Raw genomic sequence first — 254281 nt, 5'->3', positions numbered from 1 at the left:
AAACAAAGATACGCGCTACAGCGAGCGATCACGCACGTCGGGCAGAGCTGGGACTGGACTAAGGGGTAGGAGAGGCAGAGAAGGTGCGTGCCTGGTGCCCCTCCAGCTTTGCGCCCTAGGCCCATGCCTACTCTGCCTACCTCTAGTTCCGGCCCTGCAAGCATGGTGGGGGTGACTTCTGGCGTGGGGGGGGTTGCGCCAGAAGCTTCTGGCCTGGCTCTCTTAAAATTAGGGATGCACCGAATCCACTATTTTGGATTGGCCGAATCCCCGAATCCATCTTGGAAGATTCGGCCGAATACGGAACCGAATCCGAATCATAATTTGCATATACAAATTAGGGACGGGAAAGGAAAAAGTGAAAAAAATTGGTTTACTTCCTTGTTGTGTAACAAAAAGTCATGTGAAATCCCGCCCTCCCCACAATTTACATATGCAAATTAGGATTCGGATTCGGTTCAGCCAGACACAAGGATTTGGCCGAATCCGAACCCTGCTGAAGAAGTCCGAATCTTGGCCGAATCCCGAACCGAATCCTGGATTCGGTGCATCCCTACTTAAAATCTATGCAGTAAGGTATCAAAAGCAGTAGTACTTACAATAACATATTGGGCTCATTTATAAACACTGGGCAAATTTGCAACTGGGCAGTAACCCATAGCAACCAATCAGCGATTAGTTTGTTTCAAACAGCTGCAGGGTGAGCGCTGAAAGTAATCATCTGATTGGATGCCATGGGTTACTGTCTAGTTGTAAATTTGCCCACTGCTTATAAATGAGCCCCTCTCTTACTATGTACATTATCCCAGATTTACACCCCATTCTCTGCCATGATCTTGCCTTACAATGCACATTACCCAACAACTTTAGCCCCTCTCCATTAATTCTGTCTTTTCTTATTATACATAAGGCTCTGTATTCACTGCCCCTTTTCAAACAATCGTTGAGGTGCAACAGATTCCCCTTACTCTGCTTAATGCTAATGGCACACTGGGCATTTTGACTGCCGCTGCCCTCTGGAAACAGCATTTAATGGCAGAAACTTGACATTGATAGAAGCCCTTCCCCACACACACACAGATATATATTTATATTTATATATCACACACACACATATATATACAGAGAGAGAGCTAAAGGGATACTGTCATGGAAAAAAATTGTTTTTCTAAATAAATCAGTTAATAGTGCTGCTCCAGCAGAATTCTGCACTGAAATCCATTTCTCAAAAGAGCAAACAGATTTTTTTTATATTCAATTTTGAAATCTGACATGGGGCTAGACATATTGTCAATTTCCGAGCTGCCCCAAGTCATGTGACTTGTGCTCTGATAAACTTCAATCACTCTTTACTGCTGTACTGCAAGTTGGAGAGATATCACCCCCCTCCCTTTCCCCCCCAGCAGCCAAACAAAAGAACAATGGGAAGGTAACCAGATAGCAGCTCCCTAACACAAGATAACAGCTGCCTGGTAGATCTAAGAACAACACTCAATAGTAAAAACCCATGTCCCACTGAGACACATTCAGTTACATTGAGAAGGAAAAACAGCAGCCTGCCAGAAAGCATTTCTCTTCTAAAGTGCAGGCACAAGTCACATGACCAGGGGCAGCTGGGAAATTGACAAAATGTCTAGCCCCATGTCAGATTTCAAAATTTAATATAAAATCTGTTTGCTCTTTAGAGAAATGGATTTCAGTGCAGAATTCTGCTGGAGCAGCACTAGTAACTGATTCATTTTCATGACAGTATTCCTTAATGGCTGTGTTCCACATAGAGACAATACAATACAATAAGTGTGAGCCAGGGTTGATGGAGAGGCAATTAAATCCCCGTTATGTTCCCATTCTTTGGAGCGGGAGGTTATTCAGGAGAACAGCACGAGCCGGTGAAAAGCGACTAAATTTAGCAGAAATGACACTTCTGTGTGTGCCACCCCCACAATAACATCACAGAAATAGAACTCTCTTCCGGGCACGTTGCAGAGAAGGGTGGGCACAAGGGTGTTCTTCATGCTGATTAAGCCCCTCTTATTCTTTGGGATTTACTCTCTTTATAGCGTTGAACAAGCTCAGAATAAAAGAAGTAAAGCAGCAAATCCAGGCACGTGAGGTTCTGCAGTGGGATCTGGTTTGTGAAATGATAATGTACTGCTGCCTGGGGACTGACTGGGCCCCCTAGTCCCCCCCAGAGAACCTGACACATTATATAGCCATTTTACACTTAAACTGAAAAAGCAAAGGGGTGATGGCAAGTGACCTAATCTGATGCCCATTGGGAGATCCCCCGATACTTTAACAGGCCAGTCCAACCCTGTTGAGCCATAACCTGCTAGAGATTATGGGGGATAATAATAAAGGGGGCAACCGACCATGTGTATGTCTTTCCACTAACAACTTACTGATTCTTACTAAACTTACTAGATATTTCTCTACAACATTTTTGGTTTCTGTTTTTTGTTTTGAAAATTTCTAAAATAATCTTCCCCTTTAAGCATTTTTTTTAAGGTTAATGTGGATTGGAAACTGTTGGGTGACAACAAAAGGCCTGGATGCAGGTTGGACTGGCCCAGCGGGTTACTGGGAAATATCCTATTGGGCTTATTTAACTGCCTACCCACCTGTTACCTGCCACCAGTCATTGACACATCATTTATAGAAGGAGGTACATTATCCCTTATAATACATGAGTGATACTCAGAGTTCCCTGTATAACTCAGCCTGCAGCCTTGTGTCTTTATATGGTCACAGAACAACCCCTCAGTAACTTCTAATATCCTTATCATTTACAGTAGGGGGTACATTATCCCTTATAATACATGAGGAGAAGGAGGTACATTATCCCTTATAATACATGAGTGATACTCAGAGTTCCCTGTATAACTCAGCCTGCAGCCTTGTGCCTTTATATGGTCACATAACCCCTCAGTGATTTCTAATATCCTTATCATTTAGAGTAGGGGGTACATTATTCTTTATAATACATGAGTGATACTCAGAGTTCCCTGTATAACTCAGCCTGCAGCCTTGTGCCTTTATATGGTCACAGAACAACCCCTCAGTGACTTCTAATATCCTTATCATTTACAGTAGGGGGTAAATTATCCCTTATAATACATGAGTGATACTCAGAGTTCCCTGTATAACTCAGCCTGCAGCCTTGTGCCTTTATATGGTCACATAACCCCTCAGTGATTTCTAATATCCTTATCATTTAGAGTAGGGGGTACATTATTCTTTATAATACATGAGTGATACTCAGAGTTCCCTGTATAACTCAGCCTGCAGCCTTGTGCCTTTATATGGTCACAGAACAACCCCTCAGTGACTTCTAATATCCTTATCATTTACAGTAGGGGGTACATTATCCCTTATAATACATGAGTGATACTCAGAGTTCCCTGTATAACTCAGCCTGCAGCCTTGTGCCTTTATATGGTCACAGAACAACCCCTCAGTGACTTCTAATATCCTTATCATTTACAGTAGGGGGTACAATATCCCTTATAATACACGAGTGATACTCAGAGTTCCCTGTATAACTCAGCCTGCAGCCTTGTGTCTTTATATGGTCACAGAACCCCTCAGTGACAGTAGAGGGGTACATTATCATTTCTGTACTTTCCCAATGCATAAGTTTAGTTTTCGGCTGCAGACGGTGATTAAGGTAATATATGGAAATCCAATAAAGCAATACAAACCGAGAAATGGTGCTATTCACATTTAACAACTACTTAATCTCTACATTTCATTAGGCATTAGGCAGGTGAAATGCATTATGGGAGAGCCAAAATGACTTCCTGCACTAATTTAAGGTTTGTGCCCCCGGCACTGCAGGAATCACTTGCCAATTTAGGAAATTTAAAATATAACATTACCCTGTTTTTACTGCCTAATGGCTGTAATAAATATTTATTAGAATCTGTCAGGACCGGTGTATCGGAGATGTTAGGCCTTGGAATGGGCTTCTCTGCCCATTTTTCAGCTGGAGACAACGAAGAGCAACTACAGGGCATATTAAGCACATGGCAGTGAAAGGATTTGGATTGGAGAAACTTGCCCTAAATAAAACAACCCCCTCCCACGCATTATTAGGTGACCTGATCATCTGAAATGTCAGGGACACCAAGAAAATGCAGTTTATGTGGGTGAACTGAAAGAGAAAAATATAATAATATTTACAATGGTATGGTCCAACCTGTGTCCCTAGAAAGTTGCAGTTAAAGAGCAAAAGTGCCACAAAAAGGGCAACACTAATAAAATGCTTCTGTAAGCAGGGCTGCCATCAGGGGGGCACTTGGGGAACAATAGTCCCGGGCCCGATGGCTTCTATATACTAAGGGGGGCCAGGCCATGCCGTGTTTCCTGGATAAGCCAGGCCCCCCTTGAACTATTAATTCTTTTTTAACTTGGGGGAGCCCTGGCCGCTGAAAATGTTGGGGTCCATGGGGACCCATGAATTCTAATGGTGGCTCTGTCTGTAAGTAAGAACACCCCACTTATCTGCACTACTACCACTCTGCAGACCCCACTCCCCCCTACTTGCCATTGCCCAACATCTCTATTTCCATGTTGAATACTCAATACCAGGCAGGTAGACAGGGCAGTAGAAGCTTATGTTTGGGGCCCTATCACCTCTTCCCTAGGCCCATGTCTCTGCTCCCGACCCCTAGTTCTGACCCTGCAGGCAAGATGCAGGTTTTTGACCCCAAGGCTAACCAAGCTGGAGAAAGAGATGCTTCCCAAAGAGTGGGTGGAGTTTAGGTTGATAGGGGTTGTGTCGGGGTGTAAGAGGACATGGTTGGGGCCAGTGTTGGTAGTATAGGTGTGCAACAATCATTTGGTATTTCCATTTAGTGCAGCAGCAACCCAATGCACCTCAAAGGCAATGAGGATATACCCCCGTATTCTGGAATCCCCCAAAGTGGGGCCATAAACTTTCCACTGGGTGGGGGGGTTGTTGGTTCAGTCTTGTTGCACCCCTCCTGTGAATCGCACTCTCCTGTTCCAGCAGTCATAGGGTATTTCCCTCAATTTCCCTGAATTGCCTACAGCTACCGGCAGCGGGGATCCTCCATGACCCCTTTACTTCTCTGCTGCACAGTGAATCCTGCAGGTTCTTTATATCAGTTTCCTTGATGCCAACATTTTATATGAAAAGCTGTATCACAACCATCCAATAATATGCCAAGTGAATAACCCCAAGAATATCAGCATTCTGATTTAAATCCCCGGCCGTCCCAAGTCCATATTATGGTGCCACTCTTTACCCAGCAGATGGCTTTCCGAGGAACCACTCTTTTCTGTAGGGATTTTAATGCTGTTCCCATTGTCACTGTTCCAGTAATTGTGAGCTCTTTATGCACAAAACCCAACTCTCTCTCTCGTTAACCTTTATGTTTAATGGCGATGGTTGCCAGGCAACTGAGATTAATAGTAATCTATTGTTCCTTTTGGAGAAGATTCACCATTCTTTCCTTTTTTTTTTTTTGGAACATTAAGGGAAAGAGAAAGTGGTTGGCAATAAAAATGTACTGAATGGGCTCATGCTATTGTAATGCCTGGGCCAGGGCTCTGTCTGTTGCTGATAAACCCATTCTCTGCTCTCTTGTAAGGAAGAGAACATCTACAGCTCCCTCTGCTGCTTGACACTTGAAATACAGTTCTTACACATAATATAATGAATTTGGAACACCACCTGCTGTTCATGTCAGTCAACTGGACATAGTTGGTAGAAAATCAAGTTAGTAAGTTAGTGGTAAGTATTGTGAAGCTGCTTTGCTTAGAACTGATCAGAGAACAGCTGACTATTTTGTGTTTACTTGCAGCACTTACATGTTTAACACTTTACGTTTGACAGGTGAAAGCTTTTAAAAACTAGAATCTCAGCTGCCATAAAGCAGGGCAGGACTGCTGCTTACAATGGGGATCAGATAGGAACTGTGCAGCCACTGGGACAGAATGCTCTGTTATACAGATAGCTAGAATCTCAGCTGCCATAAAGCAGGACAGGACTGCTGCTTACAATGGGGATCAGATAGGATCTGTGCAGCCACTGGGACAGAATGTTCTGTTATACAGATAGCTAGAATCTCAGCTGCCATAAAGCAGGACAGGACTGCTGCTTACAATGGGGATCAGATAGGATCTGTGCAGCCACTGGGATAGAATGCTCTGTTATACAGATAGCTAGAATCTCAGCTGCCATAAAGCAGGGCAGGACTGCTGCTTACAATGGGGATCAGATAAGATTTGTGCAGCCACTGGGACAGAATGCTCTGTTATACAGATAGCTAGAATCTCAGCTGCCATAAAGCAGGACAGGACTGCTGCTTACAATCCTAAGAGACAGAATCTAAGACAGCAGTCATCAAACTTTTTCAGTTCAAGTCCATCTTGGAAGAGCAATCTTAGGCCAGGGGACCTTATCTCATGAAAGGGTCCCTGGCCAAAGGAAGTATGAGTGATGCAGTGATCGTTCCAAGTATATTTAGGGCAGCAAAAAAAAAAAAAAAAAAAAAAAAAATATATATATATATATATATATATATATATATATATATATATATGTATGCACCCTAAATATGTGTATCTAGCACCTAACTGGCCTTTCGATTGAGCCCCCCACTCACTGCTCTAAGCCGCCAGTTTGGAAATCACTGATCAAAGAGGAAGGACAGAAGCCACTTTCCCTCAGTAGAGATGCAAGTGAGTCTCACAACAACAGGGACCAGCCTCACACTCAGTAGTGTAATACACACTCACATACATTGATGTCTCCTCCTACACTACTCTTCGCACAGATAATGAAACATCACGCACTTTAACCGTAAAAATAATTTATTTGTTAATACGTGGGCGTCTGTATAAGCTATGATCAGTGCATATTAAACCATATTACAATTTATTCCATAACAATTTAGTGTAAAAATTTTTTTTTTTGCATAAAACAGTAAAAAAAACAAAACATTGAACATCATTAGCACCGAGCGAGGATGTCTGCGGAGGTCCTGTACATTATAGAATGCTTCCAATAAGCACATAACACGTGTGTAGCATCTCTGAAATTAATATAATTTATACCAACCCTCAGTGAGTAAATACAGCGCATCCATAGACTTATATCGCTCACAATAACATCATTGGTAAAAATACATCGGCACCAAGAATTCCGTGAAATTTTGCGGAAGACAAATTCATATACAAATTAGTGGTCTGTAGGAAACAGCAGAAAAGGAGACAAAGCCACGGATGCTACAGAAAGAAAATACACAGGTTATACAGATCAGTTTAGGGCAGACCAGGGGGCGTGGTTTAAACAGATTAGGGGTGTGGCCTAAAAAGTGTCAATTATTTAGGAAAATGATGGGACTTGACATACTGTAATTGTATATATATATATATATATATATATATATATATATCTGCACACATTTGTCCTTTAATACTACAGATGGCTTTAGTTGCCCTTTAAATTATCTTGTTTTTGATACAGAAGCCCCTACTTGGTGTAATGTTTATTTTTGTAAAATTCCTGTTTTTGTTCCACCTTTCCGCCCATGTTTTCTGCGCATAATATCTCTATTTACCTTTCCCCTCCCGCATGGTGGAACAATTTTCTCTCTTTATTTTACCGTCCCACAATCCGTATTGTTGATTTTTTTTTGAAAACTGCTCCAAATGGCAATTTTATAGAATATTCTTTTAAGAGAACGGGCTTTGAGGAGCGTGAAAGGAGCCCCCCAAGGTTCATTCTCTGCATCACAAAAGCAGGGGGAGACATTGCACAATGGATGATACAGATATAAAGTAAACGCCGCTTAAAATGGGGTTGAATTGTATCCACAGGGACAGAAAACGCCATTATTTTTGCGGTTGTGATGTATTAACGGCCTCAGAATACAAAGAAATCGAAAGGGATTTTGTAACACTCATAAATATTGATTTCCATGTTCTCATGTCTTTGCAGAACCAACAATACAGTGTTTAAAACATGGAGGTCACAAAACAAATTAATGTAAAATTGCTCTAATGAGCAAATTTTTCTGTTTTTCAAGATATGATCAGTTTTTACACTGCTAATATAATGGATCTGAGAAAAAAAAAAACAGCGCCACCTGCTGTCCATTTCTGCCAACTACAGAAAACTGAAATCCCCATTTCTGATTTGCTAAGAATGCTGGGAATTATTGTTGCTTTCAGTCTGTCAAGCCGAATACAGTGTCAAAGACCCAAAATGATATTATGGTACAGAGTTGTATAAAACTAATACATATGAATTCTTTAGTATACTTTTACTCGTATTTATATGTTAGATATTAGCGCAATAAATAGGATTATTTCATGTTGTTATATAAAAGGCACCATATTTGTGTATGTAAAACGTGCAGTGCAATAGTTTCCCTTTTCTCAGTACAACAGAATTATATTATATACAAACACATTTCACAGAATGATTATAAACAAAGCCTGAAAGATGTGGATTAGGTAGAAACAAGGCCCTGTGACCCATAGCAACCAATAAACTGTCTGTTTTGACTGGCCTAGTCCAGTGAGAATAATAAAAGCATAGGGCTATGGCTTATTTGATTGGGCTCCCTGCCAAACTAGGGTCCTTGACAGTCTTTGGGTCTGATGCTCCTGGTTCCTCAACTCCAACACCCTCTTCCGCCATCCTGTCTATTATATAGAATCTCCTGCATATTTACACTCCCCCTCAAGCTCTTTTGGTGGGATAGGACATCCTACTCCCCAAGCAAAAGTAATATTTACTTGAGTCTTCCTTTCTCAGGTTCTTTAAGACCTTGCTCTTCTCCTGGAGCCACATGCTGAGTATAGACACCTGTTGTGATGATGTCCCACCAGCCAATACTGGACTACTACAGTGGGCCTTGGACATCTTTGGAGGACAAGGCAACACAGTAGTTGGACCTTAACATCAGAAGTCATCTTAGTCCTCCAGTAATATGCACCTTATAGGCTCAGAAGAACATTCAGAACTTCCCATTGGGAAGTCTACGATTCTCTTCTCGTCTACTACACTCTTCTCTTCTCTCTGTTATGGACAACTTTTCCATATATCACACAGACAAGTTTAATACATTGTTCCAGGAAGGCATAGTCCTGTTTGGCTAAAAAGCCATTCCAGCACGATGCCCTGGTGGAACTCACACTACCTACGACATAAAAAACACCAAGCATTCTGGGCAAAGGAGTCATGTTTTGACTTAAAGCCATCCAAATTTGTAGAACGCCCTATAATATGCTCACTGTTAATTCCAGAGAGTAAGAGAGGCAAATGCTAATGAGCTTTTTTTTTTTTTTCTTTCATTAGCTTTTCCCACAACGAATGCTTGTTGTTTCTCCATGCAAAGCAACTGGAACTTTGACCTCAATATATACGTGCAAATTGATTCTTCTTTGGGCGACTAATCTCCCCGAAATGCTTTCTTCCGGCTAGAATGCAAATCGCCGGCGGGATGGCACTCGCTTCGTTTTCCGAAGTTGCCTCTCAAGGAAACTTCGGGCAACTTCGGAAAGCTGAAACGATCTGAGTGCCATCCCGTCAGTGATTTACATTCTTTCCGTCGGGAAGGCAGTTCTGGGAGATTAGAAGCCCGAAGAAGAACCGATTTGTCGCTGGGCGACTAATCCACCGAAATAGCAGGATGTGTCTCTGCCCTAAAAGTCAAGCTTTTGGCCATGGGCCCCCCTTGGGTCATAACAAGGAAACTGATACAGGAAAACTACAGTATTGTGCATCAACCAGTAAATCATATTTTTGAAAATAACAAGGGCAGCATATAATGCCCACCCTGGATCTCACCCTAAATGATCTATTTAGGAGAACACAAAGGCATTTTCACTTCAATAAGCCTTCTCCCCAAGCCACTGCTCTTGGTAACCCAAGGAGAGAAGCACAGTTTTATGAACAACTGACCTCAGCACATTGTGTATGTAGTTTGACTGCTTTCCTGCAATTTGTCAGATTTGTTGATTGTCCCAAGTTTCCTAATGCTTCGATTGGTTACAGGTTGTCACTGCTCTATGAATGTTCTTAATAAGTCGACTGGATCTAGAGTGATCTAGTCCTTTGAACTAATACTCTGGTTGGCTACAGGTTGATCTAGCCCTGCTAATATTCTAATGCTGTGATTGGTTATTGAGGGATATAGCCCTTTAAACATTCTAATACTCTTATTGGCTACAGGTTGATCTGGTAACCCCAACACTCAGGAGGAACACTGAGATGCCAATCTTCATTCATTGCTGGCCACAGGTCTTCTCTGGAGATTGGTTATATGGTCATATGGTGAGGTCACCAAACAAGCAAATCTCGGGTCACTTTGGCCCAGTTGGACTGATCCCTGGGGCAATGATTGGATTATAAAGTTGGACCTTCAAAGATCTATCAGACAAGAACTTCATCAATGGGCTGAGGCAGTTATTGATCGAAGGAATTTTCAAGCATGTCCAATAGATATATGGCTGATTTTTGGTAAGATACAGGTTGAGGCCCGTACAATGTCCAATAAGCTTCCGACCCGGTGCTGAATCTGCAGGGACACATGCCTTTAAATGCACCAAGAATGGACAAATAAGAAAAATCACACTATAGCACCTTAAGAGAAACTCTGCTTTTGGTGGCACCCTGGGTTGGTGGTCACGGCCTTAGGTAAGTACAAAAGACATTTCAAGACTGACATTGTTTTCATTAAATCCTCAGTTCACCAATATCAAATAGACACGTCTACTGGTTTCTCTAGACAAGGACATGGCAGGTATTATGGCATCACCGTATAGCAGCCATTGTAACCTTGTTGTTTGGTATGGTAACCCCCCAACTCAATGTAGCACCCACCTCTCTAGACTAACGGTATATTCTCCTGCCAAACAACCGACGCAGCACCTTAACAGGCTATAAGACATTTACAATTGGAGAAATGACTTATTGGCGGTAAACAAATATAAAGCGTGACAACAACGCATCACTCCTGTCAATATGCTACATATGATGTAGAGTATGCACAACGCAGTGGATGAACTGCAAGGATATATATATATATATATATATATTTATTTATTTATTAAGAGACACGTTAAGCAGCCGGCACCACTTCGCTGATGGGAGATCCAGTAATGTGTTCAACTGGAGACACATCTGGGAGGGCTCGAAAAGGAAGACTTTTATCTATTCTTTTTAAACCCAAACAAATATTTAGTCAAAATAAATAATTTCAGACATAAATATAATATACATCATTTGGTTTACATAGATCTATTTACACATGTACAAACGCTGAGCGTAGAGGTATTGCAACGCGGCTCTTCATCTGTCTCGTCACTTCTTCCCGTTTATGCACCTAGATGAAGCAGAATGCAAGATTAACAGGGACGTAAAGTCTAAAATAGAATAAGGCTAGAAATGCTGTATTTTGTATACTAAACATAAACATGAACTTACTGCACCACAAGCCTAATCAAACAAATGATTTATGTTTTCAAAGTTGGCCACAGGGGGTCACCATCTTGTGACTTTGTTAAACATCTTTGCAAGACTAAGACTGTGCACATGCTCAGTGTGGTCTGGGCTGCTTAGGGATCGTCGTTAATGATCAAAACAGCACAAGTCAAATAATATCTGCCAGAAGCTGATACACAAGACTGATTAATAATCAGAATATACAGACTGCACTGGGTCCTTTGTTGTCATGTAATCTAATGTGGATTTTATAGTTTTTCTATTGTTTAATACAGACTTTCTTCAACTCTGCATAACCAGTGGCTGCAGCCAAATAATCCTCAAAATAGAATCCCAGTTTATCTGTTTAAATCTGGCTCCATGATCTTTGTCCCTGCAGCTGGAGTTGGAAACAGTAAAGGGGATGTAAAGGCAATAATAAAAGACAATACAAATCTCTACACAGTTGCCGACTGCTCTACAGGGAAACAAACAAAGCTGCTTGAGTTCTGCATGGCTGGGAAGTAAGGCGGGGGCTCCCCCTGCTGTTCATAAGTATGATTGTTTCCCTGCAGAGCAGTTAGGGACCGTCTGAAAATTCCTATCCACAGCAGTAAATGAAGGGAGAATTTCTTATAAAAACGGTACACATTTTTTAATTAAAGTATATTGGAGATAGGTTTTGTTTTTATTAAAGAAAGTAAAAATGGGATTTTATTATTTTGTCTTTACATGCACTTTAAAGGGGAACTAAACAGGTACGGGGGCCCCAGTGGGACATGCCCATACCTCTGATCAACTGGCCCCACCCACTCACCTACAAGCCACACCTCATCCTGCAGCTCGCAAATCACATTTTTATGTCTTTTGGGTCCTCCCTTGTCATGAGGCCCTTGACTTTCCCCTGATGGTGGCCTTGGCTATTGCTACAGCTCTACACTAGCCTAGTAAGTGAAATAAAAGCTTACCAGTTCTATAACACATGAACACCAAGACCAGTTGCCGAGGATGGGACACACTTCCCACAGTAACCGCCACATCTTCCTGTCACTTTGGTTCCGTCCTGTAAAGAAGTAACAACCTTTATTATAGGATAATCATAATAAATAAAGGGAGGCTAAAACTAGAGGCCTGTTATGTTCATGCGGAGGCTGACTTGAATTGATTCTTGTGGTATATGACACCTGTGAAAACGGTTGGTCTCTATTAATCCGGAAACCCATTATCCAGAAAGCTCCAGATTACAAAAGCCGTCTCCCATAGACTCCATTATAATCAAATCTTCTAATCCTTTTTCTGTGTAATAATAAAACAGTAAATTGTACTTGATCCCAACTAAGATATAATTAATACTTTTTGGAAGCAAAACCAGCCTATTGGGTTTATTTAATGTTCACCTGATTTTCTAGTAGTTTTAAGGGATGAAGATCCAAATTACAGAAAGATCCATTATCCAGAAAAACCCAGGTCCTGAGCATTCTGGATAACAGGTCCCATACCTACACTGTTTTATTGTTACAGAGAAAAAGGAAATCATTTTTTTTTTTAAACCTGAATTTGAATTAAATGGAGTCTATAAGAGATGGACATCCCGTAAATCTCCCATAGACTCCATTATTTAGTGAATAAAGTACCACCTCTTGTAAATTATAAGGATATTATAAATTACCGGGAGTTTCATGTTTTTATACAGTTCATGGAACTCCAAGGTAACTTCTAATCCTCATATTTTGCAACTGGGGGTACTTTATTTATTATAATACACAAGTTTCAGTGAGTCATGTGACAGAAATGACATCACTACTCACCGTTTATAACTGATGACATCAGAACTCACCGTTTATAAGGATATAATTTACAAGATATTCATGGCTTTTGTGTATTATATGCAAATAATTCAAGTGTAAAAAAGTATTCCATTTTTCTGTGTAAAAATAAAACAGTAACTTGTACTTGATCCCAACTAATATATAATTAATCCTTAATAGAGGTAACACAACCATGTCCGGTTTATTTAATGTTTAAATGATGTTCAGGTAGACAAGGTTTACAGAAATATTGCTTATCTGGAAAAGCCCAAGTCCAAAGTATTCTATTGGTTTGTGAATAGAAAAGTGACACTATTTCATCTCCATTGTTTTGGTCCTATTAAGGCATTTTAGATGATTTCTTACTGTATTATAATTAGGAAGTAGTGATGGGTGAATTTGCAACGTTTTGCCGAAAAATTCACGAATTTCCCGCGAAATTTGCGAAACAGCGAAAAACTTGCGAAACGGCTTCTGTTTTTCCACGCTGGCGTCCGTTTTTACGCCTTCGTCCGTTTTTCTTCGACGCAGGCATCAAATTTTTTTGACGCCGGTGAATTTTTGCGGGTGTTTTGTGAATTTATTCGCTAGTAGCAAATCATGCAAATTCGCCGCGAATTCGCCCATCACTATTAAAAAGATGTCATTGGCTTCCCACCCTAAAGCTTTGCCTTGTGTATACCGCTCCTTAGATAGGGTGACAGCTAGAGAAGTCACAACACAGCACACCCTGGAGGTTTTAGGGGACGAAGGGGGCATCAGGCTTCCCAATCCTGTTCCAGTACCACTTCTTGCCCTACTGTGTCACTTTATTGCTCATCCAGCCCTGGTCTTTAAAACACTACCCTTGCACTCTTATATTCTCTTGCTATTTGCCCACCTTCCAACTGTCAGTTCCCTGATGACTTAAAGGGGTGGTTCACTTTTAGTATGGTATACAAAGACTAATTCTAAGCAACTTTTTTATAGTTTTATTTGCTTTCTTCTTCTGACTCCTTCCGGCTTTCAAATGGGGGGTCACTGACCCCAACTAAAAACAAATGCTCTGTAAGGCTACACATTTATAGTTATTGCTCATATTTCTATTCAGGCCTTTCCTATTCATATTCCAGTCTCCTATTCAACTCAATGCATGGTTGCTAGGGTATTTGGACCATAGCGATCATACTGTACCGGCACACAGAGTACAGTGCTCATCTGAACACAATGAATTACTATACGTTACTTATACTTCATGGAACATCACAGATAGGCCAGTGGATATTTATTATTCTGACTTCCTTACCTGTTACCTGATAATTAAAGGCACATTGATGAGGGTGTGCGTGTGACTATAGGGCACAATTATTCACTTAGCAGCCACCTACAATTTAACTGCTGCACAACGTGTGTGGGACCCTCAGGATATCTCCCTTTCTCCCATGTATTAAACATATAACTCGCCCCACATGTCACTCTTTGCTTTATAAAAATGAAATTGGCAGGTGATACGCATATTATTAGCTATTTTATTGTATATTGTTTGTTCTGGCAAATACTCCCAAATTAGAAGGAGCTTGTTAAATGTAATTAGCATTATGGAAACAATATTTCATTTGCAGTTTAAAAATGAATGTGCATTGTTCTTTAATGGGAGTATAAATGTATCCAGCACCTCATTATTATTATTATTATTATTATTATTATGGGGTGAGTTATAATGGCTAAAATGTATATTTAGGTTAGCCAGACATAAATGTCCTCTAATGCACATGGTAATGTAAAGCAGAGATTGAGATGTACACTCACTATTAGATACTGGGATCATGTCAGTGAGAGTTTATACATATAAAGACACAAGGCTGCAGGCTGAGTTATACAGGGAACTCTGAGTATCACTCATGTATTATAAGGAATAATGTACCCCCTACTGTAAATGACAAGGATATTAGAAGTCACTGAGGGGTTGTTCTGTGACCATATAAAGACACAAGGCTGCAGGCTGAGTTATACAGGGAACTCTGAGTATCACTCATGTATTATAAGGAATAATGTACCCCCTACTGTAAATGACAAGGATATTAGAAGTCACTGAGGGGTTGTTCTGTGACCATATAAAGACACAAGGCTGCAGGCTGAGTTATACAGGGAACTCTGAGTATCACTCATGTATTATAAGGGATAATGTACCCCCTACTGTAAATGATAAGGATATTAGAAGTCACTGAGGGGTTGTTCTGTGACCATATAAAGACACAAGGCTGCAGGCTGAGTTATACAGGGAACTCTGAGTATCACTCATGTATTATAAGGGATAATGTACCCCCTACTGTAAATGATAAGGATATTAGAAGTCACTGAGGGGTTGTTCTGTGACCATATAAAGACACAAGGCTGCAGGCTGAGTTATACAGGGAACTCTGAGTATCACTCATGTATTATAAGGGATAATGTACCCCCTACTGTAAATGATAAGGATATTAGAAGTCACTGAGGGGTTGTTCTGTGACTATATAAAGGCACAAGGCTGCAGGCTGAGTTATACAGGGAACTCTGAGTATCACTCATGTATTATAAGGGATAATGTACCCCCTACTGTAAATGATAAGGATATTAGAAGTCACTGAGGGGTTGTTCTGTGACCATATAAAGACACAAGGCTGCAGGCTGAGTTATACAGGGAACTCTGAGTATCACTCATGTATTATAAGGGATAATGTACCCCCTACTGTAAATGATAAGGATATTAGAAGTCACTGAGGGGTTGTTCTGTGACTATATAAAGGCACAAGGCTGCAGGCTGAGTTATACAGGGAACTCTGAGTATCACTCATGTATTATAAGGGATAATGTACCCCTTACTGTAAATTATCAGCATTATCATTATTTTTCTGTTATTATTTTTACTTATTTACCACTGATATATATTTGTTGTTTGTAGCCTTGGCATTCACAGTTACAGAACAATAAAAACTAGAAAATAAATGATACACACAGTAGGATATTATTCCTATTGTTATTTCTGACAAAATGAAGGAACAATGGAAAAATATGTGCATGTTCTCTTCTCAAACTGGAATAGAAGAGAACTGTAATGTGGGGCTCCCCCTGCTGGTGATTTCAGAGAAGACGCAGGTTGGAGCAGGTGATGCAGGTATTGGGACCCAAAGGGAAAGCTAAATCGCTGTCTCTCTGAACCAAATTGGAATGACACCAATGTTATGGCTTCTGAGGCTAAAAACAACTGTGAATAAATTAGATTGACACTGACTGTAGCCTAAAAGCAGAGAGATTTAAAAAAAATTAGAGGAATCCTCAAAATATTGGGTCCTGGGGAAAATGTAAATGTGCCTTTAATTAAAAGGGCTGTTCACCTTTAAATTCATTTTTAATATGACGTACCTCCTGACGCATACATAAATGGATAAGGAATAAAAGAAACCAATTTTAATAAGAGAACATTATGGATGATAAAATTAATTTCAAAGGGTTGTTCAGGGTTGTGACGTAGAGAGGGATATTCTGAGACAATTTGCAGTTGGTTTTCATTATTTATTATTTGTGGTTTTTGAGTTATTTAGCTTTTATTCAGCAGCTCTCCAGTTTGCAGTTTCAGCAGTCTGGTTTCTAGGGTCCAAATTCCCCTAGCAACCATGCATTGATTTGAATAAGAGACTGGAATATGAATAGGAGAGGCCTGAATAGAAAGACGAGTAATAAAAAGAAGCAATAATAATACATTTGTAGCCTTACAGAGCATTTGTTTTTTTAGAAGAAGAAGACGTTTTAGTCAGAAGAAGAAGGCAAATAATTAAAAAATAAATAAATACTGAAGATCAATTGAAAGGTTGCTTAGAACTGACCAAGCTAAAAGTTAACTCAAAGGTGAACCACCCCTTTAAGACATTAGTTGACACATCTGGTTTCTCTTGATAAGAGACAAGTCAAGTCATGGGTTTGTGCTGTTTGGATGAATGGGATGTCTGTAGCCTATAGGAAGCTCTAAGTATAAAGGTTTATGGTCCTTGGCAAAACAGTTCAGCAGTTTCTACATAAAAGCCTTAGCTCATTAATGGAACCTTATTATTATTATAATGAAATTGGCTCTCACTTGTCTTGCCTTGGACTGAGGGATCTGACATTCAGCACCAGTAGAAGTAGAGAAAGAACAGCAATGGGGCTGCTCAGAGCAGAAGAGCATTATTACTGAATATTCAACTACAAATACATTGGCTTCAGGGTCGGACTGGGCCAGCGGGAAAAAAAACCCCAGTGGCCCTTTTGGGCCCCGCCGGCCAAGACCCACTCCCTGCACTTCCTCTCCGAACACCCCTTTCAGACACCGGCTCCACTTGTGCGTGTAAAAAGTTACGTGTGTGTGGGGGGGCCCTGAGGCTGCAGACCCAGTGGGTCCTGGGCCCCCCAGGGTCCAAGTCTTTTGCTGATAACAGTCGGTCATCTCGCACCATACACGCACCGAATTTCATGCAAAAATTTGTTTCGTAACGATATTAAAGGCACATCTATGACGGAGGGGATGGAATGAAGAGTGACGAAGGGGAGAGTGACAGAGGGAGCGGGGAGTGATGGACGGGAGGGAGAATGATGGAGGGGGAGTGACAGAGGGGAGGGAGAGGCGAGTGACGGAGGGAGGGGAGAGTGATGGAGGGGGGAGTGACAGAGGGGAGGGAGGGGATGAGTGACAGAGGGAGGGGGGAGTGATGGAGGTGGGGGAGAATGATGGAGGGGGAGTGACAGAGGGGAGGGAGTGGAGAATGACAGAGGGAGGGGAGAGTGATGGAGGGGAGGGCAAATGATGGAGGGGGAGTGACAGAGGGGAGGGGAGAGTGACAGAGGGAGGGGAGAGTGCGGGAGGGGAGGGAGAATTATGGAGGGGGGAGTGACAGAGGGGAGGGAGGGGATGAGTGACAGAGGGAGGGGGAGTGACGGAGGGGAGGGTGAATGATGGAGGGGGAGTGACAGAGGGAGGGGGAGTGATGGACGAAAGGGAGAATGATGGAGGGGGAGTGACAGAGGGAGGGGGGAGTGATGGACGGAAGGGAGAATGATGGAGGGGGGAGTGACAGAGGGAGGGGGGAGTGATGGAGGGGAGGGAGAATTATGGAGGGGGGAGTGACAGAGGGAGGGGGAGTGATGGACGAAAGGGAGAATGATGGAGGGGGGAGTGACAGAGGGAGGGGGGAGTGATGGACGGAAGGGAGAATGATGGAGGGGGGGAGTGACAGAGGGAGGGGGGAGTGATGGAGGGGAGGGAGAATGATGGAGGGGAGGGAGGGAAGAGCAACAGAGAGCAGTGAACACGAACTAGGAGTAGGCAGAAGACTATCGTTGCGCCCTAGGCAGGTGCCTCTTCTGCCGACCCCTATTTTGGACCCTGGCCACAGTACCTGCTTAAAACATTCATAGAAACTAATTTAAACTAAATTAGCATGAGACCTGTTTGTATAACCTAGCACTATGTTTTGAAAGAGCTGACATTTCAACAAATAAAATCAAATATTTCTATCAAATAAATTGGGGGGGGGTACAGCAATAAAAAAACAATAAAAAATGGCTGATAAAATATGCAAATGTCTTACTGGTGATTTTTTTATTTCAGTCACTGCGTAATTCCCTTGTGACATCCATTTTGCTGTTTCCGATATCAATAGACCAGTTCCTAAAAGGTTGATGCTAAAACGACCCTAAACAACAAAGAAGCAAATGCAAAAAGAATAATGTTAAAGGACCAATGCACAAGGAGAGATAATAACAAGCCACTAGAAAAAAAAACTAGTGAAATCTGGTTCTAAATGAGGTTAGAGGAAATATAAAATTTGAGGATGTGATTCTACCACATTTAACAGCACATTATCCCTTTACAGTAGGGGGTACATTATCCCTTATAATACATGAGTGATACTCAGAGTTCCCTGTATAACTCAGCCTGCAGCCTTGTGCCTTTATATGGTCACAGAACAACCCCTCAGTGACTTCTAATATCCTTATCATTTACAGTAGGGGGTACATTATCCCTTATAATACATGAGTGATACTCAGAGTTCCCTGTATAACTCAGCCTGCAGCCTTGTGCCTTTATATGGTCACAGAACAACCGCTCAGTGACTTCTAATATCCTTATCATTTACAGTAGGGGGTACATTATCCCTTATAATACATGAGTGATACTCAGAGTTCCCTGTATAACTCAGCCTGCAGCCTTGTGTCTTTATATGGTCACAGAACAACCCCTCAGTGACTTCTAATATCCTTATCATTTACAGTAGGGGGTACATTATCCCTTATAATACATGAGTGATACTCAGAGTTCCCTGTATAACTCAGCCTGCAGCCTTGTGCCTTTATATGGTCACAGAACAACCGCTCAGTGACTTCTAATATCCTTATCATTTACAGTAGGGGGTACATTATCCCTTATAATACATGAGTGATACTCAGAGTTCCCTGTATAACTCAGCCTGCAGCCTTGTGTCTTTATATGGTCACAGAACAACCCCTCAGTGACTTCTAATATCCTTATCATTTACAGTAGGGGGTACATTATCCCTTATAATACATCAGTGATACTCAGAGTTCCCTGTATAACTCAGCCTGCAGCCTTGTGCCTTTATATGGTCACAGAACAACCCCTCAGTGACTTCTAATATCCTTATCAATTACAGTAGGGGGTACATTATCCCTTATAATACATGAGTGATACTCAGAGTTCCCTGTATAACTCAGCCTGCAGCCTTGTGCCTTTATATGGTCACAGAACAACCCCTCAGTGACTTCTAATATCCTTATCATTTACAGTAGGGGGTACATTATCCCTTATAATACATCAGTGATACTCAGAGTTCCCTGTATAACTCAGCCTGCAGCCTTGTGCCTTTATATGGTCACAGAACAACTCCTCAGTGACTTCTAATCCCTTATAATACACAAAAGCCATGAATATCTTGTAAATTATATCCTTATAAACGGTGAGTAGTGATGTCATCAGTTATAAACGGTGAGTAGTGATGTAATTTCTGTCACATGACTCACTAAAATGTGTGTATTATAATTAATAAAATACCCCCAGTTGTAAAATATGAGGATATTATAAGTTACCTCGGAGTTTCATGACCTGTATAAAAACACTCGGCCTTCGGCCTCGTGCTTTTATATGGTCATGAAACTCCTCGGTAACTTATAATATCCTCATATTTTACAAGAGGGGGTACTTTATTCACTATATAATACATGAGTGATACTCAGAGTTCCCTGTATAACTCAGCCTTGTGTCTTTATATGGTCACAGAACAACCCCTCAGTGACTTCTAATATCCTTATCATTTACAGTAGGGGGTACATTATCCCTTATAATACATGAGTGATACTCAGAGTTCCCTGTATAACTCAGCCTGCAGCCTTGTGCCTTTATATGGTCACAGAACAACCGCTCAGTGACTTCTAATATCCTTATCATTTACAGTAGGGGGTACATTATCCCTTATAATACATGAGTGATACTCAGAGTTCCCTGTATAACTCAGCCTGCAGCCTTGTGCCTTTATATGGTCACAGAACAACCGCTCAGTGACTTCTAATATCCTTATCATTTACAGTAGGGGGTACATTATCCCTTATAATACATGAGTGATACTCAGAGTTCCCTGTATAACTCAGCCTGCAGCCTTGTGCCTTTATATGGTCACAGAACAACCGCTCAGTGACTTCTAATATCCTTATCATTTACAGTAGGGGGTACATTATCCCTTATAATACATGAGTGATACTCAGAGTTCCCTGTATAACTCAGCCTGCAGCCTTGTGTCTTTATATGGTCACAGAACAACCCCTCAGTGACTTCTAATATCCTTATCATTTACAGTAGGGGGTACATTATCCCTTATAATACATCAGTGATACTCAGAGTTCCCTGTATAACTCAGCCTGCAGCCTTGTGCCTTTATATGGTCACAGAACAACCCCTCAGTGACTTCTAATATCCTTATCATTTACAGTAGGGGGTACATTATCCCTTATAATACATGAGTGATACTCAGAGTTCCCTGTATAACTCAGCCTGCAGCCTTGTGCCTTTATATGGTCACAGAACAACCCCTCAGTGACTTCTAATATCCTTATCATTTACAGTAGGGGGTACATTATCCCTTATAATACATGAGTGATACTCAGAGTTCCCTGTATAACTCAGCCTGCAGCCTTGTGCCTTTATATGGTCACAGAACAACCCCTCAGTGACTTCTAATATCCTTATCATTTACAGTAGGGGGTACATTATCCCTTATAATACATGAGTGATACTCAGAGTTCCCTGTATAACTCAGCCTGCAGCCTTGTGCCTTTATATGGTCACAGAACAACCCCTCAGTGACTTCTAATATCCTTATCATTTACAGTAGGGGGTACATTATCCCTTATAATACATGAGTGATACTCAGAGTTCCCTGTATAACTCAGCCTGCAGCCTTGTGCCTTTATATGGTCACAGAACAACCCCTCAGTGACTTCTAATATCCTTATCATTTACAGTAGGGGGTACATTATCCCTTATAATACATGAGTGATACTCAGAGTTCCCTGTATAACTCAGCCTGTAGCCTTGTGCCTTTAAATGGTCACAGAACCCCCAGTGAGGATATATTATTGAGATGATACTAATTTCTGCAATACAATAATAGTTCTATGATACAGAGGTGATCCATTGTTAGTATACGGTGCTCTGATCGGTTCTGTGAATATTTTCTATTGGCAGTTGAACTTACCTGGGGGCACTTTGCTGCGCTGTAACAGTCTCCGGCTGTGGCAAATGGTACCGGCCTTCCATCCTGCGTCCGTGCAAAGTGCAAATCAGTGGCTGCGTGAAAAGGAAACAGAAATTAAATCCTCTGTATAACGATGAACAAAGTTTTCACCAAGTTTTCCGCGAAATTGACTCCCATAGAGTAAAATCAGTGAAAAAATTTGTCATGTGTCAAAAAATTGTTGTCGCTTATAGACTTCAATGCATTTCAGCGAATTTTCACAGTTTTCACTAATTTTAGGCAGAGCGAAAGGGATCAGATTCGCCCATTACTACTTCTGTGGTTCAGAGGAATCAGTTCCGCAAGCGTCAGTACAAGTCTGACTTTTATACCAGAGTGAGGGAAATACAGAAATACAGGTACTTACACTTCATCACTTACTGCCGAGGGAATTACAGGGGAAACATTTTAAGACAAATTTCACGCATTCCCATACAATGGCCACACCCATAGCAAAAAACATGGCCACTTATCTTATAGGGGTGTTTTCTCCTTTAATCTCACTGTTAGTATGTTATATAGTATGGCCAGTTCTGAGCAACTTTTCAATTCAATTTATTTTTTGTAGTTTTTTTTGTTTATTTCCCTTTTCAGCTTTCAAATGGGGGTCACTGACCCCATCTAAAAAACAAATGCTCTGTAAGGCTACAAATGTATCGTTATTGCTACTTTTTATTAATCATCTTTCTATTCAGGCCTCTCCTATTCATATTCCAGTCTCTTATTCAAATCAATGCATGGTTGCTAGGGGAATTTGGACCCTAGCAACCAGACGGCTGAAACAGCAAACTGAAGAGCTGCTAAAGAACTAAAAAAACACAAATAATAAAAAATGAAAACCAACTGCAAATTAGAATATCAATCTCTATATACTTTAAAGGGGTTCACCTTTAAGTTAGATTTTATTATGTTATAGAATTGTAATTTGTGATGGGAAAATAAATTCTCAAAACCGCCGAAAAAATTTGCCGTTTTGTGACTTTATTTTGGGAAATTCTTGAATTTTTCTGCGAAACGCCCCAAATTCGCCCATCACTAATTGTAATTTCCAATGAACTTTTGAATTGGTCTTCATTATCTATTTTTTACTGTTTTTTTTTTTTAATGATTGTCTTCTTCTTCATCTTTCGAGATTTCAAATTGGGGTCACTGACCCCATCTAAAAACAATTGCTCTCCAAGGCTAAACATTTTTTATTATCAGTACTTTTTATTATTTATCTTTCTATTCAAGCCTCTCTTATTCATATTCCAGTCTCTTATTAAAATCAGTGCATGGTTACTAGGGGAATTTGGACCCCAGCAACCAGATGGCTGAAATTACAAACTGGAGAGCTGCTGAATAAAAAGCTAAATAACTCAAAAATCACAAATAATAGAAAATGAAAACCAATTGCAAATTGTCTCAGAATGTCACTCTCTACTAGAGATGTCGCGAACTGTTCGCCGGCGAACTTGTTCGCGCGAACATCGGGTGTTCGCGCTCGCCGGAAGTTCGCGAACGTCGCGCGACGTTCGCCATTTTGGGTTCGCCATTGTTGGCGCTTTTTTTTGCCCTCTCACCCCAGACCAGCAGGTACATGGCAGCCAATCAGGAAGCTCTCCCCTGGACCACTCCCCTTCCCTATAAAAACCGAAGCCCTGCAGCGTTTTTTCACTCTGCCTGTGTGTGCTGAAGAGATAGTGTAGGGAGAGAGCTGCTGCCTGTTAGTGATTTCAGGGACAGTTGAAAGTTTGCTGGCTAGTAATCGTTTTGATACTGCTCTGTTATTGGAGGGACAGAAGTCTGCAGGGGTTTGAGGGACATTTAAGCTTAGGTAGCTTTGCTGGCTAGTAATCTACCTTCTACTGCAGTGCTCTGTATGTAGCTGCAGTGGGCAGCTGTCCTGCTTCTGATCTCATCTGCTGACTGCTGCAATAACAGTAGTCCTTGTAAGGACTGCTTTTATTTATTTTTTTGTTGTTTTACTACTACTACTACTACTACTATAAGAGCCCAGTGCTATTAGTCTAGCAGTGTTGGGGAGTGGGACTGGTGTGCTAATCTGCTGCTCCTAGTAGTTCAGCAGCACCAACTTTAATTTTTTTTTTTTAATATTCATTTTTTTTTTATTTTACTTTTTTTTATTTTACTACCGCTGTAGTAGTGTATAAGTTGACCTTTTAGGCATTATTTGCCCTGTAGGCATTATTTGCACACTGTTTTCTTCAACCCGCCATCTAGCTGTGTGACCTTGTTCACATTCTGTCTAAATATCCATAATATTACCGTCTCCAGAAAAAACACCGGAGTGACTTTTTTCAAGCAGCCATAATATATTTTACGTAATCCGTATCCACCGCTGTAGTAGTGTATACGTTGACCTTGTAGGCATTATTTGCACACTGTTTTCTTCAACCCGCCATCTAGCTGTGTGACCTTGTTCACATTCTGTCTAAATATCCATAATATTACCGTCTCCAGAAAAAACACCGGAGTGACTTTTTTCAAGCAGCCATAATATATTTTACGTAATCCGTATCCACCGCTGTAGTAGTGTATACGTTGACCTTGTAGGCATTATTTGCACAGTGTTTTCTTCAACCCGCCATCTAGCTGTGTGACCTTGTTCACATTCTGTCTAAATATCCATAATATTACCGTCTCCAGAAAAAACACCGGAGTGACTTTTTTCAAGCAGCCATAATATATTTTACGTAATCCGTATCCACCGCTGTAGTAGTGTATACGTTGACCTTGTAGGCATTATTTGCACACTGTTTTCTTCAACCCGCCATCTAGCTGTGTGACCTTGTTCACATTCTGTCTAAATATCCATAATATTACCGTCTCCAGAAAAAACACCGGAGTGACTTTTTTCAAGCAGCCATAATATATTTTACGTAATCCGTATCCACCGCTGTAGTAGTGTATACGTTGACCTTGTAGGCATTATTTGCACACTGTTTTCTTCAACCCGCCATCTAGCTGTGTGTATTATCGTTTCCAGAAAAACCAACTGAGTTTTTGTTGTTGTTGTTGTTTTTTAAAAAATAATGCCAGGCAAAGGCAGGCCGCCACGCAGAGGCCGTGCTAGGGGCCGTGCTGCTATGCAATCCTGTGGCCCTAGCAAATTGCCCAGTTTTAAAAAGCCAATGACCCTGAACTCCCAAAATGCTGAAGAGGTAGTTGACTGGCTTACACAGCACACCCCATCCTCTACCGTTTCTAACTTTACCACAACATCCTCCTCATCTTCCACTGCTATGGCCACCCCACGTAACACTTCCTCCACCACCGGTGCCCCTTCTTCACTGGGGTCAGAGGAGTTATTTTCCCATGAGTTTCTTGAACTGAGTAATGCGCAACCATTATTGCCAGAAGAAGATGAAGGAGATGAGGACCTTACACCAGATTTAATTCTGGCAGAGAACACGATAGAGATGGACATAATGAGTGATGAGGAGGAGGTCCCCGCTGCTGCTTCCTTCTGTGATGTGTCAGAAGAAATTGATGCATCTGAGGAGAATGATGATGAGGAGATTGATGTTTTGTGGGTGCCTAGTAGAAGAGAGCAAGAGGAGGGTAGTTCAGATGGAGAGACGGAGAGTCAGAGAGGCAGTAGGAGAATAAGACTTAGAAGAAGCAGGGAGGACAGCCCGCAGGGATCAGTAGGGCAACAACATGTATCGGCACCTGTGTTCAGCCGGCCAACGCACCCGCCATTGCCGCCAATGCCGCCAACTTCTACTGTTACCGCCAGATCGCACACTTCCAAAAGTCAGCAGTGTGGGATTTTTTTAATGTGTGTGCCTCTGACAAAAGCATTGTAATTTGCAATGAGTGCAGTCAGAAACTGAGCCTTGGTAAGCCCAACAGCCACATAGGTACAACTTCTATGCGAAGGCACATGAGCGGCAAGCACAAAGCACTTTGGGAGCAACACCTCAAAGGCAACAGGCAAACTAAAAGCCACACTCCTTCTGGTCCAGCATCTTACTGCTCTACCTCTGCTCTCCTTGACCCGTCTGAACCACCCTCCACTCCGCCTTCCACCTTGACCACCTGTTCCCATTCCCAGTCATCTGCCACCAGCCAAGTTTCTGTGAAGGCCATGTTTGAGCGTAAGAAGCCAATGTCTGACTGTCACCCCCTTGCCCGGCGTCTGACAGCTGGCTTGTCTGCACTCTTAGCCCGCCAGCTTTTACCATACCAGCTGGTGGACTCTGAGGCCTTCCGCAAATTTGTAGCAATTGGGACACCGCAGTGGAAGGTACCCAGCCGCAATTTTTTTTCTAAAAAGGGAATACCACACCTGTACCAACATGTGCAGAGCCAAGTTACCGCATCTCTGTCACTTAGTGTTGGGCCAAAGGTCCATATGACTACTGACGCATGGTCCTCCAAGCATGGTCAGGGCAGGTATGTCACCTACACTGCCCACTGGGTGAACTTGGTAATGGCTGGGAAGCAGGGAATGGGTAGCTCAACAACAACAGTGGAGTTGGTGTCACCGCCACGGATTGCACGCGGTTCTGCCACCACCTCTACTCCTCCATCGCTCTCTACCTCGTCTTCTTCTTCTTCTTACTCTGCTGCTGGGTCCTCCTTCTCCTCCTCCACACCTGTGCACCCCCAGCTCCCCCTAGGCTATTCGACGTGCCAGGTACGCCGTTGTCACGCTGTCTTGGGGATGACGTGCCTGGAAAGCAAAAACCATACCGGATCTGTACTCCTGTCATCTCTGCAGTCACAGGCGATCGGTGGCTGACCCCACACCAACTGCAGATCGGAAAAAGTGGTGTGTGACAATGGAAGCAATCTGTTGGCAGCGTTGAGACTAGGCCAATTTAACACATGTGCCCTGCATGGCACATGTGTTAATTTAATAGTCCAACGTTTTGTCTCCAAGTACCCAGGATTCCAGGACGTTCTCACCCAGTCCAGAAAGGTGTCGGCCCATTTCAGACGTTCCTACACAGCCATGGCACGCCTTGCTGACATTCAGCAGCGCTACAACATGCCAGTCAGGCGTTTGATTTCTGACAGCCAGACTCGCTGGAATTCAACGCTCCTTATGTTGGAACGTCTGCTGCAACAACAAAGGGCCGTCAACGAGTACCTTTTTGAACTGGGTGGTAGGACTGGATCTGCACAGCTGGGGATTTTTTTCCCCCGTTACTGGGTGCTTATGCGCGATGCCTGCAGGCTCATGCGACTTTTTGAAGAGGTGACAAATATGGTCAGTCGCACCGAAGGCACCATCAGCGACCTAATACCCTTCGCTTTATTCCTGGAGCGTGCCGTGCGACGAGTGACAGATGAGGCTGTAGACCAGCGTGACGAGGAGCTGGAAGCGCACGATTTCTGGTCGGAATCACCAGAACGAACCCAGGCACCTGCTGCAACGCAGGGAGAGGTGCCAGAAGTGGAGTCAGAGGAGGAAGGTGGCTTTGTGGAGGAGGAGGAGGAGGACCAACAGGAGCAGGCTTCCCAGGGGGCTAGTGGTGACCTTTTGGGGACCCCTGGTCTTGTACGTGGCTGGGGGGAGGAGACCGTGGATGATGCAGTCCTTGATAATGAGGAAGCGGAGATGGATAGCTCTGCATCCAACCTTGTGAGAATGGGGTCTTTCATGCTGTCATGCCTGTTGAAGGACCCCCGTATCAAGAGGCTTAAGGAGAAGGACCTGTACTGGGTCGCAACGCTACTAGACCCTCGGTACAAGCATAAAGTGTCAGAAATGTTACCAACATACCACAAGTCCGAAAAGATGCGGCATTTACAAACCAGCCTGCAAAACATGTTGTACAATGCTTTTAAGGGTGATGTCACTTCAGGAACTCATCAACATTCCAGGGGCAGAGGTGCCAGTAATCCTGCCACGAGCACACCTGCAAGGACAAAGCCCTTTGGCCAGTCTGTAACGTCAGACATGCAAATGTTTTTCTGTCCAAGGCAGCGCCACAACCCTTCTGGATCCACCCTCAAAGAACGCCTCGACCGGCAGGTAGCGGACTACCTGGCATTAACTGCAGATATCGACACTCTGAGGAGCGATGAACCCCTGGACTACTGGGTGCGCAGGCTTGATCTGTGGCCAGAGCTGTCACAATTTGCCATGAACCTCTTGTCTTGCCCAGCCTCAAGTGTGCTCTCAGAAAGGACCTTCAGTGCAGCAGGAGGGATTGTAACTGAGAAGAGAACTCGCCTAGGTCACAAAAGTGTCGATTACCTGACCTTTATTAAAATGAATGAGGGGTGGATCTCGGAGGGTTACTGCACGCCGGAAGACTTGTTCTGACTTCTATGCAGCTGTCCTTCTCTTCAAGCCTCATGACTCCACACACAGCTGTCCTTTAGCGTCCTCCTCCTCCCTCCGCCACCGTTACAAACTAGGGTGCAAACCCTACTGGTTTAATTTTTTCTGGCCTCTGTGCTTCAGTGGCTGCAACCAAAAAAACTGGGCAAACAATGTCTACAAGGTCAACGTATGGCAAAAAATGACTATTTTCAGCATTTATATGGCATATTTTTTCTGGCAACTGTGCTTCAGTGGCTGCGTCCAAAAAAATGCATATTTTCTGCATTTATATGGCATAATTTTTCTGGCCTCTGTGCTTCAGTGGCTGCAACCAAAAAAAATGCATATTTTCAGCATTTATATGGCATAATTTTTCTGGCCTCTGTGCTTCAGTGGCTGCAACCAAAAAAATGCATATTTTCAGCATTTATATGGCATAATTTTTCTGGCAACTGTGCTTCAGTGGCTGCGACCAAAAAATGACTATTTTCAGCATTTATATGGCATATTTTTTCTGGCCTCTGTGCTTCAGTGGCTGCGGCCAAAAAAACTGGGCAAACAATGCCTACAAGGTCAACGACGTTGACCTTGTAGGCATTGTTTGCCCAGTTTTTTTGGCCGCAGCCACTGAAGCACAGAGGCCAGAAAAAATATGCCATATAAATGCTGAAAATAGTCATTTTTTGCCATATACGTTGAGTCAACGTATGGCAAAAAATGACTATTTTCAGCATTTATATGGCATATTTTTCTGGCAACTGTGCTTCAGTGGCTGCGACCAAAAAAACTGGGCAAACAATGCCTACAAGGTCAACGTATGGCAAAAAATGACTATTTTCAGCATTTATATGGCATATTTTTTCTGGCAACTGTGCTTCAGTGGCTGCAACCAAAAAAACTGGGCAAACAATGTCTACAAGGTCAACGTATGGCGAAAAATGACTATTTTCAGCATTTATATGGCATATTTTTTCTGGCAACTGTGCTTCAGTGGCTGCGTCCAAAAAAACTGGGCAAACAATGCCTACAAGGTCAACGTATGGCAGTTGTTTAAAGAGAACAGTAGATTACTAGCCAGCAAAGCTACCTAAGCTAAAATGTCCCTCAAATCCCTGCAGACTTCTGTCCCTCCAATACAGAGCAGTATCAAGCAGATTACTAGCCAGCAAACTTACTATCATCTGTCCCTGAAATCACTAACAGCTCTCCCCCTACACTATCTCTTCCAAGCACACACAGGCAGATTTTTCAGATACATTTTTGCCCTTGATCCCCCTCTGGCATGCCACTGTCCAGGTCGTTGCACCCTTTAAACAACTTTAAAATCATTTTTCTGGCCAGAAATTTTTTTTTTAGATGTTAAAGTTCGCCTTCCCATTGAAGTCTATGGGGTTCGCGAACCGTTCGCGAACCGCTCGCGTTTTTGCGCAAGTTCGCGAATATGTTCGCGAACTTTTTTTCCGACGTTCGCTACATCCCTACTCTCTACATCATACTAACAGGTAATTGAAAGGTAAACAGCCCCTTTAATTAAAGGCACACTTACACTTGTAATTTCAGCATTGGTCTCCCCAATACACAATATCTATTTTTCAAATCTCTGTACTTTAACTATAAGTTAACTCAAAAGAGAACAACCACTTTAATTTAAGCATCTGAACCGTGGCGTAACTACCATACAGCACAGCCCCAGCAGCTAGTGCCTCTCTACAGCCCCCTTTTGTAAATTACCCACCATAAATAAAGAATTGCAGCTTGGGGGGTTGCTGATCTGATTTCTTTGGGCTGCCCCACCTGTACTTACACTGCTATTAAGGGAATGGGTAGGGTGGTGGAGGGGGAAGGGGGTGCCTAAATGCCTCCGCTTACCTGTCCTAAATGACCCTTATGGACAAAGAGCAGTTTTCATGTGTTATTCATGTGCTCCAGATTGGGGGCCTAAAGATCTTCATCCCCAGTCCATAGTGCAGGGCAGGTACAAGAGTGCACCAAGGCCCATAACTGAACCCCAAATGTGGCACATTAAATGGACGCACAGTTGTGCACTAATTGACACTATTGCTACTTGTGCCCATACTCTCTCTCTTCGCACTTCTACATAGTTGTGCTTATTCTGTACGTTCTTGTAATTCTACTAACTGATGGGCGGATTGATTTGCCAGGCGTGAATTCCCGGCGAATTTCCACGTTTCGCCGCCAGCCAATAAATTCTCGAAACAGCCTCGAAAATTTGCTGGCGTCATAAACTGTTTGACGCCGGCGAAAAATGTTGACACCGGAAACAATTAGACGCCGGAAACAATTTGAGCACCCATTGACTTTAATGCAATTGGATAATTTTGACGCCTGCATATTGACGTTGTCGGGAAATTCAGTGAATTTTTCAGAGAATTGAAACGGGACAAATTCGCCCATCACTACTACCCAGCCATTACTCACTTATTATCTGCATCGTCACCAGATCCAGCCTGACTTTACTGAAGGCAGAGAATCCGGCAGCCGTATAGTCCTTCTTACACTGGCAGTCCTCCCTCCTGGTGCCGTTATACGGGCATTCCGTGGGATTCTGTAACCTGCAGGACCAGAGCCATGGATAAAGAGGGAAGGGTTTGTTTGTGCACAGATTTACTGACAACACTTCCTACCTTATTGCCAAAATACAGCAAATATAAATAAGCAGGATTTACTGTCCCTTTACGTTTTATAAAAGTTTTCCAACATATTTTAACTGAAGGAGCCTTGTTTAATGCCCATCAGGTTGTCCTGACTAGAAAATAGGGATGCACCGAATCCAGGATTCAGCCTTTTTCAGCAAGATTTGAATTAGGGATGCACTGAATCCACTATTTTGGATTCGGCCGAACCCCCGAATCCATTCGGCCGAATACGGAACCGAATCCTAATTTGCATATGCAAATTAGTGGTGGGAAGGGGAAACCATTTTTTACTTCCTTGTTTTGTGACATAAGTCACGCAATTTCCCTCCCCGTGCCCTAATTTGCATATGCAAATTAGTATTCGGTTCGGCCGGTGAAAAGGATTCGACCGAAACCGAATCCTGCTGAAAAAGGCCGAACCCTGGCCGAATCCTGGATTCGGTACATCCCTAATTCGAATTCGTTTGAATCCTTCTGTACGGCTGAACCGAATCCGAATCCTAATTTGCATATGCAAATGCAAAGGGAAATCACATGACTTTTTGTCACAAAACAAGGAAGTAAAAAAATGTTTTTCCCTTGCTTATGAAAATTCGGATTTGGATTTGGTTCGGTATACGGCTGAATTTTTTGCGAAGGATTTGGGGGTTTAGCTGAATTTTTCGCGAAGGATTTGGGGGTTCAGCTGAATCATATAAGTGGATTCAGTGCATCCCTACTAGAAAATCTCACCCACTCTCCAGGGTCCTAATTTACATGGAAAATAGTGGAATAGATTGATTGACTTTCAGGGGGAATCCTTTAACTAGGGATGGGCGAATTTTTTCACCTTGTTTTGCCAAAAAAAATTTACACCCATAGACTTGTATGTCGTTGTGCGTAAAAAAAAAAGAAAAAAAAAAAGACTTTGGGAAATGCTCTCAGAATTTCAGGGAACATTAAAGAATAATGCAAATTCTTTTTCAGAATATCAGGGGATGTTTTAAAATATTGGGAAATGTTTTCTGAATGTCAAGGAATGGTTTAGAATATTGTAAAATGTTTTTTTTATAATTTTAGAGAAAAAGTTTTAGTATACAGTAATACGTTTTAGAACACTGGAAAAAGCTTACAGACTTTTAAGGGCAGTTTTAGTATATTGGTAAATGTTTTCAGAATGTTACAGCATTTACCTGACAATATTAAAAAACTTTCCCCTCAGAATTTAGGGAACATTTAACATACCGGAAAGAGAGTGTTCAGAATGTTCTGTTTTCAGAATTGAGAAAGTTTTGTAATGGAGTTTTAGAATTTTGGGAAATGTTTTCAAGACGTCAGGGAAAGTTTTAGAATATAGTTTTAGGGGCAGATTTATCAAGGGTCGAATTTCTAAGTGGAAAATACTTCGAAAATTCAACCATCGAATAGAATCCTCCGACATTCGAATTCAAAGTCAGAGGATTTTATTCAACGTACGATCGTAGCACGATCGTAGCACGATTGTACGATCGTACTTAGAATCATACGATTCGAACAATTTTATCGCACGATCGTACGATTTTCCATCGAAAACCCAAAAACGTAGAAATATGCTCTGGCAGGTCCCCATAGGCTAAAATAGCAATTCAGCAGGTTTAAGTATTGAAGTCGAAGTTTTTAAAAGAGACAGTACTTCAATTATCGAATGGTCAAATAGTCGAACGATATTTACTTTGACTCAGAGAAAATTCTAAGTCTTAGGGGCCCATTCATCAAGCTCGAGTGAAGGATTCGAAGTAAAAAAACTTCGAATTTCGAAGTGTTTTTTTGGTTACTTCGACCATCGAATGGGCTACTTCGACCTTTGACTAAAATCATTCGACTATTCGACCATTCGATAGTCGAAGTACTGTCTCTTTAAGAAAAAACTTCGACCCCCTAGTTCGCCACCTAAAAGCTACTGAACCCAATGTTAGCCTATGGGGAAGGTAAATTTTTTTGGTCGAAGGATATTCCTTCGATCGTTGGATTAAAATCCTTTGATTCGATTTAGATATTCGAAGCAGAAGGATTTTCATGGTCGAAGTATCCAAAAAATGACTTTTACATTTTTTTAGTTAGAACATTCCCTCGAATTCACTTCGACCCTTGATAAATCTGCCCCTAAGAATACTGGGAGATGTTTTAGAATATTGTAAAATGTTTTCAGAACTTTAGAATACCTGCACTGGAATAAGGCTTTCAGCCTTTTGGGGAAAGTTTTAGAACTTTGGGAAATTCTTTACTGAGATAAAGGGTAACTGACCCTGCTTTGTCTTGTGGGGCATTGACCTTCACACTGGAAATATAACTCCATATATATATATATATAAAACTCTATTGTTTTTTTGCACAGGGAAAAAAAACATTTCATTAATTCTGCATTACCTGTAACCATAGACTTCTGAAAAATTTTCCACTTCACCGCTCAGTAGAGTGATATATTCCTTTGGGCTCTCCGACTGCATCCCGGCGCAGTATATCTGCAAATACCCGAGCGTTACTTATGGCGCCTCTAACAGAATCACCATTAACATAAGAAGTGTGATAAAGAAGATAAAAAGTGTCACCTTTATTATTTTTTCTTGAATCATAAGGTAGTGTTCCCCATCCTCGCCAACGTGTTTGCGTCTTTTAACTTCTACACAATTCCTTGGCATGTCACCTGGGGGGAGACGGAGACAAGAAAAGGTGCAAATTAGCATCTTGTGTGTGTGAATATAGTAATTATGTTGCTAATTATGCTTTATGACTAAAGAAGAACGCGGCTCATTAATAAGCCAAAGTCTGATCTCAGGCCAAGTCCTTGATTGAACTTACACAACATACTGGGGCTCATTTATAAACACCCATAGCAACCAATCAGTGATTGGCTTTTTTCAGCCACCTGCAGGTTGAAATATGAAAGCAAACCTTTGATTGGTTGCTATGGGTAACTGCCCAGGTGGAAATTTGTCTAGTTTTTATAAATGAGCCCCACTGTTTCATTAAAGGGGAAGTAAAGTCTAAAATAGAATAAGGCTAGAAATGCTGTATTTTGTATACTAAACATAAACATGAACTTACTGCACCACAAGCCTAATCAAACAAATGATTTATGCTTTCAAAGTTGGCCACAGGGGGGTCACCATCTTGTAACTTTGTTAAACATCTTTGCAAGACCAAGACTGTGCACATGCTCAGTGTGGTCTGGGCTGCTTAGGGATCGTCATAAATTATCAAGACAGCACAAGTCAAGTAATATCTGCCAGAAGCTGATACACAAGACTGATTAATAATCAGAATATACAGACCGCACTGGGTCCTGTGTTGTCATGTAATCTAATGTGGATTTTATAGTTTTTCTATTGTTTAATACAAACTTTCTCCAACTCTGCAGAACCAGTGGCTGCAGCAAAATAATCCTCCAAATAGAATCCCAGTTTATCTGTTTAAATCTGGCTCCATGATCTTTGTCCCTGCAGCTGGAGTTGGAAACAGTAAAGGGGATGTAAAGGCAAAAATAAAAACCAATACAAATCTCTACACAGTCGCCGACTGCTCTACAGGGAAACAAACAAAGCTGCTTGAGTTCTGCATGGCTGGGAAGTAAGGCGGGGGCTCCCCCTGCTGTTCATAAGTATGATTGTTTCCCTGCAGAGCAGTTAGGGGCCGTCTGACAATTCCTATCCACGGCAGTAAATGAAGGGAGAATTTCACTGCATACAGTCAGGTTTCTTATAAAAACGGTACACATTTTTTAATTAAAGTATATTGGTGATTGGTTTCTTTTTCATTAAAGAAAGTAAAAATGGGATTTTATTTTTTTGCCTTTACATGCCCTTTAACGCTTTTGGCCTAGCAACCAAGGCGAGGATGTTTGATGATCTGCTGAAAGGTTGCTATGGGTTACTAGACCAGGTGAAGAGCAGCCAATAGCTTTTGTTCCAGAGTCTTTGGGGAGGAGATAAAGTAAAGTAAATCTTACAGTCATGGTTGCTGTAACATATCCTCTTCTCTTCAGGCTGCTGATCCATGCTGCACATGTGACTTGGCTGATCCTCATTGGTGAGACACTGCACGGAACGTTGTGTGACCCCAGATCCACACGTGACCGAGCACTGCATAAACCCAAGACAGACAGTATCACCTACAGCACCTCCATCAACCATATCTGATACAGACGTTCACTAGCCAAAATCTACCCAATTCGTTCTTACACATTTTCAGAGACAAATCCCTTGTTTTCACTTTGCACAATTTTACCCATTTATCAATGGAGATCAGAAAGTCCATTCGTCAGAATATGTTCCACTGCTTAGAGCAGTCAGTATCATTCTGCTTTATATAGAGTGTAGAGTGCATGGCACTGAGCTCTAACACTCCTGCAAGTCTTTAAAGTGGCTGTTCACCTTTAAATTAACTTTTAGTATGATGTAGAGAGTGATATTCTGAGACAATTTGCAATTGGTTTTCATTTTTTATTATTTGTGGTTTTTGAGTTATTTAGCTTTTTATTCAGCAGCTCTCCAGTTTGTAATTTCAGCCACCTGGTTGCTAGGGTCCCAATACCCCTAGCAACCATGCACTGATTTGAATAAGAGACTGGAATATGAATAGGAGAGGCCTGAATAGAAAGACGAGTAATAAAAAGTAGCAATAACAATACATTTGTAGCCTTACAGGGCATTTGCTTTTGAAAAGCAAACAAAAGCTGGAAGCTGGAAATAGTCGGAAGAAATGATTAAAAAAAACTATGAAAAAATGATGACCAATTGAAAAAAATGAATTAGCCATTCGACAACAAACTAAGGGGCATATTTCTCAAGGGTCGAATTTCGAATTTAAATTTTGAAATTCGAATTCGAAATTAAAGAGATACTGACACCGGAAATTAAACCTATTATAATATTGTCTTTGCATGTTTTTTTTTTTATAATTTTGCAATTAAAAGTATTTACAGATGCTTTTATATAACCCATCTGATCCCCCATGTTCCTCTATGAGGGGGCTGCCATATTTGAGCTTCAGCAGTCTTAGAATTAGAAACATGTTGCCAGGTTGGCAAAACAGTCAGGTTTAGGAACTTCAAGTAACAATTACTTACAAAAGCAGCCCTATTAGTCAAAAACATGAGCTATAGGTAACTTTTCATGTACATTAATATCTTGAATAACTGTTTTTTAGTGTCAGTATCACTTTAAGTCGAAGTTTTTTTTTTGGCCGAATAGGTCTGTTTTCGGCTGAATTTGAATCGTACCAATCGAAGGAATAGCACATTCGCTTGAATTCGCCCCAAAAAACTTTGATTTTTCAAAGTCCACCAATGGACTCCAAATGGGTTCTAGGAGGTTCCCCATAGGCTAAAACAGCAATTCGGCAGGTTTAAGATGGCGAATTTTAAAAGAGACAGTACATGATACATTTCGATATTCAATTTTTGAATTTTTTTCAAATTCAAATCAAATTTGGACTATTGCCGAGTTGAAGTACATAAAAAATAGCTCAAAATTCGAATTTTTTGAATTCGAAAATTCACCTCGCCCTTTGATAAATCTGCCCCTAAAAGTTAATGTAAAGGTGAACCACCCCTTTAAGCCTTGTAGAAGAAATCTTTTCTACCTTAGACCTTCTTTTTACCTGAGGTCTATTGACCAAATTCAGCCAATCAGATGGCTTTGTTCATTATTCTAAATACTTTACAATAGGTAAATGGTCCTGCACAAACTCCATGGCTAGTGTAGCTGTTCTAAGTCATAATTACAAGAAGTAAAGGCAATAGTGAGCTCTGCACTTACTTTCCCCCAGTTGCCAACTCTCCAAGAGGCGGATATTGGGCATTCTCCTTGGTAGCAGCTTTGGACGGTCGGTGGTTGTTCTCCGGGGCAGTTTGCTGAGCTTTGGTATCCGTATTCATAATGGTCCTTAGATGAATAGACCTCACTGCAGGTCACCAGTCTCTGCTTGTAACCGTTGCCACAGGTCACTGAACACTGTTAGAAAAAATGGAAAGGGCACATTTAATCAAAATTTCAAAAAAAAAATAGAAATAATGAAGGGGAAGTAAACACTTTAAGGGGAAGTAAAGACTTCTAATGAATATACATTTGCTTCTCTTCTGAGCACTTTTGCATTTGACATTTAGGGGCAGAATTCAAAAAGACCAAAAGGAATTAAATCAAAGTTTTTTTTTGGCCAAATAGGTTCGTTTTCAATCGAATTTCGAATCGTAGTAATAGCGCATTCGAATCGTACGAAGTTTTTCCCAATAAAAACTTCAATTTTTCAAAGTCCACCAATTGACTCCAGATAGGTTCTAGGAGGTCCCCCATAGGCTAAAACAGCAATTCCGCAGGTTTTAGATGGCATGATACATTTCAAAATTCGATTTTTTTCAAATTCGAATTGAATTTGGACTATTCCCTAGTCGAAATACACAAATGAACTCGAAATTCAAATTTTTTTAATTCAAATTTTCACTTCGACTTTTGATAAATCTGCCCCCTACTGTGTTTTCATGACATTAGCAGTTTTATAGGAAATCGGAAGTTTCAAGGAGGATGTCAAATCACAAGGAGGTCTCCTTTGCCCATACCAAGTTCTGGCCCTGGGGATACCTGGAAGGCAACAGGCCTAGGTAACAGGTGTAGTCACGGAGAAATGACTGACCAACTGGAGCCTACACTGAATTCCCTTTTGAATGGTTGAGCTGAATTGGACCACCGAGGGAGCCTGTTGCAATGTCATGATATTAGCAGTATAAAACTGCTAGCATCAGGAAAAAAATTTATCAAATCAAATGCCGATGCACCCACTTGGTTGAATGGATCTGGGCACTATGGAGCTTCTCAATATATATTTAAAAAAAAAATACAACCCCAAACACTGTCGAGGAGATGTGAGAAAAATGGACAAATATCAAAAAATATGAAAGAAAAACACAATATTCATCTTGTTACCTCTGACCACTCTCCCGTGATCCACAGGAACTCGCAGGACTGTACGTTGCATTTCTCCACCTCCAGCGGCATCTTGTTCTCCTCGCACTGCGAGTGCGGAACCTCCTTCTTGTCTTCATTCAGACACGTGACTTTCCTGTAGCGGATCCCTTCATCGCAAGTCTTGCTGCACTGCATCACAAACACACACACAAACACATACATATATATATATTTCCACTACACTATAAAGCCAGTGCAGGGGGCAGATTCAATAGACTCGTGTGCAGAACTGCAGCCATAAAGCAAGGCCAATTTGCTCTTTTAAGGAAGAAAGGAAGTGATCAGGATCATCTGACAACTAGGAAATACACAAGCAAAGAAAAATAAACTTAAAATGTTGTTAGTTTTGGATTTTTATGACGAAAGTCTCTGATTTAAGGCACACAAAAGCCCGCACTCTGTTTTTCAGAACTTGTCAAAGGCATTATGTCGCACACTCTATAACACATTGAGTCTAAAATGAATAATAAAGTGTGAACAAGGGAATCACATCTTGGTGTAATTAAATATTGGTTACTTCAATTAATAATTAAATTCATATTGTGAAAGACATTATTGAGTATTGTGAAAACCAAAAATAGTTCATTCATAGTTAAAGTGCTGATCGTGTGTAAAGTGCCAATTGTCTGGTACACAGTTCACATTCCACTAATAAATAATAAATCCAATTAAAACATAACATTTAATGGCTCCTTTACAAATGGAAAAAAATTGAGGGAAAATTCACAAGTTAAAAACACTTAAAATTGGTAGATATATAGTGATGGGCGAATTTCTCCCGTTTCGCCGGAAAATCAGCAAATTTCCAGCAAAACGGCAAAAAATTCTCGAAACATGAATTTTGACGTCAGCGTCAATTCCGACGCTGGTGACAATTCCGACGCTGATTAAATTCGCTGGGCGCCTAGAATTGTCGCCGGTGTCAGAAATGTCACCCGCGTCAAATATATTTTCAAAATTAACTGGTGAATTTTCATGGCAATTTTGTGAACTTATTCACCGGCGGTGAAACGTGGAGGCACCTAAATAGATTTGGCCTATTCCCTATCACTAGTTATATTGCAACACCTGCTATTAGAAAGGAGCAATTGCCCATGTGAGGAGTCTGTATAATTGTGATGAGGATATGGAAGGTCCGTGCGAAAAGGAAAGGATTTTCCACCATTCCGCCTCCCCCTAAAGTGCTGTCCCCCCATCGCAACAATCGCTGAAGGAGCCATACGTCTGATGCGCATTTCGCCCGTGAAGGCCATAGGATTCTCGCACTAAACTAAAAGGATTTTAGCGCAAAACGTTCGATCGAACGATTCGAATAAAAATTCGAACGATACGAACGATTTTAAGCGATCGATCGAAGGATTTTTATTCAATCAAAAAAAGCTTAGAAAAGTGCTGGGGAAGGTCTCCATAGGCGAACAATGGACTTCGGTAGGTTTAAAGTGGCGAAGTATGAAGTCGAAGTTTTTTTTAAAGAGACAGTACTTCGATTATCAAATAGTCAAACGATTTTTAGAAGAAAACCCTCGAATTCGACCCTCTAAGTAAAATCCTTCAAATTTGAAGGGTTTTAGCGCAAAACGTTCGATCGAACGATTCGAATAAAAATTCGAACGATATGAACGATTTTAAGCGATCGATCAAAGGACTTTTATTCGATCAAAAAAAGCTTAGAAAAGTGCTGGGGAAGGTCCCCATAGACGAACATTGGACTTCGGTAGGTTTAAAGTGGCGAAGTATGAAGTCGAAGTTTTTTTTTAAAGAGACAGTACTTCAATTATCAAATGGTCGAATAGTCGAACGATTTTTACTTCGAACTCGATCTAATTTGACCAATTCGGTGGTCGAAGTACCCAAAACATTACTTCGAAATTCGAATATTTTTTCATTCGAATTATTCACTCGAGCTTAGTAAATCTGCCCCCTAATGTATAGAATGGGTGAATTACATTGGTTGCAAAAATGGGACAAAACTAACAAATGACCCCAATTATGATCCAGGCTCTTTTCACTGACCCCAAAACTAACATCCCACCCCCTCTTTGTTTAGCGCCATGAAATAAAATCCTCAATCGACTGACCACCTTTGAAGCCCATTTGTGTAGAACCTGCAGCACCACAATAACTATTGGCTATAACAATCCCAAATCCACTGAATATTCCCCTCTTGGAAGCCCCAGTTGTCTGGATCACTGCACTTCTCCCGACTGCCACTGTGTGTCAGTATTGCAACGCAGGCGGCTACACCGGAATCCATATCACCTCCTGAGATTAACTGTATTGCTGCAAATAAACTGCATATATTTAGCACTTTAATGGATATTACTCTCCTATAGAATCTCTGCAAATGCTTCTCAGGAAATTTCCCACAGCCCATTACCATTATGTAAGAGATAAATGCTCTTTATTGCAATTAAATGCATCGCATACTGCTGCGGGGATTCCATTACCAAGTGCCAGCGCATTTATTTCTTCATCTTCTAGAAAGCAAGAGAAATCCGACCCGCACCCACCCCAAGCCATACAGCGCCAGCTAGGTGAAACAAGCTGCAATAATGCATTTACTATTCGGTTTAACCACATTTTATGTAACTTTTCTGCACTTTATTTAAGTCTGTTTTACCATTTTCTGTTAATCTCAATAGGTACAATGTGAATGCAGAGATCTGCAACATTGATTTCCTTCCAGCATCATGTTGAGTTTTGCAGCACTGCAGTTACCTGCATGGCCATTAGATGGCAGTTGATGACAAGTGTAGAACAGGAGGCATTTAGGAGGATTCCTTTGGGAGGACAGTGGAGCTTACTAGAGTGCTATATTTCATGAATACAAGTCTGACTAAATGACAGGCAGCTACATTACCTAGACACCCTGTGACAGACAACTCCCAGCTTCCCAGGGAGGAATAAATGTCTGAACAGATAAGGGGATATTAATGGCCCCACGGAAATCCCAGTATTCCCAAGCCTAGAGGATGAGTCATGTGGCGGACGCTGGGAGCATTAATAACTGCACTACTAATGCCGATCACTTACAGATATAGACATCAGGTCACAGAAATAAATGACATGGAGACAGAGAGATTTTAACTGCAAACTGCCATTTTCTGGACACACCAGGCCTCCTAAACTGTACGGGGTTAAGTGTAGTCTCTGGACCACCTTAATTCCAATGTAGTCATCAGGCTGAGGAGAGAGGGGACACTGGAATTAGAGCATTGTGCACTCTGTTTCAGTTCATTAGCAATTTACATGGAACGGCTACTCGGCGCTGGGCTGGGGGGCTCTGACTGGTGTCTGTCGCTGACACACCCATCAACAGAGGTCAGTTAGCAGAGGCTGATGATAATTGGCCAGATTTAAAGAAGGGTAAGGTTGGCATTGTACCTTGGACCACAGAATATAACATACATCAATGTACAATAACTGTTACTATCTTGGACTACTGTGTCTATGTTGCCATAATATTGCCATCTTTCTTTACTGTCACAATCTTGGCCTTCAGTCTCCATCTTGGTCTACAAACACCATCTTGGCCTACTATCACAATCTTGGCCTATCACCATCTTGCTCTGCTATCTCCATCTTGGCCTACTATCACCATCTTGTTTTACTGTCTCCATCTTGGTCTACCATCATGGCCTAGTGTCACAATCTTGGCCTACTATCACCATCTTTTTTTACAGTCTCCATCTTGGCCTACTATCACTCACCTCATTGGCTTACTGTCATTTTGCCCTACAGAAGCCATCTAGCACTACTGTATCCATATTGGTCTATTGTCATCATCTTGGTCTACTGTATCCATCTTGATCTGCTGTCACCATCTTGGTCTACTGTCTCCATCTTGGTCTACTGTCTCCATCTTGGTCTACTGTCTCCATCTTGGTGAACTGTCACCATCTTGGTCTACTGTCTCCATCTTGGTCTACTGTCTCCATCTTGGTCTACTGTCTCTATCTTGGTCTACTGTCTCCATCTTGGTCTACTATCACCATCTTGGTCTACTGTCACCATCTTGGTCTACTGTCACCATCTTGGTCTACTGTCTCCATCTTGGTCTGCTGTCTCCACATTTGCCTACTGTTGCCATCTTTTTCTACTACTGTCACTTGGCTTATTGGATTGATCTTGCCATACTGCTCTCACCATCTTACTCTGCTGTACCCATGATCCTCATACCTAAATACAGCTGCTCTTCTGTGGGGTCTCCCTGAGGGCCAGAGAAACCATCTCTTTTTGTACCACACAGACACAACTTCAGAATAATGTGCAGACACATTTAAATTTTATTAGAAGGAAAAGTTAACTCTTACAATAAATAAATAAATACTCAGACTCTACAGCCACACAAGGTATAAGTTAATTGTAAGGAAAAGAGAGAAAGAAAGAAAAGAACCTTGTTTTGTAACTGTATCAATTGCTACACCTCTATAATTCAAACACTTCCCTCAAAATAATGTAGTTTCAATTCGTTGTATAGTTTAGAAAAGGATACCCTTATCTTGTTGCAGTAGTCCGAATTGAAACTATGTTGGCAGTCTTTAAAATAAGCCGATAACACCAGATTAGCAAATTACAATGTTGCTTATTATTGTAGTTTGGTAAATGTAACTCCTCTCTACTGGATATAGCAAGACATGTGCAACATTCACCTTCAAAAACCTTACAATAAATGAATCTAATAAAGAAAAACTTATCAATTGGTATCGTTTGTTATTTTATTCCGGTTTAACCCACAAAATCGATAACCAACTAGAGTTAAAATTCGGAGTTAATTACTCCCTATTCAATCACTTTTAATTTAAGGTGCCGTTATTTTATAAGGATTCCAATTCGTTCATAAATTCATTAAATTCGCTCTCAACGTTCTTAATCAATTATACCAATGAGAGGTTTACTATTGCAATTCATTAAAGTATACAATATAAAGTGACCTGTGCAATCGATTCAATTTTGAATAATTCTGATGTGCTCTGATTAATAAAGTGCCATGTGCAGTTAATTAATTCACCATTCCATTTAGTGGCTTGTGCATAAATTAATTAAGATCTAAAAGTTGATTACTATGGTCACAATTAAAAAAAAACCCTGGTTATCAACCTCTTGATTAAAACTTGAGGAAAAGTGAAAATTGTATAGAGCAGGGGTCACCAACCTTTTTTACCCGTGAGCCACATTCAAATGTAAAAAGATTAGGGGAGCAACACAAGAAAGTTAAAAAGTTCCTTGGGGTGCCAAATAAGGGCTGTGATTGGCTACTTGGTAGCCCCTATGTGAACTGGCAGCCTACAAGAGGCTCTACTTGGCACTATACTTAGTTTTTATGCAATTGAAACTTGCTTCCAAGATTGGAATTCAAAAATTAGCACTTTGAGGACACGGAGAGCAACATCCAAGGGGTTGGAGAGCAACATGCTGCTCACGAGCTACTGGTTGGGGATCACTGGTATAGAGGGTGGAGTTGCTCCCAGGAATATAACTAATAGTTTTTCTAAGTCCCTAGGAGCACCACAAAGATGTAGAACGACAGGACCTGTAGGGCTGTGGTCTCAATTGTACCTTTCTATCTGTTTGGAAGAGGCTAGCTTAACCTACAAAACCGCAAACCCCACAGTCCTTAGAAGAGAAAATAGATAAGTAAAAAGAGTCTGAGAATATTATAAAAAAGATTTTTCGTTTCTATCCCGCCCCACCATCCGGTGATTTAAAGCTAAAATCAAGGAGACATATGTCATAGCTAGACGCGTAATCTCGCGAGAAGATGACGTCAACGCAAAGGATATGCGGAAGTGAATGCGGCTATAAAGAACCGCGATAGAAAGCGAGCGGTAATTGCCTTTTGAAAAAAGCGAATTGCGAAACGTACGTCAGGGCAACTGACGGGCTCCATGATTTTAGCTTTAAATCACCAGATGGTGTGGTGGGACTGAAACGAAAAATCTTTTTTATAATATTCTCAGACTCTTTTTACTTATCTATTTTCTCTTCTAAGGACTGTGGGGTTTACGGTTTTGTAGGTTAAGCTAGCCTCTTCCAAACAGGTCCTGTCGTTCTACATCTTTGTGGTGCTCCTAGGGACTTAGAAAAACTATTAGTTATATTCTTGGGAGCAACTCCACCCTCTATACCAGTGTTCCCCAACCAGTAGCTCGTGAGCAACATGTTGCTCTCCAACCCCTTGGATGTTGCTCTCCGTGTCCTCAAAGCGCTAATTTTTGAATTCCAAGCTTGGAAGCAAGTTTTAATTGCATAACAACTAAGTATAGTGCCAAGTAGAGCCTCTTGTAGGCTGCCAGTTCACATAGGGGCTACCAAGTAGCCAATCACAGCCCTTATTTGGCACCCCAAGGAACTTTTTAACTTTCTTGTACCAATTGATAAGTTTTTCTTTATTAGAATCATTTTTTGTAAGGTTTTTGAAGGTGAATGTTGCACATGTCTTGCTATATCCAGTAGAGAGGAGTTACATTTACCAAACTACAATAATAAGCAACATTGTAATTTGCTAATCTGGTGTTATCAGCTTATTTTAAAGACTGACAACATAGTTTCAATTCGGACTACTGCAACAAGATAAGGGTATCCTTTTCTAAACTATACAACGAATTGAAACTACATTATTTTGAGGGAAGTGTTTGAATTATAGAGGTGTAGCAATTAATACAGTTACAAAACAAGGTTCTTTTCTTTCTCTCTCTCTTTTCTTTACAGACACATTTAAAGCCCATGCACCAAATGCTCTGTATAAGGAATGTCCAAATTGGGGGTCATCAGTTTAACATAAGTGTGATTAGTTCAGCAGTTTCAAGTGCAGTTTCCCACAACAAACGCCCCTTTCTAGATTCCTGCTGTCAAAAACAGACTTGGACCCTGGATCTCTCTCTAACCTGTGCAGCCTATTAGCCTATAAGAGTCCGGTACCTCTCATTATTGCACCCCCTTCTGATGAAGCACTCACAGAGGTGCAATTGTGAGACTAATCAACCCACAAAATTTGACTTATTTCCAATAAATCGTTAAAAACTTGAACCTAAGATGCTAACAGTTGCAAAGTTTATCCCAGGTCCAGTAACCTAGAGCCGGTGCTGCTGTGAAATTTGAAAGGGCACTGCTGGCTGGTTGCTATGGGTTACAAGAGCTGAGCTCTGATACTTACAGTTAATTTTATACAGAGAAGCTGTTACTAATAGATGTGCCAGATGGCTCTGCTGATATAAGGGTTCTGACCCTGTGCTCTGATTGGCTACTTGCTGTGAACATTCTGACACATTGATCTGGAAGTGCTCACATTTAACAGAGTTATATAATAAAAGACACAAAATTAGCCATGGAGCAGTAACCCGTAGAAACCAATCAGCAGGTAGAATTGACTTGCCTCCTGTTTAAAATCAAACATTGTATTGGTTGGTGCATTTTATTATATATGGGGGGTAGGTGTTCACTGCACCACAATTAGCCCATAATTGAAGATATTCCACCTTTTCAGACCCTGGCGAAAGAACTTAGAAACTAAAGGCAAAATGGGCAACGTGGGTCATCATCCATGGTTCCACCAGCTGTAATAAAAGGCACTAAGTTTGCCCGGGAGCAGTAACCCACAGGAACCAATCAGCAGGTAGTATTTACCGGTCATCTGTTTAAAAGCAAACGTCTTATTGGTTGCTATGGGTTACTGCTCCTACTGCCTTTTATTACATATGGGGGTTTGTTTCTTGTTTCCCTCCACCATCAGCCAATCAGATCTTGACTAAGCCGGATATTAAAGGAGCTGTTCACCTTCCAAACACTTTTTCAGTTCAGTTGTTCCCCAGAAATAAAGAATTTTTTCAATTGCTTTCCATTTTTTTAATTTTTTTACCATTTTTCCAAAAAAAAAAAAAAATAAGTTTAAAGTTGAATGTTCCTGTCTCAAGTGTTTCAGTCTGGCAGCTCAGTAATTCAGGTGCAGATTCTGTTACAATTTGGTCCATTAGTTGATCCATTTCTCAGTAGGATCTATGGGAATATTAGCAACTACTGTATCAATTCTAACAGCTGCCTTTAATGAAACTCAGGGATTCTGCTCAGCAGGGACAAAGATAAGAAATGGATCAACTAAATGTATCAATAGATCAATAGAACAGTTTAGAGAGTCAGCGACCCCCCTTCCCAGAGCTTCTTTAAAAGGTGACCAATAAGATTTACCCTTCAATATTAGAAGAACAATCACACATAGAAAATAGAAAGTAATTGGAAAAAGTCTTTATTTCTTGTGAACTATCTGAAACCAACTGAAATAAGAGGCACATTTATCAAAGGTTGAATTTCGAATTCATGTGAATTTTTTTTAATTTGAAAATACTCACAATTCGACTGGGAGGTTTTTTAAGAAATAATTCTAATGTCTAAAAGTCGATCAAATGGACAATTCAATTCATATTCAATTTGTAGGAATTCAGTTTTTCTCCCAACAAAAAAAAACTTGAATGTCAGGAGGGCTTTTAACATCCCCAAATGGCTCAACGCACCTCTGCCATTGACTTGTTCATGAACTCGGCAGGTTATAGGTGGCAAATATTCGAATTAGGACTGTTTCAATGGTCGAGGTTTGATAAATCTCACATTCAAATTTACATTCGAATAGGGGGGATTCAAATTTGAATGGGTGAATTTTGACACTCAAAAATTAGAATTTACTATTCGACCCTTGATAAATCTGCCCCTAAATGTTGGAAGGTGAACGACCGCTTTAATAAAGAGGGTTCCAGTTGCATAGTGCATAGATACACAAGGGACACCACAGGCCAATGATATGAAACATATTTTCTGGTATCACACCACCCTTTTCCCAAAATATGTGCATTTGCTGCCCACCCCTGCACCCTAATTAAAAATCCCCAGTATCTTAAATTAATTCTTCCCTTTAAAGAGATACTGTCATGGGAAAAAATAGTTTTTCAAGACACATCAGTTAATAGTGCTGCTCCAGCAGAATTCTGCACTGAAATCCATTTTTCAAAAGAGCAAACAGATTTTTTTATATTTAATTTTGAAATCTGACATGGGGCTAGACATACTGTCAGTTTCCCAGGAGCCCCCAGTCATGTGACTTGTGCTCTGATAAACTTCAGTCACTCTTTACTGCTGTACTGCAAGTTGGAGTGATATCACCCCCTCCCTTTCCCCCCCAGCAGCCTAACAACAGAACAATGGGAAGGTAACCAGATAGCAGCTCCCTAACACAAGATAACAGCTGCCTGGTAAGAACAGCACTCAATAGTAAAATCCAAGTCTCACTGCGACACATTCAGTTACATTGAGTAGGAGAAACAACAGCCTGTCAGAAAGCAGTTCCATCCTAAAGTGCTGGCTCTTTCTGAAAGCACATGACCAGGCAAAATGACCTGAGATGCACCTACACACCAATATTACAACTAAATACACTTGTTGATTCAGGAATTACATTTTATATTGTAGAGTGGGCCAGAACCCAGTCATACAGTCAGAACCTTCCAGAAACAACCGTGCCTTCAAGCCCAACCCCCACGAGCCCTTCCCAGTATTTAGTATCAGGGCCGGAACTAGGGGTAGGCAGAATAGGCATGTGCCTAGGGCGCAAAGCTGTGAGGGCGCCAGGCACGTACCTCCTCTGTCGCCTACCCCAAGTCCGGTTCCCTTCTCTGGCCGACTGTTCGCGCTTTATGAGCTTCTGCGCATGCGGGAATTTGCGCATGCGCACGTGAGCGCAACTTCGCACATGCGCACGTGAGAGCAACTTCACGCATGCGCGCGAGTGCAAATTCGCGCATGCGCGCATACTAAATAGGCGCTGCGACTGCCGGGCCTGCCTAGAGCTCCTGCCCAGCATGGCCCGGCTCTGTTTAGTATAGTCGGGTTTGAGTCCTACTGGAAATTTATGGTGGGGCATTAACCCTCAACTGGGCCGGAACAAAACAATTAAATCCAATTAGAAAAAAAGCTAAAACATGAAAAAGTCTAGATTAATATTTGGCTGCATGTACGTATTCATTCCGTTGTGTAATTACTAAGCCCCACAGCAAATTCATTTTAGGGCCCCCATCATATCCAGAGGTTGTTCTGTTTTACCAATATATGTTGAAATTAGGTATGCACCGAATCCACTATTTGCGATTCGGTCAAATCCCCGAAACCTTGGTGAAATATTCGCCCGAATACCGAATCTGAATCCTAATTTGCATATGCAAATTAGTGGCAGGAAAGGAAAAAGTGAAAAAAATTCTTCTTTTGTGATGAAAAGTCATGCGATTTCCCTAGCTGAACCTAATTTACATATGCAAATTAGGATTCGGTTCCACCAGGCACAAGGATTTGGCCAAATCTGAATCCTGCTGAAAAAGGCTGAATCATGTCTGAATCCTTAACTGAATCCTGGATTTGGTGCATCCTTAGTTTAAATTACTCATTAATTAGGGCCTCATGGGACCCCTATACCTCCTGGACCCCTGCAGGGTCTGCTTCCTCTGCAGCAAATGGAAAAAAACAACAGTTCTAGTTGCCCTTTAAACAAACACATCCCTTTACACAGACAATCTGTTCTTCTTGCTCTTATTTATTCAGTGCATGGCGGACTGGATGTTCCCTTTGTTTCAAACAAGCCTACTTATTCTGGCAGGGGTGTGAGTGATGAATATCTGTCCAACCACAGAGCTCCTAAACCCAATAAATCCGTCCAGCGAGTAATGTCAGAGACTGCGAAATGTCTCGGCAGCCCACTCGCGCTGTATCTGAGTGGCGGAATTTATTTCTCACCCTGCGACAGACAATATAACATGGATAATGTGCCAAATATCTGCAGTGAAATTCATTCTTCCATGAAAATGCAATGTAATGAAAGGAGCAGAAGTTCTAGTAACCCATAGCAACCAAGCAGGTAGCATTTACTGCTGCAAACAAACATCTGATGGGGTAGCAAATGTTACATCCTTACGATCAGATCTGTAATATAATTCTGTGAATATGTGATTATTCCCCTCTTTTATTGTACCCTCTTCCTTCTGTTAAAGTATATATAGGCAATGGGATATAGGTGGCTATGAGAACCATATATAGTCTCCTCTACACATACCATAAGGGCTATAGTACAGAAAGTGTTTTGCTTTTCACTGCCATTCACTGGAATATAGTGTCAGCAGTGCAAGAGGGTAGCAGCAGTCACAACACCCTGTTTGTCATAAGCCTAATGCTATAATAGCAAAGGTATTCCCCTGTACTAAGCACAATTCAGCAGGAACAGTCCCCTAAGTTTTCTCATAGTCTGTACAAAGAAATCCCATAAAACTATGGCAGCATAGGTATCCCCTGTACTAAGCACAATTCAGCAGGAACAGCCCTAAGTTTGCTCATAGTCTGTACAGAGAGATCCCATAAAACTATGGCAGCATAGGTATTCCCCTGTACTAAGCACAATTCAGCAGGAACAGCCCCTAAGTTTGCTCACAGTCTGTACAGAGAGATCCCATAAAACTATGGCAGCATAGTTATTCCTCTGTACTAAGCACAATTCAGCAGGAACAGCCCCTAAGTTTGCTCATAGTCTGTACAGAGAGATCCCATAAAACTATGGCAGCATAGGTATTCCCCTGTACTAAGCACAATTCAGCAGGAACAGCCCCTAAGTTTGCTCATAGTCTGTACAGAGAGATCCCATAAAACTATGGCAGCATAGGTATTCCCCTGTACTAAGCACAATTCAGCAGGAACAGCCCCTAAGTTTGCTCATAGTCTGTACAGAGAGATCCCATAAAACTATGGCAGCATAGGTATTCCCTGTACTAAACACAATTCAGCAGGAACAGTCCCTTATTGCTCATAGTCTGTACAGAGAGATCCCATAAAACTATAAAGTTATGCTCTATAATAAGCACAATTCGTCAGGAATGCTTTTTTTTAAATGTGTCCTTTGAAATCTGCCCTCTCATTACTAACAATGTTCACTGTATTGGCAGGTAATGTAAGACACATCGAAAATTTAAGTTTAGAAGGAACCTGGGCAATGTAGGAAATGAGAGGGTTAAGTACATTCCGGAATTTTTCTTCAAAAGAGGAAAATTCAAGGAAAAACATCTGGAAGCATTTTTACAGTGTGGGAGCAGCTGCCGTACAGTAGGCTCAGTGAGTGCAGAGAACAGAGAGGGGACTTAATGAGGATTCGGGCATTTGGGGGGTTACAGAAGGGATTATACACTGGAGAGAAGTCTCAGTTTAACCCGGGTGAGTGTAGGAAGTGACAGAACAAAGGAAATGACCAGAGCCATATATATTTATATTTACAATACAATTATACATATTACAAATAGGTGACCCTGATTGGTGCAATCAAAAACTCCTGGCCTAAAGCATACCTCCCAACATTTTGGAAATAGAAAGAGGGACTGAATTTTTTTTTAAAAACGCCCATTTTTGTGGCCACACCCTCTAATTACCATGTTCATTTTACAATGAACATTTTTGAACACATTTCTGTTTTTTTTGTGTTATTACAGTTTTGCTAATATAGGTGAATTTCCCTTTAAGCTGCAAGTCACAGTTTCCCCAAGATACCTGCTTACCTGAAATTGTTACAATTGTTGCTTTGCTTATCTTAAATTGTTACAAAAGTATCGACGTGCACCTGCCACGTATTCTGGGCTCTCTGCCGAAAGCCAATTAAGTTTTAGAAACGTTGTATCTTTTTCTGGCTGTTCAGATCAGGAGATCAAAGAGAAAGTCAGGACATTTCAGTAACTATTCCGAGACTGCTGGTTGAGCTGTAAAAATCGAGACCCGCGAAAAAAGTGACAGTTGGGAGGCATGCGGATTTTGTTCTATGGCATATGTCAAACATGGAATTTGAGGGTTCCCATTAGATCATCCTGCCTTGTGGATATAAACCGAAAACCATCGACAACTTCTTCAATATAAAAACCAATCACATCCCAAAGCCAATCAAATTCACCAAACCATAGACATTGCTCCCATTCCAAAACAACATTGTGTTATGTCTGTTTCTTCAAGTTCATTAATAAAAACGCCTAGGGGCATGGGGAGAAGATATCCAATTAAATCACCCTGCTTGTTCCCTAATTGTATTGGGTTTTTTTGTGACGGCTTCAGGCTCAAGTTTAATGATTTCCTTTGTATCGACTCTTTTAATTGTCTTTAGCAAAGGAAACGAACACACAAACAAAGCAAAGAGTTGTATGGACAACTCTATCCTCACATGTACAGATCCAATGTGGAAATTTTGCTAAATTAGTAGATTTTATATCAATGTGCCCACCTTGAGGTAGGCCCAAACCATGAATTTTGGATGGGTGAATCTGACCCATTTTGCTTGACCAAAAATTCGCAAAACAACGAAAATTTGCCAAAATGCATTGAAGTCTATGGGCTTCAATTTTTATTTATTGCGCAACAATTTTTTCTCCCATTGGAGTCTATGAGCTGATGCATTTTCTCATTCTGACAGGGCTTTTAAAGGGGTTATTCACCTTTAAAGGAGAACTAAACCCTAAAAATTTATATGGCTAAAAATGTCATATTTAAAATACTGAACTTATTGCACGAGGCTAAAGTTTCAGCTTGTCCATAGCAGCAATGATCCAGGACTTCAAACTTGTCACAGGGGGTCACCATCTTGGAAAGTGTCTGTGACACTCACATGCTCAGTGGGCTCTGATTGGCTGTTGAGAAGCTAAGCTTAGGGGTCGTCGCTAATTATCCAGCAGAAAATGAGCTTCCCTGGCTGTAATTTAAGCTGATGCTACAGGTTTGCTGATTATTCAATTCTGATGCTAATTGCACTGGTTTCTGTGCTGCCATGTAGTAATTATCTGTATTAATTACTAATCAGCCTTATATTGTGACATTTCTATTCTATGTGTACTGTATATTGTGAGTGGCTCCCTAAGCTCAGTAAGTGACAGCAGCACAGAGCATGTGCAGTGAATCAGCAGAAAAGAAGATGGGGAGCTACTGGGGCATCTTTGGAGACACAGATCTTTACTGCTAAAGGGCTGTGGTTGCCTTGGGCTGGTACAGAAGCACAAAATATAATGTACAACATTTCTACCTACTTCTTTAGTTACGCTTTACTTCTCCTTTAAGGTAACTTTTAGTATGATGTAGAGACAATTGCAGTTGGTTTTCATGTTTTATTATTTCAGGTTTTTGAGTTATTTAGCTTTTTATTCAGCAGCTCTCCAGTTTGCAATTTCAGCTATCTGGTTGCTAGGGTCCAAATGACCCTAGCAACCAAGCATTGATATGAATAGGACACTGGAATATGAATAGGAGAGGCCTCAATAGAAAGATGAGTAATACAAAAAATTTGCAATATCAATATATTTGTAGCATTATAGAGCACCTTTTTTAAGATGGGGTCAGTGACCCACAAAGTCAGAAGAAGAAGGCAGATCATTCAAAAACTATAAAAAAAAGACCTAAAACTATAAAAAAAAAAAAAATTGTTGCTTAGGCCATTCTATAACATACTAAAAGTTTACTTAACGGTGAAGCACCCCTTAAAGCCTGCCCCATCAACATCTGGTCAAGTTTCAACAGGATTTCAGCTGGGAGGCCCCTCTGAGGGTCCTATACATGGACCACTAAGCTGCCGGCTGTTTTTATCAGCCCATGTTTGGCCACCGTTAGAGTCTAGAGATGTCTATTTCTGCATAACTGCTGATTCCATAGCAGTTTGCTCTGTGTATGAGACCTACTACAGGTATGCGATCTGTTATCCAGAAACCCATTATCTAGAAAGTTACAAATTATGGGAAGGCCATAGCTTCCATTTTAATAAAATAATTCAAATTTAAAAAAAATGATTTCCCTTTTCTCTGTAATAATAAAACAGTAACTTGTACTTCATCCCAACTAAGATATAATTAATCCTTATTGGAAGCAAAACCAGCCTATCGGGTTTATTTCATGTTTATATGATTTTCTAGTAGATTTAAGGTATGAAGATCTGTGGAAAGATCTTTTATCCAGAAAAAAGATCCAAAAAAGCCAAAAATTGATCCTCCCATGATGTATATGTAAATAGGAAAGTCATTAAAATAAGGTCCGTAATTTGTTCTAAATCAATTTTTCAGCTGCAAAGCATTCTGCAACTTCATTTCACTCCCCTTGTAAAGAGGATTGTATATTATATATGTTATAAAAAATCCTCAGGTAATGATGGCTTATCCTTAAAGGAACAGTGACATCAAAAATGAAAGTGTTTTAAAGTAATAATAATTAGGGATGCACTGAATCCACTATTTTTGGATTCGGCCGAACCCCTGAATCCTTTGCGAAAGATTCAGCTGGATACCGAACCGAATCCTTATTTGCATATGCAAATTAGGGATGGGAAGGGGAAAAAATGTAATTTCCTTGTTTTGTGACAAAAAGTATTCTGCCATTGCTTGTTTATATGAACTATAGTAGTACTTATCTGTTATCTACTGTGTATCCTGTGCTTGAATGGCTGTCCCATGGCTACGCAGCAGCTTGTTTATATAAACTATAGTAGTACTTATCTGTTATCTACTGTGTATCCTGTGCTTGAATGGCTGCCCCCATGGCTACACAGCAGCTTGTTTATATAAACTATAGTAGTACTTATCTGTTATCTACTGTGTATCCTGTGCTTGAATGGCTGCCCCCATGGCTACACAGAAGCTTGTTTATATGAACTATAGTGGTGTATAGTGTGTAAAGTAAACATCAAATAAGCCAAAAAAGATTGTTTTGCTACCAATAAGGATTATTTATATCTTAGTTGGGAACAAGTACAAGCTACTGTTTTATTATTACACAGAAAAAGGAAAACCTTTTTTACAAATTGAAATTATTTGTTTAAAATAGAGTCTATGGGAGACGGCATTCCTATAATTCAAAGCACTCTGGGTTTCTGGATAACAGATCCCATACCTGTATAACTTTACAATACTGAACTGTCATTTATGGGACGGCCTGATATCCTATCACAGGGCCAGTAAGAAGTCCTGTAGGAGGGAAGTTGTTTCATGTGACATCACTGCTCAGTTGTGAGTCTGATACATTGTTGCATTGTGTTACTTTGCAGACAGTCACTACACAATGTATATCAGTCTTTATTATTGCTATTTTGTTGCAATGCCACTTATCAACAAACACTCTATGTAATTGTATGTCTACATTTTCCTACATTGTTGTATTGCATTGTTGCCTCACGAAGAAACTTTGGGCGACTTCGGAAAACGAAGCACGCCATGTGACATTCCACCGCCGATTTACATTTAAGCTGGTGGGAAGGCAGGGGAGACAGTTCGGGGAAATTAGTTGCCCCGAAAGAAGAGGAGATTTGTCGCCGGTAGGTGTGGGTGAATTTGACCCCTTTCACTTCGCCAAAAATTCGCCGCCAGCGAAATGTCGCCGACGCCCACTAAAGTCTATGGCCGGTGAAATTTTTTTGACTGAGTTTTTTAGTGTGACGCCATACAAGTCTATGGGCGTCATTTTCACAGTGAAACAATGCAAAAAAATTCACCCATTCCTAGTTGCCGGACGACTAATCTCCCCGAATCTGCCTGTGTGCCCTGACCCTACCAGCCAACACCCCTACACTAGGGTATCGGTGCTAATTCCAGACTTTGTGTGTTCGTTCTGTGCCAGTCAGAAGGCAGCGATGTTATTAGAGGGGCCAGTAACAGGTTCCCCGGGAGAAATCTACGTGTAATTCTTGAGCTGGGCTACATTAGGGCATGACCATTCTTCCTGACAGTTTCATTAGAAGGGACAAGCCCAATGAGCCATCCCTAATCCCCCTCTAATAAATAAGGGCAATGCAGGAATATTAAAGGCATGTATAATATCCCTCCATCATTTGGGTGACTTTGGATAGACTCTGCAGGTTTATCGCTTGTGTCCTTTTTAGGGAGGGTCGGCTGCAGGCTCAGGGAATGTACCATCAGTCATCTGATTTGTATCAAGGGTGAAACCCTGCAGAGACTACAACTTGGCTCCCTGACAAAAATCTCTGAGCCCCGGCACATCGTACAACTCACAGGAGAAACGTGATCCCTCCAGCGTCACCACTACTTGTGTTTTGAATATTTCCTGGGGCTGCCCCCCCCCTCCCAACTTCCACTTACTTCTTGCCATTCCTCTACTTTCCAAGTGTAGAGCGGACACTCAGCGAGCTGGCAGTTTTGCTCCGTCGGGGGCCTCGTGTGCTGGGGGCACTCCGACTCCCGGGGCATCTTCTGGGCACCCACGTGGCAGTGGACGGCTCGTTGCTGAATTCCTCTTCCACACGTTACTGAGCACTGGGGGCGAGAAAAGAACCTGTAAGTGTTTTGCCTTCATTATTTGGAACCTGTTACTCTCCTTGTGCTTCATGGAAAACATAAAAAGCAGAATCAGTTCATTGGTACCAATGTAGCGCATCTTTTATCTCTAGAAAAATCTTCTGAAGTCTATGGAGAAATCTGGAAACTTGTTTTTTTTCATTAGATAAAATCTTTTAGATTGTAAGCTCTTTTGGGAAGGGCCCTCTTCCCCTTTTGTATCTGCTACTGGTCACTATGCATATCATTCTCTGTGTTCTTTGTATACACCCATTTATTTTACAGTGCTGCAGAGTATGTTGGTGCCTAAAAATATATTAATAATAATAATATTAATAATAACAATAATAGCAGTTAGGCAGGTTTTATATTGACTTAAATGGTTGTTCACCTTTGAGTTAACTTTTTAATATGATGGAAAGAGTGATATTTTTGGACAATTTACAATTGGTTTGCATTTTTTATTATTTGCGGTTTTTGCGTTATTTAGCTTTTTATTCAGCAGCTCTAGAGTTTACAATTTCAGCAATCTGGTTGCTCGGCTCCAAATTACCCTAGCAACCATGCATTGATTTGAATATGAAACTGGAATATGAATAGGAGAGACCTGAATAGAAAGAGGAGTAAAAAATAAGCAATACCAATACATTTGTAGCCTTACAAAGCATTTGTTTTTAGATTGGGTCAGCGACCCCCATTTGAAAGCTGAAAAGAGTCAGAAGAAGAAGGCAAATAAATAAAACTATAAAAAAATAAAAGATGACTTACAAAAAATAACTTAAAGGTGAACCATCCCTTTAACTGCAAATTAACCATGTAGGACACAAAAGGATGACAAAGGGGAAGTGGTGCCCCTAGTGGCAAGATAAGCAATACAATTGTTATTAATTTTAGTATTTAGCTTCTCTCAGATACTGGTGAACTCTCGTTTTACAATGAAACATCTATGCTTATTGATCTCAGAATCTGATCTTTTGAAAATATAACAAGGGAACTTATTTTGTCATTTCTAAAATTATTTGCCATGGTCTGCAGCCCTTCATTGTATATCAGCTGCAAGCTTACTTCGACTTACAGCAAATAATCACTCACCCCAAATCTCGCCCTAACTGACCTTCAGGCTGGGCTCCCTTAGCTCATAACAAGGTTACAGATATATAGAAACATTGGGGTAACAGTCACCCTACTATAGTTCCAGGGGTACCCAGGGTACAAATAAGTACTCACCCCAAATCTCCCCCTAACTGACCTTCAGGCTGGGCCCCCTTAGCTCATAACAAGGTTACAGATATATAGAAACATTGGGGTAACAGTCACCCTACTATAGTTCCAGGGGTACCCAGGGTACAAATAAGCACTCACCCCAAATCTCCCCCTAACTGGCCTTCAGACTGGGCCCCCTTAGCTCATAACAAGGTTACAGATATATAGAAACATTGGGGTAACAGTCACAGGGGTACCCAGAGCAGCACTCACTCCCTTATCTTCAGACTGAGCCTTTCTAAATGCTATTTTGGGAGGCTCTGAGCACCCCACTCCAATAAAACACTCTGGACACACTATAAGTAAATACTGATCTGAACTCGGGGTTCTTTAGCATTTGGATTAGAGGATTATAGAGACTGGGCAGGCAGATTAGTGATTTCTGTGTCTAGTCAGTGTGTTTTCAGACTGTTATCATTGCTGTGCCACACGGCTGTGCCAGTCTTTTGTCGGGAGAATACACATCACATTCACACAGGAACATTTGGTTTGTATCAAGGGACACTTCCCGGCTCCTCCTGGGAGAAAAATCACTGACATTCCTGCCAATGCCGGGCGCTTCTTATCATCTTTACTGCCTATAATTATGGTGCTGCAGCCTCGGAGGAAGGGTTAACAAACTCTTAAGTGTTCTTTTTGCAGACAACCTTATCTCCTTATTGGGGGGGAGAATGATTTATAAATAAACCTCTGGGACACAAAGGGTTAAAACCGTGAGGAAGGCAGATCTGTTGCAAGCTTTATGGCTCGCCTTTTCTATGCAGGGGGTAAAAGAAGTGAATGGGGAGGGGGGGCAGTTCTGCTACAAAACCATTACCTGTAAATAATTTATATATGGATTATATTGCATTACTCCACAGATGTTCATTGGAGGTCCAAATAGGGCTACTAGTGGGGGGGGATGCAGCCATACAATCAATTATGGGACCCCTTATCCAGAATTCGAGGATGCTTAATAGGTGGGTTTTCTCTGAATTTGGAGCAATAATCATTTAGCCTAGTACTGCCAACATGGCGTGAGTTTTATAGTTAAATCTTCATTCTCTTCTACTTCCTCCTCTCTACCGTTCCGAATCAGAAGGGAAAAAGTAAGGGGTGGGACACCACAAGCAGCTCCCAGATCTGGCAAATATCCCAAAGAGTGGATTTTCCTATATTTGGCAGTGTAACTGGGGTTAGAAAAATGCATCATATATAGAGAGACAAGGGGAAGTGTTGGAAGGGTTACTGTCTGCTCTGCTCTCATTTCCCTACAGAAATAGTGATTGGTAACACTAGATAGGTACCTAATATATAGAGACAAGAGGAAAGTGTTGGAAGGGTTACTGTCTGCTCTCTCTCATTTCCCTACAGAAATAGGGATTGGTAACACTAGATAGGTACCTAATATATAGAGACAAGAGGAAAGTGTTGGAAGGGTTACTGTCTGCTCTCTCTCATTTCCCTACAGAAATAGGGATTGGTAGTACTAGATAGGTACCTAATATATAGAGACAAGAGGAAAGTGTTGGAAGGGTTACTGTCTGCTCTCTCTCATTTCCCTACAGAAATAGGGATTGGTAGTACTAGATAGGTACCTAATATATAGAGACAAGAGGAAAGTGTTGGAAGGGTTACTGTCTGCTCTCTCTCATTTCCCTACAGAAATAGGGATTGGTAACACTAGATAGGTACCTAATATATAGAGACAAGAGGAAAGTGTTGGAAGGGTTACTGTCTGCTCTCTCTCATTTCCCTACAGAAATAGGGATTGGTAGCACTAGATAGGTACCTAATATATAGGGGCAAATTCACTAAAGGACGAAGCGCCTAACGCTAGTGTTAATTCGCTAGCGTAGCACAATTTCGTCAATTCGTCGATTCACTAACGGACGCTGGCGTAAATTCGCTAGTGTTACTTCGCACCCTTACGCCTGGCGAATTTGCGCAACGGACGTAATTACGCAAATTCAACGACGTGCGCATTTTTCTGAACGCTACCTTTTACGCCAGACTTCCTTCGCCCCCTCAGACCAGGCAAAGTGCAATAGAGTAGATAGGGATTGCTTCAAAAAAAGTTGAAATTTTTTCAAAGTCCCAAAAAACGCTGGCATTTTTTCTTTTTTTATGGGTGATAGGCTGAAAAAGATTGAAAAAATTTTTTGGGGCTCCCCTCCTTCCCCCCTACATTTCCTAACTCATGGCACCTTAACTATACAGTGGGCACATGTGTAGGGCAAAATAAAAATTTTATGTGATGTTTTGAAGGTTTCCCAGGCTTGTGTAGTGATGCTACATATACCTCCATTGTAACTTCAATTTGGCGCTGTATGCAAATTAAGCGCTGGCGAAAATACGCCTGGCGAAGAGTGGCGAAGTGGACGCAACTGCGAATCTTAGTGAATTTGCCCCATAGAGAGAGAGACATGAGGAAAGTGTTGGAAGGGTTACTGTCTGCTCTCTCTCATTTCCCTACAGAAATAGGGATTGGTAGCACTAGATTTGGCCTTCAAGAGAGCATAATGGACTGTCCTGTTATGTGCCCACATAACTGCTCTTAATATTCTAAGAATCGTAGCCACAAGGTCACTTTTAAGTAAATTTAAGGCTTTACTCTTACTCTCTGTGTTTATTTCCCCTTTAATTCTCCTGGAAGCCCATCAATGTGAGATCAGAAAGATCTGATTTTATTCACACAGTGACACCAAGGAATGTGCACTATCTCTGTATGTGTAATATTTGTGATGTTAGCCCCTAAGGCTGAATCCATCGGCAGGTTTTTTCCATCCTGCGAGGCACTAACAGTTATTATTGTACAACCTATAGAGTATCTCCCGGCCCCATAAATCACTGGAAGAAGAATAAATGATGTGTAACACGCTCGGAAAAACAAAAGTCTACAATGTATCCTGCTTTAAACTGCAACAGAATGGAATTCCGCTGCGTAATGACATGAGAAATCATGTGTAGAATAACTGACAGGTCCAAAGCAAACTGTCACCTTCTGGGAATCTGACAGTTGCAAACATGTTGGTCCTTATCAATTGCCTGTATGTTGGGCTTGCAGAGTAATGATTATTTCTACTGTCAGTTCATGAGCCTTATCATAACTAGTGTTCAAGGCTTTTCTGGGGAACCAATGAGAAATCTGAAGAAATACTACTGGGATACGTGAGGAAGTTCTATTTAATACAATCCAGAGGTACACTCGAGTTACTTAAAGGGCCCCTATCATGAAAAAATAGGGGCTGTTTAATAAAGTGCAGTTTAATAGAGATCACATTGGCTCATATAATCTGATTGTTAGCTCTGCGGGCTAAAGGCTGAGATCTGAGGGAGAGTTTCATGTTAGGGAACTAGCAGCATATTATATGTCCCTAGAACACGTGGAAAGGAAGCAAACTAAGATCATAGTTTACGATTCAGTGTTATTCCAATCCAGATAGGCCCTGTCTGTAACGCCGCAGTCAGTAGCAGTTATCCCACTGTTACTATAGGCACCATCTCTCCCTACTATACCTGCTATCCCACAGTCACACTCCCTTCCCAGAGACTATTATCCACTGTTACTATAGGCACCATCTCTCCCTACTATACCTGCTATCCCACAGTCACACTCCCTTCCCAGAGACTATTATCCACTGTTACTATAGGCACCATCTCTCCCTACTATACCTGCTATCCCACAGTCACACTCCCTTCCCAGAGACTATTATCCCACTGTTACTATAGGCACCATCTCTCCCTACTATACCTGCTATCCCACAGTCACACTCCCTTCCCAGAGACTATTATCCACTGTTACTATAGGCACCATCTCTCCCTACTATACCTGCTATCCCACAGTCACACTCCCTTCCCAGAGACTATTATCCCACTGTTACTATAGGCACCATCTCTCCCTACTATACCTGCTATCCCACAGTCACACTCCCTTCCCAGAGACTATTATCCCACTGTTACTATAGGCACCATCTCTCCCTACTATACCTGCTATCCCACAGTCACACTCCCTTCCCAGAGACTATTATCCACTGTTACTATAGGCACCATCTCTCCCTACTATACCTGCTATCCCACAGTCACACTCCCTTCCCAGAGACTATTATCCCACTGTTACTATAGGCACCATCTCTCCCTACTATACCTGCTATCCCACAGTCACACTCCCTTCCCAGAGACTATTATCCCACTGTTACTATAGGCACCATCTCTCCCTACTATACCTGCTATCCAACAGTCACATTCCCTTCCCAGAGACTATTATCCCACTGTTACTATAGGCACCATCTCTCCGTACTATACCTGCTATCCCACAGTCACACTCCCTTCCCAGAGACTATTATCCACTGTTACTATAGGCACCATCTCTCCCTACTATACCTGCTATCCCACGGTCACACTCCCTTCCCAGAGACTATTATCCACTGTTACTATAGGCACCATCTCTCCCTACTATACCTGCTATCCCACAGTCACACTCCCTTCCCAGAGACTATTATCCACTGTTACTATAGGCACCATCTCTCCCTACTATACCTGCTATCCCACAGTCACACTCCCTTCCCAGAGACTATTATCCACTGTTACTATAGGCACCATCTCTCCCTACTATACCTGCTATCCCACGGTCACACTCCCTTCCCAGAGACTATTATCCACTGTTACTATAGGCACCATCTCTCCCTACTATACCTGCTATCCCACAGTCACACTCCCTTCCCAGAGACTATTATCCACTGTTACTATAGACACCATCTCTCCCTACTATACCTGCTATCCCACAGTCACACTCCCTTCCCAGAGACTATTATCCACTGTTACTATAGGCACCATCTCTCCCTACTATACCTGCTATCCCACAGTCACACTCCCTTCCCAGAGACTATTATCCACTGTTACTATAGGCACCATCCCTCCCTACTATACCTGCTATCCCACAGTCACACTCCCTTCCCAGAGACTATTATCCCACTGTTACTATAGGTACCATCTCTCCCTACTATACCTGCTATCCCACAGTCACACTCCCTTCCCAGACACTATTATCCCCATTGCTGATTTCGGAGTTCCTGGGCAACCTGCTCAAGCAAGAGGTAAATGTATGGTAAATTATTGAGGTTTCTCTCACTCATCATTCTTTTAGCTGCTGATGCCATTATAGACGGATATTAAAGTGACAGCATAAAGCCTTGGGTAACGGAAATGGAAAGCTCAGCTGTCACAGCCATTTAGACAGGTCAAGTCAATCCTATAACCTGGCCTCCTTTTGAGCCTCAATTCACAGTAGGGGTCCCTATTAGCAGGAGGAAGCTTTTCCCCAGCTGCTCGCTATACATTCATACAGTTTGCATTAGGTACAGACTTATTGCATTTAATGGAGGTAGGCTGGAAATAACACATTTCTTTGATTTCTTGCTTTTAAAAACATTCTTTTTAAATGGCATTTAAAGTAAATACTGCCTATGAATATATTGGTACAATGTATAGTATTAAATATATAAAATACAAATACACACAGTAAAATAAAGTCCAGCTTCAATCAAGATATATATAGTGAATAAAGTTTCCCCTCTTGTAAAATATAAGGATTTTATAAGTTACAGAGGAGTTTCATGACCATTGTATATTGATACATAGACCATTTATACAGGTCATGGAACTCCAAGGTAACCTCTAATATCTTCATATTTTGCAACAGAGGGTACTTTATTTATTATAATACACAAGTTTCAGTGAGTCATGTGACTGAAATGACATCACTAAGCTCTGATTATAACCGATGACATCATTAAGCACCATTTATAAGGATATAATTTACAGGATATTTGTGACTCTTGTGTATTATTTTATATATATATATATATATATATAGAGAGAGAGAGAGAGAGAGAGAGAGAGAGAGAGAGAGAGAGAGAGAGAGAGAGAGAGAGAGAGAGAGAGAGAGAGAGAGAGAGAGAGAGAGAGAGAGAGAGAGAGAGAGAGAGAGAGAGAGAGAGAGAGAGAGAGAGAGAGAGAGAGAGAGAGAGAGAGAGAGAGAGAGAGAGAGAGAGAGAGAACTCAACAGGTTCTTTTAACAAAAAAAACCCCGAATAATTTGTATTTAGTTTAATTTAAATAAAAATGATGCAGTGGAACCTGACGTACCTTTCCCCAATTTTCAGCTTTCCATTTCGGGCACCTCCCACCTCGGCACTTCTTCTGCATGTTTGGCTTTGCCAAGTGCTTACAGTTTTCCGGCCCTATGGTCACTCCTTCTTTCGTCGCACAATACACCGATCTTGTCTTCACACCACGTCCGCAGGAAACTGAACACTGCAACACACAGCACAACCATTGCTTCTTAATATTATGCACCATCGATAGCTATTCAGGCCTCTCCTATTCATATTCCAGTTTCTTATTCAAATTAATGCATGGTTGCTAGGGGAATTTGGATCCTAGCAACTAGGGATGCACTGAATCCAGGATTTGGTTCGGGAATCCGCCTTTTTCAGCAGGATTCGGTTTCGGCCGAATACTTGTGCTTAGTCGAACCAAATCCGAATCCTAATTTGCATATGTAAATAGGGTTGGACTGGGTGGGTCGTGGCCCACCGGGACTGCTGTCCCAGGGCCCAGGGCCCCCTCCACCCCCCGCTCCCCTACCGTGACACGCCGAGCCGCTCGGAAGAATGGGACTGGCCCGGCATGGGCCCATGAGGGTCGGGGCCCATCGTGTTTTTTCCGGTGTCCCGCCGGGCCAGTCCGACACTGTATGTAAATTAGGAGCGGGAAGGGAACACGTGATTTTTTGCCAGAAAACAAGGAAGTAAAATAATGTTTCCCCACTTTTTCCTTTCCTACCTCTAATTTGCATATGCAAATTAGGGTTCGGATCGGTATTCAGCTGAATTTTTCACAAAAAGATTCGGGGATCCAGCCGAATCCCAAATAGTGGATGATTCGATGCATCCCTACTAGCAACCAGACTGCTGAAATTGCAAACTGGAGAGCTGCTGAATAAAAAGCTAAATAACTCAAAAACCACAAATAATAAAAAATGAAAACCAATCACAAATTGTGTTAATATATCACTCTCTACATTATACTAAGGGGGTTATTTATCAAAGTCCAAATTTATCTCAATATTTTCTGAAAAGGAAACTCGGACCAAATCCGCACAGGCCTTTTCGGCTTATTTATTAATACATTTCCCAAAAATTCTGTTTGCAGGAAAAAATCAGAAACAATATGAATTGTATGATTTTTCGGAATTTTTTTGCCCAAAAACCCCAAAAACTTTGGTTTATTGCATGAAACTCAGCACAGATCAAAATCTTTATCTTTGGGACATCTTCCAATAAATTATATGCAACCTTGGCAGCTATGGGATGCTAGATTTTTGGATTCTGACTTTTTCCATCCTCGGGGCATAATAAATTCAGAAAAAATTGTGTTTTTTTTTAAATTCTGATTTTATACTAAAAATAAACCAATTTTTCGGCATTCGGACTTTAGTAAATAACCCCCTAAATGTTAATTTAAAGATGAACAACCCCATTAGGGCAAGATGAAGACAGCGGGGCAAGATGGTATCAGTATTACCCAATTTTTGTTTGAGGGAAAAGATTATCCAGTAGGGCAAGAAGGAGATGAGTTACATCAGTATTTTACAATTTTTTAGCTGTGGTCACCTGCAAGACCGCAGTTTTGACAATAATATTTTATATAGGGATGCACCGCTATTTTGGATTCAGCCGAACCCCTGAATCCTTAGCAAAAAGATTCGGCCGAATACCAAACCCGGACCCTAAGTTGCATATGCTAATTAGGGGTAGGAAGGGGAAAACAATTTTTACTTCCTTGTTTTGCATATGCAAATTAGGATTCTGTTCGCCTGGACAGAAGGGTTCGGTCAAATCTGAATCCTGCTGAAAAAGGCTGAATCCCGAACTGAATCCTGGATTTGGTGCATCCCTACTTTTATATGAATAAAGTTGGTTTTGTCCCTGGCATCACTAAAGGCAACCCTGACCTTTCCCTGCAGGTTCAGCGAAGATATTCAGATCTGACCCCCTTCTACCATTCTGCCCTCCACTTTGATTCCCAGGTAGGTTCTTCTAAAAGATTTCAGAATCAAAAGAGATTTCCACTGGGGAGAGATTTTCAACATGAGCCTCGGTGTCCCAGTGCAGAAATACAGGAATGGATCATCTTATAGTACAGGGGTCCCCAACCTTTTTCACCCGTTGGCAACATTCAGATTTAAAAAGAGTTGGGGAGCAACACAAGCAGGGAAAACGTTCCTGGGTGGTGCCAAATAAGGGCTGTGATTGGCTATTTGTAGCCCCTATGTGGACTGTTCACCTACAGGAGGCTCTGTTTGGCAGGACATCTGTTTTTTATACAACCAAAACTTGCCTAAAAGTCTGGAATTAAAAAATAATCACCTGCTTTGAGGCCACTGGGAGCAACATCCAAGGGGTTGGAGAGCAACATATTGCTCACGAGCTACTGGTTGGGGATCACTGCTATAGTAGAAATGCGTCAGGCTCTAATTAATATACTTTCTCCTTTGTGTAGCAAAAAAAACATCAAAGAGGAAAGAACTGATAATTCCATGATTGTCCTTGTCTTCCCATACGTGGATACTCACTGCTGGGCCTTTATTGCTAGAGGAATGTTATTTGCTATGGTCACTAACCCGCATCATTTCATAGGCAAATACTTTGTTCCTGGAGATCAAATCTAATTAGAGACGTCGGAGCAGTCATAGCTAAATGGGCTTCTGCCTGCCCGACTAATCATTAAATACATTGGCAAGTGACGGCCAAGAGACAATTAAAATCAAATCTGATCTGTTATCGTTCTGCGGCTGCAGTTTGGGACATGCGTGAGGTTCCGGGAGATTTTATGTTTCAGGCAACATGGAAAAACACAATTGTGGTGTAGAATAAAAAGAGGTATTTCCCTCTGTTGCTCCAGGACTGGAATAAGCATCATATGATAAAAAGGATCAATGCAAAGTAACAGTATTTATTATTATTATTATTAGAATTAGAATTTGCTGAAATCACATCTAATTATTTTATCATTTTTTTTCTCCACTGCCAATCACAGGGCCTTCAAAAATTATAGTAACCTGTCACTGATCGGGGGAGGAGGGACATGAAGAGGGAGGAGCTTAGAACTGTCAGTCACATAAATATAAAATAAAGATCCATTACAAGGAAGTAATAGACTCTAGCACCCCATATATATTAATGCATATGTAATAATGAAAATATACAGAGAAGGAATGTTCTGGGCACACAATAAGCTATACCCTCATACTGTACTGTCTAAGGGAATCAATATGGCACCTCCTCCTCCCATATGTATAAATACAAATATACAGAGAAGGAATGTTCTGGGCACACAATAAGCTATACCCTCATACTGTACTGTCTAAGGGAATCAATATGGCACCTCCTCCTCCCATATGTATAAATACAAATATACAGAGAAGGAATGTTCTGGGCACACAATAAGCTATACCCTCATACTGTACTGTCTAATGGAATCAATATGTCACTTCCCTCCTCCCATATGTATAAATACAAATATACAGAGAAGGAATGTTCTGGGCCCATAATAAGCTATACTCTGATACTGTACTGTCTAAGGGAATCAATATGGCACCTCCCTCCTCCCACATGTAAAAATACAAATATACAGAGAAGGAATGTTCTGGGCACACAATAAGCTATACCCTCATACTGTACTGTCTAAGGGAATCAATATGGCACCTCCCTGCCATATGTATAAATACAAATATACAGAGAAGGAATGTTCTGGGCACACAATAAGCTATACCCTCATACTGTACTGTCTAAGGAAATCAATATGGCACCTCCCTCCTCCCATATGTATAAATACAAATATACAGAGAAGGAATGTTCTGGGCACACAATAAGCTATACCCTCATACTGTACTGTCTAAGGGAATCAATATGGCACCTCCTCCTCCTATATGAATAAATACAAATATACAGAGAAGGAATGTTTTGGGCACACAAGGTATAGTCTCATACTGGACTGTGTAAAGGAGACAAAAGAGTAGCACTTAGCCAAATACAGATATACAATGAGGAAACTAAAGCAAATACGAAGAATCTACATTGACGGCAGGACATGGGTTCAGTTCTGTAACAGTGACATGATTTTCCTGGACTACAGGAGAAAAGAATGAATTATAAGAAGAATTTCCCTTTCCAAGAATATGTTTTCTTATAAACAATTAAATTCTCTTTTTTTGAATTCCAGATCCGAAGCTGCGGTTGCACGGAGCGCTGACTATTTACGCATGTGTTCGCCATATGCTGGAGACAGGCACTAACCTAAGAGTAAATCTGGTAATTTACGAGGTGGGAGATGCATTGCATAAGTCACACACACACACAGCCTTTAGCACCAGAACAATAAGAACATTTTAACAGAACATCATTCACTTTGAAGCCTAATTTACAAGGTATCACTACTCGCTGCGAATGACACTTCAGCCTTTTACACGTTGTACCCGGGAGCGAGGCAGGGACACTCTGAGAATATGATTTTCTACATGGACTATGGGACACGGGCGTATTTTCCACTGGTTAAAAGGGTTGTTCGCCTTTAAATTAACTGTTAGAATGACATAGAGAGGGATATTCTGAGACAATTTGCAATTTGTTTTATTTTTCAAGGTTTTTGAGTTATTTAGCTTTTTATTCAGCAGCTCCCCAGTTTGCTATTTCAGCAGTCTGGTTGTTAGGGCCCAAATTACCCTACCAGTGGCGTAACTAGAGTGTGCCGGGCACCCCTGCAAAAAAGAGGGGCCCGGCACACTCCTATTCTATCCTCCTGCCTACTTCCCATCCCGACTCCGCCCAGGGTCGGACTGGGGGGCCTGGGGCACACCAGGATTACTGTCCAGGGCCCCCTCCGACCCCCCCCCGACCCCCTACCTGCTTGAAAGGCGCCACTCGGCAATCCATTTGAATGGCGCTGCACGGAACCTAAAGAAATCTTTTATGTTTTAACAAACTGGTCGGGAGAGGGGTCTGGCCCAGCAGGGGCCCAGTAAGGGTCAGGGCTCACCGGGGTTTTTCCCGGTTTCCCGCCGGGCCAGTCCAACACTGACTCCGCCTGCGTCCTGGCCCGACTTGCATCCCCTTCCTTGCCGGTAAGAGAGCGGTTGGGGAGAAGGGTTTTTTTTTATTAGCTATAGAGCAAGCAAACCCCACAGTCCAAGCCCCTCTGTTCAGGGTTGGACTGGGCCAACGGAACACCAGGAAAAAACCTGGTGGACCCCGGCCCCATAAAAAAATTAAACTGCAGGCAGGTGCGGAGTCCACACATGTGCATCGGCATTCCCACATGCGTGTCATGTGCGCTACAGGGGCCCTGGGGGTTTGGAACCGGATGGGCCCACGCTCGTCCAATCCGACCCTGCCCCCGTTCGGCAATTTTTTTACCACGCCCATTTTTATGGCCACACCCCCTAATTACCATGTACATTTTACAAAATTTGGCAGGTTATGAAAGTTTGAACATATTTCTGTTTTTTATTACAGTTATTACAGTTTTGCTAATGAAGGTGAATTGCCCTTTAAGCTGTGAGTCTAACTTTGCCCAAGGGACCTGTTATCTTATATTGTTACAATTACTTGTTTGCTTATCTCGAAATTGTTATCTGCTACGTGGCTGTTCTGGGCTCTCTGCCAAAAGCCAATTAAGTTAGAAACTTTGTTTCTTTTTCTGACTGTTCAGTGCAGAGAAAAATGGGACTTTTCAGTACAAAAGAGGGACTGTCAAACGAGGGACTGTCCCTCTAAAAACGAGACAGTTGAGAGGTATGGTTACACCACTGTACCCTAGCAACCGTGCACTTATTTTAATAAGAGAATATAATTACTGGAGAGTCAGACAAGCAATATGAGTAATAAAAAGTTGCAATAACAAATTTGTAGCCTTACAGAGCATGGGGTCAGTGACCCCTATTTGAGTGTTAGAAGGAATCAGAAGAAGAAGGCAAATGATGAAAAGACTAGAAAAAAATGAATAATGAAGACCAACCTCTTAGAATAGGTCATTCAATATAATATACTTAAAATCTAGTTAAAGGTGAACCACCTCTTTAAAAAGGGGCAAAATGCCTCCACTGCCTCCCCAACTGGTGGTCATTGGCATCGCAGCCCAACTGAATTGTATAGCAGGAAAAGTGGGGCTATCTGGCACTCAGAGGAATCCACAGGGCCAAAACGTCCGTTAAAAAAATAGATTTTATTGTTCAAAAATGTAAATACATCTCCTAGGGCCCCACGCGTTTCGTACCACAAGGGGCGAAGCCCATGATTAAGTGCCCTAGTGGCACGAAACGCGTAGGGCCGTAGGAGATGTATGTACATTTTTGACCAATAAAATTTATTTTTTTAACCGATTTTTGGCCCCGAGTGCCAGATAGCCCTGCTTTTTCCTGCTATAGAATTCGGTTTTCCACTTCCCACGGCTGAGGGTCTGGGGCTTGTGCACCTGGACCACACGATGAACTTGGTGATCTATTCATAATTGTGATTTATACTATTATTCCTTTCTGTTATGATCACAGCACAACCACCATGGTGCATTTGGGATACAGGGATGGTACGGGATACATTACCTGAAAACGTTCTCCAGAAAGCTCCGAATTACAGAAAGGCCATTACCTATAGACTCTATTTTAATCAAATAGTTAAAAAAAATTATTATTTCTCTGTAATAATAAAACAGTAGCTCGTACTTGATCCAAACTAAGATATAATTAATCCTAATTAGAGGCAGAGCAATCCTATTGGGTTTAATTAATGTTTAAATGATTGAGCCCTTTTCCAGAAAAACCCATGTCCTAGGCATTCTGGATAACAGGTCCTATACCTGTAGTCAGAGGGAAAATGCCCATTAGTCAAAACAAACTGTTCATTGTACCATAGACCATAAACCTGATAAAATAAATACCCCGGGTGCCAGTCTGTTACAGAAAACATCAACCTAATGTCCCTCAGTATAAAGTAATGAGCCAGTAATGTTCCAGATGCTGCTATAAGAAGTTGCACCAACATACATTTAGGGGGTTATTTATTAAAATCCAAATGTTAAAATCTTAAAAAAATTCTATTTTTTTCACTAGAAAACTTGAATTTTTAGTTGGAAAATTTTTTCAAGACTTATTATACCCCGATGCTACAAAATGCCTGAATCTCAATTTGTAGTTTTAGTGGTCTGCTCTGGGTTTAGCCTGAAAATCAGACTTTTTCGGGGTTTTCTGCAAAAACTCACAAAATTCGAGCAATTCGGTAAAAAGCCTGAAAAATTCGGGTTCTTGCTAGATTTTATCGAGTTTTTCCGGTATCCAATTAAATCAAGTTTTTTTTTTATTAATAAATAAGCTAAGATCAAGCATGGGAATTTGGTTGTGTGTTTTTTTTTTTTTAAATATGAGATATATTCAGATTTTAGTAAATAACCCCCTCAATCTATGTATATATACAGGGAACGCTTGATTCTGCAGTTGAGAAGTTAATGCTTTAGAAAACTGGACGTGTCTTTTTTTCTCAGCCTCAGTTACAATGCAATAATTATGTACCTGCCTATGTGAAGGCAAAGAAGAATCCCAATAAGCGCAGATTGGAAATCCTACTGCCGGGCATGTCGGCTGTTAATAACTCAGGCAGAGCAATTGCTGCCAAGCGCCTCCTCGCAGACAGTAAAACACACTATAAACACAGGTCAGACACTGCCTGTAAGGTGTCAGCAGAGATTCAGCAGAAGTTATTGACACATATTGAAGCATGAAGTCAGGGCTACAGGGGTGAATGAGCTGTCTCTGCTTTACAGAGGAGGGGGGTAGTCTGGGCAGCAAGAGTGGGCTTTAGATTAGCAAACATTTTGATTGGAACTACTCCTAGTTGAATACATTTGATTAGCCATGAGCCACATAGATCTGTGTGTGCATTTATTGCCTGATTTGTTCTGTGCTCACTGCCCACTGCTCCAAAATGATGGCAATTTGCAGCCAAAATTGCACTTTGGACTCCTATAGTCCTTTAGCTGTAGTAGTAACTAAATAACACCTGAAGGACCATAAGCTGCGAAATATATATATATTTATAAATACAGGGTTATGTAATGAAATAGGCCTAGCCATCTATAGCAACTACTCAGTAGGTAGCATTTACTAGTTACATGTTTAAAAAGCAAAAATCTTATTGGTTGTTATGGGTAACTTCACCTGGAAAACCAGAAATTGACGTAGGAAAAACATTTCTCAAATAACATACCACACAGTCTTAGCTGTGGTTGCTTAGATATTATTATTCATTTCTCATCCAGTAGCGTGAGACCTTTAGTTGCACCACGAAAAAAATAGAAACTGACAGAATGCGTCACCAACTAGAATACCTAGTCATTCACTGACTTCCCTGGTGTACCCAACTGACAGTTTATGTCAACTAGAATGCCTAGTCATTTATTGACTTCCCTGGTGTACCCAACTGACAGTTTATGTCAACTAGAATGCCTAGTCATTCACTGACTTCCCTGGTGTACCCAACTGACAGTTTATGTCAACTAGAATGCCTAGTCATTTATTGACTTCCCTGGTGTACCAACTGACAGTTTATGTCAACTAGAATACCTAGTCATTCACTGACTTTCCTGGTGTACCCAACTGACAGTTTATGTCACCAACTAGAATACCTAGTCATTCACTGACTTTCCTGGTGTACCCAACTGACAGTTTATGTCACCAACTAGAATACCTAGTCATTCACTGACTTCCCTGGTGTACCCAACTGACAGTTTATATCAAATAGAATGCCTAGTCATTTACTGACTTCCCTGGTGTACCCAACTGACAGTTTATATCAAATAGAATGCCTAGTCATTTACTGACTTCCCTGGTGTACCCAACTGACAGTTTATGTCAACTAGAATGCCTAGTCATTTATTGACTTCCCTGGTGTACCAAACTGACAGTTTATGTCAACTAGAATGCCTTGTCATTCACTGACTTCCCTGGTGTACTCAACTGACATTTAATGTCACCAAGTAGAAAACCTAGTCATTCACTGACATTCAAGGTATACCCAACTGACATCTGATGTCACCAAGTAGAACGTCTTTTCATCCACTGACTTCCCAGGTGTACCCAGCTGACAGTTTATGTCACCAACTAGAATGTCTAGTCATTTACTGACTTCCCAGGTGTACCCCACTGACAGTTTATGTCACCAACTAGAATGCCTATTCATTTACTGACTTCCCTGGTGTAACAAACTGACAGTTTATGTCAACTAGAATGCCTAGTCATTTACTGACTTCCCTGGTGTAACCAACTGACAGTTTATGTCACCAACTAGAATGCCTAGTCATTCACTGACTTCCCTGGTGTAACCAACTGACAGTTTATGTCACCAACTAGAATGCCTAGTCATTCACTGACTTCCCTGGTGTAACCAACTGATAGTTTATGTCACCAACTCGAATGCCTAGTCATTCGGTGACTTCCAAGGTGTACCCAACTGACAGTTTCTGCCACCAACTAGAATGCTCAGCCTTTCACTGACTTCCCTGGTGTAACCAACTGCCAGTTTATGTCACCAACTAGAATGCCTAGTCATTCGGTGACTTCCAAGGTGTACCCAACTGACAGTTTCTGTCACCAACTAGAATGCCCAGCCTTTCACTGACTTCCTATGTGAAACCAAATGAATGCCCAGGTGCCATGTTACAAACAGCACAAATTGGTTTCATAAACATGCCTTAAAAACACGTCTTAAAGTGTAACAGATTTCAAAATATATGGCGGTTTCCCTTTATCCAGTATTTTGTGTGTTTTCTATAATAAATAAATGTATTACTGTATGATTTGCAGCTTGGCATTGGTACAGAGCCATTGTTATGCGCTCCAACAGCTATTCGTTTGGCAGGGAATTTCCAATATTCCTACTCGGTGCTGGAAAGCTTTCAAGTGAATTACTGCACATGGGAACTGTTTAATTTATGCACCATTCATTATCTGTAATGATCCTCCAATAACAGCATTCTCTATCATCATCATCATCATCATCATGCCGCACTACTGGGCAAATAATATCCTTTGTAATTTCTGCACGTAGCAAGGGAATGGCACAAAGTCATCTTCTGAATTCACATATAGAACAATATAAAATGAAAGCACTAAGTTCATACAACGGACACTAGGAAACAAGCAGGGTTCTGACCAATCAGTCGTGCCGTGAGCCCCAGTTGTAGGAACATTATCAATGTTATGTGGCACGTGCCATAGAGTTGGTTTATTAGTACAAGTCATGGGATGAAGACCTGACAAGTAGCAAGAAAGGTCGAGACTTTCCTCTACAGGTGGGAATGGGGACCCACGAGGTAAGTAAGTGGAGTGATTTTTGTATTCTGAAACGGTGTGGATCTACTGTACACAGGAGCCCAACATCCATCACATGTAATCCTTCCAATCGTACAGAAAAGTGTTTATTAGAATGTCGTACCCATTCAAAGCGTCACTCTATCAAATAAATAGGATACACATGTGGAAAACATGAAACACTTGTACACCGGGTCCCCTTGGGGCCACATTTCAGCACATACAGCAGGAGCTTATTCATAAGACAAATAACCATTTCTCTCACTGTCAGACTGCAAAGGAGGCAGAAAGTCCGAGCGATACGGTAAGTCGTTGAAAGGAGAAGGAAAGCTACCAAAGCAGTTTATTGCCAATAGATTAGCCACAATAGTGCAAGCTATAACACTATATTTATTCTGCAGAATGCTTTACCGTACCCGAGGAACAGCTCTAGAAGCTCTTTGTTTGTTTAGGATAGCAGCTGCCATATTAGCTTGGTGTGACATCACTTCCTGCCCAAGTCTCTCCCTGCTCACTCATAGCTCTGAGCTCAGATTACAGCAGAGGAGGGAGGGGGAAAGGAGCAAACTGAGCATGCTCAAGCCCAAGCCCTGGAGGTTTAAGCTGAAAACAGGAAGTCTGATACAGAAGCCCATGAGTACACAATAGAAGGAAAGACATGTGGTGTTTCTTTTGACAGAGGACTCAGAGCAGCATTACTTTGAGGGTTTACTGGTGTATTTATATAGACCTTTCTGATAAAGCTTACTTAATTGTATCCTTTCTTTTAAAGGGCAAGTCGACCCCAAAATAAAAATATGCCTAATAAAAGAAAACATTATTCTAAGGAACTTTGCAATATACACTCATGGTTTTTAAGTTATTTGTATATATATTGCTATTGAAAGCAGTGTTTGTCTGTCCCTTTCTATTCTCTGCCCTGATGTCTAAGACAATGTTGATACAATGTAAGACAAGGCAGCTGATTTTTTTGACCGCGTACATTTTTGTAGCCACACCCCCTAATTACCATGTTCATTTTACATAATTTGGCAGGTTATTTCTGTGTTTTTTTCCAGTTATTACAGTTTTGCTAATGAAGGTGAATTGCCCTTTAAGCTGTGAGTCTAACTTTTCCCAAGGGACCTGTTATCTTATATTGTTACAATTACTTATTTACTTTTCTCGAAATTGTTACAAAAGTATCTTATCTGCTGCTCTGGCTGTTCTGGGCTCTCTGCCAAAAGCCAATTAAGTTAGAAACTTTGTTTCTTTTTCTGGCTGTTGAGTGCAGAGAAAACGTGACTTTTCAGTACAAACGATGGACTGCGGGTTGAGCTGTCAAAAGAGGGACTGTCCCTCTAAAAACAGGTCAGTTGGGAGGTGGATTTAAATATTTTGCACCCTTGGGATGCAGAGTGCATTGTCCCCTGCTTTTCTATCTCCCCCAACTCTATTTGCATCCCCCCCTCACTAACCCGGATTTGTGGCGAGGCCACATAGGCCCGGGCCTAGGACGGCACATTTTTGGGGGTGGCATGCTGCCCAGCCGGTCTGTGGGGAGCCTGTGCTCCCCAGTGCTCCGGCGCTCGCACGCTGGCGCTTTTGCGGAGCGCACGGCCTAGGGGCGCCCGCCCAGCGAATCCGGCGCTGCACTGGACAAGTGCACACAAGCTGTGCCACCTACAATAAGTCTTATTACTGGGCCCAAGGGGTGCAAGCCCAGGTGCGATCACGCCCCACTGTACCCTCCTGGTAGTTACACCACTGCTTCTCACTCCCCAGCTACCACCACTCCTCTCCCGGCTAGTGGCCAGCACTCTACATCTGATTTTTGTTGCCGTAGGCCTTTGTGTATTGACTGGGGCTGATGCACAATCTGATGCACAATCTGATGCAACGAGTAGGACAGCCCTTATATCAGCTGTCTATGGCAGGCATTGGTGCACCACATTGTTAATACTGCTGTAGCTTATCAGAGCAATACCAACATAATGGCAAATTTGGCAAACAGAGCATAAAGTGCTGCTAAATATGAAAATGACACCCCATGCACAAAGCAGCCTGCACTAGAGTCCTGCACGGAACCAATTTGTTAAACCCGACCTGCACCCGAACCCGCATACTTACCCACTTCAACCCGCAAGTACTTTATCCGCAACCCGCTGACCATCAAGAAACAGGAAGTGCTGTCATTGTAAACCGGAAGTGCCATCATTAGAAGTAGGCGTGATCAGAAAAAAAGGAGTAAAACTCGCTATTGAAAAGACCCGCGACACGACCCGCAAACCCGGAGAACTGCCGACCCGCATCTATACCCACTCCCGAAAATTCTACCTGTAACCCGCAGGGTACCGCAAGTTTTTGGGCACTCGTACCCGCTGCAGGACTAGCCCTGGCAGCCACTGGGTTCTATACGGCATGAAACTGCTTTAGCTTGGGACTAAAAGTTTTAATGGCCGGGCCCATATTTGTGGAAAGGCCCTGGCCTAGGGCAGCAAAATTTAAGGGGGCGGCATGCTGCCCAACCACACCCACATTCAGAAACACTGGGGATGTGCAGGAAATACAATCATTTTTAAAATTTCCTGTGTACCAATCCCCATTGCTCCAGTCCTGATGATGAAAATTTGTGTGAATAAAGGGGAGGGGACTGGGGCAACGAACAGCGGCGGGCCAAGTGGTGCCCATGTAAATCCGACCCTGTTAATGGCGGCTCCATAGAAAGAGATTGGATAGAGACTGCACAAGAAGTAGGTCAATAAACAGCGATGGAGACGGGAAATGTGCAAAAAGATGATAATACTGAATGATAATAATCAATGAAGCTTTATTGGGCTTTGTTCCCTTTTGTCACAGGGTGTTGGGCCCAGGACACATTTACCCCTTTCCTCATGTGACCCCCAGACAGTGGACAGACAGGACCCTGGCACTCGCTGTATTGCACTGAATTTCTTAGTCAATACTACTTTATTGACCCCACGCACCTCAGATAAGATTATACCATAAAAATATAGGGAAATGGGTCAGAAAGTCCTGCATTTATTTACACTTAAAGGGGAAGTTCGCCTTACAACCACAGGCAGAGAATGATGACAATTTAGGAAGACTTCATGTCACCAAAAATAAGCCAACCGCGACATGTTCATAAATAATGATATCTACTCCATTGCACAGCCTTTGACTGGCAGCTTTCACCATTCACACTGGATGTAGATAGCGATGGGAAAATGTGTGTGTTTTTAAGTATTTGCAAAACAGAAAAACTTACACTCACACACCCTGGCCGTCCAGAGACAAACGAATCCCAGGTGCTCGATGTTAGAGGAATTGGACAACCTCAAAAACAGCGTAGACACAGGAGACACCGGCACAACATGGGTAAGTCTAGCAGGATTAACCTTGCTCGTTTATTGCGGATGCAACGTTTCGGGGCGTGACCCCTGCTTGAGAAAGGGGTCACGCCCCGAAACGTTGCATCCGCAATAAACGAGCAAGGTTAATCCTGCTAGACTTACCCATGTTGTGCCGGTGTGTCCTGTGTCTACGCTGTTTTTAAGTATTTGCCTTTCCTGGAATTAAAGATCACTGACCTCGACATCTACACAACCATAATGCAATATCATTGAGCTCCTTACTTGATTAAAGGGGAAGCAAAGCCATTTAGACCATAGGATCCTTATTAGTGACATTAATATTTTCCATACATTGCAGTGGAAAGCAGAAGGGGGTCTCAATATATATATATATATATATATATATATATATATATATATATATATATATATATATATATATATATATATATATATATATATATATAGACACTATGCACAAATTAGGTCAGTATTGATGTTGACTAGATGGTGCAATTGAGATGGACTGGCAAGTGTTTGGAAGCCAAGGACATTCTCAACTACTTCGGCTATGCACAAACACAGGTCCTTGTATCCCTTAGCAACCAATCAGTTTGCATTTCCAAGTTGCAGTGACTAGCAGGTATAATAATGAAGGATTCTTGTTGCTATGGGTTACTGGACCTCTTAGAAATGTGCTGTGCTTCATGGGTTGTTACCAGGTCCGGATTGAGAATTAAAATAGGCCCTGGCATTTCAGGTACACAGAGGCCCAAACAGCCCACATAGAGGCCCAAACAGCCCCCACCAGCCCACTAAATAGTGACTTTCTATGGCACCTTATAGCAGCCCCTCTGGCATTTGCCAGAACCCACAGATTGCCAGTCCGGGCCTGGTTGTTACCTATTCTTCCTTTTTGAAGCCTGAGGTGTCCCTTTACTAGACCTGATCCTAAATACTATTCCCAGAACTCCCTTGTGCTATTTCCTTATCTACCCGGGTTCTGCACACACATAATTCAACAATTGGGCACCATGTGAAGATGGACAACACTGATCTTCTGCTGAAGAACTCAAAACAAATGGGCAGGAGGTTTCCAGATTGATCTGGCTGTATGCAGACGGTCACAAGTCCAACATTACTGTCATATTTATACAAGGGGTGGTTCACTTTTGAGTTAACTTTTAGTATGTTATAGAATGGCCATTACTAAGTGACTTTTCAGTTGGTCTTCATTTAATCTTTGAATCGGCTACTGGTCCCTATGCATTTCATTCTCTATGTTCTTTGTATAAACCCATTTATTTTACAGTGCTGCATAATATGTTGGTGCTCTAATAATAATAATAATAATAATAATAATAATAATAATAATAATAATAACTAGCAGTTAGAAAGGAGTTAAATAGACTTAAAAGTTTGAGCTTGATGGACATGTGTCTTTTTTCAACCCAACTTACGTTACAATGAAATAACAATAATAATAATAATAATAACTAGCAGTTAGAAAGGTTTTATATAGACTTAAAATGTTGAACTTGATAGACGTGTGTCTTTTTTCAACCCAATTTACAATGTTACAATTTAATAATAATAATAATAATCTACCCCTGCAAATCATCTCAGTATATGTTTTTGCCCATTTACTTTACTAAAGGGTGGCCTATTGCTAATTAAAACCTGTATTTAATAAACATCTGAAAACATACACATGAAACACACTGTATATATTTAGAATAATAAATATTAATAAATATCTTTAAGGGGTGGTTCATTTTTACTGTGTTATAGACCGCCCAATTCTAAGCATCTTTTCAACTGGTCTTCATTATTTTCTTTTTATGGTTTTTTAATTATTTGCCCATTTCTTCTGACTCTTTCCAGCTTTCAAATAGGGGTCGCTGACCCCATCTAAAAAACAAATGCTCTGTAAGGCTATCGATGTATTGTTATTGTTACTTTTTATTACTCATCTTTCTATTCAGGCTTCTCCTTTTCATAAGATAAACTGGGATGGGGGTCCCCAAACAAAGTACAGTTTAACACTCATCACATTTCGGAAGTGGCCCAGATGCACCGCCCTGAGCCCTCAGCACGGGCGAAAATTTCAATGGAGCAGGCACTCAGAATAAAGGCAATCTAAAAGCAGCTTGTTCAAATAGTAGAGAAAGTTTATTGTGTCCCAAGCCTTAAGCATTTCCTGTTTACAAACATTTAGTCATAGGCCTATGAGTGTTTGTAAACACGAAATGCGTAAGGTTGAGGACACAATAAAATTTTTCTACTCCAACCTGCCTTTATTCTGAGTTTGCCTTTATTTTTCTCCTATTCATATTCCAGACTCCAATTTAAATCAATGCATGGTCGCTATGGTAATAAGGACCCTAGCAACTAGATTGTTAAAATTGCCAATTGAAGAGCTGCTGAATATAAAGCTAAATAACGCAAAAACCACAAATAATAAAAATGAAAACCAATTGCAAATTGTCTCAGAATATCTCTCTCTACATCAGACTAAAACGTAACTCAAAGATGAACAATTCCTTTAAAACAGATGCTTAAATATTTGTATTTGTACATACAGATGGGAGCTGCCATATTGTTTCATTAAAGTATAGGAGCATAAATGATGCCAGGATGTAGAATATTCCTTTCTTTTTCTGCTTATTTCCATGTATGTGTCCCTTTACGCTGCAGCAGGAGATGGTGCTATATACATAATAATAATATAATAATAATAATAACAAATATAATAATAACGATTGTATACACTGAAGTGGGAGCTCTATAATAACCCACTCCACAGCGCCCCCTACTGGTGCTAGATGCTGTTTGTTGTTTTAAATAAGGGCTTCCATGAGCCTTGTTTTGTTTTGGTAGCCGATGATGAGTAGAGTATAACAGTGTTTTATTAGCAGGCTCATGCAGCCATTACACAACAGTAAGCAACTCTAACACCACAAGCTGTATAGAAAGTATGCACAGTATAAATCTTGAGCACAGTGACATCTACAGGGCATTTGTATAAACACCACAAGGTTCTGTGTTTGCCTCAAACACAATAACAATGGGGCAGTGACACAACAGATTTATGTCTCATTGTAATGAGTGCAAGTACATCTATACCTGCTGGTAGTAAATGAGCTTCATAATTCCCACTCTGAAGACCTGTTATTATTTGTTTAATGTTAAATGAGCCATATTTATGTACTGGGTACATAAATCGCTACATTTCAACTAACATTATTAGCCAATAAAATTGAGAAAAATGATGGCAGGAGCATATATATATATATATATATATATATATATATATATATATATATATATATATATATATATATATATATATATATATATATATATATGTATATATGTATATATATATGAATAAACATCACTAGCAGGGAAATATATACATTTTATTACATAAATACAATAATTCAGTTAACTCTTCCGTCGGAGCCTCAGGCTCAGATACTAAATAGCATAATGTTATAATGAAGTGCAAGCAGTGTGTTTACTCAAGAAAGGAAGGGGCTGACTCTGTAATGTGAGAAGCGGATGAATTTTCCGGCTGATTTCATTATATATAAATATATATACATATACACACGAGTGAAATCAGTTACAAGAGCCCTAAGGGTCCCTTCTAGATTAACAGGATCCCACCCAAGGAGATCTACAGATTTACATACTCACTGCCGGGAGTCATTACGCAGGAAGCATTGCCACAAAGCTAAAATCATGTTCAATAAAGAGGATTTGTATTAAAAAAAAATAAAGTCTTATGCCTTTTAATTAAATCTCTGTTTAAAGGGACAAACTGACTGCGTTTGCACCTCTCTCTCGCTCTCTTTCCCCCTGCTGCTATTTTTTATAACCTCTTACTTTCACTAAGGCCTGTCTGTGTCTCAGGTTTACAGATAAGGAAGAGTTTATTATATAGGATTTAACTTGGAAGGAGAATCTGAATTAATGTTTTATGCTTGTCCCATTATGACGACCTAGAAACCAAAGTAAGGTTTGACTTTTAGTGCACAGGCCTCCTATTCATTATAATACAGGGTAGACAGCCCTCGTATCAAGGTGTTTTTACTGTAATAATTTTACATCAGGGTGAAGCCTATTAAAGGGATACTGTCATGGGAAAACATTTTTTTTTTTCAAAATGCATCAGTTAATAGAGCTGCTCCAGCAGAATTCTGCACTGTAATCCATTTCTCAAAAGAGCAAACAGATTTTTTTATATTTAATTTTGAAATCTGACATGGGGCTAGACATGTTGTCAATTTCCCAGCTGCCCCAAGTCATGTGACTGCTCTGATAAACTTCAATCACTCTTTACTGCTGTACTGCAAGTTAGAGTGATATCGTCCCCCCTCCCTTTCCCCCCCAGCAGCCAAACAAAAGAACAATGGGAAGGTAACCAGATAGCAGCTCCCTAACACAAGATAACAGCTGCCTGGTAGATCTAAGAACAACACTCAATAGTAAAAACCCATGTCTCACTGAGACACATTCAGTTACACTGAGAAGGAAAAACAGCAGCCTGCCAGAAAGCATTTCTCTCCTAAAGTGCAGGCACAAGTCACATGACTGGGGGCAGCTGGGAAATTGACAATATGTCTAGCCCCATGTCAGATTTCAAAATTGAATATAAAAAAATCTGTTTGCTCTTTTGAGAAATGGATTTCAGTGCAGAATTCTGCTGGAGTAGCACTATTAACTGATTCATTTTGAATTTTTTTTTTCCCATGACAGTATCCCTTTAACGAGTAATAACTATCAACATTTTGAAAATAAAGAGGGGGATAAAAAAGTTGGCAGCAAAGCGAGACTAAATATTTTTGACCACGCCCATTTTGTGGCCACACCCCCTAATTACCATGCTCATTTTACAAAATTTGGCAGGTTATGAAAGACATATTTCTGTGTTTTTCCCCCCATTATTACGGTTTTACAAAAAAAATGAAGGTGAATTGCCCTTTAAGCTGTGAGTCAAACTTCTCCCAAGGGACCTGTTATCTTATATTGTTACAATTACTTATTTGCTTATCTTGAAATTGTTACAAAAGTATCTTATCTGCTGCTGTGGCTGTTGTGGGACAGTTGTGAGGTATGGCAATGGCAATAGGCGCTGTATGTATTTGGCTATGGGTCACTATCAGAATGTTACCTACTGAATTTAAAACTGGAATCTGATATATGATTAACTGACAGATGACACAGGCACAAACCTGTAAAATTTGGTAATATTTTGTGAAAATTAATGGGCATTTGTAGAATGCGACATAAATAATGGCAGAGCACTTACTACACTGTTAGATCCTTCAGCACAAGTGTATTTTCAATCAGAGATCTAACAGAAATGACCTGGAAGAGTGCAGACTAAAACCGCACTGGAAAAGCAGAATTTGCCTGCAAGCTCACCTTTAACATCAATTTACAGTAAATAGGATTTCCCCTTGCTTGCGCTAGAATAAAGATCTTCATACTGCCACCGTTACATTAAATCTAGCAATTTGCTATATTCTAGTGAATGTGCTCATATTATCAGTTTCCTCTTTACCTTTTATTACCTTTAGGTTAACATTGAAGTATGAGAGTTGCACTATATATAGTAGAGCTGCACCAAATCCAGGATTCAGTCCGGGATTCGACCAGGATTTGGCCTTTTTCAGCAGGATTCAAATTCAGCCGAATCCTTGGGTCAAACAGAATCCTAATTTGCTGTGTAATTTGCATATAAAAATTAGGGGAAGTAACAAATCACAACTTTTTCTCAAAAAATAAGGAAGCAAAAAATCTTTTATCCAGTTTCTCCCTTTCTGTCCCTAATTTGCATATGCGCATTAGGGACATGTGCAAATTAGGATTTAGATTAGGTTCTGTATTAGGCTGAATCTTTCACGAAGGATTTGCGGATACAGCCGAATCCCAAATCGTTCCAAATCCTTAATATATAGTGTTTTCTCCATGTAAGTGTATATCTACCATAGACTCCGTTTTATCCAAATAATCCAAATTTGTAAAAATGATTTCCTTTTTCTCTGTATAAAAAGTACCTTGTACATGATCCCAACTAAAATACAATTAATCCTTATTGGAAGAAAAACCAGCCTATTGGCTTTATTTAGAGGGTTATTTACTAAAATATGAATTTATCTCATTATTTTAATTTAAAAAACCATGACCAAACTCTCATACCCTATTTGACCTTGTTTATTATTTAAAAAGCTCCAATTAATCGGTTTGGGGGAAAACCCTGACAATTTTGTACAAAAAATCATATCATACAACTTTTTTGGACTTATTCCCAAATCAGATGTTTTTTGTTGTTTTTGCCTGAAAAGCCTGAAATAATGGGATTTTCAGGCTAAACCCAGTGCAGACCATGATAACTTCCTATTAGGATAGGGACCTCTACCATTGACTAATACAGAACCTTGGCAGGTCTGAGATGGCGGATTATCTGATTTAGGCTTTTTGCAGCATCAGGCTTTAATAAAACTCGAAAAATTGTAGTTTTTAGAAAAACCTCAAAAATGTGAATTTTGCTCTAAAAACCCCAACCAGATAAATTCAGAGTTTAATAAATAATCCCCTTAATGTTTACATGATTTTCTACTATCAAGATCCAAATTACAGAGAGAACAGTTATCTAGAATAGGGATGCACCGAATCCACTATTCGGCTGAACCCCTGAATCCTTTGTGAAAGATTCAGCCGGATACCAAACCAAATCCGAATCCTAATTTGCATATGCAAAATAGGGGTGGGAAGTGGAAAACATTTTTTACGTCCTTGTTTTATGACAAAAAGTCACACGATTGCGGATTTGGTTTTGGAAGGGTTCAGCCGAATCTGAATCCTGCTGAAAAAGGCCGAATCCTGGCCGAATCCCGAACCGAATTCTGGATTCAGTACATCCCTAATCCAGAATAGCCAAGGTCCCGAGCATTCTGGATAACAGGTCCCACACGTACTTTGAAAATTAGAATGTTTACATTGGAATAAACAAAAGACGATAAATTACAGTGATCTCATTTATAAAGTTCTTCCAAGCCATATATACAAACAGATACAGGTGTATATAGATATGATATATATTAACAGTTAAGAACATGAGTGGAAATGAAATAAGAGCGAAACATAATATACAAAATGGAACTTTTTTTTTATACAATTCCCAAAATTCATATATACCTGTAAGTTCACTTTTACATACAATAATGCTTTATTGTAAATGAGGATAATTTAGCACCAAAATGTAAATTGTTTTAGAGACTTAGTGAAGAATGTAAGAAAAAAAAAAAGATCACACGCATAAAAAAAGCAGCAGGGTATAAAAAGTGCTTCCACTATTTCCCTCTAATATAAAAAACAACAACTGTATTTCTATATGACTTTAAAACTAACTTATGTACATAATGTATTATTGAAAATATATAACACTATATCTTGGTACATGGGAGCTAGGCTTTATACTCCCAATAGCAGTGGCTCCTCCCACGTACTTAATTATATGGGTGTGGTATAATCCTTAAATAGAATGTATGGTGGTTGTGTTGTATCCACTTGATAAAGGACTATTGTCCGAAACATGTCGTGTGTTAAATAAACATTTTGCAGTAAATCTGCTAGTGCCAGGCTCAATTCTTATTGGTATATTTGATAGTTATGGCATCAGAAAAATGCTCCAATTGGAAAAAAACAACATAAGTATTATACGGCCAACTGAGAAAGAAGAAAGAGAAATGGTGGCACCCCTAAAGTGCAGGGTGTGAATCTATCAGCCCCCCCAAACAGACGCCCACCAAAAATCCCCTGCTGTTTTGCCCCCATTAGTCCTTTATCACAAGGGGCCTGGGTTGAGTCGTATCCCTTGGACCCCTGGTTAGTGATGGGTGAATTCGTGGCGAATTTCCGCATTTCGCCGCCGGCGAATAAATTTGTGAAATTGCCGCAAAATTTGCCAGCGAATTTTCGGCCAACGTCAAAAATTTTTTGACGGCTGGAAATGATATAGCAATTGTATAATAAATCGTTGGAGCAACTTTGTTATGATATGTTGGGTAGAGATGCACCGAATCCAGGATTAGGTTTGGGATTCGGCCAAGATTCTGCCTTTTCTCAGCAGGATTTGGATTCGGTCGAAACCAAGTACCTTTTTGAACCGAATCCAAAAAATCATGTGACTTTTCATCAAACTACAAAGCAAGTCAATAATTTTTTAACCACATGCTGCACACGAGGTTCTCTTTCGCCTTTTCCTCAATAATTTACAAAGTAGGGTTCAGATTTGGTTCAGTATTTGGCCAAACCTTTCACAAAGGATTTGGGATACGCAAATCCAAAAACCACCAATCCAGGATTAGGTTCGAGATTCGGCCGGGATTTGCCCAAGATTCTGCCTTTTTTAGAAAGATTTCATTTTGGTCGAATCCAGATTCAAAAAATCATGTGACTTTTCGTCACACAAACAAGGAAGTCAATCATTTTTTAACCACATGCTGCACACGAGGTTCTCTTTCAACTTTACCCCCAATTTACATATGCAATCCTAAAACCACCGATCCAGGATTAGGTTTGAGATTTGGCCGGGATTTGACAAAGATTAGGCCTTTTTCAACAGGATTTGGATTCGGTTGAATCTAATTGCCTGCAGGAACCAAATCCAAAAAATCATGTGACTTTTCATCACACAAACCAGGAATTCAGGGTACAAAGTTTGGCCAAGATTCTGCCTTTTTCAGCAGGATTTGGTTAGGTCGAATCCAGGATTAGGTTCGTGATTTGGCCGGGATTTGACAAAGATTAAGCCTTTTTCGGCAGGATTTGGATACGGTTGAATCCAAGAGCCTGTCTGAACTGAATCCGAATCCAAAAAAATCACATGACTTTTCGTCATACAAACAAGGAATTCAGGTTGCTATGGGTTACTGCCCAGATGCAAATTTGCCCAGTGTTTATAATGAGCCCCACTGTGTCATAAATTGCTGGGGCCACTGTGTCTTAAAATACTTGGGAACTGCCTCTCGCTGTCCTTGAGGTTAAATCAGTGATAGGAGAAGATTTCTAATTTAGGTGGGATAATTGGTGTATTGGTGGTAAATGCCAGCGACCCCTTTTTCGAATAGTTTAGAGCGCTGCTTGTTTTGTGACCTTTCCAAATAAATGTCCAGCTATGAAATGTTTCTCTTTTTAACTCTCTCCCAGTACGGCTCTTCTAAATATCTTACAATTATAAATCCTACATTTAAAAAACGATAAACTTTTTTCTTTAACCTTCTAATTTAACCCCCCCCCCAAAAAAATAATGACAAAAAAATAATATTTAAAAAGCTGCTGCACGTCGAGAACTAATCTCAGAAATACAATTTTCTGAATCTACACTATAACACGTGTCACCTTGCCAACTAGCAAAGTTGTCTGGTTCATTAAATTAACCCACTCATGACTATGATAACAAAAAAAAAACACACAGTTCATCTAAATACCAGTATCAAGTTACATATTCAAAAATAAGCAATTGAATTATCACTGGCGATGATGGGAGGGGAGGGTGAAAGAAAACAAATCTGTATCAATATTAAAAAAAATGGAAGATTCACGGGAAGACATAAAGGTAGAAATATTTATGTTCGTACCACGTTCCAGGGGCCACTGTTCCAGCCAGACTCCCGAGGGCAAGAGTGTATGTTGCACTGCTCTCGATCCGGTGGTTTGTCAAGGATTTCGCAGCTCAGATCGTTAAATATGTCTCCATTGGACCTCTGACAAACCACCTGTCGTGTCCTCGTTCCACCGCCACATTTTTTGGAGCACTACAAAAGATTGAAAAATAATAATTATTTTAAAAAAAAAATCTTCTTTGATGACCATGGCAAACACAGTTTGGTCTATTTTCAACCCGATTTAACTATGTAACTTCAGGTTGATGGTGACGTCACTTCTGTTTTCGTGGGTCCTGGGTCGGAAAGTAAGTTTAGCTCTATGTGGTCCTGTTGGGTAGTGGTTTTGGGTAGGGGATGTATTGGGTGGTAGGTAATGGGTCAGTGGGTCCGGGTCAGGCACTGGACATGTGGAGGACTCTACCAAAGTGGCCCCATTTCAATCATGGAGATATGCAATTACTAAAAAAATTTTTTTTAAAAAAATTGGAAGTCATGTTAATGCACAGCCAAGCCAAGGAGTTTTGGCACCCAAAGGAAGGGTGGTTATTTGCTCTCCACCCTGCTCATTATCTGACCACACCATTACCCTCAGGTGACACAGAAAGGATGAGGAGAGCCAAGCAGCTGACCTCATGATAACAACCCACCTGACTGACTGATTTCTCATTGGATAGCACCAGAGATAAGTCCACCAGGATCATCATCACTGGCTTGGAGAGGACCATTGTCCAACCAAGAAGAATATAGGCTGTAATGATGTTGAGTTGAGGATAGTTTGTCCATTTGTCTGTAAGGCCAAGTCATGGACAACTAGGCAAATATACAATTGGCCCATGTGTGGACCTTTAGTTTGCATTTCTGCCCTAGGAGGCTCCAAGCAATGGATGAGGCTTCATTTTAAAGGCCAATAGGGTTAAATGCTAATCTACTGCCCATAAAACTTTTGTGTCACCTTTAGAACTCAGAAAGCCTCTCTACTAATATAAGAGTGACTTGAATAGGTCACCATTTTTTATTTATTACACACCATTAGACGGAGGTTACCTGATACGCTGTGCATTGATAGATACATTGTCAGTGTCTCAGAAAACTCACCTCTCCCCAGTTGCCAAATGCCCACTGAGGGCACAAGCCCGATTCACAGGACCGCTGCTCAATGGGTTTGGTTTTGTCATCACAGTTACTCGCTGGATATCCATTTTCATCCTGACATACTACCACCCGCCTCTGGAATCCGCCGGCGCAAGTACTGGAGCACTGCCGAAGAAAACCAGTCATATAATATCACAATGCAGCACATGCCTTTAAGTTAGAAAGATGCTCTTATAGGCTCTACTTTTATTCCAAGTAATGTAGTAACTGCAGGTCTAGTAACCCATAGCAACCAATCAGCAGGTAGTGTTTACTGGTCACCTGACCTAAGCAAACCTATAAGGAAGGTATACAAATAAGCACTTACTGCTCCCCAAGGACCAATTCGCCATTGGCTGCCTCCTGGACTGGCTGATCGACCAACATTTCTATTAAGAATGGCCAGAGTGGTATTAGATCGCATCCGATGATCCATGTTTGGAAAGGTGTGAATGGGCTTGCTGTAGTCATGGTTTAGGTAATAGCATGGGGACATGGAGCATTCCTGCTCCATTACTGGTATGTCGTCTGGGTCACATTCACTTCCATCGACTGTCTGATCCACAAAATCCACACAGATGACTTGACGAGCTGCTTTCCCTTGTCCGCAAGTCACGGAACACTGAAATATTTGAATTCATATCATCAGTCGTTACTTTGTCTGCTGTGTGTACCAGTCATTCCCAAAATTAATATCATGCAAAAATAAATCATATATCTGGTTGATAGCAATATGGGTGTCCCCCTGACTGTACAGAGAGAACATGCGATTAATAGTGGAGCAGACATGCACATTAGCCAGAGAGTGCGGAGTATAAACTTACAGAACTCCACTCTTGGGCCTTCCATTGCCCACAAGGGGTCACAGAGCACATTTCGGTGGCTACGGGTTTTGGTAGTTGAGCGCAGGCTGCTTCGTCCGCCACAGACCCCTGATCATCACGGCAGCTGACGTATCGCATTCTGGTCCCTTTCCCACAAGTTGCTGAGCACTAGAAAAGTACACAGGATTTATCAACCTGCAAAAATTCAAGACTATGGTGGAAATAAAGACAGTGGCCCAAGAAAAGTGCAGTTATCTAGAAAAGGCAACGACAGGCCATGTAGGGGTAAAGGGCACATGGAGTTGAATAAATGTAACCAGTACTTATAGATAAAGGGTAACTGATCCTGCTTGGGTTCTGGGGTAAAATATATATATGGGGTTGGCCTTTTGTGGCCATGTGTTCTGGGGTATTATACATAGAATTGGCCCAGTATTTATCTGCAGTATGTTCTGGGGTATTATATGTGGAATTGGCACTGTATTTATCTGATATGTGATCTGGGGTATAATAAATGGAATTGACACTGTATTTATCTGCTGTGTGTTCTGGGATATTATACATGGAATTGGCACTGTATTTATCCTGCTGTGTGTTCTGGGGTATTATAAATGGAATTGGCACTGTATTTATCTGCTGTGTGTTCTGGGGTATTATACATGGAATTGGTACTGTATTTATCTGCTGTGTGTTCTGGGGTATTATACATGGAATTGACACTGTATTTATCTGCTGTGTGTTCTGGGGTATTATACATGGAATTGGCACTGTATTTATCTGCAGTGTGTTCTGGGTATTATACATGGAATTGGCACTGTATTTATCTGCTGTGTGTTCTGGGGTATTATACATGGAATTGGCACTGTATTTATCCTGTTGTGTGTTCTGGGGTATTATACATGGAATTGGCACTGTATTTATCTGCAGTGTGTTCTGGGGTATTATACATGGAATTGGCACTGTATTTATCTGCTGTGTGTTCTGGGGTATTATACATGGAATTGACACTGTATTTATCTGCTGTGTGTTCTGGGGTATTATACATGGAATTGACACTGTATTTATCTGCTGTGTGTTCTGGGGTATTATACATGGAATTGACACTGTATTTATCTGCTGTGTGTTCTGGGGTATTATACATGGAATTGGCACTGTATTTATCTGCAGTGTGTTCTGGGTATTATACATGGAATTGGCACTGTATTTATCTGCTGTGTGTTCTGGGGTATTATACATGGAATTGGCACTGTATTTATCCTGCTGTGTGTTCTGGGGTATTATACATGGAATTGGCACTGTATTTATCCTGCTGTGTGTTCTGGGGTATTATACATGGAATTGGCACTGTATTTATCCTGTTGTGTGTTCTGGGGTATTATACATGGAATTGGCACTGTATTTATCTGCTGTGTGTTCTGGGGTATTATACATGGAATTGACACTGTATTTATCTGCTGTGTGTTCTGGGGTATTATACATGGAATTGGCACTGTATTTATCCTGCTGTGTGTTCTGGGGTATTATACATGGAATTGGCACTGTATTTATCTGCTGTGTGTTCTGGGGTATTATACATGGAATTGACACTGTATTTATCTGCTGTGTGTTCTGGGGTATTATACATGGAATTGGCACTGTATTTATCTGCTGTGTGTTCTGGGGTATTATACATGGAATTGACACTGTATTTATCTGCTGTGTGTTCTGGGGTATTATACATGGAATTGGCACTGTATTTATCCTGCTGTGTGTTCTGGGGTATTATACATGGAATTGGCACTGTATTTATCCTGCTGTGTGTTCTGGGGTATTATACATGGAATTGGCACTGTATTTATCTGCAGTGTGTTCTGGGTATTATACATGGAATTGGCACTGTATTTATCTGCTGTGTGTTCTGGGGTATTATACATGGAATTGGCACTGTATTTATCCTGCTGTGTGTTCTGGGGTATTATACATGGAATTGGCACTGTATTTATCCTGCTGTGTGTTCTGGGGTATTATACATGGAATTGGCACTGTATTTATCCTGTTGTGTGTTCTGGGGTATTATACATGGAATTGGCACTGTATTTATCTGCAGTGTGTTCTGGGGTATTATACATGGAATTGGCACTGTATTTATCTGCTGTGTGTTCTGGGGTATTATACATGGAATTGGCACTGTATTTATCTGCTGTGTGTTCTGGGTATTATACATGGAATTGGCACTGTATTTATCTGCTGTGTGTTCTGGGTATTATACATGGAATTGGCACTGTATTTATCTGCTGTGTGTTCTGGGGTATTATCATTGGCACTGTATTTATCTGCTGTGTGTTCTGGGGTATTATACATGGAATTGACACTGTATTTATCCTGCTGTGTGTTCTGGGGTATTATACATGGAATTGGCACTTTATTTATCTGCTGTGTGTTCTGGGGTATTATACATGGAATTGACACTGTATTTATCCTGCTGTGTGTTCTGGGGTATTATACATGGAATTGACACTGTATTTATCCTGCAGTGTGTTCTGGCTATTATACATGGAATTGGCACTGTATTTATCCTGCTGTGTGTTTTGGAGTATTATACATGGAATTGGCACTGTATTTATCCTGCTGTGTGTTCTGGGGTATTATACATGGAATTGGCACTGTATTTATCCTGCTGTGTGTTCTGGGGTATTATACATGGAATTGGCACTGTATTTATTCTGCTGTGTGTTCTGGGGTATTATACATGGAATTGGCTCTGTATTTATCCTGCTGTGTGTTCTGGGTATTATACATGGAATTGGCACTGTATTTATTCTGCTGTGTGTTCTGGGTATTATACATGGAATTGGCTCTGTATTTATGACAGTATGGGTTCTGATGTATTATAAATGTAATTGGCTCTGTATTCATCCTGCCATGTATTCTGGGGTATTATATATGGGGTTGGTATTGTAGTTGTATACAGATGTATTGCTTCACCAAACACTCTTTACTATTTGGGGTATAGGTGGCATTATAGCCAAGAGGTAGTCATGATTTCTCTTTATAGCCCTACCTGACACAGAGCAAGAGAAGACTGCTATTAATTCTCAGATGGGACACAAATAGAGTCAAGTACCATAAAATATACCCCCATCCTATATAAGCAGAAAGAAATATTCACCCCAACAAAAAACACTGTTCTGTTTAAAGTAAGGGAAGGGTTAAATGCCTAAAGTAAAATTGTGGCTTTTTTTATTCACTGTTTGCATATATATAATCAATTTATCCAATTTTGCTCTAGTAACAAACCAACAGGAGACGGGCGGGCATAAATAGAAGTTTATGCAAATAGCAATCCCTAATATAAGGAAACTAAATTCAGAGAGATACAGATAAATAACATTCATATATATATATATATATAATCGCTTCCCCCGCTGTGTCAGTGTGATCACAACAAGAAACCATAAATATGGCAAGGAAATCCCAGCGGAAGGGGCAAAATAACAGGAATAATAAATATAATATTGTTTAAACAATCACAGTCACCCACAGTGAGAGGAATGGAACGTTCTCTCTAGTGACGAGCTGAGCCCCAACTGGAGGGAAGAGGAAATGCCGAGAAAGGGTTAAACAAAGACAATATTGCTGAGAAGTACTTACAGGGGTCCAAGATCCGAAGCGCCACTGGGTCCTGCTGTGCACAATTTGTTTGGTCTCAGGAATGCTGGGGCACGCATCTGCTTCACAATCCTGTCAAAAGTGCTCGGGTTCGTTAGGCAGCTTCCTTTTCATAATTAACGACTTTCTGAACTCGTTGCTAAGGAGCGGGGATCAAAGCTGCGCTGCGTTTATTAGTCGCTGGCAGTTTTGTACAGAGACAATGACTGCAGTTGGCAGCTAGCGCTGAGAAGATACATATCCCGCTGAACAGTATTTAAAGGGTTGGTTCCCCTTTGGTTAACTTTAAGTATATTATAGAATGGTCACTTATAAGCAATTTTTTAATTAGTCTTCATTATTTGCCTTTTTTCTGAGCTTTTAAATGGGGGTCACTGACCCCATCTAAAAAAACAAATGCTCTGTACGGCTACAAATGTATTGTTATTGCTACTTTGTATTGCTCATCTTCCTATTCCTATTGCAGTCTCTTATTCAAATCTGTAATTTGGACCCTAGCAACCAGATTGCGAACACTGGAGAGCTGCTGAATAAAATAATAATAATAATAATAATAACAGCCGCAAATAATAAACAATGAAAACCAATTGCAGATTGCCTATGAATTTCAAGCTCTACATCATACTAAAAGTTAACTTAAAAGGTGTACAACCCACTTTAAGGGTTATTAAAGGGAAAGTTTGCCTACAAATAAGGTTTTGGTTTGTGATATTATCTTTTAGCTTTGTGATTTTGCTGTCACTTGTACATTGTACAGTATTACGTTTGCTCCTCACCTGAGTGTCTGTTGGTCGGGTGGCAGCATTGCACTCACTGTCATCAACGACTGCTCCGTAAGCACCCACCACGCATTTCACTGCCCGCATCTGGTACCCCGGGCCACAGGCTGCCGTACACTTTAAAAGGAAACACTTGTGAGAAGGTGGAGTCATCTAACACCCTAACATACAGAGATATCATCAGAGGGGGGATCAAACTGGGTGCTGACAGTTCTAAAGAGGGAGATGCTGAAAGTATAAGAAGATACTAATGGGTGCAGCTGGCACCTGCAAGGGAAGACGCGTGGGCAGAACATGGGCATACACTGGGCATATTTTCCCAAAAGAATAAACAAGGATCTAGTGTACCTGTCCCCACGGTCCAACCTGCCACGATGCACATTCCGGCTGCTGACAGGACTGAACCGATTCCGGCTTTGTCTCCGCGTTGCAGAACCTGTCGTTTAACCGATCCTCTCCGAACTGACACCAGGTCTGACGATGTTTGTGCCCCTTCCCGCAAGTCACCAGGCACTGAATAGAGTTCCACGAATGATGTTATAATCGTCTCCATTAACGGGATTCTATCGCTGCGTAATTACCCCCAACCCCACCAATACCACCCAACAATTCCACTCTTTTACATACAATTCATTACTGATGGCACAATTGGAGATACAGTGAAACCTCGATTTCAAGTCCCCTGATTTTAAGTTTTCCCGTATTTTACATTTTTTATTTGTGTTCCCACCAATTTATAATGCATTTGAATGGGTGCATTTCCCTGATTTTAAGTAAAACTGCTTTTTTCCCTCTATGAATGTTATTATTTGTGAAATAGAGAGGTTTAAAATACTAAGCAGATGTATAATTTGCCATGGTTCTGCCTGTAAATATTCAATTCCAATGAGTCTGGCCCTTATACAGTCCTGCACCAATCACTTATTGCTTTAGGTTGTGTATGTGACTGACAGAGACTTGCACTTGCCCCCCATAGTGTAACATTAACACTGCAATGTTTAACTCTTGTAATTAAAGGGGAAGGAAAGTCATCTTGCACTTGGGGGAGCCAAATGTTAGGCACCCCCAAGTGATTGTATTTATTACCTGAAACCCCGGGACGATGCTCCTATCCTAATGAGCACCATGGAGTGATCCTCTTCCAGCTTCTCCTTTCTTCGCACGGCTGCGCATGTGCATTAGAGTGAAAAGTCGAACTTTAACGAAAAAGTCGCTATTACGTTCTACTGCGTATGCGTCTGCCCCGGGAAATTTGAAGAAAGAAGAAGCCGGAAGAGGATGGCTCTGTGGAGCTGCTGCTGCAGTTTTCTGCTGATAGGAGCACAGGCCCAGGGTTTCAGGTAAGTAAATACAATCACTTGGGGGTGCCTAACATTTGGCACCCCCAAGTGCAAGAACATTTTAACACGGTAAATATTATATCTCAAAGTAAAACTGACTCCTTTTCTTAAATCCTTTCAGTACTTGAAGAAAAGGTTACTTTAACACATTTCCTTGATTTTACAAAAATTTTTCCTGGTCCCCTGAAAAACTTAAAATGGGGGTTCTACTGTACTTGGTTTGGTGATATAAATTACATGTTTCAGTATTTCTAGTTTGGATTTGATAACCCTCCCCTTCTCTCTCTCTCACTCTTCTTCTTATTTTTAGTGTAGGACAAATGAACCACCAAACCAAAGAAGGACTTGGTCATCTGCCAAGGGTAGGAGAAGTAGTGAAATGGAGCTCACTGCGAAAGAGAAGGGCTTGGCAATACCCAGGCTGATAAAAGCTGCCCCTTAAGATCACTTCCACAGATTACTGTTCTAGGTTTATATGGGCCTTCTCCTTCCAATGGTCACCCAACCGATATCTGGCCAAAAGTCATCCAGAGATCAGACAGGTTTCAAAATCCAACCAGAAGAGGACCACATTGGCTGGTTAATGAGTATCTCTCTAGATGGGTCTTCATAAGCCCACAGTAAGATATGATCATTAGCTCAGGTCCCAACATTTGGATCAGCACCATTTGTGAATTTTATTGTATATTTCCAGCTTTAGACACTGGCAGACTGAGATCTCATGGGACTAGAAGATGGTCTACAGAACCTGTTCCTTAGAGACTGGGCCATATTGATGTATGTGTAGCCACCTATAGTCATGATGGGACTTCAGCTTTTTGCTTCAAGGGTTTCTGGCTACTTACATCAGACCAGTCCCCTGTTTTCCACTGGGGGCAGAGGAACTCGCTGCAGCTTTGCTCCGTCGGCTTCTCCTTGGGCCCACATTTACTATTGTCCAGAATATCGTGCATCGCGTTCACGCAGATGGCTCTCCGTCTCCTCGTCCCTGTCCCACAGCTTTTGGAGCACTGACGGATCAAAGAGGGGGTTATTTAATTGTGTGCCCCCATGGCTACACAGCAGCTTGTTTATATAAACTATAGTAGTACTTATCTGTTATCTACTGTGTATCCTGTGCTTGAATGGCTGCCCCCATGGCTACACAGCAGCTTGTTTATATAAACTATAGTAGTACTTATCTGTTATCTACTGTGTATCCTGTGCTTGAATGGCTGCCCCATGGCTACACAGCAGCTTGTTTATATAAACTATAGTAGTACTTATCTGTTATCTACTGTGTATCCTGTGCTTGAACGTTTGCCCCCATGGCTCAGCTTCAGGAATGTCCTTTGGACACAATGCTAAATCCACAGAAAAGCAGCCTGTTGCTCCAATCTGAGACCAAATAACCCTTAATTTGGAGAAATCCTCCCCATGACACTCCATATATATATATATAAAAATAAGGACATTTGCCCTTTAGTTTTTACAAAAAAGAATAGCTAAACTCTTTCCCTGCAACTGTATTTGTCAAGTTGCGTTTTCTTTTCTGCATTGGTTTGGGCAGACTGAATTTCGAGTCAATACTCACTTCTGACCAGGGAGAGTAACGCCACCCGCCTGTGTTGCAGTCTCCGGAACACTTTTCTTTATTGAGCGGTTTCTGCAGATGGAGGCAATATCTCTCGTCCACTTTTTCGCTCTTCCCGTCTGCCCTGGTGTATTTGGCACAATGAATATCAAGTGTCCGGTATCCCAGGCCACACTGTACGGTACATTCACTCCTCCTGGCCACGTGCCACCTGCAATCGCCAAAGAATTCTTATTAGTGCTTTGCCTGTTTGCTCTCTGCTAAAGTGAATCAATACTAATGGCAAAAAGGAGAAAAAAAAAAGAAATAAAAGATGCAGAGCTCAGATAAGAAATCTCCATACAAATACCTTACTTCACATTCAGTGTTACATGGCTCTGTAACTGGCTCAGGCTGAGGAATTCGATCACATCTCTGATCCGAAACAACTAGCTGGTCAGAATCCCGGATACATACAGGTTTCTGCCTCCGTTCCCCTGAGCACAAACACGTATGAAAATACATTAGAATTAATAACAAGCAGTGTTACATACCCCCTACTGTAAATGATAAGGATATTAGAAGTCACTGAGGGGTTGTTCTGTGACCATATAAAGGCACAAGGCTGCAGGCTGAGTTATACAGGGAACTCTGAGTATCACTCATGTATTATAAGGGATAATGTACCCCCTACTGTCAATGATAAGGATATTAGAAGTCACTGAGGGGTTGTTCTGTGACCATATAAAGGCACAAGGCTGCAGGCTGAGTTATACAGGGAACTCTGAGTATCACTCATGTATTATAAGGGATAATGTACCCCCTACTGTAAATGATAAGGATATTAGAAGTCACTGAGGGGTTGTTCTGTGACCATATAAAGGCACAAGGCTGCAGGCTGAGTTATACAGGGAACTCTGCGTATCACTCATGTATTATAAGGGATAATGTACCCCCTACTGTAAATGATAAGGATATTAGAAGTCACTGAGGGGATCTGTGACCATATAAAGGCACAAGGCTGCAGGCTGAGTTCTACAGGGAACTCTGAGTATCACTCATGTATTATAAGGGATAATGTACCCCCTACTGTAAATGATAAGGATATTAGAAGTCACTGAGGGGTTGTTCTGTGACCATATAAAGGCACGAGGCTGCAGGTTGAGTTATACAGGGAACTCTGAGTATCACTCATGTATTATAAGGGATAGTTTACCCCCTACTGTAAATGATAAGGATATTAGAAGTCACTGAGGGGTTGTTCTGTGACCATATAAAGGCACAAGGCTGCAGGCTGAGTTATACAGGGAACTCTGAGTATCACTCATGTATTATAAGGGATAATGTACCCCCTACTGTAAATGATAAGGATATTAGAAGTCACTGAGGGGTTGTTCTGTGACCATATGAAGGCACAAGGATGCAGGCTGAGTTATACAGGGAACGCTGATTATTTCGGAACTTTCTGAATATCGGGTTTCTGGATAACAGATAACCTGTATCCGGATAGTTGGAGCATTAAATTCCTACCTTGGCACATTTTGTTGCAGGGCTGCCAGGGTCCATAAGGATTCCAGTAAAACTGCTGAGGTTTATCTTCAATTGGAATATTAAAAGTATACCGCACATCTGGATTATATAAATTACCCACTGACAGGATCTGAAACAGAAACATTTCGGGTCCTGGGGTCTTGGCCATAAAAATTTTTATATATTTTTACATATATACACCCACCCCTCCTTATACAGGTATGGGACTTGTTATCCATAATGCTCGGGACCAGGGGTTTTCTGGATAACAGATCTTTCTGTCTTTCCGTAATTTTGATATACATACCTTAAAGCTACTAGAAACATTAAATAAACCCAATAGGCTGGTTTTGCTTCCAATAAGGATTAATTATATCTTAGTTGGGATCAAGTACAAGCAACTTGTTTATTATTACACAGAGAAAGGAAATAATTTTTAAAAAATTTGGATTATTTGAATAAAATGGAGTCTATGAGAGATGGAGCTTTATGGATAAGGGGTTTCTGGATAATGGGTCCCATACCTGATAACAGAAGACCAAAAAAAAAGAAAGACAAGAACAGAAAGTGTCAAAAAGTGAGAGTACAAGAAGGCTGGAGGGAGAAGACTGGGTTAGAAAAAAATGGAAAAATTGTCAGAAAATAGACAGCGAATAGATAAAGTACCTGGAGGACAATTTCTTGCTCAATTCGATCCGTGCAGTTAATCCTTTCGATGGCATTGTCCGACCCGCTATATTCAATCACCGCGTTTCCCACTTTGATTTCCCTTTTGAACATACTGACCACAAAGTCTCCATTTAGAAGAGATTCTCCATGACTGTTCGACAAAGCTGCGAGGAGAAAGGGGATATTGTAACACATCCAAGCACCTTTGCACCCCTACGGGCTCGTGCATGCTGGGTATCAGTAACTGAGCCCCCCTATATGGGTTTGAATATTCAGAGTTGCCAGGAATCATTTTTACCCATTCATCTCAGTGACCTATTGTTCAGATGCTCGAGTCCTGGAGTTGTCCAGATAACAGATCTTTTTTGTAATTTGGATCTTAATTTAAGGCTACTAAAAAATCTTGTAAACAAAAAAATAAATATATTTAAACCCTATATTAATATATCAAATAAACCCAATAGGCTGGTTTTGCCTCCAATAAGGATTAATTATATCTTAGTTGGGATCAAGTACAAGCTACTGTTTTATTATTTCAGAGAATAAGGAAATATTATTTTTATTATTAGGCTAAAATGGAGGCTATGCAGTGTCGGACTGGCCCACCGGGATACCAGGAAAACTCCCGGTGTGCCCAGGTGTCAGTGGGCCCTCTTGCTTCTAACTATTTAGCATATTTCATGCTCCTTAGCTTTTCCTTTATGGGGAAAAATGCTTAATAAAAAATATAGTAAGTAGATATAAAAGACTAGAAGTATAAAGAGGTTGAGAGAGGAGAGGAGGAATAATAGTTTGGAAAGTGGGCCCACAGTCTAAGGTTTTCTGGTGGTGACTTCTAATATCCTTATATATATATATATATATATATATATATATATATATATATATATATATATATATATATATATATATTTATATATATATATTTATATATATATATTTATATTTTATAATATATATATTTTATATATATATATATATATATATATATATATATATATATATATATATATATATATATATATATACACACACACATATAGTTATGGAGGTCACACACAAAAAATCCACCAACTGCCTGGGTGTCAAGTGGTAGTTCAGCAAGCACATCCACAGCAATAGATCAGCAGTAATAGGACTTGCTTAATTCAAGACATATCTTGATAATTGTGTTTCAACGATTAAATTCACACTAGTACATAGCCATGAAATGGTGGTATTTTTGGATACTAAGGTCTATCGTAAGGGAACACAATTATGTACTGATCTATTTGTTAAGCCCACAGACCGCAATAATTTATTGAGATATGAGAGCGCACACCCGAGGGCTAACATCTCTTCTCTCCCCAGATCTCAGTTTCTAAGAGTGAGGCGTATAGTAACAGAGGAAGAGAGATTAAACACACGACTGGAAGAAATGATTACTAAATTTGAACAGAGGGGTTACCCTGATGAGATATTGAAGAGAGAAGTGTGCAGAGTGAGAGATCTAGATCGGCAATCTAGTATCCAAGAAAAAGCACAGAGGTCAGAGAGACAAACCAGAATCCCGTTTGTACATACGTATCATCCCTGCGCACGTAAAGTCCATCAGATTATATATAAGCATTGGCCACTTCTACGCAAAGCCTACCCAGGAATTAGAGAATTTGAGGAACCCCCACTGTTATCCTATAAGCGACCACAAAACTTGAGGGATAGATTGGTGAAGGCCGATTTAGGCACTTCACGTATCACCACACAGAGAGTATTAGCCCCACTTAAAAATGGCATGTATCCATGTGGGAGATGTAATCAATGCTCGAGCGTAATACGCACTGATGTGTTTACACACCCACACTCAGGAAAGAAATTTGATATTCGTGGCCACTATACGTGTGATTCAGGATATGTGATATATATGATCAAATGCCCGTGTGGGCTGGCATACATAGGGGAAACAATACAGCCGATCAGAGATCGAATAAGTCAACATAAATCAACAGTCAGGAAGGAAATGGTTAAATTACCAGTTCCAGCTCATTTCAAATTGGCCAGACATACCGCTGCATCCCTCAGATTTCTTGTATTGGAGTCTGTTGCCCCCCCACGACGGGGGGGCAACAGACTCCTACAGCTCCAAAAGAAGGAGAAATTTTGGATCCATACCCTGCAGACGCTACATCCAAAAGGGCTTAACAGAGAGTATGATCTTTATGCATTTATGTAAATGGTGTGAGAGTAAGACAGTACTATACTATGAAAATTAGACACATTATGCGTAATGACTGTAATTATGTGATACCTATATAATATTGATGTAATACGATATGAGTGAAACTATTGAACTATTATTTGTATGGTAAATAATTAATACCATGTAAGAAGTAGGTGTGTCTATGTTATGGGACAGGTTAAATAGGATATGATGTCATTGTGAGAATAGATGCTTGACAAAGGGGCGGGAGCTCCGAAACGTTGCATGTTTTGCATGACTACATGTATACTGGTAAAATTCATTTTTTCTTTACCTTGAAATTGGTCTGGACTTTTTTGTTATATATATATGATTTGTCCATGTAAGTGGACTAAGTCACGGACGGGTTTAGTGCTCCACGCTACTTTTGTACAGATATATATATATATATATATTTATATATATATATTTATATATATATATATATATATATATATATATATATATATTTATATTTTTATAATATATATATTTTTATATATATATATATATATATATATATATATATATATATATATATATATATATATATATATATATATATATATATATATATATATATATATATATATATATATATATATATATATATACACACACACACATATAGTTATGGAGGTCACACACAAAAAATCCACCAACTGCCTGGGTGTCAAGTGGTAGTTCAGCAAGCACATCCACAGCAATAGATCAGCAGTAATAGGACTTGCTTAAAAAATGAAAAATCCTTTTAATTGTGCAAAATCAGCATTTCAAATATTCAGACTTTTATCAATAAAGGTCTGAATTAGTGATCCTAATCGCACCCATCCTCCCTCCCTCCCTCCACCCACACCCTCCTTCCTTTTATAGACCAGTGCCGCCCCGCCCCGCCCATGACGTCCCAAAAGGAGTGAAGCGAGCAGGCGCGCTTCTATAAAAGAAGAAGCCGGAAGTCGTAAGCTGGCAGTGTAAGGTGGCGGTCAGGGAGAGCAGGAAGAAGAGCTCAACCCGGACCCACCCACAAACCGCGAATAGGGGTGCAAGGTCGGAGCGAACACGCCCGACCAGCGGGTCCCCATGTATTATAAGGGATAATGTACCGGGGTGGCCCGCACATCACTAGTCTGAATATGCGATCGAAGCGTTGATTTTACACAATAAAAAGGATTTAAAAATTTTTAAGCAAACAAAACCGCACTCACAGGACTTTATAAGGTGCGAAACGAAAAATTATTTTATTACGACGTCCTACACTCGAGCCGTCTTTATATATAAACCTTTCTGTATTTCTGAGCTTTCTGGATAACGGGTTTCCTGTAGAGATGCACTGAATCCACTATTTTGGATTTGGCAGATCCCCCGAATCCTTCTTCCCGGCCAAACCGAATCCTAATTTGCATAATTAGCAATTTGCATATGCAGATTAGTGGTGGGAAAACATTTACTTCCTTGTTTTGTGACAAAAAGTCACGTGATTTCCTTCCTTGCACCTAATTTGCATATGCAAATTAGGATTCAGTTCGGCCGGGCAGAAGGATTCGGTCTAATCTGAATCCTGCTGAAAAAGGCTGAATTCTGACCAAATCCCTAACCGAATCCTGGATTTGGTGCATCTCTTGTTTCCAGATAATGGATCCTATAGCTGTATATATATACACACACACACACATACATATATATATATATATAATGGAAAGCTGAATTGCAATAATTATCTTGAATAAGTTACACATACATATATTTTTGTTCCAGATCCTAAAATAGTTTGGCTTGAAATATTCAGGTAAAACAGCGAATACCTCAGGAGACCAATGAAGTCATAGGGAGGAATGTGAGTCTAAAATGGAAAACTCCTACAGGGGACAGATACTTACACTGACTCAGTCATTAGCCAGGGGCTGCGCTCTGCACTCGCTCGTCATCAGCTGCACAAACACTCGCCCCAAGGACTGAGCCAAACGGCTGCATCGGCTCTCAATAGACTTCGACCAACCGTTTATTATAATAATAATAATAATACTACTAAGTAATGAAATTTGGAGGATTTGACATGTGCTGGCGAGGGGCAATCTGGAGGTTTTCAGCTGCAAGTGCTGCAGTTTTGGTAGGAAATAAATCCACTCGTATATGAAATCTGTTTTATTTGATCCAACGGCAGGGCCACTCATTCCTGCTCTGGTTTTAATATGTATCGGCTTTTACAGAGCACCGTAATGCTGCAAGGTCATTGTTACTTCATAAAACAGCACATGGGCAGGATTCTGATATAGTTACAGTACATACAAATACAGTATATAGTTATAGCTGAGGTTGAAAAAAAAAAAACGCCTGTTTATCAAGTTCAAGCTTCTCTGTAAAGGGCTGGGAATCTCCATCCTTCCTGGCACTGAAAGGGCAACTGCACCATTCTCTAGATTGACAATACACTAACACTATCTATTTAAATATGTTTATAGTTTCACACTCGGGAAAAAGCAGCAAACGAAGCGCCCCGAAGGCAGTTCGGGGAGATTAGTCGCCCCAAAGAAGAGGAGATTTGTCGCTGGGCGACTAATCTCCCCGAATCTGAGCGTGTGTCTCTGCCCTAACTGCTTCATTGTGCCCTTGTGTAATCCATAATGACCTTGGGTCGGTGTCCCGTGAAGGCAGGCCGGACTGGCAATCTGTGGGTTCTGGCAAATGCCAGAGGGGCTGCTATAAGGTCCCATAGAAAGTCACTATTAAGTGGGCTGGTGGGGGGTTGTTTGGGCCTCTGTGTGGGCTGATTGGGCCTCTGTGTACCTGAATTGTTAGGGCCTATTTTAATTCTCAGTCCGGACCTGCTTGAAGGGAACCACAATTTGCTTCTTACAATACATACCTCCCAACATTTTGGAAGTAAAAAAGGACAAAAAATTTTTTCGTATGTAGCGCAGCAATTTTTTTTGACCACGCCCCTTTCTGTGACCACACTCCCTAATTACCATGTTAATTTTACAACATTTGTCAGGTTACGAAAGTCTGAAAATATTTCTCCATATCTAAACTGTTTTTTTGCGTCTGAAAATTGTTACAAACTATTTTATTTGCACCTGCTAGCTGTTCTGGGCTCTCTGCTAAAAGCCAATTAAGTTAGAAACTTTGTTTCTTTTTCTGGCTGTTCAGTGCAGAGAAAAGAGGGACTTTCCAGTACAAATGAGGGACTGCAGGTTGAGCTGTCAAAAGAAGGACTGTCCCTCCGAAAAAGGGACAGTTGGGAGGTATGCAATACACGATTAAAGGGACATTGAAAATTTGAAGGTGCTATGGCCAGTGCAAGTTATTATCAGGCGAGAACTGTGTGTCATTGGCCTGTGCAAGACAATAATGTGAACTGACAGAACAATTTTCCCTTTTAACCCAGATCTTCTGGAATGCAGGACGTACTGTATTTAACAAACGGAATTCTTTGTGCAGGAACAGTATCCCCAAGTCGGCTGCACAACTTCACACTAATGCGATTAAGTAGCTAATTTCCTGAGTTAGTTTCCTCGCCATTTCACCCGGCACAGATTTACACTCTACATAACAGCCACAAAAAAAAAAAACTATCGTGAGAGCTCTGTCATATCCAGAAAAGTTATTTTTCACATCTACCTGCAAAATAATTTTTCTGCCAAAAAAAATGCACAAAAACATTGTTTTAAGAAAAATATTCGCAGGAATAGGATCTGTTATCCGGAAACCCATTATACAGAAAGGCCATCTCCCATAGACTCCAGTAATCTGGTTGCTAGCATCCAAATTCCCCTAGCAACCTTGCATTGATTTGAATAAGAGACTGGAATACGAATAGGAGAGGCCTTAATCAAATAGCAATAACTCTACATTTGTTGCCTTACAGAACATTTGTTTTTAGATAGGAGCTGTAAAGAGTCAGAAGAAAAAAAAGGCAAATAATTAGAAAACTATAAAAAATAAATCATGAAGGCCAATTGAACAGTTGCTTAGAATTCTATGACATACTAAAAGTTAACTTAAAGGGTAACCACCCCTTGAAATGGCAATTCAAATGAGAATACTGGGGGTAAATACTCATTAGAATTTCTTGAAACTATAGCATGATTACTAATAGAACAATGTTTTCAATTATTTGTTATCCAGGAAACCCATTATCCAGAAAGCTACGGAAAGGCCGTCTTCCCTAGGCTCGATTTTAATTATATAGTTTCCGATTTGTAAAAATGATTTCCTCTGCAATAATAAAACAGCATCTTGTACTTGATCCCAACTAAGATATAATTAATCCTTATTGGAGGCAAAACCAGCCTATTGGGTTTATCCAGGGGCAGATTTACATATGGTCGAATATCGAGGGTTAATAAACCCTCGATATGCGACAGCCGAATGTAAATCCTCCGACTTCGAATATCAAAGTCGAAGGATTTACCGTAAATAGTTGGATCGAACGAAAAATCGTTTAATCCATCGATCGAACGATTTTTCTTCAACTTAAAAATTGTTTTCAAGCCTATGGGGACCTTCCCTCGGTAGATTTTAGGTGGTCGAAGTTTTTTTTAAAGAGACAGTACTTCGATTATCGAATGGTCGAATATTCGAATGATTTTTAGTTCGAAGCGTTCGATTCGAAGTCGAAGGAGCCAATTCAATGGTCAAAGTAGCCAAAAAAAACATTCGAAATTCGACGTTTTTTTTTATTCTATTCCTTCACTCGAGCAAAGTAAATGGGCCCCTTAATGTTTACATGATTTTCTAGTAGACTTAAGGTATGATGGTCCAAATTACGGAAAGATCTGTTATCCGGCAACCCAAGGTCCCATATATATATATATATACACAGGTATGCAAAATGTTATCTGGAAACCCGTTGTCCAGAAAACTCTGAATCACGGAAAGACCGTCTCCCATAAACTTCATTTTATCCAAATAATCCAAGTGATTCCCTTTTTCTGTGTAATAATAAAACAGTAGCTTGTACTTGATCCCAACTAAGATATAATTAATCCTTATTGGAAACAAAACCAGCCTATTGGGTTTATTTAATGTTTACATGATATTCTAGTAGATTTAAGGTATCCAAATGACAGAAAGATCCATTATCTGGAAAACCCCAAGTCCCGAGCATTCTGGATAACAGGTCCCATCCCTGTATATACAGTATATTCTGGTTCTATTTTCCCTGTTGCTGTAGTTTCAGCTTTGAAACATGATGACATGAAGTTATCTTAAAAAAACGACAAAGTTCAGTCTTTCCAGGAACTCTCGACAAATCATTTTGTTGTTGATCACAGGACGCTATTTGCAGTCATTAATAAGAAGCCGACTGAGCTGCCATCCATCAACTACACCCCGCGAGGGGCACCTCTAAGCCTAAATAGATTCCTTGATGTTCCTTTCAGGATATCCCCAACACCAATGGGTAAACGTTTACACGTCAAACTTGATGACAACGTCAAATTCCTTCACAACTGTCAAGTAACCGCTACAAGGTTCACAAAGTGCAATGTTTCAGCTTTCACAGTCAGTGAGCTGTGAAATAAGTAAATGCACGCAGCCCTCTTTCATTTGCATCTATATAGGCTGCCCATGAATGGATGATCTACAAGTGGTGGCCGGCAACGACAAATCTTTATTTTATTCATTGTTCGAGGAGAAGCTGTTTATTTCAACAAGATGAATGGGGCTCCTTTCGGATTAAGGGGCCTACGTTGAGTTGATTGAATTAAGAGCCGGGTAAGGTCAGAATGGGACACTAGTTCCCTTCACCGGAGCTTTACTTTGGCTTCTAACATGAGTGGTACAGTTGACACTGTGTCTGTTATTCAGAGAGACCTACAGAAGGCACGCACTGATGTACATGGCAACAATCATTTAGGAAAGGGAAATGCTCAAGGAACCATTGTATTGATCAATGGATTGTATGACATTGAAATAGTTTATACTACTAGCCTGAATATAGCAGTATATGCAGCTGTATCCCGACAGCTCTAGTCAAGCTGAGGTCAACAAATGTCTAAAGAAGATCATAGGACCATTACTTAGTACAACCTGAGCATCCAGGAAAGGAAGGCAATAAGGTCCCTGAAGAACAACGCAGACATAATAATAAAACCAGCGGACAAAGGAGGTGCAGTAGTCATAATGAATACCTCAGACTACATCACAGAGGCCCACAGACAGCTATCTAACCCAAACCACTTCACCAGATTAGACAGAGACCCCACAGAGACCTTTATCAAAGAACTCAAAAACCTAATCAAAGCAACACATACAAACCTAGTACACTTGGGGGCCGATTCACTAAGGGTCGAATATCGAGGGTTAATTAACCCTCGATATTCGACTAGGAATTAAAATCCTTCAACTTCGAATATCGAAGTCGAAGGATTTAGCGCAGATAGTTCGATTGAACGATCGAAGGATAATTCCTACGATCGAACGATAAAATCCTTCGAATCGAACGATTCAAAGGATTTTAATCCAACGATCGAAGGAATATCCTTCGATCAAAAAAAGTTAGGCAAGCCTATGGGGACCTTCCCCATAGGCTAACATTGACTTCGGTAGCTTTTAGATGGCGAACTAGGGGATCGAAGTTTTTTTTAAAGAGACAGTACTTCGACTATCGAATGGTCGAATAGTCGAACAATTTTTACTTCGAATCCTTCGATTCAAAGTCGTAGTCGAAGGTCGAAGTAGCCCATTCGATGGTCGAAGTAGCCCAAAAAAAACGTCGAGATTCGAAGTTTTTTTACTTCGAATCCTTCATTTGAAGTTAGTGAATCGGCCCCTTGGTGCCAGAATCCCCCAAAATAGGTACCTTCTATATGTTGCCCAAGATCCATAAAGAAGGCAACCCGGGGCACCCAATAGTTTCTGATATCACAACACTGACGGAGAACATATCATGTTGGGTTGAACAAATCCTCAAACCCCTAGTAAAAAATACCACAAGCTACTTACAGGACACCACAGACCTCCTAAACAAACTAGCAAACAAGGATGTTTACCAGAGGGCACCATTTTGGCAACAATGATTGTGGAATCCCTGTATACCAACATACCCCACAAAGATGGAACAGCAGCATGAAAGGAATTCCTACAAAATCACAATCTACCAGCTGATACTGTCGTAAGTCTGATTGAATTTACACATAACTATTTCTTGTTTGGCCATGAATTGTATCTACAGCAGATGGGGACAAGTATGCTAACCTTTTCATGGCGAACCTAGAACAAGATTTCCTCACCTCCTGCACAACGAAACCCCTAGCATATCTCTGATATATTGATGACATCCTTATTATTTGGACAGATACTGAGCAAAAACTCCAGTTCCAGTTCCATGAACAGTTTAATAGCCCACCATCAACTTCAAATTAGTCCACTCCTCAAGCCACATCCACTTTCTGGACACCACTATTTATATCATAGACAACACCTTACATACCACAATATATCGGAAACCCACAGACAAACCGTCCTACCTGATGTATGACAGCTTCCATCCAGACCATATGAAACACGCCATCATATACAGCCAGGTCTTACGCTACAACCGAATCTGTTCTGACACCTCAGAAAGGGATCAGCACCTTGAAACCCTCAGAAAAGACTTCATTGACAGAGGCTATAACCCAAGGGTCATAGACCACAACATACACAGAGCCACCAAGGTCTCTAGAAGCCAACTACTGAAATACAAACAAAAAAGAGAAACAAATCGGGTACCACTTGTTACAACCTACAACCCACAGCTAAAGGCCCTTAGAAAAGTAGCCAGAGAGTTACAAGTCACACTACAGAAAGACAAAAGACTACATACTATATTTCCTGATCCACCTCTTCTGGTATTTAGGCAACCTCCAAACCTACAGAAACTCATTATTAGAAGTTCACTTTCAGGACCCACGAACAATGGGACCCACCCATGTGGAAGAAAGAGATGTAAGACATGCCCACACATCCTCTCCACAGACAGAGTACAAATCCCTGGCACAATTGAGGAATACTATATACACGGCCATTACACTTGCTCATCCAGCAATGTGGTTTATGCAATAACATGAACAAAGTGTCCAACAAGAGGCATTTACATTGGAGAAACTGGAAAAAGCTTCAGAAAAAGAACCAATCACCACCGGTTCACAATAAACAATAAAAAATTGGACACACCAGTAGGTGAACATTTTAATAGCCCCAACCACAGTCTGGGAGACTTTCTGTCATCAAAGGCAATTTCAAAACAGAAAATGAATGAATGAATGAATGAATGAAACTTATGCAAACCTTTAGGAGTCTGGATACAGGAGTACATTTAGGCCATGGATTCATGGCTAATTACCAAGACTAGAAACAGATACATTCATTTTTTCAGTGGAGACAACAAACTACTACAGGAATCTGTTATCTACTTCACACTTTAGGTCTAATCTGTGTCTAGTCTGGACTACTTTGCATAACCCACCTCTCTGTAAATCTGTCCCTGCTTGTAATACTAATTATGCTTGTGTGTTGTTTCTCCTTTTGCCCTTTTTTTGTACACAAAATGCTGTATAAATGTCAGTACCAACATAGTTTCATTGTAATCAGCTTTGAAAAAGGAACTGCAATGTTCTGAAAGCTTGCTGTGATTATCATCTGTCAGCCAATAAATGTATCACCTTTACACCACTTTTGTTATGCTTCATATCAAAATTTCTACTCTATAACAATATATAATTAATTCTATGGTGGAAATAAAAGAAAGGCTATAGGCTGTATACCAGGAGCTCAATTAGTAGAGGGAAAAATGTTGGCAGATGAATTACATGGTAAAAAAGGAGATTACTTGAAGTGGCTGGTATAAGAATAGGGACAGAGAAAGGAAGATTAGAGGTAAAAGAGGCAAGAAAATTTGGAATAGAAGAAGCAAAAAAAATCAGATAGGAAATAGAAATAGGATTGTGGCAAATACATTATGGGACCATTGCATAGGAAAGAAAAAGAGGGGAGGAGAAGAGGAAGTCAATGATGGGAGAAGAGGAAGTCAATGATGGGAGAAGAGGAAGTCAATACTGGGAGAAGAAGTTGGATCCATAATGTAAAAAAGGAAGAGAAAGAAGAGGAACAGAGAAAACAGAAACTGAAGGGACAAAGGAAAAGAAGTAAAGACAACAGATAAATACTGGAAGGAGGAACTATATGAATCCTAAAACAGAAGACAAAGAAATGAGATACAGGAGAAAGGTCAATAATCAGAGACACGGTTGGATTCTTTGGTTGGATAATTTAAAGACACAAGGAAAAAGAAAACCGAAAGGACAAAGGAAAAGTAGTAAAGACAACAGAGATATACTGGAAGGAGAAACTATATGAACTCTAGAACCAAAGACAAATGAAATGAAAGAGATACAGGAGAGAGGTCAATAATGGGAGAAGAAGTTGATCCATAATTTAAAGACTCAAGAAAAGAAGTGGTAAACAGAAAACAGAAAGTGACGGGACATAGGAAAGAAAGCAAAGAGAACAGATAAGTACTGGGAGGTAGAACTATATGACAAAGAAATTAGAGAGAAAACAATCACAGAGACAAGAAGTTGTTTCTGGAAAGAATCAAAGCTACAAACCCCAACCTTTAAACTAACCATCTGTAAGGTGCCCATTAATATTTATAAAGGTTCCTGCAATGAAATCTGACACTTATTGACAGAAATCCCATTTGCCAGAAAAAACAACCTCCGGAAAAAACAACAACATTTGCCAGAAATGTCACCAAGTGCTGGAAAAGAAAGCTATTTTCAAGCACCTACAGTATCACAATGCTTGGTCAGTACACTTTAGTAATTCAAAGACGTGAATAAATAGGCTCCAAAAAGTGTCAGTGATTCTGGACAGAATGAATATCCCAGGAACTATAAGACAGTTTCACCAAACCCACTATATACCTGTAATTTTTTTTGAGCTTAGGGGTCCTATCAAATTTTGGACCACATAAGAGGCTTCAGTAAGGGGGTTCCACTAGCCTTCCACCATCACAACCATTTGTCATGCACATGTCAAGGGAAAAATTAAATCGAAATTTTGAGGTTCATGTGTGAGGAGGAAATGGGGGAGAAAAGGTAGAAAATCATAATCCAAACACAAGAGATGGCAGAAGAGATGAAATATATAGAGGAGCAGTAACATTAAGAATTTTAAAGTGTATGAGCAATACGGTTTAATGAGGCAAATGGAAGGGATGATTAGATGTCTGACCTTCACATTCATTACAGATGATGGTAGATACTTTGCAGAGAGAATAAGAGCCAATAATTGTGGTAGTCGAGATGTATCATGATGACGCCACAAAGTAATTCGGTGGTATCAGTTATGAGGTCAGGTAATATAGGTATGGGAGCTGTTATCCAGAATGCTTGGGACCTGGGGTTTTCCAGATAACGTAATCTTTCTGTCATTACTAATGAAACATCTCCAAGGACCTCTGTTTTTGGATTAACAGAAAATATGCAATATGCATCATAACAAGATTAGGCAGATGCATAAATCTAGGCACCCCAACAGAGATATTACATCAATACTTAGTTGAGCTCCTTTTGCAAATGTAACAGCCTCTAGACGTCTCCTATAGTTAGATAGTTAAATTGGGTTGAAATAAGACAAAGTCCATCAAGTCCAACCCCTCCAAATGAAAACCCAGCCCCATACACACACCCCTCCCTACTTTCACATAAATTCTATATACCCATATCTATACTAACTATAGAGTTTAGTATCACAATAGCCTTTGATATTATGTCTGTCCAAGAAATCATCCAAGTCCCTCTTATAGTCATTAACTGAATCAGCATCACAACATCACCCGGCAGTGCATTCCACAACCTCACTGTCCTGACTGTGAAGAACCCCCTACGTTGCTTCAAATGAAAGTTCTTTTCTTCTAGTCTAAAGGGGAGGCCTCTGGTACGGTGATCCACTTTATGGGCAAAAAGGTCCCCTGCTATTTGTCTATAATGTCCTCTAATGTACTTGTAAAGTCTAATCATGTCCCCTCACAAGCACCTTTTTCCAGAGAAAACAACCCCAACCTTGACAGTCTCCCCTCTAACCAATATAGCCTTTGATGAGTGTCTGGATTCTGGATGTGGGTATTTTTGACCATTCGTCCATACAAAATCTCTCCAGTTCAGTTAAATTTGATGGCGATGGTGGTGTTCTTCTTCCGCCATGCAAAGTGCTTTTTGTTATGACCAAATAACTACATTTTTGTCTCATCAGTCCAAAGCACTTTGTTCCAAAATGACTGTGGCTTGTTTAAATGAGCTTTTGCATACAATGAGCAACTTTCTCATCCCCCTGCCATACAGATGTTCTTTGTGCAAATTGCGCTGAATTGTAGAACGATGAACAGATACACCATCTGCAGCAAGATGTTCTTGCAGGTCTTTGGAGTTGATCTTTGGGTTGTCTATAACCATTCTCACAATCCTTCACATATGCCGCTTCTGTATTTTTCTTGGCCTGCCAGACCTGGGTTTTACAGCAACTGTACCTGTGGCCTTCCATTTCCTGATTACATTCCTTACAGTTGAAACTGACAGTTTAAACCTCTGAGATAGCTTTTTGTAGCCTTCCCCTAAACCATGATACTGAGCAATCTGTGTTTTCAGATCTTTTGAGAGTTGCTTTGAGGATCCCATGCTGTCACTCTTCAGAGGAGAGTCAAACAGAAGCACAACTTGCAATTGGTCACCTTAAATACCTTTTCTCATGATTGGTCACACCTGCCTATAAAGTTCAAGGCTTAACGAGCTAATCTAACCAATTTGGTGTTGCCACGAATCAGAATTGAGCAGCTACATGCATTCAAATTAACAAAACTACAAGGGTATCCACATTTTTGCACAGCCAGTTTTTCACATTTGATTTAACTTAATACAACTGAATACTGCTTCACTAAACACCCCAGTACTCCAAGTTCCTGGGAAATGAAAGACATACCACTGTTATCTTTTTTGTTGAAAGTGGAGTAAATTATTATGCAGGCGGAGAGGGGTTCCCAAACTTTTTCATATGACTATATAAACACAGCCCTCCTTATACAGGTCTGGGACCTGTTATCCAGAATGCTTGGGACCTGAGGTTTACCGGATAACAGATCTAAGTTGGGATCAAGCACAAGCTACTGTTTTATTATTACACAGAAAAAGTAAATCATTGTTAATCACATGGACTATTTGGATAACATAGAGGGGCCCATTTACTTAGCTCAAGTGAAGGAATAGAATAAAAAAAACTTCGAATTTTGAATGATTTTTTTGGCTACTTAGACCATCGAATTGGCTACTTCGACCTTCGACTACGACTTTGAATCGAAGGTTTTGAACTAAAAATCGTTCGCCTATTCGATAGTCGAAATACTGTCTATTTAAAAAAAAACTTCGACCCCCTACTTTGCCACCTAAAACCTACCGAAGTGCAATGTTAGACTATGGGGAAGGTCCCCATAGGCTTTCTAATGTTTTTTAGGTCGAAGAACAATCCTTCCATGGAACGAATTGCGGTAAATCCTTTGACTTCGATATTCGAAGTCGAAGGATTTCCATTCGGCAGTCGAATATCGAGGATTAATTAACACTCGATATTCGACCATAAGTAAATTTTCCCCAGAGTGTATGGGAGCTGGCCTTCCATAATTCAGAGCTTTCTGCATAACGGGGTTCCAGATAATGGATCCCATACCTGTATACCCATAATGTGGCACAGGCAGAAGCAGCCGAACTTTGAGTTAGAGAGGACGCGGGGTGTAAAATAGGAAGCTTTGCTGATATTAATTTTATGCGATTATGCACAGAAGGAATGTTCTCAGTAGTTAATGCCGCCCAAATACTGAGAAACCCGCACATTGATAAATAAGCGTTGATTCCTATGTAGGCTGACTCAAGGCAAAACATTAACACACAATATATATATATATGTCGCTTTCCGAGAAGCCCCTCCAATGACTGGCATATCAGTTTTTCCATCTGCACCAATTAAGGTAGCAAATTCAGATTCCGACCGTTCCTAAGAGCAACAGGATATTTGGGAAGTTTAAACAAAACGGAGACTTTGATTTGTTTGTACTTGTTGAATGACAGGGAAATAACTCTACATACACAGCCCCGAACAGTCATGTCACTTCTGATTGAAAGGATTTGCTCAGTGCATGAGATAACTGTTCCTATGTTTATCTGCGCAAATCTCCCTTTAGAAAAACAAATTCAGCCGGAGCTCACAGAACCTCTGCCACTTAAAGGTGCCTAGGAATCCTTAGAATTGCTGCACAAGCTTCCCTGGGGACTTGTCAGTAAAGCTGGCCAGAGATGTTGAGATCTTTAAAAGATCTGATGTACGAATTGTCCATCAACTAAAAAGACCAATTTGCCAGAAAAACAAAGGGGAGCTGCCTGCTTGGCCCTACAAACATAGATACATTGTACTGGGAACGACAAAGATTTTTTAGCCTGGCCAATCAATTTCCTGACAGATGTCGGCTGAAAAATCGTAAGATGTACGATCATTCGACTCCCACTAACTTCACGATAACTTCGAAGGATTGGTTGGACTTCGGTAAAATCGGTCGTTCGGCAAGAAAAATCTTTGCGTCTATGGGGAGCTTAAATCTCAGGCTAAACTTTAACAAGAAAGTCTGTTGGATTTATTAGTGCCAGATAATTCATAATATAGTGAATAAAGTACCCCCTCTTGTAAAATATAAGGATATTATAATTATAACTTATAATATCCTCATATTTTACAACTGGGGGTACTTTATTTATTATAATACACAAGTTTCAGTGAGACATGTGACAGAAATGACATCACTACTCACCGTTTATAACTGATGACATCACTACTCACCGTTTATAAGGATATAATTTACAAGATATTCATGGCTTTTGTGTATTATAACAATTTACATGGAAGAATAGCTGGGCTAATAGATGTACAGTATATAGCAGAGGACATACAGTACTTTAGGCAGAGCCATAAAAAGGCAGATTTAATTTGCAGATGGTTTTCATTTTTTATTATTTGTGGTTTTTGAGTTATTTGGCTTTTTATTCAGCAGCTCTTCGGTTTGCAGTTTCAGCAGTGTGGTTGCTAAGGTCTTATTTACCTATCAGCCATGCATTGATTTAAATAAGAGACTGGAATATAGATAGGAGAGGCCTGAATAGCAATGTGAGTAATTAAAAGTAGCAATAACAATACACTGGTAGCCTTATAGAGCATTTGTTTTTTATATGGGGTCTGTGACCCCCATTTGAAAGCTGGAAAGAATCAGAAGAAGTAGGCAAATAATCAATGGGGTTGTTCACCTATAGATTAATTTTTAGTAATATTCTGAGACAATGTGAGTTTTTCTATTACTTGTGGATTTTTGAGTTATTTAGCTTTTTATTAAATTATATTGTTAATAAGAAGTAACAATATATTCCAGTAAACAGATCCGGCACCTGTATGAGAAAAGGGGAGCTATTGCAGCACCAATAGAAATATGAGATTCTAAAGCCCCAGCAGAAATCGCCTGCTCTCCCAAATGAAATATTTCTATCCCCAATCAGAAGACAGTAAAGGCTGCCAAGAAGGAAATACAACAGCCTGGGCTTAATGTTACTCCACGGGTTACATGTTACATTTGGTCTCACCAAGGTAATTGTCATCTTCTGGCTTCCCTGAGTAGCTGTGTTGTCGAACGTCAAGGTTAGTAGCACCAGCTGGAATACGAACCACAGAGTTGTAGCCTGCAAAAAGCAATAAAGATCCTTTGGCTTTGGCTTGGAGACAACAATAAACAGATGCAGAAGCTGTTAGTGCCGGGGAACATATAATATCAGTTTATGGCTGGGCTGTCTAACATCATGGATATTGCAGCCAGATTGAACTGATCCCTAGTCCTATGCATCATATTCCCTAGTCTCTAGCCCACACCATTAGGAAATGATTTACAAAAAAGTTCTAAAGTTGGAAGCAGGGATGCACCGATTAAACTATTTGGGATTCAGCCGAATACCCGAATCCTTCATGAAAGATTTGGCTGAATACAGAACTGAATCCGAAACCTAATTTGCATATGAAAATTAGGTATAGGAAGGAAAAAGTAAAAAAAAATAATTTTTACTTCTTTGTTTTGGGACAAAATTATGCAAATTTGGTTTCGGAATTGGTGCGGCTGGGTACAAGGATTTGACTGAATCCAAATCTTGGCTGAATTCCGAACCGAATCCTGGATTCAGTGCATCCCTATTTGGAAACCATCAACTCTTATTTTCCCGTAGGAACAAGACAATGTACATAAAGGTATGGGACCTTTTATCCAGAATGCTCGGCACCTGGGGTTTTCCAGATAACTGGATCTTCATACCTTAAGTCTACTAGATAAAATCATACAAACATTAAATAAACCCAATAGACTGATTTTGCTTCCAATAAGGATTACTTATATCTTAGGGATCAAGTACAAGATACTGTTTTATTTCCACCATTTTCCATAGAATTTATGTGTTGAAATTAAAATGGCAGAATTTTTGCCCCAGTCTTTGGACTTGGGACACCAATCTGTTGTGCAGAAAGGATCTGGAGTTCTCTGGATAAAGGCTTTTTCTGTAATCTGGATCTTCATACCTTATGTTCACTAAAATATCACATAAACATTAATTAACCCAGGAGGAGTGTTTTGCCACCAATAAGGATTAATTATGGGATCAAGTACAAAGTACTGTTTTATTATTATAGAGAAGAGGAAATAATTTTTTAAACTTTTGGATTATTTGGATCAGCTGCTCAGAGCCCACTGAGCATGTGAGTGTCACAGACACTTTCCAAGATGGTGACCCCCTGTGACAAGTCTGAAGTCCTGGATCATTGCTGCTATTGACAAGCTGAAACTTTAGCCTCATGCAATAAGTTCACTATATAAAATATGCCATTTGAGCCACATTCATTTTTAGGGTTTAGTTCTCCTTTAAGATTTACTATATACTAGGAAACGAAACACAAGACAAATACAAAAAGTTAGCATTAAAGGGGGCACATGACAATATTGTCCTTACAGGTACATGTCTTCGCTTGCAAATGTATCCAGACACATATAAGTCTCCAAGTCAGTTGATAGGACAGAAGATCAGTGGCAGAGATGATTAGTATTGTTAGTATACTTGTAGGATTAATGTTAATATGAGAAATGGGTTAGTGCCAAGAGTCCAAGCCAAGAAGCCATTCTGAAAAATACAGAAAACACAAACAGGGGGCTCACAAATATATCCAATATAGATATTGTACTCATTCAGTCAGTTCACTTCCCCACTAGCGTTTAATTATGTCCAGTGCAACTTCGTTAGAGGTCTTCGCTCAGGCTAATTTGCATGCGGTGGGAAATTTTAAATTTAATGGACGTATATGTTGCAGCAAATACATTATATTACACAAGTCCAGGGAACCTTAATAAAGACAATAGAATTGTTATAATTAGGGATGCACCAAATCCAGGATTCGGTTCGGGATTCGACCAGGATTCGGGCTTTTTCAGCAGGATTCGGAATAGGCCGAATCCTTCTGCCCGGCCGAAACAAATCCCAATTTGCATATGCAAATTAGGGGTGGGGAGGGAAATCTCGTGACTTTTTGTCACAAAACAAGAAAGTAAAAAATGTTTTCCCCTTTCCACCCCTAATTTTCATATGCAAATTAGGATTCGGATTCGGTTCGGTATACGGCCAAATCTTTCAATATGGATTCGAGGGTTCGGCCGAATCCAAAATAGTGGATTCGGTGCATCCCTAGTTATAATTCCCTACACATGAGCCCAGTGTATAGTTTATGTTCCATATGTTAAAAAATGTATAAGGGAACCCGGTTACCCAAAATTTATGGACTTTTGCAGCCAGCGTTTTTTGGGACTTAGAAACTTTTTCCACTAAAAAGAGGATGAGGAAGATCTATGCACGCCAACGCCTGGTCTGAGCTGGCAAAGGCAAGTCTGGCGAAAGAGGTAACGTTCAGTAAAATCCGCATCTTAGTGGCGTAACATCCATTTACCAGAGCGAAATTTGCCTGGGGATAGAGTGCGAAAGACCGCTAGCGCCTGTCTCTTTCACTAGCGAAGTTATGCCTGTGCCCGTTAGTAAATCGGTGAAGTGCCTAAAAGCGATAATGCTGGCGAATCATCGCCAGCGTTAGTCACTTTGCCCTTTAGTAAATCTGCCCCTTAGTGTTACCCTGGGCAAATGCCCCTAAACGTTTTACTTTCCCTTCGATGAAGATTCAGGCGCCATCTTCTTCTCTTCGGTAATCTTCGGAATGAGATCGGTGTGGCGGCGCATTTGGAGCAATTTTCTGTTTCTCGTGAAAAATTGCAGAAGCGCCAGTTTCATTACAAAGATTACTGAAGCGGCTCAAGATGGCGGCCGTGAACTCCGATGCCTGAATCTGCACCGTGGGGTAAGTAAAACGTTAGGGGCATGTGCCCGGGGTAACACTTAAGCTGGGGGAGGAGGGGGGTCTATGTAGGGTAGGGGCACAGGGTTTTTTTAAGTTTACGATTGAATTCTCCTTTAATGGATGTGCATAATACATAAAATATAGGGGTATCTCGTTGTGTGATCTTCATGATCCCAGAAATGTAACCCAACACGTTTCTGGACTGACTGACTTCAGGTGACATGCTGAAGCCCACAGAAGTTTGAGTTATAGGTCATCTATCTATATTGTGTTGTAGCACCAACTACAGGTATGGGACCTGTTATCCAGAGTGCTTGGGAGCTGGGGTTTTCCGGATAACAGATCTTTCAGTAATCTGAATCTCCATACCTTCTCCACGCTGTCTATGGAGACGACCTTCCCATTATTCTGAGCTTTCAGGATAAAAGGTTTCTGGATAATGGATACTATGTTTGTACAAACAAACAACATTCCACCTCCTTGAGAGACAGAAAGGTATTTGATCAGATTCATTGTCCCAGTTAAGCATGAGCCACATACAAGACCAAGGCTGGAGTGTGTCCCATTATATCTCTCTCTTCTGGCTGAGGCTTCACAAAAGGGAATTATAACTATACGGTGCCCATTCTGGATCCCGTGAACTTGTTACTTACCGTAATGCACTATATTGTAGGTTCCAGCTATAGTTTTACAGGATGAATTGTCTCCCCCGCAAACACCACACTTGTCCCTTCTGGCTTTTGAGTTGAGGACATGGTCGCATCCAGCTTGCTTTAGAAAAACGAAAACCAAAAAAAAAGAAAAGAAAATCACAAAAGTTCCTTAAAACACAGCAGGAGAGGGGCAACTAAGCTGGTAAAGGGAAAATCTTAGCTATGAGGAAAGACTGGCCAAATTGGGGATGTTCACGCTGGAGAAGAGGCGCTTAATGGGTGATATGATAACTATGTATAAATATATATGGGGATCATATAACAATCTCTCTAATGATTTATTTACCAGTAGGTCTTTCCAGCTGACACAAGGTCACCCATTCCGATTAGAAGAAAAGAGGTTCCGCCTAAATATTGGGAAGGGGTTTGTTACAGTGAGAGCTGTGAAGATGTGGAATTGTCTCCCTGAATCAGTGGTACAGGCTGATACATTAGATAGGTATAAGAAGGGGTTGGATGGTGTTTAGCAAGTAAGGGAATACAGGGATATGGGAGATAGCTCATAGTACAAGTTGATCCAGGGACTGGTCCCATTGCATCTTGGAGTCAGGAAGGAATTTTCCCCTCCCTGAAGCAAATTGGAGAGACTTTAAATGAGGATTTTCACCTTCCTCTGGATCAACTGTCAGTTTGGCAGGTTATATGTATAGACTTAAGGTAGAACTTGATAGACGTGTGTCTTTTTTCAATCTAATTTACTATTTTACTATATATATTGCACAGTTGTAATCCAACCTGAAACTTCCGAGCTGCCATGGCAATAGAGCATGCTGGGGTTTGTCGTTTAGCAATAACTAGAAGGGAACAACCACAAGCCTTAGGTCTCCTAAACAACAGCCACTCCCATGAACCCTCACTGGCCTTATGGGTCCCCTGACTGACCTATCAGTAAAGGAATCAGAACAGAGGGCTGTTGGGGGTGGGAGTAGCAGTGGAAGTGATGTGCAATTTCAGGGTAGGTATGGAAAATCGATCATCTAGCTGAAGCTCTGGTGAGGCTTTTGAAAAATGTAACAGAGCCATTGTATTCCTTATATTATAAGGAATATTATTATTAATATTATAAAATTATTAACATTCCATTTTCCCTTCAGACTGTGCTTTCTGTTTTACTCGTTGAACAGCATGTGAGCTGTGACAGACAGAGGAATGCACCACTCAAAGCCAAGCAACAGAGGAAGTCCCACCCCCTGGCACACCGCAGAACAGAAAGCACACTCGGCATGAAGACGTATCAAATCTATCAGCTTAAAGGAACAGTTCAGTGTAAAAATAAAAACTGGGTCAATAGATAGGCTGTGCAAAATAGAAAATATTTCTAATATAGTTAGTTAAGCAAAAATGTAATGTATAAAGGCTGGAGTGAGTGGATGTGTAACATAATAGCCAGAACACTACTTCCTGCTTTTCAGCTCTCTTGCTTTCCACTGATTGGTTACCAGGCAGTAAACAAACTCAACGAACAGATTTGTACCATGTGGCCCCCCTTATAGTCACTGACTAACTCAGAGTTAGAGAGCTGCAAAGCAGGAAGTAGTGTTCTGGCTATTATGTTACACACCCAGTCACTCCAGTCTTTATACATTACATTTTTGGCTAACTAACTATATTAGATACATTTTTTATTTTGCACAGCCTATCTATTTACCCAGTTTGTATTTTCACACTGAACTGTTCCTTTAAAATTGCATCTAACAAAAAACACACAATCTAGCTTGTATTGAATCACGAATCAGCTATTAACCCAGAAATGTCAATATTACGCTAAGCAAAACAGCAGCCCCCTGTCATAACACGAAAATTTCGAAGCTGTATTTCTTCGCCCTTTCGACACATTAAAAACCCTCCCGTGAATGTGCGCAGCCCTGCTACTGGCGCCTATTGGGGAAGTCCAGTTTAAGGAGAAAAGTATATAAAAGGATGGGGCTGAGTTCATTACATGGAGCATCTGATGAGTGTGAAACAAAACATTCAGCAAACTCCTGTTCTCCTTCCTCTCCACCTGTTTAAACAGTGAGATTAAAATGCCGGAGGATGTTTGATGCTCCACCATGGGGGGCATTTAAAATGTAAACAGTGATTAACAGAAATATTTTCAGATCTGATGACAATGGAGCCTTTCTGCTTGTACCCGAATCCCAGTGTCATTATATGTCCCATCTAAACTTTGACCAATGGTATAGTAACAATTCAATAAATTCCACCATCTTCCATAGAATTGTTGAGTCAAAATTAAGGTGGCAGATTTTTTTTAAGGATGCACTGAATCCAGGATTCAATTATGTTAAGCAGAATTCTCAGGACCTGGGGTTCTCTGGATAAGAGCTCTTTCTGTAATCTGGATCTTCATACATTAAAGGGGAAGTAAAGTCTAAAATAGAATAAGGCTAGAAATGCTGTATTTTGTATACTAAATATAAACATGAACTTACTGCACCACAAGCCTAATCAAACAAATGATTTATGCTTTCAAAGTTGACCACAGGGGGTCACCATCTTGTAACTTTATTATACATCTTTGCAAGACCAAGACTGTGCACATGCTCAGTGTGGTCTGGGCTGCTTAGGGATCGTCATAAATTATCAAAACAGAACAAGTCAAATAATATCTGCCAGAAGCCGATACAGCAAGACTGATTAATAATCAGAATATAGAGACTGCACTGGGTCCTGTGTTGTCATGTAATCTAATGTGGATTTTATAGTTTTTCTATTTTTTTAATACAAACTTTCTCCAACTCTGCAGAACCAGTGGCTGCAGCAAAATAAACCTCCAAATAGAATCCCAGTTTATCTGTTTAAATCTGGTTCCATGATCTTTTTCCCTGGAGCTGGAGTTGGAAACAGTAAAGGGGATGTAAAGGCAAAAATAAAATCCAATACAAATCTCTACACAGTCGCCGACTGCTCTACAGGGAAACAAACAAAGCTGCTTGAGTTCTGCATGGCTGGGAAGTAAGGCGGGGGCTCCCCCTGCTGTTCATAAGTATGATTGTTTCCCTGCAGAGCAGTTAGGGACCGTCTGACAATTCCTATCCACAGCAGTAAATGAAGGGGGAATTTCACTGCATAACCCAGTAGGAGTGTTTAACAAGGATTCATTATATCTTAGTTGGGATCAAGTACAAGCTACTGTTTTATTATAACAGAGAAAAAGGAAATAATTTTTACAAATCTGAATTATATAATTAAAATGAAGCCTATGGGAGACGGCCTTTCCGTAATTTGGAACTGTCTGGATAATGGGTTTCCAGATAATGGATCCCATACCTATACTTGAAAATATTTTTCTATGAGTAATCTTGCTATAGTAATTTTAATGAGTATTCACCCCTAGTATTATCATTTAAATTGCCATTTAAAGGGGTGGTTCACCTTTTAGGGTAGAGGCACACAATGCTATTTGGGGTAGATTAGTCACCCAGAGACAAATAGGGTAATTTGGACCCTAGCAACCAGATTGCTGAAATGGAGAGCTAATAAACCACAACTACTTCACTAATAACTGAAAATAGGTTTTCCAGTAGCACTGCCTTCCTCTCCTTTGCGTTGGGCCTCCTTGGTGGGGGGGCAGTCACATAGTTTGGAAAATTCTGGTGAGAAGCATCTGGAGTTTAACACATGTTCTACCATCCATCAGTGAGAAAGGCATTGTGATTCCCATGCTTACAACAGATTTACACCTATTTCCAGAAGGATATACATATCAGCAACTACTGTCCTAGGACACCCAGGTGTACGAAAATAAAAAGATATGAATTTTTGAAGAGGTAACTTGCCCTTTAGATAGAAACAGGAACAATATATGTCTTTAAAGGTTCCGCAGGTTAATTTCATGAAAAATACACCCAAGGCTAGAGCTTTAAGGGGTTTTTAAGGCTTTTTTTTTTTCTTGTTTTTCTTCCTTTAAAAAAAGTCCCAGGGACCTGTTATCCAAAATGCTCGGGACCTGGTGTTTTCCAAAAAACGGATCATTCTGTAATTTGGTTCTTCAAACCTTTAATCTACCAGAAAATCATGTAAACATTAAATAAACCCAATAGGCTGGTTTTACTTCCAATAAGGATTAATTATATTTTAGTTGGGATCAAGTAAAAGCGACTGTTTTATTATTACACAGAAAAAGGAAATTGTTTTTAAAGGAGACATTTTGTGTAAAAAAAAAATAAGAATGTACCAGTGCATTATACTCATTTAGATATAGAAGAATTGTGCTTTAAAAAGTAGTGTTTCAGGCTGGTTTATTGAATATTTCTGCAAAATCCCTAATAATCCCTCCCTTCTCTTCCACTTCCTGCTCCCTGAATTCCCAGGCTGTGCTCTCAGCTCACTGCACTGTAGGACAGGAACCAATCAGCAGCTAGCAGGACCTGATAGGGAACTGACGCCTGTCTGTGCTTGTGTGACTGCAGGGCTATGATTGGCTGTTCCCCTCCTACTATGCTTGTGGCAGGGACCGTTAGACCCCTCATTTGAAACACAGACAGGGACCAGAGAACACCATATACTACTTATAATTGCCTACAATATTAGGGTTTTTTCATGTCTCCTTTAAAAATGTGAATTATTTGGATAAAATGTAGTCAATGGTAGACAGCCTTTTTGTAATTCTGAACTTTCTGGATAACGGGTTCCCGAATAACGGATCCTATACCTGTACACCTATGTCCTACTGGCCATTATACAAAAAGAGGAGCAGCTTTTTGCCTATACATGTACTTAAAGGGGTGGTTCAACTTTAGGTTCATTTCTAGCATGTTATAGAATGGCCAATCCTAAGCAACTTTTAAATTGGTCTTCATTTTTTACATTTTTATAGATTTTAAATGATTTGCCTTCTTCTTTTGACTCTTTCCAGCTTTCAAATAGGGTCACTGGTCCAATCTAAAAAAACTAGGGATTCACAGAATCCAGGATTCGGCCTTTTTCAGCAGGATTTGGATTCCGTCGAATCCTTCTTCCCGGCCGAACCAAATCCTGATTTGTAGGGATGCACAGAATCCACTGTTTTGGATCCAGCCAAACCCCCGAATCCTTCGTGAAAGATTCGTACAAATACCAAACCCAAATTTGCATATGCAAATTGGGGGCAGGGAGGGAAAGCGCATGAATTTTTGTCACAAAATAAGGAAGTAAAAAATGTTTTCCCCTTCCCACTCCTAATTTGCGATTCGGATCGGTATTTGCCCGAATCTTTCGCAAAGGATTCGGGGGTTCGGCCGAATCCAAAACAGTGGATTCCGTGCATCCCTAAAATATATGCTCTGTAAGGCTACAAATGTTACTTATTCAGGCCTCTCCTATTCATATTCCAGTCTCCTATTCAAATAATTGCATGGTTGCTAGAGAAATTTGGACTCTAGCAACCAGATTGCTGAAACCAGGAGCTGCTAATTGAAAAGCAAAATAACTCAAAAACCACAAATAATAAAAAATGAAAACCAATTGCAAATTGTCTCAGAATATCACTCTCTATATCGAAAAGTTAATTTAAAGGTGGATAACTCCTTTAACATACTCCCTATAGTAAGTGACACCATAACCTCCTAATGTACTGTCTATGGGAAACTATGGGCCCCTCCCAAACGTAAATATACAAAGAAGATGCTGTTACCCGACACAGTCCTTGCACACAGATATCATTAGTGTCCGGCCCACATGACGTTCCATCCACCACTCTGTCCCTGAGCTGATAATAAGCCGTGCTCCCGGCTACTCGGCAGAAGAGCTTGCAGCGGTCTTTCATTAAAACTGTGAAGACAAACACATGCTTGGTTAATGTTAGTTACTCTTAGAAGCAGCAATGCCCAGGAGGGCTCCTTCCGCTAATACTTACTGCCACTGTATTTGGGAACCCAACGCACATTTGGAGGTAGACCATTAATATTAAAATGCTTCCCGTCGAAATCTGCACACTGTTCATCTCTGAAGTCTCTTTTCTGTTTGCCACATAACTCTGTATTGCAGGATTTGAATTTCATTCTGCGCCCCACACAGTATTTACCACCATTTTTGGGTCTGGGAGGAAAAAATAAAATAAAAAATAAAATGATTAAAAAAAAAACTTTTTTTAAAAAAAAAAAATTCTGCAGCTGTAGCATGGGATTTCTATGATACATTAGAGTACTTGTTTCATTCTGCACCCACACGGTATTTAACACTATTTTGGGTTTGGAAGGAAAAAAAAAAAAAAAAAAAAACTGATTTCAAAAAATTTTTTTTTTAAATTCTGCCATCAGAAACCAAGTAGCTGTAGCATGGGATTTTCTATGCAAAAAGCAACATAAATAAATGTTCAGTACAAAAAAACTATACGTTTCAGTTTAATCAAAACTTGGCATATTAGCGGCCCGTCTTACACTTACTCAGGTCTATTGCATTCACGGATTGCAGTTTTTATCCCACCACCACATGACCGAGAACACGTTCCGAATGGACTCCAGGACCCCCATGATCCATCTGTAACCTGTACGTCCCTTTCCTTAGGAATACATACTCCGAATCTGCAGTGCTGTAGTGAGATAAAAGTATTGTACAGTTGAGATCTCAACTATAGAGGTAGAACTAAATGAAACAGGGACTAAGTAAAATAGACAAAACTAAATAGGAATTGTAGCCAGATCTTTCTCCACTGTTACTATAGGCACCATCTCTCCTTACTATACCTGCTATCCCACAGTCACACTCCCTTCCCAGAGACTATTATCCACTGTTACTATAGACACCATCTCTCCCTACTATACCTGCTATCCCACAGTCACACTCCCTTCCCAGATACTATTATCCACTGTTACTATAGACACCATCTCTCCCTACTATACCTGCTATCCCACAGTCACACTCCCTTCCCAGAGACTATTATCCCACTGTTACTATAGGCACCATCTCTCCCTACTATACCTGCTATCCCACAGTCACACTCCCTTCCCAGAGACTAATATCCACTGTTACTATAGGCACCATCTCTCCTTACTATACCTGCTATCCCACAGTCACACTCCCTTCCCAGAGACTATTAACCACTGTTACTATAGACACCATCTCTCCCTACTATACCTGCTATCCCACAGTCACACTCCCTTCCCAGAGACTATTATCCACTGTTACTATAGACACCATCTCTCCCTACTATACCTGCTATCCCACAGTCACACTCCCTTCCCAGAGACTATTATCCCACTGTTACTATAGGCACCATCTCTCCCTACTATACCTGCTATCCCACAGTCACACTCCCTTCCCAGAGACTAATATCCACTGTTACTATAGGCACCATCTCTCCTTACTATACCTGCTATCCCACAGTCACACTCCCTTCCCAGAGACTATTATCCACTGTTACTATAGGCACCATCTCTCCCTACTATACCTGCTATCCCACAGTCACACTCCCTTCCTAGAGACTATTATCCACTGTTACTATAGGCACCATCTCTCCCTACTATACCTGATATCCCACAGTCACACTCCCTTCCCAGATACTATTATCCACTGTTACTATAGACGCCATCTCTCCCTACTATACCTGCTATCCCACGGTCACACTCCCTTCCCAGAGACTATTATCCACTGTTACTATAGACACCATCTCTCCCTACTATACCTGCTATCCCACAGTCACACTCCCTTCCAGAGACTATTATCCCACTGTTACTATAGGCACCATCTCTCCCTACTATACCTGCTATCCCACGGTCACACTCCCTTCCCAGAGACTATTATCCACTGTTACTATAGACACCATCTCTCCCTACTATACCTGCTATCCCACAGTCACACTCCCTTCCCAGAGACTATTATCCACTGTTACTATAGACACCATCTCTCCCTACTATACCTGCTATCCCACGGTCACACTCCCTTCCCAGAGACTATTATCCACTGTTACTATAGACACCATCTCTCCCTACTATACCTGCTATCCCACAGTCACACTCCCTTCCCAGAGACTATTATCCACTGTTACTATAGGCACCATCTCTCCCTACTATACCTGCTATCCCCACAGTCACACTCCCTTCCCAGAGACTATTATCCACTGTTACTATAGGCACCATCTCTCGCTACTATACCTGCTATCCCACAGTCACACTCCCTTCCCAGAGACTATTATCCACTGTTACTATAGGCACCATCTCTCGCTACTATACCTGCTATCCCACAGTCACACTCCCTTCCCAGAGACTATTATCCCACTGTTACTATAGGCACCATCTCTCCCTACTATACCTGCTATCCCACAGTCACACTCCCTTCCCAGAGACTAATATCCACTGTTACTATAGGCACCATCTCTCCTTACTATACCTGCTATCCCACAGTCACACTCCCTTCCCAGAGACTATTATCCACTGTTACTATAGGCACCATCTCTCCCTACTATACCTGCTATCCCACGGTCACACTCCCTTCCCAGAGACTATTATCCACTGTTACTATAGACACCATCTCTCCCTACTATACCTGCTATCCCACAGTCACACTCCCTTCCCAGAGACTATTATCCACTGTTACTATAGACACCATCTCTCCCTACTATACCTGCTATCCCACAGTCACACTCCCTTCCCAGAGACTATTATCCACTGTTACTATAGGCACCATCTCTCCCTACTATACCTGCTATCCCACAGTCACACTCCCTTCCCAGAGACTATTATCCACTGTTACTATAGACACCATCTCTCCCTACTATACCTGCTATCCCACAGTCACACTCTCTTCCCAGAGACTATTATCCACTGTTACTATAGGCACCATCTCTCGCTACTATACCTGCTATCCCACAGTCATACTCCCTTCCCAGAGACTATTATCCCACTGTTACTATAGGCACCATCTCTACCTACTATACCTGCTATCCCACAGTCACACTCCCTTCCCAGAGACTATTATCCACTGTTACTATAGGCACCATCTCTCCCTACTATATCTGCTATCCCACAGTCACACTCTCCCTTCCCAGAGACTATTATCCACTGTTACTATAGGCACCATCTCTACCTACTATACCTGCTATCCCACAGTCACACTCCCTTCCCAGAGACTATTATCCACTGTTACTATAGGCACCATCTCTCCCTACTATACCTGCTATCCCACAGTCACACTCCCTTCCCAGAGACTATTATCCACTGTTACTATAGGCACCATCTCTCCCTACTATACCTGCTATCCCACAGTCACACTCCCTTCCCAGAGACTATTATCCCACTGTTACTATAGGCACCATCTCTCCCTACTATACCTGCTATCCCACAGTCACACTCCCTTCCCAGAGACTATTATCTCACTGCAAATTAAACATGTACATTGATACTCAAAGGAAACTTGTGTGGTTACATTTATTTCTGGCTACGCACAGGCTAAAAACCCTATAGTACATTGCCAGAGAGTCTTACAGATAAATTTGGTGCCCTGCTGACATGGCTAATGAAGGAGAAATGTGTGAATATTTCCATTGCTGTAGTAGGTTTGGTGTGTGATTAATGGCTCCCAGGGGTCCACTCTTTGTCACATCACTGAGGTCAGAGCAATAATCCACAGGAAAAGGAAGACAACTCCATCAATCAGGTCAATGAGGAGAAGTCTATATCTCACTTATTCCCCTGCTACTACTTAAGCCCTGGAATACAAGGCAGAGAGATTTAGGCAGAACATTGCATTTCTCTATGTTCCTGTATTCTTTAAATGAGTTAAATAACAGCATGCAATGAAAGGGTCATTATTCCATACGGTAACAACAATGATGTACAACAAAGAGTTTGTAGGAGAAACATCATGAATCATTGTTTGTATGTGAATTATTACTGAGATTTGACACATATCTAGAATCAATATCTAGTGAATGTGAAGATGCGTGCAATGCATTGTGGGAACTGGAGGCAAGTTGGCGTCTGCTACATTGTTTCAAGAGTCAGAACCCGAGTTGCAGAAAGGAACAAAACACAGTTGCTGGAACCTTTTATGCTTGCACAGAGGAATTTCCTAGCAATTATGATACTATTACTTTTCCCCTTTCCTGACTTACGGTATTTACTAAAATCTGAATTTATCTAATTTTTTAAATAAAAAAACCATGACCAAACTCCCATACCCCATTTTACCTTTAATATAACTAATAAAGCTCGATTTAATTGGTTCGGGTAAAAACTCAATAAAATCGAGCAGAAACCCAAATAGTACGTTTATTGGCATTTCTTTTTTCCAAAAAGTAGGTTTTTCAGATTTTTGCCCAAAAAGCCCGGAATGGTCGGATTTCCGGGCTAATTCCAGCTTTCAAATAGGAAAGGGACCACTGCAATTGACTTATTTAAAAAAAAACTAAAGAATACGAGTTTTGCCCCAAAAAGCCCAACCAGATACAAAAAGCCCGGAAGGGTTGGATTTTCAGGCTAATTCCAGCGCAGACCACAGAAACTAAAGGGACCTCTGCAATTGACTTATAGACAACCTCGGCAGGTCTGAGATAGTGGGTTTTCGGATTTGGCCTTTTTTGCGGCATCAGGCTTTAATAAATATCAACAAATTTGAGTTTTTAAAAAATAAAAAAAATAAAAAATGAGTTTAGCCCCAAAAAGCCCAAACAGATACACTCAAAGCAGACCCTGTGGCTGCAGGAGGTATAGGGACTGCATGAGGCTCTAATTCATATACAATTTCAATAAATATTGGTAAAACGGGTCAATTTGTAGACATTTTGGGGACTGAAAAATAATTTGCTGTGGGGTCCAGTAATATCTAATTACGCCACTGCCCTATATCTACATATTGATTCCGGATCAGAGACAGTGCCCCACAAGGCAAAATAGGATCTGTTACCCTTTATATGAACGAATAATTAAAGGGGAAGCAAATAGAATAATGCTAGAAATGCTGTATTTTGTATACTAAATATAAACATGAACTTACTGCACCACAAGCCTAATCAAACAAATGATTTATGCTTTCAAAATTGGCCACAGGGGGTCACCATCTTGTAACTTTCTTAAACATCTTTGCAAGACCAAGACTGTGCACATGCTCAGTGCTCAGTGGCAAGACTGATTATTAATCAGAATATACAGACTGCACTGGGTCCTGTGTTGTCATGTAATCTAATGTGGATTTTATAGTTTTTCTATTGTTTAATACAAACTTTCTCCAACTCTGCAGAACCAGTGGCTGCAGCAAAATAATCCTCCAAATAGAATCCCAGTTGATCTTTGTCTTGGCAGCCGGAGTTGGAAACAGTAAAGTGGATGTAAAGGCAAAAATAAAATCCTATACAAAGTCGCCGACTGCTCTACGGGGAAACACACAAAGCTGCTTGAGTTCTACATGGCTGGGAAGTATGGCGGGGGCTCCCCCTGCTGTTCATAAGTATGATTGTTTCCCTGCAGAGCAGTTAGGGACTGTCTGACAATTCCTATCCACACCCGTAAAAGAAACGAGAATTTCAGTTTTCTTATAGAAGCAGTACACATTTTTTAATTGAAGAATACAGGAGATTTCTTTTTCATTAAGGAAACTAAAAATGGGATTTTATATGTTTGCCTTTACATGCCCTTTTAAGACTTTCTGCGCTGCTGCTAGGAATTTCTGTGGCTGATTAAACAACAGAGAGAGGGATAAGGAGGATAAGCTGAGGCAAAGAAAACAGATCTATAGAAACATACTGAACCCCTAAAAAGTCATATAAATTCTAGGAAAAGTTTTATATAATAATAAAAAGGGGGCAGCGATTATATGATGATATGAAGCCACAAACACAGACTGTTCTATGTCTCAGACAATTCTCAGAGCTCTTTATGGGCAGATCGTTTTATGAAACCTTATACCCAGGCAGGGTTATTGCCTTTCCCCTACTTGAACCCTCTTTAATCAGGCTTGTTCCACCTGCGGGTCAAGAGGAGACAATAACTCTCAACAATGCGGGTAACTCAATCCCATCTCACATGGGACATGAATGGAATTTCTGTTCCTGGGAGAGAATGGAATTCCTTCCTTATCAACAAGAGCCATTTCAGATTTTATAGCAATAATTACATCCAGGATAAGGAGGGGGTTTTTTTTCTACTTCTGCTCCACATTCTTTATCAGGAAATGCTGCTTCCAGTCCCGGCCGCCTTAAGCTTCAAGGGAAACAAATCCACCACACTGCAGGCGATATTCACTAAATGTGTTTCATAAATAGACTTTGCTCCTTTCAGCCTGCTGGTTGCTGAGATATTGATTTATTATATCTTTTTTTTTACTGCTGCGAACAATGCACTTATACTGCGAGGTCCAGACGGACAGCAGCAACATGTGTGTGTCAGGGGACTGTTAGCTCAAGGGAGAATGTATCAGTGATTTCCTTGGTCTAATGATTTGTTCCAGAACATAATGGCAATGCTCAACTGCAGAAGACTGTGTTTTTGCATCAGGATTAGGTTGATGGAGCTCACAAATAAACCATTTTACCACCATAAACTCTATAGATAAATAAGCTTATTAAGGATCTTACGTAACATATCTAAAGAAATGAGTACAACTAATCCCAAATATCTTTAAGAAAAATTTACGCCTAGAGAGTTATACAGGGAACTCTGAGTATCACTCATGTATTATAAGGGATAATGTACCCCCCTACTGTAAATGATAAGGATATTAGAAGTCACTGAGGGGTTGTTCTGTGACCATATAAAGACACAAGGCTGCAGGCTGAGTTATACAGGGAACTCTGAGTATCACTCATGTATTATAAGGGATAATGTACCCCCCTACTGTAAATGATAAGGATATTAGAAGTCACTGAGGGGTTGTTCTGTGACCATATAAAGACACAAGGCTGCAGGCTGAGTTATACAGGGAACTCTGAGTATCACTCATGTATTATAAGGGATAATGTACCCCCCTACTGTAAATGATAAGGATATTAGAAGTCACTGAGGGGTTGTTCTGTGACCATATAAAGGCACAAGGCTGCAGGCTGAGTTATACAGGGAACTCTGAGTATCACTCATGTATTATAAGGGATAATGTACCCCCTACTGTAAATGATAAGGATATTAGAAGTCACTGAGGGGTTGCTCTGTGACCATATAAAGGCACAAGGCTGCAGGCTGAGTTATACAGGGAACTCTGAGTATCACTCATGTATTATAAGGGATAATGTACCCCCTACTGTAAATGATAAGGATATTAGAAGTCACCGAGGGGTTGTTCTGTGACTATATAAAGGCACAGGGCTGCAGGCTGAGTTATACAGGGAACTCTGAGTATCACTCATGTATTATAAGGGATAATGTACCCCCTACTGTAAATGATAAGGATATTAGAAGTCACTGAGATGTTGTTCTGTGACCATATAAAGGCACAAGGCTGCAGGCTGAGTTATACAGGGAACTCTGAGTATCACTCGTGTAATAATAGAGGGATAATGTACCCCCTACTGTAGAAGGAAGGTTTATGAAGAATGATGGAACGATTCACACATTAAAAGGAAGAGGACATTAAGAGAAATAATGGAAGACTCTGACCTTTCCTGGCTCACATTCAGTGCCATCTGCCCACGGCGTGTGTTGGGTCCGGCAGCCCTTGTGCTGCCCATCACTACTGATGCACCACAGTCGCCGGCACTGCATTTGCTGCAAATTGCAAATAAAAAAGCAGAAAGTAAATGGTTATTGCCCGGCATCTTAATGTGTAGCACAGAGCAGTGCTGATTGTACATTTCCTAGGGTTCTTGCAGGGCCCTTTATTTTGCTATTACACCAGAAACCTAAAATAAAAGATAATGTTTCGGGGTTACTTCCCCTTTAAGTAAATCACTTTTTATTATTACTTTTCAGAAGCAGAAAGTATTTATAAAAAAAAAACACGGTTACTATCCTGTAGAAAGCGTGGGGTCTGTTTGCTGGACTTGGTGAAGAATGAAATCTTATGAGAGTACTAATTTGAGTATTACGGGTTGCCAGATCGATGCCAGGTCTCCTCTCCTCATACACAAGATATCTATAACAGCTGTTCCTAGAAGAGACTTTATTGCTAAAAATAAATGGACCCGTCTGCTTGTAAGAGAAATGTATATTACAGGGTCGGATCGCTTCCACTTTATATAGAGTCATATTTATCTATATGATCCGCAGATGTTTCTTATAGAGAAGCACATGGAGGCTGATATTAATCATAGATCCACCTGTTTCCACTACACCTGGAAATTCATAAAACCACCTACGGCGTCACCGAGACGCTCAGGGATTATCCAGACGACTCTGGGGTCAGTCATGTGAGGAGGGAGCAGAAAAGGAGAGGAAGAAAGGAATCCAGGCACCTTTGTTTAGGCCAACAATGGGCTTCCTCAGCTGTCCCCTTTCATGTGGGCTCCGTCAAGGGTGCTCCTTGCTGCACGTGACTGTCTCCTACAGCAAGGGACCCCTGAGAAACAAATAGTCTCTTAGGACTGGAGGAATGGCCAATCATCTTCTTCTTGGGGAGACCTCAGGATACGGCACAGTCAGGTCTGGACTGGGAGTCAAAATAGGCCCTGGTCTGTCTGTGAATCTGTCTCTCTTCGCTTTGCCAAAAAATTTGTCTAACTCCAAAAAAATTGGCGAAAAATTTGCAGAACGGCAAAAAAATTGCAAAACTTAATTTTGACGTGCAAGCGCGACACTTTTGTCCAAATGCATTAAAGTCATTTAAGCCATATCTAATAAAAGGCACTAAGTTTGCCCACGGGCAATAACCCATAGAAACCAATGAGATGTTTGCTTTTAAACAGGTGACCAGTAAATGCTGCCTGCTGATTGGTTGCTATGGATTTCTGCTCCTGGGCAAACTTAGTGTCTTGACTTACATAACCCCCTATGGGCGTCAAAATTATTTTTAACGCACGTCAATTTTTACATGCCTGACTTTTTGTGACGCAGCAATTTTTTCTGGTGGCAAATTAAAATTTGCAGGTGGCGAAATGCGGAAATTCACCGCGAACCCATGCCCGGCGAATAAATTGGCACATTGCTAAGTCCTGTCATTCCAAGTATACAGAAGTCCAGAATTGTCCTCCACCAGCCCACTAAATAGTGACTGTCTATGGGACCTTACAGCAGCCCCTCTGGCATTTGCCAGAACCCACAAATTGCCAGTCCGGGCCTGGGCACAGTTTAGCATTTGCATGTGAACCGCTAAAAGCACCATAAAGAGCAACCCCTGCTTCAATAGAAATGTTGCTGTGGTCAAAGAATAATAAAAAAAGCCCATGTTTAATGTTGAGTGCACATAGTTATAAGGGATAAGGGTGCAGGGGAAGGTGCAAAAACCAGGCACGGCACCCGTTTTAACATGAAATTAAAGTAGCACTTTAAATGCAACCAACTTCCCTAGGCATCAACTTTTCACTATATACACTTGTACATGCATAAAATCTGTTATCCAGAATGCTCGGGACTTGGGGTTTTCTGGATAATGGATCGTTTTGTAATTTGGATCTTCCTACCTTAAAAAGCATTTAAGCATTAAATAAACCCAATAGGCTGGTTTTGCTTCCAATAAGGATTAATTATATCTTAGTTGGGATCAAGTACAAGCTACGGTTTTATTATTACTGAGAAAAAGGAAATCATTTGTACAAATTTGGATTATTTGGAGAAAATGGAGAGACAGTCTTTCAGTAATTCAGAGATTTCTGGGTAATGGGTTTCCGGATAACGGATCCTATACCTGTACCAAGAGTTAAAGGACCAGTAACAATTTTTTTTTGTATAGATCGAAAAAAAACCACCAACGCAAATTAAACTTTAGAACGGCAAAGTCTTTATTATGAGCGAAACTCCGCTTGCGCTCCTCTTCAGAAAAGGCGACACAGCGATGATCCATCTTGCGGTGCTCGATTTCTCTGCCCCTGACTATCGCCTATAAGGAAGGCAGGGAGGAGAAATCGAGCGCCACACAATGGATCGCCCAATCACTTTCTGAAGAGGAGTTTTAGTGGAGATTCAGTAAGTTATTTCTTAATAAAAACTTTGCGATTTTAAATGTTGTTTTTTTTTTCGATTTATACAAATAAATTTTAAAAAAAATTATGTTACTGGTACTTTAACAGGTGAAAACTTATAATCCATGAATATACCATATGGCTAAAACTGTACCTAACCCTGGGGATCTCTCCATAATATGGATCTTCATACCCTAAGTGTATTAAAAAAAATAATAAAACATAGGATCATTTTGCCTTCAATAAGGATTAATTATATCTTATATGTGATCAAGTACAAGCGACTGTTTTATAATCGCAGGGGAAAAGGAAATACATCTAAAAAATGTTTAATTATTTGGATAAAATAAAGTCTATGGGAGATGACCTTCTTGTAATTCTGCGGTTTCTGGATAACGGGTTTCTGGATAATGGATAATCATAATGTAATATCGTTATGTTTAAATGATACAAAGGTACATACCATATACGGGCACACCTGAGATCCTGGTCCGAATATTAATTCACATTGCTTATTGACATTGTACAAAGCACCCGGCAGCTGTTGAGGCAATGTGTATGTTCTGGTGACTGGCTCATCAAGCAGACACTCCCCGTACCCCGTGCTAGGACAGAGAATATGTGTTACTATGGGCTTTTCCTTCAATATCTGCATTTGACATACAAAGACTTTAAATGTAACCAATTAAGATAGAGACAAGAGGAAAGTGTTGGAAGGGTTACTGTCTGCTCTGCTCTCATTTCCCTACAGAAATAGGGATTGGTAGCACTAGATAGGTACCTAATATATAGAGACAGAGACAAGAGGAAAGTGTTGGAAGGGTTACTGTCTGCTCTTATTTCCCTACAGAATTAGGGATTGGTCGCACTAGATATGTACCTAATATATAAGGATATAGACAATACGAAAGTGTTGGAAGGGTTACTGTCTGCTCTCTCTAATTTCCCTACAGAAATAGGGATTGGTAGCACTAGATAGGTACCTAATATATAGAGACAAGAGGAAAGTGTTGGAAGGGTTACTGTCTGCTCTCTCTCATTTCCCTACAGAAATAGGGATTGGTAGCACTATATGGGTACCTTATATATAAGGACAGAGACAAGAGGAAAGTGTTGGAAGGGTTACTGCCTGCTCTGCTCTGATTTCCTCTGATTAATACTCTGAATTGGATAAACAGAGATTTCAAAACATTTTGATACAAATCACAATGATTGAGTGGCCATTAGACTAACACGTGGATATACTGATTCCTAAAAACAGTTTTCAAAATTTACATCTCTCTGTCCTTATTTCCTCCCTCGCGTCTTGATGCGGTTCCAAGTCAAATCTCCCAATTAGAAAACAGAGGAGCAGCATGAGACCACCAGTCTCCCTGGTTACACTCTTCCTACTGACATGGAATTTGTATCAAAGGAATCATTGATATAATGTATTAATTCCTGGGGCAATTGTAAGTGAATTATACACAGAAGTTTTAAAGTGAGAACTGCCAGCTTGGTGGGAACGCGATTCAAGAGAAATCAGTATCACTGAGTTAAGTGGAATAATGACAAGATGGACCCCCTTATCCCACCCAAGCATGGCCATATAAATAATGATGCATTTAAAGGAGAACTAAACCCTAAAAATGAATGTGGCTAAAAATGCCATATTTTATATAGTGAACTTATTGCACCAGCCTAAAGTGTCAGCTTGTCAATAGCAGCAATGATCCAGGACTTCAAACTTGTCACAGGGGGTCACCATCTTGGAAAGTGTCTGTGACACTCACATGCTCAGTGGGCTCTGATTGGCTGTTGAGAAGCTAAGCTTAGGGCTCGTCACTAATTATCCAGCAGAAAATGAGCTTCCCTGGCTGTAATATAAGCTGATGCTACAGGTTTGCTGATTATTAAATTCTGATGTTAATTGCACTGGTTTCTGTGCTGCCATGTAGTAATTATCTGTATTAATTACTAATCAGCCTTATATTGTGACATTTCTATTGTATGTGTACTGTATATTGTGAGTGGCTCCCTAAGCTCAGTAAGTGACAGCAGCACAGAGCATGTGCAGTGAATCAGCAGAAAAGAAGATGGGGAGCTACTGGGGCATCTTTGGAGACACAGATCTTTACTGCTAAAGGGCTGTGGTTGCCTTGGGCTGGTACAGAAACATAAAACATAATGGACAACATTTCTAGCTACTTCTTTAGTTAAGTTTTAGTTCTCCTTTAAATCATGCACAACTTGCTGCTGCTCCTATTACAGAAATTAGTTCAAAGCAACTAAAAGCATCCCAGGGCCTTATAGGTGCCCCTTTTTAATAACAGTTTGACCTTGCACCACTCCAAAGTTAAGGGCAAATCACAGAGAGAGCTGAGAGAAAGCAAACGAAGAGGCAGAACTTGCTGCTAAGTGCTCTTTATTGCACACAACATGTTTCGGGCCCAAAGCCCTTTATCAAGTGTACAAATCATTATGTGAACAGACTTTTTAAGGTGTAAAACAGGAAGTGAGATCATCAAACATCATATGTCAATCAAAAGTGGCATGGTATTCATGTCGTCATAATTTATGTTAATAAAAATATATAAAATACCTTTGTTATAGTTCAACCGTGATACAGTGCTTATGTCATCACAATACGTGCTCATAAAATCGATAAAATATAAAAATAGTACAAAAATAGTCCAAATGGTCTTTTGACTTCATTCCAAGGTTACGAAATTTATATAAGTATTGCACAAAGGTTGTATCTACATAGTGTTTCACTAAAGTGCTGGTATGCTAATGAACACAAAAGGAACTGCCCATTTCTAGGCCTACCACTAATACAACAAGATCACATGTCTATTTTACATAGAAGGATTACCCAATATTCTTACCACTAGTGTAACTATCTTGGGCTCAGTAATTCTGTTATCTGCAAGGAAAAATAGAATATAAGTTTTAAGGGAGAATACATTACAAATGTATCAAAAAGGACGTCTCAATGGGCTGTAAAAAAGTTAAAAAGTTATCAGTCATCGTATACACAAAATAGAGATAAGGGATGTTACAATGTAGTTATAAGAAACATTTGACACTCCAGCTATCATTCATGCCTTTTGGATAGAGAGTATCCAGTTTTTTAATCCAGTATGCCTCCCTCTGTGACAATTTTTTCCTCTGATTGCCTCCTCTTTGCATTGGGTTAACAACTTCAAGTATAGCCCATCTTAGCTGGGACTGATTATGGTTGGCAGTATTAAAATGTCTAGATACTGTTGTGTCGGTGGCTGCTCCTTTTTTAAAATTCCTTATATTCCCTTTATGTTCCTTTATGCGTGTCTTAACTGCTCTTATGGTTTGACCAATGTATGCAAGCCCACAGGGACATTTTAGCATATAGATCACATAGCTTGTGTCACATGTGGCAAAGTGATTTAGCTTAACAGGAGTGCCGTTTGCTGGATGTCGCAAGGTTTCTCCTTTAATGATAGCGGAGCAACAATTGCAATTTAGACAGGCAAATGTTCCCACTTTAGGCTGACCCAGAAACCTCTGGGTACCCAGTATACGGGGCGGGTTAACTTCCGATGGGCATAATATATCTCGAAGACACCTTCCTTTGTTGTAGCTAATATTGGGGGTTTTGTCAGGGAACTCCTTAATGTTTTTCCTGTAATACCAATGGCCAGTATTTGTGGATTATACGTTCTATATCTTTGCTTTTGGTACTGTATTGGCTTACAAATGGGAAGACATCCCTTCTGTCTCTAACTTTATATGTAAGAAGTTCTTTCCTAGGTATTGTGCCTACTTCCCTGGCGCAGTTCTCAATATTTTTAGGTTTATAACCACGTTCAATAAATCTATGTTTAAGAGTATTTACTGCAAGGGAATAGTTGGTCTCTTCAGAAGTGATCCTACGTGCCCTTATAAACTGGCCCTTAGGGATTGCTCTCATTACTTTAGGGGCATGGAAACTAGAAGCATGTAAGATATTATTTTTCTCAGTGGGTTTACGGTACAGATTTGTACTGATGTTACCCTCATTTACAGTTATGGTAACATCAAGGAAGTTAATGCTCTGCCCCCCCTGCTCAGTGGTGAATTTTATGGTAGGGTGTGCCTCATTTGCTTTGTTAACCATTTCCATAAAGGCAGAGTCTGAACCTTCCCACAATATGAGGATATCATCCACAAATCTATAATATCCCAGTATGTACTTTAGATATGGTGCTGTCAGGAATAATTGCTTCTCGATTCTGTGGACAAAAATATTGGCAAATGATGGAGCGACGGCTGCACCCATCGACGTCCCCTGTCTTTGCCAATAGAATTCCCCAGAGAATCTAAAATAACAAAGCAAATGAGGCACACCCTACCATAAAATTCACCACTGAGCAGGGGGGGCAGAGCATTAACTTCCTTGATGTTACCATAACTGTAAATGAGGGTAACATCAGTACAAATCTGTACCGTAAACCCACTGAGAAAAATAATATCTTACATGCTTCTAGTTTCCATGCCCCTAAAGTAATGAGAGCAATCCCTAAGGGCCAGTTTATAAGGGCACGTAGGATCACTTCTGAAGAGACCAACTATTCCCTTGCAGTAAATACTCTTAAACATAGATTTATTGAACGTGGTTATAAACCTAAAAATATTGAGAACTGCGCCAGGGAAGTAGGCACAATACCTAGGAAAGAACTTCTTACATATAAAGTTAGAGACAGAAGGGATGTCTTCCCATTTGTAAGCCAATACAGTACCAAAAGCAAAGATATAGAACGTATAATCCACAAATACTGGCCATTGGTATTACAGGAAAAACATTAAGGAGTTCCCTGACAAAACCCCCAATATTTAGCTACAACAAAGGAAGGTGTCTTCGAGATATATTATGCCCATCGGAAGTTAACCCGCCCCGTATACTGGGTACCCAGAGGTTTCTGGGTCAGCCTAAAGTGGGAACATTTGCCTGTCTAAATTGCAATTGTTGCTCCGCTATCATTAAAGGAGAAACCTTGCGACATCCAGCAAACGGCACTCCTGTTAAGCTAAATCACTTTGCCACATGTGACACAAGCTATGTGATCTATATGCTAAAATGTCCCTGTGGGCTTGCATACATTGGTCAAACCATAAGAGCAGTTAAGACACGCATAAAGGAACATAAGGGAATATAAGGAATTTTAAAAAAGGAGCAGCCACCGACACAACAGTATCTAGACATTTTAATACTGCCAACCATAATCAGTCCCAGCTAAGATGGGCTATACTTGAAGTTGTTAACCCAATGCAAAGAGGAGGCAATCAGAGGAAAAAATTGTCACAGAGGGAGGCATACTGGAATTAAAAAACTGGATACTCTCTATCCAAAAGGCATGAATGATAGCTGGAGTGTCAAATGTTTCTTATAACTACATTGTAACATCCCTTATCTCTATTTTGTGTATACGATGACTGATAACTTTTTAACTTTTTTACAGCCCATTGAGACGTCCTTTTTGGATACATTTGTAATGTATTCTCCCTTAAAACTTATATTCTATTTTTCCTTGCAGATAACAGAATTACTGAGCCCAAGATAGTTACACTAGTGGTAAGAATATTGGGTAATCCTTCTATGTAAAATAGACATGTGATCTTGTTGTATTAGTGGTAGGCCTAGAAATGGGCAGTTCCTTTTGTGTTCATTAGCATACCAGCACTTTAGTGAAACACTATGTAGATACAACCTTTGTGCAATACTTATATAAATTTCGTAACCTTGGAATGAAGTCAAAAGACCATTTGGACTATTTTTGTACTATTTTTATATTTTATCGATTTTATGAGCACGTATTGTGATGACATAAGCACTGTATCACGGTTGAACTATAACAAAGGTATTTTATATATTTTTATTAACATAAATTATGACGACATGAATACCATGCCACTTTTGATTGACATATGATGTTTGATGATCTCACTTCCTGTTTTACACCTTAAAAAGTCTGTTCACATAATGATTTGTACACTTGATAAAGGGCTTTGGGCCCGAAACATGTTGTGTGCAATAAAGAGCACTTAGCAGCAAGTTCTGCCTCTTCGTTTGCTTTCTCTCAGCTCTCTCTGTGATTTGCATATATCCTACACCTGGAGCGGGGGTGCTTCGCTGAGATTGAGAGCATAGCTGCCAGTTCCCCAGTCATCCTGTTATATTGTTCCAAAGTTAAGGGGTCTTTATACTGCAAGAGTAACAAATTAGGAGCCCCCTTCATGGATCAATGGGCCTCAACTGGCTCCAAAATCCACTTCTGAAACAATTAAAGGTTTCAGGATAATTATGATTTAATAGTCAGATTTACACACCCCAATATTGAGATGCCCCTATACAGGTGAGGTCTGCATCACAAACCCTTTACTTACTCGAGGAACTGTGTGACGTATTTCCGGCTGCATTTTGACCACATCCAAGGATTGGTATAAAAATTAAGGGTCGGCGCCATAACGTGCTGCTGGCTTTTGCCGCTCTCCTCTTTGCATTTGTTGCTGTCATCGTGCGGCATGTTGAATCTAAGCAAAAGAGGGGCACCTGGGAATTAAACTCTGTATTCCATATTAAAGGGGGTTGTTCACCTTTAAATTAACTTTTAGTTGATGTAGAGAGACAATTTGCAATTGGTTTTCATTTATATTTATTTGTGATTTTTGAGTTATTTGCTTTTTATTCAGCAGCTCTCCAGTTTGCAATTTCAGCAGCTATCTGGTTGCTAGGGTCCAAATTCCCCTAGCAACCATACATTGATTTGAATAAGAGACTGGAATATGAATAGGAGAGGCCTGGATAGAAAGATGAGTAATAAAAAGTAGCAATAACAATACATTTGTAGCCTGACAGAGCTGGAAAGAGTCAGAAGAAGGCAAATAATTCAAAAACTAAAAAAAAAAAAAATGAAGGCCAATTGAAATGTTGCTTAGAATTAGCCTTTCTATAACATACTAAAAGTTAATTTAAAGGTGAACCACCCCTATAACAATAAAACTGTGTATAACGGGTGAGTTTACCTTCAATTTAACTTTAGGTAGTTTTGTGTCACCACTCTCCAATTTAAACTTTTTATAGTTCTCTTGTTGCTAGGGTCCCAGTTAGCCTAGCAACCAGGCAGTTGTTTAAATAATATATTATTAACCTCAGCTACTATTATAATATGTTATGTTACATAGTTGTTTTTTGTTACATAGTTGCTACATGGCAGCACTGTGATCTGCACTTTGCACAATACCCTTGGGTTGCATGTATATATATACAGGTATGGGACCTGTTATCCAGAATGCTCGGGACCTGTGGTTTTCCAGATAATGGATCTTTCTGTCGTTTGGACCTTCATACCTTAAGTCTACTAGAAAATCATATAAACATTAAATAAAGCCAATAGGCTGGTTTCGCTTCCAATAAGGATTAATTATTTCTTAGTTGGGACAAAGTAAAAGCGACTGTTTTATTATTACACAGAAAAAAGAAATCATTTTTAACCATGTGGATTATTTGGATAAAATGGAGTCTACAGGAGGCGGCCTTCCTGTAATTCGGTGCTTTCTGGATAACGGGTTTCCGATCCCATACCTGTAGTTCCAATGAAAGCAGTGATTGGCTGATGAGTGTAGACAAAGGGTTATATTGTGAATGTATATTTACATGAAACATACACGTGTCCAAGCTCATGTGCTATGGTAAAGGCTGTGCTTAGACCGTTGTCTTCACTTATTGAGCAGCTCCGGTAGGGGTCACACACGGTGCCAAGTTCGGCCAGACCTACGGAAAAGCACAACAGAAGCTCAGGTTAGACGACAACAAAGCTGCCGGTGCTACAATTCAGCCTGCAATACCCTCAACTGATTTGTCTTTATTAAACTCTATTTGTGGAGTGGGAATGTTCCCCTTTAGTGGGCTTGCACCCAGTAAGTACAGGGCTCCAATGCAACCTACATCAAAGCACTCCCTAAATTGTGTATCTGAACAATGTGCAACTTATGGAATAGGTATGGGGGGGGTCCTATGTGCTATGGGCCGTCCGTAGGTGCAAGTGTGCAATCAACATGGCAGTTTGCACTTTGTTTCCTGCAATTTGTAAATTAACCCAAATCCAGGGATACTGTCATGGGAAAAATATGTTTTTTTAAAAAAAAAAAAATGCATTAGGTAATAGTGCTACTCCAGCAGACTTCTGCACTGAAATCCATTTTTCAAAAGAGCAAACAGATTTTGTTATATTACATTTTGAAATCTGACATGGGGCTAGACATATTGTCAGTTTCCCAGCTGCCCCCAGTCATGTGACTTGTGCTCTGATAAACTTCAGTCACTCTTTACTGCGAGTTGTAGTGATATTACCTCTTCCCTTCCCCCCCCCCAGCAGCCTAACAACAGAACAATGGGAAGGTAACCAGATAGCAGCTCCCTAACACAAGATAACCGCTGCCTGGTAGATCTAATAACAGCTCTCAATAGTAAAATCCAGGTCCCACTGAGATACATTCAGTTACATTGAGAAGGAGAAACAACAGCCTGCCAGAAAGCAGTTCCATCCTAAAGTGCTGGCTCTTTCTGAAAGCACATGACCAGGCAAAATGACCTGAGATGCACCTACACCCCAATATTACAACTAAAAAATACACTTGCTGGTCCAGGAATGACATTTTCTATTGTAGAGTGAATTATTTGCAGTGTAAACAGTGTCATTTAGAAATAAAAATTACATCATAAATATCATGACAGAATCCCTTTAAAGTAATGTGACTTGACAGAAAGTGGCGTAACTAGAGGATAGTGGACCCCACAGCACATTTTAGGGAACCCCAACATTTGCAGAGGTTGTCTACTTTTACCAATATATGTTGAAATAGCTCTTTATTTGGTCCTCATTTGGCTCTGAAATCTAAATGCAACAACTTTGCACTTTGCACATAAATTAGGGTTCAGATTTGATTTAGTATTGGCACAAATCTTTTCCAAAAGATTTAGTATTTGGGGTATGTCTAACTGGAACTACTGTTTTGCCTGTGAAGCCACAGTTAGAAATAGGGAAAGGGGTAGGTGCAAGGGCAGGAGCACCCAGGGTTGCAAAACTGCAAGTGCATCCAGGGCCTTGTGTCTCCTTGTACTGCTGGCTTATATGATCTGAATGATGTGCCAGAGGCACCCATGTGCCACCCACCTCCTGTCCCTCTGGTATGTTGCATGACCCAGTCATTGTATAATGACAGCAGAAAAAAAAAATCGAAACTTACCCAAAGTATCGCATTTTTCTTGCGCCCTACAAATATCCTGTCTGAAAAGAAAAACAAAGGCAATGTAGTTCCATGGGAAGCCAAGGTGCAAGCACCTCATCACAGGCAACATATCCAGCAATGAAAAAAATACAATTAAAATGTGACTTTAATCATTTCAATGTTTTTTTTAAGAAAAACACTGTGTTCTGCTTTTCTCATTTAAGTTAACGCCGCATGAACATATGGCATTCCGCTCGGCACAAACAGAATTTTTCAAATGAACAATTGTTTTGGGCAAGACTTTACAGCCGAGAAGGATAATTGTGTGACTTCAAAGAATACAGAAAAGTCACTGTTTGTGCCCCCCACCCACAATTCTGTTCTCTGGGGTTGTGGGATTCGGTTAAGTTTTACGCAAGTCGCAGGCCCCGCGTGACGCTTTGTTACACGAAAAAGCATCGCATTTGTTTCTGCATGGTTGAAAATGCAGCTGGGAATGGATGAAATGATCATTTGTCAGTTGTAGAAAGTGTGCTTCAGATTGTGGTCATTGGACTGGATGTATAAGATGCCGGAGCGTTTACTCCATTAAAATGAAATTAAAGGAGGTTATAAATGAAGCAGCTGGCGGCCAGAGGGAATGTATCAGACTCAACAGTGTTCACTTCATCATCTGTATAAGTAGAACATTTTTTCCATCACCAAATAAAACATTTAACACTACAATTCCTATAAATGGCAATATTCTGTGCTTTAGCATTCTATAGTCACAAACTCCTGCTACTTACTAACAATAACTATAGACGTGATGTTCACAAGATTGCCGGGTCGCTGGTGGGTTTGGGTTGAGTTTTCCCTTCCACTCTCCCTGCCCACGACCTTACTGTGCCGCTTCTGCCTCCTGCAACCTCTATTTATAGGCATGCACCTGCCCCAGCCCGCCCCCTTTCAAGATGTCAGCGATAGACAGGTCTATAAATAGAGTGACGATGGCAGGTAGGGTTTGAAAAGGCTCAGCTTAGGGTTGGATGCAGGTCCATTTGTCCGACATGCACATCACTTAACAACAGCTCTGACAAATGGCTGAACAAATGCAGGGTTTGAGGGGTAGGGCTGGATTCATGCAATGTTTAGGGGCGGAGTTGGGTGCATGCAATATTTAGGGGTGGGACTAGATGCATGCAATGTTTAGGGGTGGGACTGAATGCCTGCAAAGTTTAGGGGGTGGGGCTGGATGCAGGGGCAATTCTTGCCCCTAAACCAGCCTATGGCTGCCACTGAGATGCCACCCTCCCCTATTCCCACAGCTCTTACCTTTGACACGTTCAAGAGGGCGCATCGCTAGTGCAGAGACAGCAATTTTGCTCTCTGCACTAGAAAAGCCATATTTCTTATTTATTATCTGGAAATGTGTCTTTTAAAGTTGCAATGTTTGGGGTGTGGGGCTGGATGCATGCAATGTTTCAGTGTGGGGCTGGATGCATGCAATGTTTGGGGTGTGGGTCTGGATGCATGCAATGTTTGGGGTGTGGGGCTGGATGCATGCAATGTTTGGGGTGTGGAGCTGGATGCATGCAATGTTTCAGTGTGGGGCTGGATGCATGCAATGTTTGGGGTGTGGGGCTGGATGCATGCAATGTTTTAGTGTGGGGCTGGATGCATGCAATGTTTAAGTGTGGGACTGGATGCATGCAATGTTTAGGTGTGGGGCTGGATGCATGCAATATTTGGGGTTGGATGCATGCAATGTTTAAGTGTGGGGCTGGATGCATGCAATATTTGGGGTGTGGGGCTGGATGCATGCAATGTTTAAGTGTGGGGCTGGATGCATGCAATATTTGGGGTTTGGGGCTGGATGCATGCAATGTTTAGGTTTGGAGCTGGATGCATGCAATGTTTAGGTGTATCTCTTTAAAAGGTTGTGCAAACGGCATGCACTGTTTAGGGGGGGTGAGACATAATTCACCACTTATTTGGGGGGGCTGTAAGCAAACACTATCTGCACGGGATAAAAACCCTATTTGAGGGATGATTGTTTGTGGGTGTAGCTGAAATGATACAAAACTGGGTTAGTAACCACTGCTCTTGAGCTTATTGCCTGTCTGTGAGTATATGATAAATTCAAACCAAAAGTCAGTCCCTCACCTGGTGATGAGCACGGCCGTATCATGGTGCGACGGATGATTGTCATCTGGGTTGTTCTGGGATTGCTGCCATAAGCAAAAGTTTTTCAAAGTGCTTTGAGCATTAAAGGAGATGGCCGGGCCCTCCTAACGAGAGAAACACAGACAGTCAGAGTAATACAATGATTCCCAATAGCAATGGCATTAAACTCACTGCCCGTCCAGCTGCAGCAAACTACGACTCCCAGCATTCACTGCAGGTACATGGACCTGACACTGAAACCCCTGATAAAAGCAAGTCGTGTACCTGTTCATCGTGGACCACTGCTAATTTCACTATGGCAACATTAATTAAATTCCCGATGCTCGGATCCTTATAAATAGAGGCTACCTGCAATAAAAACACAAAAGTTTAACCCTTTCATCAATGCACAGCAACGAAGCAATACGCGTTAGTTGGCAAAGTCTATGAAAGTGCTATAGCCCTTACCTGTAAACCTGAGACATTTGTGAAAGTGCCCTGTGCCAGCCCTACAATATAGACAACTTGATAATTCTAATTGACATTGTTCCCTGTTACAAGCCTAGGCACCCCGTTTTATGGACCGACACCGGAGTCTTAGAACAAGTTCTGCACTGGACTCGGGAAGAATGCAGCCGATTTTAGAAAGCTGGACTCGCTCAAACCCGTAACAAATGTATATTTAGCCAACATAATCCACCGAGCTGTCACAGTTTAACAATAATGGAGGTGTTTGGAACATTCAGTCCCAGAACTCCCAGAATAGAAGATGAGAAAGGGGGGAAATAGATAGAACAGAATACAGGGCCAGTAATAATATATTCATATGTTTAATAAGGGCACAATTTAGTGCACAGGAAATGCAGAAAACCTAAATGATGGACGTGGGATTATATAAATCCATGGCCCTTCATGGGTTACACAATTTCAATTAATTTTGTAGGTGAAATAAAGTGCCGTCCAACATGTATGGTCCTTCATGAGAATCTAATGGCTCCATTGTCTCCAGTTGCTCCACGTTTCCTTCTATGGCAACATTTTAAAGGGCAAGTAAAGCCCAGGGAGGATATTGCTTTATAGAGCTGCAGCAGAGGATTGGATGTATAGCTGGGAAGCATGGTTTTTATTATTTGCAGTTTTTAATTCAGCAGCTCTCCAGTTTACAATTTCAGTAGTTTGTTGCTAGGTTCCAAATGACCCTAGTAACCATGCATTGATTTGAATAAGAGACTGAAATATGAATAGGAGAGGCCTGAATAGAAAGATGAATAATAAAAGGTAGCAAAAACAATACATTTTTAGCCTTACAGAGCATTTGATTTTTAGATGGGGTCAGTGACCCCATTGGAAAGAGTCAGAAGAAAAAGGCAAATAATTAAAAAACTATAAAAAAAATGAAGGCCAATTGGAAGGTTGCTTAGAATTAGCCATTCTGTGAGTGACATATGTTTTGACATACATTGTGAAAAATGGAGAGCAATTGCTTTAGAAGAAGAAAAGCAATGGGTTAGGGGATTATATGTAATTGGGGTGTAAGGATAGGAAATAGTGACACGAAACTGCAGCAAAAATTCACGGCCATTGACTTCAATGTGTTTCGTGAATTTACGCCGTTTGGTGAATTTCACAGGGAGTTTGCGAATTTTTCGTCGAAGCGAAATGGGACAAATTCGCCCATCACTAATCACCAAACTAGGTAACAATTTAAAGGAGAACTAAAGAAGTCGCTAGAAATGTTGTACATTATGTTTTGTGCTTCTGTACCAGCCCAAGACAACCACAGCCCTTTAACAGTAAAGATCTGTGTCTCCAAAGATGCCCCAGTAGCTCCCCATCTTCTTTTCTGCTGATTCACTGCACATGCTCTGTGCTGCTGTCACTTACTGAGCTTAGGGACCCACTCACAATATACAGTACACATAGAATAGAAATGTCACAATATAAGGCTGATTAGTAATTAATACACATAATTACTACATGGCAGCACAGAAACCAGTGCAATTAGCATCAGAATTTAATAATCAGCAAACCTGTAGCATCAGCTTATATTACAGCCAGGGAAGCTCGTTTTCTGCTGGATAATTAGTGACGAGCCCTAAGCTTAGCTTCTCAACAGCCAATCAGAGCCCACTGAGCATGTGAGTGTCACAGACACTTTCCAAGATGGTGACCCCCTGTGACAAGTTTGAAGTCCTGGATCATTGCTGCTATTGACAAGCTCAAACTTTAGCCTCGTGCAATAACTTCACTATATAAAATATGGCATTTTAAGCCACATTCATTTTTAGGGTTTAGTTCTCCTTTAAGACAGTGGTTCCTTTTTGGGGGGCCTGACAGCAGTGCTTGGGGATGGGTCTAGCCGGAAAATCTAGGAGAGCCTGTTTGGTCTCTGGATTTTAGTGGCAGCCCTTCAATTAAGGTTTGGGGTGAACATGACTTGCTGCCCTGGATATTTATGGCTGATACGACAATTCTATACAAGTTTGTGCTAATAGGGGTCCCTGACAAAATGCAGGCCTTTAAGGGAAGAGACATACATGGAGATCCGGGGAGATTAGTCGCCTCTTTTTCGTGCGACTAATCTCTTTCCGCCAGCTAGAATCTGAATCGCCGGCAGGATGGCACTCGCAGTACTTCGTTTTCCGAAGTCGCCCAAAGTTTCCTCGTGAGGCAACTTTGGAAAAGGAAGCCCTCCGAGTGCCATCCCCCTGCGATTTGCATTCTAGCCGTCAGGAAGGCAGTTCAGGGAGATTAGTCGACCGAAGAAGAGGCGATTTGTCACCGGGCAACTAAAATCTCTCCGAATCTCCATGTGTGTCTCTGCCCTAAAGAGGTCCTTGTACTGGATAAAAAGTTCTGTTTTGCTTTTCGTGTCCTTGCCCATTGTTCCCACCCATCCATCAGTGAGACGACTCTCTATCTTGCACTGAATGTCTCCACTCAGAGTCCTCAGAGAGAGTCGGGAGTCGCATGTTTACTTACTATGGACATGAGAGTCAGAACGTAATGCTGCAGATTAGCGCCGTGATATTCAACCATCTTGTTGTCTGCCACCACCATCACTTCCACGTACCGCGGATAAGACAAGAAGCGCTTGGTTCTTCTCAAGGTTCGGGTTCGGTTGATGTTTTGCGTTTTACTGAAGAGAGGCTCCTGGGTTCCCAGCAGGTCCTTATTCAGAGCCTCGACATGCGACAGCGAATCATTGTATTCCAGTCGGGCGATTTCCTCTGCGTGTGCAATTGAACCGTGCGTTGGCTCTGGGGCGACAATGAAAGAACAAGGTCAAGTTAATCAAAGAACTTCCCATTATACATTAATTACACATTTTTAACATTATTTGTAAATGTAATTGCTATTCTGTCTCTTCATAATCTCGCCACTAGCAGTTCTGACTGTTGCAACAATGTTGCCAAATCCAGCTGGTTACCAGCCCAGTGAAGAACCACGGAATCAACGTGGGAACTGGAGTCTCGGCTACAGACCTGCCTCCATACTTTGTTTTTAAGCAACACAGACAATTCATAAATAGCTTTAGAGGACTGTTCAACGTTTACTATGCTATAGAATGGCCAATTCTAAGCAAATTTTCAATTTATTGATTTTTTTTTAGTTTTCTAATTATTTGCCTTTTTCATTTTTCTTTCTGGTTTTCAAATGGGGGTCACTGACCCCATCTAATAACAAATGCTCTGTAAGGATACAAATGTATTGTGTTACTTTTTATTACTTACTGTATCTTTCCATTCAGGCCTCTCCTATTCATATTCCAGTCTCTTATTCAAATCAGTGTATGGTTGCTAGGGTCATTTAGATCCTAGCAACCAGATTGCTGAAATTACAAACTGGAGAGCTGCTGAATAAAAAGTTAAATAACTCAAAAACCACAAATAATAAAAAATGAAAACTAGTGTCTCAGAATATCCCTCTCTACATCATACTAAGGGGCAGATTTACTAATGGTCGAAAACTCGCCAGTGTCCACTTCGCACCCAGCGCAACACTTCACCAGGCGAAAATTTGCTCAGACAATACCAATTCACTAAAATGCGTAGTTTCGTCCCGGATGTTGAATGTTGGCGACTTTTCGGTAGTGTTACTTCGGCAATGCAAGAATTTCAAATAGAAGATACGCTAGCGTTCATTTCTGCCTAGCGAAAAGGCGCTAGAGATCTAGAGATCTATGGCGGGAAATTTAAAGTTGTAGTGCCCATTCGCCAGAGCGAATTGTCGTCTGCCGATAGAGCGAGAATGACCGATAGCGTCTGTCTCTTTCGATAGCGAATTGGCGCCTGCGCCCATTAGTAAATTTCCGATGTTCCTGCGGGCAGTAACGTTGGCGAATTGTCGCTAGGGTTAGCCACTTCGCCCTTTAGTAAATCTACCCATGAGTTAGCTCGAAGGTGAACAATCCCTTTAAAGTCATTCAAAAATATTAATGAATGTATCTTGTTTGAATTGCATTTCTTTAATTATGCATATAATATTGTTTTCTGCAATGTTGCTTCTGAGACATTGTAGCATAAGATAGCTTGTTAAAGAAGTAGTTCCCCATTAAATTAACTATTAAAGCTTATTATGATGAAGACTTTTTCCTCTGTTTGTCCGTCAGCTTTCCAGTTCAGCATTTCAGCTAATATCTGTTTCTAGGGTCCAGTATACCCTAGCAACCAGGCAGTAGCTTGCATGAGAGACTGGAAGATAATTAGGAGATGACTCAATAAACAGATAAGTATTAAAAAATAAAAATAACAATAGAGGGGTTATTTATTAAAATTAGGGATGCACCGAATCCACTATTTTGGAATCGGCCGAACCCCAGATTCCTTTGCGAAAGATTCAGCCGAATACCAACCCTAATCCTAATTTGCATATGTGCATTTTTTACTTCTTTGTGTTGTGCCAAAAAGTCACGTGATTTCCCTCCCCGCCCCTAATTTGCATATGCAATTCAGATTCGGTTCCGCCGGGCAGAAGGATTCGGCCGAATCCAAATCCTGCTGAAAAAGGCCGAATCCTGGATTCAGTGCATCCCTAATTAAAATCCAAATGTTAAAAACTAAAAAAGTTTTTACTAGGAAACTTGAATTTTTAGAGGGAAAAAAAACTTGAACTTTTCAAAATGTATTATACCTGATTCTGTAAAAAGCCCAAATCCAAAAATCCGCCATCTCAGACCTGTCGAGGTCCTGTATGGAGAGGCACCTATGTCAATTTGAAATTTGTTTGATTTTCGGGCAAAAACTCGAAGAATTTGAGCAATTCAGGAAAAAATCCAGAAAAATTCAAGCAATTCGGGAAAAAGCCTAAAAAATTTGAATGATTCAGGAAAGAGCCCGAAAAAATTCAAGCAATTCAGGAAAAGGCCCGAAAAATTCAAGCATTTTGGGAAAAAGCCTGAAAAATTTGAATGATTCAGGGAAAGCCTGAAAAATTTGAGCAATTCAGGAAAAAGTCAGAAAAATTGTGATTTCGTGATTTCGCTCGATTTTATCAAGTTTTTCCGTTATCCAATTAAATTGGACATGGAAGTTTGGTTGTGTTTTTTTTTTAACACAATATGAGATAAATTCAGATTTTAGTAAATAACCCCCTAAAAGTATAGCCTTAAAGAACACTAGTTTGGATGCAGGTGCCAGTGACCCCATGTAAATGAAAGAAGCAGAAGAGAAAGGCAATTGAAAAGTTTCTTCAAACTACAGGTATAGGATCCCTTATCCGGAAACTCGATATCCAGAAAACTCCGGATTACGGAATGGCTGTCTCCCATAGACTCCATTTTAACCAAATAATCCAAATTTTTAAAAATGATTTCCTTTTTCTCTGTAATAATAAAACAGTAACTTGTACTTGATCCCAACTAAGATATAATTAATCCTTATTTAAAGCAAAACCAGCCTATTGGGTTATTTAATGTTTAAAATAATTTCTAGTAGACTTAAGGCATGAAGACCTAAATTACGGAAAGATCCGTTATCTGGAAAACCCCAGGTCCCGAGCATTCTGGATAACAGGTCCCATACCTGCACAAGCTAAAATCCTTCTTTAACAAACCTAGAGGAGAACTTACTCTATACACTGTGCTACATTGCTTCATGAGTCAGAACTGGAGAACAGAAAGTGACAGGCAGATGTTGCTTTTAAATGGAATTACATTCACACCTAATTTTAAGACCATTGAAAATGTTTGGTGTATCTTGGAAAGTTTCTTTATTCATTAGGCTTAAAGCTGTTTTTGATCTGCTATTCATTTTATCTTGGTCCTGGAAGTGATGTGAAAGAAAAACGCACATGACGGATATGTCAGGATTCTTGGAAATCAGAAGTCGCACCCCAGGACTGATGGGGTTCAGTGGTGCAGGGAGAACATTCTTTACTGATATAAAGTGTTTGTGACCCGCTGAGATCCCTTCGTGCTTTGTGTAAGGGCATCATGGGGGGAGGCGACTGGGGGTGGCAGGGGGTCTATTCAGCTTTCTCTCTCGCTTCCCCACTCAATAAATTGTGGAACGTCAAAGCAACATCCGGTTTTAAATAATCTCCGTCCTGCAGAGTTCATTGATCAAAGCTCCCACTGTCAAAAAAGTCGCCAGCGTCCATTTCGCACCCATCGCAACACTTCGAAAATTTGCTCAAACTAATTCACTACAATGCGGAGTTTCGTCGAGGGGACAAAACGCTGGCGACTTTTCGGTAGCGTAACATCGGCAATGCGAGCACTTGATAGTGAAGATGCGCTAGCGTTTATTTCTGCCTAGCGAAACTTCGCTAGGGATCTTGCACTCAGGTTAATTTGCATAGAGTGGAAATTTAAAGTTGAATGGACGTCTTTATGTTAAATGTTGGTGCACAATACTTACAAATTACACTTTTTAAAAACACATGTCCAGGGAACCTTAAAGGGATACTGTCATGAGAAACAAGGGATACTTTATCCATTATAATACACAATATTTAGTGAGTCGTGACAAAAATGACATCACCGTTTATAACTGATGACATCACTCGTCACTGTTTATAAGGATATAATTTACAAGATATTCGTTGCTTTTGTGTATTATAGCAATTTACAATTTCCCATCAATCAGCATTTAAGTCATATTTCCATGGAACAGAATGCTAACAATGCTTTTATGGATGTAGATCGTAATGGGACATCATCAATAAAAGTAGACCTTGCATTAGAAAAGTATGGGCACTCCTGATCTATAGCACACTAATATACTAATACTAATATGTATTTTAAGCCAGATGGATTTCTAATATACATGAGTATAACTCAGCTCACTGGTAGATGACAAAATATTTTAAAAGCAGAAAGATCCTTTAATTAGAGTCCTGCGCGGGTCCATTTTTTGGAACCCATACCAGACCCATACCCGCAACCTGCAATCCGCAACCCGGACCTGCAACCCGCATTCTTACCCGCTTGGACCCGATACCCAACCTGACCCGCAAGTACCTTATCTGCAACCCGGACCCGCTGACCATTGGAAACAGGAAGTGATGTCATTGTAAACTGGAAGCAGATGTGATCATAAAAAAGGAGTAAAAATCGCTATTGAGAAGACCCGCGGGCCGACCCGCAAGACCGCCAACCCGCGTCTATACCCGCACTCGGAACTTCTACCCACAACCAGCATGGTACTGCAGGTTTTTGAGGGTAACCCACTGGTACCCAACCCGCTGCAGGACTCTACCTTTACCACTATTGTCCACCAATAGCTGCAACAGGGGAACATACAATGGTCCTTGACCTGGGCCCCAAATAGCACAAAGAATTAGTTGCATAGTAGGTATAAGGAGGCAATACAGTAACAGTCGGGCAAGATATGTTTTGCCTCTAGAATCCCATCACCAATAAATACATTTTCATAGGTATCCCACAGCTGAACCTTTATCAAACCCTGCTTGGTGCTGGCAGATGTCTATTGCCCCTGAAAGGATGGTGATGTAGAGAGTGATAGTCTGAGACAATTTGCAATTGGTTTTCATTTTTTATTATTTGTGGGTTTTGAGTTAACTTTTTAATCACCAGCTCTCTGGTTTGCAGCTTCAGAAATCTGGTTGCTAGGCTCCCCTGCGTTCCGGTTTCATGCATTCAGCCGCAGGGGAGCGCAGGAGTAGACGCATTGAATTATTGTCAATGGGGCTGTACTCACACAGATGCATGTAAGCGGCGAACGCAGGTTAGGACGCAGCATGTTGCATTTTTCCTGCATTCGGCGCTTACACGCGTCTGCGTGAGTACAGCCCCATTGACAATAATTCAGTGCGTCTACTCCTGCGCTAAAATAGACGCCTAAATAGACGCTTATCTTCTACATTAGGAAATAAGATCAGAATTTGAACCCCTATAAATAACCCCGCTCAGAAGATTTAACAAGGAGCCTCCAGACGTGAACATGTAATGGAAACCTGGGAGGGAATCTTTATTTGGTGGCTTGGATCATATTTTGTTCTGATGTCAGTATCCCGGCAAAACGTTACATTCAATGTAAGTAAGTGATGAGCCGGAAAGCAGGGGTTGTTTATTAGAGATTGGGCTGTGTAATTAGTTCAAATCATTTATATGTGCAAGTTCAATGGCACACAAGGGGGCTCACAATAGGCTATGTAACATAGAGTGAAAAGTTTTCATTAGGTCTAGTAACCCATAGCAACCAGTCAGCTGATAACTGCAACCACCAATCAGGTATTGTCTTTCAGAACATAAGTAGGCACCTTTATGTGACGTTACAGGAGTGCACTGGGAGGTACAGACGTGAGGTTGTGGCCAGTCTGCCTGAGAGACAATGGCAAGGCTGAAACAGCTTCAACGGGAAAATAAATAGATCATCAACTTATAATAGTTCCATTTGAAAAATACAAAGGGAATATTAAATCCATGATGTTAAATACTCATCACTTTCAGAGTCCCAGGGCACCCAGATTGGGAAAGTGTAAGAAGGAGACATTCAAACTGTCATCAAGGTAATCCCTAAACTTCCCACAATAGAGTCTAACCATCCTGCTGCGCTACAACCATAACATAAAACTTCTGCTCATATTTCCAGATACTCCAGAATGTGGCAAGGTAAATAATAACATTATATTTATATATACACCGGTGCAACCATCTCAACAGTAAAGATCTTGGGAAGAGGTGCTTTGTCCAAAAATGATCAGCGACAATTTGGCCAACAGGGGACAAGCTTTTCCTTAACAGAGCAATCATGGCTGCCTCCACTCAAGCAAATAAACCTAAATGTGCAAACAAATGCAGCATCCTTTGCAGAATAACCTACATCATCACAGGTATGGGACTTGATATCCAGAATGCTCTGAACCTGGGGCTTTCCAGATAAGGGGTCTTTGTGTAATATGGATCTACATACTTTAACTCTACTTAAACGAGAAGGAAAGTCTCCTTTAAAGGGCTTGGTCTCCTTTAAATTAACTGTTAGTATGATATAGAGAGTGTTATTCTGGAACAATTTACAATAAGTTTTTATTATTTGTTATTTAGCTTTTTATTCAGCAGCTCTCCAATTTGCAACTGCAGCAATCTGTTTTCTGGGGTCCAAATTCCCCTAGCAACCATACGTTCATTGAATGAGACTGGAATATGAATAGGAGAGGCCTGAATTGAAAGATGAGTAATAAAAAGTAGCAATAACAATACATTTGTAGCCTTAAAGAGCATTTGTTTTTAGATGGGGTCAGTAATGAAAACCAATTGAAAAGTTGTTTAGAAGATCTATATATCTATAATACACTAAGGGGCAAATTTACTTATGGTCAAATATCGAGGGTTAATTAACCCTCGATATTCGACTGTCTAATGGAAATCCTTCGACTTTGAATATCGAAGTCGAAGGGTTACCGGCAATTCGTTCGATCGTTCGATTCAAAGGATTTTAACCCATCGATCGAACAATTTTTCTTCGACTCAAAAAAGCTTATAAAGTCTATGGGGACCTTCCCCATAGGCTAACATTGACTTCGGTAGGTTTTAGGTGGTGAACTAGGGGGTCAAAGTTTTTTTTTTAAAGAGACAGTACTTCGACTATCGAATGGTCGAACGATTTTTAGTTCGAATCGTTCGATTCGAAGTCATAGTCGAAGGTTGAAGTAGCCCATTCGATGGTCGAAGTAGCCAAAAAAAAACATTTGAATATTCGAAAGTTTTTTTTATTCTATTCCTTCACTCGAACTAAGAAAATGGGCCCCTAAAAGTTAACTTAAAGGCGAACTACCACTTTAAAAATAATTTTAAACATTAAGTAAACCCAATAGGCTGGTTTTACTTCCAATAAAAATTAATTATATCTTAGTTGGGATCAAGTACTAGGCACTGTTATCCGGAATGCTCTGAATTACAGGAAGGCCGTCTTCATTTTATACAAATAATTAAAAATTTTAAAAATGATTTCCTTTTTCTCTGTAATAATAAAGCAGTAGCTTGTACTTGATCCCAACTAAGATATAATTAATCCTTATTGGAGGTAAAACCAGCCTATTGGGTTTAATTTATTTTTAAATTCGTTTTTTTAGTAGGCCCTAGGCATTCTGGATAATAATATACTAGACAACATATGGCACAAAAAGAGACAGATATTAAAGCCCACAATAAATGGTAACTTTATAGAGACACATTAGTTCTGCGCGCCCTCAGGCAATGAAAAGGTTAACACAAACGTAACATGTGAGATCCGTGTGGCTCATGTGACCGTCCCAAGCTACTCATGATTTCAAAGTTAAAAAAGTTAATTATTTGCCAAACTATATCAGGTTTATCATATGTTAACTTAACCCTGTCGCTGAGAAAGGAGCCGCGTTTGGCCGGTGAATCAATGCTGCAAGGGGCCCACCCGGAAGGGAGATTGTTAAAGTCTCCTCAACACCTTCTGACCTTCAGTCATGAAACAAAAACATGGGTGAAACCTCTGACCCAGTAAGAAGGTGCTTAATAAGAAAGAACACCTGCGTCTCCAGTATTCACAGTAAAGGAGCAAAGGAAATGTCAAAATATTTAAAGACGCAGGTGTCAATTGCCAATAATGCATCACCGTTTTTAATCATCAAACCCCACACGTTATTAAAAGGATTTACGGCATCTGAAAACTTTGTGCTACACTGTGTAAAGTTTTCAGGACAAGATAAATAATACTTCTTTAGAACGTATAGTCACCTCTTTACTTGCACCAAGAAGCAGGTTGACAGATATAATTTTTAGTGGTGGGCAAATTTATTAGGCAGACGCAAATTTGTGGTGAATCTCCAAGTTTCGCCGCTGGCTAGGATTCGCTTCAACGCCCATTAGAGCATCAATTTTTTTTTTACAACATGCAAGTCTATGGGCAACATTTCCGCGGCAAAACATGGCAAAGAAAATCACCCCATCCCTACGGGCGGCGAATCTGCAGCGAAAACTAGTCAGTGAAGTCAAAGAATTGTCACCGGCGACTATTTTGACACCCACGAATCGACGCCACCATCAAAATTCGTGTTTCGAGAATCTTTCACCATTTCATGGGAAATTAGTGAATTTTTAGCGAAACTAAACGAATTCGCCCATCACTAATCATTTTATCAGCTTCTACTTCCTTTTTTCCAAAAAGACAGCAGTCCTACCTTGCTTTATGGCAGGGATCCAAGGTTTACACTTGAGGGGGGTCATAAAGTTCAAGTATGGGATCCGTTATCTGGAAACACGTTATCTAGAAAGCTCTGAATTACGGAAAGTCTGTCAATCTATTGTATAACATACTAAAAGTTAACTTAAAGGCGAACTACCCCTTTAAAAAGTTAAACATTAAATAAACCCAATAGGCTGCTTTTATCTCCAATAAGAATTAATTATATCTTATTTTGGATCAAGTACTAGGCACTGTTATCCGAAAACCTGTTATGCAGAAAGCTCCGAATTACGGAAAAGCCATCTCCCATAGACTGTGTTTTATCTAAATAATCCAAATAAATAAATAAAATAAATAAATATGATTTCTATGTGATAATAAAACTAGGGATTCACCGAATCCAGGATTCGGTTTGGGATTCGGCGGGTAATCGGCCTTTATCAACAGGTTTCGGATTCGGGCGAATCTTTCTGCCTGGCCAAACCGAATCCGACTTTGCATATGCAAATTAGGGGCGGTAAAGGAAATTGCGTGACTTTTTGTCATAAAAAAAGGAAATAAAAATGTTTTCCCCTTCCCATCCCTAATTTTCATATGCAAATTAGGATTCAGATTTGGTTTAGTATTCGGCCGAATCTTTCGTAAAGGATTTGGGGGTTCAGCCAAATCCAAAATAAAGCCCATTTCCCAGTTAAGAAATCCATTTGAAAAAGTGGGAGAGGCAATTTTTATTGCGCCTCCTTAAGAAGAGCTTGAAGGTGTAATCTTTTGGAGCAAACATAAAGACTTTTTATCACATTAACTGTGCATTGGCACAAACTATAAAATTCGCAAACGCTCTTCCACTGTCGTAAGTGGTCGCTAAAAAGCTTCCGCAAAAGCTATATTAAATTCGCGCAAAGCAAAATTAGTTTGCACAAAGGCAAAACTTTTCGGATTGCGAATAGTTTTTCCGTTACCGACTTTTATTACATTCCCCCGATAAGAGTCCTGTCTGGTGTTTCCCCAGATTGCCTCTAGTCTTCCTCTCTGATATAAGAACACTGGTTCTGGCAATGGGAAGCTGCTCTGTTCCACCTTAATGAGTTCCAGGCGTCCCTCGTTTCCTAAACATCTGCAGGTCGTGTTCCAGGTGCTTCTCGCTTTTGAGTATTCCCCGTGGCTGCTTCTGACCTTCTAAACCCAGATCTGGTTGTAAGTCACAGACTGAAGAGCTGACGGTTATCTCGTCCTGCTGTGGATCCTTATTCCGCTGATTCTTGTTCTTTATCCATGTTCATGTTACTTTCCCGAATCATACCTTATTTTGATGGCCCATATTTTGGCCTTTTTTTAACATACTTTTGTGGAATGACCTTGATTATTCTCATAGGTCTTTCAAATGATCCCTTGATGAATTCTTCCTAGCCCCTCGTAACAGTACAACTTTAGTTCAGATTGTCATCTCTATAAGCCGCATGCTATATCTCTTCCCATTATCTTTTTTTGTCTTCACCTGCTACTAGTCTGCCCTGTGCCAGAACCTTCAGCTTTGACTCTGAATGCCAGGCCTTAGCTACACTCTCCTCCATCCCTCTATGCTGATAATGTCCAAGCTAATATAGTCCTTTACTCTTTTTTCCTTGTACTGCACATATTCCTCGCATATTCCATAAATTGGAACAAGTAAGAAGAACATCACAGTTGCCTAATAAAACAATAAAAAACATAAAATTATAATAATATAATCAATTTATAATAGTTCCATTTTAAAAATACAGATATTAAGAGGCAGATTTATTTAGGGTCGAATTGAAAATTCAAACTCGTTCATTTTTTTATGGTCAAAACTGTCAAATTAGACTAGGGCATTATCCAAACTCAATTGAGTTTTTTTTAAAAAGAATTTGAATTACATTTTTGAGATTTATCATACTCTGGCCCTTTAAGAATTCAACTATACGCCACCCCAAATCTGCCAAATTACTGTATAAAGGTGGCCATAGATGTAGAGATCCGCTCATTTGGTGATGTCGCCATACGAGCGATATGCCCACATTGAAGTGATATTGGGCTGATCAGACTGTGGGCCACTTAAAAAAGGGTTTTGCCCGAAATATGTTGTGCGATTAAAACTTTTTGCAGTTAACCTGCGAGTGCCTGGCTCTATTTCCTTACACATATGGATCCGCATACACGCAGATGCGGCAACAATCATCATTGCGTCATCGGCGGGGCGGGTCTATAAAAGGAACCCGGAAGTCGGGCATGGGCTGGCGCGGGTGAAGGGAGGGCAGGTTCGGGTAAGGTTTATCATTAATGGGATACATTATCCAGAAACCTGTTATCCAGTAAGCTCAGAAGTACGAAAAGGCCGTCTACCATAGATTCCATTTTCTTTTTTTATTTTTATCCAAATAATCCAAATTTTATAAAATGATTGCCTTTTTCTCTGTAATAATAAAACAGTACCTTGAACCTGATCCCAAATAAGATATAATTAATCCTTACTGGAAGCAGAACCAGCCTATTGGGTTTATTTAATGTTTGCATGATTTTCTAGTAGACTTAAGGTATGGAGATCCGTTATCCGAAAAACCGAGGCCCCGAGCATTCTGGATTACAGGTCCCATACTTATACTTACAAATGCCACGTTTTGTACATAATGTGAAATCTAAAAACGATATGTAAGGGAGTGGATATTTACCAAGATCTGTGATGTTTAAGCAGTTCCCACAAGAAAAGAAAAAGAGGTTATAGTTAAGCCCCACTGAATGGTAACCAAAGGTTACAGGCTTGAGAAGAGACAGAAAAGTGTTGGTTGGAAAGCACTCGGGTGTTTTTGGACGTAATCCTGTTGTCTTTTGGGTACACCATAAAGGTAGATTCAGATTTACACTTCCAGCCCTCAGTTGTGGCCTTCACTAGAAGCCAAGTTGATTTCTGCTGAATTGCTAGGATAAACACAGAAATGATATATCTCAGCGAAATTGTTTGGAGCTTTTTTAATTTACTAGGGGCCCAGAGTACATTTTTCAGCGTGAAGTGGCGACAAACCATGCCAACAAACGCAAGGGGGTAAGAATGACTCAATTACGGTTTCCAAGACTCAGCGGGAGAATGTTGCTCGTTTGTTTTTCTTTTCTCTTGTGTTAAAGTCTTACCCTATAAAGTCATTTTACTCGTAAAAAATGGGGCCGGTGTCAGCAGCCGTGAACAAAGGCCTCAATAATGAAGGCACGGAGGTCAGAGAGGCAGACAGTGGAGATGCCGTAATCCTGCGGACATTATGGAGCACTAAGTGTCTCACCTTTCCCCTTCGGAAATGCAAGGGCAAGGAAACTCTATCAGATATGTGTTTAATGGATTCTCATGAAAGGAGAGAATGAGTAGAGTTTCCTAAAACAATTACCATCTCCTTTGGAGGCCTGAGGCAATAATATAATATGCATTAGATGGTGACTAATCTACATTCCCATGGAATTAAGCTGGACATATATCTCCTGACCCGACCATCTGCCTGCAATGTACCTAAACTATTGATATCCAATGCCTTGAAACACCTCTAAGGGTCAGGCTCAGATTCGGGGAGATTAGTCGCCCGGCGACAAATCTCCTCCTCTTCTTCGGGGCTACTAATCTCCCCAAACTGCCTCCCACCGGCTAGAATGTAAATCCCCAGCGGGATGGCGGATCTCTTTGTTCCTTGTGAGGCAACTTCGGGCGACTTCGGGAAAATAGCGATCAGAGTGCCACCCCGCCGGCGATTTACTGTACATTCTAGTTGGTGGGAGGCAGTTCGGAGAGCAGTGTCGGACTGGCCCACCGGGATACCAGGAAAAGTCCCGGTGGGCCAAGGTGTCAGTGGGCCCTCACTGCTAGACATTTGGCCTATTTCATGGCTATTCCCAAATTCTATGAGAACAAAGAGGCTAAATAGATGGAATAATAGATTATAGTATGTAAAAGAAAGAGACTAGGACAATAGAGGTTGAGTGAGGAGAGGAAGAATAATAGTACTAAGTGTGGGCCCCTGGTCTAAGATTAATTGGTGGGCCCCTAATCAAAGGTTTTTGGGTGGGCCCCTGGTGTCCAAGTCCGACACTGTCGGAGAGATTAGTCGCCCAGAAGAAGTGGAGATTTGTTGCCGGGCGACTAATCTCCCTGAATATGAGCGTGTGCCCTTACCCTAAATATACTATTTTATTGGATCCGACAAAGATTTCCTGGTGTAGTAAGCTTCATGGATGCTCTCACCTTCCAAAATAAACATCCAAACATAAATATCCAGATAAACAAGGTTCCCCTTGGGTAGAACACCCCTTTGCCCAAGCACATGCTACTTATAAAATGAAATGTTTAATTAAATATGGGATATTTTCTCCCATTGTCTTTCCACTCAACTGGCTGATCTCTGTTTAATACATTTACATATGATAAATGACTAATTACCAGCAATGCAGAAACAAAGCAGATGTTGGATTTATTCCTCACTGAGCTTTTACGAGAACATGATAAAAGCTGCTTTTCTATAAATGTCGACTTATACTCGGCAAAGACGGAGACATTTGATGTATTAGAGGCGGGGAGCGCTGGAGCATAAACTTAATGGAATGCTAATCGGAGCGACACAGACAGACAAGTATTTTTGCTATTATGAATAATAAAGTTTTATGTTTCTTACTCATTTCTAACAACAACAACAGAACATGTTCCGATCAAGAGCTTTATATACACAAACTGCTGGATTGGGTCTGCTTAAAGTTAACTTTTAGTATATTATAAAATGGCTAATTCTAAGCAACTTTTTAATTGGTCTTCATTATTTATTTGTTATAGGTTTCTAATTATTTGCCTTCTTCTGACTCATTCCAGCGTTCAAATGGGGGTCACTGACCCCATCAAAAAAACAAATGCTCTGTAAGGCTACAAATGTATTGTCATATGTCCACACTGTCCCGATTTTGACACAAGTCACAAGTCACTGGTTGGGGATCACTGGTCTGAAAGAACTGTCTATGGGATCCAATTGTTGATCCGCATGATAAAAATAGGATCAACCTGCCCTTACATTACCTTTAGTGTAAATTGGATCATGTCTTTCTGACATTTCTGTAGAATTTCCCATCACGCATCTCTCCAAGTACCAGCTAATGCAACATATTGATTAGCAGATGGCGGCAAAAAGCACGGTTGATGCCCTGATCATTCTCAGAATGAAGCAGGTCATGTGAAAGATAATAATCAGATACAAAACTGAAAAAGCAGGCGAACTCAAGGTTGATATAGGCGCTCAATAGCTGAATGGTTTCTGATTTTGTTTGGGTTGAAGAACCTCATTGTGAGAATGAGAGGAATGGACTGTGGGTCGATCAGGGCGATTCTGAACTCATTTATTCACAGTGAGAACTGCTGGATGGTTGGGATTGTCTCTCTGTACTGGAGGAAAGAGAAAAAGCCCAGGCACTTTGAAATGAATTGATAGCAGTAATTGTGATGCATTATGAAACATGCATCTTCTTATAGAATTCTATCATCTTGACTCTGAGCATGAAAAGTAAAACATAATGTTCAGAAGTCAGAATAAGCTGGGAAAGTGGCGTGGATTCATAAATAATTCTATGTTTGTGCCACATGAGCTCCTGTAAGAAATCAGCTACTGCGGCCAGTGTTGGTCATGATGGAAAAGGAAGACCCATTGTCAGGTTCACCAAGGAAAAGAGCACCATAAAGCATCTATGGTACAGACCATCACCCATCTGATATCCAGTGTTGTTCTTAGGCCAGCAATGGACACAACCACAACATAATGCCTGCTGTCTGTTTCTAGCAAGTTTAGCAATCGGGTAGCTATTGGCTGGTGGTAGACACAAGGGCATCTGCTAGAAACTAGTCAGACATTTTCCAGCCTTGGGCCTAAAATGAACATGGGATGAAACACTGAAAGTCAATGAAGATTCTCATTAATCCAGGACATGACATACAGTATCTAGTCTAGTCGAGTCTAAAGCAACTTTGGAAAAATTTCACCACCCATCCAAGAGGCTTCTTCAGTTCATCTGAGTGTTAGGGAATCCCCAACTGAAGAAGTTGTTTGCATGAGTGATGAAACATTTTCAAGAAAACTCAAAAAGCCCAGTTGCCTTAAGGTGGCCATAGACATAAAAATTACAATCTTTCTTGGAAAAGATCTTTCCAAGAAAGATCGTTTGTTTCAATACACACGTTTAGAGCTGGATTGTCCGATATACAGATAGAAACAATAGAATTCTACCTGTATCTGACGATTCAGCACTAACAATGGCCGATGTTTGGCTTCAAAGGCACCCAATCAAGATTTTCCGTCTAGCCCGATTGACGAGTCGACCGATATCCAAGTCTTCTGCTGATATCGGTCGGCTCTTTTTCCACCATATACGCACCGAATATCGTATGAAAATGTGTTTGGTACGATATTATCTGGGCGTCTATGGCCACCTTACTATATACTGAAACATTCCCTCATCCATAAACTGAGAGGGAAAAAGAAAGCTAACAAGTGCACAAATGCAAAGTATTGTCAAACACATAACTGGAAGCAAATGGAAAATGACAAGGTACGTCATTAGATAAATAATTTAGAAAGGTAAATTATATGACACCAGTAAAGCTGGCCATAGATGTTGAGATTTTTCAAAGATCAGATCCTCATCTTGAGACCACGATCTTCTCGGAACGATCGTACGAATTTACCATCAACTAAAAAGATCAATTTGCCATGAAAACAAAGGGGAGCTGCCTGCTTGGCCCTGCAAACATAGATACATTGCACTGGGACCAACAAAGATTTTTTGACCTGGCCGATCAATTTCCTGACAGATGTCGGCCTGAAAAATCGTAAGATGTACGATCGTTCGAATCCCACTAACCGCACGATAATTTCGAAGGATTGGTCGGACTTCCCTAAAATCGGTCGTTTGGCAAGAAAAATCGTCGAGTCTATGGGGAGCTTAACTCTTTAAACTTTGTTTCAGGGATTATGATGGAGCTCATTAGTAAATATCAGTAGCTTAAAGCAAATATGAATGTGCACTGAAAGAAGAGAATCCTATGTGACAGCAGAATTAGTGTAATTAGGGTAGTATTTATGAATTATTGGCTGAAGGCAGCCTGTGAGAAAGGTAGGTATCTGATAGCATTTTGCTAAGGATCATTCATGGGTTACGATAAACCATCCCAGGAGGCAAGCTGAAGGGCAGAAAGCTTCTAGATGTGTAGGCTTTAGGTGAAGGACACTGAGAACTGTACATTCTGGAGATATAGTTGGTTTTGGGCCTGCATGGAGAAGGGTAATGAAATGACTAAAGCTACCTGTATTTGCTAAAAAGTTCTCATTAGGAGAGGAACCCAAAGAACAGATTGGGATGATCCATCATTTGTCCCCCATGCCAATGTGGTTCTCTCCCAATGGGATAATAAACCCTGTCTGATCAATAAATTGAAAATTCTTGATCAAGTATCAAATTTCAGAGGCCAAAAATACTGGGCAAAAAGCTGTTGACTCGTCTGGAGAACCAGAGGCAGCAGTTTTTATTGGCCTTAAGGGGCTTATTTTTATTGTGAGTCCTCGTTTCATAGCAATGTATAATCATATATAGTAACAGAATACGTTTAATTGGTAAGAGTTGTTTTCAACCAGTTGCTGAAAGTCCAACTGAACCTTAAACAATGGTCTGCCTACTGTCAGAATAGTCCATGTTTTAAGAAGCACTTATAAAAAATGCAGTGAGCACAGATGTAACTTATAAATAGGGCGAACTTGCCCTTCATTCAGCAAAGAACTCTCTAAAAAGGAAGTTAATGAATACTGAAGTGGGATTTTTCTTCAATAACTCTTAACCTAATACTAAACTATGTGGCTCTTCAATGAATTCCTTTCACACTACAACCCGCTGCCAACTATTTCCAGGGAACCTTGCTGCGGGGCTGGCTGCGGCTAATGTAAACTCCATCCATACCTATAACTTACAGAGTCACGCCAGACACTTAGAACTTCTTTCTGGACACTGGGAAATGTAAATACTGATAACATGAGAAGACAACTCACTGGTGCAAGTAAGAGAGTGTCCCTCAATATTTCAGGGCCGCTATACAGTAATATTTGAAGGGTAAGATAGCCTAATTCTTTAAAAGGGTTGGTCACCTTTGAGTTAACTTTTAGTATGACGTATAAAAGTGATATTCTGAGACAATTTGCAATTGGTTTTCATTTTTTATTATCTGTGGTTTTTGAGTTATTTAGCTTTTTATTCAGCAGCTCTGCTGCTGGTAGATTGCAGGTAGCAATAACAATACATGTGTTGCCTTACAGAGCAATTTTTTTTACATGGGGTCAGTGACCCCCATTTGAAAGATGGTAAGAGTCAGACACAAAAAAGGCAAATAATTCAGAAACTATAATAATGAACCAAAATGACCAAATAAAAAGTTGGAGAATTGACCATTGCGTAGTATACTAAAAGCTAACTTAAAGGTGAACCACCCCTTATGAATAGGGCTACCCCCCTCCTCCACCAGAGCCGGGCCAACCCGGCCAGGCGCCCTAGGCAACCTTGACAGGCCACGGCGACGGCTATCACGTTCCGGTTGCGCATGCGAGAAGCTGCGCTTGTGCGCGCATGTGCAGAAACGCATTTACTCATAGACATACCAACAGCAACCGGGGAGACACAGAAACTGCGCTCGTGAGTGCATGTGCAGAAATTCCAGCAGCGGCCCTTGGCATGTGCCTACTCTGCTTACCCCTAGTTCCGGCCCTGACCTCAACTCATGTCGCATTGCATCACATCACAAACTTTAAAGGAGGTGGCAGTCAGAGGAGTGGACCAGGGCCAGGGCCCACCTGTTTTTCTGCTGGTGTAGCGCCCTGGCCAGAGCCAAGCCAAGCTGACCAGGTACTTTAGTCATGGACGAATTTGTCGCGTTTAGCGAAGCGCGATTGTCGCAACATTTTACGCACATTAAAGTCAATGAGCATCCGTTTAATTGTCGCCGGCGTCGGAAAAAATTTGATGCCGGCAAATTTTCGCAAATTTATTCGCCCGGCGGTGATACGCGAAAACTCGTGGCAAATTCACGCCTGCCGAATAAATTCGACCATCACTACTGGCCATCTCAACCCCTTCACCAGCACGTGCCTGCTCCTTCACTCATGCGCTGGAGAGTGAAGTGGGCACAGGTGAGTGGCAGAAACAAGTGACAGTGGGGAGAACAAGGGCCGGGAGCAGAAGTAGGTGAAAGAAGAGGTACATGCCTAGAACCCCTTTATTATTGCACCCTAGGCACATGCCTCTTTTGACTACCCCTATTTCCAACCCTGATTATGGCATCCATGCACTAATTTGATGCATCTCCTGCATTTTCATTGTGGAGGCAGTAATGCCAAAATAATGGAGAAAATGCATCACACTCAAGTTCTGTTCCAAGCATGGGGACACCTTCATGGGCGGATTTTCAAAAAGGCTAGGGGAGGCTAAGCCTCCCCAAACCTTGCTGGCACGTAGAAAAAGTTAAAAAATCTCTTACTGCAAGTAGCTTGTACTTTAAACAGCACGTCCGGGTAAAGCTATTCTCATTTATGCAGGCTCCGGTACTGTTGTAATTAGCTGCATTCTGATTGGATATTTCTGCTTTCAGCCTCTCCAATCAGGGTGCAGTTCACATTACAGACAGCAAAATCTACCAATCTAGCACTCGGTAGTAGGCGGGGCTAGGGAGATTGCAGGAACTGAAGGCTTCGGCAGGAACTGAAGGCTTCGGCAGAGCAGTGAAGACCTGTAAGCTTTCACCTGCACTCCTCACTAACTGAATCATTGCTGCAGGTTTTACCCCTTCTCCCAAAGGTACTATATATATATTTCTTCTACTCCCCAAAATAGAATGAGGCATCTACACTCTGTAGTGGGGGTAAAAGAGTACTGAGAAAATAAGAGTAGGATAAAGGGGAACAAAGTGCAGAAAAATGTATAAAAGATAGAAGATAATGTAGTGTGTGGGAGGGATAGGAGGAAAGAGTAGCAAAAATGGAAAGAGATACTGTAGGAGGGAATGGGAAGGGGAGCAAAAAGGGGTTGGGGGACCAATAGATAATTTTTTTTGTATAAGGGAAAGTATAGAGATTTGTTGAAAAAAAACCAAAACATTTATATATGTAAATATTGAAGAAGAAATAAAGGTTGTGTTTCTGTGGCAATGTTACAGTATTAGTACCTGCCAAAATGCCTGATGTGTCAGTACCCACTGAAAGTGTCAATATCCACTACCTTAAAGTCAGACCCAGACTTACAATCTATGGTTTCTGGCAAATGCCAGAAGGGCTGCTGTAAGAAGATGCCATAGTCTGTGACTATTTAATGGGCTGGTATGGGTGATTGGGCCTATTTTGAAACCGAGTTCATGCCTGCTGACATTTACTGTATGTACAGTGCCTGGTGTGCCAGTATTCACTGCTTTTAATTGTATATAACATGCTAGTTTTGTTGTATGCATCTTACTTACTGCATATAATATGCCTGGGGGTTCAGTGCCTTCTGCCTCCACAGTATAAAAGTAACTAAAACACATTTAAAGGGGTAACTCTAAGTTAATTCTAAACAACTTTTCAATTGGACTTCATTTTTTCTTTTGTATATTTATCTAATTATTTGCTGCCTTCTACATATAGTTACATAGTTAAATTGGGTTTAACCCCTCCAAATGAAACCCAGCATCCATACGAACACACTGATCCCTCCATATACTCACATAAACTATATATATATACCCATACCTATACTAACTATAGATTTAATATCACAATAGCCTTGGATATTATGTCTGTCCAAGAAATCATCCAAGCCACTTTGAAAAGCATTAACAGATTATTTCCAGCTTTCAAATGGGGTTCACTGAACCCATCTGATGAACAGATGCTCTGTAAGGCTACAAATTTTTTATTATTTCCATCTTTTATTACTCATATTTTTATTCAAATCCTCTCTTATTCATAATGCAGTCTCTTATTCAAATAAGTGCATGGTTGCTATGGTAATTTGGACCCTAGCAACCAGATTGCTGAAATTGCAAACTGGAGAGCTGCTGAATAAAAAACGAAATAACTCAAAAAACCACAAATAATAAAAAATGAAAACCAATGCAAATTGTCTCAGATTATCACTCTGCATCATACTAAAATTTAGTTTAAAGGTGAAACTTGCTAACCTACCTAAGATAACATGCTTCAGTCTTCCATCAAAACCCATGAAAATAAACCAACCAATTTTTAGTCTACAGCACATTTTCAATTTATAAATTGTAATAAAAAAGCCCCTTCCTTTTAAAATAGGTCACCTAACAAAAAAGATTACCCCCTTTATTATGGATGAGCAGAATTAAGGGTAACATCTGTAAACTTATCCTGAGCATTTTGGGTTGAAAAGCATTTCCACCTGCTCTTCTGCATGGTTCCCATTGAAATCAGTGGGAGGTGCACAAAGGTAGTTGCGAGGGTTAATTTTTTTAGCAGCATCTAATACTATATCTGACATTAGTATTAAGAGCGGGTGGGACACTGCATGTTGCATTTCACCTGCGTTTGGTGCTTACACGCGTCTGTGTGAGTACAGCCTCCTTCGCAATAATTGAGCGCTCCCTGCGGCTGAATGGAAGAAAGCGAAACGCAGGGGAGCGCAGCAAAAAACGCCTGTGTTTAAGAGTCCTTAGTCAGCTAGAGAATGGTCAACTTTAGCCTTCCCAAACAAAAAATGCACCCTCCGCCTATGCCTTCATGCCTCCTGAAACTCTCTGAATCAGGCCCGGACTGGCAATCTGTGGGTTCTGGCAAATGCCAGAGGGGCTTCTGTAAGATGCCATAGAAACTGACTATTACGTGGGCTGTTTGGGACTCTATGTACTAGGAATGCCAGGGCCTATTTTAAATCCCAGTCCAGTCCTGTTCTGAATTCATGCATGAGCTCCGAAAAACGGACCTGCAGCAATGCATTCATTTAGTGTGCAGGCAAGGGTGCAAAAGAGCAAAAACATAGCAGACTGCATCCGTTTTCTTGCACTCAGCACCCAGCTTTCTAAGGTTCTTATTCAAACTTTTGAACCTTTACATCTGTTCATATATATATAGACAGTGCTATAACTATAGAGGAAGCAGACCCCGCAGTCGCAGGGGGCCCCGGGGAACATGGGGGCCCAGACTGTGGTGTCTGCTCTCTATAGAGATAATAAAAAAACCATAAAACTCCCCAGCAGTTCTCTTACCTGCGGCGAGGAAAGGGGATGCAAGTCGGGCAAATTGGGTGGAGTTGGGTGGGGAGTGGACGGGGCCGAGGCGGGACTTGGGTGGGATGGAGGCAGGATGGGAGAATGGGGATCAGAGTGCGTCTGGCCCCTCTGAAGATTTGTTTGCAGGGGGGCCCAGCTAGGGTTGCCACCTAGCCAGTAGAACACAAGCCAAGGCCTGGGCCGGTATTACAAATTTACTGTCAATGTATTAGCTGGTAAATTTGTACTCCCTATTGTTCCACCCCATCCCTCTCAGCTCCCCTCCTCACCTAATACAAGTGCTGCAGTCCCTTCCTGGCCAATCCGGCATCATAACTTTGTGACTCCGCCCCAAAATGTCAAAAAGGCACAACCAAGTCCACAAAATGTCACAATCCCGCCCCTCTCTGGCCCGCCCCCACCCTTTACGCCAACGGCTGGTGGGGCCAGAACCAAAAGGTGGCAGCCCTAGGCCCGGCGCACTCTAGTTATGGCACTGTATATATATCCTTTATGATGAACATTCTAGATCAGGAAAAGTCTAGATCTGGGGAGAAGGGAAAGGAAGGCATTTTATTGCCAATAGATTTGCTGCAATAGTGCAAGCTAGAATACTATATTTTTTCTGTATAATGTTTTACCATACCTGAGTAAAAAGCCCTAGAAGCTCTCTGTTTGTTTAGGATAGCAGCTGCCATATTAGTTTGGTGTGACATCACTTCTTGCCTGAGTCTCTCCCTGCTCACTCATAGCTCTGGGCTTAGATTACAGCAGGGAGGGAGGGGGAGAGAGAGGAGCAAACTGAGCATGCTCAAGCCCTAGCCCTGAAAGTTTAAGTTGAAAGCAGGAAGCAACAGAGAGCTAAATGCCACCTATTCCTTCTCTAGAAGAGGCAACAGTGACCTTACTGGAGTCTTCTGACTTCCATAGTGTTTTTTTTTTCTATAAACACGGGCATTAAGCAGCTGGTGTTATGATTAACATCATTCAGCGTGTCTTTTATTATTTGTACATGAGGCCGGCTGCAGCGCTCCTTACGCTAAATCTGGCCCAGCAATAAAAAATACAGATGATGCTCTCTGACAGTTTCTGTACAACAAAAGTCCGTGAAATGCCTTTTAGTGTTTTAACAGAATGACACATCCTTGCAGAGCTGCTCCCGAGGCATAAACACTGGTCCCGCGGCAAGTGACGATTAACATGCTGATACCGCAACTGTTAACAACGGGAACCAATGTAATGAATATTTTATTTGGGATAACTAGAAAACGTACCCACAAACAAATAATCAGCAGCCAAGAACTTAGATCCTCCCAGTGACACGCAATGGAAATCAAGGAAATATTGTATTACTTGTATCGGAATATACTGCAAACTGCTTTGTTAAAGGGGTTGTTCACCTTTGAGATAACTTTTATTATGATGTAGAGAGTGATTTTTTGAGACAATTTGCAACTGGTTTTCATTTTTTATTATTTGTCGTTTTTGAGATATTTAGCATTTCTCTAGTTTGCAATTTTAGCTGTCTGGTTGCTAGGGTTCAAATTACCCTAACAACCATGCAATGATTTAAATAAGAGACTGGGATATGAATAGGAGAGACCTGAATAGAAAGATGAGTAATAAAAAGTAGCAATAATAAGGGCAGAGGCACATGCTGCAATTCGGGGAGATTAGTCGCCCACTGACAAATCTCTTCTTCGGAGCGACTATTCTCCCCTAACTACCTCCTAGCGCTTCGTTTTAGGAAGTCGTCCAAAGTATCCTTGTGAGGCAATTTTGACTAATCTCCCTGAATTGCAGCGTGTGTCTCTTCCCTAAATGTGTAGCCCTACAGATCATTTGTTTTTTAGATGGGGTCAGTGACCCCCATTTAAAAGCTGCAAAGAGTCAGAAGATGCAGGCAAATGATTAAAAAAACTAAAAAAAATAAATAATGAAGACCAACTGAAAAGCTGCTTAGAATTAGCCATTCTATAACATACAGGTATGGGATCCATTATGCGGAATCCCGTTATCCAGAAAGTTCCGAATTATGGAAAGGCCGTCTCCCATAGACTCCATTATAATCAAATAATCCAAAATCTTTTTCTCTAAAGAAAACAGTTGCTTGTACTTGATCCCAACTAAGCTATAATTAATCCTTATTGGAAGTAAAACCAGCCTATTGGGTTTATTTTATGTTTACATGATTTTCTAGTAGTCCTAAAGTGTGAAGATCCAAATTACAGAAAGACCCGTTATCCGGAAAGCCCCAGGTCCCGATGATTCCAGATTATAGGTCCAATACCTGTACTACAATTTAACTTAAAGGTAAACCATCCCTTTAATTCCTGTAGCTCAAGTCAATGAAGAGGTGTTGGAGTATGAGCTCTACATAAGTGTGAGAGCAGCAGAAGAAGCAGAGACTGTCTGTTAGAACTGAACACACAGCGTAACAACAACACTTTTTCCTTTGTATTTTTCTAATGGAAATGTATGTATAATCCTGTTCTGTAAAGACATCTCTGACTTGGATTACAATACTATCTTGTGCTAAATAGCCATTCTTTGTTTTTCTTTATACTTACATTCTTGACCCATTTCATTGAGCTTCTATGGTTCTGATAAACCAGGGGATGTGCTTTTCCTGACAGTTTTAAGGAGAGGTTGGGGAAAATATAGATACAGGAGGATAATCTCATTAGTGGAGAGTTAGGTGCTCGCTCTTTTGCCTTGTGAGTTGGGTATTTAACTGGTAAAACCTCCAATCTAAGATGAGCACACCTATATACATCACTTAAAGGAGAAGGAAAGGCTTGGTGCACTTGGGGGTGCCAAATTTTAGGCACCCCCAAGTGATTGCATTGACTTACCTGAAACCCCGGGCTGGTGCTCCTATCAGCAGAAAACTGCACCGGCCCGGGGTTATACCAGTGAGCACCATGGAACGATCCTCTTCCGGCTTCTTCTTTCTTCAAATTTCCCGGGGAAAACACATGCACAGTAGAACAAAATAGCCAAAATTTTAGTTACAGTTCAGCTTTTCGCTCTACTGTGCATGCGCAGCCGTGCAAAGAAAGAAGAAGCTGGAAGAGGATGGAATTGGGGAGCAACACAAGCATGGACATTTCCTGGAGGTGTCCAATAAGGGGCTATTTTGTATCCCCTATGCAAACTGGCAGCTTACATGAGGATCTGTTTGGCAGTACAGCTGGTTTTTATACAACCAAAACTTACCTGGTATTCAAAAATAAGCACCTGCTTTGAGACTACTCGGAGCAACATCCAAGGGGTTGGTTGAGGATCACTCCTCTAGACCCTCCTTATTGAGAGCACACAGGCATCAGACAATGCCATAACTGAATTGTATTGGAATCCAGGGCAGATAGTGGACCATAATGTTTTACAGAGCGACCAAATCTAACTATACTATAGACCAGTGATCCACAACCAGTAGTTTGTGAGCAACATGTTACTCTCCAACCCCTTGGATGTTGCTCCCAGTGGCCTCAAAGCAGGTGATTATTTTTGAATTCCAGGTTTGGAGGCAAGTTTTGGTTGCATAAAAACCAGGTGTACTGCTTAAAAGAGCCTCAATGTAGGTTGACAATCCACATAGGGGCTACCAAATGGCCAATCACAACCCTTATTTGGCAACCCAGGAGCATTTTTCATGCTTGTGTTGCTCCCCAACTCATTTTACTTCTGAATGTTGCTCATGGGTTCTGCTATAGACAATATTCAGGTCACATTACTCTCCCGCTGTAATAAATGTGGTTCCTGCCTGACATTTCAAGCTTATTTTCTCATCATGTGCCATTCTAATTGGAACCCTGGAAAGTCCAGTTCATCCGTGCTCTTAGAGGGGATATAAGCTGCTAACATGAAACCCGTGAGATTGTTTTTAGCCAATTGGAATGTACAGTGAAAAATAAATGTTAACAGCAAAGGTTTATACATCTTGGCACCGATGTATATGTAACTGTGTATACAGAATTCTTTAAGGCAGCAGACACTGCACACACGCAACATCACGTCTGTTAGCTTTTCCCATGTCGGGCACGGAGCAGACAATCACGCTGAGGTAGGAAGCACTTGTATAAAATAACCCAGGGAAACACAAGCAAAGAACGGGTGCCATCCTTGCAATGTAATTCCTTTTCCCCCTGTTTGCATTGGTGTACTTGGTATGCTTGGTATGTGTGTGCATCTAATTCCTAAACCATGAATATCAATATGAAGTTGCTCTTCTCTTTGCTGCTATTACAACCCCTACTCTTCTTGGAAGGTTCCCACTAGATGTTGGAACATTGTTGGTGGGAGTTGCTTCCATTCAGCCACAAGAGCATTAGTGAGGTTGGGCTCTGATGTTGGCGATCAGGTCTGGTTTACAGTCCAATTCATCCCACAGCTGTTCAGTTGGGTTGAGGTCAGTGATCTATGTAAATCAGTCAGGTTCTTCCAAATCCATTCTGTATTGACCTGGCTTTGTGCATGGGCATTACTGTGCTGAAACAGGAAAGTAGGAAGTATAGAATTGTTGGGACCGTCATTGTATCCTTTAACCTTAAAGGAGAACTAAACCCTAAAAATTAATATGGCTAAAAATTCCATATTTTTTATCCTGATCGTATTGCACCAGCCTAAAGTTTCAGCTTGTCAATAGCAGCAATGATCCAGGACTTCACAACTTGTCACAGGGGGTCACCATCTTGGAAAGTGTCTGTGACCGTCTAGTTACGCCACTGATTATCAGAGTGGGGGGTTGTGTCCACAGCTTGCATTCAAAACGCCATTTGCATCGGATTGGCTGACGGCAAGTTTGGAGCACTTGTTTATGTAGCCAGTCATGAGCTCAGCTGTTGGGCACCACTTAATAGAAGGCTGGAGGGAACATGTTTAACCACAAGCACAGGTATGGGATCTGTTATCCAGAATGTCCGGATAATGGATCCTTCTGTAATTGGATCTTCATACATTGAATCTACTAGAAAATCGTGTAAACATAAAATAAACCTAATAGGCTGGTTTTGCCTCCAATAAGGATTAATTATATATTAGTCAGGATCAAGTACAAGCGACTCCATTATTACAGAGAAAAAGGAAATCACTTTTAAAAATTTGGATTATTTGGATATGAAATGGAGAGACAGCTTGTCTGCAATTCGGAGCTTTCTGGATAATGGGGTCCCATAATAACTGCATCAATATTCACTCTCCACTGCGTCTAATTTAGAACACTCACACTTCGTAAATGACCTCTCTAGTGTATTCGAGATAGAGAGATTTATCAGCTCCAGCGACCGCCATATCTTATTTAAATAAGATGTGATCCAACCACCCCTGCTCCTTAACAATCACCTTAATACGTTGAGGAAACCGCACTTCCTCTTTACAAAGCCTAACAAACAGTCCTTTGCTTTAAAAACAGAATTACATTGAGACAGGCCTGATTTTCTAGAAGAGAGAAGGATTCCTCATCCATAGGACCCAAGAGGGAAATAAAAGTCTCTGCAGAGAGGCCCCAGTAATTGTATAGTGTCAGCGAGGGAGACGTTATAGATGTTACAGGGATGTGAAAATGCATTTGGTAAAGAAACAGACTCTGGCACTGGGGTCAGTAGGGCTCTAATTAAGTCCATGATAAATCACTGAACGAGGGGGCAGCCACTGAGGCAGAAACAAGCTCAGCCGACAGTTGCGTTGATGAAACCACAGTGAGTAAGAAAAGACTTTACCTTTAAAAACATTAGCAAGACAAAAATGAACACATAGGGGGTTATTTATTAAAGTCTGAATGCCAAAAACTTGAAAAGTTCAAGTTTTTTTTTACTATAAAATCCGAATTTTTAGTGGAAAAAAAACCCTCAAAAATTTACTATACCCCAAGGCTGGTAAAAGTCAGAATCTGAAAATACTCCATCTCCAAGCTGTCGGAGTCCTGTAGAAGACAATGGCAAAGGTCCCATTTAGTTTTGAAGATATCGTCTGCGCTGAGTTCCGGCCAAACATTCGAAAAAAAATCAGGGATTTCGAGAGCTTTCACGAAAAACTCGAGTGTTTTGGGCATAAAACACAAAAATTTCCCTGAAAACCCTGCATTTTTTTCGAGTTTCTTAACAATAAATAAGGTAAAATTATGGATTCTAGTTTGGTCTGACTTTTTTTTTACTTAAAAAATTGGATTTTGATCAATAACAACCATAAGGCCAGTTATCAGTGCTAAATGTATATGCAGAATAATCTGACTCTTGCACAAGGGCAGCACTATGGGTAAAATGCAGTTCTGTATATTGCGTCCAATGTTGCTCATAGGAGTTCGCCCCTAAAAACACACATAAAAAGTATGACACAGCCCCAGTAGTCTAAACGGGGCTGTTTTAGATACTTTTCAACTTTTTATTAGGCTATTTACAAAAGCACCCAAAAGAGCCCAGTATAACATTGCTCATATGGGCTAAGGGCACCCCTACAATGCTAGGGGCCCAACAATGATAAACATTTCCTGCACTTTTCTGAGAGAAATTACCAGGTTGTATATATCTAATAAAATTGTGGTCATAAATTATATTTTCTCCTAAAATAAAAATGGCTGAATTAATTTACAGGTTAACAAGTTTTTACCTAATTTCAGGATTTTTGAGTAATGGTGGCCCCGATTCCCCCCCCCCCCCCACCAATGTTCTATTTTCCCCTCTGTAACACATTTATCTCCGTTCCCCTGGCTTTCTAGAGTTTTGCTCTAATGAGTCTGAACAAACGGCTCATAAATTTATGCCTTTGGCAAAGGGATCACAGACTTACTTATTTAATGTGACAGTCACACTAAAAGTAAGTGGCTCTTATAGTAAACACACAATAATGATTAATACAGGCTGACCTACAAAGCAGCACTGAACTTCCCACAGAACTCACACTCACTCACACACACAGTCACACACTCACTCTCCCAGAAATCCCCCTGATAGAGTGCACACTCACACTTATATACTGCATACTCAAAGCCTCACAGAGTTCACACTCATGGAAACGACACTCACGGAACTCAAATTCAAGGTGCTTCCAGGAATCTACACACATTTGCCTACCTTTGCTTCTTTTGGGGATCACACATTTGTTGCACAGAAGGAAGGTCATTTAAGGCAAAGAAACAGATTTTCGTAGAGGAGACTGCCAGCTCACTTGTTGATTCAGTGCACAAATACTGGTTTGTGAAATCATTCTTTACACTTCACTGAGAAGCTTAGTGACCATATAAAGGAACTCTGAAAATCAATCGGGTATTATAATGGATAATGAACCCCCCACTTGAAATTGATAAGGATATTAGAAGTCACTGAGGGGTTGTTCTGTGACCATATAAAGGCACAAGGCTGCAGGCTGAGTTATACAGGGAACTCTGAGTATCACTCATGTATTATAAGGGATAATGTACCCCCTACTGTAAATGATAAGGATATTAGAAGTCACTGAGGGGTTGTTCTGTGACCATATAAAGGCACAAGGCTGCAGGCTGAGTTATACAGGGAACTCTGAGTATCACTCATGTATTATAAGGGATAATGTACCCCCTACTGTAAATGATAAGGATATTAGAAGTCACTGAGGGGTTGTTCTGTGACCATATAAAGGCACAAGGCTGCAGGCTGAGTTATACAGGGAACTCTGAGTATCACTCATGTATTATAAGGGATAATGTACCCCCTACTGTAAATGATAAGGATATTAGAAGTCACTGAGGGGTTGTTCTGTGACCATATAAAGGCACAAGGCTGCAGGCTGAGTTATACAGGGAACTCTGAGTATCACTCATGTATTATAAGGGATAATGTACCCCCTACTGTAAATGATAAGGATATTAGAAGTCACTGAGGGGTGCTGTGACACAAGGCTACAGACTGTGTTTTTTATATGTAACTGTAAGGTCACTCCTAACATATTCGTATTTTGCAACAGGGACATTTTTTCTATAATACACTAGTTTTAGTGAGTCATGTGACAAATTGTAGAAATAAGCAGCAACTGCAGCTGATGATATCACTATGCAAGGTTTTATAAAGATCATTTACAAGATATTTACAGCTGTTGTGTATTATGGTGTTATTATTAGCACTAGTGTCTCCTCCTCTCCCTGTTCAAAGAGAATGACAGTAATAATTCCATAGTAGCTGTGTTAACTCTTGTAACATACTTCTTCACAAGCTAAAAAGGCATCTGACTCTTTCTTAAAGGAGAAGGAAAGCTCCAAGACAGTTTATTGGCAACAGATTAGCCACAATAGTGCAAGCTAGAACGCTATATTTATTCTGCAGAATGCTTTACCATACCTGAGTAAACAGCTGTAGACACTGTCTCTGTTTGTTTAGGATAGAAGCTGCCATATAAACTTGGTGTGACATCACTTCCTGCCTGAGTCTCTCCCTGCTCACTTACAGCTCTGAGATTACAGCAGGGATGGGAGGAGGGAGGGGGAGAGAGGAGCAAACTGAGCATGCTCAAGCCCTGCCCTGGAGGTTTATGATGAAAACAGGAAGTCTGATACAGAAGCCCATGTGTACACAATAGATGGAAATAAATGCTGTGTTTATTTTGACAGAGGACTCAGAGCAGCATTACTTTGAGGGTTTACTGGTGTATTTATATAGACCTTTCTGATAAAGCTTACTTAATTTTAGCCTTTCCTTCTCCTTTAAAGCTGCCTATCATATCTGCCTTTACAAGTGCTTTCTCTTTGTTGTAGGCAATTTTACAACTTCACAGCCTGTAACTAATGCATTGAGTGAGTTAAGTGGAAACTTCCTGTATTCTATTCTCAGGGGGTGCCCTTGTTTCCTCTGGACTGATAGACTGATATAACAGGCAGTATATACGATATAACAGGCGTATATAAGATATAACAGGCGGTATATAAGATATAACAGGCGGTATATAAGATATAACAGGAAGTATATAAGATATAACATGCAGTATATACAATATAACAGGTGGTATATAAGATATAACGGCTGTATATAAGATATAACAGGCGGTTTAAAAGATATAACAATAGGTATATAAGATATAACAGGCGGTATATAAGATATAACAGGAAGTATATAAATTATAATAGGCGTTATATAAGATATAACAGGTGGCATATAAGATATAACTGGTGGTATATAAGATATAACAGGAAGTATATAAGATACAACAGGAGGTATATATAAGATATAACAAGCAGTATATAAGATATAACTGGCGGTATATAAGATATAACAGGTGGTATATAAGATATAACTGGCGGTATACAAGATATAACAGGAAGTATATAAGTTATAACAGGCGGTATATAAGATATAACAGGCGGTATATAAGATATAACAGGAAGTATATAAGATATAACAGGCGGTATATAAGTTATAACAGGCGGTATATAAACTATAACAGGTGGTTTTATAAGATTTGATTGCTGTGTCCCTCAAATAACGTAAATTAATCGAGGGGGAAACAAAAACAGAAAAATAAGATAATATAGTGCAGTATTTTCAGCTGCTTAATTGACACACCCTTGGTGTTAATTTAACAATTATTTAGTATAGTGTGTCAATTAAGCAGCTGAAAATACTGCACTATATTATCTTATTTTTCTGTTTTTGTTTGCCCCTCGATTAATTTACGTTATTTGAGGGACACAGCAATTTAATCTTTAACTGCATTTGTTTACACCGTCAGAGGAGAGCCCGAAAATTTGCTGGACTTGGAACACACCGATCCGGAATCTCAAAGTTTGTGGTTGGGTATATAATATTTAACAGGCGGTATATAATACACAAAAGCCATGAATATCTTGTAAATGATATCCTTATAAATGGTGACTAGTGATGTCATCATTTATAAACAGTGAGTAGCGATGTCATTTTTGTCACATGACTCAATAAAACGTGTGTATTATAATAAATAAAGTTCCCCCTGTTGCAAAATATGAGGATATTAGAAGTTACCTCGGAGTTCCATGAGCTGTATAAGAACACTCGGCCTTCAGCCTCATGCTTTTATTTGGTCATGGAACTCCTCAGTGGCTTATAATATCCTTATATTTTACAATCGGGGGTACTTTATTCACTATTTCTTCTACAGAGCAGGGGCCTCCTTTCTCCTGTGTCTCATAAGACATGGCAGTTCATCTCTGTATCTGTGTATTTATATTTATTTATATACAGAAAAAATTATTTGCTGTGGGGCCCAGTAATATCTAGTTATGCCACTCACCAGTGATATTATAAGTTACCGAGGAGTTTCATGACCATATAAAAACACGAGGCCGAAGGCCGAGTTTTTTATACAGGTCATGGAACTCCGAGGTAACTTCTAATATCCTCATATTTTGCAACTGGGGGTACTTTATTTATTATAATACACAAGTTTTAGTGAGTCATGTGACAGAAATGACATCAGAACTCACCTTTATAACTGATGACATCAGAACTGACTGCGTTTGTATATGCATCTTTATATATATATATATATATATATATATATATATATATATATATATATATATATATATATATATATATATATAAAGATGCATATACATATACAAACGCAGTCAGCACAATCTGAAGCCTACACACACACACACACACAAGCTGCAGTTGTTCCGCCTCATTAATGCTCAAAGCAGACAAGGGCTGGGTGATTCTAACCTTAAATCCATTCAAGCTTTTGTGTAACATCACAATAATGATCTTTAAAGTATTTTGTTCCTGGTTTAATGAACTCACCCAGGGCATAAAAGGCAAATTCCAACTACTTCACTCTCAGAACCTCCTATTGTCATGAGTGGGACAAACCAGCTGTTTTTAAGCTTTTTTTTTTTTTCTGTGGTTATTCTCTTATTAATGTTAAAGGAATGACATTATAACTAACCTTTGTTTGTATAATGGCAACATATTTCAAAGCTCTTTAAAGAGATTATACATCATTCCCATCAGTCCCTATCCCTGAGAAGCTTACAATCTACAGTCCCTATCTATAAACACACACTAGGGTCACAACCCTGCCTGCCTGTTTTTGAATGTTTTTGAAGTGAAGAGACCCAATGAAACTAAAATGAACAAGCTGCGTGACTGCTGGACTGTCCAGAAGAGACAGAAGAGTAACAGTAGGTTGCACCATCACCTCATTGCCATGCTCAGGTTTCAAAATTCATCTCAACCGAAAAGAATAATTAGGACTCATTTTGGGACAAAACCACACAAGATGGCCAAACGTATCTGGACTCCTATCTGTCCAACACTCCATCCCCAGACCAAGAGGACTAATACTCAACTCTTCTGGGAAGATTCCCACTTGATCTTGAAACGTTTTTTGAGGAGGATTTGACTCTCAGGACAAGACTATGGGGGTTATTTATCAAAGGTTGAATTTTAGAGTTTTTTATACCTCAAATGAACTCAAATAAACTCACAACTCGAATGGTTTCTTATTTAAGAAATAAATCAAATTCATGAAGGCTACTGACATCTTCTGCCTTTGACTCCTACATGACCTTGACAGGTTTTAAATGGTGTATTTTTGGATTTGAGCTACTTCCAGGGACAGGGTATAATAGATCTCGAAAAATTCAAGTTTTTTTTTTATTTTTTAGAAAACACGAAATATTGATTTATAGCCCAAAAATAACCTTGAAAACTCTTTTTTTGTGGAAAGCACAACTTGACCCTTAATATATCTGCCCCTATATGTTAAGAGCAGGCTGTTTTTATGGGTGAGCACCTACACACAAGCCTAAACGCTTCATGCATATTGGCTAAAGTGGTATAAAGGTTGGCAACACTGGATGTGGCAGGGGAAACAATCTCTTGAGTGATAAAAAGCAATTCACTTTAGGCAGTTTGACCAATAAGTCTGGGTTTGGCAGATGCCAGGAGAATGTAATTACCTAATGCCAACTGTAACTTTGGTGGAGTAGGAATAATAGTGGTCTGGGGCTGTTTTTCATGGTTTGGGCTTGGACCTTTGCTTCCACAACCTTAAGGCTTGAGGATACAATTACATTGTAGAGAATTCTATACTTCCCAGTTTTTGGAAGAGTTTGGAAGAGGCCCTTCCTTGTTTCAGCACAATAATGTCACCATGCACAAAGTAAAGTACTTACAAAATGGTTTTGCGGAGATGGAAGAACCTGACTGCTCAGAGTCCCGATCTCAACCCAACTGACCCCCTGTAGGATGAACTGACTACAAGACAGGCCTGATCTCAAACATTAGTGCCCAACTTCACTGATGCTCTTGATTTTTAGATGGAGTAACAGTATGCGTTTGGCCAAATAGTTTATGTAGTCATGGGGTTTGTGCTTTAAGAAGGGGTCGGATGGTGTTTAGCAAGTGAGGGAATACAGGGTTATGGAAGACAGCTCATCATTGTACAAGTTGATCCAGGGACTGGTCCCATTGCCATTTTGGAGTCAGGAAGAAATTTTTTACACCTCTGAGGCAAATTGGAGAGGTTAGGCAGGTTAAAAAAAATTAAAAGGTTGAACTTGATGGACATGTGTCTTTTTTCAACCTAACTTACTATGTTTCTTACTATGTTACAAAATTAGAAAAAAGAGAAAATCGGCTCTGGCCATTAGTTCCAAAGATATCACATTGGAACGCTTTTATTTTAGAGGTTTTGAAAGACAGATACAAGCAGGTTCAACCGTTTCTCCCTCCCTTGATTTGTCTGACCTTAATTGATCTTTCATCGTGTTTTATAGCAAGAGTAACGTAATGTCTATCCCCGGAGATCTTGGGTTCTATGAAGGCTCAAGCTCGTATCCTGTAAAGTAGCACTGAGTGCTCCTGCCAAATCTCCCCTCCAGAGCGTGACAATTTGTTCCAGCATTATGCCGATTACAAACAAATACTTACTCCAACATTTCATTCTGCTTATCACCATGAATTAACATGATGTTTTAATTACGAGAGGAAAACAGGAAGCTACTTTCTTGTGGTTATATTTAAAGAAGAACCAGGTAAGAGAAATCTTGTTTCTGTCTAAAGGCAACCATGTAATCATGGTGGTTGTGTTAAAATGGATGCAAATTAAATTATAGGGAGGCCCAAGTATGGGGGGCACACCAATGTCTTAAAATAACAATAAAAATCCTTTCTCAGAAAGAATCTGCTTTATGGTTGCTGGGGGGGGGGTCGCTGACCCTAGCAAGAAGAAAGAAAGAGGCAAAAGAAGAAGGTAAATCATTTTAAAGCCAAGCAAAGACCAACTGCAACGTAGGATCAAAATATTCTGTCTACCTTATACTAAGTTCATTCATACCTGGAATCAGTCTAAGGACAGACAGGCGAAGATTTGGGGAGATTTTGTCGCCTGGCGACAAATCGCCTCTTCTTCGGGCAACTTATCTCCCCTAATTGCCTTCCCGCTGGCTAGAATCTAAATCTCCGGCGAGATGGCACTCGGAGCACTTTGTTTTCCGAAGTCGCCCTAAGTTGCCTCACTACGGAAAACGAAACAATCCGAGTGCCATCCCATTGGGCGATTTAAATTCGAGCTGGCAGAAAGGCTTTTCGGGGAGATTAGTCACCTGAAGAAGAGGCAATATGTCGCCGGGCGACTAAATCTCCCCGAATCTTTGCGTGTGTCTCTGCCCTGAAGAGTGGAATAAGGAGCATGATGGAAAACGGCACCTGGAGATAATATCCCTTTAAATGAATATTCATTAGTTCAGAACATGATGTAATCGGTTCCTCTCGGATTACAATGAAGTAATGTTCCCTCTGCTGCAGGGGAAATACGTTGGCAGCAGAGTGCAATGTCTTTACCATGCGATAATAACTGTCAGGAAGTTGCCGCGCCGATTGCTATTATAGGGGAGTCACAATGAACCAAATATAGTCAGCGAGTGTTTCAGCAAATGTCATTGATTGTATTTCCAGTTGAAAATATGATCCAATATCCTGTATCACCACCCACTGAACAGGTCTGCGCCGCTCGGGTAGGATAGCTGAGTGCTATTTCCATTAAACTGGATACCTGCGAGTCACAACCTGGGAAACTCTCATAGTGAAGAACTGGAAACATTACTTGGGTCAGCCACTGACCTGATCTCTAATGGGGTTTTTTTTATCAAGCTCCAAATATCCGAACCTCTAATAATTCGTAGATTTCAGAGCAAAAAAAAAAAACTACGAATTATTCGATATTTTTTAAATTCCGATGGTCTAAAAACTCCGAATCCGAAAACCCTGGCATCTAAAAGCTCTTGAGTCCTGTATAAGTCAATGGGGAAGGTCCCAGTGTCTGCACTGATGTCCATACCAATATCCGATGATTTTGGGGATTTGGAGCAAAAAACACGAAAATTTAGAAAAAATTTTAATTTTTGTGGAAAACTCAGAAAAATTCGGAGCTTTCGGGGAAAGCTCTGAAGTTTTCGGGGTTTTGCCCGACCCTATGTTTCGGGCTTTTTTCTTCATAAATAAGGTCCATTCGGGAATTCAGAGTTGCTCGAAGTTGGATATTAGAAATACTGAGATTGATTCGAACCTTGATAAATAACCCCCAAAATTTCTGTGCCCATTATATATATATATATATACAAAGATTGACTATCCTATGCAAAGTCTCTTGATAAACTACAACTCCCAACCCTCTAACAGCCTTTAGCCAACAGCGCTGTAACAAGCAAAAAAGGACCAAATCACCTTTTTCAGTCACTAAAGGGAAACAACACCAGTTGAACAACAAAGTAATCCCAGGGTAAAGCAATATCTGCTTATATTATGATGATCAATAAATTAAAGGGGTGGTTCACCTTTAGTATGTTATAAGACGGCTACTTCTAAGCAACTTTTCAACTGGCCTTCATTTTTTCTTTTTTTTATAGTTTGTGAGTTATTAGCCTTATTCTTCTCACTCTTTCCAGCTTTCAAATGGGGAGTCGATGACCCCATCTAAAAACAAATGCTCTGTAAGGCTACAAATGTTTTGTTAGTTATTGCTACTTGTATAACTCATCTTTCTATTCAGGCCTCTCCTATTCATATTCCAGTCTCTTATTCAAATCAGTGCATGGTTGCTAGGGTAAGTTGGACGCTGAAATTACAAACTGGAGAGCTGCTGAATAAAAAAACCACAAATAATAAAAATTAAAACCAATTGCAAATATCATTCTCTACGTCATACTAAAAGTTAATTTAAAGGGGAACAACCACTTCTTCACACATATTTATATAACATAAATAACAACATAAATACACCAAGGCACTTACCTGTGGCTTCGCACATCGGTTTTTCCCTTGAGAAGTTTTTGTGAGGTGGGTTGTGTCTGTAGACAACGTGTGGCTTGTTGTGTTCTTCATATTCACTGCCGTCGGAGAGTAGCGGTTCTACAAAATAGTCCCCATCCTGAGACTTGAATGTGCCTAGCTGCAAAGGAAAGCAAACAGTTCAGCTGTTAATCATGTACAGATCTAAGAGGTGAGTCTAGTCATAGGCTTCTTTGAAGAAATCAGGATTAAAACCTCAAGCACTTGAGATTATCACAGACCTAGACAATATTTGGGACCAACAGGTGAATGTTGATGCTCCTCAAGTCTAAGGGTAAGGGTACACCTGGCGATTCGGGGAGATTTAGTCACCTGGTGACTAATTGCCTCTTCTTTGGGGGGCGACTAATCTCTCTGAACGGCTTCCCCCTGTCTTGCGCTGGCTATAATGAAAATTTGCCTGCGTATTTCCATTATAGCCGGCGCAAGACAGGGGGAAGCCGTTCGGGGAGATAAGTCGCCCCAAAGAAGAGGCTATAAGTCGCCAGGCGACTAAATCTCCCCGAATCGCCAGGTTTGCCTTTACCCTAAGGGCAGAGACACACGTGGAGATTCAGGGGGATTAGTCGTCTGGCAAAAAATTGCCTCTTCTTCGGGCGACTAATCTCCCTGCAATGCCTTCCCGCCGGCTAGAATCTCAATTGCCGAGGAGATGGCACTGGGATCGCTTTGTTTTCCAAAGTCGCCCGTAGTTGCCTCACGAGGAAACTTCGGGCGACTTCGAAAAACGTTTCGCTTCGAGTGCCATCCCACCGGCGATTTCAATTCTAGCCGGCAGGGAGGCAGTTCGGGGAGATTAGTCACCCAAGGAAAAGTCTATTTGTCACCGGGTAACTAAATCTCCCTGAATTTTCTTGTCTGTCTCAGCACTAAAGGGTGGTCTCTTGTTCTTGTGTGTGAAAAAAGATCCACCCTTCTGTTTATGTCCTTTATTATAATGGTACATCTAGTTATGGGACCTGTTATCCAGAATACTCAGGACCTGGGGCTTCTCAGATAAGGGATCTTTCGGTAATTTGGATCTCCATACCCTTTAGTCTGCTAATAAATCATTTAACATTAATTCAATCCAATAGGATTGTTTTGCCTCCAATAAGGATTAATTATATTTTAGTTGGGATCAAGTATAAGCTACTGTTTTATTATTACTGCAGAGAAAAAGAAATACATTTTGTAAAAATGTTTGAATTATTTGATTATAAAGGAGTCTATGGGAGATAGCGTCCCCATAATTCGGAGCTTTGTGGATAACTGATTTCCAAAATATAGTTCCCATATGATCCAAGCTGAAACTGCCTACTGATATTGTTCCCTATGAAAAAGGCTAAATATTGGCCTAAAGTTAGTAGACGTCAGTATAAATGCAGTTTAATGAAGACACATGGTAATTAATTTACACAGAATCCAAGATGTTTGATGCAATAAATTCCCTTCCTGTGAGGAGCATATACAGGTATGGGACCTGGGTTTTTTTCGGAATCAATCCATTGATTAAAATCAAGTCTATGGGAGATGGCCTTCCCATAAATTCAGATCCTTCTGGATAATGGATTTCTGGATACTTGTATGTCCTTCAAAAATCACAATCCATGCTATTGAAATAACAGGATGCACAGATTTCGGTGTTAGTGGTTTATGAGGAAGTAACAATAAGACGGGAAAAGTGAATTTAATTCCATTAGCCGTTAAAGGATTGGTTCAACTTTAAGGTATCTTTTAGTATGCTATACATGTAGGGAATTTGTGCAAATTCCCTGTAAGGGCAGAAGCCCAGAGCCTGTGTCTGTGTGCTGTAAGCTGTTACCTAGCAACCAGCTGTTCAGTCATCTCAGTGCAACAGGAAGTGACACAGCAGCTAGTGAGTGGCTGGCAGGAAAAGGAAGTCACAGAGACTGGCAAAAGAAGAAAGCCTGGCATAGAGAGCCTCATGGGGACAGAGAGAGAGGCCACAGAGCTGCTGGTGGACCCAGAGAGCTGAGAGGCTGCACCAAAAGTATTCATTTGGATTGGGCTGGCACAGGGAAGCCACATACTGTGCCTGGAGAGACAGAGAGTGTGAGAGGAATACAGACTGGAGGAACAACCAGCAGGAGATTCCTATCTGAGCATCCAAAGGAGCTGGTAGTTGCACTGTATGACTGACTGTGCTGGACTCGCCTGAAGAGAGATCTAAAGTATCTAAAGAGGATTTGTGTGAGTATCCTGTTTAAAGGGACAGTACCCTAAAGAAGCGCTTGTAGATAAAGAGACTGTTATTGAAAGGACATTATAGAAGTTTGCCTTGTTAGTTAGATAGACAGATTGCGCTAGCAAGTTAGTTAGTGAGGCCCTATTGCCACCAGTTAGGAGTGCTGCCTGTATTAGGTGCCCATTTATTTTATATAAACCGTTATTCAGTTTAACCATTTCTGTGTGTATGTTATTACTGTATTCCTAGTGGGGCCACCCGTAGGTGCATTCCTGGATCCCGCTAGGTGGAGGCACTGCGCTAGTAAGTACCAGGTACCCAGTCTCTCCCAATACCACTGCGGAGTGGCTCAGGTTTGTCCCGTGTCATCAGGTAAGCGCCACACGTGGAGTGTAACACAGACAAAGGGGTGTCGAAAGGGTTACATACAATAGCCAATTCTAAGCAACTTTTCGTTTGGTCTTCATTATTTTTTTTTTTTATAGTTTTAGAATCATTTGCCTTCTTCTTCTGAATCTTTGCAACTTTCACTGACCCCATCTAAAAACAAATGGTACAAATGTATTGTTATTGTAACATTGTATTCCTCATCTTCCTTTTCAGGCCTCTCCTATTCATATTCCAGTCTCTTATTCAAACCATTGCATGGTTGCTAGGGGAATTTGGACCCCAGCAAATAGATTTCTGAAATTGCAAACTGGAGAGCTACTAAATAAGTAAAAAACCACAAATAATAAAAAATAAAAACCAATTGCAAATTGTGAATTTGGAATTTATTAAACCCTGAGGATGGAAAAGTCCGAATCAGAAAATCCAGCATCTCAGACCTGTCCAGGTTGCATATAAGTCAATGGGAGTAGTCCCAATGATTTTTTGATGTGTGCTGGGTTTTCTGAGTTTTCGGGCAAAAATCTGGTTTTCTGGTGAAAAATCCAAAAAAATCGTGAAAATCAGATTTTTTTTCCGCAAAGCAAATTTTGTGAAAATTGTAATAATAAATAAGCGTAAAAACCCTGAATGGATTTGATCGGCGTTTGTAGCAGAAAATATTGAGATAAATTAGGACTTTGATAAATAACCCCCTAAGTGTTTGTAAACATGAAACGTATAAAGCTGTGGGCACAATAAACCTTTTTCTACTTTGTTTGAACAACCTGGTGGAAGATTGCCTTATTCTCAGTGCCTGCTGCATTGATTTTTTCGGTTTAACCCCTTTACAGCTTCAAGCCATCCTTAATAAAACCATGTGACTTCTCCCGTTATACAAATATACTGCGTTTGTTTTGAAGAATCAGATGGAATATAAACAAGCTGCTCTATAAATGGACTGGAATCCGAATAAAGAAACTCTGACTGGTGAACACATCACTTTCATATGGTACATAATACATTGCTTTTATATCAGAGGGTTTGTGCCTTTCAACTCTTGGGACTTGGGTTTGATTCTGACAATGTGACTCTGCACTTTATGAGCCGTACCCATCAGTTTTATTTTATTATCCACCCATAGTTATTGGTATTAGCTGTGATTTATATAGCGCTTACGTATTCAGCAGAGCTCTATTCAACTCAGTCTATAAGCACATTGACCTGCTTACCATACATAACAAACCGACAGCAGCAGCTACTGGGGCCCACCAGCACATTATACAGTGACAACAGCAGGTACTGGCGGCCAACCAGCACATTATACAGTGACAGCAGCAGCTACTGGGGCCCACCAGCACATTATACAGTGGCAGCAGTAGCTACTGGGGCCCACCAATACATTATATAGTGACAGCATCAGCTACTGGGGCCCACCAGCACATTATACAGTGACAGCAGCAGCTACTGGGGTCCACCAATACATTATACAGTGACAGCATCAGCTACTGGGGCCCACCAGCACATTATACAGTGACAGCAGCAGCTAATGGGGCCCACCAATACATTATGCAGTGACAGCAGTAGCTAATGGGGCCCACCAGCACATTATACAGTGACAGCAGTAGCTACTGGGGCCCACCAGCACATTATACAGTGACAACACCTAGCATCTGACTGGGGTTTCCTGTGCCTACAGGGGCTGCAATCTAAAGGGCCATCCTTGCGACCTCCAGGGGTCCTTGTACCTCCTTCCTTCTCCTTAACTCCTTAACTGCTGCAGACAGGTGGCTGTAAATGGGGGAGGGGACATCTCTAGCATCCACAAGGAGTGGTCTGGGTCGGCGGGGCCCATAAAGGCCGAGGGCCCACAAGATTATATCCTGGTATTCTGCCAGCCCAGTCTGACCCTGACAACACCAGGTCTTGGCAGCCCACCAACATATTCTACAGTGACAACCGCCGCTCCTGGTGGCCTACCAGCACATTATGCAGGGACAGCAGATTGTTGATAAATAATGTTATCCTCCAGCACACCATATGCCCAAATACAGTATACATACCAGTTATCAGCTTACCTAATCCTTTTCAGTTGTTCCCAGGCTCGACAGTCCTGAAGGGAAGGTCCTATATGTAACCCACAACCGTTCTTCAACTACAGCCCCTGTACCCCCCCTTCCCCCATATTTCACAATGAAAGCAAATGTCATTTTAGGCAACTTTCCCATATACATGAATTGGCCATTTTTAATAATGTGTTCATGTATTTGTTATTGGAATCAGTGTCTGTGTAATTGATCATATTCTCTGCACTGCCGGTTCTGACCTATAGAACAATGTACTAAGCAGAAGTCAGCAGATTAACAGACCAGAGACCACAAAGGGGGAGAGAGATGCTGCTTTCAACAGCACCCAGACTTTTCCCTCCTATCCTCCAGCATTTAAAGGAGAACAAAAGCCTAACTAAAGAAGTAGATAGAAATGTTGTACATTATGTTTTGGGCTTCTGTACCAGTCCAAGGCAACCACAGTCTTTTAGCAGTAAAGATCAGTGTCTCTAAAGATGCCCCAGTAGCTCCTCATCTTCTTTTCTGCTGATTCACTGCACATGCTCTGTGCTGCTGTCACTTACTGAGCTTAGGGATCCACTCACAATATACAGTACACATAGAATAGAAATGTCACAATAAAAGGCTGATTAGTAATTAATACAGATAATTACTAAATGGCAGCTCAGAAACCAGTGCAATTAGCATCAGAATTTAATAATCAGCCCTGTAGCATCAGCTTATATTACAGCCAGGGAAGCTCATTTTCTGCTGGATAATTAGTGACGAGCCCTAAGCTTAGCTTCTCAACAGCCAATCAGAGCCCACTGAGCATGTGAGTGTCACAGACACTTTCCAAGATGGTGACCCCCTGTGACAAGTTTGAAGTCCTGGATCATTGCTGCTATTGACAAGCTAAAACTTTCGGCTGGTGCAAAAAATTCAGAATATAAAACATGGCATTCTTAGCCATATTCATTTTTAGGGTTTAGTTCTGCTTTAAGGAACTTTCAGACACATTGTATCCTTTCTGTTCATCCCAGGATACATTCATTTCCAGCTGCTTTATAAAGACAGAAGCCAAAAAAACTCCTGTATCCTAATACAGAACCCATTTCAGACTGAAGCCTTGCTTCCTGTTACATACAATTTACAGACCTTCAGGAGACTCCCCCTTCCCCAAATCCTCCGCCTACTAAACAAATGACAACAACAAGAGTTTGGCTGAAGCTGGATTTTGTACTACGCAACGCAGGTCTGGGACACGACTCATGACAAACATTGATTTCTTCCGCAGACAATGGTGCTGACCAAGGAGCTGCCATAAAGAATTTCGGGCGAGAGGTCAGAGACAGAGAGATAGAACGTCTTTGGGTAAGTTTGAATGTTGCCATAGGGTATTCTCTCTTTTAACTCTCTTTTACGCTTATCATTTGTGAAACCCCTTTACAAATGGGATATGTCTACTGCAGCTGCAGAACCTCTTAGGACAAGAGTGACTAACCGCTAATGCAACAGCTGTTTTGGAAGCCCACCTCCATTTATCCCTTGTGAAAAGGTTCTGAGAGTTGTAGTTCTACCAACGCTGAAAAGGTTTGGACTTTTCGGCAATGTAATGTTATGCTACAATGGTATAAAATCATTGCCCTCTTGGGTTGATATCTTTGTGCGGTGCCCTGTCTGCCATATACGGCATCAGATTATTATTATTATTATTAATACAGAAGCTGCATGGGGCATATAACAGTGAGTCAGACAGATCATAGACTGATTTGATACCGTTGGCAGCACCAACATTGTGCCAAAAAATTACTGCGTACGATACAATGCAACATATGTAAAAAGGCAACTGCAATCAACAGCTACGGATGTTGTTGAACTACACCTATGGGGCACTACTGAGGGGCCCATACCTTCCTTTATGGTATATATATTTATATATATTCCCACACATATATATATCAAAGCCATATGGGTGCAGAGATGGGGGAATTTCAAGAAGCGCAAGCCAACAGCAACCAATCAGATGTTTGCTTTAAACCAACAGGTTAGTAAATGCTACCTACTGGTTAGTTGCTAGGGGTTTCCATAACTGAAGCATGTTATTAAATATCCCTGACTTCCATCTGCCTTGTCTGGAGGAAGCCATATGGCTGCTGTAAACACAGTTTGGTAAAGCAGTATAAGCTGTAGCAGAATGTTACCTGTTGGGTTTTTAGTTGTCATTTACACCACTTGAAAAACGATCCCCATCAGTAATCAGTTTATACTCCAACTAACCTGCAAAAAAGCCTCTCCTCTCTGCTCCCCAGTTGCAGCTGCCCCCCTGTCTGCAAATAGTATTCATTGATTTTATTTTCTTAAAGGAGAACTAAAGCTTAACTAAAGAAGTAGCTAGAAATGTTATACATGATGTTTTGTGCTTCTGTACCAGCCGAAGGCAACCACAGCCCTTTAGCAGTAAAGATCTGTGTCTCCAAAGATGCCCCAGTAGCTGCCCATCTTCTTTTCTGCTGATTCACTGCACATGCTCTGTGCTGCTGTCACTTACTGAGCTTAGGGAGCCACTCACAATATACAGTACACATAGAATAGAAATGTCACAATATAAGGCTGATTAGTAATTAATACACATAATTACTACAAGGCAGCACAGAAACCAGTGCAATTAGCATCAGAATTTAATAATCAGCAAACCTGTAGCATCAGCTTATATTACAGGGGAAGCTCATTTTCTGCTGGATAATTAGTGACGAGCCCTAAGCTTAGCTTCTCAACAGCCAATCAGAGCCCACTGAGCATGTAAGTGTCACAGACACTTTCCAAGATGGTGACCCCCTGTGACAAGTTTGAAGTCCTGGATCATTGCTGCTATTGACAAACTTGTCACTATATAAGTTCATTATATAAAATATGGCATTTTTAGCCGCATTAATTTTTAGGCTTTTGTTCTCCTTTAAAATGGTTGTTTATCTTTAAATAAACTCTTAGTATGATGTAGAGAGTGATATTCTGAGACAGTTTGCAATTGGTTTTCATTTGTATTTGTGTTTTTTGAGTTATTTAGCTTTTTATTCTCCAGTTTGCAATTTCAACCATCTGGTCCTGAGACAATTTGCAGTTGGTTATTTTTTATTATTTGCGGTTTTTGAGTTATTTAGCTTTTTTATTCAGCAGCTCTCCAGTTTGCAATGTCAGCAATGTGGTTGCTAGGGTACAAATTACCCTAGCAACCATGCATTGATTTGAATAAGAGACTGGAATAGGAAAGGACTTGAATAGAAAGATGTGTAATAAAAAGTAGCAATAACAATACATTTGTAGCCTTACAGAGCATTTGTATTTTAGATGGGGTCAGTGACCCCCTTCTGAAAGGTGGAAAGAGTCAGAAGAAGAAGGCAAATAATTAAAAAATGATAACAAATGCGTAGAATTGGCCATTCTATAAGATAGTAAAAGTTAACTAAAAGGTGAACCACCCCTTTAAATATTCAGTAACATATTTTGATAGTGACAGTTCTGCACAACAATTCATATGTTGGAGCTGCCACGCTGTTTGCTCTGTTGAGTAATAATCATTCACAAACTTTAATGGCCTACTTTATTCTGCACACGGACCCTTATAATCTATATATATGAGATATATATATAAATATGCACTGAAGCTGCCATGCTGTTTGCTGCTCTGCCAAGTAACAAGTCACAAAGAAACTGTTCTGATAATAGGATATGTAATATTCTAGTAAGCTACATTCCAATAGACATTCTTTATGTATTCTCACTGGTTTATTTGTAAAGGGATTTGCTTTTAAAAGCAGTGTTTGTTTATCTCTGGTTCTGTCTCTTCACACATTGTTAGAGATGCCAGTTCTGCTACAGGTCTGTTAATCAGCTGACTGTTTACATTTTTTTTTTTAGCAGTCAGAACCAGCCGTGCAGAGAAACAGCTAAATACTGCCATCAGTAACAATTACAGTAACTAATACATTGAAAAACCAGCATGATAAGTTGCTTAAAATGATTCTGCTAAGAGCAGGGTTTCTTGGATTTCCCCTTTAAAGGGGTAGTTCGCCTTTACGTTAACTTTTAGTATGTTATAGAATGAGCCATTGGAAGCAACATTTCAATTGGTCTTCATAATTTTCTTTTTTTTATAGTTTTAGAATTATTTGCCTTCTTCGTCTGACTTTTTCCAGCTTTCAGATGGGGGTCACTGACCCCATCTAAAAAACAAATGTTCCAGAAGGCTACAAATTCCTATTCATATCCCTGTCTCTTATTCAAATCAATGCATGGTTGCTAGGGTAATTTGGACCCCCTAGCAACCACATTGCTGACATTGCAAACTGGAGAGCTGCTGAATAAAAAGCTAAATAACTCAAAAACCGCAAATAATAAAAAATGAAAACCAACTGCAAATTGTCTCAGAATATCACTCTCTACATCATACTAACAGTTAATGTGAACAACCCCTTTAAAGAACAAATGTATCAGAATGTTTATCTGGTCAGAATAACAACCCTTTACATTTCCCCTGGATTAAAACCTACTACAGAAAACAAATTCCTGCCTGGTAGCCTTGAAGTTCCATCACTATTGGCTCTGCCGTACTAATCACTTCATGGGACTTAATTGCAGCTAACGGGCTTTAGGGGAAGTGTGCTGGAAGCACTGCAGGGTTTTCACAGTCAGGGACAGGAGCTGGAGATAATCACTATGAACTTGTATCCTCACTCATTCTAATTCCAGTGTGGGAAGGCTCTGCCCTGACTTTCCCTCATGTGAAGATACAAAAAAAAAAAAAAACATGCCCAGCCTAGGCCCCTCCCACATTCTGCCCCTCCTCTACGTTCCCAAATCCTGAATTAAAGGGCCAGTAACACCAGAAGATACAAAAAATGCCCTAAAATCCTTCACTAGCACTATTTCTAGAAATATATACCTAAAACTGTTCTATAATTGCTTTTCAGGGTTAATTCGTGAATAGTTGCAGTAGGGTGGGCAACTGATAAACCAGAGCTGTTTCTAAGTGGCTGCAATTAGAAACAGGGCTTCTGCTTCTTTCCACACTCGGGATAGAAAACAAGGGTTAAAATGTTTGGTGTTACTTGTCCTTTAAACTTTAATCATCAAGTCAGCTGATGTCACTGCTGCCACTTTTCCCCAGGTTTAGCTGGCACTTTGCAGTATATTAGGCTTTATAAACCACCAGGCAGAGAACTGTGTTTAGAGGGTGGCAGCCTAGGGCCCCATAGACCATAAATTGTGGGACATCAAGAACAGCAGTGCAAGATAGTTTTATAAACCAACCCATAATCCTTTAACTGTTGTTGTACAACTCCCAGCATTTCTCCCAGCCAAATGAGATGTGAGTTGTAGTTTTACAGGTTTGGCAGTGTTTTGCTTTAAATACATATAGGGGTTCCACCAAGTGCTTTTTAACTGTTTAAGGTCCTAATTAATAAACTGCATTGAATAAAGTCAATCATTTTGAGGCTGATTGAATTACAACAAATGGCAGGCTATGGGGCAAGCCACATGGGTGAGTGAGCTGTTGCACCTTTCATGACTCCATTCATTTTAGATGATTTGCCCACCTATTTGAGATGCCAATGTCTGAATCTTGGTTAATATGTTAAAGTAATATCCAATCAGAATGGTTACATTCCAACCACTAACTATGAAGGCCCAATAAGAATGAGTCAGTGGCCACTTACCATCCCTGAACAAAGGCTGATGACTGCAGTGTGCTCTGTCCTGTCATTCACTTGGCCACTGAAAAAGCAGTGTTGGAAATCAGTGGGGTCGGTGTAAAAGCTACTTTGGTTGGTTCTGGGTTTCCCATGCAGACTGACTGTGAAAACCGGTGCCATAAATCCAGAATCGGCTGTCAGATTGAGAAAAAAGTGGCGGCCAAAGGCTGACAGTTTGTAATGAGTCCTAGAGGTGGCCCAGGGGTCAATGTCAGGATTAGGGTGAGGGACACTCCTCCTCGTCCTCTTGAAGTGCATGTCGCTGGGAAAGGCTTCTCCAAACTCATTCACTCTGGTGGGGGTCACTATCTCGTAATCCCCCAGTTTCTCCAGGAACTTGGCTGAAACACAGAGACAGGCAGAGGCACAATTACCGTTGTACAGCTTTAAATGAGAATCTTGTCACGGGGGAGGGGAATATGTGGCACCCACTCTCTCATTTAATTAATTTATATATGAAACATGGTTGGCATGCAATGCCACAGGCTTGGAACACAATGGGTTAATATTGGGGGGGTTAAAATGCTATTTGTACCCAAATATGACCTTAAATATGAGCATCTTGTCTGTACCCCAAACTTAAGCATGCACAATAGCCACTTGCTTGGAGTGTTAAGGGTTAATGCTGGGCATGCCATATAGTTGTATAACTCACTGGAGGGGGGGCAAGCATATCCCAAATTCCCATGAGAAACTACACAGAGACAACCAGCTGGGTAGTTAAGGGTTAACGCAGACTTGTACCAATGAAATATAAGTATCAGTATGTGGGGCGACCCCCCAGCTTTCCTAAACATGTTTATGGTCTGTAAAGGGTTAATAGAAATGGCACTTGTAGGGCATCACTTGGTGGCAGCAAGTCCCCAGCCATGGCAGCTACAGGAGAGAGGAGGTGCCACTGACACTCTGGGGTTAATAGTTGCCCAGAGCCTGGAGCCAGGGAGCCCACAACATGCCGAGCCGGTGCAGCAGCAGCAGCAGGACCTAGAATATGACAGGGGGCAGCAGGGAACGGGTGTCAGTGGGTTCCCTACATGGCTGGGACCGTTACCTTGCCTTGGGTGCAGCCGGGGAGCTCTCAGTAGCGCCGCTCCATGCGCGCAGTCCTGCAGGAGAATCACTAGTGTCAGCAGCCGGGAGGCAAGATTCATGTTTGTCCGCAGGAAGCCCCTGAATATCCCCCCGCGCTCCCTCTTGGCACCGAGCTGTCCCCTAAAGTCGGGACTGGGCAAGCTGAGCGTCGCCGGGGTCGGGATTCAGCATTCACGGGGCGAGTACGGCTGAGCAATGGGCAAGGCAAGCGCAACAGCATAGCGCACGGACAGCCAGGCACTGCGCTCCCATTTGCTGCTCCGCTTCTACTTTCCCTTTGCTCGAGAGTCACCGGGAGCTTTGCAGCCTCAGTATAGCGAGGGAGGGTGGGGGATCCATTCCAGATCCAGGCGGGGCCCCCGCCCAGGGGAGGTGCAGGACCAGCCCAGTGTCATTCTAGTGTGCAACTGCCAGGACCCTGACTGCCGCCTGGGGTGTCCTCTCCTGCTGCTGCTGCTGCTGCCAAACTCTCACAATCATTTCCCGGGACACTTTTAAACTGATGCTCGTATGGATCAAAATTATTGTCAGCTGGAGAGGAGTGTGGTGCCCACATACATGATTAATAGTGATTAGCGAATTTCCAGAAGAATTCGCAAAACAGCAAAAAATTCGTGAAATTCAAACGTTTTCACTATAAAATCGAGCAATTCGAATGTTTTCACAGAAAAATCGATCAATTTGAACGTTTTTACAAAAATCAAGCAATTCGAACGTTTTCGCAAGAGATTTATTTATTTATTTATTCGGCGGCAGCGGCGAAACGCAAAAATTCGCCACAAATTCGTGCCAGGTGAATTTATTCACCCATCACTAATGATTAATTTAGCCTTATTGTGATGCAATCACAAGTGTATAAAGTGAGACAATGGCGCATCTTGGGCACTGCCCTATTCACTGATATCAAGTGCCAACTTTTATCTGTCTCTCTCTCTGCCTTCAAGTCAAACTCTTCAGCTTGTGGCATGTATATGGGCACCACTGAGTTATTATGGGTACCCCCAGAACTGCAATGGGTGACTGTTACCCCAATGTTTCTATATATCTGTAACCTTGTTATGAGCTAAGGGGGCCCAGTCTGAAGGTCAGTTAGGGGGAGATTTGGGATGAGTGTTTATTTGTGCCCTGGGTACCCCTGGAACTATAACAGGGTGACTGTTACCCAAATGTTTCTATATATCTGTAACCTTGTTATGAGCTAAGGGGGCACAGTCTGAAGGTCAGTTAGGGGGAGATTTGGGATGAGTGTTTATTTGTGCCCTGGGTACCCCTGGAACTATAACAGGGTGACTGTTACCCCAATGTTTCTTTATATCTGTAACCTTGTTATGAGCTAAGGGGACCCAGGAGGAAGGCCAGTTAGGGGGAGATTTGGGGTGAGTGCTTATTTGTGCCCTGGGAACCCCTGGAACTATAGCAGGGTGACACCCCAATGTTTCTATATATCTGTAACCTTGTTATGAGCTAAGGAGGCCCAGCCTGAAGGCCAGTTAGGGGGAGATTTGGGGTGAGTGCTAATTTATACCCTGGGTACCCCTGGAACTATAGCAGGGTGACTGTTACCCTCATGTTTCTATATATCTGTAACCTTGTTATGAGCTAAAGGAGCCCACCTGAAGGTCAGTTAGGGGGAGATTTGGGGTGAGTGCTTATTTGTGCCACGGGTAACCACTTGAACTATTGTAGGGTGACTGTTACCCCAATGGGGTTAGCAATAAACTGGGGTATAATTTAAGAGGGGTACAGGAGTGAATCCATGGGGGTCCTGACTGATGACCTATATCAGTGTGTAGCTCATGTTCCCCACGTTTGTATGAAGGGAAAACCTTCACAGATTTTGCTACGGACCCAACTTTCAAGATAACCAGCAGATTAAATCATCTTCCCGAGGTTTGGAAGGTCATTAAAACCAATTTTGTGGTCAAACCGATAAATGGTCGTCGCTGAAAATTACACACAGTTCTCCCAGAAGCCCCTGTCTCCTTACAGTAATGTTGCAGAACTACATTTCCCAGCACCCTCCTATACCTGGGATGAACATTCTCATATAGTGAGTGAGATGCAGGGTGGGTATCGCCTTCCTTGAGGGTGACTGGCAGCTTGTTATGATTGGAATGACTGGTTATCATCACAGGGGGAAGGCTTTTCTGCTGGATGGGACTGATTGCTCGCAGAGCTCTCCCCCGGCACTGCTAATAGCAGCCATCAAACCTTTTCCCCAACACTTTACTTGTCCCCGAGGAGAATAATATTTCTGCTTTTGTGTAAATAAAGTGCCCGATTAGAGGGGCGGCGTTAATCATCTGGGTAGAGCTGTTTCCTCGGATATTCTTGGCACAGAGAATGCATTTACATGATGCTAATGGAATCCATATATACTGTATATTCCCCCATATACTGTATATTCCCCAATATACTGTATATTCCCCAATATACTGTATATTCCCCCATATACTGGACATTCCCCAATATACTGTATATTCCCCCATAAAACTGTATATTACCCCCTATATCCTGTATATTCCCCCATATACTGTATATTCCCCCATATACTGTATATTCCCCAATATACTGTATATTCCCCCATATATTGGACATTCCCCAATATACTGTATATTCCCCAATAAAACTGTATATTGTCCCCTATATCCTGTATATTCCCCCATATACTGTATATTCCCCCATATATCCTGAAAATTCCCCCTATATACTGTATATTCCCCAATATACTGTTTATTCCCCCACATATTGTATATTCCCCCATATATCCTCTATATTCCCCCATATACGGTATATTCCCCCATATACGGTATATTCCCCTATATACTGTATATTCCCCCATATACTGGACATTCCCCCATATACTGTATATTCCCCATATACTGTATATTCCCCCCCACATATTGTATATTCCCCCATATATCCTGTATATTCCCCAATATAAGGTATATTCCCCCCATATACTGTATATTCCCCAATATACTGTATATTCCCCCATATACTGGACATTCCCCAATATACTGTATATTCCCCAATAAACTGTATATTCCCCCATATATTGTATATTCTCCCATATATCCTGTATATTTCCCCATATACTGTATATTCCCCCATATATTGTATATTCCCCCATATACTGTATATTCCCCCCATATACTGTATATTCCCCCATATACTGGACATTCCCCAATATACTGTATATTCCCCCATATATTGTATATTCCCCCGTATATACTGTATATTCCCCCATATACTGGATATTCCCCCATATATTGTATATTCCCCCATATACTGGATATTCCCCAATATACTGTATATTCCCCCGTATATCCTGTACATTCCCCCATATACTGGATATTCCCCCATTTATTGTATATTCCCCCATATACTGTATATTTCCCTCATATACTGGACATTCCCCCATATACTGGACATTACCCAAAATACTGTATATTCCCCCATATACTGTAAATTCCCCTATATATTGTATATTCCCCCGTATATCCTGTATATTCCCCCATATACTGGACATTCCCTAATATACTGTATGTTATCCCATATATCGTATAGTCCCCCATATACTGTATATTCCCCAATATAATGTATATTTCCCAATATACTGTATATTTCCCCATATACTGTATATTCCCAAATATACTGTATATTCCCCAATATACTGTTTATTCCCCATATACTGTATATTCCCCCACATATTGTATATTCCCCCATATATCCTCTATATTCCCCCATATACTGTATATTTCCCCATATGCTGTATATTCTCCACATATTGTATATTCCCCATATATCCTGTATATTCCCCCATATACTGTATATTCCCCAATATACTGGACATTCCCCAATATACTGTATATTCCCCCACATATAGTATATTCCCTCATGTACTTTATATTACCCTATATACTGTTTATTCCCCATATACTGGACATTCCCCAATATACTGTATATACCCCCATATACTGTTTATTCCCCATATACTGTATATTCCCCCACATATTGTATATTCCCCCATATATCCTGTATATTCCCCCATATACTGGATATTCCCTCATATATTGTATATTCCCCTATACACTGTATATTCCCCCCATATACTGTATATTACCTTATATACTGGACATTCCCCCATGCACTGGACATTACCCAATATACTGTATATTCCCCCATATAGTGGACATTTCCCCCATTTACTGTAAATTCCCCCATATATTGTATATTCCCCAGTATATCCTGTATATTCCCCCATATACTGGACATTCCCATATATACTGTATGTTATCCCATGTACTGTATATTCCCCCATATACTGGACATTCCCATATATACTGTATGTTATTCCATGTACTGTATATTCCCCCATATACTGGACATTCCCATATATACTGTATGTTATCCCATATACTGTATATTCCCCCATATACTGTATTTTCCCCAAAAATCCTGTATATTCCCCCATATACTGTATATTCCCCCATATATCCTGTATATTCAACAAATTGTGCACACGCTTGTGTAAAAGTGCACGTAAATGATCATTTCTGTACTGGTGGAGACAACGTTTATATTTCATTTGGGAACCAACCGGCCTGTTATTGTTGCTCAGGGATCTGGGGAACATCAGCATTTGTGGCTGCAGCAGCTCTAGGGAAGGGAGCAGAACATACAGCTGGTTTATATACAGACACGTGCAGCAGCTCTCTCCACTGTATTTAACCTTTACTGTACTGTGGGGGAGTTTTAGGAATTAAAGGGATTCTGTTTTTTATTTCTAAATTACACTTTTTAAACTGCAAACAATTCACTCTACAATATAAAATGTAATATCAAAACCAATAAGTGTATTTTTTAATTGATGAAGTCGCAGTGTGACATGTATTTTTACTATCGAGTGCTGTTCTTATATCTAGGCAGCTGTTATCTGGTTACCTTCCCATTGTTCTGTTTTTAGACTGCTGGGGGGGGGAGGGGCGGTTTATATCACTAAAATTTGCAGTACAGCAGTAAAGAGTGACTGAAGTTTATCAGAACACAAGTGACATAACCGGGGGCAGTTGGGAAACTGACAATATGTCTCGACCCATGTCAGATTTCAAAATTAAATAAATTTAAAAATTGATTGTAGTGCAGAATTCTGCTGGAGCAGCACTATTAACTGGTGGATTTTGAAAAAAACATGTTTTCCCATGACAATACGTTTAGTATGTTATAAAATGGCTAATTCTAAGCAACCTTTCAATTGGTCTTCATTTTTTCTTTTTTAACTCTTTACAGCTTTCAAATGAGGATCACCGACCCCATCTAAAAAACAAATGCTCTGTAAGGCTACAAATGTATTGTTATTGCTACTTTATATTACTCATCTTTCTATTCAGGCCTCTCCTATTCATATTCTTTCTTTCTCTCTTTCCATTCATCAGTCCTGAGTTTAACTGCTGTCAGATACATCTGCTTTATTTCTGTGCACCAGTCAGTGGAGGCAGCAGATTGAACAGAGGAAGGGCCAGGACAATGCTGCCCTCCTTGTTAAAGGGTTGGTTCACCCACCTTTAAGTTAACATATAGTATGTTTCAAAAAAATTTGGCATTTTGCGAATTTCACGGGAAATTTGCGATTTTCTGGCGAATCAAAGCGGGACAAATTCGCCCATCACTAACTGTTATTAGTAAATGTGCCCTAAAATATAACAAGCGAACAGGGGAAATATGACTGCTGCCTTTTTCTGACAAATTCTGTGTCATGGGCCTTCATCAGCTTTCTTCTCAGCAGGCCATCTGCATACCTCCCAACTGTCCCTTTTTCGGAGGGACAGTCCCTCATTTGACAGCTCAACCCGCAGTCCCTCATCCCTCTTTTCTCTGCACTGAACAGCCAGAAGAAGAAACAAAGTTGCAAATAAAATACTTTGTAACAATTTTGAGACACAAAAACACAGTTTAGATAAGGAGAAATATTTTCAAACTTTCATAACCTGCCAAATTTTGTAAAACAAACATGGTAATTAGGGGGTGTGGCCACAGAAAGGGGTGTGGTCAAAAAATTGCTGCGCTACGTGCGGAAAATTTTTTTGTCCCCCTTTTTACTTCCAAAATGTTGGGAGGTATGCATCTGCACAATTGCTAGACTTTCTTCCATTTATAAAATCCAAATTTTCCCCTTTAGTAACATGGGAGGTGGCAGATGCAGCACATGGGTTGTTCTTCTGCCCCCAGAAGCCCCACGATCAACATTTGTGCAAAGATTTATTCATGAGCTAAATTTTCACAAATATCAACAAGATCGAGAAGGAGCGGGGCTTAGTTGTGAGTACACATCACAGGCGCTTAAGGGATACTGTCATGGGAAAACATATTTTTTTTCAAAACACATCAGTTAATAGTGCTGCTCCAACAGAATTCTGTACTGAAATACATTTTTCAAAAGAGCAAACAGATTTTTTTATATTCAATTTTGAAATCTGACATGGGGCTAGACATATTGTCAGTTTCCCAGCTGCCCCAGTCATGTGACTTGTGCTCTGATAAACTTCAGTCACTCTTTACTGCTGTACTGCAAGTTGGAGTGATATCACCCCCTCCCTTTCCAACCCAGCAGCCTAACAAAAGAACAATGGGAAGGTAACCAGATCAGCAGCTCCCTAACACAAGATAGGTAGAGCTAAAAACAACACTCAATAGTAAAAGCCATGTCCCACTGAGACACATTCAGTTACTTTAAGTAGGAGAAATAACAGCCTGCCAGAAATGACTTCGATCCTAAAGTGCAGGCACAAGTCACATGACTGAGGCAGCTGGGAAACTGACAATATGTCTAGCTCCATGTCAGAATTCAAAATTAAATATAAAAAATCTGTTTGCTCTTTTGACAATTGGATTTCAGAGCAGAATTCTGCTGGAGTAGCACTATTAACTGATGTGTTTTGAAAAAAACATGTTTTCCCATGACAGTATCCCTTTAATGTATGGCACTCTAATAGGTTTAGTATTGACACCCCCATCTCAGCAGCACCCCAGAATGCTTACAGGTCAACAAGCTCTTGTAGCTTTCACTATAAATTTGAATGAAAACAAATGTAAATAAATGTGCCGCTCGTTCTCACGGGGACTGCGTTGCTGATCTTGGCCCGGGTTGTGCACAAACCTGCTTTTTGTCAAGTAGAAATGGAAACCAGTTTGGATGAATTTTGGCGACACTGCTGTCCACATCTCACCGAGACTCACAAATGAAATAACATTCTGATGGTGATTATTAATTAAATGCCGTGTATTTTGGCACGAGTGATATTTTCACGTCTCTGCGCTCTCATGAAACCACGTCTGGCTGTACTTTCTGCTCCCTGCCACGATCTTCTGGGGAGCAGTCAATTTTGGAAATATAGAGTTTTTGCTTTTCTAAATCTGCGGCCGCATGAGTCAGAGGCCCCTAATAGTTGTCTCTTTATTGCTCCTCTTTTTTATGTAGAATTTAAAGGAGAAGGAAAGCTACCAAGGCAGTCTATTGCCAATAGATTAGCCACAATAGTGCCAGCTATAAGACTATATTTATTCTGTCGTAGCTAAGTAAACAGCTCTAAAAGCTCTCTCTGTATGTTTAGGATAGCAGCTGCCATATTAGCTTGCTGTGACATCACTTCCTGCCTGAGTCTCTCATAGCGTTGGGCTCAGATTACAGCAGGGAGGGGAGGGGGATAGGAACAAACTGAGCATGCTCAAGCCCTAGCCCTGGAGGTTTAAGCTGAAAACAGGAAGTCTGATACAGAAGCCCATGAGTACACAATAGAAGGAAAGAAATGTGGTGTTTCTTTTGATAGAGGACTCAGAGCAGCATTACTTTGAGGGTTTACTGATGTATTTATATAGACCTTTCTGATAAAGCTTACTTATTTTTAACCTTTTTCTTCTCATTTAAAGGGGTTGTTCACCTTTAAATTAACTGTTAGTATGATGTAGAGAGTGCTATTGCATTTGGTTTTCATTTTGTATTATTTGTGGTTTTTGAGTTATTTAACTGTTTATTCAGTTAAATAACTCTCCAGTTTGCAATTTAGCAATTTCAGCAATGTGGTTGCTAGGAACCAAACGACCCTAGTAACCATGCATTGATTTGAATAAGAGACTGGAATATGAATAGGAGAGGCCAGAATAGAAAGACGAGTAATAAAAAGTAGTGATAACAATAAATGTGTTGCTGTACAGAGCATTTGTTTTTTTTAGATGGGCTCAGTGATCCCCATTGGAAAGCTGGAAATAGTCAGAAGAGGGAGGCAAATAATTAAAAAAAACTATAACACATAAATAAGGAAGACCAATTGAAAAGTTGCTCAGAATTGGCCATTCTATAACATACTAACAATTGACTTAAATGTGAGCCTCCTCTTTAAAAGGGGGTTTACCTTTAAAAGAACTTCTAGCATGATGTAGAGACTGAGACTCTGAGGCAATTGGTTTTTACTGTTAATTATTTTTGGTTTCCGAGTGATTTTGCCTTTTTATTCAGCAGCTCTCCAGTTTGCAAATTCAGCAGCTATCTGGTTGCTAGGGTCCAAATTACTCTAGCAACCATGCATGGATTTGAATAAGAGGCTGGAATATGAATAGGAGAATCATAAATAGAAAAATGCAGCAATAACAATACATGTGTAGTCTTAGCCATTCTATAACATACTAAAAGTTAACTTGAAAGTAAACCATCCCTTTAAATGCTAACTGGTTGCTCGCGTGAGAGACCCTAGCAACCAGAAAAGAGAGGTTATGTTATGATTGCACTAAACAGGCTCCTTCAAAGGCTCCTTTTGACTCAATATTCAGATGGTAGAAGTTGGATAGAGTTTCAGACTTGCTCTTTGAATAGAACTTAGCAGCGGGTAACAACTTATTGATTAACATTGAGGCCCTGATGTTTCATTCTTCTTGTACCCGACATCTGATTACAGTGATATGACTACTGTTGTGCCAGGGGCCTCTTGGTATCTATACAGAGCACACTTTGCCATCTAGTGGACTGTATGGGTAAATATGCCACAACTTGGGCAAGGATCTCTTTAATTAAAGGAACAGTAACACTAAAAAATGAAAGCATTTAAAGTAATAAAAATATCATGTACTGTTGCCCTGCACTGGTAAAACTGATGTGTTTGCTTCAGAAACACTAATATAGTTCATATAAACAAGCTTCTGTGTAGCAATGGCAGAAATTGAAAAAAGTCTATTTGGCACAGGTTAAATAGTGGATAACAGATAACACCATTATGTTCTTCAGAGCTTATCTGCTGTGTAATTTGACCCTTTTCTCCTTTGAATGGCTGCCCCCATTGCTACACAGCAGCTTATTTATATAAACTATAGTAGTACTTATCTGTTATCTACTGTGTATCCTGTGCTTGAATGGCTTCCCCCATGGCTACACAGCAGCTTGTTTATATAAACTATAGTAGTACTTATCTGTTATCTGCTGTGTATCCTGTGCTTGAATGGCTTCCCCCATGGCTACACAGCAGCTTATTTATATAAACAATAGTAAAGTTTCTGAACAAACTCAGCACTTTTACCAGTGCAGGGCAACATTGCATTATATTTTTATTACTTTAAAACACATACATTTTTTGATGTCACTGTTCCTTTAAACCCTCTCAGGTTGGTTATACTGTCATGAGCCACCAACTGGTCTTCCTAGGGCTTTCAGTGGGATGCTGGGAGTTACAGTACAACAGGATCCGAATCTGATCTCCTCAGTTTCCACAAGGGCCTATAGGCTTCTGTCCCTGGTCCTGAAACCTCAATTTCTTGTCTATCTATTAATAATGAATCTGCATCAAATGGACCTTTATTAAGAAGACCCATAAAGTACAATAATGAATGGTTAGGAGCAATTGTTCCATACACTTATCGTTTAAGTTGTGCCTAGTGATGGGCATATTAATTCGCCAGGCGCAAATATGTGGGGAATTTCGACAATCCCGACGCTGGCGACAATTTTGACAATTTGTGAAGTGAAGCGGGATAAATTCACCCATCACTAGTTGTGCCCTTCCGCTGTGGCATTTGCCTCTGAGTCTTTAGCCAAGGGCCAGAGCATAATGTTGACAAGAGCATGGGATCTCAGTCCTTCTCCCTAGTCCAGCATCGGACTGGGGGGCTGCCGCATTAGGGACCTGCACCCCAGCCCCCCTGCCACCCCATCAGGCCCCTGCCCCCCTTCCCATCTCCCACAATATCTTCTTATCTCTTCTTATGGCTGTGATCGGGACGGGGTGGTCCGGGAGTTGCATCTCAGGTGGCCATGGGGAGCGGGGAGCTCCACTTAATAAATGAGGCTTCTGGGACATACTTACACTATTAGAAGTGATTATAGTCTAACATGTTACTAATGAACCAATCAGGTGTTTCTTTTTATTATGCAGTAATTAGAACAGTAAAAGATTTAAAGGGGTGTCTCACCTTTAAGATAACTTTTAGTATGTTACAGAATGGCTTTTTCTAAGCAACCTTCAACTGGTCTTTGTTTTTATATAGTTTTTTTTTTTTAATTATTTGCCTTCTTCTTCGGACTCCTTCCAGCTATCAAATGGGGGTCGCTGACCCCATCTAAAATCACATACACTGTAAGGCTATGCATGTATTTTTCCATTCAGGCCTCTCCATATTCATTCCTCTCTCTATTCATATTAGAGACTCTTATAAAAATCAATGCATGGATGCTAGGGTAATTATTTGGGCCCTAGCAACCAGATAAAACTGCAAACTGGAGAGCTGCTGAATACAAAGCTAAATAAGTCAAAAACCACAAAATAATGAAAAATGATAACCAATTGCAAATTTTCTCAGATTATCATTCTATACTAAAAAGTAATTTAAAGGTGAACAACCCATTTAAACCCCATTCACAAAAGTGCTTGCGTCCTAGCAACAGTGGGTCTTCGTTTTGGAGGTAATTAGGGTCAGCCTCTCCCTGAAAAACAACATGGCACCTCTCACTCATATGTATAAACCAGAATCTACAGAAAGAAAGACTGCTCTGTGGTGACAATAAGCATGCAGACATATCCTCGTAATGTACTCAGGGAAACAATATGGCGGCTCTCCATGAACAGGGCACCAAAGGGTTAAAGAAAGTACCTTAACCTTAATCTAGATGCTTCCCGAGTGTATACTGGAAAAATCCTTTCAGGATATCAGCATCAACAAATCAAGCTGCAGCCTGTTTTATTTACTGGGATCAACAATAAACACATTTGAAAACATTTGCCGCAGTCTCGGAGAGAGAGAGGATATAAACCGACGCATTTATCGCCTTTCAAACACACGGGTGATTTATAGCGGATATACTCTGGGGCTTTGTGGCTATGAACTTATTTTTTTTAGTTGTTTGCTGTATGTTTTATTGTGTTATAAATTGCATTCCTGCCCGATTGCTATTATTATCATTTACTATCTTTTTTTTGTTGTTGCCAGTTTGGCATTTAAATTGCTAGCTGGTTTCTATGGAAACTAATCCTAGCAAATTGCCTGCAGTTTGATTGACAGACCCTTCCAATGGACCAAGTAGGGTTAAGGTAAACATTTTTAGGGAACAAGTTTGAACTCCATGGACGTGTACTTTTTCAACCTCAGCTACTTCCTATCTATGTAATATTAGAAATTGGGTTGGAAGGGGCTGAATAGAGGCCATACAGTTATACCAGTTGGATCCATTGCTATTCCCCTGGTGTTTATGAAGTCGGATCCATTGCTATTTCCCTGGTTTTTATGAAGTCGTTTCCATTACTATTTCCCTAGTGTTTATTAAGTCGGATCCATTGTTATTTCCCTGGAGTTTATGAAGTCGGATCCATTGCTATTTCCCTGGTGTTTATTAAGTTGGATCCATTGTTATTTCCCTGGTGTTTATGAAGTCGGATCCATTGCTATTTCCCTGGTGTTTATGAAGTCGGATCCATTGCTATTTCCCTGGTTTTTATGAAGTCGTTTCCATTACTATTTCCCTAGTGTTTATTAAGTCGGATCCATTGTTATTTCCCTGGAGTTTATGAAGTCGGATCCATTGCTATTTCCCTGGTGTTTATTAAGTTGGATCCATTGTTATTTCCCTGGAGTTTATGAAGTCGGATCCATTGCTATTTCCCTGGTGTTTATTAAGTTGGATCCATTGTTATTTCCCTGGTGTTTATGAAGTCGGATCCATTGCTATTTCCCTGGTGTTTATGAAGTCGGATCCATTGCTATTTCCCTAGTGTTTATGAAGTAGGATCCATTGCTATTTCCCTGGTGTTTATGAAGTCGGATCCATTGCTATTTCCCTGGTGTTTATGAAGTAGGATCCATTGCTATTTCCCTGGTGTTTATGAAGTAGGATCCATTGCTATTTCCCTGGTGTTTATGAAGTCGGATCCATTGCTATTTCCCTGGTGTTTATGAAGTAGGATCCATTGCTATTTCCCTGGTTTTTATGAAGTCGTTTCCATTACTATTTCCCTGGTGCTTATGAAGTCAGATCCATTGCTATTTCCCTGGTGTTTATGAAGTCGGATCCATTGCTATTTCCCTAGTGTTTATGAAGTCGGATCCATTGCTATTTCCCTGGTGCTTATGAAGTCGGATCCATTGTTATTCCCCTGGTGTTTATGAAGTCGGATCCATTGTTATTCCCCTGGTGTTTATGAAGTCGGATCCATTGTTATTTCCCTGGTGTTTATGAAGTCGGATCCATTGCTATTTCCCTGGTGTTTATGAAGTCGGATCCATTGTTATTTCCCTGGTGTTTATGAAGTCGGATCCATTGTTATTCCCCTGGTGTTTATGAAGTCGGATCCATTGTTATTTCCCTGGTGTTTATGAAGTCGGATCCATTGCTATTTCCCTGGTGTTTATGAAGTCGGATCCATTGCTATTTCCCTGGTGCTTATGAAGTCGGATCCATTGTTATTCCCCTGGTGTTTATGAAGTCGGATCCATTGCTATTTCCCTTGTGTTTATGAAGTCGGATCCATTGCTATTTCCCTGGTGTTTATGAAGTCGGATCCATTGCTATTTCCCTGGTGCTTATGAAGTCGGATCCATTGTTATTCCCCTTGTGTTTATGAAGTCAGATCCATTGCTATTTCCCTGGTGTTTATGAAGTTGGATCCATTGCTATTTCCCTGGTGCTCATGAAGTCGGATCCATTGATATTTCCCTGGTGCTTATGAATTTGATCCATTGCTATTTCCCTGGTGCTAATGAATTGTGATCTATTGCTTTTTCCCTGGTGCTTATGAAGTCGGATCCATTGCTATTTCCCTGGTGCTTATGAAGTGGGACCTATTGCTTTTTCCCTGGTGCTTATGAAGTTGGATCCATTGCTATTTGCCTGGTGCTTATGAATTCGGATCCATTGCTATATCCCTGGTGCTTATGAAGTCACATCCATTGTTATTCCCCTGGTGCTTATGAAGTCGGATCCATTGCTATTTCCCTGGAATCAAACATAAGTCCCTAGTTCATGGCCTACTTCCTTTTAGGCAAGAAACAGCATCCCCATCTTGCTTTATGGCATGGATTCTAGAGATTCAACCAGGACAAGAGCACCCAACTAACAAGACAATAGAGAAGAATCAATCAGCGCTTTAATGGAATGGCTCTTTAACAGTTTACTAAACAACTGCCCAGTTGGGTCTGTTCCTAATTACACTATAAACTGTAAGATACAAAGTTCTGGTGGAGCAAACAAAACATTGAACTTTTAAAATACATACATATATATGAATTTTTAACCTCTAATGACTCAAAAAAATCACATTGCTATTTTAGCTTGTGGAAAATGATGTAAAATTGGGGTCATTTAAAGGGTTGTTCACCTTTGAGTTAACTGTTAGTATGATGTAAAGAGTGATATTCTGAGACAATTTGCAACTGGTTTTCATTTTTTATTATTTGTGGTTTTTGAGTTATTTAGCTTTTTACTCAGCTGCTCTCCCGATTGCAATTTCAGCCATCTGGTTGCTAGGGTCCCAATCACCCTAACAACAATGCATTGATTTGAATGAGAGACTGGAATATGAATAGGAAAGGTCTGAATAGAATGATGAGTAATAAAACGTAGCATTTTAGCCTTACAGAGCATTCGTTTTTTAGATGGGGTCAGTGACCCTCATTTGAAATCTGTAAAGAGTCAGAAGAAGAAGGCAAATAATTAAAAAAATTATTTAAAAAAAAATGAAAATGAAGACCAATTGAAAAGATGCTTAGGATTGGCTATTCTATGACATACTGAACGTTAACATAAAGCGAATCGTCCCTTGATTCATAGTGCAATGAATCACAGTGCACTTATATTTATAGTAAAAAAAAAAGGTAGGTGGGGGGTCTGTTTACATAAGGTCGGCAGGGGATACTGTAAATTAACAAAAAATGCTGTCGCTGATATTTGGCTGGAGTTTTTGATTCGGCTGGGACGAATTTGCGGAAAATTTTCACTTTTCGCCACCAGCAAATAAATTTGCGAACCTCCCGTGAAAATTCGCCAGCGGAAATTTGCCTGGGTCCAAAAGTTTTGGACGTGCTTCTGAAAAGTCGCGTCACAATCGACGCTCATCAACACTATTCGGACACCCATTGACAATTGACGAAAGTGACTGCATGTGTCAATTTTCGAGTTTCACAAATTTTTCACAAATTTTCACCGTTTCTCGAATTTTGTAGGAAATTTGCAGGAAATTTTGGAAAACTAAGCGATCCGGATGACTGAGATGTTACTGGAGGTGATGAAAGGGGGAGAATCAGGGTGTCCCCCTAAAAATGAGGGAGTGTTTTATTAGGCAAATCACATCAGGATTGATAAAGTGGGAAGATGTTATTATGGGTAGAAAGCAGAATCATATTTTCTAAAATAAGGCAGATAATAATGCTCACATTAACTATACTCTCCCATACTATACTAACAAATGTTGGAAGGGAACCATAAATACTGATGGGTGAATTTCTCCCGTTTCACTTCACCGAAAAAATTGCGAATTTCCTGTAAAATTCGAGAAACTGTGAAAAATTTGTCAAAAATTTTTCGCCGCACTCTGCACGGCAAATCTGCTTATCCCTCTTTCTGTTTCCAAAATCTAGGGAGGTATGCCAATATATGTCAATATTGCTCCCGGGCCCCCTGCAGGGTCTGCTTCCTCTCTAGTTACGCCCCTGCCATTATATAGAAAGTAGTTCTTTGCTGGCTGAGAGTAGGTGATAAAAAAATGAAATTTCCTATCATACTTACCGTAAATTTCTTTTCCTGGCCACTTATCATGTCAGCAATACTATGGGTATTCGCCCCGCCCCCATATCCCAGTTAGCATTGTCCCTCCCCCAAAGAAAACGATAAAGGACCCAACCCCTCCTCACTTACTTGTCTCATAATTTAGTCAACAGAGGGTGGGTTTGCTGACATGATAAGTGGCCAGGAAAAGAAATTTACGGTAAGTATGATAGGAAATTTCATTTTTCCTGGCCACTTCATGTCAGCAATACTATGGGTTATACCCAAGCAATGACAACCAAACCAGAGGGGGGGCATAAACAGCTTTTAATTAACAGAAAAAGACCGCAGAACTGCGGAAGCAAAATTATGTTGAGAAGGTTTCTTAACATTCAAACGATAGAATTTAAAGAAGGTTCGAGCAGATGACCAAACTGCTGTCTCACAAATTGCCGATTCTGAAACCTCCGCTTCTGCTGCCCAGGAGGTAGCCACAGCCCTAGTTGAATGAGCTTTTAGCCCTGCTGGTGCCTGCTTGCCTTGAAGATTGTAAGATTTTTGTATCAAGATCACAATCCATCTAGCAATTGTAGACTTCGCTGGTTGTTCCCCTTTTCGAGGACCTGCCGGTATCACAAACAGACTTCCAGACTTTCTCAAAGACTGAGTCATAGCCAAATAATGTTTCAGCATCCTCACGGGATCTAGCTTCTGGAGCTTTGAGGAAAGGTTGGGCTCCTCCGGTATGATAGGGATTATTATGTCCTGTGCAAGGTGAAATGTGGAAACCACCTTGGGTAGAAATGAGTCTGGAGGCTTTAAAATTACTTTATCCGGCCAAAAGGAAATGTTTTGCTCTTCTACAGACAGAGCATGTAGGAGACTGACTCTCGCTGCTGAAACTATTGCCACCAAGAATAAAGTCTTTAGGGTCACCAACCATAAGGACGCCTCTTGCAAAGGCTCGAATGGATGTTCACAAAGGGCTTTTAGCACCATTGGTAGATCCCAAGCAGGGGATAAAGTCCTTTTTGGAGGACAAATCTTTAATGTGGCTGAGAAGAAACGCTTTACTAACGGATCTTCTGCCCATCTTATCCCAGTCATAGCTGAAAGTGCTGCTACATGAACTTTTAGAGTTCTGTATTGCAAACCTTTGCTCAATCCTTCCTGCAGGAATTCTAAAACCTGAGGTAAAGGTGGTGGAAAACAGGAATTAGCCCTCTCCAATTGCCATAGGAGAAATCTTTCCCAAATCTTATAATATGTGGTAGACGTATTACTTTTTCTTGCCCTAAGCAATGTAGCCACCACTGCTTCAGAGAGCCCCAAGGCTACAAGCCTTTTGCGCTCAATCTCCATGCCATCAATGAGAGCGAGTGTGGGTCTGGATGTGCCACTGGTCCCTGGGTCAGTAGATTCTCCCTCACAGGAATCGGCCACGGGTCTGCTACTGCCAGTCTTCTGAGCAGAGGAAACCATGGTCGACGAGGCCAATAAGGGGCCACGAGGATGAGCTCCGCTTCCTCCTGAATCACCTTCAGTAGGACTTGAAGGAGGAGAGGGATTGGTGGGAACACATAGGCTAGACGGAACGACCAGGGCTGAAGGAGTGCATCTGTCCCCTGAGCTCGAGGGCTGAAATATCTTGCATAGAATATCGGCAGTTGAGCATTGTCCGGAGAGGCCATGAGGTCCACTTCCGGAAGACCCCACTTCTCTACTAGCCGGTGGGAAAATGTCTGGATGCAGCTTCCACTCGTGTTTTGACAAAGTCATACGACTGAGAAAGTCCGCTTTCTGATTGAGAATCCCTGGAACATGAACTGCTGTCAGATTCTCCAGATTCTGCTCCGCCCAGCTCAGGATTGGACATACTGCTTTCCATAGTAGCAAACTTTTTGTTCCTCCTTGTTTCCTTATATAGGACACTGCTGAGGAATTGTCTCCCTTGACCTTTACCGCCATTCCTTTTATATCTGGAGCAAAGGCCTGCAGTGCTTGAAACACTGCTCTTAGCTCTAACACATTTGCGTGCACTTTCAATGGAGACTTCCAGATTCCTTGAGCCACACTGCTCTCCAGGAGAGCTCCCCAACCTTGGGAGGAGGCATCTGTTGTTATTATCCTCCAATTTATTGGAGCAAGGGGAAAACCCCTGGACAAATTTGAAGGGTTCATCCACCATTGAAGGCTGACCTTGAGTTCGGGAGAAAGAGGAATTAACTGATTCCAATTGATTTCCCATCGATTCCAATGGGTCAGGAAATAACGTTGTGCCTCCCTCATATGGAATCTGGCCCATTTGGTCATTGGAATGGAGGCTGCCATCAAGCCTAGGAGAGACATAAATCGTCTCGCTGAGACCTCCCCTTGGAGACAGAAATCTTCCATCTCTTTCACCATGCGCTCTATCTTCTGTTGTGGCAATTGAACCACATTGTCTGCTGTGTTGAATAGAGCCCCCAGGTAAATTAGGGATTGAGATGGCTGCAACTGACTTTTTTCCCAGTTGATTAGCCACCCGTGAGATTGAAGAAAAGAAATTGCAATCTCTCTGTGTAACAAAAGGACTTCTGGAGACCTTGCGGATAGGAGGATATCGTCCAAGTAATGCCAGACCGTCAGACCCTGTTTCCTTAGCTCTGCGACCAGGGTGATGAGTACCTTGGAAAACGTTCTTGGAGATGTTGAGAGACCAAAGGGAAGGGCCCGAAACTGAAAATGCCTGTGTCCAACCGCAAAGCGTAGAAAACGCTGATGCTGATCTGCTATCGGAAGATGAAGGTATGCATCTTTCAAATCGATCGACAAGAGCCAGTCTCCTGCCTGGACTGCCGCAATAATGGTGTTTATCGACTCCATTTTGAATTTTTGAAGATGCACCAAGGAATTCAGTTTCTTCAAATCCAGCACAGGCCTCCACCCTCCCGAAGCCTTCTTCACTAGAAAAAGTAGGGAATAAATGCCTTTTTCCCTTTCCTCCTGAGGCACTGGCACCACCACCTCCTGGTCCAACAAGATTTGGACATACTCTTCGAGGGCTTTTTTCTTTTCTTGACCTCGAGGCATAGGGGAAACCAAAAAAAAATTCAGAGTTGGAACCGACAAAAATTCTATGCGGTAACCTCTTTTCAATAAGTCCAGTACCCACTGGTCTGAAATTGACTGCTTCCAGACCTCGTAAAACCTTGAAAGTCTTGCCCCTACTCGAGCATCCATTACTCCATGATCGTCAGGAGGATTTTTTAGAAGTTGGGGACAGTTTGATTCTGTTCCCCCTGATAACTGCGGAGTGACCCCCTCTCCAAGACGACTGTCTTGAACTGCCTCTGCCAAAGTATCTATAGTTACTGGCATAACCTCTAGCTCTTCCTGAGCCTCGAAAAAAAAAACCTTTAAAGGGTTGAGCCTTCAATTTTTTCCTTTCTTGCGGCAGGAAAGTACTCTTCCCACCTGTCGCTTTTTCTATGACCTCTTGTAATTTAGGACCAAAAAGATTTTCCCCAACATAAGGTAGGTTACAGAGACTTAGCTTAGAAGCCGCATCTGCACCCCAAGATCTGAGCCACAATGCTCTTCTTGCCGACACTGACACAGCCATCGACCTGGAAGCCAACCGCGTCAAATCCACTGCTGCTTCCGACATAAATGCCACTGCCATCTTTAATTCTGATAATCCAGCACTAATGTCAGCTGTATCCGTACCTTCAGCAATCGCTTTATCCAAACTGTCGATCCACAAGGAGACTGCCTTTGCCACTGAAACCAGAGCTACTGCCGGCTTACATGAGGCTCCTGCCACTTGATATGCCTTACGAAGCTCCGTCTCCACTCTTTTATCCATGGGATCTCTTAGTACTGACGAATCATCAATTGGCAAAATTGTCTTCTTTGCCAAATGAATCACAGGTGAATCCACTGCTGGGGCTGTATCCCAGTTCTTGGTATCCTGTTCTTTAAATGGATATAATTTTGCAAATCTCGTAGTCATAGACGCAAAAGAGACCTTTTTAGCTGCTTTTCCCCATTCTGCCGAGATTAATTCTGCCACTTCCGGAAAAAGAGGAAAAAATTGTTTTGGCTTTGAAGAAGATGGGAGCACCTTAGACTTCTGGGCGTCCGCTTCCTCTTCTACTCCCAAGATTAATTTTATTGCTTTAATCAACGGAGGGATTAAGGTCAAATCAAAGGATGAAGATTCTGTCTCCTCTTCTTCCTCCTCAGAAAACAATTCCGACATTGGTTCTAGACTTTCCTCTCCTGAGAAATCAGAGGAGTCGGACTCCTCCCTGGACACTGAAGCCCCTTGGCCTGAAGGGATTTCACTAACAGGCGTATCCTGTAGTAGAAGGCCAAAACATGATTTACAAAATTTCTTCCCCGGCAAAGGAGCGTCAAAGCAGCCTGCACAAACTTGAGAAGAAGAGCCAAGCTTCCTTCTTTTCCTCTGCAAGGACTCCATAAGGCAAGCTGAAGAGACAACAACAACAACAACAAAAAAAAAAAAAAAACCAATTGAAAATGAAAGTGTTAAAAAAAAACACTGCTAAGAGAAAACTAAGAGGGACATACCAAGCAACAAGGGCAGCTGTAACTGAGGCTGTGAGATCACCAGTACACTTCAGTCCCTCCTGGTGTGCTACAAGCAATACAGGAGAAAAAACAATGAGAATTGAGTTTTTACAAACCCGACCTTTCTGTAAGACAGGCATCTAATTACCTGACTGGAACAGAAAAACTGAAGTATCCACTTCCAAATGTATGCACTTTCCAGCATACCAAAATGGCGACTTCTTTTAAAAAGCTGAAAAATGTGCGCCAGAAAAAACGTGCGCGCGACAAAACGTGCGCGCGACAAAACGTGCGCGCGACAAAACGTGCGCGCGACAATACGCGCGTGCGCGCGACAATACGCACGAGCGCGAAAAAACGTGCACTCGAAAAACATGCACCTTAGGAAGTATGTTTGGTAAAAAAAACCACCTGGGATCCCACACACCAGTAGCGACTTTTCAAATCACTAACCTGGAGCAGCCTGTAATAAGGAATTGGATTCCTGCTGAGGGGGCTTCATGCGACAGTTTCACTGAATGAATAGCCCTCAGAAATCGCCAACCTTTCTGAAGAGTTGGATCTGATCAAAAACTGCCGCCAAGATGTCCCATGCTAACTAGAATGAAGACTAAGCAAAAAAGACAAGTAAGTGAGGAGGGGTTGGGTCCTTTATCGTTTTCTTTGGGGGAGGGACAATGCTAACTGGGATATGGGGGCGGGGCGAATACCCATAGTATTGCTGACATGAAGTGGCCAGGAAAGAGTCAATAAGCCTTTGACTCATTGGTTGATTTAAACATCGGAGGGGAAAATGCAAATTGTGCCATGTTTTTCTGCCCCTGTGGATTCACCCATATACTAAATTCTCCACAAAAGATTTTGGACCAAATCCAAACCCTAATATGCATATTTAACATTTATGGAAAAATCTTGCCCTTTATACCTGTTATGTTTTGGGTAGCCGAGGATGAGTAGAGTATAACAGTGCTTTATTAGCAGGCTCATGCAGGCATTACACAACAGTAACTTTCACTTTATCAGGAAGTATGCACAGTATAAGTCTGAGCACAGTCCAATTGTGTAAAACACCACATATTCCCCCTATAGTAAGAAATTATTTTGGCAAATGTAATAAACAACAACAATGCATCTTAAAGCAATAACATACATTATTCACATCACATAGTCCTGGGTCCATGCAGGTAGTTTTCTGATTCTCTCAGTATGCCTTATAGGTTCACTTTCTTCAGGCCTATTGCAGTTGAGTAGGAAATGTCCTTCATCAAATAGAGCTTCTCCAAAGTCATATCTAACAGGAGCAAGACGACTTGCATTCCATATACGACCATCAGACAGTTCATATGTGTATGGTCCTCGCTGGCGTCTCACTTCAAATGGTGTAGTAAATTTAGATTGTCCTTGTTTCAGTATTCCTGGTTTCTTAATTCTGACTAAAGATCCAGGCTGAAAGTGTACTTCTCTGGCACCACGTTTGCTGTCAGTATAAGCCTTGCATTTGGCTTGGTGACGTTTGACAATGTCAGCAGTAGACGATTTTGTAGGCACAGTATTTTGTGGAAGTTTGATGTCTGCAACATGTAACTTAGTGCGCATCTGTCTGCCATGTAATAATTCAGCTGGAGATGATTGGGTTGTTGCATGGCACGTTGTTCTGTAGTTATGTAGGAACTCTGTTGTAAATACTTTCCAAGATTTCCCAGTAAGATTTGCTGTCTGTAGTGTTTCTTTCAGACTTCTGTTGAATCGCTTGATTTCTCCATTTGCTTGTGGGTAATACACTGAAGATTTCCTATGCACAATATTCTTCTCTCTCAGAAAGGATTCAAACTCAGATGAGACAAACTGTGGTCCGTTGTCTGATATTAACTCCTTTGGATTACCTTCTCTGCTGAAGACTGTAGACAGAAATGTTAATACTGTAGCTGATGTTATGTGAGAAACAAATGCAATTTCAGGCCATTTACTGTAATAGTCTACCAAGGTTATAGCAAATCTAAAGTCTATAGGAATATCTGTAAAAGGGCCGACAATATCAAAAGCAAGTTTTTCCCATGCTGAATCAGGAAATGGTACTGGTTTTACATCTGGTCTCAACTCAACTTTGTGTACAACGTTCTTTGCACAACCCAGTGAAGTGTTGCTTTGTGGTGACATTTTAGACACTGGCTGTGTGGCAGGCACTGGTGCTGTAGTAATGAGACCATCAACTAATTGTAGGTTTAATGCAGCAAAGAGATCCCTTTCAAGTATAGCAGTTCCCTTATTCACAATGTAAAAGTCACATTTTGCAGTATTTGATTCAAATTGTCCAGTCACTGGCAAGCAACCAAGCACAGGGATTGGATCCTTTAAGTAACTGACCAGTTTCAGGGCAGGTGCAACAAGCGGATCTTTTGCAAAGTATTTCAAGAAAATCTCCTTTGGTAGTATAGAAAGAGCTGAACCTGTATCAAGCATCAGGTTAATGGAGTGTCCCTTGTCAGCAGAAGCAGTACTGACACCGACATATAAACTTGTCTGGAATAAACGTACCAGCTTTATCCACACTTAATACTGTAACATTTGTAGTAGTGACTTCATGAACATCTTTAGCAGAACTACGGCAGATCTTAGCAAAATGTCCTACTTTTGTGCATTTGCGGCACCGTTTAGCTTTTGCAGGACATGTAGCATGATTTGCAGTGTGTTGTGTTAAACCCCTGCGAAAACAGTATTTTCTATTTGTATTTGCTGCGCGGTTTTGCAGTGTAGGTGAATCCCTTTCCTTAGCACTGTATTTTGCCTGTGACTGTGCATTATTAGGCCACAGTGCTGAATTCACAGTCTGTACATTCCCAGCAGTTCCCTGACTGAGAGTTTTAGCCTCTGCCACTGTTTCAATTTGACTAGCAACTGTAATAGCCTTTGCAAGGGTTAAATCCTGCTCTAGGAGCAGTCTCTCTCTAATGCGAGGTGAGTTTTTTTTTCCACTATCTGGTCTCCTCCCAAAGTCACAGGTAACAACCAGCTCTCTCAAAGCTGCTACAAATTGTTCTGTGGATTCACCATTACGTTGTCCACATTGGCGGAATTTATATCTTTCAGCAACCACATTTACTCTTGGCACAAAAAAAGTTGTTCATAGCAGTAAGAGCAGTTTCATAAGTCTCATCAGGTAATGTATAGAATATACGCTGTCCCTCTGCTCCCAGGCAGTGAATAAGTAAAGCACGCTTTCTAGCAGCAGAAATCTCCCCTTGGTCAGCAGCAATAATGTAATTTTCAAACATACAGATCCAAACAGTAAAAGGTATGGTAGGCTCACCAGGGTTTGGAAGAAAAGGTGCAGGCTGCTGCAGAGGTAGAAGAGACATCCTTGTCGCCATTTATTATGTTTTGGGTAGCGGAGGACGAGGAGAGTATAACAGTGCTTTATTAGCAGGCTCATGCAGCCATTACACAACAGTAACTTTCACTTTTCATAAATGAGCCCTACAGTACGTCAGTGTATTGCTGGCTGCAGTTCATGTCCCTATTTCTACACTATGGTGATTTAAGGTTAATTAAGATAATAACGCTTTTGTTTTGTTGTTGTCAATAACTCATCAAGTGAAGCGATGAAACATCTTGAACAGGACTAAAATAATAAATATTGACTCAACATCACCCGAAATAAATGGGCCACAAAGCTTCTTTATTCTGAAACAAACAAAACCATCATGAGGGCTGGGGGGAGAAGTCTTATTGTTTGCCTAATTTTATCATGATTTTCCCGTGGAGTTGTAAATAATGCCACTACTGAAGAATTTATGGCTCGTTTTTTTTTAATCAATAATATCAGTCAAATAAAAGGATAAACTGACTTTATAGAGTAGTAATAACCAAGAGATTATTTGTTTAAAGGTAAAGTTTCTCCCACAGATCTATTTTATCCAAATAATCCAAATTTTGAAAAATGATTTCCTTTTATTTATTTCCTTTTATTCCTGTTATAATAAAACAGTAGCTTGTACTTGATCCCAACTAAGATATAATTAATCCTTATTGGAGGCAAAACCAGCCTATTGGGTTTATTTAATGTTTATATGATTTTCTAGTAGACTTAAGGTATGAAGATCCAAATTACAGAAAGATAACTTATCCAGAAAACCCAGAGCATTCTGGATAACAGGTCCCATACCTGTACCACTAATTAATGCACTCATTTACAGTTGGGAGCCTATTTATTATGGTGTGTAAAAAACTGCCGGATAATATACCATACATCGCCAGACTTCGCAGCGGAAAAAATAGCTTAAAATGTTCACGCGTTTTTTCTTAGATTGACTTCTGCCGGATGCAAAGTAAAATAACGGCAGCAAATATGGCATTTGCATGGAGTAAAACTCCATCTCCCATAGACTCCAGATAATCCAAATTTTCCTTTTCTCTGTAATAATAAAACAGTAGCTTGTTCTTCATCTCATTAAGATATAATTAATGCTTATTGGAGGCAAAACCAGCCTATCGGGATGTCTACATGATTTTCTAGTAGATTTAAGGTATGAAGATCCAAATTACAGAAAGATCCATTATCCAGGAAACCTCAGGTCCCAAGCATTCTGGATAACAGGTCCCATACCTATAGTTGATCCCAACTAAGATATAATTAATCCTTATTGGAGGCAAAACCAGCCTCTTGGGTTTATTTAATGTTTACATAATTTTTTAGTAGACTTAAGGTATGAAGATCCAAATTACGGAAAGATCTGTTTTCCGCAAAACCACTGGTCCTGAGCATTCTGGATAACAGGTCCCATACATCAGGTTTTTGCAAATTCAATTTTATTTTAAATTCTTTGTTAATAAAACTATTTTGATTTCTGAGAAATTAATTGTAAAGGCCACATCCGCAGGGACTAATGTCAGTGGTTAAACATTCGTAGAACTTCTAGCACCCCTCAAAATCCTTCAGGAATCTGTGGGTGCTGGGAACTGTCTTAAAGCAATAAATGAGCTACAATTAACATGATATTAATTAATTAATTTGAAATTAATTAATTTATAGTTATTCATATGTTAAATGAGATCTTAACTTATTTTCTACCATTTAGTCCTGTTATACCTTCCCCCTAGTCTTCCTATCTGCAACTGCAGCTCAGTGGGGCCCCATTCTAGGGGGCCCTTGTGGAACTGACACTTTTTGGACACCTACGGACAGCTTGGAGCAGAACTGCTTCCGCTGCGCTGACATCTGGAGTATTCTGTCTTTATTAACATGAGAAAAAAAAATGTTTTTCCACATTCCAGATGGAAGGTAATAAATCTTTCCATTCCCACCACTGGCTGCGCATGGATCTCTCCCAATAACGTGTGCAGCAAAAACAAGGAAGCTCATTATGGAATGAAAATAGTTTCCTATTACCCGGGCAATATTTGTTTTAGTGTCGTATCCTGCTCAGAAAAAAGGGGAGATGTGTCCATGGGCTGCAATATATTAGATGCCATCATTTCAGCAGTGGGGCCCTTTATTCTAAGGACAATGTGTGGGTTTGGTAAAGTTTGCCTTTAAATGAAGTGTCACACGTGGAAGTCATTTAAGCAACTCTGCAATTGGTCTTAATTATTTTAATTCAGGGCTAGTGTTAGGGCAAGGCGGAGAGGGAGTTTACACTCAACCCCAGAGCATCAGATGGGCCCCTTTGGAGGAAAAATATAATTAAAAGAACAAAGGACATATTATATACATAATAAATGTTCAGCCTGGGGCCCTCTAGCTGTTATGGTATTGCAACTCCCAGCATCCCACTGAGAGTTTAGGCAGATTTATTATTTGTGTAACTCTCTACCACCCCCAACCACTGCTCTCCTCCATTGCTGGGGGGCACCTTCTTGTCTTATCTTTGACCCTGAGTTTTTGGTTTTTCCATTAAATCTCTTTCTCTTCTGTCCATCCCTAAGGGTCAGGGCAGATTCAGGGAGATTAGTCGCCCGGCGACAAATCTCCTCTTCTTTGGGGCGACTAATCTCCCCGAACTGCCTCTCGAAAGCTAGAATGTAAATCGCCGGCGGGATGGCACTCGGAACGCTTCGTTTTCCAAAGTTTACGGAAGTTTCCTCGTAACGCAACTTCAGGCGACTTCGGAAAACGAATCGCTCAGAGTGGTGGGAAGGCAGTTCGGGGGGGATTAGTCGCCCCGTAGAAGAGGAGATTTGTCGCCGGGCGACTAGTCTCCCCGAATCTGCCTGTGTGCCCTGACCCTAAAGTCGCCAATATCCCAGCAAGCGACGAGCAGTTTATACACCAGTAACAGGAATTCTCTATTCATTTCCAGCCTCTTGCTACAGGCAATAGGGATCAGTTATAAACGCAAGCGGGGAGTGCAAAGTGCAACATTTAGATGCAAATCACCACAACAGACACATGCCACCATTATTGCACTTTGCACCCTGTCCCTGATGTGCACTCGCAGGTGTGGAGTTTTGTGCTAAAGGACCGTTGCTTTCCCAGTGAATATGTATTTATGAGGGTTTGGCTGTGAGAGACATGTAGATGTCCCCCATTTTGCCCCCTATCCTTTGGCAGTATGCTGAGAACCCCAGCCCTTGTCACCTGGTATGTTGCAGGTGTAATAAAAATGGAAATTATTTTCTTAAAGTTCCTAATGGCAACTTTTTGCCACCCCTGGTTACTGGCTGCTCACTGTCGAGACAGTTCTCACCTTGGCTCATGGCTGGAGTGGCCCCAGCTAAAGGACGCAATTTGCACCTCTTAGTTCTCTAGCTCCAGTGTCTGGGTATTGACACATGACTCCTCAGATGTTCTATATGAATGTGTTCATATACATATCAGAGTAAGTTCTGGTGGGCACTGTCCCTAGTAGACCCCAGTCTAGGCCACATCCCTTCAACCCATTCTTATTTCCATTCTGGGCCTTATGGCACAGCTACTACTGAGAACCAAGATGTGCACCCAGCCCCTCCATCAAGCCCCTCCAACAGAAGTACAACCAATCCCCAGGTTCACCTGCGATGAGACTCCATTGCATCTCTAGCCGGCCCCAAGGAGCCCTGGTGCAATCACACCACTCACACTCCTGGTTAGTTACGCCACTGCTGGACCTATATAAATAATCTATACCATCTGACACGATCTGTATCTCTTTGCTGTGAAATTGGCTTGCGGTTTAAGTTTCTGGTGGGCCTAGGAGAGCCAGGTCAATCATTGACTGTTTCTGGGTCAATACATGGCTTGCAGTAAATAAAGTGCCCCACTGTAAATTGTCGGACTGGCCCACTGGGATACCAGGATACTTGGTGGACCCAGGGGTCAGTGGGCCTCTTGCTTCTAACCATATGGCCTATTTCATGGTCATTCCCTATTTCTTTATGATAACAAAGAGGCTCAATAATGGAAGAACAGAGTATAGTATGTAGAGAAAAGAGACTAGGAGATAAAGAGGTTGAGTGAGGAGAGGATAGTTTGGAAAGTGGGCCCTCAGCCTAAGGTTTTCTGGTGGGCCCCTGGCATCTCAGTCCGACACTGTGTACTCCACACCAACTGCAACAAGTGGATGCTCACCTCGCTTAAGATATATAACATATAAGTCCCTCTTCTTAGGTCTGGAAGCTGCTAATTATTGTTTCCCTTTCCAGATCCCCCAAATCTCAATCCCACCTAGGATGGCACAAGGTGCAGCACCAGTAGGCGATCGGCAGAGTCAGACCTTGCCAAATGACAAAGGAAAAGGTGTGTGTAAAGGGCTCCTGTGCATCCTATTCCCTACCATAGAGTGCAGTGAATCTAGTGATATGGGGACAATCCTTCCATTGGACATAATGGTCTTGTAGCTTCAGACCATGAAACAACTAACATGAAACAAAAAATGATTGAAAACAGTAAATAGCTGAATTAAATGGAAAACCATGAAGGAATTTGAAAAAAAGCTGTAATAATAATATATATTTTTTATAATGCCAGTTTTGATAAAAAAAAGCAATATTTCGGAGAGCTTTTTCATTTTATCAGAACATGTCCGTTTGGAAGCTTCAAGGACCACTGGATCCAACAGACACAAAGCGCAGCAAATGATTTCCTCATTTTATTTCTAGGAAGGGATCTCCAGCTCCAAAGGCAGCAATGACCTCAGCCAGAAGAAGCATCCAAAGAATGTGCGTTCCTTATGCAAGGACCAAGCAGGAAGCAACCAAAGTGGAACAGCCCTCGGCTTTCTGCCGCTCGGAGTTTGGTTCCAAAACCGTGACCTCCCTATTACTATCCTTCCACTACTGCTGTGCACTTAAAGGGGCAGTTAACCTTAAAGTTAACTTCTAGCATGAAGTAGACAATCCTGTTCTAAGGCAACTTGCCACTGGTATGCACCTCTGCATTTTGGGATTTAAACTTTTATCTGAGGATGGATTGATAGGATAAGACCTGAATTAAAATAACAACATGTAGAGATACACTTGCATATTTTCTACAAATGGACAGGGGAATGCACTCCAAGGTGAAATATGCCTGGAATAAAAAGTCACCCCAATTAATATCTGAAATAAGTATATAGGTAGAAGAAATTTAACTTTCGGTCACCAGCAACCAAACAGAAGCCATAAATACAGGACTCTCCAGGGTATCTTTAAGCTAATTTTTATCCATAAGGTGCTTTTGAAGCATAAACTCTCCACATTTAACTCATTAAAAACACATAATACCTTTATCATCAATAAAATCTATAGTGAGCGCTCCCAGCACACACTAAATACAAATTGTCACAACAGCACCCAAGTTATTTTTTTATATATATGTAGAAAACAGGTAAGCTTATATCAACTTACATTTAATTAAATTGAAACGTTTAGTTCAATTTTCATAATATGTCCAGTCCAGACAACCACATTCAAATGATGTCCAGATAATATTTGTGCATGTTGTGTCTCAGTATGTGGGAGTTGTAGTTGCAGCCAGTTAAATCCAAAGACACTATTCCAACTGGACTCTCAAACTATTGCTTTCCATGCAGTTCCAACAAATAATATATAAGCGAATTAAGCTTCCGTTATAGAATATGGTTCAACTTATTTTAACCGCAATTTATAAATTAGTTAATCTTTCATAATATGTCCAGTCCAGACACCCACAATCAAATGATGTCCAGATAAAGAGGATTAGCTAATGTATCTCAGTATGTGGGAGTTGTAGTTGCAACCAATTATATAGGTAGAATCCCTCATCCAGGGTCAGAACTAGGGGGTAGGCACAGGCTCAGACTGCGGGTCCATGGCCCACTGGGGCTGCCACCCAGGTCTGGACTGGGATTAAAAATAGGCCTTGGCATTTCAAGGACAAAGAGGCTCAACCAGCCAACACAAAGGCCCAAATAGCTTCCCACCAGCCCAATAAATAGTGATTGTCAATGGAAACTTACAGCAGCCCCTCTGGCATTTGCCAGAACTCACAGATTGCCAATCTGGGCCTGCTGCCACCTCAGGGGCACCCCACACCTCTTTATATGCCCCTAGGCAGTACCTGAAGCTGCAACTCACCCTTCCTCCCTCGTATGAGTTACTTTTAACTTCTGAGCTTAGCAGCTACGATCGGCCCAATCTTTGGCTAAGCCCTGGCCTTCATGGACCACGAGGGCAGGGGCATACTGGGGTTTTTCCCGTCGTCCTCTGGGCCCCTTCTGACCCTGGGTAGGCAGAAGTGGTACATGGCTAGGGTGCAATCCTTGCCCTAAATGGACCTTAGCTTACTCCAAGAGTGGCCTGCTGGTGGGTTCCAGAACCTCTTGGCCTGACCTGAGATATTTTCTACTTTCCTTTCAAGGCCAAGTTTCCCTCATCTTCCTGCCTGCCATGAGAGAACAAACTATAAACTTAAATATACAGTATGCTCTAGGAGGTGCACAGGAGTAGGCCTAGTTTTAGGGAACAATTGGGAAACTTGGCCTTGGGGCTCTATGATTTATTAACGGCTCTATGGCCGAATGAATGAACGAATGAATGTTGATTTATTGAACTTATTAAAGATTTGTTTTTGATCAGTTACAATGGTTACTGGGGTGGGGGTTTAATCCTCCCATCACCGTGTCCTGCAATTATTTTTATGCAATGCTTGTTCATTTTTCGGGGGAAGGATAATAGAGTTCAGCTCATAACCTGCACAGGAACGTTTTTCCTGGAATCCTAAGACGGCTGCACATTTTTATTGATCAATTGGGACCAGTCACAGGCCCTGAAAGTGCACAGACCACAATCTTCTAACTTAATGACACAAAATATCATCAGAGATTCACCTTTGCTTTGTGTTGTCATATTACGTAGGACAAGTCTCATTTCATTGTTCGAACCAATGAGGCCAATGTAGTGGGATAATAATGGACGTGTCACTGTGGGATATATTCTGCTCTTTCTGTTGGCAAAATCTCTCATCTCCTAATGGCTTTCAGCTGGGCCCATATGCTACGACTGCTCACAACAAAGTCTCGCTTTCCCAGTCCGAATGCCCATGTGGTTTCAGTCTGGATTTATTAAGCTGCAGTAATTTGTGCTATGATGTCACTGGCTCAAACATTCTCCAGAATGGACTGTAATACTTCATAATGTTTAGAGAAATGTGGCTTCAAGGGTCAACGTTTTCATCTGTTTTTAATCCTGTTTTGAGTCGCAATTAACAGGTAATACACTTGTGTAGAGGCTCAGACTGCCTCTCCATAGTGTAAATACTAAATAAAAAATAGTATCTACCAGTTATTACACAGGGTAGTAATAGGGAACAGGCAGTTATCTGAAGTGTATTATAGCTTGCCTAAAACCAGACCTGGAAAGCTAAGGAAAATAAAATCAGTATTATTCAGCACTGCACAATACATGTTATTAATAGTAATAATAATAATAATGATAATCCCATGTGTCAGCTCATATGAGTCATTTTTTGGATAAGAAACATTCAAAGGTATCCAATAAAGTGAGAGAATTTGTGCAAAAGTGTCACTTATTATTTGCTTATACAGTTATGGGATCCCTTATCCAGAATGCTCTGAATTACAGGAAGGCCGTCTCCCATATTCTCCATTTTAATCAAATAATTCCATTTTCTTTGAATAATTTCCTTTTTCTCTGTAATAATAAAACAGTAGCTTGTACTTGATCCCAACGTCGATATAATTAATCCTTATTGCAGGCAGAACAATCATATTGGGTTTAAATTATTTTTAGTAGGCTTAAGGTATGGAGATCCAAATTACAGAAACCCAAGGTCCAGAGCATTCTGGATAACGGGTCCCATACCTGTACCTGTGCCCGTCTTACAACCCATTTCTTTGGAGAACCTTACTGTCATCAGTCTAATATACACTGCCATTGGCACCTTCTAAATTCAGTACAGGTATGGAATCCGTTATCCGGAAACCCATTATCCATGAAGCTCCTAATTACAAAAAGGCCTTCTCCCATAGATGATAAAATGATGTCCTTTTTCTCTGTAGTAATAAAACAGTACATTGAACTTGATGCCAACTAAGATATACTGTCCTAATTGGAAGCAAAACCTATTGGGTTTAATTCATGTTTACATAATTATTTAACTAGACTTAAGAATAGATATGAATTTTCAAATTACGAAAAGATCTGTTATCCGGAAAACCCCAGGTCCTGAGTATTCTGGAAAACAGGTCCCAACCTGTATTTATAGTGCCATCCTTTGGTTTTCTAAATCTTGATCTTGCCCATTGGCATACCTTGTGTCTTCTTCTGCCCTTCTCTTTTCAAAGTGTAAGCTCTAATGCGCAGGGACCCGCTTTACCTTATGAATTGATCAGTATTTTGCTATGTTCTATATGTTTGATTTATTGTCCAATGCAGCTGAATATATTGTCACTTTTTAAATAAATGAAACCAGGCAAGTCCAGCTGAAAGGGCAATGGAAAATCAATTTAAATGACCTCTTTCTCTTCTGGTGCCTCCTGGTAAGTTCTTTCCTGAAAGAGTTTCCTTTCCACCTGACGAGTGGAGCATGTGCAGAGATAAATGCCAAAGGCTTGGACAAGTCCTTGTACTTACTTGTCCTTATGGACCTCATGGGTGGCCTACACATCAAGGCTGATCTGTTTGAACCCTAGTTGATGGCTTTGGCTTGCTAGTCAGTGACTGGGCGTATCACTTTTGAACAGTAAGGAACTAGATCAAGATTAAACAGGCAGCTGTTATAATTTGTGGTAGGGTCAATAAAGAAGTCACAGTACTCCATAAACAAGTAGTATTTAATTGTTATATCCAAGCCTTTAAGCAGGGATGGGTTTGTTCTAACTATTGACAATATTTTCCCCGAAACCTTGACTTATCTTTAATTCCAATTTACATCTGTGGAGCAATTGTGTTTGACTGTCGTTGGGAATGTGGAAGTTGTTATCATCAACATCTGCAAGTTAGGTGGGACATTCTTAAGTCTATATATTCCAACCTGCAGGGCCTTAAAGATTCCTTCTTCGCTGTTGCTGGTACTGATCTTTTGCTACCCTAGGAAGATGGCAGGACGATGTCAGTTACAGTCTTAAATGGTAATCAGTAAACCTGGGCCACGAAGATTGTTCTACAACTTTATAAATGAGAGAGAATGGTCGTGTTACAAGTCAGATGATATTGAATCATCCTTCCGAGTCCTACCGGAAGGCATGGGCTCCGTTGCCCAATCTGTTCCCAGCTACCGCCAGCGAACAGCTCGAACGGGTGGGTCCCCCTTCGCCGAAGCTCAAATGCCCCTCCAATAGACCAACAAAATCTATTAAAGAAGAATTATGGGATAATATCATAGTACCATAATAAGCAGAGTAAGGAAAATAGGGAGAAGAAGGAAAAAACCCAAAATGGAGAAAAAGAAAAGCAGACCACTGAAAGGGAATAGTCAGGGATGCAGTGATGGTGGGTGTTGGTCTTCCCCTTATTCATTGCAATCAAAGTTCAGAATGTGTATGTTTGTGAGGTATGTGCAACAGGGACAAAGTCTGCCCAATTTAGGTAACCTATAGCAACCAACCAGCATTGACAAGTAAAGTGCATTTATAATCTCAAAAGTAAACAACTGATTGGTTGCTATGGATGACTAGACCCGGGCAAACTCCTTCACTTCTGAAGGATTCCCTTAACATCTCCCCACCCTGAGGAGCCTACACCGGTTTATTGTATAAACAGACACACTTAATTTAAAACTACCGATGGATTTACTGCGTGTATTCAGCCCAGACGCTTAATTAACTGTAACTGATACCATTGGGGGAAATGATTTGCTCTCAGATGCCCTTTGAAATGTATTTTTTTTCATTGTTGGCAGCACCAGGTGGCTGCAGTTCTTTATGGGAAAGGAGATGTGGATCACAAACTAGATATACTAGAATGAAGTATGTATGTATTGTGTATTTCTTATGAATACATAGACTGTACTTTCTGTGATTTAAAGGGCAAGAATAAAAGGGTTTTGCATGTACTAATAAAACATGGGCAGATATCTATTGGGCCAGTTAGAAAGTCCCATTGGACTAGGACCACATTGGTTGGCTGATATAATTCTTGGCATCTGCCAAGTCTTCCATCACGATCTGAACTTTGGCCAAAGTCTTCCGTCATGATCTGAACTTTGGCCAAGCGATCGGATCATTCCAAAATGATCCAGTGTATGCCTAGCTTAACCCAGGATGCCTGTGGTTCATTTAACAATGAGAGTGAAAAAGATAAGGAGACTTTGCTAAGGCAAAGTAAACATGCATTAAAGTCATAAACTATAAAAACAAATTAAATCTGAGCCTCTAATGTGGGTAGAAGGCTGTTAAATCTTGCAAATAATAAACTGAATGGTTTTATGATAAAAGTGGGTCATTACTTGATCCCAGTATCCCATTGCCGTGCCATGACGAGAACCTACTTTGTAAATACATGATGGCTATTCGCAAGACATGACCTGTCTCTTCTACCAAAGAAAGACTTGATCTGGGAAGACGTTTAATGTGCGCCTGCAACGCTTGCCCTTTCTGCACTCTTGACATTTCAGCATTCGCCGCTCCTCCTCGAATGAGTCCTACAGAGCGTGAATAGAGGCTTTCAGACAACCCCAAGCCTTTGATGCTGACAGAAAGTGATCACATCCAAAATGTCAGTCTGTTCTTTTATCTATATGATACTAATGTCTCCACCATGATGGGAATGTGTCTTGACTTTTAGATGAGGTTTTCTGGAAATATGGACATGAAATATGGAACACAATGTGGGGGAGCTGTGTCCAGGAAAGTCATTGGGAATTATACATATCCAAAGGCTCTGAAATGTACATATCAGTGTCAATTAATTGTACCATTCTTCCACTTTGTATGATAATTAGTGATGGGCGAATTTGCGCCGTTTCGCTTCGCCGAAAAATTCACGAATTTCGCGAAACGGTGAAAAATTCGCGAAACGGCGCCGGCGTCTCGTTTTTGACGCCGGCGCCCGTTTTTCGGCGTCCGTTATTTGGCGCTGGCGTCCGTTTTTTCAGAAACATTTTTTTGACGCGAATTTTCGCGGGCGTTTCGCGAATTTATTCGCTGGCGGCGAAACGCGCAAATTCGCCGCAAATTCGCGCCTGGCGAATAAATTCGCCCATCACTAATGATAATTTGTCCACCACCAACGTGGTCCCAGTTATTGGAAAGAGGCTTAGGAAATATATAGTTTTCACCAATACCCCAGAAATAAATCCAACTACAAAACAAATCTTTATCCATTGGAGTATTAAAACTGATATGGACCCCCACCCACCTGGTTTACTAGAACAGTGGTCTGAGGGGTCAGAGTAGTTGGGGGAGCTGAATGCTTATTTGAGTAAGATTTCGGAGGAAAGCCTCAATGCTCTTCAAGGTTTTTTCATGACTCAATCTGATTGAAGCCCCATCAAATCTGATTGGGTCCCCCATTAAAAGCGGGGGGCCCAGCAGGGGGCAGAAATGGGGCGGAATAGGGGTGAAAACCTGGAGAGGCCAGAGAGGAGAAGGCTTGGTCAGGACGCAACTGGATCCCTTTGGTTTTCTGCAAGGTGCACAAGAAGGTCAGCTTGAGGGTCAGTTAGGGTGATATTTGAAGGTGATCATTTATTTGATGATACACTAATGTTGAATTATATCTGTAACCTTGTAGATTATAGAACCTTTGTTGAAGGAGAGCCTTGAATATCCACGGATGGGCTTAAACCAAACAAGTCCACAAGCAGTGCTCTATATAAATGATATGAATAGATTTTTATTACTTGTAAATTCCTTAAATCTAAAAATAATAGTTGTGCTTATATGACTTTGCCTTTAAAAACGACCCAACTATAAAACAATATAGTTTTTTTTCGTTGTCTTTCCAGCTTTTAAATGGGGGTCATTGACCCCATCTAAAATACAAATTCTATAAAAAGCTTCACATTTAGGGGCCGATTCACTAAATTCGAGTGAAGGATTCGAAGTAAAAAAACTTTGAATTTCGAAGTGTTTTTTGGGCTACTTCGACCATCGAATGGGCTAGTTCGACCTTCGACTACGACTACGACTTCGAATCGAAGGATTCGAAGTAAAAATCGTTCAACTATTCGACCATTCGATAGTCGAAGTACTGTCTCTTTAAAAAAAACTTAGACCCCCTAGTTCGGCAGATAAAAGCTACCGAAGTCAATGTTAGCCTATGGGGAAGGTCCCCATAGGCTTGCCTAAGTTTTTTTGATCGAAGGATATTCCTTCGATCGTTGGATTCAAATCCTTCGAATCGTTCGATTAGAAGGATTTAATCGTTCGATCGAAGGAATAATCCTTCGATTGTACGATCGCACAATTTGCGCTAAATCCTTCGACTTCGATATTCGAAGTCGAAGGATTTCAATTCCTAGTCGAATATCGAGGGTTAATTAACCCTTGATATTCGACCCATAGTGAATCAGCCCCTTATTGTTATTGTTAATTTTTATTACTCCTCTTTCTATTCAGGCCTCTCCTATTCATAGTCCAGTCTCTTATTCAAATCAATGCATGGTTGCTAGGGTCATTTCGATCCTGGCAACCAGATGACACATTCAAAGATATCCAATAAAGTAAGAGAATTTGTAGCATAAGTGTCACTAATTATTTGCTTATACAGTTATAGGATCCCTTATCCAGAAAGCTCTGAATTACAGGAAGGCCGTCTCTCCCAGACTACATTATAATCAAAAACAAGAGCCTTGGTGACTCTAATGGGGAGCCCCTTTTTGGATTCGCACCTCATAATGTTTTACCGTGGGGTGTATATCTTCTGACTATATTTCTCTACATTATAATCAAATCATTCAAATTTCTTATTCTCTGTAGTAAGTAAACGGTATCTTGTACTTGATCCCATCCCTGCTAAAATAGAATAAATCCTAATTGAATGCAAAACAATGCTTTTGAGTTTAATTCATGCTTAAACGATTTTTTAGTAGACTTAGGGGCAGATTTAGAAGTAAAAAAAAAAAAAAATCGAATTTCGAGCTATTTTTGTGTACTTCGACCAGGGAATAGTCCAAAATTATTTTTTTTGACAATATTTTGAATCTAATTCGATTGAATAGGATCTTACTTCGATTTGAACGATCAAATACACCTGCAGAAAAAACTTTGATTTTTTTAATACATTTCAGTTTGTCTTTTTTTATTCAAATTTCAATGTTATGGGAGTTCATAAAAATTCCCATTACTTGTAGGGATGCACCGAATCCACAATTTTGGATTCGGCCAAACCCCTGAATCTTTTGAGAAAGATTCGGCCGAATACCGAACTGAATCCGAATCCTAATTAGCATATGCAAATTAGGGGTGGAAAGGGGAAACCATTTTTTACTTCCGTGTTTTGTGACAAAAAGTCATGCAATTTCTCTCCTTGCCCCTAATTTGCATATGCAAATTAGGATTCGGATTCGGTTCAGCCCGGGAGAAGGATTCGGCCGAATCCTGCTGAAAAAGGCAGAATCCTGGCTGAATCCCGAATCAAATCCTGGATTCGGAGCATCCCTAATTACTTTGAAATTTGACCCTTGATAAATCTGCCCCTTAAAGTGTGGAGATGCAAATTATGGAAATATCCCTTGTCCAGAAAACCCCAGGCCCCTAGCATTCTGGATAACAGGTAGTACAAATATTATTATGTGTGAGACTAATATCTACAGTAGTTAAGGTGGCCATACACGGGCCGATAAAAGCTGCCGACAGACCGAGTCGGCAGCTTATTGGCCCATGTATGGGGCCCCCGACGAGAAAGTTGGCCAGAGCTCGATCGGATGGGACTAAAAATCCCATCGGATCACGGCTGCCCGTTACTATTCATTAGGATCCGATCTTTGGGCCCTAGGGCCGGCGATCGGATCAGCCCGATATTGGCCACCTCGAGGTGGGCATATCGGGGAGAGATCCGCTCGTTTGGCGACATCGCCAAACGATCGGATCTCTCCGTGTATGGCCACCTTTACTACTGCTATAGTTTGGGTCAGGGATCAGACAGGTCTGGAAATTGAATGTGCCCATGCATCATGGCGGCCAGTGCATTAAACATCAATAGATGAGTAAATGAAAAGGAGGAACAGAATATATGAGAAGCAAATTGAACTTCACTAAGAACAGAAACACAATCTGTTAAATGCAACTCTCTCTCTCTCTCTCTCTCTCTCTCTCTCTCTCTCTCTCTCTCTCTCTCTCTCTCTCTCTATATATATATGGAGGTCCCTGTCCCAGAGAGCTTGCAATCTAAGTGTCTGGTTAACAAACAGGAGGATAGACGTAATTATAGATGTTCTGAAATATCCTTTGAGCCTTTATTCCAAATGCCAAACTCCTCTATCTTTACTTTAATCTGTTCCTGTTACAAGCAAAAACATATGCCGACTGCATCGTCACATTAACTCCTTCCGCCCCCGAGGAGCCTGCATTCCTTGCACCTCTCTGCGGCCTCCCCCCTGGGGGTAAAGGAGTTAAATAAACCTCATTGGAGGAATGACCTAAAGGCAATGGACTGTAAAACCTGCGGGAGGAAAGAGGTTCAGCGGGGAACTGTCATATTCGAGCCTGTGCCACATTAATGATAATAAACTTTAAGATGTACAGGACTTCAGGAATTATGATGTAAAACTCCGGTATTTAGGGAAATTGGACGGCACTGTGTCTTTGTCAGTGAGGAATCCATCTGCTGTGTTAGTTAATAAACATTTTCTCAAAGTAAATAACCCAGTGGGCCCCGCTGACCCAGGCCCGATCCCTGCCGGGAATTGTGGGTGCTTCCCTCATCATGGTGCAAAACGTAAAACGGGGCTGGTGGAGGTGCTCACTAGTGATGGGCGAATTTATCCCGTTTCACTTTTTTCACGAAAAATCGTGAAAATCAGAAAGTTTCACGTAAAAATCAGGAAAATCGGAAATTGACGAAAAAGTTGTTTGCGACAATTTTGACACTGGCGTTAAAGTTAATGGGTGTCTGAATAGGGTTGACGCACAGCGATTTTGACGTGACCGACCTTTCAGACACGCGTCCACAATTTTTTGGATGCCGGCGAAATTTCACCAGCGAATTTTTGCTGGAGATATACAAATTTATTCGCCGCAAATTCGGGCCAGGCGAATTTATTCGCCCATCACTATTGCTCACGACTGGGAAAGTGGGGCACAACTGGGAAGAAGATGGACTGTGACTGGGGTGAGGAGGGTCATGGATGGGGGCCCCTGAATTGGAAGCCCATGGTGGGGTCCGGACACCCTAATCTGACACTGCTCTTACCTAGATTTATTTTGCCTTCACTGATTCAGTTGTGTAATTTGACTCAATATAAGCCTAATATAGAATATGGCTGGAAATACTGGGGCTCGTTTATAAACAATGCTCCTGGGCAGTAACCCATGCCAACCAATCAGATGATCGCTTTCAGCGTTGAACCTGCAGCTAACTGAAAAAAAAAAGCTAATCACTGATTGGTTGCTATAGGTTACCGCCCAGGTGCAAATTTGCCCAGTGTTTATAAATGAGCCCCATTGTGTTTCATATATTCAACTTACTGTACCAGCCCAGAGGTTCAGCAGCCCTATAACAGTAATGATCCAGACCTTCCAAGTCGCCCCCAGCAGTTCCCCATCTTGAATCTCGTTAAAGTTGCCATAGACGTAGAGTAGTGATGGGCGAATTTATTCACCAGTCGCGAATTCGCATCAAATTAGCTTGTTTCGCAGACGGCGAATAAATTCCCGAAATTGCCGTGAAAATGTGGATCTCTCCCCAATATGCCCACATTGAAGTGGGCGATATCGGGTTGATCCGATCGTGGGCCCTAGGGCCCGGATTGTGGGATCGCATAAACGCACAGATGCATCTGTGATCTGACGGGATTTTTTAACCTGCCTGATATAGATCTGTCGACTTTCGGCAAGATATCGATTGGGAAAGCCTGTCGGATGGCCCCACACACGGGCCAATAAACTGGAGTCGGCTACTTTTATCAGCCCGTGTATGGGGGCCTTAAGCACCTTTTGTGTGTCAGCGGCACTGCACATGCTCAGTGGGCTCTGAGCTGCTGTTGAGAAGCTAAGCTTAGGGGTTGTGGGAAATCATCAAGCAGAAAATAAGGTTCATCTGTCATAGAAGCTACTGAGTTAACTATTGATAACTTTGTTACCTGCAGTACCATTTGTCACCAGCACTGCCAGGAGATAAACCAGCCCCATAGGCTGCAATAGAACAGCACCACAAGGTATAATTGAAGCTATAACTACTTATAAAATGCATTTTCCTAACACTTCCAACTTTAAATAAACTTGTTTGTGCTGTGGCTTTATTAATGGATCTACTTTATATCGCCGAGGTGCTGCCGTTCTACATGGAACCATAACAGAATGTCCTGGCGACGCAGCACAAAGAAGCCGGAGGGACAGAAATTCATCTTCTCGGTATAAAAAAAGAGAGATTTCTATTTGAGCGACTTCAGCTCGGTGAATTCAATAGCAATTTAAAAAAGTTAATATGATCAACAAGCAGTAAATTATTGATGGTTTCCCTTGTTTAACCCTAGAGAACTACATACTCCTCCTAGGAAATCATGGAGGTCTGAGCTGGCACTGGAATTTCAGCAAATTAATTTTAGGGCCTCAACATTTGCAGCAGTTATGCTGTTTTACCAATATATGTTTACTACTATAGTTCATATAAACAAGCTGCTGTGTAGCAATAGCAGAAAGTGAAAAAAGTCTATATGGCACACGTTAAATAGGGGATAACAGATAACACCATTGTGTTCTACAGAGCTTATCTGTTATCTGCTGTGTAACCTGAGTCTTTTCTCATTTGAATGGCTGCCCCCACGGATACACAGCAGCTTGTTTATATAAACTATAGTAGTACTTATCTGTTATCTACTGTGTATCCTGTGCTTGAATGGCTGCCCCCATGGCTACACAGCAGCTTATTTATATAAACTATAGTAGTACTTATCTGTTATCTACTGTGTATCCTGTGCTTGAATGGCTGCTCCCACGGATACACAGCAGCTTGTTTATATAAACTATAGTGGTACTTATCTGTTATCTACTGTGTATCCTGTGCTTGAATGGCTGTCCCCATGGCTACACAGCAGCTTGTTTATATAAACTATAGTAGTACTTATCTGTTATCTACTGTGTATCCTGTGCTTGAATGGCTGCCCCCATGGCTACACAGCAGCTTGTTTATATAAACTATAGTGGTACTTATCTGTTATCTACTGTGTATCCTGTGCTTGAATGGCTGTCCCCATGGCTACACAGCAGCTTGTTTATATAAACTATAGTAGTACTTTTCTGTAAAAGTAAATCTAGAGGAGTTTGGCATTGGGAGAAGTTAGACTCACAGCTTAAAGAGCAATTCAGCTTTATTAGCAAAACTGTAATAATTGAAAAAACCTCAGAAATATGTTCAAACTTTCATAACCTGTCAAATTTTGTAAAATGAACATGGTAATTAGGGGTGTGGCCACAAAAATGGGCATGGCTAAATGTTGTGGGCCATGACCCCCCAGTCAGACACTGGAAAAAACATTGGTTAAAGGACAACTAAAGTTTATGCCAATCCAGAGGTTCAGCAGCCCCTTCACAGAGCCAAACCCCATCTTCTGAGCTTATGAGACCGTCTTTTGAAGCCAGTGGCTCTGTACTCTGAGTTCCTGCTGAGAAACAAAACTTAAGAGTCATCAGAAATCAACAAAACATTAACAGAAAGTGAGATTACAACTATCAAAGGAACTAATATTACAGGATTGATTATTCTATGCTGCGTGTAATGTGATTGTGAATGAATGGGGTCGTTCCGTTTCAGTATGATGAGGGACAACCTGAGACAATTTCTCATTTTTATAGCAGAGAACATACAGTACTTTAGGCAGGGCCATAAAAACGCAGATTTAATTTGCAGTTGGTTTTCATTTTTTATTATTTGGGGTTTTTGAGTTATTTAGCTTTTTACTCAGCAGCTCTCCAGTTTGCGTTTTTGCAGCTGTCTGGTTGCTATGGTCCAAATTACCCTAGTAATTATTCACTGATATGAATAAGAGACTGGAATATGAATAGGAGAGGCCTGAATAGAAAGAGGAGTAATAAAAAGTAGCAATAACAATACACGATTTTTGAAGCTGGAGACGATTAACGGACGCCCATTGACTTTAATGGGCGCCACCGTCAACTTTGACGCCGACGCCAATTTTGACTCCGGCAAATTGTTTCGTGAATTTTTCCGGCAGTTTCGCAAATTTTGCGGGAAATTTGCGAAATTCATGGCAAAGCAAAACGGGACAAATTCGCCCATCACTAGTTGCTATCTGAATTATACTTAGTTGGGAACATTTGAATTCTCTGATTGGCTGTTGGTGGGGTTGGTCCCTGCTGACTACAAAGTTGCAGACACAGAAGAGAAAAAGACATTACAGTAGGGGCTCCCTTGCCAGTGAGAGCATCTAGATCTGTAGAGGGGCCCAGTGCCCTCCAATCCCCATCCTCCTGTCCACTTCCTGTCCCGCTTCGGCCACGCCCCCACTCCCTAACCGACTCCTCCCATCCGATTTACATCCCCCTTCCTCGGCGCAGGTAAGAGTGAAGCTGGGGAGGAGGATTATATTTTATTATCTATAAAACCATAACTCCCAACTGTCCTGTTTTTAGAGGGACAGTCCCTCTTTTGACAGCTCAACCCACAGTCCCTCTTTTGTACTGAAAAGTCCCGTTTTTCTCTGCATTTAAGAGCCAGAAAAAGAAACAAAGTTTCTAACTTAATTGGCTTTTGGCAGAGAGCCCAGAACAGCCACAGCTGCAAATAAGATACTTTTGTAACAATTTCAAAATAAGCAAATAAATAATTGTAACAATATAAGATAACAGGTCCCTTGGGAGAAGTTAGACTCACAGCTTAAAGGGCAATTCACCTTCATTAACAAAACTGCAATAACTGGAAAAAAAAACACAGAAACATGTTTTGTAAAAAATGAACATGGTAATAAGGGGGTGTGGCCACAAAATGGGCTACACGCGGCAACTTTTTTGTCCTCCTTTTTCTTTCCAGAATAATGGGCGAATAAACTCGACTATCACGAATTTGCAGCGAATTTCCCAAATTCCGCCGGCGGCGAATACATTTGCAAATTTAGGACACGGAGGCCCATTGACTTTAACGTCAGCGACAAAATTGACGCAATCGACTTTTTTGGACGCAAGAGTTTTACTATTCTTTTCGGCGTAGCGAAACGGTAGAAATTCGCCCATCACTAGTTGCCAGGTATGTATAAAGGAAGCAGAATGTGGGGAGGCAGTTGCTTGTGAGCTAACATTTAAATAAAACATAAGACTCAGTTTTCCATTTTTGTGGGTGGAAGTCGGTCACAGCTTTTGTTAAAACCATATTTGCCATAAACGGATAACCCTGTCCTTGCCAGGTTATACAAAGCCCAGGTCACCACAGATGCCAGTCCCCGCAGCCGCAGTGGGCATGTGAAGGGAAAAACCTACTGGCCATACCCATATGGCAAGGACCAAAAACAATTACACACTAACAGCTGTCCCAGGGTTCCCTCCGCTCTCAGTATCTCCCCACAGTCCCGGACTCCCTTCATTACCCACTATGGTGCCCCTGTTCCTCGGGCCTCCTGCAACTGCGGGGTCTGATTCCTCTATAATTACACTACTGCTGTCATGCTTAGTATTCTAGGTTAAAACCTAAGAGCCCTGTAGTTATTCCGCAACTAAAACCTAAAAAATAGGATGGGGGGGGGGTTATTTGTCTGCAACAAACATCTCTAGTGAGTCAAGGTCACTTATTTCTCAGAATGTAGGTTTTCTCAGAAGAGGCTTCATTTCAGCTACATTTCAGCCATTATTGGTATTTATGCTTCACAAACTTTCTAATAAGTCTTCCAGGCTGGGCAATAAAACTTTTCAAATTCTCTTTACTACGTCCATCCATGTCATTACACTAAAGTCCTGTGTTTATCCAAGTCAGGGTCTGTGTCAGGATTCATGCCTGGCTACACATCATACACAAGTGCATTAGCAAAGTGCCCGTAAAGTGACATCAGTGAAACAGTTAACTCATTGGGTCAGGCTACACTGGGAGTTTTGGGGAGATTTGGTTGCCTGGCGACTTATCGCCTCGTTTTTGCAGCGACCAATCTCCCCCAAACGCCTTCCCTTACTTTACGCCGGCTAAAATGAAAATACATCAGCGCTAATCATATACGGCGATTCGTTTTCTGTTGGGCGACTTCGGAAAACGAATCGCCGCGTGTGATTAGCACCAGCGTTTTTTCATTTTAGCTGGCGCAGAGCGTTTGGGGAGATTGGTCGCCGCAAAAACGAGGCGATTAGTCGCCAGGCCACCAAGTCTCCCCAAAAGCCCAGTGTGGCCTGACCCTAAAGGAAGAAAAAATGGAAATCATCTATATTATTATTAGCCTTTTTTTTTAAATATTGTCAGTATATTCTGCAGAGTTTTACAGACATTATAAATCATTCCCATCAATCCCTCCCCGTGGAGCTTACAATCTAATCTCCCTATCACATTGACACACACTAGGGTCGGTTTTATCCGATATATTCACTGATGTTTACGAGTAGTGATGGGTGAATTTCTCCCGTTTCACCTCGCCGGAAATCGAATTTCCAGCGAAATTCTCTAAACTGCAAAATTTGCGAAACCGTCAAAATTTGTGAAACTCGAAGATTGACGCCCGCGGTTCACTTCACCGGAAAGTGAATTTCCAGTAAAATTCTCGAAGCGGCAAAATGTGCGAAACTTCGAAAACATCGAAATTTACAAAAGTCAATAATTGAAGCCTGCGGTGTCCAAATACAGTTGGCGCGCGATGGTTTTGCAGCAATCATCTTCTCCAATGCGCACGTTTTGCTAGAGTTTCGCAAATTTATTCTCAAGGAAATTCGAAGCGAATTTGCGCCTGCTGAATTTATTCGCCCATTGCTATTTATGGTTATGATCAAAAACCTGCGCTCCTTTCAATTCATGTTTAAAGGACAAATAACATCAGTTTTTTTTTTAAAAAAAAAAACATTCGTTAGTATAGAACGAAAAAAACCCACAAGGACAAATTAATCTTATAAATCACTAAGTCTTTATTAAGAAATAACTTACCGAAACTCCTCTTCAGAAAAGGCGATCCGGCATCCATTGTGCAGCGCTCAATTTCTCCTCCCTGCCTTCCTTATAGGAGCTAGCCAGGGAAGAGAAATCAAGCGCTGCATGATGGATTGACGCCCTGTCGCCTGTTCTGAAGAGGAGCGCAAGGGTTATTTCTTAATAAAGACTTAGCAATTTATATGATTCATTTTTCCTTGTGGCTTTTTTTTTTTTGTTCTATACTAACAAATTTTATTTTTAAAAAAATTGAAGTGACTGATCCTTTAAAGGTCAAATAGCCCTGATATCATTCATGTTCATGTGTCGCTTTCATGTGATATCGTTTCATGGCCCCTAATTTCCCGTACATGTAAATGGAGAGGCTTATTTCCCAATGGATGGCGCTTCCAAAGTGCTGCAATCTATTTGCACATAAGGATTTATTGCTGTTCTACCTTCAAGCTCTGTGTGTTCCTCCAGCCTCTCATTGCCTGTGTGTCTCTCTGTCTGCGCAACTTTGAAGTGATCGCTGGCTACAGTATGTTAAATGTTTTGGGAGTAAGTTGACCCCTGCAGCAGCCGACACATGATATTCACTAGGTTTAGTACAAAGTTTCCTTCTCCTTTCATCTCCAATAACCCACTGTCTTTGCTGGTTCCTATAATAACTGGCTGCGTGCTCCATGGTTTTCAATCACAACAATCATGAACATGCCATTGAGACCCAAACAAAAGACAGGGTCGTCTGGAGAAAGTCTGTCCATATGTTGGCCAGAAATTGACTTGACGGCATTTAAAGGAGTAGCTCACCTTTCAGTTAACTTGTAGCCTGTTACAGAAAGTCCCAGAGAACTTCTCTGCAAATGACTGAATTGTATATATCAATCTGCCAGAATAGAAAATGGGTTTAAGCACAAGGTAACCGGTTCATTTGGTTATTTCATTGGTTGTATCTGTTGGCCATGCGAAATACAGACCATTTACTAATTCATGAATTGAAAATATTCTCAGTACATGCTGGAGATTTCTGTATGATCTACAAAACCATACACTCAACTCATTACTAATTCAGCCTTCCAATGTATTACATTGGGCTAAAGGAGTGGGTCTAGGGGGGTCTACTTGTTTATTCAAACCTTAGGGCTCCCTTAGCTCATAACAAGGTTACAGATATATAGAAACATTGGGGTGTCACCCTGCTATAGTTCCAGGGGTTCCCAGGGAATAAATAAACACTCACCCCAAATCTCACCCTAACTGGTCTTCATGCTGGGTCCCCTTAGCTCATAACAAGGTTACAGATATATAGAAATATTGGGGTAACAATCACCCTGCTATAGTTCCAGGGGTACCCAGGGCACAAATAAGCACTCACCCCAAATCTCCACATAACTGGTCTTCATGCTGGGTCCCCTTAGCTCATAACAAGGTTACAGATATATATAAACATTGGGGTAACAGTCACCCTGCTATAGTTCCAGGGGTACCCAGGGCACAAATAAGCACTCACCCCAAATCTCACCCTAACTGGTCTTCATGTTGGGTCCCTTTAGCTCATAACAAGGTTACAGATATATAGAAACATTGGGGTGTCACCCTGCTATAGTTCCAGGGGTACCCAGGGCACAAATAAGCACTCACCCCAAATCTCACCCTAACTGGTCTTCATGCTGAGTCCCCTTAGCTCATAACAAGGTTACAGATATATAGAAACATTGGGGTAACAGTCACCCTGCTATAGTTCCAGGGGTACCCAGGGCACAAATAAGCACTCACCCCAAATCTCCCCCTAACTGACCTTCAGGCTGGGCCCCCTTAGCTCATAACAAGGTTACAGATATATAGAAACATTGGGGTGTCACCCTGCTATAGTTCCAGGGGTTCCCAGGGAATAAATAAACACTCACCCCAAATCTCACCCTAACTGGTCTTCATGCTGGGTCCCCTTAGCTCATAACAAGGTTACAGATATATAGAAATATTGGGGTAACAATCACCCTGCTATAGTTCCAGGGGTACCCAGGGCACAAATAAGCACTCACCCCAAATCTCCACATAACTGGTCTTCATGCTGGGTCCCCTTAGCTCATAACAAGGTTACAGATATATATAAACATTGGGGTAACAGTCACCCTGCTATAGTTCCAGGGGTACCCAGGGCACAAATAAGCACTCACCCCAAATCTCACCCTAACTGGTCTTCATGTTGGGTCCCTTTAGCTCATAACAAGGTTACAGATATATAGAAACATTGGGGTGTCACCCTGCTATAGTTCCAGGGGTACCCAGGGCACAAATAAGCACTCACCCCAAATCTCACCCTAACTGGTCTTCATGCTGAGTCCCCTTAGCTCATAACAAGGTTACAGATATATAGAAACATTGGGGTAACAGTCACCCTGCTATAGTTCCAGGGGTACCCAGGGCACAAATAAGCACTCACCCCAAATCTCCCCCTAACTGACCTTCAGGCTGGGCCCCCTTAGCTCATAACAAGGTTACAGATATATAGAAACATTGGGGTAACAGTCAACCTGCTACAGTTCCAAGAATAGGTAGAACAGCAAATAAATCTCACCATAGTTTTCACTTTAAATGACCTTTAAGCTCTCATGTGTATTTAGCTTGTGTTCCAAGCCCAGACAACTGTCAGCTCCACAGTATACAGTAGGAACCCCTGAGCTAAGTGTTCGTTTATGGGGAACCAGCCAATGTAGCCATGGATTGACTGCCCAGGTGCCAAATATAATCTCCTTTATTTCAGTGTTTAAGACATGTCATCAACCAACTAACTGCTGATATTCTATTTTTTGTAATTATTCTATTTATGTATTCTGCCAGTGACTTTAACTTTGTGCCCATTGCTCTCCCACCTTTCAACTGTCATTCACCCATGAACATTGTTGGAGACCAGCCTCTCGGCCTCTACTGTATTCTTCTAAGTGGTCCAAGGGACAATGTTAGGGGCCCCAGTGTTATTTGTTATTCAATATTTCTGGTATCCAGCATTCTCCTTTCTACATGTTGGCCTGGTGCCTTTCAGTCTGGGGCTAATAGCCGTCCAAAGGAGGAAATGGTGAAACCTTGTTTTGCTTCCGATCACTTTTCTTTTATAAAACCCTGAAGGCACAAGTCCGAGGCACTGGAGCAACATATGTGGGCGTTTAGCTAAAGCCACTCTTCTCGTCTATCATTTCAGCCTTCTTCCTTCCCCAAATCCCAGGGATAACGGCTTCTTAAATGGTCTCACCTACACTCAACTCTTACTCTTCCGCTGTCTCTCTTTGAGAACATACAAAGAGCTCTTTCTTCAAGCTAAACATTAAAAGGAAAGTTCACCTTTAAATTACTTTTTTACATGATGTAAAGTGATATTCTGAAATAATTTGCAATTGGTTTTAATTTTTTATTATTTGTATTTTTTGAGTCATTTAGCTTTTTATTCAGCAGTTCTCCAATTTGCAATTTCAGCAATCTGGTAGCTAGGGTCCAAATTCCCCTAGCAACCATGCACTGATTTGAAGAAGAGACTGGAATATAAATAGGAGAGGACTGAATAGAAAGATGAGTAATAAAAAGTAGCAATAACTACATTTGAAGCATTTCAGAGCATTTGTTTGTAGATGGGGTCAGTGACCCTCTTTGAAAGCTGGAAAGAGTCAGAAGAATAAGGCAAATATTTCAAAAACTATAAATATGAAAAAATAAAAGCAAGCTGAAAAGTTCCTTATAATTAGTCAATTTATTAAATACTAAAAGTTAATATTAAGATGAACCACCGAATTAAATCAACTTTTAGTATATTACAGAGCAACCGGCTCAAAACATAAACTCCATTGATCTTCATTATCTATTTTGCATTATTAGCAATAATTTCTGCAATCCTTTTCTTCCTGCTTCGGGGGTCACTGACCCCGGAAAACAGATGTTGTGGCTAGTAAGAGTTCAAATTTGTAATTTTTATTCTTATTGCTTCTCCATCTTTTTCATATTGTATTGTATGCATATTCCATTGTGACTTCCTTCCTGGTTGCTAGGGCAATTAAACTCTAGCAACCAGAAAGCAGTGCAAATTTAAGGTGAAGTACAGTAGAACAGAAAAATGCAAATACAGGTATAGGACCTGTTGTAGAGAATGCTCAGGACCTGGGGTTTTCTGGATAACAGATCTTTCCGTAATTTGGATCTTCATACCTTAAGTCTACTAGAATATCAAATAAACATTAAATAAACCCAATTGGCTGGTTTTGCTTCCAATAAGGATTAATCTTAGTTGGGATCAAGTACACAGAAAAAGAAAATAATTTTTAAAAATGTGGATTATTTGAATAAAATGGAGTCTATAGGAGATGATCTTTCTGTAATTCGGAGCTTTCTGGATAACTGGTTTCCGGATAAAGGATCCCATACTTGTATTTTCAACAAAATGAACAAAAAAAAAAAGACTAATTGCAAACTGACTTAGAATATTGTCTACATCACAATAGAATGTGGAACTACCCCGTTAATGCGAAAGATGCTGGGAGTTGTAGAGGATGCTGGGAGTTGTAGAGGAGTTTCCATTAAAGCCCATTCCCTATTCTTCTAAAGGCCAACTAATGACAATCGGTATCTCATTTTGAGTTTTCAGACGCCGGCACATTCCTTCTTTCTTTATAATTAATCAGATATGGAGATCATTGCCCTGATAAGGAGGCTGAAGCCACTGCAGCATTTGGTTCTCATTTTCTCTTCTCTTTTCTGAAATCTTTAAGAAAAAGTAAAAATATTATTTTATTTTTGGGTCGGCCAAGAAAATGTTTTTATTACCGTCGCCCAGAGGGACCCTGATACCAACCAACGTGGGAGTCACTGGGTTATTTATCTCAGGCAGGGATATATGTAAAACACAGTAGAAGTATCATCCACACAGGCTTAAGGCTAAGGTCAGGCCGGGTGACTTTCCCACAGAGATTAAAGGCCAAGGGAAGTGACTAATCCGACAAATTGTCTTCTATGGAGCAAGACAGACAAGTGTCTTTTCAATCATCACTTGTAAGATCCAGGCTTGGTGGGAATAGGCGCTCTTATTTCATTGAAGTGTAATGAAGATGGGGTCATTTATGAGATTATGTCATAATTCCTGTGTGTGAAAATTAGTGCCCCCCCCCATAATCCTTAGTTTTATTTTCCCCAGAACTCATCATGTGCCTTAAACATCTGCATCAATTCCAGCCTAATAGTGATCATTTACTTAGACCCTGGACAGAAATGCACTAAGGGGTAGCGATGAGAGAATTGGTCCCATTACCCCTTTGCCGAAAAATTTGCAAATAAGATGAAATATTGGCAAAACGGTAAAGAAATTCTCAAAACGCATTAATGAGAGTTTTTTTTCACTCCAAACGCATTGAAGTCAGTGGGAGTTTTTTCTCATTTCAAACGCATTGAAGTCAATGGGAGTTTTTTCTCAATCCAAACGCATTGAAGTCAAAGGCGCGTTTTTTCTCACCCCAAACGCATTGAAGTCAATGGGAGTTTTTTCTCAATCCAAACGCATTGAAGTCAAAGGCGCGTTTTTTCTCACCCCAAACGCATTGAAGTCAACAGGAGTTTATTCTACGTTATAGAATGACCAATTACAATTTGTCTTCATTAGTTATTTGATTACCTTTTTGCCTTTTTCCAGCTTTCAAATGAGGGTCACTGACCCCATGCTCTCTAAGGCTACCTATTTATTGTTATTATTACTTTTTATTCCTCATCTTTCTGTTCAGCCCCTCTCCTATTCATATTTCAGTTTATTCAAATCAATGCAGGGTTGATAGGGTCATTTGGACACTAGCAACCAGACTGCTGAAATTTCTGTGCTAAATAAAAAGCGAAATAACTCAAAAACCACAAATAATAAAAAATTAAAACCAATTGCAAATTGTCTCTACAATGTCTCTACATCATACTAAAAGTTAATGTAAAGACAAACAACCCCTTTAAAGTCAATGGGCTTATTTCTCCAGTTTTTTCATCGCTCCATATGCATTGGTGAATGGGTGTTTTTCCCTGCTAACGTTCAATGATGATGAAATGTGGAATTTCATTGCAAAAACTTCAGTGATCCCCAAAAGCAGGTGCTTTTTTTTGAATTCCAGGCTTGGAGGCAAGTTTTGGTTTCATAGAACCAGGTGTACTGCCAAACAGATCCTCCTGTAGGCTACCAGTCCACATAGGGGCTACCAATAGTCAATCACAGCCCTTATTTGCCACCACCCAGGTACATTTTTCAAGCTTGTGTTGCTCCCCAACTCTTTTTATATCTGAATGTTGCTCATGGGTGAAAAAGGTTGGGGACCCCTGCTCTAAGGGGTGCAAAGTGCAGCCATGACATTCATTGTGTGACATCCTCAATGTAACATCAACCAGCCCAGCCCTATGAACGTAGAGTTTCATGGATAATCAGCCCACAACATTGAAATTGCTGGAGAACACTTTGGGCTTGGCATTAGCATTGCCTACAGCCCTACAGCGTCCATCAGGAGGGATCACCAAGGTTAAGCTTCCCTGTAGTGCTGCCATGCGCTAATGTTTTGAGAGATGTCACAATTCCATGTCTCGGGGGCCATTGTTACACTTGGAAAGTAGCCCTTTGGGCAACACTCTCACTTTCACTGACCTGAACCCAAAACACATTTTTATCTTGAAATTCTAAAACAAAAGCAGATGGCCAGAAACACTTTATCCCTAATGGACCAGGGCTGCTCTAAGTGTGTGAGTGCACTTCAATTTCCACACTAAATCAACACACTTTCCATTTGTGACGGCATGAGATCATGAGGCTCTGGGCCAAACACACCGCTTTTTTTTTTGTTTTACTTTGACACTACGAGGTCTTGCTATAACGGAGATGTTTTGGAAGCACAGCTGTTCCGTGGTATTTTGTACCCGCACTGGCATGAATCTGGGCAGCTGGAGGATTTTCCCAAAGAGGCGCAGTTTGGGGGGATTGTAACAACAACTTTGTTTTTATCCTTATCACTTGCTGAAATGGAGTAAACATAATATTTTCCTCTAAGAGCGAGTGTGAGCTGAGGCACCATCCTGAGGAAACATCAAGTCCAACGGGGAAATTCAAATAAGAAATGCCAAATCGCCTTTGGCTGCTTTTGCCACTGAAACAATGGAGAACTTTGTATTTCAATTGAAACCGTTGTTTTTCAGTTGTTTTGTGGTTGAATCTTAAAAAAAAGCCTCTTTTGCTGTTTTCATGCAAATTAAGCATTAAGAGCAGAAACACATGCTCAGATTTGGGGAGATTTGTTGCACTGCGACAAATCTCCTCTTCTTCGGGGCAACTAATCTCCCCGAACTGCATCTCACAGCCTTCCTGCCGGCTAGAATGTAAATGGTATGACAATCGGAGTGCTTCCTTCTTCCAAAGTCGCCAGAAGTTTCCTTGTGAGGCAACTTTAGGCGACTTTGGAAAATGAAGAGCTCCGAGTGCCATCCTACCGGCAATTTACATTTTAGCCGGTGGGAAGACAGGGGAGGCAATTTGGGGAGATTAGTCTCCGGTTGACTAATCTCCCCGAATCTGAGCGTGTGTCTCTGCCCTTAATGGGCAGGATGAGCCTTAGTAATCCTTACTTGCTCAAATAAACAAACAAAGGGTCAACAAATGTAGGTTGAACTCAACATTTGGTCTCTCCTATATAATATCAAGTGAATATAGGAAATGTTTTTGTTGAAATAAAAGGAGATTAAGAGGCAGATTTATTAGGAGTCAAACTGAAAATTCGAACTCTAAAATTCGAATTGTGAATTATCCAATTTTAATTTTAATTTTGAGATTTATCATACATACCTTTAAGAACTCAAATTCGACTATTGGCCAACTTAAACCTGACCTGCCGAACTGCTGTATAAGTCAACGGGAGAGGTCCAGGGATCAATTTGGTGATGTTTGCAGCCTTCCTATTTTCGGAGAGTTTTTTTAATTTGATTCGAGTTTTTCTAAATCAAATCAAATTCAATTCGAGTTTTCGCATCAATTCCATTCGTCTGCTCTGAATTTCACATTTATGGGAGTTTAGGGGAGTTTAAAAAACTCACATGAATTCGAAATTTGACCTTTGATAAATGTGCCTCCAACTGTAGAGGTAATGTGCAAACAGGGAGAAGAAGAAGAAGGACAGAAATGTTTCATGAAGAAGCACCAGTAGGTCCACCATCTAACACCCTGGACAGTAGATGTTTCTGCAAAATGATAAGTAGAAAAAACTACAAAACAACCGATAAAGAACCGACGATAGAGAGGGTGCAAGAGAAATAGGCCACAGTGTCTTGTGGACAAAGCTATGAAACTGTGCTGATGCTATGGTAACAGTGAATCCCTGTTCGGCCCAGTAATGGGAATGCTGGAGGCTCATTACTATTCCATGGCTGGTTGGATCATTGTTGAGCATCATTGAGCCTCACCACCAAGGTTGAGCACCACAATTGTCCAAGCCTATCACACTGAGCCTGTTTGTTTAATCCAACATTAAGATAGATCAGATTAGGTAATGGCAGACATAGACATATGCGTAGACATAGTTCCATGTCTTAATTGATGTCAGTCTACCCTCCAGGTCCATAATCACTAGAGTAGACAACAACACTGATTGGTCTTGAGGAGTTTCCCTTTAGTTCAGCATTGGTGTCCTATCCCTTGGCTACAGACCCATTGGCGGAATGAAATCAGTAGGGATGCACCAAATCCAGGATTCAGTTCGGGATCATTGTGCCTGCCTGAACCAAATCCGAATCCTAATTTGCATATGTAAATTAGGGGTGGGAAGGGAAATAATATCACTTGAGGAAGCAACATCCCCCTTTTTTTTCTTTCCAGCCCTCATTTGCATATGCAAATTAGGATTCAGATTCAGCTCAGTATTCTGCCGAATCTTTCACGAAGGATTGGGGAATTTGCCCGATTTCCGAAATAATGGATTCGATTCATCAATCATGTTTCCATGTGGTGGGCCATATATAATTGCCCATTGTGCCTGGTAAATTTATTCCCCCCTAAGATATTTCCCTGTGAATTCGCTCAACCCTCAGACCCATCAGCTCATGGCTGAAACACATCTAATGCTCCTATGAGGAATGCCTTTGCTGATAGTGATCTATTGCTGGTTGGGAACAAGGCAGCCAAATAATGTTTTAAAAAGGACCAACTAGAGAATTTCCCTTTCATTGTGTGCCTTTATTTTAACCTCCTCTACTATGTGAGATAGGGATCGAGAGGAACTGACAGATTATTTCAAGAATGTAGTTGGCAGTTAAAAAACAATCCATTATGCTAAGGTATTGCCAATTATTTTGCTCATTAAGGGGTAATTACCTGTATCCACTGCCATTTAGAAAGTATTACCACTTGATTCCAACAATCTCCATCAGGCACTTGTACATTTGCACCTGGGAATGATTTATGGCCTCCCAGCAGAGTGACTGCCGTCTGTTTTTGGGCTGAAAAAGTGGTTTTGGATGGTGCCCCCCCTCTCTTGGAATGAAGCTGGCGCAGATGTTGAACCCTGAGCTTTGCAATCGGATCTGTGCATTTCCCAAACAAAAAAATTCGTCATTACTGTAAGCTGAGAAGCTCGTTCTCATTTCGCTGCAGTGGAATCTCTAATTAATATTGTATTAAAAGTGCCCCGATGAAAGCTCCGTCCTCATTTCATTAACCCTCCCCATACCATGAAATGCCAGGCCCCCCATGGGAACTCCTCAATATGAATTGTGAGGTCAGGGTTCGGGTAATGTGAGGCCGTCCTGTCCCTTATTATCACTGTAGGGCAATGAGACGGCAATCATTCTGCCTATGGCACAAACAAGGGATGTAACAGGAACCCCTTTGGTTCAGGCTTGTATCCACAGCGACCAATCAGATGCTTGCCTTCATTAAAGGGGAAGTTTAACTTAGAATGAACGTTTCATGTAATGTAGAATAATTAGAATATTTGCAGTTGGTCTTTTTTTCTGTTTTTTATTTCTCTAAAATTCCATCAAGTTTCTTTGGTCAGTAACACCCAACAACCAGAAAACAGATTCATTCTGAGGCTACTTTTGTATCACTTAGCACTTTGGACCCTGCCCTTGGGTATTAAATGTCAGACTTATTTCTTGCATAGTATATATAATAGCAGGGAAATAGACTCAGCAAATTACGATATAATACTGTATGGGTTTTATAAAGACTGGGCAAATTTGCACTTGGGCAGTTACCCATAGCAACCAATCAGTAACTGTTTTTATTCTGCCAGCAGCAGGTTGAACAATGAAAGAAAACATTTGATTGGTTGCCATGGGTTAGTGCCCAGGGTCACATTTACCCCGTCTTTATAAATTAGCCCCAGCTTGTATCTATAGGTACTTCTCTGTACTTTCCCTGTTCACCAATTTCCAGTCGGACTTGATGAATAAGCTGCTGCCAACTGTTTGATACAGGTATGGGATACGTTATCTGGAAACATGATTTTCTAGTAGACTTTAAAAATGAAGATCCAAATTAGAGAAAGATCCCTTATCCAGAAACCCCCCAGGTCCTGAGCATTCTGGATAACAGGTACCATACCTGTAATGATAAAAAAGTCAATTGTACTTGATCCCAACTAAGATATAATTAATCCTTATTGGAAGCAAAACCAGCCTATTGGGTTTATTTCATGTTTACGTGATTTTCTAGTAGACTTAAGGGATGAAGATCCAAATTACAGAAAGATCCGTTATCTGGAAAACCCCAGGTACCAAGAATTCTGGATAACAGGTCCCATACCAGTACTTGGTTTATGGCAGAACTGTGAGTTTGAGGGGGGTTTGATTTATTACAGATTACAATCAGTGATGGGTGAATATGTGCTGTTTCGCTGAAATATACCCAAATTTACTGAAACACAAAAAAATTCGCGAAATGCAAGTCACTGGGCGTCAAAAGAACTTTGAAGCAAGGAAAGTTTTTAAAACTTTTTTGTCCAAATGCATTAAAGTCAATGGGCTTCTGAATAATTCTGAGGCGCGACAATTTTTATGCCTGCAATTATTCTGACACATGACAAATTTTGTCTTGTTGCGGCGAATTTTTGCCGAATTTATTCTCTGGCAGCGAAACGCTGAAATTCACAGTGAATTCTTGCCTGACGAATTTATTTGCCCATCACTAATTACAATAATTTCAACAGAAACTGGGTCAGACTGGGCTTGTGTGACACGGGAAAAAACCAAGACTCTCTCCCGTAATGCTCCCCCGGGACACAACAGTGGCAGCAAAAAGCGAAAAACTGCAAACGACCACTGGGGGGGGCGGAGGGGGGTTGTGGCACCAGGTGGACCCTTGTGGCAACACAAAACAAGAAGAAAAACTCCCTGCACCCCTGCTCAAGCCTGTAGATCCCAAAAAAAAAACCCTTTCCTATTCCTTACACTCTAATGTGCCAGATGTTTATTAAAATCTAAATACTTCCAGGGGGGAATGTGATACACAGAGCTGCATTTACAGGATGTGAGCTTTGCATAAACCAGGATTATTTAACCTTTTTTTACAAACACTTCCCTCCAGAGCCGCCCCAACCAATCAGCTAATTGAAGCGCGAGCTTAATGCATGAAATGTGCAGAGTACATAGTTCCAGCCATGTTTTGGTTACATTATTGGCCTGATTTATAGGTGATGTCGGGTGGATTTGAAAAAAGGAAGTTTTCTGTTTTTAACCTGTGAATGTGGGTCTACGTGTTTATTCAGTGGTTTCCTGGAGGGCCCAACGCTTCACTGCAAAGCAAATTAATGGAGGGCCGGGCATAGGCAGCACCCCCCACGCCTATTTAAAGTATCAGGCTCCCATCCCGGGGACAGCACCCAGCAGAGTGCCAGTGTGGGAGAATGTGTTTGATGAGAGTCTTCAATCTGAGAAGTTTTCTCCTTACTGTATGTTTAGGGGGGGAAACTCCAGCTGGAGATCTCCAGTCATCTGGATAATGTTTATAGAGCCCTAGAACCAGCCATGGGCAACCTGGCCCTTTCCTTCTCTCTTTAAGGGATGAGCAACGTCTCCAATGGATTATACCTCCCAGGAATGCTTTGAGAGCATCTGAGGTCATAAATTACAGGCCTACCTAGTTACAATGAGGTAATGATGTCATTTCTAAAACACAGGGTTGGAATTCCATGGAAGGTCACTAAAAGGTTCATGGAGACTTGGGAAATTGCTGCAGAGGCTTCTACTTTCCCACATGATATATTCAGCTTGGGTGGTTTGTGAGACATGCCTGCCCACCCATAGACCACAGGCACAATGCACCCTGAGCACCACCCTCCCAATTTAATCAGATCTTAGTAGGTGTCACAAGACAGGGACTAGGCTGGCAGAGCAATGAAGGAATAAAAAGAAGGCGCAACTTAAGGATTGTCTAGTGTTTGGTTTAAACTGTATTATAACAAATAACCCCTCCTACAAAATGAGTTTCATAGAAGCCACCTTGGAATTTTATGACCAGCATAGAAGTATTTTAACCAGCATCCTAGTGGTCACATAATTCCTTGTGACTTCTAATATCCTTATCATTTACAGTAGGGGGTACATTATCCCTTTTAAGACATGAGTGATACTCAGATTTCCCTGTATAACTCAGCCTGCAGCCTTGTGCCTTTATATGGTCACAGAACAACCCCTCAGTGACTTCTAATATCCTTATCATTTACAGTAGGGGGTACATTATCCCTTATAATACATGAGTGATACTCAGAGTTCCCTGTATAACTCAGCCTGCAGCCTTGTGCCTTTATATGGTCACAAAACCCCTCAGTGACTTCTAATATCCTTATCATTTACAGTAGGGGGTACATTATCCCTTATAATACATGAGTGATACTCAGAGTTCCCTGTATAACTCAGCCTGCAGCCTTGTGCCTTTATATGGTCACAGAACCCCTCAGTGACTTCTAATATCCTTATCATTTACAGTAGGGGGTACATTATCCCTTATAATACATGAGTGATACTCAGAGTTCCCTGTATAACTCAGCCTGCAGCCTTGTGCCTTTATATGGTCACAGAACCCCTCAGTGACTTCTAATATCCTTATCATTTACAGTAGGGGGTACATTATCCCTTATAATATATGAGTGATACTCAGAGTTCCCTGTATAACTCAGCCTGCAGCCTTGTGCCTTTATATGGTCACAGAACAACCCCTCAGTGACTTCTAATATCCTTATCATTTACAGTAGGGGGTACATTATCCCTTATAATACATGAGTGATACTCAGAGTTCCCTGTATAACTCAGCCTGCAGCCTTGTGCCTTTATATGGTCACAGAACCCCTCAGTGACTTCTAATATCCTTATCATTTACAGTAGGGGGTACATTATCCCTTATAATACATGAGTGATACTCAGAGTTCCCTGTATAACTCAGCCTGCAGCCTTGTGCCTTTATATGGTCACAGAACCCCTCAGTGACTTCTAATATCCTTATCATTTACAGTAGGGGGTACATTATCCCTTATAATATATGAGTGATACTCAGAGTTCCCTGTATAACTCAGCCTGCAGCCTTGTGCCTTTATATGGTCACAGAACAACCCCTCAGTGACTTCTAATATCCTTATCATTTACAGTAGGGGGTACATTATCCCTTATAATACATGAGTGATACTCAGAGTTCCCTGTATAACTCAGCCTGCGGCCTTGTGCCTTTATATGGTCACAGAACCCTTCAGTGACTTCTTATAAATTTATAGTTGATCAATTACAATAAATACACATAATTACGCAAGCAGCAAGTGACGCAAAAGCCAGTAAAAAGTTAGTTGGAAAATAAAGCTTTTTATTGTTTCCAAACTAGTGGAAAAGATCAGTAACGAAAAATAAATCTGTCAAAAGAAGTAATAATTCTGAAACTTAAATTTATGAAAATGGCAACAGATGTGTAAAGGAAACCCGCACAATCACCGCCAAATTAGATTATAAAAATAATGCCAGCTCCACTTTATTTAGGAAGCCTATTTTCCCAATTGAGCATATTATTTTCAGCTGAGAGTTTATTTTTGCAATTTGTGATATCCTATCC

The 254281-nt window shown here is 40.9% G+C and overlaps 2 protein-coding genes and 1 long non-coding RNA gene across 5 annotated transcripts; 1 reads left to right on the top strand and 2 right to left on the bottom strand.

Moving 5' to 3' along the window:
• Positions 1-11052: 11052 nt before the first annotated feature.
• Positions 11053-196134, bottom strand: adamts9.L (ADAM metallopeptidase with thrombospondin type 1 motif 9 L homeolog). Its single transcript, XM_041590920.1, has 40 exons — positions 195748-196134; positions 194661-195037; positions 184285-184441; positions 148136-148413; positions 145439-145522; positions 145154-145278; positions 143027-143067; positions 141446-141551; positions 140165-140311; positions 134244-134385; positions 131325-131432; positions 124188-124333; positions 123659-123840; positions 123437-123573; positions 117763-117880; positions 114319-114414; positions 97447-97613; positions 96781-96910; positions 95621-95747; positions 95272-95482; positions 94544-94708; positions 92707-92871; positions 92356-92475; positions 91562-91651; positions 87932-88099; positions 87436-87729; positions 87072-87233; positions 85950-86126; positions 62689-62856; positions 55105-55278; positions 37940-38110; positions 36779-36973; positions 34969-35101; positions 33572-33666; positions 33390-33484; positions 30787-30920; positions 22026-22117; positions 18849-18953; positions 12430-12524; positions 11053-11363 (listed from the first exon to the last, which is right to left on the bottom strand). The coding sequence occupies exons 1-39, from the start codon at positions 195845-195847 to the stop codon at positions 12435-12437; spliced, it is 5772 nt and encodes a 1923-aa protein (XP_041446854.1). The 5' UTR covers positions 195848-196134; the 3' UTR covers positions 11053-11363; positions 12430-12434.
• On the top strand, positions 187659-223763 carry LOC121403131. Of its 2 annotated transcripts, XR_005967078.1 has the most exons (4): positions 187659-187907; positions 190241-190317; positions 223216-223309; positions 223672-223763. It is a non-coding gene; the product is annotated as an uncharacterized LOC121403131 (long non-coding RNA). The 2 variants fall into 2 exon arrangements; XR_005967077.1 differs by lacking the exon at positions 187659-187907 and having other exon boundaries at positions 190168-190317.
• LOC121403130 lies at positions 211067-216332 on the bottom strand. Of its 2 annotated transcripts, none has more exons than XM_041590921.1 (3): positions 215747-216332; positions 215599-215665; positions 211067-215496 (listed from the first exon to the last, which is right to left on the bottom strand). In XM_041590921.1, the coding sequence occupies exon 3, from the start codon at positions 214381-214383 to the stop codon at positions 211351-211353; it is 3033 nt and encodes a 1010-aa protein (XP_041446855.1). In that variant the 5' UTR covers positions 214384-215496; positions 215599-215665; positions 215747-216332; the 3' UTR covers positions 211067-211350. The 2 variants fall into 2 exon arrangements, with proteins under 2 accessions (XP_041446855.1, XP_041446856.1); XM_041590922.1 differs by having other exon boundaries at positions 216052-216332.
• Positions 223764-254281: the final 30518 nt, after the last annotated feature.

This window comes from Xenopus laevis, chromosome 4L (genome assembly GCF_017654675.1).
Source record: "Xenopus laevis strain J_2021 chromosome 4L, Xenopus_laevis_v10.1, whole genome shotgun sequence".
Taxonomy (NCBI): Eukaryota; Metazoa; Chordata; class Amphibia; order Anura; family Pipidae; genus Xenopus; species Xenopus laevis.
Note: the sequence above shows the minus strand (reverse complement) of the source record. Positions and strands in the feature narration are given on the sequence as shown.

Bases quoted from the DNA above. Each gene is read 5' to 3' on its own strand.
- adamts9.L (XM_041590920.1), bottom strand. From the start codon at position 195,847: ATGAATCTTGCCTCCCGGCTGCTGACACTAGTGATTCTCCTGCAGGAC. The intron at 148,414-184,284 runs GTAAGTGCCTTG...TTGTCGCCCCAG, and splicing joins ACCGATGTGCGAAGCCACAG to AGCCAACGCACGGTTCAATT. The intron at 88,100-91,561 runs GTAAGTACTTCT...GTACTTTTCTAG, and splicing joins GCTTCGGATCTTGGACCCCT to TGCTCAGCAACTTGTGGGAA.
- LOC121403130 (XM_041590921.1), bottom strand. From the start codon at position 214,383: ATGCCAGTAACTATAGATACTTTGGCAGAGGCAGTTCAAGACAGTCGT.